The 288,358-nt window shown below is 41.4% G+C and overlaps 2 protein-coding genes, 4 non-coding genes and 1 pseudogene across 19 annotated transcripts; 3 read left to right on the forward strand and 4 right to left on the reverse strand.

Annotated features, from left to right (window-relative positions):
* Positions 1–14,083: 14,083 nt before the first annotated feature.
* On the reverse strand, positions 14,084–159,935 carry ABCG2 (ATP binding cassette subfamily G member 2 (JR blood group)). 12 transcript variants are annotated; one of them, XM_063705419.1, is made up of 19 exons: positions 159,317–159,935; positions 130,417–130,540; positions 128,616–128,739; positions 99,660–99,752; positions 61,424–61,645; positions 54,234–54,293; positions 53,464–53,578; positions 52,727–52,879; positions 43,309–43,466; positions 39,780–39,931; positions 36,937–37,038; positions 35,264–35,514; positions 29,139–29,221; positions 23,193–23,282; positions 21,278–21,402; positions 19,367–19,521; positions 17,431–17,520; positions 16,487–16,569; positions 14,084–14,297 (listed from the first exon to the last, which is right to left on the reverse strand). In XM_063705419.1, the coding sequence occupies exons 5-19, from the start codon at positions 61,624–61,626 to the stop codon at positions 14,150–14,152; spliced, it is 1,968 nt and encodes a 655-aa protein (XP_063561489.1). In that variant the 5' UTR covers positions 61,627–61,645; positions 99,660–99,752; positions 128,616–128,739; positions 130,417–130,540; positions 159,317–159,935; the 3' UTR covers positions 14,084–14,149. The 12 variants fall into 12 exon arrangements, with proteins under 12 accessions (XP_063561489.1, XP_063561488.1, XP_063561490.1 ...); XM_063705418.1 differs by lacking the exon at positions 130,417–130,540 and having other exon boundaries at positions 159,317–159,917; XM_063705420.1 differs by lacking the exon at positions 99,660–99,752 and having other exon boundaries at positions 159,317–159,866.
* On the forward strand, positions 84,140–84,759 carry LOC129533031 (large ribosomal subunit protein eL31-like; annotated as a pseudogene).
* On the forward strand, positions 127,577–127,684 carry LOC115934401 (U6 spliceosomal RNA). The gene has a single exon (XR_004070210.1). It is a non-coding gene; the product is annotated as a U6 spliceosomal RNA (small nuclear RNA).
* On the reverse strand, positions 132,241–132,366 carry LOC115934481 (U6atac minor spliceosomal RNA). The gene has a single exon (XR_004070272.1). It is a non-coding gene; the product is annotated as a U6atac minor spliceosomal RNA (small nuclear RNA).
* Positions 155,086–155,189, forward strand: LOC115934398 (U6 spliceosomal RNA). The gene has a single exon (XR_004070207.2). It is a non-coding gene; the product is annotated as a U6 spliceosomal RNA (small nuclear RNA).
* A 26,047-nt stretch (positions 159,936–185,982) lies between the features above and the next one.
* PPM1K (protein phosphatase, Mg2+/Mn2+ dependent 1K) lies at positions 185,983–213,272 on the reverse strand. 3 transcript variants are annotated; one of them, XM_004039109.5, is made up of 7 exons: positions 212,463–213,272; positions 206,184–206,682; positions 205,183–205,283; positions 196,808–196,973; positions 196,257–196,401; positions 193,355–193,489; positions 185,983–191,078 (listed from the first exon to the last, which is right to left on the reverse strand). In XM_004039109.5, the coding sequence occupies exons 2-7, from the start codon at positions 206,621–206,623 to the stop codon at positions 190,947–190,949; spliced, it is 1,119 nt and encodes a 372-aa protein (XP_004039157.2). In that variant the 5' UTR covers positions 206,624–206,682; positions 212,463–213,272; the 3' UTR covers positions 185,983–190,946. The 3 variants fall into 3 exon arrangements, with proteins under 3 accessions (XP_004039157.2, XP_018881320.2, XP_055240616.2); XM_019025775.4 differs by lacking the exon at positions 212,463–213,272 and adding an exon at positions 212,008–212,277; XM_055384641.2 differs by lacking the exon at positions 212,463–213,272 and adding an exon at positions 211,832–212,277.
* LOC115934405 (U6 spliceosomal RNA) lies at positions 203,247–203,350 on the reverse strand. Its single transcript, XR_004070214.1, has one exon. It is a non-coding gene; the product is annotated as a U6 spliceosomal RNA (small nuclear RNA).
* Positions 213,273–288,358: the final 75,086 nt, after the last annotated feature.

Consider the following 288,358-nt stretch of genomic DNA (forward strand, 5'->3'; position numbering starts at 1 on the left):
GGCTGCCAAAGCCTAATTCCTGTGGTAAAATGCTGAGAAACAGTGTAGGACAAACGAGAACAAACAATTCAGACTTATCCCAGCTGAAGGGCCAGGACTTTGGTTGAAAGACCACTCTGGGAGAATGATAGCAATTCCCTAGCACGTCCAGTAGACAAAGCAGCCTTTGCTGGCTTCTGAGCAAGCCTGCAGGCAAAGAAATGCAGACATTGGTAGATGAAAACCAGCAGGCATACACTGAAGTGCCACATGGTCAAGGTGCCCACGTTATACACTATGTATGATCACGCATTGTTCAATCCTAAGGGATTCCATCCCCTTAGAATACTACAAATGGGGCTCCATGGAGTTGTGCCACATGGTGACTCTCTATGCAGACCACCCATAAAACAGATAAGTTTAAAAGCATAAAGAAACCAGCACTAGGCTAAGACTCTGGTCCCCACTCCATACTTCCTAGTCATGTGATTATGCCAAGACAACTGGTCCAGTTTCTCTGAAGACTTATTTCCTCATTTGTCAAATGGGAAAATCAATATTTGTCTCCCTCATAGGATTTTGCTTGTGCAGTAAGAATATATATGTATGAAAGCACTTTAAAGCTGAAATTTCCATTACAACTGGAAGGAGGTACTACAGTACCTAGCCCAGAGACTTGCTCAGCAAGTTACAATCTGTTGAATCAGCAAAAAGGAAAGCAATTCTTGACAACTGCAAATTTGAAAAGTAAATAAAGGAGAATGATGTTGCCAAATGATAACTCAATACTTACTTAAAAGTCTTCTGTGTTTGTATTTCAAAATTGGGCTATTATTTGTACAGTTTTGTTTACGGCTTTTTCACTTCATATTGTATCATAAACATTCCATGAAACCCTGATTTCTATTAATAACTACAGAGTGAATCAATATAAATTAATATTATTTATGAAGGCCGGACACAGTGGTTCACATCTGTAATCCCAGACCTTTGGGAGACTGAGGCAGGAAAACTGCTTGAGGCCAAGAGTTCAAGACCAGCCTGGGCGACATAGCGAGACCCTGTCTCTATAAAAATAAATTATCTGGGCATAGTGGTACATGCCAGCATTCCCAGCTATGCAGCTGAAGCAGAAGGATTGCTGGAGCCCAGGAAGTTAAGGTTACAGTGAGCTATGATCACACTACCACTGCATTTCAGCCTGAACTGAGTGACACCCTGTCACTAAAATTAAAAAAAATATAGAATATACGAATATGTGATACATGTCAATTAATTCATAAGTTATACATTTTTAATACATATGAATTACCCAAAATACATCTGCCCTGTTGTTGGACATTTAGATTGTTCCCGTTTTTTATTATTACCTCTAATGCCATGACTAACATATGTCGACATAAATTTTTTTTCACATATCTGGTTATTTCTTCATGGAATTCTGTATGGAGAAATATCTGGAAATGTAATAATTAGGTTAATCTATATGAACACATGGTTTTGACACATATTACCAAACAATTTTTCAGAACATTTATACCAAGTCATATTATAACCAAATTTATGAGTACCCATTTGTCCACCTGCAAACACAGAGAACTTTTTTGTAAAAAGTGTTTATTTTTATTTAAATTTAAACAGAAGAAAATTATGCACAAAAATGAAGAAATTGCAGAATCTCAGATACTGCTTCACAAAAAACAAGATTTCTTAAGAGTTTCTTCTAGACTTTAAAAAGCAGTAAACACCAGCCTGGGCAACATGGCAAAAAACCCCATCTCTACAAAAAATAGAAAAATCAGCCGGGCATGGTGGTGCTCGCTACTGCACTCCAGCCTCGGTGACAAAGTGAGACCCTGTCTCAAAACAAAAAACAAAACACACACACACACACACACACACAAACCAATAAACAAAAACTTTAAGAGGTAGAGATGTTTTAGTGGATGTAAATTTAAGTGTCAAGACAGTAGAACATGGCCAACATTTTTAGAAAAATCACAGACCACCACTCATCTCTTAAAGGAAAAAACAACCTTTGATGGAGAAGATTAATATTTGTCAGTAAGTGAAAGTGGCATCAATCTTACAGTTCCGTAAGGGTTTGATTTTTTCATATGGATCATCTGTGTTTTTTCTCTTATGAACTGTGCTGGTTCTTTTACTGATTAAAAGAAATATTTGTCTGGTTCAAGTTGGTGTTTGCATTTTGAAAAGAAAGAAATATCTAATACTATTGGGGAAAGGGTCAACTCAAAGATGTACTTAAAACGACCAGTGGTCCCTTATCACACCGTGTAAATGGTAAGAAGGTAAGGGCATGCCCTTGAAATGGCAGTATTATTATAAGCCACTTGAGCTCTACTGCATCCAGAGGGATGAAAAAATTGAATATGCTGCACCTTTCACTATGACCCTGCCAAATGGAGGAAGCATTGGGAATATTTGCTCACCCAAGAAAATGGAAGGATCATGGTAAGAGCTATCTTGAAAATATAAGCTATTTTCTATTTATAAGTAACAGTTAAAAGACATCAGTAGCTTGGAAAACAAAACGGCTTTGAGAAATGGAATATTCATTAAGCAATGGAGACAGCCAGTGCTCCCAGAAAATCCAAACGCCTATGAACTTCAACTCTAAAGAGATGTATTGAATGGTCATGGAGCTACTGCTGTCAACACAAATTGTTTTATTTATCCTGATCAGTCTGTTAGCTTATCAAACAAATCTCAACATACCATTAAGTTGAATGTGCAGTTGCAGGTTCAGAAGTTGTTCACTGTTGTCTGTTTAATCTGAGTCCAGTCTTTGAACTTAAGAAAAAACAAACTAGAAACACATGATGAAATTTTCTAATGCCTTATTTATTTTATCCTAGTCTGTTCTTTAAATGAAGAATACACACTTTTTTCATTTGATCAAAGTATAAGATTTTAAAGGTTTGAAAAGCAATCCTCCAAGTTTCATGCTGAGTTCAAAATAAAAATGTTTTCATGTTCAGGCCATTATATGTTACCTGATTTATCTTGAAATCCCTTCCTTTGAATAAGACCAAGCAAAATCTGTTCAGTCTTTGTATAAACCAAAGCAGTTTCTTGGTCAATAATTCTTTTTTACCATTAAGATTGCCAATACAATACATTCTGAGTACATGACAATTTATATATCTATATATATTTGTTTGTTTTTTGTCTGTTTGTCTTTTTGAGGCGTTGTCTCGTGCTGTCACCCAGGCTGGAGTGCAGTGGTGCGATCTCCGCTCACTGCAACTCCGCCTCCCAGGTTCATGCCATTCTCCCACCTCAGCCTCCTGAGTAGCTGGGACTACGGACGCCTGACACCACACCCAGCTAATTTTGTTTTTGTATTTTTAGTAGAGACAGGGTTTCACCGTGTTAGCCAGGATGGTCTTGATCTCCTGACCTCGTGATCCGCCCAACTTGGCCTTCCAACACAATTTATATTTTTGAAGGTCCTTTTATGTGTATTGTGCCATATGCTTCTCACATCAGCCCCAATAAATGCTTTAGGCGTTTTATATTATCTACCACTATTACATGCTCTCCATCTCCAGACTACCCATTTCTGCCATTGCCCTCATAGGGGCCCATTCTGATAATTTTGGATATGTAGAAAAATAAATCCTGTTTATGTGTTTAAATAAATAGATTTATACTATAGACCTTTCTTTTTCTTACAATGCTTTTATTAAGGTGTATTTCTTCTGCAGTGTGTAGCTCTAGTAAGTTATCCTGTTGATTGTGTAGTACTTCCTAGCATGCAGCCACATTTTACATAGTATCTATTACTATAGCGAATGGTTGGCCCTAATTCTATTTCAAAATCTTTGGGCTGGTCATGGTGGCTCAAGCCTGTAATCCTAGCACTTTGGGAGGCTGAGGTGGGTGGATCATTTGAGGCCAGGAATTCATGACCAGCCTGGCCAACATGGCAAAAACCCATCTCTACTAAAAATACAAAAAAGTAGCCAGGCGTGGTGGTGCACGCCTGTAGTTCCAGCTGCTCGGGAGGCTGAGGCAGGAGAATTGCTTGAACCCAGGAGGCAGAGGTTGGAGTGAGCCAAGATTGCACCACTGCACTACACTCCAGCCTGGGTGTCAGAGTGAGACTCTGTCTCAAAAAAAAAAAAAAAAAAAAATCTTTGTAAATTCTCTTATTGACTTTTCATAAGTTTCTCAGTGGGTATATAACAGAAGTTGGAGTGCTGAATCCCAGGCATATACTCTACCCAGAACCATCAGGTTGCTCTCCAGAATGACTGCACCAGCCTACAATTCCACTACATACATGAGAAAACTGGATTTAGCCATACTTTCACCAGCACTGGTACCACCTAGCTTCTTCATCTGTGCTAAATGGAATGTTTTAAAAGTGAGACCTCATTTTATTTTGCATATCTTGGATTCCTAATAAAGTTGAATATCCATCCCCTCAACTAGTCATTAGTCATTAGGGTTTCTCTTTGTAAATTACCTATCAAACCTTTAAAATCTTGCAATTTGATCTAATGGGAAACAAGTATGTTTCTGTTTATTGCCTATTTCTCTGCTGGTCAAGGTCTTTTTATTGTTTGTTACAAGTTTCTTGTATTGTTTAAATATTAATCCCTTATCAGTTTGGACCCTGTTAATATCTCTTATCCACCTGATAACTTGCCAATGTTTCCCTCATTTTTACATAGAAAAATTCATCAATGTTTTTGCCTCATTGTTTTGGGGGTCTTCAAGAGACCATGAGGTCACACAATTTTTATTTATTAAACTTATGGTTTTATCTTTCACATTTAATGTTTTAAATTTGTATAAAAGGTCTGTAGGTATTTTTGTCCACATAATGAGCCAGTTTTATCAACACTCTATTAAAAAAGTCGTTTTACCTTAGTAGCTCATGATGTCACTATATTTCAGATTCATGCATATATGTGCCTGTTTTTGAACACTTTATCCCGTTCTGCTGATCTAGGATTGTTCCTGCACAATGACTTCTATGACTATATCTTTGTAGTATGTCTTCAGATGTGGTGAGGTGATGCCTCTCTGGGTTTATTTTTTGTTTTGCAAAATCGGACTAAGCTATTTTTGTGAATCATTTTTTTCCATATAAATGTTAAAATAAGTTTGATGGGTTCCTGAGAGGAAAAAGAGGGAAAAGTCTCATTGAAATTTAATTTGAATTGTGTTGAATATATTGGTTTGAGGAGAATTGACATCTTTACAATATCAGAAACATGATAATGCGCCCTTTATTCAGATCTTCCATCATGTCCTTTAAAAGGTCCGTCAAGACCTTTAAAATTCCTTAAAGATCTTATGCATTGTTTAATATGAATGGTCTTATTGCTACTATAGCTTTACTGTTTTATGGTTTTATTGCTATGATGAACAGAATCTTCTCTTTCATTATCGTTTCTAGTTGGTTATTGCTGTTATAAAGGAAATTAATTTACTAATTTTTAAATAAATTAATCTTATATTCAGCACACTTGTTGAAGTTTTTTACTAGCTCTGGTTCTGTGTTTCTTTAGGTTTTCTTTTCTTTTTCTTTCTTTTTTTGTAGAGACAGGGTCTCACTCTGTTGCCCAGACTGGAGTGCAGTGGTGATCACAGCTCACTGCAGCCTCAAACTCCGGGCCTCATGTGATCCTCCTGCCTCAGCATCTCACAGTGCTGGATTAGCAGGCGTGAGCCACCGCACCTGGCCTTCTTTAGGTTTTCTATGTAGAAGACCATCTCATCTGTAAATAATGACAGTACCATGCTAGAGAGAGGCAGCCAAAGTAGACATGTTTATTTCTCGTCTTAATGAGAATGTGTTTTAGTTTGTGTTTCTCTGAAAGAAGAGATAAGACAAGCACTTTGGGTTCAAGTATTTCATAGTTTATTTGGGAGGTGATATTCAAAAACTGGAGTAGGGAACAAAGTAACACAAAAAAGGAGGAAATGCCAGGATGCCGGTGTGTTTCCTAAGCAGTAGGGCCTCAGCTCCTCCTCTGGGAACATGACAGAATGCCCCCGTCTGAAGAACTAAGGCTGGGGCATTTGCCCACTGGCCCCAATCCCTACTGGTTGAGGGGTGCTCCTGGGATGTTACCAGGCTACACCTGCACACAAGGTGAGCTTCTTTCAGCTTTGGAGAAAGCCCAGGAGCAGAAAGTGAAGAGATGTGTGGTGCAGGGGTGGGATGCTAAGATCTGAGCTCACATGAACTGTCCACCAGAGCTGCAACCAAAATCAGATAGGAGACAGCAATGAAAGTGTCTACTTCAGTCCACCCCTTGCACCATTCAGATCCACTCATGCACACCCTGGACTTTTTGAGGGAGAGGCCAGCTGTAATCAATCTCTAGGTAACACAATACAGGACTGGAACTACCTAGTCCCCATTGTTGCCACTGGTCACACAGCTGTAGTAATAACTTCACCCTCTAATGTCCTTCCGGGAGCTCCCTCGCTCTCGGCTGGTACTTCAACTGTACTAAGCTGCTTGCCTGGTGCGCTGATCTGAACCTTCAATCTCGAGGGCTCAGAGCCCTTGGTTACCTTGCCCTTACAGAGCCGTGGAGCATGGAAACACTGAGTTATCTCTGTGAAATCTCTGCCCAATTATGTAGCAGTAACCCCAGCCTCTCAGGATGACAAACACATCTCCTTTCTCTGCCTGCTCTTCCACAGGTGTGGAAATCCCAGAGACCACGTGGCAGGCAGTATCAGACTCAGTGGAACCCTCACTGTACTTCCAGGTTGGACACGTCCCCCTACTTTTTAAGTCCAGGGCATCTAAATGGGCAGAGTCTAAAGCTGCAGAAACAGGAGTGTAAATTCTAAACAGGGGTTAATGGGAATGATATTGAGAGAAGCGAATATTGCTTGATTGATGGACCTGTGTATTCTAACTGTTGGAAGCAGGCAGGAACTACTCGTTTAATGTAGGGATCTGCAAACTTTACACACAGGACCGATAATAACTATTTTAGGCTTTGTAGGTCACAATGGTCTTTGGTGCAACCACTTTGCCATCATAGGGCAAAAACAGCCACAAACACTATAAAGGTGAATGAGCATGGCTGTGTTCCAATAAAGCTGCATTTTCAAAAGCAGACAGTGGGCTAGATTTGGCTGGCAAGCCAGTTTGTTGAACTCTGGCTCAATCCATACAACACATGCTGGAGGATGGTGCCTCAGTTTCCACTGAGGGCATCACCCATGAACTGCCACTAGCATGATGCTTATGACCAGTCATGTCCTGTGGAATATAACAGTAATAGCTAAAAATGTATTGAGCAGGTCCTATGACCAGGTACTTCTAGGCACTTTACATGTAGCATCTTATGTAATTTCCATACCCCAATCGTGGTAGATACTATTAGAATCCCTATTTTGTGGGTAAGAACATTATAGATTACCCTATGCTAGTCCATCAGGGTTACAGACCTGGTAAATAAAGGATGACAAGACGAGGAGAACTGGGGAATCTTGCCTGGGCTTGACTTAGGACTTTTCAACTTTGCAATGGTATGAAAGCCACACGCATTCAGTAGTACCATACTTTGAGTACCATACCACCATTCTCTTTTTCACATTCAGTATTCAATGAATTCGAGATTAGCTGTAGAGATAAAAAGGCCCCATTTTTGCCTCACAGCTCTTACAACTCCTTAGCTTCCACTGACACCCACTGCACCCATTCTGGCTTATGCACAGGGCATTTTCCAAAGTAACCCACCTCAGGATTGGTCAAGATGCCCCTGATAATACTGCAGTATTTTCCAAATCTTAGCAAGGAAATAATCTGTGTGACCTCTGGCCGGTTGCAGTCTCTGAAACACAGGTTTCCCCATTTGGAAAATGAAAAAGATGAAACAGCTTGAGGTTTTCCAAACAGCACACCACCAAGCCTCTCATCATTGAGCTGATGCTTCAGAATTTGGTGCCTGACAAAGGGAGCCAAGTGAGAGCCCACATCCTCACTTTGATCAAAGCAGCACCGCTTCCAAGTGTCATTTAGCAGAGGCCCGTATACAAATGGTCTCCGAATTGCGAGGGCTTGACTTAGGGCTTTTTAACTTTGCAATGGTACAAAAGCCATGCACATTCAGTAGAACTAGACTTTGAGTATCATACCAACATTCTGTTTTTCACTTTTAGGATTCCATAGATTACAGAGATATTCAACACTTTAATATAAAATCGGCTTTGTGTTAGGGGATTTTGAACTGCAGGGTATGTCAGTGTCCTGAGCGCATTTTTAGGCTAGGCTAAGCTATCATATTCTGTAGGTTTGATGCATTAAGTGTATTTTTGACTTACAATATGGGTTTACCAGAAGGTAACGCCATCGTTAAGTCGAGGACCATCTGTACGCTGGTTCTATGGGGCTCAGGGGTGGAAGGATGACTCTGCAGCTAAAAAATGATCTGAAGATCAGGTGATGTTAATGGGCTCGCTCGCTTAGTTCTACTTGTGCTTCTGATATTTAGGTGGATACAAAATACAATGCATGGCTTTGAACGCAACAGTTACCCAGTGATTGAATGAAGATCAAATTATAACAATGGAAGTTAGTGAGCCTTAACTTCTTATTGCAATCCTAAGTAGGTGCTATATTTCCCAAAGAATTACCTAGAATTTCCAGCTTACCTCTGACACAAGGGAGAAAAAAGGTAATACTTTCCTTCCTATTATAGGCATTCTAGATGACCACTGATTCTTATCAGGCAAGCTCTGGAAATTCCACCCTATGTAATCACAGAGAAATGTGCCAGCCTGGGCAACCAAGTGAGAACTTGTCTCTACAAAAAATTAGCCAGGTGTGGTGGCGTGCACCTATAGTCCCAGCTACTCGGGAGGCTGAGGTGGGAGGATCACTGGAGCCTGGGAGATCAAAGCTGCAGTGAGCTGTGACTGAGCCACTGCACTAAAGAACAGAGTGAGACGCTGAAAAAAAGAAAGGAAGGAAGGAAGGAAGGTAGGGAAAGAAAGAAATTTGAAGGTTTATAGTTTAGAAAACAAGAGTTACTTTGATTTAGAGTATCATTATGTTCATATTGCTAAGTGGAGAGAAAAAAGTAGTCTACAAGTCAACATGCAAGTCAACCATTTATTTAAAGTATGTACACAAACAGGCTGCAAGCCACATGGTAGCTATGTCTGGTGGGGTTCAAGGCCAGGATCTTTAGTCCACAGAAGATAAACACAAGCCCATAAGGGTGGGACACTGCTATCTCCTGCATTGTCTTGGTGAAGGTGAGCTGGAGCAACTATTCAGGTTAGCTTGACACACAAATCCCTATGGATGTCATAGACATTGTTGCGTTGGTCTTAAATCCCAATTCTGTGTTTACCAAGGAACCCTCTGATCTCAGTTTCACACCTGAGACAATAATGTAACAAGATAATGTCCACATTAACACTTTACTATTTAAATGAGCAATTTGGTGCTCTGAGTTACAGATCCTTGGTGGGATCACTGGTGTGAATTGATTACTCAGAGAATAGCCACGCTTTTGGATGCACTAAAAAGAAAAATTCCAGGCCAAGTGTGGTCTTAACACCTGTAATCCCAGCACTTTGGGAGGCTGAGGTGGGTGGATCACCTGAGGCCAGGAGTTTGAGACCAGCCTGGCCAACATGGTGTAACCTCATCTTTACTAAAAATACAAAAATTAGCTAGGCGTGGTGGCACACACCTGTAGTCCCAGCTACTCAGGAGGCTGAGGCAGGGGAATCACCTGAACCTGGGAGGCTGAGGTTGCGGTAAGCCGAGATCGCACCACTGCACTCCAGCCTGAGACAGAGTGAGACTCCGCCTCAAAAACAAACAATTCCTGAACATAAAAAAAAAAAAACAAAAACAGGCTCTCCCACAAGCCCCGAGGCCAGAAGGTTCCATCTCAACTGATATCAGCCTCTCTTACCCCTCTTACCACACTAACTGCCACCACACAGGACTGAGTGTACTCAGGACAACCTTGAAACTAATGCCAGATGCAGAAACCCACTTTTCGCCTTTTGTCAAAGCAGGGCAGAGAGGTAGGGGAGACAATGAAGTATCAGGAAGCACTGTGTTTGTTCTATTAAGAAGAAACAGGATTTCAATATAATATCTTGAAAATTAAAATTACAACAAATTTCTTAGAACTTTGGTTTATCAGCATATTAGCATACTGACACGGTCTCACATGAAGCAGGAACAACTGTCTACAGGAGGTATCTCTGCAAACGATGGCCTCTGGGCCAGATCTGGTGTTCACTGGCTGTGATGTACAGCCCCCCTGCTAAGTAGAGTTTTTACATTGCTGAAAAATGGTTTTTAACTTTTTTTATAAAGTTGTTTTTAAAAAGAGGCAAATAGCAAAAAAAAGACCCTGAGAGAGAAAGTATCAGGCCCTTCTCAGAAAGTTTGTCAACCCCTGGTTTACAGGAATAATGAACTCTCCTCCGTCCTGCCTCCACCAACCAAAACAAAGTCTTAAAAAAAAAAAATACACAAGACCAACCAGAAGCACAGGTGGAAAGATGACTTTTTGAACAAAAGACTACCCTCCCCTCCTTGATCTTAGCAACTTTAGTCTGAATTTGCATGACAGAAGATTCAAATTTTTGTAATAAATCAAAATAAATAAATTATAGGGTTGCACTGAGAAATTTAGTGGACATTGAAAAAGTCAAATTGGCTGGCTGCTCTTCTTGAAGGTAGTTGAAAAAAAAACAATTTAATGTAAATATCCATGCATGCACAGAACTTTAAAGGTAGAAGAAACTCTCATTTTACAGATGCATAAAGGAATTTGGGGAATGTAAGGTTCTATGAAAACAAAGAACATGAAATGAAAAAAAAAATATTAAGAATTAGTTAGTCCTTTTGATATCCATGTGAGGTAGGGAGAGCAATATTCCCAGCATAAGCACAAAAATCATCAAACCAGGACACTAAAAATAATTAAAGAGATGGATATAATTACATAACTTTGAAAACATGTATTTCTTGATTGCATATTTGCTTTATGTCTATATTGATAGACATAGAAGATGTATTTACTCAAACCTTATTTTTAAAATATCTTTCAGAATGCACCATAAGAAACTTGTTTGGATTATATTTTTGTGCATGCACAAAAAAAGGGCTGCAATATGAAGTATTTTTTTTTTACTATGAATACCAGGCAAAAGTTTTTAAAACACTGTAATGACTTGCAGGTGTTGTCAAGCCAATGACCTGTTATAATCCTACTGCTACATCCAAAAGAAAAGTTCTTTAGACACAGTACAGTGAGGTATCATAAAACACTATATATTGCCACTAAAGAATGCAAAGCAATATAGATAGTATACATTTATAGTATAAATAGTATAAATAGCAACTTATATTCATTTAACTGAGATTTCTTTTATGTTGAACCACATTAATTCGTCTCCATTATAGATTAGTTCTAACATCCAGGAAAATAAAATCAAAAGAATATATATATATAAAAAACATAAAATGAGCACATAAAATTTACCATCTTAACCATTTTAAAATTAAGGAACATTTTTAAAAGTGTGGTTTATTTTCTTATAAAGTAGAAATTTACTTAAGGATATAGATACCCATTATAAGATATAAATTATATATAGGATATAATATATAGAGAGGATATAAAAATACAGAGAATATATATAATATATAGGGTACATATAATATATATGGATATCTATATCCTTAAGCACATTTCTACTTTATAAGAAAATAAACCATACTTTAAAAAAAGTTCCTGGCCAGGCGCGCTGGCTCAGGCCTGTAATCCCAGCACTTTGGGAGGCCGAAGCGGGTGGATCACGAGGTCAGGAGATGGAGACCATCCAGACTAACACAGTGAAACCCTGTCTCTACTAAAAATACAAAAAAAAAAAAAAAAAAAAAATTAGCCGGGCGTGGTAGCAGGAGCCTGTAGTCCCAGCTATTACAGGCTGAGGCAGGAGAATGGCATGAACCCGGGAGGCGGAGCTTACAGTGAGCCGAGATCGCGCCACTGCACCACAGCCTGGGCGCCAAAGCGAGACTCTATCTCAAAAAAAAAAAAAAAAAAAAAAAAAAAAGTTCCTTAATTTTAAAATAGTTAAGATGGTAAATTTCATGTTATCTGGTTCCTACCACAACAAAAGCATATAAAGGCAATTGTAATATAAAAAGAGAATACATAAAATAGGATATAATTAAATTCTCATTTATTTAAAAAGTTAATACTTTTTGCTGTTTTGTTTCTTTTGAAGTATATTTTGTGTAAAAAGTATAGATAGATATTTCTCTCTGTGTAATAAGGGAAGGGTATATATAGAGAACTGTAAGGCACAGGTATGTGAAAAGCAGGAATTATACCAAGAACAGGAAAAACTGATTAATCTTCCTGATCACATAACCAAGAAAAAAGATAATGTGTTCCAAGATGACGCATTAATCAAATGTCATCCAAAAAGAAAAAAGTTCAAAGATAAAAATATAATGCCATGTTCCCAAATTGATGTTGTGACAGAATGTCAGGGCACCCACTGACAAACTAAATGAATTCCAAGATGACCAGTGTCAGGGCATCTATACACCATGATGCCCCAGCTCAGTTAACTCCTGTAAGTGTTGAAAAGTATTTACTTTTAAAAAAGAGGGCTAGATGAAATGTGGTCTCCTGAATTGAATCCTAGAACAATGAAAGAATATTAGTGGAAAAGTGGTGAAATCTGAATATTGTGTGCAGTTTAATTAACAGTGATTGTACCAATGTTAACTTCTTAGCTTTGACAAATGCACCTTGCTATATAAAATGTTAACATTAAGGGAAGCTGAGCAAAGAGTAGACAGGAACTTTCCTCACTATCTTTGCAACTTTTCTGTCAATCTAAAATTATTTCCAAATTAAAAGTTTATTAAAAAGTGGGGAGATAATTAAGTATCAACCTATGCACACAGAAACACAACACTTGGCTGTAGCAATGTTCTCATAACAGCAACAGAGGGAAATACATCAAGTGTCATTTCAAAAATAACCCAGGGGTAAGGAAGGAAGTAGTGACTGGGAGAGTGGCTGAGTGGGCTTTTGTGTGATACAGTCTTCTATTTCTTGACCTGAATTGGTGGTTGCACATGTGTGTTCATTTTAATTCACTGAACTATATTTTTTGGTATATTACCCTTCAACTAAAAAAATAAAATTAAAACACTTCCCTATTACTGATGAAGGTTAGAATGAAGAGAACATAAGATATATAAGTAGGAAAGAAAACCTATGTAGGAACAGATGTAATAGTTATTAAATCCTAAGTAAAATTTTCAGAACTTGGAAATTACCAAATCCAGGAGTGGTCAGATTCCTTTATGAAGGTAGATCTGGAGATACTTAGGCCAGATTTTTGTATTTTCGCAAAGTTCCTCAGATGATTCTGATGCACACCTGAATTATAAACCACTGAACTACCCCCAAGAAGGTTACGGGACCTCCCAGAGCTAGAATGTTCCAGAAATGGTGCAAGAATTCTACTACTGGACTCCTGGCCCTCTATTCTACCTACAGTTCCAAACCCTCAGCCAAGATTCCTGAGCTATTATACCACTAGAGAGAAATATCAGTAACTTCTATTAACTTTAATGTGCTTATCAAAAAGATTTTTTTCTATCATGGTGGCTTTTTTTTACCCTATAAGACAGAATCTTTTTTCCAACATATTTTCAATTTTACATTTCCAGTATAGCATTAATACATTTGTCATTTATTAAATAATGGCAAACCATAGCATCATAAAGTATTAAGACTGTGAAGGGCTACTAACCTACCTATTCATTTTAAAGATGAGGAAACAAATGCCAGAGACAGTGATAACTTGTCAGGAGTTTCCAGAATTCAATTCTCCTTTTTTAGATTAATAAGTTAGACCAGATTTCTTCCCCATGGTTACTGTCTGAGGACATTAACTAATATGTGATACGTGATGTCTTGGGTTCTTTCATGTGTAATTCAGTTTGTTGTGATTTCTAAAAATGTATCTCTTTAAAACAATTGCTGCTGTGCAACAGTGTGATGGCAAGGGAACAGAAAAGAACAAAAAAACCTGATTGAATACTTCAATCAAAGTGCTTCTTTTTTATGTGAGGATAAATCATACTGAATTAAGGGGAAATTTAAGAATATTTTTTAAGAAATAACAATTTCAGGTAGGCAATTGTGAGGAAAATAACAATCATACAAGCCAAGGCCACATGATTCTTCCACAAGCCCCAGGGTGAGAGATCGATGCCCTGGTTTACCAAATATTCTTCGCCAGTACATCTGAAATTCAACAGAAAGAGAATATAACTTCATTCCTAGCATCTGTCAAATGTTACTCAGTATATCCACTGTTCCTTAAAGGAGCCTTAAATTTAACCAAGCCTTTAATAATTACCCCTTCAGATGTCATAGCTAACAGTCATTGTGTGCTTACAATTTTGCTAGACACTAACAAGCAACATGAACCTAACTTAGTTAATTCCTAAAACAATCCAATGTGATAGACATTGTACACACTTAAAAGATGAGGGGACTCACGTTTAAGGAACTTGACCAGGTTTACAGAGTCATACTTTGAATCATCAAGTTTTTAGCCTACTCAAATTTATTGGTTTTCAAATCTGTAATGCTGCTCTCTCCAAAGGGCAGAAATATTTATCAAGTAATAGTTCCCTTATCCCTGATAAAGAAAATATCCGCTTAAACAGATGACACCTGTGACCCTTACTAAGATGATCAAAGCTCTTACAGTACTCTTCACTCTTACACATAGCCATAAAAAACAACACAGGTTAAGAATTCCAAAACCAGGAAAAGAGGTGTGCATGGGTTTCCTGCCAAAGTCACGTTCTGTCAGCTCTTACACCAAAACTGTGAGGAGCATCACAGATACTCAGGTACAAGACATTCCCAGCAGACTCAGCTATCAGGTTTAAGCCTTAAGTGGCAGCTAGAGTAGAGTAGGATGAACTCCTTGCCACAGGTTAGGAAATCATCTTGTACTAAAAAGACCTTGGACAGCCACAGTTACTGCCTGATACCATTTTTGTGCAACTCTTGGGAATTCAGCAATTCCAAAAACATACATAGCCTCTCTTTTACTATAAGAATAGCTTCCTCCTGGCCGGGTGCAGTGGCTCACGCCTGTAATCCCAGCACTTTGGGAGGCCGAGGCAGGTGGATCACGAGGTCAGGAGACGAGATCATCCTGGCTAACATGGTGAAACTCCATCTCTACTAAAAATACAAAAAATTAGCCAGGTGTGGTGGTGGGCGCCTGTAATCCCAGCTACTCGGGAGGCTGAGGCAGGAAATGGCGTGAACCCGGGAGGTGGAGCTTGCAGTGAGCGGACATTGTGCCACTGCGCTCCAGCCTCGGCAACAGAGCGAGACTCCGTTTCAAAAAAAAAAAAAAAAAGGAATATCTTCCTCCTTTGTCTACTGAGGATGAAGCCTCATCTTCCATTACCATGAAGCCCATGGTGGTTCCTCCTTTTCTGGTCCCATTTTTCCCATCCACTTCATCCTGACCACCCTGATCAAGCCAAAAGAGAGGGAGAGAATAAAGAAAACCTCTCTGTATAGAGGATTTCCTGTGGACAATTCAAAAGAGTCATTTGTCCTGTTATTCAGAATTATTTATATTCTACTTGAACATTCAGGAGATTGAGGATAATATCAACATTCTCTTTTCTCTCATTAATTTATGTATCAAAATCAAACCATTAGCAATCATAGAAAAGGAACATGTTACTAAATTCTTAAAACAATATTATCTAGTGTTATTAGAATCTGTTTTAACATTATGTGAAAACGGGGTTTTTTCTCAACTTATTCAAGAGTTTCTTGTTTTTTTTACAGGATAAATCGATTGATAGGGAGTATTCCAAGTTAATTTAAAAACAACAACACATGACTATGCGGCCTTTGATTTCATGATGTCTTCCAAATGCATGAGGCAGTGGAAGTGCCAGGATCTTGGCAGGGAAATGTTCACTTTCTTTGTGCTATTGCTGCCTATTTCATTCTTACTACTGTCTGTGGGTTGGGCTCAGAAGTATCCATGAGTTCAGGGACCCATAGATTTCATATAATCCATACAGTTCAGGAACCATAAGCCCTTGATAAAATATCAAAGAACCTCACTTCAATCTCAAATGCTCTGAAAACCAAGAATTCAAACCCACAATCAAAATATCAAAAGGATCTTTTAAAGGGCCCAAAACAATAAGAAACAAACATAAGAAACATTGCTGCATGTTAAAGACAATTTTTACCGCAGCAGAATACTGAGGACTTGTGCCACATGTTCACGTGCATTCGCGCACAACTCACTTTATGGATGAGAAAACGTAGGCTCGGAAAAATTCAGTGCCCCTGGAAGGACTCATACAGATCTAAGCCCAGTAGCCTTTATACATCACACCATGGTAGTAACAAAACCATTTTGACACTGAACAAAAACTTACGTTGCATAGTTACAAGTATTGTTTACTGTTGCATTGAGTCCTGGGCAGAAGTTTTGTCCCAAAAATTCATTATGCTGCAAAGCCTACAACACAAGTGGGAGCAGGGCAAGGTAAACAGTTTTAAATTTCAAGAAGTTTCCAAAGAGTTATCACAATCATGCCCTCTGAGTTTAATCTTTATTGTTATTTCTAAAAACATATTCACAGTCTTTGTCTCACCAAACCAACTAATGTTATTTTCCCTGGCAATCAAGAAGGGTTGGGATTTTGGCTTCCAATACAAAAGAAGTAAAGTATTTTGCCAAAGCGGGAGACCTCTGGCTATACTACACCATAGCTCCTTCCTCCTTCTCTTCCCAATTTTGTAAGCCCATAAACATTCTAATTAAAATGATACAGTGGTGCTCAATGAGTATTGTTAATTTACAGTGACAATCTTTCGTTCTTGTTTGTTTTCATTAGAACCAGTTGTAATTCTTGGACGTTAGAAGCTTGGTTATACTATATTAAGACACGGATAGTTTACTTTGGAGTTAATGAGCTTGCAAAAGCCAATATGACTATGCTTATTATATGGTCTTTGCTCTTCTAATTTTCCTTTCATTATAAACATATGTATTCTAGTCTCCCATACTCTCATTTATTTCCTTATTGAACTGAAATGCAACAATATGTTTTTCATCAATTAGCCAATCTTTCTCCTTTACTAGGAGGTATCTCCCCACTCTTCAGCCCTTTAAAGGATGACTGAGGAAAATAGCAAATGACTCCCCAGCCTTGTGTTAACCAAGGCTAACAGAAAATTCTCATTCCTTGCTCCTAAAAGGGAGTTTCTGGATGGGATACTTTCACAGCTCATGATCAGGGAAATGAGATGAGGACGCTTGATTTCCATTGATCCTAGCTTGGGAATGCAGTCACAGTGACAGACAAGGAAGACATACCGTAAATCCATATCGTGGAATGCTGAAGTACTGAAGCCATGACAGCCAAGATGCAATGGTTGTGAGATTGACCAACAGACCTGAAAAAATCTACAAAAAGCAAATACTAAGAGTCAGGCCTGCTTGAGTAATTTCATGCAGAATTCTAGAGAATACCCTCTTCAAGTCCCTATCACTTTGTAAGTATTTCTTTTAAAACCAACTCTTTCTTGAAGTTCTTTCCACTTACTCTAGACACTCACTAAACTCTTCTCCTCTGCATGTGCACATCTCTATATAGCTGAAGTCATTTACGGTTTTAAAGGAAGAACAAAATATCTAATACATATTAGATATTCCATTTAATCGGAAGATCCTCATTTGTCAAGACTATGTACTCAACTTTATTTGTAACTGCACACAATGGAAGATCAAGAAACACTGACTATTCTAATGACACAACCACTATGTGTGCTCATCAATACACCTGGCATTGGAAGAACCTATACCAGATAAATCCTGAGCATCACACGCCCACTGCACCTCACATGATAAGATCTGTTATTTACAAAGGTTTGCAGTCTATATCCATATGACTTTAGCAAGGATATGAGGTTCTGAATGCAGGCTTAACATAACCCAAAGTCTAGAACTGATACAGAGTATAATGTAGTGAGAGACAGAGTATAAACAGGATCAGTGCTATCATTTAAAGCTGCCAAAAAGCAATAGCGCAATGGAGATGCCAGGAAGACCTGCTGAAGATTGACAAGAGAACTAATTGCCACCACAAGCATACTGGTATATGCATAACAATGATGATGTTGCTGGTATGACAATATATATTCAGACTTGACCTGACCAAGTGCTTAGCATATAACACAGCATCTCTGAGTAAAATACAGTTTTATGACTAGTTTTTAATGTTCTGTGTAGAAATCTTTAAATAACAATAACTCAAACAAAACATTTGTATTTGCTGGATGACAGTATGGGAAATATAAACAAGCCTATCACTTCCTCATTAATGTTTGCATTGGTAGTTTTCAAATCCAGAAATGGAAGAATTAAACTATGGCAAGAGTTTGTGCTAATTATTTTTATTTAAAGGCATCTACTCCTACTGTAGCAGACAGGACATGTTCCTGTCAAGTATGATGTTGAAGGGGAAAAAAATGTAACTGGTTTCGTTCACCTGTTGATTCCTCTATGTGCAAAATTTAGGGGCATGTAAGATTAGGATTAAGTAACCATTAAAAAAAAAAAAGATAAGCAGAAACATATTGAATGTCAGGAACAAAACCCAGAAACGAGGTACTTAGCAGTGTGTGAACTCTGCAATTTTCCAATATTTTTAAAACACTCTTTTTCAAAATACGAGAGGGAGCCAAAATAGGCTGCTCAAACCATACTCTGTTCTGCTTCTTATGAGGCTTAACGTGTGTCTTGGAAAACAGTATTATAAATCCAACCAAACTATCTCTGCTGGTGGGTAAACAAGCTAGCAGTTCAATGCTGTATGTGGGAACTTTAAAACATAAATTAAAAATGTAAAAAAAAAATAAGCTAGCAGTTCCCTAATGCCAGCATGAAAGTCGGGCAAATAATCTGTAATTCTCAAGAGAATCTGCCGATCAAATGTCTTCTGGTTTTTGAAATTCCAATTTATTAAGGTTTCATAATAGGTCACCAAGAAACGCCTTTTAAAAGCTCATTAGTAACAATATTAACTAAAATTATTGGAACTACATTAGAACAGTAGCAAAAAAGGTTGGATAAGGGCAAAGAGGAAAGTTAGTATATTCTCTAACATAATCTATTCCAGTAGATGGCCTTAAGTAAAGCAGAGCCCCATTTACAGAATCCTTAAAACAGGTTTTACATGACAGGTGAATGTGCAGGAAGAAATGAAGGAAAAAAACAATTCCTTATCAGAGCAAACACAGTTCAGACTCACCATCATAAACACAAAACAGATGGTCATGAGAAGTGTTGCTACAGAAACCACACTCTGACCTGCTGCTATGGCCAGTGCCATGGAACTGGCCGAATAGGCCACCATCATAAGGGTAAACATCATAACGAAGAAGGCGTCTGCCTTTGGCTTCAATCCTTAGTCAGAAAGAGAAGAAGTAGTTAACCCAACTGCCTAGGTCACCGTATGTTTGGGATTGCTTATTGTGCAAATTTAACACTAATATTTTGAGAAACTAATATTAGAATGAAAAAAAGTCATCCACTCTCCAACCACCCTGGGTCTCCAATGTTGTGTCTGTCCATGTAACTGCATAAAGTTCTCATATTTTATACCAACTTCATAAGCACTGGTCCTTATAACACTTATGTGCCATTATGTATAATTACGGACAATTTCTGAGTTCCTGAGATGAAGAGCTACAGCCAGTACAACTAACCAAAATTCAACTGCCTTCTCTTTTCACAGGAAACTCATCAATAGCACACTCATTTGCCCATACATCCTCACATTACTCATTGTGTGCTGTAACTTTGTGAGTGAAGGGACTGGGATGATCGGGATGCCATGACCTCACAGTGGTTGTAGTATCTGGGGGAGGGGGAGGGGGCCTCCATAACCCAAGCCTCCCTAGACAGATCACCACATCACTCTGGATTGAAATGGGACTAAATTATGTTTCATAAACGCTTTCTAAACTGTAGTGAGCTAATACTACAGGTAATACAATCTGAAGATTTGAAACAGCCACAAGAACAACAATCAGGAGTCTGGAGATCTAGAGCCTAACCCTGATTGTTTAGGACACACCTATTATTTGTCAAATGGAAGGTTTAAACTCAATCGGTAGTTCTTATCTTGTAGTGTCAAAATAGATATTTCTGGGGGTTTTGTGTGTGTGCATGTGTGTATCAGTGAAATATATGGAAATCAGATGCAAGGAGCCTGGAGTGAAGCCTGAGCATAATGCATAAATGAGTCTCCACATCTACCAAACAAGTATTTTTTTTTAATTAACAAGCCCCAAAAGTCACCATCTTTCTCTCATTAAAGAAGCAGGGATGGGGAATATATATTAAATAAATACATATATATATATATTTAATCATTTTATGTATCTCTAAGAGATTAAATATATTTAATCATTCTATATATCTCTATGTGTGTGTGTGTGTGTATATATACATATATATAGAGAGAGACAGGGAGAGATAGATAGATAGATAGATAGATAGATAGATAGATAGATAGATAGATAGATAGATAGAAAACATAGATAGGCTATAAATATCCCAGCTTCTTCAGCATAGTCTCAAAGTTTTATAAATTCATTCCATGTTTGTGTATAACACAAACATCTCTCAGTAAAGTGTAGTTTTATAAGTGGTTTTAAAAGTTCAGGCTGGGCACATCCACTCATTCCTATAATCCCAGCACTTTGGGAGGCTGAGGTAGGAGGACTACTTGAGGCCAGGAGTATGACCAGCCTGGGCAACACAGTGAGACCCAATCTTTACCAAAAACTCCATCTTTATGTGTGCCGGTAGTCCTAGCTACCCAGAGGCTGAGGTAGGAGGATCACTGGAGCCCAGGAGGTTGAGGCTGCAGTGAGATATGATTACCACTGCACTCCAGCCTGGGTGACAGAGCAAGACCCTGTCTCAAAAAAGCAAAACAAAGCAAACAAACAAAAAAGTTCAGTTGGGAAACAGTCTTGACAAAAATAGCTGACAGTGAACAACTATTTCAGAGAGTGCAAAATGGACAGGTGTTTCCTTATCTCATGGTTTGGTTTATAGTTTTGAGAACCAAAAATATGCTTGCAAGGTGCAACTGACTTCACCCATAGGCAAGACTAAAGACATGTCCTTTTTTGTTTTGTTACATACTTACCTAACATGAAGTACACTATACAGGTAAATATAATACTTGGTAACATCCTCATGGGTAATAAATCAGATAACAGTTTTCCAAGGAAATAAGATGACACTCTGTAGTATCCGCTGATGTATTCATGTCTATAGAACAAAAATACGTATCATACATCCAAGATTAGTTTAAGAAGCCACAGGGCAGGCTAGACTTGTCTGTTAAAGACCTCTGCTGACAGCAGGGGTTGAACAAGCCAGCTTCCCACATCCTCAGGGCTAGACCCACTATGCATGCCCATGAATACCTTGGGTGCCAGCCTCCCTGAGACAGCATCCCATGAAGCTCTGTGCACAGCCCCTCTTCTCATGACACAGTTCCCTCCTATTGCTGCTCTTTCTAGCTCCTGAACACTCAGTCCAGGGAAACAGATTCCACACATCCTCCCTCTCTTCAAAGAATGCTTCTTTTCCTTCTTTGACGGGGGGCTTTCCTTGAAGAACAGCACTTCAGTAGCCGATTTTGGCAGGAATAGAAGCTTTTCTTTTTTCCCTATTTCTGATGAGGAAGGTGGCCTGTTATTCTCCAAGCCCCCCAGTGCAGCTTCAGATGACTAAGCTCTTCTTACTTCTTCTACTCTCAAGTTAAAAAAAGAAAAAGACTTCTTCTTTCAATGATCATGTCTTCCAGCCATACATCCCTGTCAACTACCAAATTGTAATCTTTCCTCTTCCTGACATCTTTCTCCCACAGTTCCAAACTCTTCCACTTCCTTCATTATTTCCCTTTCTAATAATTCCTATATGTGACATGTACATTTGGGCAAATGTGATCCATCCTTGAAAAATACCCAGCCTGGGAAACATAGTGAGACCTTCTCTCTACAAAAAAATTAAAAAAAAAAAAATAACCAGGCGCCCCGGTGCAGTGGCTCACGCCTGTAATCCCAGCGCTTTGGGTGGCCAAAGGGGGTGGATCACCTGAGGTCAGGAGTTTGAGACCAGCCTGGCCAACATGGCGAAACCCCGTCTCTACTAAAAATACCAAAAAAATTAGCTGGGTGTGGTGGCGGGCGCCTGTAATCCCAGCTACTTGGGAGGCTGAGGGAGGAGAATCGCTTGAACCTGGGAGGTGGAGGTTGCAATGAGCCAAGATCGCACCATTGCACTCCAGCCTGGGAGACACAGCGAGCGAGACTCTATGTCAAAAAAAAAAAATAGCTAGGCATGCCAGTTACTCAGGAGGCTGAGGTGGGAGGACTGCATAAGCCCCGCAGGTCAAGGCAGCAATGAGCCATGATCATGTCTCTGGACTCCAGCCTGGGCGACAAAGCAAGACCCTGTCTCCAAAAAAATAAATAAATAAATAAATAAATAAATAAATAGGAAAATACAAGAAATTAAACCAGGCTGCTCTTTACTGTAAGAATGCCTTCCGGCTCGTGCCACTTCCCTGGTCCACTGAGGGCTAAGCATGGTCACATTCTTTGTCGACTTAATCTCCCCACTTCCAAGTTGCTGCTTAATCTCTACCAAGCCCCTCAAACTTTTCTTGTGAAGGTCATCAGTATTTACTAAAAACAAAATATACTTTTCAGTCCCTTTATTGCTTGCTCTCTCCAACATTTGGATTTTCTGACTGTACTCAAATCTAGAAAAACTCTTTTCTCTGGATATCAGGTCCCAAAGGCTCAGGATTTTCTTCCCTACCTCTGGCTGCTTTTTCTCAATGAATATTGGTAACCCCTATACATATTTTCAAAACATCATGTTGTATATGATCAATATATACAATTTTTATTCATCAATTTAAAAATAAATTTTAAAAAGTACTGGTAATCCTCAGGATCCCATCCTTGGCCCCAACCCCAGATGTAATCAGTCTAACTAATAGCCCCTGTTGCTGGACAGCCCTGTTCCCAGAACAAAGACCTACTCACATGAAGAGCTTCTTCTCTACCACAAAGAGTTCCACGGCCGACACGCTGCTGAAACACTGGTTGGTCGTCAGGAAGAAGAGAACCCCAGCTCTGCCATGAAAAGGGGAACCAAATCACCGCAGTCAACTCAGCATTCTTAGATAGATTTTCTACCCACAAAACTCTTTCCACAAATGACAGTGTATAAAGTTAGGCAGGAAAAAAAGGGAAACTGTTCTGGTTGAAACAGGGAAGCGTGAACACCATCAAGCCTCTCCCCATCTCTTATGTCTCCACAGTGGTACTCATTTTGAAACTCACAGTCTTGGATTGTTGTGGAATGAATTGCGTCTCCCCCCACCAAAATTCATATGTTGAAGCCCCAACCCCCAATGTGATGGTATTTGAAGATGGGCCCTTCGGAAGGTAATTAGGTTCAGATAAGGTTACAGGATAGGGAGGTGGGGAGAGTGTAATGGGAAGAGCGTCCTAATAGGAAGAGACACCAGAGCTCTTGCTCTGCCACACAAGGAACAGCAAGGAGGCAAGTCTGCAAGCCAGGTAGAGGGCCCTCACCAGAACCCAGCAATGCTGGCATCCTGATCTCTGACTTTCAGACTAGAACTGAGAGAAAATACATTTCTGTTGTTTAAGCCACTTGCTCTATGGTATTTTGGTATGGCAGCCAGGCCAATACATAATTTTAACTAACAAAAATGCCAAGTACCATTCCTAATGTACGAACAGAAAAGTGGTAAGCTAAATAAAGTCTGTAAAGATTAAGAAATTCAATTAGCCACTTTGATTTTAAAGTTGAACAAAAAATGGAAGTCATGTGGAAGCAAAATGAAAGACAGTGAAGGGAACCTTCAATCAACCCCTTATTATATGCATAATCTACATGCACCACACCACCATTAGCAGGGCCGTGACATTATCCTTGACCATGCTAAGACAGCCAGCCCTCTATGAGGTTTCCAGAGTGCTCAGAGGAAACCAAGTGACACTTACTGATAAAGAAAAATCTAATTTGTGTATCGTAATGAAAAGGAACACTATTAGTGCTTGTTTCTCAGTGAAGTAACTAGATTTAAAAAGGAAAATGTTGGCCGGGTGCAGTGGCTCATGCCTGTAATCTCGGCACTATGGGAGGCCAGATCGGGAGGATCATGAGGTCAGGCCTAACCAACATGGTGAAACCCTGTCTCTACTAAAAATACAAAAACTAGCCGAGCGTGGTGGCAGGTGCCTGTAGTCCCAGCTACTCAGGGGGCTGAGGCAGGAGAATCGCTTGAACCTGGGACGTGGAGGTTGCAGTGAGCTGAGATTGCGCCACTGCACTCCAGCCTGGGTGACAGAGCGAGACACTGTCTCAAAAAAAAAAAAAGTTAAAAAATAAATAAATAAAAAGGAAAATGCTAAGTTAATCTATACTTTGATACAAATATGAATTTTATGAAAGCATGCCAACATCCCTGAAACACCATAACAAAGCAATATAATTGACAGTAAGGGTGTGAGTTGAAACTGAAAAAGAGGTAAGTGACACATCATTTAAATGGCGTAAAAACAAGAGAACATTTTAAAAAATGCAAACCCAAGTGAACAACACAATTACATTAAAAGAAAAAAAAGAGTCCATAGATACCTAAAGAACAAAGATCTAAGGGAACAGGCTAGGGTCTTTTTTGTTTTATTTTATTTTTAGAGACAGAGTTGCCCTCAGTCACCCAGGCTAGAGTATAGTGGCATGATCATAAACTCACTGCAACTGAGTTGAACTCCTGGCCTCAAGCAATCCTCCCAGCTTGGCCTCCCAAAGTGCTGCAGTTACAAGTGTAAGCCATGGTGCCCAGCCAGAACAGTTTTAAAAGTATGTACATATAATTAAAATGAATGAAAAATAGCCAGGCCTGGTAGACATGCAGTTATCTCACTTTCTGTACACAAATAAACCTAATATCAAGTAAAAAGCTAATTTCAGAACATGGAACATAGCAAAGATTCAATTCAATTTGTTCTCTTAAATCTATCAGTACAGTAATGTCCATAATGATTCTGAAAAAGTAGACAATGGAAACGTTCCTTCTAAATACTAAGATGATTTATTTTAAACACAGTTTTTTCTTATTAAGGAAGTTAATTCACTCTAATTCTTTCAAGGTGGTAATCCACATCTGTTATATCTACTTATTGGTCTGAATATTTTTTATTTTGATTTTTTAAATTATAAATTGGCATATTATGGTTGTATATATTTGTGGGGTACCAAGTTATATGATTCATGAATCATAAGTGTGAAATAATTAAATCAAGCTAATTAACACATCCATCGCCTCAAATATTTATTTTTTGTGGTAAAAGTATCTTAAATTTTAGCAATTCTGAAATTTACCTTATTATTTACTGTGTTCACCACATTGTGCAATGTATCTCCAAAGAAAAATCCTTATTCCTCCTGTGTAACTGAGGTTTTGTACCCTTTGACCATCATCTCTCCATTCCCCACACCCCTCTAGCATCTGGTAACCACCATTCTACTGTCTCTTTCAGTTCCATTGTTTCAGATTCCACATTAAGTGAGATTACGTGACATTTCTGTGCTTAGCTTTGTGCGTTTGGCTTATTTCACTTGGCATAATATTCTCCAATTCCATCCATGTTATTGCAAATGATAAAATTTCTTTTGTTTTTCCATTGTGTATATATACCACATTTTCTTTATCAAATGAGACCCTTTGGGTGATTCCGTATCTTGGCTATTGTGAACAATGCTGCAATAAATATGAGGGTGCAGAAATTTCTTCAACAAACTGATTTCACATCTTTGGGGTAAATATTTAGAAGTGAGATGACTGGATCTGAATACTATTTTTAAAGTATACCTTTTCCCTTAATACACACTAATTTGTTTAGCTATCACCACAACTCTGTAAAGCAGTTATTCCAGAGGTAGCTATTAATTCAAAGATGCATATACTCTACATATGATTAAAACCCAGTTTCTCAGTTACACGGGTTAGAGAAAGAGCAGAGAGTGCTTTCCTCTCTCAGAGAATTCATCCCCAAAGAAGAGAACTAAACCACTGGCCTCGAGCAGTTTTAAATTATAAAGTACTAATATTCACCCCTGAACAAAACTTTGAGAACCTGTTTCCAGAGATGATGCTGAAACATTTTTTCCTCATCAATAAATCACTAATCATCCCAGGAGGGATTAAATCATATACACAGGCCACTTTAACATAGTCCAAATGCTTATTTAAAAAATGATACTGGGGTCAATGGGAAGCAGTGGGAGGAAGAACATCAGGAAAAATAGCTAATGCATACTGGGCTTAACACCAAAGTGATGGATTGATAGGTGTAGCAAACCACCATGGCACACGTTTAACTATGTAGCAAACCTGCACATCCTGCACCTGTACCCTAGAGCTTTGGGGGAAAAAAAAAAGATAGCAAGCTTAAGTCAAAAATACAAATTATGAGCCCAGGAGTTCAAAGCTGCAGTGAGCTATGACTGCACCACTGCACACCAGCCTGGGCAATATTGTGAGATTCTGTTTCAAAAACAAACATATTAAAATAAGATTAATGCCCTATTTCTCCAGAAAACATCTGAAGAAACACCTAAAGTTCTTCTTTATTTCTCTGGATTTTTCTACCAAGAGCTTTAATGGCCAGATTTCCAGTCCTCCTCAAAGTTCCAGTTGAGGACCAGGTTACTCCATGTCCTTTCCAAATGCTTCCTGCTGCACAATATAAAAGGCCCACTGCCTTTAGATCCTGTGATATATTCTGTGCTGGGTTAAGACATGGCATCTACACGGCACACAAACCATCAATTACTAGCAAGTCTGGAAATAATCCAGATACCTCAGCCCTCAGGGAAAGTAAAAACATGAACAATGACATCACTCTGGTAAACTGCTGTTTAATAATACTCTCATCGTAGAGTAACACTATCTGATTCCATACAAAAGAATTTATTTTACTTGAGTGAGGAACCAACTTTTATGCTTATTCTTTAAAAACTAATCAGCCTTTTCCAGACATCAAAATAGGCTGAACATAAGCGTCTTCAACTTTCCTCAATAGTGAAATGGGGATACTACCATCTACCCCCTCTAAATCACTGGGTGGTAACCTGAGACTATGGACAGCAAGCACTACGGAGCACAGTATCTGCCACAAGTGTTCTCCATACTTGAAATAACCAGAACTCTGAGGGCTGTGAAATTCCTGAGTGCTTATGTTCAGAACACAATACAGTCGATAAAAAGTCCCCTCATAAAATGAGTTTTTTAAGGGTCCACTGTGACTGAAACTAGGTAAGGATCACAACACTAACCAAAATGCTAACCATGTAACAGGAAAAGCTGAGTCTCACCCCCATCACACCCCTAAGTCAAACATATATATTAAAAAAGTGACAGAAATTAGCTCACAGGCAACAAAAGAAGAAATGGATCGATTGGACTACATCAAAGTTAAAAATGTTTATGCATCAAAGAACACTATCAATACTGAAAAGACAACCCACAGAGTGGGGAAAAATATTTGCAAATCATGTATCTGATAAGGGATTAATATCTCCTCAAAAATATAAAGCACTCCTACAACTCAACAACAAAAAAACAAACAATTCAATTTTAAAATGGGCAAAGGATTTGAATAGACATTTCTCCAAAGATCCAATGGATCTCTACTATTTAAAAGGGAGAAAAAGAAAAGTGTTGGCAAGGATATGGAGAAACTGGAACCCTTGTGCACTGCTGGTAAGAATGTAAAATGGTACGGCCACTGTGGAAGACAGTATAGTAGTTCCTCAAAAAAATTAACAGAATTACTATATGACCCAGAAATTCTGATTCTGGGTATATATCCGAAGAATTGAAAGCAGGAACTAAAATAGGTTTTTTTTTTTTGTTTTTTTAAGAGACAGGGTCGAACTCTGTCACCCAGGCTGGACTGCAGTAGTGCAATCATAGCTCACTGCAACCTAGAACTCCTGGGCTCAAGCAATCCTCCCACCTCAGCCTCCCAAGTAGCTGGGACTACAGACACATGCCACCACACCTGGCGGAAAGAGATATTTGTACACCTAGGGAGCACTGTTTACAACAGCCAAAAGGTGAAAGCAACCCAAGTTTCCATCTATAGATGAAGGGAAAAACAAAATGTGGTATGTACATACAATGGAATATTATTCAATCTTACAAAGGAAAGAAATCTGACACATGCTACATGAATGAGCCATAAAGACAACATGCTAAAGGAAATAAGTCAGTTACCAAAGAATATCTACTGTATGATTCCACTTATATGAGGGTCTTAGAGTAGTCAAGTTCAGAGACAGAAAGTAGAATGATTGCTGCCAGGGGTTAGGAGAGGCAGATATGAGATGGGAAGTTATTGCTTAATGGGTACAGATATTCCACTTGAGAAGACAAAAAGAATTCTAGAGTTGGATGGTGGTGATAGTTGCATAACAACGTAAATGTACTTAATGCCACTGAACTGTACATTTAAAAATAATTGGGCCAGGTGGAGTGGCTCACGCCTGTAATCCCAGCACTTTGGGAGGCCAAGGTGGGTGGACCCACCTGAGGTCAGGAGTTCAAAGCCAGTCTAGCCAACATGGTGCGACCCCGTCTCTACTAAAAATACAAAAATTAGCTGGGCGTGGTGGTGGATGCCTGTAGTCCCAGCTACTTGGGAGGCTGAGGCAGGAGAATTGCTTGAACCTGGGAGGCGGAGATTGCAGTGAGCTGAGATCGCGTCACTGCACTCCAGCCTGGGCAACAGAGCATGACTCTTGTCTCAAAAATAAACTGACTCATCCTACCCTCTATAAAAGAATGACATTTACACTATACTTGTCTTAAATTCAAATTCTTAATGGATTTCAATAAGCTTGAAGAAAGTAACAGCATTTTCTTAAAATCAAGATCCAAATCTACTTACCTGTTCTGGATTCCAGTAGAATCATTTTTTAGCCCAAAGTAAATGGCACCTATAACCAGTCCCAGTATGACTGTGACAATGATCTTTTCAAAAAGAAAAATGCAAAAAAAGGGAAAGAGTTTCAATTAGAGATAAAAACTTATACACACCATTTATTAGTATAATATATATGGTTACATAATCAGATCTCTCCATTAAGATAAACACTCAATGGCTTGGCCAACGTCCCTGGGAGAAAATAAAACAGCATACATTATTTAGACTGCTTCCAAAGTTAAAAATTAAGTTATCTGTGGTTTGGGGAGAGTGGTAGGACACAAAGCACACTGCTGGAAAAGCTGGACTTCCTCCCATTGCACCACCCAGCAGTCAGTTCAGGGTGTGCTTCAGGTTACTGAGCTTGTGAATACCACACAGGATAGCAGAGCAATGCAAGTATGCAGCAAAGCAAAGTCCAAGTGCCTAAGAGTTTTGACCCTGAACTGAACTCTCAACCTTCGTGCCAATGAACATGAGTCATTTTATATTTCAAGAGGTTAAAGTGAAAACAGGATATCTTTATTCTTAACATTAAAAATAAATAAAAATTTTAAAGCACACATTAAAAAAATTCTAACAATGGAATTTTGCACAGTGAGGAAATAGGGGTGAGATGGAGCCTGCCTATCCAACCTCTAGGGAGTCCATGCCTGCACTAGAAAAGTGCATTGTCACTGTCACCAAAGCATTTGGCCGGCTTTCTCTGTGCACACTCTGCGTGCTTCCACTACCCATCTCCTGTCACTGCTTCCTCATCGCTTCAGCCAGTGAGGCCTATAGCCAATGCTGCAGACCTAAGCTGCCAATTCTTTGCCGTTCTCACCTATCTTCACTACTCAATTGCTTTCTCTAGCTCCTAAGGAGATTGGACAAACACCACTCTTGTTTCCAGGATAAAGGGTCTCTTAAGGACACTTCAATAAGCAAAGGGTTAAGGGTTACGTTATGATATAATTTATCTGAGAAAATCCTATTTATATTTACTCGTGAGTTAAATATTAAAAAACAAGAAATGGGCTGGGCGTGGTGGCTCATGCCTGTAATATCAGCAATTTGGGAGGCCGAGGGGGCAGATTGCCTGAACTCAGGAGTTTGAGACCAGCCTGGGCAACATGGTGAGACTCCGTCTCTACTAAAAAAAAACACACACAAAAAAATTAGCCAGGCGTGGTGGTGTATGCCTGTAGTCCCAGCTACTCGGGAGGCTGAGGCACAAGAATCACTTGAACCCTAGAGGTGGAGGTTGCAGCGAGCCAAGATCATACCACTGCACTCCAGCCTGGGCGACAGAGCGATACTGTCTCAAAAAATAAATTGATAAATAAATAAGAATAAAAAAATAAGAAATGGTAATCTAAAGAAGACAAAATATCCTACCATATCTTGGAATCTTCAAAGTTAAAAAAACAAAATCTCAATACTGCAACAGTCTAGTGGTATCAAGATTTAAAGTAACTGATCAAGGACACTTTTGGCATGAAGCAAACCAAACTGCAAAAACAGTACCATGATCTGTGATAACTAGTTTGTGAAGAACCTAGTCTGGAAAGAACATCATTCCAATGTTTCTACTTATGAGCTGTCTTTTAAAATTCACTTAGAAATTTTGGGGGGAAATCCATTATGCTGGCATATTTTCATTACCCTCAGAATATACTTCAACAGACCAAGCTTCCAAAATAAATGCAGATGACTGTATCAACATGCATGCATGCATGTGCATACAAGAGTCTACGTTTTCACACAGTAAAACTTTTAAGAATATTCAATTCAGGATTTTTTTTTTTTTTTTTTTGAGACAGAGTCTCGCACTGTTGCCCTGGCTGGAGTGCAATGGCGTGATCTCGGCTCACTGTAACCTCCAGCTCCCAGGTTCAAGCAACTCTCCTGCCTCAGCCTCCCAAGCAACTGGGATTACATGCGCCCGCCACCAAGCCCAGCTAATTTTTTGTACTTTTAGTAGACACGGGGTTTCACTATGTTGGCCAGGCTGGTCTCGAACTCCTGACCTCGTGATCTGCCTGCCTTGGCCTCCCAAAGCACTGGGATTACATGCATGAGCCACCATGCCCGGCCCAGACTTTTCAAACTAAACATTCCACATGCTTTGTCAAGTTTTCATTCAAACTTGTTATCTTATACTAACACTGAGTATTATGATTAAGATGTTTCCTAAAAGTTTCAAAGTTCGAAAAATGTTTTCAAAGTCAGCTTTCAAACATATTGACAAAATAATCAATCCCGTAACCTTGGCATGCTTTTATAAGGTGTGTCTGTGTTATTCTTTCTGGCATTAAAGAAAGGAAAACAAACAGGCAAACTAAACAATGCACAATGGAGTGCACAGACCCCATCTGCTTCCAATTGAGCTGTTCAGAAAACCCTTGGCACCTTAAATGAACATGCAATCTTCTCATACAGATAATCCATTCATTCTAAGATTTTCCAAATACAATCTTTGGAAGATGCATTATCAGAGGCCAAGTTTGAATCTGTAAAGAAATAACTAGTTCAAGCCAAAGTGCAGCTGTAAAGCAACAGATACAAGATTTATCAGTAGAGAGTCATAAAACATTTTAACAACTCAATTTTCAAGAACTCAGAATTAAAACAACATACAAAATCATAAACCCTGAATCAGGAATCATTAAGCTATAGCTCACAGGTCAAATAGGGCCAGCCACCTATCTTTGTTCATCTATGAGCTAAGAATGGTTTTTTACTTTATTTTTTATTATTTTTTAGAGACAAAGTCTCACTCTTGTCACTCAGGCTGGAGGGCAGTGGTGTAATCATAGTTCACTGCAGCCTCAAACTTCTGGTCTCAAGCAATCCTCCCACCTCAGCCTTTTGAGTAGTTAGGACTACAGACATGCACCACCACACTTAGCTCATTTTATTAATCATTGAATAAAAAGTCAAGAATAATAATATTTCTCACAATATAAAATTTATATAAAATTCAAATTTCAGTGCCCATGTATAATGTTTCATTGGAATAAAATGAAAGTTACCTTTTTTTTTAAGATAGGGTCTTGGCCAGGCACTGTGGCTCACGCCTGTAATCCCAGCACTGTGGGGGACTGAAGCAGGTGGACCCACCTGAGGTCAGGAGTTCGAAGCCAGCCTGGCCAACATGGTGCGACCCTGTCTATACTAAAAATACAAAAATTAGCTGGGCATGGTGGCGGGCACCCGTAGTCCCAGTTACTCGGGAGGCTGAGGCAGGAGAATTGCTTGAACCCGGGAGGCGGAGGTTACAGTGAGCCGACACAGCACCACTGCACTCCAGCCTGGGCGACAGAGCATGACTCTGTCTCAGAAAAAAAAAAGGGGGTCTTGCTTTATTGCCCAAGCTGTTCTCACACTCTCGGCCTCAAGCATCCTTCTGCCTTGGTCTCCCAAAGTGCTGGGATTATAGGCATGAACCACTGCACCTAGCCAGCCTTTCATTTATTATTGGAATACTGCCGTGTTCATTTATTCATGTTATTAGCTTGGCTGCTTTCACACTAAAACGGTAGAGCTGACTACCTGAGACAAACACCACTTGGTCTGCAAAGCCTAAAATATTTACTACCTGATCCTTTACAAAAAAAAATATATATATATATTGCCTACTCCTGCCCTAAGCTAATATTCCAGTTTTTCACAAATCTAAACAAAACTTGTCCTGCTAAGCAGATGCTCAGGGAGATACAAGGTTCTATTCTTAATCTAAGAGACTGCCACTGCTCTGAACATGGCTGGAATTCCTTTTGTGAAAGTGAGTTCACTGATGAGGCAGGGAAGTTAAACCTAGAGGCACTAGGCCAGGTGTTAGCATTGGAAGGAAGCCCAGTATCAAAACATGCAGAATCTCAGTGTGTGAAAAACAGCTCTGTGTTCTAATTATGCCCTCTCCAGTATTGCCACATAGGCGATTTGGACAAGACATTTATAAACCATTTTTTGAAGCAAGATAATTCAAGTTATTTTCCAAGTAAGAAAAATCTAATGCATACATCACACTAAAAAAGCAATTCATTACATTATTTCACTGTTGACAATAAGTAACCCAGGTTGATCCTACCAGACTGATTTCCAAATGATATCAAATCTATGCTCAAAGAATAAAATTTTGCCCTTAATTGATAGTATATAAAAGTGCCAATGTTCTGACAGAAACACCAAATTATAAGTACCAAAAACATTTGGAGAAATTAGCAGTATGGTTCAAATAGGGATACAAGCTCTTGGATAAATTTATATATATACTTAATTAGCAGTATGGCTATACATACATATATGTGGCTATACATATATACATATATATACATAATTAGCAGTATGGCTTAACTAGGGATACAAGCTCTTAGATATATTTTTTTATATATACTTAAGTATAGAAATTATGATGCACAAGTTTAAACGTCAGTAATATTTTACTAGAGCCAACAATGTGCCATCTTTTAGTACTCAACAGAAACTCAATATTGTTAATAAAAATAACAGCCCCAAAATAACCAGCTAAATTGACTTCTTTGAAGAATGGACCAATGAACTGGGAGTACTAATGTTTTGGGTGACAGAGGGGTTAAGAATAACAGAAAAGGCCAGGCGTGGTGGCTCACACCTGTGATCCCAGCACTTTGGGAGGCCAAGGCAGGAGGATTGCTTGAGCCCAGGAGATCCAGACCAGGACAACATAGTGAGACCCTGTTTCTACAAAAAATTAAAAAATCAGCCAGGTGTTGTGGTGCACGCCTATAGTCACAGCTACTCGGGAGGCTGAAGTGTGAGGATCGCTTGAGCCAAGAGTTTGGGGTTGCAGTGAGCTATGATTGCACCACTGCACTCCAGTATGAGTGACAGAGTGAGACCCTGTCTCTAAAAAAAAAAAAAAATGTGTAAAGAAAAGAATAACAAAAACCATAAGGAGAAATAATCACCAACTATCACAGAGCCAACCAAGGAACAAAGAAACATTATCTCACTTTGATTAACAGAAAGTTAATCTAACAATGAATAGCCTTGTTCCGTGAACTCAAATTTGCTTACTACGTTTGTATCACCTGTAAACTGTCTAAGGAAGGTAAATGACAAGGAACAGCACTTTGCACACAGGCTCTTCCCTTGGAGTGGCCAGCACATGCTCCCTTTCAGGTGTATTCAGTGACAGTAGGTGAAGGTTTCCCTGATCACCTGATTCCAACTGCAAATCAACCTTCTTCTCCCTACTTCTCTCTCTTCCTCCCCTTTCTCCACCCCTTCTCTGCTTAAACTTTCCCCATAGTTTCTTCTACCATCTAACATGCTATCTATTTAATTTCTTTATTATTTATCATAACTGTCTTCCTCAGAAAATTAGCTCCATGAGTTTTATTTTTGCCCATTTTGTTCACTACTGAATTCGCATCCCTAAAGCACAGCACAGGCCCTACAAGAACAAATTGAATGAATCAGTGAACAAAAGTGAACAGCTACCAGAAAATCCCAAAATTGGCTGACATTTCTTTCACAATTTCCCAAAAAAAAAAACATTTTTCTACTCAGATTATTCATTACAGCTTGTCTAAATCAACAAAAATTCTGAGTTAGGTAGTCTAAGAAACCACTAAAAAAAAGAAGCTGGCGGATGTGGTGGCTCACACCTGTAATCCTAGCACTCTGGGAGACTGAGACAGGAGAATCGCTTGAACCCACGAGTTCAAGACCAGCCTGGGCAACACAGCGAAACCCCATGTCTACACAAAACACAAAAATTAGCTGGACGTGGTGGGACACGCCTGTAGTCTCAGCTATTCAAGAGGCTGAGGTGTGAGGATCACTTGAGCCCAGGGAGGTCAGGGCTGCAGTGAGCTGAGTTCATGCCACCACACCCCAGCCTGGGCAACAGAGTGAGACTCTGTCTCAAAAAAAGGGAAGCTTTCCAAAAGTAAAACTTAATTGTCCTTTATTTGTTCTGCTGACTGGTTCTATATCCCAGGTGGAGTGAAGATAACAAATAATTGGAAGGGTGGGTAGAAGATAAACATATGCTGAAGCAGATGATAACAGAACCACATTGTTCCCATTTGAGTATTTCAAAAGAATCTGCTGGTTACCTGAGCTATAGAGGCCTGGGGATTACCCAGCAAGTTTTTGAATGAACGCTTGGAAACCCATCTGAGTTGATGACAGAAGGAGGTGGTGTAGCTGATCTCCTTGAAGACTGTGATCTTCTTCTTCTTCTCACCCCCGGAAAGTTGATGTAATTCAGCTTTTGTCTCTTTGTAGAAGGAGGAGTTGACATAAATCTCTGCTAATTTTTCTATGAGTGGCTTATCCTGCTTGGAAGGCTCTATGATCTCTGTGGCTTTGCAATCAGTGGATAAAAAGGAAACACGAACAAGATAACAACAAATTTAGCCCATTTTTTCTGTGACCCCTTTCTTGGATGCTTCCCTAACACCTTCATTCTAAAGCTTTAGAAAGAAAAAATAGGCCGGGCACGGTGGCTCATGCCTGTAATCCCAGCACTTTGGGAGGCTGAGGCGGGTGGATTATGAGGTCAGGAGTTCGAGACCAGCCTGACCAACATGGTAAAACCTCGTCTCTACTAAAAATACAAAAAAAATTAGCCTGGCATGGTGGTGCGTGCCTGTAATCCCAGCCACTCAGGAGGCTGAGGCAAAAGAATCGCTTGAACCAGGGAGGTGGAGGTTGCAGTGAGCTGAGATCACACCACTGTACTCCAGCCTGTGCAAGAGAGCAAGACTCCATCTCAAAAAAGAAAAAATAGAAATAAAAAATTATTAGCTCTGTCATTAGAAAAGTATAACAGGCCAGGCACAGTGGCTCACTCCTGTAATCCCAGTATTTTGCAGGGCAGAGGCAGGAGGATCATGCGAGGCCAGGAATTCAAGACCAGCCCGAGCAACGAAACGAGACCCTGTCTCTATAAAAACAAATAAAGTAAGTAATAAATTAAAATATATATTTAAAAAGAGAAAAAGAAAGAAAAAGAAAACTACAGAGAAATAGCCCGTCTATTGCCATAGTCTTATGAATATAGCAAACAAACTGACGTTTTCCTATTTGACCTTAATTCTTTTAAAATAGACTTCTTACCATATAGTTCTAATTCTTAATATAAAATTCTGGTCATGGCCAGGGGCGGCGGCTCACGCCTGTAATCCCAACACTTTGGGAGGCCAAGGCTGGAGGATCACTTGAGGTCAGGAGTTTGAAACCAGCCTGGCCAACATGGTAAAACTCCGTCTCTACTAAACATACAAAAATTAGCCAGGCCTGGTGGCACAGGCTTGTAATTCTAGTTGCTCAGTAAGCTGAGGCAGGAGAATGGCTTGAACCCAGGAGGCGGAGGGTTCAGTGAGCCAAAATAGCGCCATTGCACTCCAGCCTGGGTGACAAGAGCTAGATTCCTTCTCAAAAAAAAAAAAAAAAAAAAAAAAAAAAAAAAAAATCTGGTTGTTGCTTCCTACTATATGCAAATGCATACATTGCCAAGTTTCTTATTTTAAAAACACTATATAAACAGTGAGCATTTTTTAAAATGTTAACTCCTCTTGGAACTGACAACACCATATAAATTCTCATTTCTAAATTAATCAAAAACACCAACAGCACTCACAGACAACAAAATATTTGTGTTGACTGGTATCAGAAGACTGCATCAACAGAAATTCACAAAGCCACATTTTAATTAGCCACCACATTGCTAAACTTCAGCCAATTCAATTAGGCAAAAATCTGGGACTGTAACAGATTCATATACCTTTAAAGTCTTCTTCTCTGTTTAATGCCACAGCAGTGGAATCTCCGTTAATGATGTCCAAGAAGAAGTCTGCAGGGTTATTATAGGCCTCACAGTGATAACCTATGAAAGAACGCAGCCCAAAAACACAAAGTTGATGGTCTTGGAAAATAAAGAGAACTCACTTTCAGAGGGTGAGGGAGGTAAGGCTAGAGAAGACAGAATCTAATGACTTTTCCTTAACTTTCTTTCTCTCCTTCCCACATAATTTTACCCTTTCTTTTTATATATTCAATCTCTCTCTCTCTCTCTGTGTATATATATATATATATATATATATATATATATATATATATATATATATTATTTATTTATTTATTTATTTTGAGACAGGGTCTCCCTCTGTCACCCAGGCTGGAATGTGGTGGGGCAATCTTGGTTCACTGAAACCTCTGCCTCCCGAGTTCAAGTGATTCTCCTGCCTCAGCCTCCCAAGTAGCTGGGATTAGAAGCGTGCATGACCACGTCCAGCTAATTTTTGTATTTTCAGTAGAGACACAGTTTTGCCATGTCGGCCAGGCTGGTCTCGAACTCCTGGCCTCAAGTGATCCACCCGCCTCGGCCTCCCAAAGTGCTGGGATTACAGGCATGAGCTACTGTGCCCAGCTTATCACACAATATTTCAGCAATTCTTTGTCTCTGGGCCAAAAAAAAAAAAAAAAAGAAAGAAAAGAAAAGAAAACACTCCAAGCCAACCTTGGATTTGCAGGGCATTTTGCATTAGTGCTTGGTCCTTACCTATCATAATTCATGAGACCCGAAATAGCTATCAGTATGCTCTGGTGCTTAACAGTACTTCCTCAAAAATCTAAATATAGACCCAAGAAAAAAATCCAAAAGCCCAGGTGTGTTCTGCTCTCTGAGTTCACCGACAGATTGCCAGAATGATAGAACCCACATTAGCAATGACTACTTCCCCACATACTAAATTCAGAGGTCCAGCACTGGGTACAATGGCTCACATCTGTAATACTAGCATTTCGGGAGGCCGAGACCAGCAAACCACTTGAGCCCAGGACTTCGAGACCAACCTAGCCAACATGGCAAAACCCCATCTCTACTAAAAATACAAAAATTAGCCAGGTGCATTGGCTTATGACTATAATCCCAGCTACTAAGGAGGCTGAGGCACAAGAATCGCTTGAACCTGGGAGGTGGAGGTTGCAGTGGGCTCTGAAAGCACCACTGCACTCTAGCCTGGGCGACAGAGTGAGACTCTGTCTCAAAGGTAAATTAATTAATTAATTAATTCAGAAATCCAAATCAACTGCTGTGCTGCTGTAATTCCAAATAGAGAACAAATCCCCTGAGCAGTATTCTCGATAGAACATGGCCAGCACAGCACACCTGAACCATTCAGCTTCGGATGATGAGATCATCTGAACTCAGCGTGGCCTGAAGTCTGACTCTTAGTTCATTCCCTTTATTAAAACCTAATTAAGAAACATGGCCAATGAATATCTAAAATTATATTTAGGATCATAGGGAATCATTTATAATCATATCCAAATATATCTAAAATGAAGCAGACCGCACAAGCCATTAAAAAAAAATCGCACATTTCCATCTAAAATTTTAAAAATCACACATTTCAATTTGAAATAAAAAGAACCATGCTGTCCAAGATTGTTAGAAATTTTGGCCCATCTAAGTCAGGTTTAGGACTAACCACTCTATTGACCGATACCCACTCAAGGGCTAAAGCTGCAATCTATAGTTACCAGAAAATTAAGTAGTGTCTGCTGGGCGCAGTGGCTCACACCTGTAATCCCAACACTTTGGGAGGCCACAGCAGATTGCTTTAGCTCAGGAGTTTGAGACCACCCTGGGCAACATGGCAAGACCCCAACTCTACAAAAAATACAAAAATTAGCTAGCCATGGTGGCATGTGTCTATAGTCCCAGCTGCTTGGGTGAGGTGGGAGGATGGCTTGAGCTTGGGGGGTTGAGGCTGCAGTGAGTCAAGATTGTGCCACTGCACTCCAGCCTGGGTGACACAGTGAGATCCTATCTCAAAAGAAAAAGAAAAAAACCTTAAATAAAATTTGCTGGGTGCAGTGGCTCACACCTATAATCCCAGCACGTTGGGAGGCCAAGGCGGCAGATCACAAGGTCAGGAGATCAAGACCATCCTCCTGGCTAACACGGTGAAACCCTGTCTCTACTAAAAAAATACAAAAAAATTAGCCAGGCATTGTGGTGGGCACCTGCAGTCCCAGCTACTCAGGAGGCTGAGGCAGGAGAATGGCATGAACCCGAGAGGCAGAGCTTGCAGTGAGCCAAGATCACGTCACTGCATTCCAGCCTGGGCAACAGAGCAAGACTCCATCTCAAAAACAAAAATAAATAAAATTAAGTAGCATTTCCATGAGTGCTCATCAAGGCAGACCAACATGTGCAAGGGGAAAAAATTTTAAGGCCTCATCTGTTATATGGTCAAGAAGACAATCATATTAGGCCTTTCCAAAAATGTTCAAGTGACAGAATAAATGGCTATAAGGCCAACATATTAATTACTGAGCTTTTAAGAAATGGTCACTATAACTAGGAAGCAGAATATAGGCCCAGTAGAAATACACACATGCATGCACATTGAAATAAGACAAGAAAGATACCTAAATAACAAGCTGGTGCTACAAAAATGAAGAAAAATACTAGCACCAAATGGAACAAACACATTTTGAAGTGATAGATTCTCATGGTATGTCTACCCAAAGACCAAACAGCACTCCTGCAGACCCCCTTTGCTCTCCTTCAGGATTCTACTAATGAAGCGTTTTATAGCATAAAAAAGTCAACCATACCAGCTGATTCAAAGTATCCCAAGGCCTCCTGAGCAGGCCCGTGGAACATAAGTCTTCCTGAGGCCAATAAGGTGAGGCTATCAAACAACTTGAAGATGGAATATCGAGGCTGATGAATGGAGAAGATGATTGTTCGTCCCTGCTTAGACATCCTAAGTTAAAAGTGAGACAATACTGAGTCATTAAATATCTGAAACTTGTATTTCTCGTTAAAATACTCTATTCTTGCCTTTAGATTGTTTGCTCTAGTTCAACCTGACTTTGTCTTACTAACTTTTCATCTCATATTATTTAGCTATAGTTAGGAAACCTAAATTCAATGCTTTTATTAAAACAGAATAGGAATTTTCAGTGTGTTGTATTGACAATCTAGAATCAACTAGAACAGTTATTAAAAATGCAGATTCTAGGACAGTCTTCCCAGACATTGAATTAGAATCTCTGGAAGTAGGTCTAGGGAATCCATATTTTAAGAAGCAACCCAGGTAATCTGCAAGTATTTACAAGTTTGAGAACTAACTATGGACTACATATTAAAACAATGGTCATATATCTCATTCTGACTTATCATTTAGGTCTTCTGGCTCTTTAAAAATTGGTTTTCACTCTTCTGCCCTAATAATGCAATTAACATAACTGAGTACTTACTATGTCTTTGCTAAATACTTTAGAGATAACTTCATTTCAATTTTCACAATATTGTTATGAGGCAGTTCCAATATTATTATTATTACCCTCATTTTATAAATATGTCTTAAAGGATCAAGCAACTGGCCAAGGGATCACAGTTAGTAAGAGGCAAGGCTGGGATTTAATCTCTGGTCTAAGTCCATGACCAAAATAGTGCTAATGTACCTTTTCACAGGAGTTATGACTTACAGGTTGATAAGGTTTGGCTGTGTGCCCACCCAAATCTCACCTTCAATTGTAACAATCCCCACATATCAAGGGTGGGGCCAGGTGGAGATAATTGAATCATGGGGGCAGTTCCCCCATACTGTTCTCGTGGTACTGAAAAACTCTCACGAGATCTGATGGTTTTATAAATGGGAGTTCCCCTGCACAAGCTCTCTTGCCTGCTGCCATGTACAACATGCCTTTTCTTCTTCTTTGCCTTCTGTGAAAATTGTGAGATCTCCCCAGCCATGGACAACTGTAAGTCCATGAAACTTCTTTCCCTTATAAATTACCCAGCCTCAGGTATGTCTTTATTAGCAGTGTGAGAACAAACTAATACAGTAAATTGGTACTGGTAGAGCAGGATGCTGCTGTAAGATACCCAAAAATCTGGAAGCCACTTTGGAACTGGGTAACAGGCAGAGGTTGGAACAGTGTGGAGGGCTAAGAAGAAGACAGGAAGATGTGGGAAAGTTTGGAACCTCCTAGAGACTTGTTGAATGGCTTTGGCTGAAATGCTGACAGTGATATGGACAATGAAGTCCAGGTTGAGGTGGTCTCAGATGGAGATGAGGAATTTGTTGGGACCTGGAATAAAAGTGACTCTTGCTATGTTTTAGCAAAGAGACTGGTGGCATTTTGCCCCGGCCCTAGAGATTTGTGGAACTATGAACTTGAGAGAGATGATTTAGAGCATCTGGTGGAAGAAATTTCTAAGCAACAAAGCATTCAAGAGGTGACTCGGGTGCTGTTAAAAGCATTCAGTTTTATTCATTCACAAAGATATGGTTTGAAATTGGAACTTATGTTTAAAAGGGAAGCAGAGCATACAAGCTCAGAAAATTTGCAGCCTGATGATGTGATAAAAAAAGAAAAACCCATTTTCTGAAGAGAAATTCAAGCCTGCTACAGAAATTTGCATAAGTAATAGGGAGCCAAATGTTAATCACCAAGACAATGGGGAAAATGTCTCCAGGGAATGTCAGAGGTCTTTACAGCAGCTCCTCCCATCACAGGCCCAGAGGCCTAGGAGGAAAAAATGGTTTCCTAGGCCAGGCCCAGGGCCTTGCTGCTTTGTGCAGTCTCAAGACTTGGTACCCTATGTTCCAGCCATGGTAAAAGGGGACCAACAGAGAGTTGGCGGCTTCCATGTGGTGTTAGGCCTGCCCTTCACCTAGATTTCAGAGGATGTATGGAAATACCTGGATGTCCAGGCAAAAGTCAACTTCAGGGGTGGAGCCCTCATGGAGAACCTCTGCTAGGGCAGTGCAGATAGGAAATGTGGGGTGGGAGCCCCTACACAGGGCCCCCACTGGGGCACTGCTTAGTGGAGTAGTGAAAAGAAGGCCATCATCCTTAAGACCCCAGAATGGTAGATCCACCAACAGCTTGAACTGTGCATCTGGAAAAGCCACGGACACTCAATACCAGCCTGTGAAAGCAGCCACAAAAGGGGCTGTACCCTGTAAATCCACAAGGCCAGAGCCTCCCAAGGCCCTGGGAGCCCACCTCTTGCATCAGTGTGACTTGGACATGAGATGTGGAATCAAAGAAGATAATTTCAGAGCTTTAAGATTTGACTGCCCCTTTGGATTTCGGACTTGCATGGGACCTGTAACCCCTTCGTTTTGGCCAATTTCTCCCATTTGGAACAGGTGTATTTACCCAATACCTGTACTCCTATTGTATCTAGGAAGTTACTAACTTGCTTTTGATTTTACAGGCTCATAGGTGGATGGAACTTGCCCTGTCTCAGATGAGACTTCAGAATGTGAACTTTTGAGTTAACGATGAAATGAGTTAAGACTTTGGGAGACTGTTGGGAAGGCATGATTGGTTTTAAAATGTGACGACATGAGATTTGGGAGGGAGGGGCCAGGGGCAGAATGATATGTGTCCCCACCCAAATCTCACCTTGAGTTGTAATAATATTTGTAATAATTATAATAACAATACACAGGTGGAAGAAGGGCCAAAATCACTGTTCAAAACTGTTACTATTCAAAATATTTTATGTGAAGAGTCACTTCAATTTTAACATTTTCTAAGAACTACTGTATGCTAGCAGTGTACACAAAGACATTCTGCCTCAAAGAGGATCAGGCCAGTAGGTCAACAATTTCAGTACAATATGAAATAGAAGAAGCTAAGGATTCCTCATAAGCAAAATGGGAGACTCACAACCCAGTCTGAAGATGATATAAGTAGAGTAAAAAAGGCCCAACAGGAGGAAGCTAAGAAGAAAAATAAAAAGTACTGAAGGTGGAAGAATAAGATGAAAAAGATGTGAAATAAAAAGGTCTACTCAGAAAACTACAAAATGTTCAGTGTTATAGAGCAGAGAGAGAGAGAAAAAATGTGTATGTGTGTGCGTGTTGGTGTTGAGTAAAGAAGCTAAAGAGACAGCAGCAAAACAGGCCCAACCCCCCTACACCCTCATCACAGCCATCCTTCCCTACATTCTTACCTGCTTTGTTTTTCTTGATAATGCTTTTCATTTGTTAACTGACTTTCACTCCAACAGAAGAGGAAGAAATTACTTTGATCATTTCTGAACCCCCTGCCCCAAGAATATCTGGGACATAGTAGTGATAAGATATTAACTAAAGAATAATGTTTCCAGAGCATTTACCTTTTCAGGAGCAAAAGGACAGCATTTGCTGTGCTTGAGTCTAAGCCAGTTGTAGGCTCATCCAAGAACAAGATGGAAGGATCAGTGATAAGCTCCATTCCTATACTAGTCCTTTTTCTTTCTCCTCCAGACACACCACGGATAAACTGAGTTCCAACCTAAATCACAAATATTATAATTGTCAATGATAACAACCAGTTATTATCATTTGGTGAGCTCCTAACGTGTGCCAGTCCCGTAAGAAACAGTTTATCTCATTAAGTTCATTTATTCTGAACAGCAAATAAGTGGATGCCTGGTAGAAAAAGTAGGTATCTCTTTTATCAGATGAGTAAACTTAGGTTCAGGTCACAGCTGGTCAGTAACTAAGCCTGATACAAAGCACCTCCTTGGGTGAGCCTCACCCAGGAAGCACAAGGGGTGGGGGAAGTCCCTCCCCTAGCCAAGGGAAGCCGTGAGGGACTGTGCCACGAGGGATGGTGTATTCTGGCCCACATACTGCACTTTTCCCATGGTATTCACAACCCGCAGACCAGGAGATTCCCGCGGGTGCCTACACCACCAGGGCCCTGGGTTTCAAGCACAAAACTGGGTGGCCATTTGGGCAGACACCGAGATAGCTGCAAGAGTTTTTTTTTCATACCCCAGTGGTGCCTGGAACGCCAGCGCAACAAAACTGTTCACTCCCCTGGAAAAGGGGCTGAAGCCAGGGAACCAAGTGGTCTAGCCTAGCTCAGCAGATCCCAGCCCCACAGAGCCCAGCAAGCTAAGATCCACTGGCTTGAAATTCTTACTGCCAGCACAGCAGTCTAAAGTCAACCTGGGAAGCTTGAGCTTGGTGCGGGGAGGGGCGTCCACCATTACTGGGGCTTGAGTAGGCCCTCACAGTGTAAACAAAGCCTCTGGGAAATTCGAACTGGGTGGAGCCGACAACAGCTTGGCAAAGCCACTGTAGCCAGACTGCCTCTCTAGATTCCTCCTCTCTATGCAGGGCATCTCTGAAAGCAAGGTAGCAGCCCCAGTCAGGGGTATACAGATAAAACTCCCACCTCCCTGGGACAGACCAGCTGAGGTAAGGGGAGGCTGTGGGCACAGCTTCAGCAGACTTAAACGTTCCTGCCTGCCGGCTTTGAAGAGAGCAGTGAATCTCCCAGCACAGCGCTAGAGCTCTGCTAAGGGACAGATTGCCTCCTCAAGTGGGTCCTTGACCCCTGTGCCTCCTGATTGGGAGACACCTCCCAGCAGGGGTCGACAGACACTTCATACAGGAGAGCTCCAGCTGGCATCTGGCAGGTGCCCCTCTGGGATCAAAGCTTCCAGAGGAAAAAAACAGGCAGCAATCTTTGGGGTATCTTTGCTGTTCTATAGCCTCTGCTGGTGATACCCAGGCAAACAGGGTCTGGAGTGGACCTGCAGCAAACTCCAGCAGAACTGCAGCAGAGAGGCCTGACTGTTAGAAGGAAAACTAACAAACAGAAAGGAAAAGCATCAACATCAACAAAAAGGACATCCACACCAAAACCCCATCCAAAGGTCACCAGCATCAAAGACCAAAGGTAGATAAATCTATGAAGATGAGGAAAAACCTGTGCAAAAAGGCAGAATGCCTCTTCTCCTCCAAAGGATCACAACTCCTCGCCAGCAAGGGAACAAAACTGGATGGAGAATGAGTTTGACGAATAGACAGAAGTAGGCTTCAGAAAGTGGGTAATAACAAACTCCTCTGAGCTAAAGGTGCATATTCTAACCCAATGCAAGGAAGCTAAGAACACTGAAAAAAGGATAGATGAATTGCTAATTAGAATAACCAGTTTATAGAAGAACATAAATGACCTGATGAAGCTGAAAAACACAGCACAAGAACTTCGTGAAGCAAACACAAGTATCGACAGCTGAATCAATCAAGCGGAAGAAAGGATATAAGAGATTAATGAAATAAACTTAATGAAATAAAGCGTGAAGACAAGATTAGAGAAAAAAGAATGAAAAGGAACAAACAAAGCCTCCAAGAAATACGGGACTATGTGAAAGGACAAAACCTACATTTTATTGGTGTACCTGAAAGTGACAGGGAGAATGGAACCAAGTTGGAAAACACTCTTCAGGATATTATCCAGAAGAACTTCCCCAACCTAGCAAGATGGGCCAACATTCTAATTCAGGAAATACAGAGAACACCACAAAGATACTCCTCAAGAGCAACCCCAAGACACATAATCATCAGATTCATGAAGGTTGAAATGAAGGAAAAAATGTTAAGGGCAGCCAGAGACAAAGGTTGTGTTACCAACAAAGGGAAGCCTATCAGACTAACAGCAGATCTCTCTGCAGAAACCCTATAAGTCAGAAGAGAGTGGGGACCAATATTCAACATTCTTAAAGAAAAGAATTTTTCACCCAGAATTTCATATCCAGCCAAACTAAGCTTCATAAGTGAAGGAGAAATAAATTCCTTTACAGACAAGCAAGTGCTGAGGGATTTTGTCACCACCAGGCCTGACTTTCAAGAGCTCCTCAAGGAAGCACTAAATATAGAAAGGAAAAACTGGTACCAGTGACTGCAAAAACATACCAAATTGTAAAGACCATCAACACTATGAAGAAACTGCATCAATTAATGGGCAAAATAACCAGCTAACATCATAATGACAGGATCAAATTCACACATAACAATATTAACCTGAAATGTAAATGGGCTAAATGCCCCAGTTAGAAGACACAGACTAGCAAATTGGATAAAGAGTCAAGACCCATCGGTGTGCTGTATTCAGGAGACCCATCTCACATGAAAGATACACATAGGCTCAAAATAAAGAGATGGAGGAAGATCTATCAAGCAAATGGAAAGCAAAAAAAGCAGGGGTTGCAATCCCAGTCTCTGATAAAACAGACTTAAAACCAACAAAGATCAAAAAAGAGAAAGAAGAGTATTACATAATGGTAAAGAGATCAATGCAACAAGAAGAGCTAACTATCTAAAATCTATATGCACCCAATACAGGAGCACGCAGATTCATAAAGCAAGTCCTTAGAGACCTACAAGGAGACTTAAGACTCCCACACAATAATAGTGGGAAACTTTAACACCCCACTGTCAGTATTAGACAGATCATCGACATAGAAAATTAACAAGGATATTCAGGACTTGAACTCAGCTCTGGACCAAGTGAACCTAACAGACACCTACAGAACTCTCTACCCCAAAGCAATAGAATATACATTCTTCTCAGCACCACACAGCACTTATTCTAAAATTTATCACATAATTGGAAGTAAAACACTCCTCATCACATGCAAAAGAACAGAAATCATAACCAACAGTCTGTCAGACCACAGTACAATCAAATTAGAACTCAGGATTAAGAAACTCACTCAAGGCCAGGCGCGGTGGCTCATGCCTGTAATCCCAGCACTTCGGAAGGCTGAGGCGGGTGGATCATGAAGTCAGGAGATCAAGACCATCCTGGCTAACACGGTGAAACCCCGTCTCTACTAAAAATACAAAAAATTAGCTGGGCGTGGTGGCGGGCGCCTGTAGTCCCAGCTACTCAGGAGACTGAGGCAGGAGAATGGCATGAACCTGGGAGGCTGAACTTGCAGTGAGCCAAGATCACGCCACTGCATTCAAGCCTGGGCAACAGAGCGAGACTCTGTCTCAAAAAAAAAAAAAAACTCACTCAAAACTGCACAACTATGACCGGGCGTGGTGGCTCACGCCTGTAATCCCAGCACTTTGGGAGGCTGAGGCAGGCGGATCATGAGGTCAGGAGATCAAGACCATCCTGGCTAACATGGTGAAACGCTATCTCTACTAAAAATACAAAAAATTAGCCGAGCGAAGTGGTGGAAGCCTGTAGTCCCAGCTACTCAGGAGGCTGAGGCAGAAGAATGGCATGAACCCAGGAGGCGGAGCTTGCAGTGAGCTGAGATTGCGCCACTGCACTCCAGCCTGGGCAACAGAGCGAGACTCTGTCTCAAAAAAACAAAACAAAACAAAAAAAACTGTAGAACTACATGGAAACTGAACAACCTGCTCCTGAATGACTATTGGATAAATAATGAAATGAAGGCAGAAATAAATAAATTCTTTGAAACCAATGAGAACAAAGACACAATGTACTAGAATCTCTGGGACATAACTAAAGCAGTGTTTAGAGGGAAATTTATAGCACTAAATGCCCACAGGAGAAAGTGGGAAAGATGTAAAATCGACACTCTAACATCACGATTAAAAGAACTAGAGAAGCAATAGCAAACAAGTTCAAAAAGCTAGCAGAAGACAAGAAATAACTAAGATCAGAGCAGAACTGAAGCAGATAGAGACAGGAAAAAACCCTTCAAACAAATCAACGAATCCAGGGCTGGTTTTTTGAAAAGTTTAACAGAATACATAGACCACAAGCTAGACTAATAAAGAAGAGAGAAGAATCAAATAGACACAATAAATAATGATAAAGGGGATATAATCACTGATCCCACAGAAATACAAACTACCATCAGAGAATACTATAAACACCTCTACACAAATAAACTAGAAAATCTAGAAGAAAAGGCTTTTCCTGTACACATACACCCTCCCAAGACTAATCCAGGAAGAAGTCAAATCACTGAGTGGACCAATAGCAAGTTCTGAAATTGAGGCAATAATTAATAGCCTACCAACCAAAAAAGGTCCAGGACCAGACAGATTCACAGCCGAATTCTACCAGAGGTACAAAGAGGAGCTGGTACCATTCCTTCTGAAACTATTCCAAACAACAGAAAAAGAGGAACTTCTCCCTAACTCATTTTATGAAGCCAGCATCATTCTAATACCAAAACCTGGCAGAGACACAACAAAAAAAGAAAATCTCAGGCCAATATCCCTGATCAACATCAATGTGAATATCCTCAATAAACTACTGGCAAACTGAATCCAGCAGCATATCAAAAACCTTATCCACCATGATCAAGTCAGCTTCATCCCTGGGATGCAAGGCTGCTTCAACATATAGAAATCAATAAATGTAATCCATCACATAAATAGAACAAATGATGAAAACCACATGATTATCTCAATAGACGCAGTAAGGCCTTCGATAAAATTCAACATCCCTTCATGCTAAAAACTCTCAATAAACTAGGTATTGATGGAATGTATCTCAAAATAATAAGAGCTATTTATGACAAACCCACAGCCAATATCATACTGAATGGGCAAAAGCTGGAAGCACTGCCTTTGAAAACCGGCACAAGACCAGGACGCCCTCTCTCACCACTCTTATTCAACATAATATTGGAAGTTCTGGCCAGGGCAATCAGGCAAGAGAAAGAAATAAAGCGTATTCAAATAGGAAGAGAGGAAGTCAAATTGTCTCTGTTTGCAGATGACATGATTGTATATTTAGATAAGCCCCTTGTCTCAGCCCAAAATCTCTGAAGGCTGATAAGCAACTTCAGCAAAGTCTCAGGATACAAAATCAATGTGCAAAAATCACAAGCATTCCTATACACCAATAATAGACAAACAGAGAGGCAAATCATGAACTTCCATTCACAATTGGTACAAAGAGAATAAAATACCTAGGAATACAACTTACAAAAGATGTGAAAAACCTCCTCAAGGAGAACTACAAACCACAAAGGAAATAAGAGAGTACACAAACAAATGGAAAAACATTTCATGCTCATGGATAGGAAGAATCCATATCATGAGAATGGCCATACTGCCCAAAGTAATATAGAGATTCAATGCTATCTCCATCAAGCTACCATTGACTTTCTTCACAGAATTAGAAAAAACTACTTTAAATTTCATATGGAACCAAAAAAAAAAGCCTGTATAGCCAAAACAATCCTACGCAAAAAGAACAAAGCTGGAGGCATCACGTGACCTGACTTTAAACTATACTACAAGGCTACAGTAGCCAAAACAGCATGGTACTGGTACCAAAACAGATATATAGACCAATGGAACAGAACAGAGGCCTCAGAAATAATGCCACACATCTACAACCATCTGATCTTTGACATACCTGACAAAAGCAAGCAACGGGGAAAGGATTCCGTATTTAATAAATGGTGCTGGGAAAACTGGATAGCCATATGCAGAAAACTGAAACTGGACCCCTTCCTTACACCTCAACTCAAGATGGATTAAAGACTTAAATGTAAGACCTAAAACTGTAAAAACCCCAGAAGAAAACCTAGGCAATACCCTTCAGGACATAGGCATGGGCAAAGACTTCATGACTAAAACACCGAAGGCAATTGCAACAAAAGCCAAAATTGACAAATGGGATCTAATTACACTAAAGAGCTTCTGCACAGCAAAAAAAAAAAAAAAAAAAAAAAAAACCTATCTTCAGAGTGAACAGGCAACCTACAGAACAGGAGAAAAATTTTGCAATCTATCTGACAAAGGGCTAATATCCAGAAACTACAAAGACCTTAAACAAATTTATGAGAAAAACACAACCCCATCAAAAAGTGGGCAAAGGATATGAACAGACACTTCTCAAAAGAAGACATTTATGTAGCCAGCAAACATATGAAAAATCTTCATCATCACTGGTCATTAGAGAAATGCAAATCAAAACCACAATAAGATACCATCTCACGCCAGTTAGAATAGCAATCATTAAAAAGTCAGGAAACAACAGATGCTGGAGAGGATGTGGAGAAATAAGAATGCTTTTACACTGTTGATGGGAGTGTAAATTAGTTCAACCATTGTGCAAGACAGTGTGGTGATTCCTCTAGGATCTAGAACCAGAAATACCATTTGACCCAGCAATCCCATTACTGGTATATATGCAAAAGATTATAAATCATTCTACTATAAAGACACATGCACACATGTATTTATTGCAGCACTATTCACAATAGCAAAGACTTGGAACCAACCCAAATGCCCACAATGATAGACTGAATAAAGAAAATGTGGCATATATACACCATGGAATACTATGCAGCCATAAAAAAGAATGAGTTCATGTCCTTTGCAGGGACATGGATGAAGCTGGAAACCATCATTCTCAGCAAACTAACACAGGAACAGAAAACGAAACACTGCATGTTTTCACTCATAAGTGGGAGTGGAACAATGAGAACACATGGACACAGGGAGGGGAACATCACACACTGGGGCCTGTCAGGGTGTCGGGGGCTAGGGATGGGATAGCATTAGGAGAAATACCGAATGTAGATGATGGGTTGAAAGGTGCAGCAAACCACCATAGCACATGTATACCTATGTAACAAACCTGCATGTTCTGCACATGTATCCCAGAACTTTAATGAAAGATAAAATTTTTTTAAAAAAGCACCTGCTTTTAACAGTTTGTTCTTCACCCAGTCAAATATTTAGTTTGAAGTTCAGAACACTAAAAGATAGGTGACATGGTGAAATCACAGTCTAAAAAGGGAGATAAAGTCAGGAGAAGAAAATGTGAATGCAACTATAATTATTAGTCTTCTAACACTCTCTCCCCTCCCAGCCTCCAGGTGGACTTACAGTAAGAGCATGGGCTCCGCAGCTAGGAAAGTTCACTTTCTCTCATACGATACTAACACCTTTTCAATTACCATGAGGCTCCCCAAATTGACCCCATATATACCTAAGGTTAATAACTGGGAAATCTATGTAAATAATATTAATTGTCTCATTATTATATTAATTATACTATAGCCATATCATTACTATAGTAATCAGACAATTCACTCTACATTTCTATTATGTTTAAAATTTCACAAAAAGTAAAATATTTTAAATGTATTGCTTCAATCATTTAGATAAATAAACTAGGAAGTCAATAGCTTTGCCTTCACAGTCTATTTTCCCTAGATATCCTAACAAGCAACATAGGGCAATGGCTGCCTGAAGGTAAAGAATAGAGTGGAACAAACCACCCTACTGGAAAGATAAAATCAAACAGAACCAAAGCAAAGAAAACCCAATCACTCATAAAGCGGAAATAAGTAGTGAATGGTGGCATCTCAGAATTACTCTTCCAAACAAAACACCCTGAACAGAAAGGACTGTCAGAAAGCATAATATGAAGTATACACCATTAGAACAACTCATTCTTCATTGCTTCTAAGTACGGGATATCACAGGGGATTACACTATAGCCATTACAATGCAAAAAGCTCATTTTCACCCAAAGCTTCAAATATCTTCTCAGCAAATCTTCCAAACATATTAATCAATTGTAAAGTTCATTCATTCATGTCATTTTTTTCTTCACAATCCTCTCCAACCCACAAGAGGAGGAGTTACTTTGTCTCTCTTGCCCACAATTGTATCTCTAGAACCTAAAAGACAGCTTAGCATACAAAAGTCTGTAAACATTTGGCAGAAGAAAAAGAGGCAGAGAAGGGAGGGAATGAGAGGCAAAACTATTAAAAGAAAGGCTATTAAAAAAAACAGACACTACACAAATGAGAAATAAATCCTAATTTGACCAAATATAATTTTGGAAGCCAAATTATAGGAAACTGAAACATACAGAGCAGGGGTCCCCAACTCCTGGGGAAACAGGATGCACAGCAGGCAAGTGAGCAAAACTTCATCGGTATTTACAGCCGCTCCCCAATGCTTGCATTACCGCCTGAGCTCCACCTGTCAGGTCAGTGGTGGCATTAGATTCTCATAGGAGCATGAACCCTATTGTGAACTGCATGTACGAGGAATCTAAATTGTGTGTTCCTTATGAGAATCTAATGCCTGATGATGTGTCACCGTTTCCCATCACCCCCAAATGGGACCATCTAGTTGCAGGAAAACAAGCTTAGGGCTCCCATTGATTATATATTATGATGAGTTGTAAAATTATTTCATTATATATTACAATGAAATAATAATAGAAATAAAGTGTACAATAAATGTAATGCACTTGAATTATCCCAAAACCATCCCCCCTACCCTGGTCCATAGAAAAACTGTCTTCCACAAAACTGGTCCCTGGTGGCAAAAGCTGGGGACTGCTGATACAGAGCAAGAATCCTTGGACTCTCATCACTTATCAATCCCAGAAATATACCTCAATAGCAATGGAACAAAGTCCCTTGGAGGAAGAGTGACTAAAAGGAGGAAGAGAAAAAGAGGAAGAAGAAAAGTTAGTGCAGACACGGAATGAGACGTGACTTAAACCATGAGGTGGGGGAGGAGCATAAGGAAAGGCCAGGTGATGAACACTTTCACATACAACACCACATTGCCTCACTTCAGGTGCAGAATTCAACCAATGTGAAGATTTTTTTTTCCAGGTTAATTTCCACATTCATATTATGTAACAAGCCACTTTTCTCATTGTTATGGAAAGCAACCATTTTTGACCATACACATTACAGGAAACTTCTGAATCAGAGTCATTTTATCCACACAGGGAAAGTCCTACTTATGCTGATCATGATGCTTTCAGTTTTTCCACATTACCTTGGAGTCTGCCACTTTATCCAGACCTAACTCTTGAATGACCCTGTTAATCCGTTCATTTTTTTCATGATTCGTCATAGTTGTTGGAAGCCGAAGAGCTGCTGAGAACTGTAAGTTTTCTCTCACCGTCAGAGTGCCCATCACAACATCATCCTTAAGGCAAATAGCATTTTAATGAGACATAATGATAATGAGTCTTTTCTAAGACCATGACTGTTTAGTATACATAACATAATCCACAAAGATAACATAACTAAGGTAAAGTTCTAGCTAATGATGAACCTGCAGTTCTGCAAATGACAGTTAACCCCATAGATGTCTGCAAAGCCTGCTATAATCATTTTTCACCCCCTATCTGTACACCCAAATAGAATGCAAGTAATTATGTTAACTACCAGCAGACATTTCCAAACTGCTTCATACAAGGATTTGCCAAAATATCTTTCTAAGCTAGGGGAAAAGAAAGGTGAAGGAAAGGCAAAAAAGGATAACAGTAGTATCTTTTAGAAATGATACAAAAACTAGAATTGGTATCACTGTCCTTACAAGGGCCATATTCCAGATTCTCCCTGCCTTTTCACATAAGTGTCTATGAGAAATTAAGAAAAGCTGCTGTAAAGAACGTCAGTTCTAGGACCATGTCACATAATCAACTGGAAGCACATTGAACTATCAGCCAAAGCACCTACCCATATAGAAACAGAGGAAACAGAAAATGCAAACCCACTAATACTTACTTGTACCACGTAACCTGAATTACATTTGAAATTGGCAGGTCGCGGTGCTCCATTTATCAGAACATCTCCAGATAATCCACTTGGATCTTTCCTTGCCGCTAAGACATCTAATAACCTATAAGAGGACATATATGTTGTGGGTCTAATAACCTGTAAGAGAATATATATGTTGTGGGTTTTTTCCCTCCAACACGTGCTATATATCTCATGGCTACTTTGAATCCAAATTCTACTTTAGTTAGAAAATTAACTGGTCAAGAAATTCTATGGTTTAACTAAAATTATGCTTTTAAAAATTCTCACCTTTCTCTTTTCATTGTACATTACAATAAAGCCCCAAAACATAAAGCAAGACACCATTGGCTGATCGAGTACAGATCTCCCAAATGGCCCTTCCAGCTGTCTGACCTTGGAGGTACTAACACAGGCAATGTGCTCTTTTATCTAAGACTCATGCCTTTACTTACATCTTCTGCTCCCTTTCCCTACTTTTAATATTCTCCCATTCTTTTTCCTCCCTATTAGCTGATAACATGGTCAACTGCTACATGTCAATCACCTTATCAAGTCCTATTAGTAAAGCTAACCTAATAAGACTACCTGGTCTTTGGGAAAAAACCACGCAATTACAGTTATCCACAGCACCTAGAACCAGACCTGACATGCATTGCAAATGCTCAATAAATACCTGCTCGCACACAAAAAAAGTGGATTTTAAAAGCACATTAAAAGTGCACAGAAAACGCTTACTTATACTCTCTTATACTCACGAAGATTTGCCTCCACCTGTGGGTCCCAGGATGGCGTTGAGACCAGGTTTCATGATCCCACTGTAAACACAAAAACAGACTGATTTACTATTCCATTTTAAGTCAGGTTCTATTAATTTAGGGTAGGCACTGAATATACTCAATGAAGGTTGATGAAATTACAAAGAGAACACAAACACAAACCAACTCTTAAAGAAAACAAACAAACAAAACAGGTCATGCATGGTGGCTCAGGCCTGTAATCCCAGCACTCTGGGAGACCAAAGCAGAAGGATTGCCTGAGGCCAGGAGTTTGAGACCAGCCTGGGCAACATAGGGAGACACTGTCTCTACTTAAAGAAAAAAAAAAAAAAGATTGTTGATTTGATGTGTAATATATAATGGATGTTAATCACTGGTCAAGTCCTACAAGAAAAATGGCATAGATTCCTCTAAATTCCTTTCACTTATTCTCTAACCCATTTATATTTTCTGGAAAATGACATTCAACATTTAACGTTCCTTGAAATAACTAACAGATTCTTGTGAAACATCTCTGTTACACTTACTGCTCTTAACACAGTGTGAAACGAAATACATGGCGTGTTCTGAGTACTGTTTGATGATCAGTACTGTATCTTCAAGTGGTCACATTTGCTACCTAGTCAAATTCTACACAATTAATAAGTCGCTAATTTGTGGAATACTGGTAGAAGTATTCTCACTGCTAAAATCTAATCAGCCCAAGAAACATCTAAGTAGAAATTGAGGCTGGGATAAAGTACTTCAGGATAAAAAGAAAACATGACCGAAAGAAAAAAAATGCCTTAATCCATTTAGAAAAGTAAAAGATATATCCTCAAGATATATCATTTTCTTCCTTGTTAAGAGTCAGATAAATACACTGGAAAATTCCAAGTTTAGAAGGAGAAGACATCACTTTGGTAGGGTCATCCTTTAAGAATATGAAGACGTGGTACATACATAAGCACGTTTCAAACAAAGTGGATGTCTGAGGGTAGTGAATATTCAGATAGAGAAGGAAGGTGGAAAAAATTATGGCAGTGTTGACTGTGCTGAGACCCAAGAAGACGGCAAATAGTTTGATTTTATCCTAAAGATAGCAAGTAGAATGATAAGTGAAGGAACTGGAGAAAGGAGAATTTGGCCGGGTGTGGTGGCTCATGCCTGTAATCCCAGCACTTCGGGAAGCTGAGGCAGGTGGATCACTTGAGGTCAGGAGTTCTAGACCAGCCTGGCCAACATGGCAAAACCCCGTCTCTACTAAAAATACAAAAATTAGCCAGACACGGTGGTGGGTGCCTGCAATCCCAGCTACTCGGGAGGCTGAGGCAGGAGAATCACTTGAACCCAGGAGGTGGAGGTTGCAGTGAGCCGAGATCACGTCATTGTACTCCAGCCTGGGCAACAGAGCAAGACTCTGTCTCAAAAAAAAGAAGAAGAAGAAGAAAGGAGAATTCAGGGTGGGGCCTGGCTTGTTCCTTTCAAAACACAGGTGTCTATGCCCATTCTCTCCTTAGAATTGATAAGTAAGTTACAATATATTCCACAGAGAAAGTAATATCTATTCCAAATGGAAGGTCAAAGCCAAAGACTATTTCATTCTCAAATAATGATTAGCACAGAGGCCAGTCCTATGATCCTATACAATTATGAGTGATAAGCAACTGCACCACAGTGCTTAAACCCAAGACTCCCTGAGCATTTACTGCCTGTTGTACTTGAACTGTCACAATTGTACAACGGCTGGTGGGTACAAGGGTGAAATGTAGCTTTCACTTTGCTCATTAACTGGGGTATCTCTCACTGAAACACTGCACAAAGACAATGGGAGTTAGGTAAACCAGGAGCAAGATCTAACAGAAAAATCTCTTACTCTTTCGGTGGACTCTTCCCTCTAAATGTGTAAAACAACATACTAATGATTGGGCAAATTTTCAAGGTGCATTTATCTATAGCTCTTGATGCATCTTCTTTATAAACAGCTCCCTGATAACTGCCTCTAAAATCACCATAAGCTTGTTATTCACTAAGGCTCCACTGTCAGAAAAGCTTTCCAGGTTTCTAAAATACCTACTCAAATAAAGACAAAGCAATCCTAAATGATTAACCCAAACCTCAACATGAATGTTCTAAGACAAAGAGCTTGGCTTACTACTTTGGGATGAAACTCTGGCATTACAGAAAACAACAACAATGTCCAGTCATAAATGCCAAGAGTTTCCATTTGGAGCAGTGGCTATTTCCAACTCCATCCACTCAACACAATGATCAAGTATTTACTGTGTACATACAAGATATTCTTCTAGGGCATGGGAGAGTTGAGAACAAAACAAACAAACAAACGAAAAACAAAGTCTGAGCCCTTGAGGAGTTTACATTCTAGTCCAGGGATCAGCAGTTTTCTTAGACAAAGGGTTGTTGGAACAGGGCCGTGCTCATTCCCTTACGTATTACCTAGGGCTGCTTTCATGCTACACCACAGCTGAGTAGCTGCAACACAGACGCATGGCCCACAAAGCTGAAAATGTTTATTAATACTATCTGCCCTTTATGGAAACAGCCTGCTGACCTCTGTTCTAGTCTATGGTCTACAATTCACTGGCCTGCCCACCCCACCCTCCACCCTTCTATCATCCCTGAAACTGCATTCCCCACCCTTATTTATTGCTTTACAGCATTTGCATGCAGGTCAGTGTCCCTCACTATAAAAGTCTGTCAACAAGAACAGCATGCCACATCGCTACCACCTCTCACACCCTCCTGCCCATGACATACAGCGCAGTTGTTGTAAACCACTGAACATGAACCTGGAACACAGGGAATAAAATTTACCCCAAAATATCCTGTCACCTCTATTACATTTTAGTGGATAATGATTAATCCCTTGGTCTTGTTTTGTTTATGGACAAGAGAGGTCAATGCTCACTTCCCTCCCACCCTCCCATCCCTACACACACAAAATCTTCACTTTCTCAATCACCACGCCCGGGCCCTCCAATTTAGGGTTGGGGCTCCCATTGGGTCTTCTAATCAATCCTTTTATCAGCGTGAAAGTGTGTTCTGAATCCCCCACTAGGCTTTAAGGCTTCCCTGAACTGAGGATTTACCTGTGTCACTAGCATCTTGCACAATGTCCTGCACTAGCAGGCATTCAAAATTTGTTGAATAAATAAATTTCTGCATTTTTATAAATGGGATTACTTCTAAAAAGACAAGGAAAAATGTTTTCACCTTTTAAAAAATGTTGAGAAGAGATAGCTGGAGGGTGGAGAGATTGTTTATATTATGGAATAGGAAAATTAGGAAGTATATCCTTAATGTACATCCTTAATGTACTTGCTGATTTTCTTATTCCATAATATAAACAATCTCCCACCCTCTCTAGCCAATTAGGGCTAGATTTGTCACTTTTTGAAATTTTACTAACATGGAAATATAGACAGAATCTTGAGGGTTCAGATCAGAATTGGAGAAATTAATGAGAAGCCATAGGTTTTAATCCATATACAAAGACAGCTATAGAAAGATAAAGATGGAAACTCCCAGGGTGCTGCGGGAATGGTCACTACTGCTCCCCCAGCTCTTCTCCCACCCGCTTTGGCCAGATCTGTATGCACCTGCACATGGGAGGTAGTTTTTTAAAAAGTTATGCATGTATGTGTATGCGTATGTGTGTAGACGTATACGCATACATATATTCTCTAGGTCTCACTCCACTGAGAAAGCCTAGAAACAATGACATCCCAATAGCAATGAGCATTTTAAACACCCAGATTTTGGTTTTGTAAATATCTCCTCCATAAAAATCAACAGCTGATTCTAGGTCTGAGGCAGGGTAAGTACACAGTGAGTCTGGAACTGCTCGCTGTGCCAAGCAAATATTCAAAGAATGAGGCAAGGTGGGAGGAACACTTGAGCCCAGGAGTTTGAGATGTGCCTGGGAAACATAGTGAAACCCTATCTCTACAAAAAACTTAAAAGTTAGCTGGAAGTGGTGGCATGTGCCGGTGGTCCCAGCTACTCAGGAGGCTGAGGTGATAGGATCACTTGAGCCCAAGAGATTGAGGCTGCAGTGAGCTATGATCATGCCACTGCACTCCAGCCTGGGCAACAACGTAAGACCTTGTCTCTAATAAAATTTGTTTAATTACAAAAAGAGGCTGGGCACGGTGGCTCATGACTGTAATCCCTACATTTTGGGAGGCCAAGGCAGGTGGATCACCTGAGGTCAGGAGTTTGAGACCGGCCTGGCCAATATGATGAAACCCCGTCTTTACTAAGATACAAAAAATTAGCTGGGCATGGTGGTGGGCACCTGTAATCCCAGCTAGGAGGCTGAGGCAGGAGAATCGCTTGAACCCAGGAGCCGGAAGTTGCAGTGAGCCAAGATCATGCCACTGCACTCCAGCCTGGGCAACAAGAGCAAACCTCCGTCTCAAAAAAATAAAATAAAATAAGAATGAGGAGATATATCCAAAGAATGAGAGACGGAGAGAGGGAAGAACCCACCTTGAAAGATCTCCCACCAAATCAGGAACAATAAGAGTATGAAGGTAAAACATAATAATGCATTAATTGAATAAAATATAAATCCCTGACTCTATACTGGTGATAGATGAAGGTTTTTCCTTTTGGTAAAACAAACTAAGAGATAATGATAATAGAAAATCACTGTTTGGCGACTATGATAGCGGTGGCTGACTCAGGCAGGAGTCATCCAGTGGGGACTGAAGTTGGTGAAGTTTAATGTAGAATGGAGTTCTGGAATAATGTCAGTTTATCTCTCCTCATAACACTAATCAATTACCAAGGGGAAAGGGTGACATTATAGCCAAGTTTGGCAGACATCAACATGACCAAGTGATCAATTTTAACATCACCAGGGGTGGGATGAGATAAGAAAATACCACGTTGAATGAGACTGAAGAGACAGGATATGGTGGCAGTCAAATATGTGAGGGGCATGGTTGATCCAAAGCCCTGGGGACCTACCACGACCTTCATTACAAGGCTACATTTCCCCTTGGCTCCTCCTGGACAATGTCTGAGTGGTTATATAGGAGAGGGTTGTTTTTTCAAGAACACACACAAAGGAGTTAAGGAGAAGGAAGCACCATGTGGACAGCCTGCACTCACGCGGTTCAGAAAAAACAGTAATGACCATGGGAACATGAAGAGACAAAGTGATGAGAACAAATGCAGTGAAATGTTGGCTGAGAACCTGAATGAAAAGGGTTATGTTCCTGAAAGGTTTAAATTTAACATCAGGCCAGGTGCAGTGGCTCATGCTTATAACCCCAGTGCTTTGGGAGGCCAAGGTGGGAGGATCACTTAAGCCCAGGAGTTCAAGACCAGCCTGGGCAACGTAGGAAGACCCCATCTCCACACATAAAAAATTTTTAATTAGCCAGGCATTGTGGCATCTAGCTACTCCAGAGGCTGAGGCGGAAGAATCACTTGAGCCTAGGAGTTGGAGCTTATAGTGAGCTACGATTGCAGCACCACACTCCAGCTTAGGTGATGCAGCAAGACTCCATCTCTAAAAAATAAATAAATAAATTTGAAATCATTTCAAAATAAGTTATTAATTAAAAATTTTCCAAGAGTATAATGAATTTCTCTTAAAATAACACGACACCCACATATCTATGGGAATGAATTTATTTTTCCATAAGATCTTCAGCGTTGGTGAGGGAAAGCTCAAATGCTGGGTATGGAGACAAACAAGCATAAGAGAAAGATTTGTCCTAAGTCAGAAGAATCACAACTTTTTAAATTCTCATGGTCAGACTGTTTTTATCTTCTTCCCCCTGCAGAGGAAATCAGGTTACAGTGACTTAGTTCTAGAAGTGAAATTACAAAATGTCCAGAGGAAAAACCAAAATCAAAATTCTCATCAGCTTTTTTGGAATGTAGATGACTATCTGAATGGTGATGCTGCTATCAAACACAAATCAAAAGTAAGATAAATGACAGCAGCCCTTCCTCTACCTCCAGAAACTGTATTTAGAGTTGGAGCCAGCAGATAGGAGAAAGACTGGAAATACTACAGCCAAAGAGGCCTTTCTCATGGATACTTAAACAGGAAATGCCAGCAGCAAAAACACCAACCCTTGATGACTTTTCCGCTAAAATGTGAAAGAACTGCAAGATCTGACTGCATTTTTATGAGCCTAGTAAGGAACACAGTTCTATTCGCGCAGTAAAGATGAACTCATCTATTGCTGAAAGGCATGCCATTTGACCATAAAAAAAAATGCGTGGCCTGGCACAGCGGCTCACACCCCAGTGCTTTGGGAGGCTGAGGCGGGTGGATCATGAGGTCAGGAGTTCAAGACCAGCCTGGCCAACATGGTGAAACCCCATCTTGACTAAAAATACAAAAATTAGCCAGGCATGGTGGCACACACCTGTAATCCCAGCTACTCGGGAGGCTGAGGCAGGAGTATCACTTGAACCCGGGAGGTGGAGGTTGCAGTGAGCCGAGATTGTGCTGCTGCACTCCAGCCTGGGTGATAGAGCGAGACTTCCTCTCAAAAAAAAAAAAAAAGTGTGAAGCCTTGAGCAGACGAGACTTCTAGTGCATCAAGTTACTAATCTACCAGCTTTAAAAGATAAGATAAGCAAAATAAATGTACCCTCACAAAGTATGCTTTTTCTTTTTCTTTTAAGACAGGCTCTCACTTTGCCACCTATTTGTACAGTGGGACAATCATCGCCCACTGCAGACTTGATCTCCCAGATTCAAGCCATACTCCTGCCTCAGCCTCCCAAGTAGCTGGGATCACAGGCACACACCACCACGCCCAGCTAATTTTTTGTATTTGCAGTAGAGACAGGGTTTCACTATGTCGGCCAGGATGTTCTCGATCTCTTGACTTCATGATCCGCCTGCCTCGGCCTCCCAAAGTGCTGGGATTAATGGCATGAGCCACCATACCCAGCCACATGTGGTGCATTTTTTTTAAAAAGTCTGGCAGTTACTTTGAGAGTTAAACATATACCTAAAATGTGGCCCAATTATTTCACTCCTAGTTTAGCTAAAACAAATGAAAGCATGTGTCTGTATATCTGTGCAAAGACTTGTACAAAAATGTTCATAGCCAGTTTCTTGGAAATAGCCAAAACCTGTGAGGTTCACTGTAGGTAAATTAAAAAGCTGTCTTTTTACAAGTTCATGTACATACTTGATATTCGATAATATTTCTTTCTCAACTGGTTTTCGACAAGGTAGAAAGCCACTCTTCAGTTTTACTCGATAGCAGATGTTATGAAAACTTAACACAGCTCCTTCAGTAAATGCCTTCAGGTCATTGGAAGTTGTCGCGGGGAAGCCATTGGTGTTTCCTTGTGACATTGGGATAAAAACTTCGACATTACTGGAAGACATCTGGAGAGTTTTTATCTTTCTGTAGACAGAAAAGCAATAGTAAGTTGATAGTCCAGATAAATGAGATTGCAAACACTAGGTGACAATACATTTAAAACAAGTCCATTTTTAAATGTGCGGCAATGAGTAGCTTCATTTCCAATGAACGGCCCATACCATTGTGATAAGAACATCCTAAAAACCTAAATGGGAAGACAGGCACAACTTGGAATGCATAAACTCCAATTAGATGTCAAATACATCCCTAATAAGTAAATGGGTCCTAATAAGTAAATAGGAAGAGTATGAAAATTACAAAAAACTGATAAAGCAGGAAAAGGATGGATAAGGGTTAGACTTGTCTGGCTTGAAAAGCATATTATGATATAAGTCAAGTGCAGGGACAGACTACATGCTCATCATCAGAATCTCTGTATTTTTTTTCAAGACCAGCCTGGCCAACATGGTGAAACCCTGTCTCTACTAATAATACAAAAGTTAGCCAGGTGTGGTGGCGTGTGCCTGTAATCCCAGCTACTGGGCAGGCTGAGGCAGGAGAATGGCTTGAACCAGGGAGGTAGAGGTTGCGGTGAGCAGAGATCGTGCCACTGTACTCCAGCCTGAGCGATAGAGCGAGACTCCATCTCAAAAACAAAGGGAAAAAAAAGAAACTCTATTTTTTTTTTAATTGCGGAGTTTATAGCATCATTATTATCAAAAGGGGCTTAGCCAAGCAGTCAGGAACAGGAGACATTTCTCTGAATTTATAGCTCCAGACTTTATGTCGGAAGTTGTTATGCACCTTCAATCAGCAAAGAAGGTAAACTCCAAAATTGTTTGCAATTACATATTAATTTCCTTAATTAACAAATATATTTAAATTCTAGGGAGATTTAAAGTTAGGTACGAAAATCATTAAGTAAATCAAACCAAAAGTTGAGCAAAAATTTAAAACAAAAAAGAATATTAAATGTATCAATAAAATGTGAAATATTTCATTAAACAAATTACAAAAGGTCTCAAAAAAGATTTATTTGAGTAAGACCTTAAGATGAGCTTAACAACTTGTGAAACAGGTTTGAAATGTTAACTTCAATAAATGTAGTTTTAATTTTTAAAAGTCAAAGTAATCCATGACGAACTTTCTCTCTGCCTATGATGGAGCTGCTGTTCCCAAACAGTCCTCCTAAGCACAACGACAAAAGTAGACCAAAAACAGTAAGAAGAAACTGTTGAAGAGTCCTGTCTGATAAAAGCAACCAAAGAGGCCAGGACATGAGGAACCAAAATCACGGAATGGAGGGACTGAAGCACTGAAACAAACTCCGCATTCCGCGTGCCCTTTCCTCTTAAGGTGGGTATTTGCACACAAAAATTGTACACACCTGGGGCACAGCTCAGACAAACCAAGCAGGAAGAAGCTGCTAGAAGAAATGAGTCGGCTTACTGAAGCCTCTACTATTTCTGAGCAGATATTTCAGCAGTCTGTCAGCACTAGGGAGACAAAATTTTGTTGGTGTTGAGCGCCTAACAGAGGAGGAGCCCTGGAAAGAGATCCCAAAAGCATTATGCTCTGGGAATGTGGACAAACCAAAAAACCAGTCTACTCAATCATGGCGATCTGCCCAGACTGCTAGAAGAAGGTTAAATCCACTCTCCAAGAAGATATCATCCAAATTTTCAATAAAAAATTGCCAGGCATCGGGAATCTCTCTGAATCTGCTGTGATTCTGAAGGCTGCCTGATTCACGAATCATAAGTTTAAAAATAATGAAAAAATTTTTTAAAATTGCCAGGCATGCCAAAAAACAGAACCTGATGTTCCAGAAATGAGAAAATGGAAACAGACCCACAAGTAATCTAGACTGGAGTTAACAGACATTGACATTAAAACAAAAGATTGATGTGTTTAAGAAAATTAAAAGACAGATTCTCACCAAGGAACAAAGATCTACAAAAACAAACAAAAATTAAGAATTCAATCGATGAGTTTAACAGCAGCTTTCCTAGTTTAGACACAAATTAGGAAAGAGAATTTAGTGAACTGGAAGACTAGTATACAGAAAACATCCAGGATGAAAATTATGAATGATGAAAATTATTACCATGAAAGGGGGAAAAAATCTCCTAATTAAAAAGAATGAGAACTACATAAAAAAGCATAACAAACATATGGGATAAGATGAAAAAGGTCTGTCATACGCATAACAGGCAACCTGAAAGAGAAGGGAAAATGCGGCAAAATGGGTACTTAGACAGAATCAGTATTTGAAGACATACTGGCCAGTATTTTCCAAAACTGACAAAGGTATCAAGCCACAGATTGAAGAAACTCTAGGAACACCAAAGAGGATGAATACAAAAAAAGACAAATCTAGGCATATCATAATAAAACTGCCAAAAACCAAAGTTATCTCCTAATAACTGTTTCTGTAATCCAGAAACATAATCATATTTACAAGTCTATTCATTTGGAGTCTGGAAAAGTAGAAACCATTTAAAGACTGACACCCAGCAAATTCAAGGTACATGGCTGGGTTTTAATCTGTGAACACAATGAATGGTAATAATTAGCCAAAATTCTGTTCTCTTGAAGCAGTGAAAGAGAAGGCACAAGTACAGTCAGCAGCCCTGTCCTTGAGTCCTGCGTCTGAAGATTCAACCAGCTGCAAATCGAAAATATTAAAAAATAGGACAGGCGTGGTGGTTCACACCTGTAGTCCCAGCACTTTGGGAGGTCAAGGCAGGCAGATCACTTGAACGCAGGAGTTCAAGGCCAGCCTGCACAACATGGTGAAACCCCATCTCTATCAAAAATACAAAAAAATAGCCAGGTATGCTGGTGCACACCGATGGTTTCAGCTACTCGGGAGGCTGAGGCAGGAGGATCACTTGAGCCCAGGAGGCAGAGATTGCAGTGAGCCGAGATTGCGCCACTGCACTCTAGCCTGTGTGACAGAGTAATACCCCATCTCAAAAAAATTAATATTTAAAAATAAATATAAATGGATGGCTGTGTCTGTACATAACATATACAGAATTTTTTCATCATTATTTCCTATACAATATAGTATCACAACTATTACCATAACATTTACATTGTATTAGGTATTACAAGTAATCTAGAGATGATTTAAAGTATATGGAACAATGCGTGTACGTTATATGCAAATACTATGCCATGTTATATCAGGAACTTGAGCATATGTGGATTTGGGTGTCCGAGGGGAGTCTTGGAACCAATTCCCCAGGGATCTCTAGAGATAACTGTAATGTATGAACTTCACACCTTTACTTCAAAAAGGTTTTAAACCATCTCCCCACGTATTCAGAAACCAAAATACACCAATTCCAACACTAGCAATCACTTCTCCTACTGCCATCCCCATTTGATGTTCATTCAGCCACTGAGGAAAAGACTTCTTAAGAGTATCAAATAACTTATTGCTTGAATTTAAATAGCTCACTGACTCAAGATGGAAATTTTAAAGACACTTTTGTGAGGTTTCCACAAATAAAAGGCAACAACTAGAGCTAAAGTACCCAAGAAAGAGTGATCACCCATGCCCATACAAGACAGAGGGTAACACTTATAAACACAATCACAATCTTAGAAGTGCCTGCAGAGAAAGAGTTTACCTTTCTTGTGATAGGATTAAATGTGTAATTCACATTACTCAGAAGCTGTTTCATTCCTGGCTAGGATTCTAACAATCTTCCTTGGGAGATACAGGGCCTTAGTCATTCATGAGTCACAAACCAAGTGATTAGTCAGGTATAACCAAGGCACACCATCAAGCTGAAGCACGTTACATCAAAAAGAAAGGAAAAAAAACAAACTTTAATTCTAACACCAATATGGAGCAATACACTTACTCTAAGAAAAAAAATACAGTAAGGATTAAATAAATAAAATATACCAACTCAGCACCAGACTCATCTCAAAGTGCCCGATCTCTAATGAATATAGTATTCTGGGTTTAGGGACTCTCTAAAAGTAACAACTACCTTTAAGCAAACACCAGTCTTTCCCCATGGTCAGAAGCTTTCTGGACATGTGTGCTGATCTCATTGGATTAGCATCATCTTTTTATATCAAGGAAAATACCCATCACACAACGAGATGTCCCTACAACAAAAATCAACCTCCCACCTGTTGCTGTTTCCTTATTTGCAGATTACCTGCTAAGGCTAATCCATTTCTTTTTCTCTTTCTGTGTCCTAGACCCCCTGCAAAGCCTTAAGTGAAAGGAAGCCTTCAAATGGCTTTACACTTTACCTGATCCCAGCCGATTCATGTTATTTGGCCTGATTATGTATCTTAGCCAACTCAAAAAGCCCTTTCAAATAAGACAGAAGGGATTTGCATATGGAGATTCTTTCCCCAGCTCTGCTGTCTCTTTCCTGCTGGTCTACCTATATCATTCATACCTCGCCTTTCTTGTTGCTTCCTAACTAGCAAGGCCACATTTTTACTTTTTTTTTTTTTTTTTTTTTTGAGATGGAGTTTCACTCTTGCTGCCCAGGCTGGAGTGCAATGGCATGATCTCGGCTCACTGCAACCTCCACCTCCCAGGTTCAAGTGATTCTCCTGCCTCAGTCTCCCTAGTAGCTGGGATTACAGGCCGATGCCACAACGCCCAACTAATTTTTGTATTTTTAGTAGAGACGGAGTTTCACCATGGTGGTCAAGGCTGGTTTCAAACTCCTGACCTCAGGTGATCCGCCCACGTCGGCCTCCCAAAGTGCTGGGATTATAGGTGTGAGCCACCGCGCCCAGCACATTTTTACTTTTTTGAGAAGTTTAACCATTTGTCTTCAATATATGCTGGTACTCTATTATAAAAATGATAATCTGCATTACAGATACCATATTTCTCAATTTTTTTACTCTTTATCAAACTCTTAATTGTATAGAACACTCTTTACAATTGGAAAGCTCAAATTGCGCAACTCAAAACAACATTTTCATACAACAAAAACTGAGAATAGGAAAAAAAAAAAAGTGCACAGGTAGAGCCTAAAGTCTTCAGCCTGCCACCTGCCCAGCTGGAACTACTGCATTTGTTGGTAGAAGCCAAGATAGCCTCAAGTTGAGAATTCCAGCCTCTACTCTTCCTTCTTTTTTTCCTAGGATGACGCTAGTATATGGAGTTGCACTCTACCTCATAGCCATAAGGCATGCTGCATAAATTACATACCTCTTTAAAGTGTTTACTGAGGTTAATCTCAAAAGATAACAATCCTGAGCAATCAAATCACTGTCAGGCGATTGCTACAAACTTAGCAGTGGAAAGGAAAAGAAACACAAAATCTGAAGTTTAACTTACATAAATTGTCCCTTGTCTTTAAAAGGTATCATGGTATTTTATTGCCTTTAAAAGATTGATCCATGGGCTTTCATGTTATATCCGATTTGACAGATTCGTCCTGAGAGGTCCAGTGTTGATTATATTCAGGCCCAAAGCCCGCTTGTATGGTGGTTTCAGAGTTAAACTGGCTAGGTGCTCTAGGACCCCACATCATGGCAGCACAGTGATCTGGAGAACGTGGCCTGATTCCCGACAGACAGGAAGAGACCCAATCACAGAAGGGCTGTATGGTCAGTGAGAAGCCACTGAGGCCTTTTAATCAGGAAAGGCTCACAACCCTAATGATGTTTATAAAGGAACACTCTGGGCCAGGCCAGGTGCGGTGGCTCTCGCCTGTAATCTCAGCACTTTGGAAGGCTGAGGTGAGCAGATTACTTGAGGTCAGGAGTTTGAGACCACCCTGGCCAACATGGTGAAACCCCGTCTCTACTAAAAATACAAAAATTAGCTGGGCATGGTGGTGTGCATTTTTGATCCCAGCTACTCGGGAGGCTGAGGCAGGAGAATCGCTTGAATTCAGAAGGCAGAGATTGCAGTGTGCTAAGATCGCGCTGCTGCACTCCAGCTTGGGCAACAGAGCAAGACCCTGTCTCAATAAATAAATAAAGGAACACTCTGCTGTGTGGAGAACAACAGGAGGAAGGAGAGGCAAGTGTGGAAGCAAGGACTAGCAGGGAGGTAACTGCAAAAATCCAGGGGAGCCATGCTTGGATAACAGAGGCAATGACAGTGGGGACATCAAAGGTTAAGGCTTTGAGAGGGATGAACTTTTGTTAAATCAGAACCAACCAAGACTCTCATGGATGACAAACCTGCCCACCCTCCTTGGGTCTTCAGTTTGCAACAATGTATCACTGTTAGGTTTTCTTAAATGTTACTTTAGAGAAGAAAAAATCCTTTTCCATCTCCCCTGTGGGTTCCCTAGCTGGGTTCCTAGAAATTAAACTGGCAATAGACAGGTTAATATGACCAAAAAAAAAAAAAAGTTTCCTTACATAAGTAAGTGTGGGAGTTTCATAAACAAATCAGAGTCTAGGACAAATCCATATGACTGAGGCTTTTTTTTTTTTTCTTTTTTCAAGACAGAGTCTCACTCTGTTGCCGAGGACATAGTGCAGTGGTGCGATCTTGGCTCACTGCAACCTCTGCCTCCCAGGTTCAAGCAATTCTCCTGCCTCAGCCTCCCAAGTAGCTGGGACTACAGGAGCCCACCACCACACTTAGCGATTTTTGTATTTTTAGTAGAGATGGGGTTTCACCATGTTGGCCAGGCTGGTCTTGAACTCCCAACCTCAGATGATCCACCTGCCTCAGCCTCCCAAAGTGCTGGGATTACAGGCATGAGTCACCGTGCTTGGCTAAAACCCATTAATTTTTATAACAAATTTAGCCAGGCGTGGTGGTCCATACCTGTGATTCCACCTACTGGGGAGGCTGAGGTGGGAGGATCCCTTGAGGGTCCATGAGACGGAGGCTGCAGTGAATCATGATTGTGCCACTGGAATCCAGCCTAGGCAACAGAGTAACCCTGTCAAAAAGAAAGAAAAGCAAAGAAAAAGGAGAAAGAAGGAAGGAAGGGAGGAAGAAGGAAGGAAAGGAGGGAGGGAGGAAGGGAGGGAGGGAGGGAGGCAGGGAGGGAACAGGAGAAAGAAAGGAAGGAAAAAGAAATGAAGAAAGAGAAAGAAAAGAAAAGAAAGAAAGAAAGAGGGAAAGGAAAGGAAAAGAAAAGAAAAAAGAAGAGAAGAGAGAAAAGGAAGGAAAGAAAGTAAAAAAGAAAACTAAAAGAATCCATTGAACTCTTCCAGGCACCCTCGCAGGCTTCCCTATGAAAGTCCCAAAGAGCCTGGCACTATTGTGCCTGAAATTCCAGCTGTGAGGCTGAGGCAGGAGGATCTCTTGAGCACAGGAGATCAGCTTGGGCAACATGACAAGATCCTGTCTCAAAAAAACGTACCTAAACTCTCTAGCAATATATACCAGTATTTAGATAACAGCTTTAACAATTCAGCATTAAAATGTTCTGCAAGCTTGGGTCACAGAGCATGAACTTTCTTCTTCTTCATGCTCTTTGCCCTTGTGTCTATCCTACACTAAGTACACAGAAAAATGATATTTATGAAAGTATTTCCTTTAGAATTCCTTGCAAATCTGCAATTTCTAAAAGTCATATTTGGATTTGAAAACTGAATTTCTCTACAGAGGCTGGCTATCATAAAAGCAGGGAACTATTTTCGTTTCCTGCAGAGTTCTTCAGACCCTGTTCTCAATTATTCCTATTAAGTGAAAGATTAAATCAATGTGTCACACTCTGTTGCAAGGTAGCTTAATAAAGATGTAAGCACTAGCAAGATGAAGTCACTAACCATGTTAAGGAGTAGATTTTGACAACTCTTCTACAGAATTTAGATTCTGGTAAGATTACTGAACTGCCTATAAAATTTAGAGAGCAAAAACACACATACAGAATAGACTGAGCATGAAATTCGTGAAAGGTAAGCACAAATCCGAAGCAAACCTACCTAAGAACTCAATATGGTTAACACAGCTGTAGTTCACAAAAACTACAATTATCCTGTTTCAATGCAGGACATACTTCCAGCCAGGAATGTCCTTCCCCACCTGAATTTCTACAACCTCACATTCCTTTGATAACTGAGAGATTAAGACAGTTCCATCCCTGAAGGAGCACAAGACCTGCGAGGTGGGAGGGTCTAGAAGCAAGTTCCTAGAGAAGACAGACCAAGTACAGCTGAATCTTGAACAGCACAGGTTTGAACTACATGGTCCACTTATACGCAGATGGAAGAATGCCAAACCCATGTATACAGAGGGCTGACTCTGCCCATACACTGGTTCCACAGGGCTGCTTGTGGGACTTGAGTATGCAGGGATTTGGGTATATGCACCCAAAGGGACCACTGTACCCCAAGGGACCACTGTAGACGGAAAAGAAGAAAGGAGAAGAGAAAAAGCTGTTCTAGTAAAGGAATGCAACATCCTTAATCGAAAGAGATATGTTGGGGCATGTATACCATTCATGAGGCTGGAGTTTAGTTTTCAGAGGGGGGCAGTAACAAAATGAGGCTAAAAAGGTAAGCAAAGACCATCAAAAGGGTGCAGCGTGCCTGATCAGGAGCTAAGACTTGACCCTGGAATTCTGGAGGGTCCCTGACTGCAAGGTCCCAGCTCTACCCTCTCCTCACTCCTATATATCCTGATCCTACAAGATTTTCAGTAAAGCCAGCAAGGTATCTATAGGAAATTAATAACTTACAGAAATTAATACTTATTACTAAGGAAAAACTGTTTTGGAAGGGATCCTATGCCAACTGTACACACGGTTCTGCCTAATCTTTGGTTTTTTTAATTATGTTTATTGGAAACCCATCAACAGGAAACAGTATTGTAAACAGTAAAATTCATCCTTTTTAAGAGCACAGTTTTCTGACATTGTAAAGTGTACACAGTCCTGTAACCACTACAATCAAGGCAGATCATTCATGTTAACCCAAAGAAATCCCCTCTCCTTACCACAGCCCCTGACAACCACTAATCAGTTTTCTGTCCCCTTAATTTTTCAGCTTAATCTAAATCCTCTCTTTGAATAGAAACAAATGAACATAAGACCCTACAAGGCTACTGTTTTTTCATTTACATTCCCACAAAAATCTGCAGGAATTCTGCTCGTCTGTACAAAAAATAAAATTGAAAAATTAGCCGGGTGTGGTGGCACATGCCTGTAGACCTAGCTACTTGTGAGGCTGAGGCAGGGGGATCCCTTGAGCCCAGGGAGTTCCAGGCTGCAGTGAGTCAAGATCACGCCACTATACTCCTGTCTGGGTGAGAGCAAGATCCTTTCTCTAAAATATAAAAATAAATTAATAAATAAAAGAATTCTGTCCGAATTGGTTTTAATCTGTGATTAGAAAGCCAAAACTTCAGTCTAGAAAATCGTCAAATCATAAATGAAATTAGACCAAGTGCAATTTACATGAGTGTTACATCCCAAATTTTCTTAATCTAATCTGCAATTTGGCCAGCAGTTTCCCAGAGGGAACGGAGATGTTCAAATCCTAAGGCTGCCCATAAAATGCTATCCAATCCATCACAGAATGTGTGTGGTTTCAGCTCCTTCTCCCCTTAAACTTCCTAGCCACATAACCCTGGAGAAACTGCTTAGCCTCTCCAAGCCTGTTTCTCACCTATAAAATTAATTCGGCCGGGCACGGTGGTTCATGCCTGTAATCCCAGCACTTTGGGAGCCGAGGCAGGCGGATCACCTGAGGTCGGGAGTTTGAGACCAGCCTGACCAACATGGAGAAACCCTGTCTCTACTAAAAATACAAAATTAGTTGGGCATGGTAGCGCATGCCTGTAACCCCAGCCACTCGGGAGGCTGAGGCAGGAGAACTGCTTGAACCTGGGAGGCAGAGGTTGCGGTGAGCTGAGCTCGCACCATTGCACTCCATTCTGGGCAACAAGAGTGAAACTCTGTCTCGAAAAATAATAATAATAATAATTCGATATTTACTAGACTTCTATTATCTGGCAGGCACTGGACTTACAGGAGTGGACAAAACAAAACAACAGATAAACATCCCGGCCCTCAGTGAGGTTACATATGAAAAATATCCATCAACAGTGCTATGGAGAAAAAAAATTAAAGCAAAAGAGGAAGGGTGGGCCAGAAATGGTGGCTCACGCCTGTAATCCCAGCACTTCGGGAGGCCGAGGTGGGTGGATTGCTTGAGGCCCGGAATTTGGAGACCAGCCTGGACAATATGGTGAAATCCTTATCTCTATTAAACATACAAAAATTATCCGGGTGTGGTGGCGCATACCTGTAATTCCTGCTACTTGGGAGACTGAGGCACAAGAATTGCTTGAACCTGGGAGGCAGAGATTGCAGTGAGCCAAGGTCACACCAATGCACTCCAACCTAGGCAACAGAGGTGGTCACGGAAGGCCTTTCTAGTGAGGCCCTCAAGCAGAGCTTTGAGGGTGGCCTTCTGGAGGAGCAGTATATGTCCAAGTGCTGGTCGAAGGAACAGCAAAGAGGCCAGTGAGGCTGAAGCAGAGTGAGGGAGGATAAGAGAGCAGGAACTCGGGTTGTATCTACCACTGACCACAGGAAGGACTTTGGCTTTGATCTGAATGACACTGGAAGGCACAGGAAAGTTCTGAGTGAAGAAATGATATCTATATTTAAAGCAGGAGTATCCAATCTTTTGGCTTCCCTGGGCCACACTGGAAGAAGAATTGTCTTGGGCCACATATAAAACACTCTAACATTAACAACAGCTGATGAGCTAAATTAAAAAAAAAAATCACATAATGTTTTAAGAAAGTTTACTAATTTGTGTTGGGCTTCATTCAAAGCCATCCTGGGCCACATGCACGTTGGACAAGCTTGGTTTAAAGGATCACTCTGACTTTGGTCATGGGTAGGGACAATGCAGGGAGACCACATAACAGTCCACCGTAATAATATCAAGAGCCAAGATGAGGACACTGTCCTGCACCCCTCCCTCCATAGCCTATGAGAGCTCCCTGAAACCTATTATCTGTGCATGTTCTGCAAAATCGCCTGCCCCAAACAATTCCATTTCCTGACCTCCTCTTACACTGCCCAAACTGGGAAAACAAGGCCAAAAGTAAATGACAGTGGTTTAGCTTCAGGCCCACAGGAAGTGAATAACTCATTTACATTTAAGAGGGGACTCACTGAGAAGCCCCTATGAATTTAAATAAAAGGAGTAGTGACTGGGGCTAGGAGACATAGGGAGGACAGTGGCAGAAGCTCTGGGAAAGTCATCACCCTTTCTCTTCTCCCTTTGCAAGGTTGACTCCACCAAATTGGCACTGTGGGAAGATTAGCAGCAGTGAGGTGGGTCATTAGAACATTTTGGGATCCTAAGCCCCCAGGGGGAAACAAAATCAAGTTGAGTGTGAGTTAGATTTACCCAAAACCACACAGCATTGTGCCTACAACCCAGTCCTTGTTCTCCGTGAGTCTAGTACATGTCAACTACATGAAGATCAATATCCCTGCTCCCTTCCAGTTTATAATTCAATCATCGGAATTGCAGTAAAAATTATGAACAGAGGCTGGGTGCAGTGGCTCATGCCTGTAATCCCAGCACTTTGGGAGGCCGAGACAGGTGGATCACGAGGTCAGGAGATCAAGACCATCCTGGCTAACACGGTGAAACCCCGTCTCTACTAAAAATACAAAAAAGTAGCCGGGCGTGGTGGCAGGCGCCTGTAGTCCCAGCTGCTGGGGAGGCTGAGGCAGGAGAATGGCGTGAACCCGGGAGGTGGAGCTTGCAGTGAGCCAAGATGGCGCCACTGCACTCCAGCCTGGGCGACAGAATGAGACTCCGTCTCAAAAAAAAAAAAAAAAAAAAGAATTATTAACAGAAAATTAAATGTGAGCAGCGGCATTACTTCTCAAAATTCTGAGACCTACAGTAAAAAACATCATGATCCAGTATACAAAGATATAAAAGAAGGAGCGTGTAATGTGTGTGTACTCCAAAATCATAGAAGGGCTCATTAATTATTGCGAGGGATCCTCTCTCTAATCCACGGGTACAGTTACCATCTCAGACCAAATAATGTCTCATCATAAACACAGTACTTCTTCATTGTTAGTATGACTAACATAAATATGGGTCTCAAATCCTTTTCTCACTGTGAATTCAATCAACAGATACCAAAATTATAATATTAGGATGTAGTTTAAGCTACTCAGCTAATAAAATGATCCTGGTTTCTTACCAGAGCCTAATAGATAGAAGTTCACATATGCATTATTTGTTTTGGAAGCACTGGCAGGGTTTCATCTGAGAAAAAAATGGGAGCTTTAAAAAATTCCTAAATACTACCAATTTTACTTCTTTCCCATAAGAGACTGAATCCAAGTTGGCAAATACAGTCAGGTCCTCTATAATGTTTAAACTTTAAGGCAATATGAATTTTCACTCGCGTCCGTGTGAAGAGACCACCAAACAGGCTTTGTGTGAGCAATAAAGCTTTTTAATCACCTGGGTGCAGGCGGGCTGAGTCCGAAAAGAAAGTCAGCAAAGGGAGATAGGGATGGGGCCGTTTCATAAGATTTGGGTAGGTAAAGGGAAAAGGGGATTTGTTCTCTGGTGGGCAGGGGTGGGGGGGGGTCACAAGGTGCTCAGCGGGGGAGCTTTTGAGTCAGAATGAGCCAGGAGAAGGAATTTCACAAGGTAATGTCATCAGTTAAGGCAGGAACAGGCAATTTTCATTTCTTTTGTGGTGGAATGTCATCAGTTAAGGCAGGAACCAACCATCTGGATGTATATGTGCAGGTCACAGGGGATATGATGGCTTAGCTTGGGCTCAGAGGCCTGACATTCCTGTCTTCTTATATTAATAAGAAAAATAAAACAAAATAGTGGTAAAGTGTTGGGGTGGTGAAAATTTTTGGGGGTGGTATGGAGAGACAATGGGCGATGTTTCTCAGGGCTGCTTCAAGCGGGATTAGGGGCGGCCTGGGAACCTAGAGTGGGAGAGATTAAGCTGAAGGAAGATTTTGTGGTAAGGGGTGATATTGTGGGGTTGTTAGAAGAAACAATTGTCGTATATAATTATTGGTGATGGCCTGGATACAATTTTGTATGAATTGAAAAAAGAATGGAATAAGACAAGGAGAAAAACAGGTATTAAAGGACTAAGAATTGGGAGGACCCAGGACATCCAATTAGAGAGTGCCTAAGGAGGTTCAGCATAGCCCTGCCAGCAAAGATGATTTATTTACTTTAAGAGTTGAGAGTGGCGGTTTGGGGATAGCACCAGGAGATATCGGCTGTGGTGGCTTGGAGAAACAATGTAAACCAGCAGTGTAAACAAGAGCAGGGCATTTACGAGTAGTTGAGAATGGTGAATAGGAGTATGACTAGACAGAAGATAGTAGGGATGACAAGTTTTTGGGGGCGCAGTCCAAGTTGGTCTGGTGTCTGGAATAAGACTGGGGCCTAATAAAAAGGAGCATCTATACAGGAGCTCAAATGGGCTGTATCCTGTAGCATTCCAAGGACAGGCCCGAATTCTCAGAAGGGCAAGTGGTAAAAGTATTATCCAGTCCTTTTTAAGTTGGTGGCTGAGCTTGGTGAGGTGTGTTTTTAAAAGACCATTAGTCCGTTCTACCTTTCCTGAAGATTGAGGATGGTAAGGGATATAAAGGTTTCACTGAATACCAAGAGCCTGAAAAACTGCTTGGGTGATTTGACTAATAAAGGCCGGTCCGCTATCGAACCGTATAGAGGTGGGAAGGCCAAACCGAGGAATTATGTCTGACAGAAGGGAAGATATGACCGTCGTGGCCTTCTCAGACCCTGTGGGAAAGGCCTCTACCTATCCAGTGAAAGTGTCTACCCAGACCAAGAGGTATTTTAGTTTCCTGACTCGGAGCATGTGAGTAAAGCTAATTTGCCAGTCCTGGGCAGGAGCAAAACCCCGAGCTTGATGTGTAGGGAAGGGAGGGGGCCTGAGAAATTCCTGAGGAGTAATAGAATAGCAGATGGAACACTGAGAAGTGATTTCCTTGAGGACAGATTTCCATGATGGAAAGGAAATGAGAGGTTCTAAGAGGCAGGCTAGCGGCTTGTAACCTACATGGAAGAGGTTATGAAATGACGACAGAATAGAATGGGCCTGTGAGGCTGGAAGGAGATATTTTCCTTGGTCTAAGAACCATTTGCCTCGTGTGGGAAGAGATTGATAGGTGGAAGTTTCAGTGGGGGAGTAGGTGGGAGTGACCAATGCGAAGAAGAAAAACTGACCCTGAGGGACAGAAGTTGGAACACTAGTTGCTTTTTTAGCTAACTTATCAGCATACGCATTGTCCTGAGCGATGGGATAGGATACCTTTTTGATGGCCCTTGCAGTGAATGAGTCCAGCTTCCTTTGGAAGTAAAGCGGCTTTGAGAAGCGTTTTTATTAAAGAAGCATTAATGATAGAGGACCCTTGTGTAGTGAGGAAACCAAGAGGTTTCCACTGCATAGTGGTGCAGGATATGGAAGGCATATTTAGAGTCAGTATAAATATTGATGTGTAGTCCCTTTGCAAGAGCGAGGGCTTGACTTCAGGCAATGAGTTCGGCTTGCTGAGCGGTAGTGGAGGGGGGCAGAGTGGTAGCCTCAATGATAGATGTGGAAGATACCATAGCATAGCCTGCCTTTGCTGGTGAGTGGCAATTAGGACTGGTGGAACTGCCATCAGTAAACCAAGTGTGTTCAGGGTGAGGAACAGGAAAGAAGGAAATATGCGGAAATGGGGTGAATGCCCGGTGGATCAGAGAGATACAGTCATGGGGGTCAGGTGTGGTATCAAGAATAATGTGGGAGGCCAGATTGAAGTCTGGGCCAGGAACAATGGCAATTGTGGGAGACGCAACAAAGAGTGAGTATAGCTGGAGGAGCCGGGGAGCAGAAAGTATATGTGTCAGGTGTGAGGAAGAAAATAGATTTTGGAAGTTATGAGAGCTGTAGAGAGTGAGTTGAGCATAGTTTGTGATTTTGAGGGCCTCTAAAAGTATTAGGGCGGCAGCACCCACTGCACGGAGACATGATGGCTAGGCTAAAACAGTAAGGTCAGGTTGTTTGGACAAAAAGGCTATAGGATGCGATCCTGGTCCTTGTGTAAGAATTCTGACTGCACAGCCCTGCACTTTGGCTGTGTGTAATGAAAAGGGTTGGGATGAGTCAGGGAGAGCTAGGGTGGGGGGCAGTCTCTAAAGCTGTCTTCAAGGAATGGAAAGAGGAGTGGGGAAAGGATTTAGGATCTATGGGGTCGGCTAGGTTTCCTTTTGTGAGTTTATATAATGGTTTTGTTAGGATGGCAAAACCAGGTATCCAAAGTCGAAAGTATCCAACCATGCCTAGGAAGGAAAGGAGTTGTTTTGTAGAAGGTGTTGGGGTTTGAGAGATCAGTCAGACATGATTGGCGGGGAGAGCACATGTGTTTTTATGAAGAATTATGCCAAGACAGGTAACAGATGAGGAAGAAATTTGGGTTTGACTGAAGTAATGGGGGCTGTCTGTGAAGCCTTGAGGCAGTACAGAGCCAGGATGAGCCAGAAGGAGGAATTTCACAAGGTAATGTCATCAGTTAAGGCAGGAACTGGCCATCTGGATGTGTAAGTGTAGGTCACAGAGGATATGATGGCTTAGCTTGGGCTCAGAGGCCTGACACCAATCTTTTCAAACTTAGCATTTGCTAAGTCACAAACTTTTTATTATACATAAAAAGTTCAAAAGTAACTCTAGGCCAGGCACGGTGGCTCACACCTGTATTCCCAGCACTTGGGGAGGCCGAGGCGGGTGGATCACCCAAAGTCAGGAGTTCGAGACCAGCCTGGCCAACATGGCAAAACCCCGTCTCTACTAAAAACATTAAAAATTAGCTGGGTGTGGTGGCACATGCCTGTAATCCCTGCTACTCAGGAGGCTGAGGCAGGAGAATTGCTTGAACCCAGGAAGCGGAGGTTGCAGTCAGCCAAGATCCCACCATTGCACTCTGGCCTGGAGCAAGACTCCATCTCAAAAAAAAAAAAAAAAAAAAAAAAAAGTAACTCTAATAGAACATCCAGTGTCCAGATATTAGCTTCTAATACCATTCTAAAGCAAAATAATCACAGTGCCTTGGAGAAATGGATCATTCCAAGGTTGGGACATGGAAAATACAAAATAAGCCTGAGCATTCTCTGATGCCAGAAATCAAGAAATGCATTAAAAAAGAAAAAGAGTCCGGGCATGATGGCTCACACCTGTAATCCCAGCACTTTGGGAGGCCGAGGCGGGCAGATCACTTGAGGCCAGGAGTTTGAGACCAGCCTGGCCAACATGGAAAACCCTGTCTCTACTAAAAAATACAAAAAGTAGCCAAGTGTGGTGCTACATACCTGTAATCCCAGCTACTTGGTAGGCTGAGGCACAAGAATCGCTTGAGCCTGGGAGGCGGAGGGTGCAGTGAGCCAAGATCGTGCCACTGCACTCCAGCCTGGGCGACAAAGACTCCGTCTCAAAAAAAAAAAAAAAAAAAAAAAGAAGGAAAAAGAAAAAGCAAGTGTATGTCAAAGTGGCACAGGCGCCAACCTGAAAAAGGTCCCAGTGGTGAAAGCCAGAACAATTTGAGCAGCAAATTAAATACTGATAATATTGGATTATAACCCATATAACAAAACAAATATCCATGAGCCCATACTGATACAAATAACTGAATCAATGAACCGGAGAGAAGGGTCAACTGTTCCCTACAGAAGGGAATTTTAATTAAAAAATGTAGAAGGAAGAAAATAGGGGTTTTGTTTAACCATTAGAAAAAAAAAACCCACTAAACAACATGTTCCATAAATGGATGCTTAAATTAATGAATAAAAGTTTAAGGAGAAATGGCAGTGCAGGTTTCTCTCCCAAGATCTCAAATACAAAGGGAATCTGGCAAACAGATTAACATCATAGGTAATAAGAAGTATCGGCTAGGGCACAGTGGCTCACGCCTGTAATCCCAGCACTTTGGGAGGCCAAGGCGGGAGGATCACTAGAGGTCAGGAGTTCGAGACCAGCCTGGCCAACATGAAACCTGTCTCTACTAAAAATACAAAAAATTAGCTGGGCGTGGCGGCAGGTGCCTATAATCCCAGCTACTCAGGAGGCTGAGGCAGGAGAATCGCTAGAACCTGGGAGGCAAAGGTTGCAATGAGCTGAGATCGTGCCACTGCACTCCAGTCTGGGCAATAAAGCAAGACTCAGTCTCAAAAAAAAAAAAAAAAAAAGTATTGACATCATGTACCCCATATGACATACTGAGATGGAAACTTTACTTCTATGACATTTTTCCCCAAAATGCAGAACATTCATCTAATCATGACACTAAACATCAAGCAAACACAAATTGAGGGGCATTCTACAAATTAACTGACCGGGTCTTCTTCACTAGTGTCAAAGTCCATGAAAAAACAATGAAATGCTGAGGAACTGTCACAGATCAGAGAAAATTAAGGATATTTAGCAGTTAAATGCAAAGTGAGATCATCGATTGGATCCTGGGCAGAAAAAGGACAGTGGAAAGACAAGTGAAATCCAAATAAAGTCTGTAGTTTAGTTCATTGTATTATAGTAGCATGCCCATGTTATTAGTTTTGGCCCTTGTTATGCATGATATTATGGGAACTCTCTGTACTATTTTTTGCAAATTTTCAGTAACTCTCAAATTATTTCACAATTAAAAGTTATAAAATAAATAATAAAATAACCAACATCTTGCAATGTTTATAATGGAAGGGTAATGTTAGATTTAACATGCCATCTTTGTCGTCGAAACCTTTCTCATCAAGATCTCATCAAGATCTATACAATCCAGTCAAAGCTGTACTCTGAAAGCACTGTTTTGTAAAGAATATCAATAAAAAACATCTCTTCCTTACTACTCTGGCATATTTATTTATGACTAGCTGACATTCAAATGATAAGAGAGCTGTAAGATCCTCCTAAAAACCAAGCTTTAGGGGATATCTCTAGGACTGAGAGGGGAGTAAGAGCACTCAACTATCCACAGAAAATTACAAAAGGGAGTTCAATAATTCTTTAGCAAACCATCCAAAGCTTTAAAGGGATTGACCAATAATTTGTCATTTACCTATTCCCAGAACATAAAGGGGATAGGTAAATGACAATATATTGGTCAACCCCTTTAAAATATTAACATCAACAAATGTTTCCTCCACCTGTAGTAACTTCCGCGCTCAGTGGGTTTTTATCCTTCCAATATCAACTTTAATTTCATACATTTGGAGAAAGGCCAAGAGTTTTTACCAACCCACACTTAACACACTATGGGACCCAGAATCAGTTTGCACCAGGGCATCATTTTCTGAAAAACCACTTTGAACTGTCAGTTTTAAACTGCATACCCACTTTCAAATGAAACTGCGAGAGGCTAAAAAACTCAGTCATCTCGTTTGAACGGTTATCGATTTTCTAACAAATATATACACAACGCCCACCAACCTTTCCAGACACACACTCTCAGCGAAACTGGCTTTTACAATTTACTCACTCAGCTTAATAGAGCTCGGTCTTAACCAAAGGCTCAGGATCTCAGGATGCGTGCGCTCGGAGGCAGCGCTTTAACAATTAAGGATGTAAATGTTGGGATGAGTCACCCGGACCTTCCAAACAAACCCTAAAGCAGCAGTTTCCACTTAACAAGACCACCAAGCATGTGCACGGTGCGTTCCTAAATCCTACCCAGTTCCTCCACAGGCTGCCTCCTTGCCGCGTCTCTCAATCTCAGTGGGAGTGGCGCGCACTGCCTCTTCCCTCCTGCGCGCCCGGAACCTTTTGTGTGGGCACAGCACGCAGCCCGCGCGCGACACAACCCCTTCCCCCAACCACACCCGGCGCGCCCGAGCGCTCCCCTCGCGCGGCGGCCGGCGTGGGAGGCGCTGCGGCTGGAGGTCACGATGGGAGCCAGCGGGTGGCCGCCTGGGGAGACCCGGACATCCAGGGGACGAGCTCAGGCAGCGCTGACACGAACTTCCTAAGCCGCGCTTCGGGCTGTGGACGGCCAGAGCTGAACGCAGTGGCCCCTCCCCAGCGCCCCGGGTTTCCCCAGGTCGGGGTTCGCGGGCGGGGGTGAGGCGTGGCCCCGACTGCCGGGCCGAGATAAGCGCCCTGCGACCCGGCTGAAAGCGCACACGTGTCCTGCCGCGCTGAGCCGCCAGCAGGACTGGTACCACCGCCCTCCCTCGGGGCTAGGGTCACCCTGCCGTGACACGCAGGGACAAGCCAAACACTCCCGCCTCCGGGATCGAACAAAATGAACCGGAGTGATTAACTACGAGAATCACCAGGCGCTCATTGGGCTGATTAATACCTCGTCTGACCTAGCTGGGTTTGGTCGTCGCCACTGGCCGGAGCGCCGAAGAACCGGGGACGCTGACGCACAGGTTGCCCAGTCACAAGCGCTGCTCGCACCCAGAGCAAGTTAAATGGGTGGTTTCTGGTGAATGGGATTCTGAGAAAGTGGATGCTTGCGCCCCAGGGCCTAAAAAAATCAGGCACTGAATCTAACCCAAGGAAGGAAAGGGGAGAAACTTACTGAATGAAAATATTGCCATAGTTTAAATGTTATTCTTTACACTCCTGTGACTGACATACTTCTATGCAATATTCCGATGGTGTGGAAAGGCTAGAAAGTGATTGCGCATGTTCAGGAAACGGGCCATCAGGCTTTGTGAGTGTAGCCATCCCAACATCTACCTGCTGCGTCTACCCTAGGAAATTAGTACCTGCATGCAGATATTTTCTGGTTTGCATTTACAAACAAAAATCATAGTATCATTTAAGTTGTTTAAATCAACACTAGGAATAACTATTAATGGTTCACCCAATGCAGGAAAGTTTTAGCTAGGAAGCCTAGATAAGAAAATTGACTACACGTAATTTTTTTTAAAGAATTTTAAATATACCATACCGCATGCTTTTTAAAAGAATTTTAAGTTATATATTCATGATGCGCCCAAACATTTGGGTAAAATTATTCTTTTGAATTAATTTCTGTCAGTTTCAAGACCCTTAAAGGCCCATATAGAAATACATGTTAGTCATACTTCATTTTAAGACAAAATTAAGGCCAACACGGTGGCTCATGCCTGTAATCCCAGCACTTTGGGAGGCTGACGCAGGCAGATCACTTGAGGCCAGGAGTTTGAGACCAGCCTGGCCAACATGGTGAAACCCTGCCTCTACTAAAAATACAAAAGTTAGCTGGGTGTGGTGGCGAGGCTGTAATCCCAGCTACTCGCGAGGCTAAGGAACGAGAAGCGCTTGAACACAGGAGGCAGAGGTTGCAAATGACCCGAGATCCCACCACTGCACTCCAGCCTGGGCCACAGAGTGAGACTCTGTCTCAAGAAAAAAAAAAAAAATTAAGATAAAGTTTTCAGACCTGGCCGTTAATGACTGTTTGCAAAAACTGAAAGATCTCCGAAAAATAAATTTTATTTTAATTTTCTTTTTAGCTCACCCAGATAAGTGAAAAGAATAAAATTGTATGATACCGGAAAAAATGAAAACATTTCCAGCAAGATCTGAAGGCATTACAGGAGGAGACTGAACAAAAATGGAGAAAACACACACGAAACTGATATGAAGCACATTTTTAAAAATGGATACTTAGTTGAATATAGCATTCTGTAATTATGCAAAGTAAAAACAAATCAAAACCCTATACATAGAGGCCAGGCACGGTGGCTCACGCCTGTAATCCTAGTACTTTGGGAGGCCGAGGCAGGTGGATCACCTGATATCAGGAGTTCAAGAGCAGCCTGGCCAACATGGTGAAACCCTTCTCTACTAAAAATAACAAAAATTAGCCGGGCATGGTGGCTCATGCCTGTAATCCCAGCTACCCAGGAGGCTGAGGCAGGAGAATTGCTGGAGCCAGGGAGGCAGAGGCTGCAGTGAGCCAAGATCATGGCACTGCACTCTAGCCTGGGTGACAACGTGAGACTCTATCTCAAAAAAAAAAAAAAAAAAAAAAAACCCTATACATAGAAAATTGCTGGGCAAGGAGTGACAGCTCACTCCTGTAATCCCAACACTTTGGGAGGCAGAGGCCAAAGAATTGCTTGAGCCCAGGAGTTCAAGACCAGCCTGGGCAACATAGTGAGACCCTATCTCTATAAAAAAAAAATATTTTAAATTACACTGGGTGTGGTGGCTCACACCTGTAATCCCAGCACTTTGGGAGGAGGCCAGAGGATTGCTTGAGCCCAAGAATTCGAGACAAGCCTAGGCAACACAGGGAGCCCCTGTCTCTACAAACAATTTTTAAAAAATTAGCTGGATGTGATGGCACATGCCTGTGGACCTAGCTATTTGGGGGGCTGAGGTGGAAGGATTGCTTGAGCCCCAGGGTTCAAGGCTGCAGCGAGCCATGATCAGAGTGAGACCCCACCCTAAAAAAAAGAGAAAGAAAGAAAATAGCAGGAAAGTGTTCATTTGTTCTGGGTAGTAACATGGAATGTCTTTTATCTTGTATTTTAGTGTAATTTTCTAAATTTTATGTAACAAATTTAGAAAATTATAAATTTTATAATGAAAAATGGATTTTGTTTAAAAGTAAAATAAACTGATAAAATATACATATAAAGACACATGACAATAGAGTCCTCACTTGAAATAGGACTAAAACTAAAAAAAAGTTTCCTTAATTTTAGTCTAATTTTAAAAATATTTTAGATTGTGATGTTTCATATTTATAGGTCGGTTTATTTGCTAACTAAAGTTATATTGGGAGGCAGTGGTAAATCAAATAAAAATTCAAAATAAAGTTTTATTAGTTCCTAACCTCATCCTAATATTTTATCAAATTCTATTTGATAAGTTCAGATTAAAGCCAGCATTTTATAAATGTATTGCATTGTATAGAAATGAGTCATTTTAACTTGTAAGTTAGCATTGTTTTTGGAGCTAGCCATAGAATTTTAGAGAAAAAGGACCTTCCTCATTAGGTCAGATGTTAGATGACTTTCCTCATTTTACAGATAAGTCACCAGTGCAAAGGAGACTGATTTGCACAAGGTTAAAGGTTAAGTGACTCACAGCCTTCCAAGCCATTGCCCTCTGCCCTCCACCACAGGGCCTTTCTTTTATTTTACCAGGCAAGAGTCACTGCCCAGTATTTATAAGGCCCCATATTGAGACTCCTGCTGAATGCCTGTGCACCAGTTGCAAAGAGCTGGTAAGGCCCCAGTATGCTACATTTCTTAGTGCTTACTCCAAAGGTGAACTCCAGAATGTCAATTTTCCCTGGCAAGGTCAGGTTTCAGACAGGATTCACCATGGGCCTGGGGACATTTGGGTTACATATATAACAGATGTATTCAGTCCGAGTATATCTATTTTCATTACCACTCCAAGTTAAGAAAATAACAGTGGAAGAGAGGCTATGTGCACAGTATTCCCCCACAGCCCAGCTCACAGCTATCAGGGCCTTTGACTAATTTGGCAAGAGAAAGTTCAGTCTATAATGGTGCAAACAGTTATTGTAAATAAAATAATGGAAACAGTTTAAAACTCTTCCTAAAGATTTCAGTATAAAAGGAAGGTGAGAGAAAGGAATATAGCTAGAGGCTATCTTAGGGTTCAGAGAAAATATTCATTTGGTTTGAATTAGACAGACTAGAACATGTGTGCATGCCAAGAGGACAAGCCATAAAGAAAGAAAGGGTTATTGGTAGTGTCAGGTCCCTTAGGAAGCATAATGAAATGGGATCCAGAGGAATTAGAATTAGAAAAGAAAAGGAAACTTAAGAATCCCTCACGCTCTTCTTTTCCAAATTGGACCAGGCAGAATGGCTCCTGCAAAGAAAAGTGGCGAGAAGAAGAAGGACTATTCTGCCACAAACGAGGTAGTGACCCAAGAATAAGCCATCGGCATTCACAAGCGCATTCATAGAGTGGGCTTCAAGAAGTGTGTCCCTGGGGCACTCAGAGAGATCCGGAAATTTGCCATGAAGGAGATGGGAACTCCAGATGTGTGTGTTCATACCAGGTTCAACAAAGCTGTCTGGGCCAAAGGAATAAGGAATGTTCCATACCGCATCTGTGTGCAGTTGTTCAGAAAATGTAATGAGGGTAAAGATTCACCAAACAAGCTCTATATTTTGGTACATTCCTGGTTACCTATATACTTGTTACCATTTTCAAAAATCTGCAGATAGTCAATGTGGATGAGAACTAACCACTGAGCATAAAATACATCAAATAAGTTATAAAATTGCCTTTATATATATATATCTTTTTAAAAAGGAAATTGATATGGTTTTGCTGTGTCCCTACCCAAATCTCACCTTTTTTTTTTTTGAGACGGAGTCTTGCTCTGTCACCCAGGCTAGAGTGCAATGGTGTGATCTCAGCTCACTGCAACCTCTGCCTTACGGGTTCAAGCGATTCTACTGCCTCAGCCTCCTGAGTAGCTGGGATTACAAGCACTTGCCACCATGCCTGGTAATTTTTGTATTTTTAATAGAGACAGGGTTTTGCCATGTTGGCCAGGCTGGTCTCGAACTCTTGACCTCAGGTGATCCACCACCTCGGCCTCCCAAAGTACTAGGATTACAGGTGTGAGCTACGGCTCCCAGCCCATCTTGAATTGTACTTCCCATAATCCCCACCTGTTGTGGGAGGGACCTGGTGGGAGGTAATCGAATCACAGGGGTGATTACTCCTATGCTGCTGTTCTGATAGTGAGTTCTCACGCGCTCTGATGGTTTCATAAGGGGCTTTTCCCCTTTTGCTCGGCACTTCTTCTTCCTGCCGCCATGTGAAGAAGGATGTGTTTGCTTCCCCTTCTGCCATGATTGTAAGTTTCCTGAGGCCTCCCTAGCCAGGCTGAACTGTGAGTCAATTAACCTCTTTCCTTTATAAATTACCCAGTCTCAGGTATGTCTTTATTAGCAGCATGAGAACAGACTAATACAGAAACTTTTTAAAAAATTGTAACAAAAGGGAAGGAAGTTGGATGTATCCTCATGGAGGTAAATGGATTTTTTGTTGTTGTTGTTGTTTGTTTTTGAGACAGAGTCTCACTCTGTTGCCCAGGCTGGAGTGCAGTGGCACAATCTCAGCTCGCCACAACCTCCACCTCCTGGATTCAAGCAATTCTCCTGCCTCAGCCTCCCAAGTAGCTGGGATTACAGGCGTGCATCACCATGCCTGGCTAACTTTTGTATTTTTAGTAGAGATGGGGGTCTCACCATGTTGCCTCAGCTGGTCTTGAACTCCTGGCCTCAAAGGGATCTGCCTGCCTTGGACTCCCAAAGTGCTGGGATTATAGGTGTGAGCCACCACACCTGGCCGAGGTAAATGTTTTAATTAGAGAAAATTGAAATAAATATCTGGCCCATAATTATACTTTCTCTCTGAAGTTGATGGATGTGCTGAGGGTATGGGTGTGAATGGCTGATTCAGGATTTGGGAAAATGATGAATATTTGAGTAGACTTCTATTCGTTTTCTATTGCTGCCATAACAAATAGCCACAAACTTAGTGGTTTAAGACAACACAAGTATGTTACATTTCTATGGGTCAGAAGTCTAAAATGGGTCTAGTGGTCTAAAATCAAAATGTCAGCAGGTCTGTGTTCCTTTCTGGAACCTTTTCAATCTTGTAGAGGCCACCTGCATTCCTTGGCTCTTGGCCCCTTTCTCCATCTTCAAAGCCAGCAGCATAGCAGCTCTGTGACCCTGCTTCTGTCATCACATCTTTGATTTTCTTCTGCCTCCCTCTTCCACCTTTAAGTATTGTTATTACAATAGGCCCACTGGGTAAGCCAGGATGATCTCCCTATTTTAAAGTTATTTGGGCCAGGTACATTCATTTGGGCAGGCTCACGCCTATAATCTTAGCACTTTGGGGGGCCGAGGCGGGTGGATTACGAGGTCAGGAGTTCAAGACCAGCCTGGCCAACATAGTGAAACACTGTCTCTACTAAAAATACAAAAATTAAGCGGGCATGGTGGCATGCGCCTGTAGTCCCAGCTACTCGGGAGGCTGAGGCAGGAGAATCGCTTGAACCCGGGAGGCGGAGGTTGTGGTGAGCCAAGATTGTGCCACTGCACTCCAGCCTGGGCAACAGAGCGAGACTCCATCTCAAAAAAAAAAAAAAAGAGAGAGAGAAAATCATTAGATTAACAATCTTCATTTCATCTGGAACCTTAATTCTCCTTTGCTAAAGTAACCTATCATTCACATTCTAGGGAACAAGACATGGACACCTTTGAGAGGCCATTTTTCTGCTCACCACAAGGCCCCAAGGAAATGGAAGAGGGTGCTAATGGAGGGACCCACTGGCACCCACTGAGTTGGTATGAAGAGTATTTTAAACTGAAACATTTAAGACACAGCAGATACAGAAAGAAGTCTTTCTGGAGCTTCCCTTATTTGACTAAAGCCAGAGCTTTCAGAGAGTGAAGCTGCCATAAATTCCCTCTTGGGGAGCTTCACTGCCAGTAAGGAGACTTTACTGCCAGGAAGAAAACTACACTGCCAGGAAGGAGACCACTTGCACCTGAATGACAAATTGCATAACTGAACATAATCACAAATTGTCGTACCATCATTTGTTTCCCTAAAAGCCCATTTGTCTTTCCATAAAAGTATATTTGCTTTCCCATAGATCCCTTTCTCTCCTCCTCCCTTTTCCCATATTATTGGCATATAAATTCTCATCCCTAACTGTACAGAGAGCCTCTTCACCTGAATAAGTGTAAATAAACCTTGTCTATTCTCCTGTTAATCCATCTATTGCCAATTAATTTACAGGCCCCCAAGCACTGGACCTAAGTTGGCAGAGGAAGTTTTTCCTCCCAACACTAATATGAGACATAGAGATCGCACAGCAACACCAAGGCCCCTACTACTTGGGATGGGACTCTGTAAACAGTGGTTTGAAAGCTGCAAATGGGCATGGCTTTCTCATTCACAAAGATGTGAAGGTAAAGGGTTAGATAAATTCTAGGGTACGGTTTTGTTGGGTGGGTAAGGCAATAGAAAGATGAAGCAAAGGAGTCATGTGAGTGAAGTGATTCATCATCATAGGAAAGCGAAGCCAGGAATAGACAGAGAGAAAGAAAGTACATGGAGGGGTCACATGCAGATGGCAAAAGTTGAAACAGGAGGATCAGGTCACTGAGTGGGATACTGGCATTTAATATTCACATTCCAGGTTTTGATAAGGTCCCACGGTTTGAACACGAGAGTGAGGTTATGGAAATGGAAGGGAAGTGTATTTGTTTTCTATTGCTTGAGTAACAAATTACCATCAAGTTAATGTCTTAAAACAATACCCATTTATTATCTCCCAATTGTGGAGGTCAGAAGTCTAGGCTAGGTTAGGCTTTGCTCAGGGTATCAACAGGCCAAGTCAAAGTGTCAGCCAGCTGAACTCTTAGCTGGACACTCTTCTCTAAAGAACCAAGCAGAGTAAGGTTGTTGGCAGAATCCATTTCTTTTTGGTTCCAGGACTGAGTTTCCTCTGTCCTTGCTGAATGTCAACCAGGGGCACCCTCAGCTCCTCTTGGCTGCCTGCATTTCTTCCCATGTGGCCCCTCCACTTTCAAAACAGTTTGAGTCCTTCTCAAACTTCGAACCCAACTGTCCCTTCTGCCTTTTTTTTTTTTTTTTTTGAGATGGAGTCTCGCTCTGTTGCCCAGGCTGGAGTACAGTGGCACAATCTAGGCTCACTGCAACCTTCGCCTCCCAGGCTCAAGCAATTATCCTGCCTCAGCCTCCCGAGTAGCTGGACTACAGGCATGCGTCACCATGCCCAGCTAATTTTTGTTATTTTTAGTAGAGACGGGGGTTTCACCATATTGGCCAGGCTGGTTTCGAACTCCTGACCTCAGGTGATCCACCCACCTTGGCCTCCCAAAAGTGCTGGGATTATAGGCATGAGCCACTGCGCCCAGGCTCTTTCTGCCTTTTAAAGGGCTTATGTGATTAAATCAGGCCCACCTTTACAATCTTGGTATTTTAGAGTCATCTGACTTAGGACTTTAGTTATAACTTCAAAATCCTTCAGATCAGTACCTAGATTAGTGCTTGATGAAATAACCAGGGAATGAACTGGAATTGTAGGGGTTAGGGGAGAGGGAGATCTTTAGAATTCTGCCTATCCTGGAGATGGAGTTGAGATCAGAGAGCACAGAAGCTAGGGTGATGGGATGATCATCAAAATAAACAGAGAAGTTACCAAGATAGCAATAATCTTGGAGAGATGAGAAATGTCAAAAAGCAGGTGTCAAAGTCTTTTAGACATGGAAAGTGAACAGAAGGTGGGTTTTACACAGAGAGAGACAGCATCGGGGAGGGGGCAGGGGATTGTGGGGGTAGTAAGAGCCCAGATGCTGGAGCCAGAACACCTTGGTTCATGTAATTTGCTTTATACAGCAGACAAGAGACCAATTAAGAAGTAATTCATTTGGTTATAAAGTTTATTTAGGGCCAGGTGCAGTGGTTCACACCTGTAATCCCAGCACTTTGGGAGGCTGAAGCGGGCGGATCATGAGGTCAGGAGATTGAGACCATCCTGGCCAACATGGTGAAACCCCATCTGTACTAAAAATACAAAAATTAGCTGAGCATGGTGGCATGCGCCTGTAGTCCCAGCTACTCAGGAGGCTGAGGCAGGAGAATCGCTTGAACCCAGGAGGCAGAGGTTGAAGTGAGCTGGGATCTCGCCACTGCACTCCACCCTGGTGACAGAGCTAGGCTTCCTCTCAAAAAAAAAAAAAAAAAAGTTCATTTGGTTATAAAGTTTATTTGGTTATAAAGTTCACTTCTAAAAATTAGATTGCAGTGAAAAAAAAACTACGTATTGATAATTAACCTGCAGAGTCAGATAGTACAGTAGAGTATATAACATTTGTCTCTGCAGATTAAGCTAAAAGGTTAAATGTTAAGAATTCACCAAATTACATTTCAGTACCTATAAAAGTCTTTTGTTTAACTAAATTTTGTAGGGAAGTATAACATACATAAGTCTTTTGTTTAACTAAATTTTGTAGGGAAGTACAACATACCAAAAAAGTACAGGAAATCTAAGTGGACAGCTTGATATATATTTACGAAGTGAACACACCTGTATACCTGTCACTCAGATTAAAAAAAAAAAAAGTGTATTAGCAATGCCACAGAAGCCTCCCTCAAGCTCCATCCCTTCCAAAGGTAACATCTATTACCATTAAAGGTCATCACTCCCAAAGGTCATCCCATCCATTCTGACTTCTATCATTATATATTAGTTGTGTCTGTTTAAAACTGTATATAAATGAAGTAGTTATCTTTTTTTTTTTTTTTTTTGGAGACAGGGTCTCACTCTGTCACACAGGCTAGAGTGCAGTGGCACAGTCTCAGGTTACTGCAGCCATGGCATCCTGGGTTCAAGCGATTCTCCTGCCTCAGACTCCTGAGTAGCTGGGATTACAGGCATGCACCACCATGCCCGGCTAATTTTTGTATTTTTAGTAGAGATGGGGTTTCACCATGTTGGCCAGTCTGGTCTGGAACTCCTGACCTCGTGATCCACCCGTCTCAGCCTCCCAAAGTGCTGGCATTACAGGCATGAGCCATCATGCCCAACCAAGCAAGTAGTTACCATTTTGAGACTGTCTTCTTTTGTTGAATATTATCTGCATGAAATTCATATATTTTGCAGGTCATAAAGGCTTATTCATTCTTATCTTTATGAGGATTCCACTGTATGAGTACAGTGTAATTTATTTATCTACTCTTGATGGGCCTTTGGGTCCTTTCCAGTTTGGCAATACACCCTAAAGTGTTAGATTAGAAAAGAGTTCTAATGGTCAGTTAAACCCATCATCTACAAGTATGGCTAAATGGAGGCCCAAAATGTGAAACTATTTTCTCCCTTTGATTATGCTCCAAACGGCACAAACAAAACAGAAAAATAGCAAGAAGATCAATATTGTAGAAGAAAGTAAGTAAACGATGATTCCGTTTCTCCCTCAAGCAGATGTCATCTAACCCCTCATTAAGCAATGTTTTTTTGAGGGCTCCCTTACATTAGGTCCCATGTTTGGCACTAAAGAAGAGAAACAAGACACAGGTCCAGGCACAGTGGCTCACACCTGTATTCCCAGCACTTTGAGAGGCCGAGGTGGGTGGATCACCTGAGGTCAGGAGTTCGAGACCAGCCTGGCCAACATGGTGAAACCCCCGTCTCTACTAAAAATACAAAAATTAGCCAGGCATGGTGGCGTGCGCCTGTAGTCCCAGCTACTCGGGAGGCTGAGGCAGGAGAATTGCTTGAACCCGGGAGGCGGAGGTTGCAGTGAGCCGAGATTGTGCCACTGCACTCCAGCCTGAATAGCAGAGTGAGACTCCGTCTCAAAAAAAAAAAAAGCTGCATTTTTAAACCTTTTTTTCTTTCCTCCTTTCTTGCCAGTCTCAAGACACAGCTTTGAGACAAACCACAGATGTGTTTTCTGTTGTCTTGAAATATGCCTTTGAATGTGTTTTAACACTCTGTTCCCTTCCCTTTCCCACCTTATGCTCTCATGCCTTATGCACATTTATTTACCTGGATACTTGTTAAGCTCACATCATACTCACTTATCTGGTCATATGTTTCTTTAGAAGCTTCAGGGGCCTAATCCTGACACAAAAACAGGCACTTCTGGGATTCTCTTCCCAGCCGGAGATGACTTCTAGACCAGGGTTCACTCCCAGATAGATATTGACTGCAAGACTGACTGGGATTGATTTGTAACTTGGATGAGCCCACGAAGGTGCTGGCCCCTTCACCAGATGGAACAATAATTCAAGATAAGCTACTAGGGCAAGCCCACGCCACCTGGCACCTACTAGCCCCCTTGCCTCTCTGGCATTCAAAGCCCCTCTTCTGAAACCCCTGCCCTCTCTCCAGAAATTGGAAAGTGGAAATTTTTGTAAAGCATTCTGACCACTTTCCTCCTTGCTGGCAATGGATAATAAAATTCACTCTTTATCATACCTCACTCTTGTTATTTTGTCTTCATTCCACAGGCAGCGAGCAACTGGCTTCTCTTTAAGTTATAAACCTAATGTTTTAGAAAGGTTAATCTTATCAACCTAAATGCCCATAATTAGCAGATGGGATAAAGAAAATGCACTGGTATATATGTATATACCATGAGGGTGTAAGACATATACACCATGAAGTACTATGCAGCCATAAAAATGAATGAGATATGTCTTACAGGAACATGGATGGAGCCAGAGACTATTATCCTTAGTAAACTAACGCAGGAACAGAAAACCAAATATCACATGTTCTCACTTATAAATGGGAGCTAAAGGATGAGAACTCATGAACACAAAGAAGGAAACAACAGACACTGGAGTCTACTTGAGGGTGGAGGTTGGGAGGAGGGAGAGATGCAGAAAAAATAACTTGGGTACTAGGCTTAATACCTGGTTGATGAAATAACCTGCACAACAAACCCTCATGACACGAGTTTACCTATACAACAAACCTTCACATATACCCCTGAACCTAAAGTAAAAGTTAAAAAAAAAAAAAGAAAGGTTATTCTGTTCATGTATAGAATGGATGGGGGGATGTGGGAAGGCAGAGATCAGTCTGGAAATTTTTAAAAAAATGATTGAACTAAAGAGATGACTTAAACTGAGAAAAGAGGCATCAAATAAACATTGTAAATGAAGAATTTACAGAAGCTGGTGACTGAGAACACTGAAGGTGAGAGACAAAGAAGCTAGAGATGACTTCAAGGTCTGAAAATCTTGGGGTTTCACAAACGGAAATTACGAGGTATAGGAAAGCGTGTCTTACATCTCAGGATATTTCCATATACTGCCTAGTTCAGTGCCTTGAACACAAGGAATACTCAGTAAATATTTGTTGTCTGAATAACAAAAGTGAGCTTATCTTACGTAATTCAGGAACCTATCTACCCTCACCTGAATCTGCCTTGCTGTGAAAATGGAGAAGAGTTTCATGAAAGACTGACCTTTCATATGATCCATTTCTGACTACTACAAACATTTTATTGCCTATAGAGATAAGATTTTATTTATGGGAGCAATTAAAATTAAAGCACAATCAGCATTAAATAAACTTATGATTCATTATACAGTGACTTGGAATTTTTTCACATCTGGTTGGCATACTTAATATATGATGTCAACATCTCACCTAAAACTACATTTTAGTCTTCCCTCTATCATCATAATATTAGACCAAGAAACATTATACTGTGTGTGACAAAGCCATCAGCCAATCTATTTTCTTTAATTCTTAATTTTAATTTTTGTGGGCACATAGTAGGTGCATATATTTATGTATACATGAGATGTTTTGATACAGGCATGCAATGTATAATAATCACATCATGGCAAATGGGGTATCCATCTCCTCAAGATTTTATCCTTTGTGTTACAAACAATCCAGTTATACTCATTTCATTATTATAAAATGTACAATTAAATTATTATTGGCTGGGTGTGGTGGCTCACGCCTGTAATCCCAGCACTTTGGGAGGCCGAGGCTGGTGGATCACCTGAGGTCAGGAGTGCAAGACCAGCCTGGCCAACATGGTGAAACCCTGTCTCTGCTAAAAATACAAACAATTAGCCGGGCTTGGTGGCAGATGCCTGTAATCTCAGCTACTCAGGAAACTGTGGCAAGAGAATTGCTTGAACCTGGAAGGCGGAGGTTGTAGTGAACCAAGATGGTGCCACTGCACTCCAGCCTGGGGGATAGAGGGAGACTCTGTCTCCCAAAAAAAAAATTATTATTATTGACTATGGTAACCCTATTGTGCTATCAAATACTAGGTCTTATTCATTCTATATTTTTGTAGCCGTTAACTATCCCCACCTCCTTCTTACCCCCTAATACCCTTCCCAGTCTCTGATAACCATCCTCCTACTCCCTATCTCCATTTCAATTGTTTTGATTTTTAGATCTCACAAATGACTGAGAATATGCAATGTTTGCCTTTCTGTGCTTGGCTTATTTCACATAGCATCATGACTTCCAGTTCCATCTATGTTGTGGCAAATAACAGGATCTCATTCTTATATATGGCTATATAGTACTCCATTATGTATATGTACCACATTTTATTTATCCCTTCATCTGTTGACAAACACTTAGGTTGCTTCCTAATTTTGGCTATTGTGAACCGTGCTGCAACAAAATGGGAGTGCAGATATCCGTTTGATATAATGATTTCCTTTCTTTGGGGTATATACCAAGCAGTGGGATTGCAGGCTCATATGGTACCTCTATTTTTAGTTTGTTGAGGAGCCTCCAAAATGTTCTCCATAGTGATTGTACTAATTTACATCCTCACCAACAGTGTACAAGGGTTCACTTTTCGCCACATCCTTGCCAGCATTTGTTATTATCTGTCTTTTTTTTTTTTTTTTTTTTTTTTTTGAGACGGAGTCTCGCTCTGTCGCCCAGGCTGGAGTGCAGTGGCGCGATCTCGGCTCACTGCAAGCTCCGCCTCCCGGGTTCACGCCATTCTCCTGCCTCAGCCTCCCGCATAGCTGGGACTACAGGCGCCCGCCACCACGCCCGGCTAATTTTTTGTATTTTTTTAGTAGAGACGGGGTTTCACTGTGTTAGCCAGGATGGTCTCGATCTCCTGACCTCGTGATCTGCCCGCCTCGGCCTCCCAAAGTGCTGGGATTACAGGCGTGAGCCACCGCGCCCGGCCTGTTATTATCTGTCTTTTGGATAAAAGCCATTTTAACTGAGGTGAGAGGATATCTCATTGTAGTTTTGATTTGCACTTCTCCCATAATCAATAATGTTGAGCACCTCTTCATATGCCTGTTTGCCATTTGTGTGTTGTCTTTTGAGAAATGGCTATTCAAATCTTTGGTCCATTTTAAAATCAGATCATCAGATTTTTTTTCCTATAGAGTTGTTTGAGCTCCATATATACTCTGGATATTAATCCCTTGTTAGCTAGGTAGTTTGCAAATATTTTCTCCCTCTCTGTGGGTTGTCTCTTCACACTGTTGTTTCATTTGCTGTGCAGAAGCTTTTTTACTTCATATGATCCTATTTGTCCATTTTTGCTTGGTTGCCAGTGCTCGTGGGGTATCACTCAGGAAATTTTTGCTGAGTCCAATCTCATAGAGAGTTTCCCCAGTGTTTTCTTAGAGTACTTTCATAGTTTGAGGTCTTATATTTAACTCTTTAATCTGTTTTGATTTGAATTTTGTACATGGCAAGAGATAGGGGTCTAGTTTCATTTTTCTGCATATGGATACCCAGTTTTCCCAGCACCATTTTTTGAAGAGGTGGTCTTTTCCCCAGTGTATGTTCTTGGCACCTTTGTCAAAAGTGAGTTCACTGTAGGTGTGTGGATTTGCTTCTGGGTTCTCTATTCTGTTCCATTTGTCTATGTCTATTTGTATGCCAGTATGATTCTATTGGTTACTATATCTCTGTGGTAAAATCAGAAGTCAGGCAATGTTATGTCCTCCAGTTTTGCTCTTTTTGCTGAGGATAGCTTTGGCTATTCTGGGTCTTTTGTGGTTCCATATAAATTTTAGGATTGTTTTTTCTATTCTAATGAAGAATGTCATTGATATTTTGATAGAGATTGAATTGAATATGTAGATTATTTGGGGTACTATGAACACTTTAATAATATTGATTTTTCCAATCTATGAACATGAAATATCTTTCCATTTTTTGGTGTCCTCTTCAATTTCTTTCATCAGGGTTATATAGTTTTCATTGTAGAGATCTTTTACTTCTTTGAGTTAATTCCTGGGTATTTAATTTATTTGTCACTACTGTAAGTGGGATTTCATTTTCAGATTGTTCACTCTTGGTACATAGAAGTACTACTGATTTTTGTATGTTGATTTTGTATCCTGCAACTTTATTGAATTTGTTTATCAGTTCTAATAATTATTTTGTGGAGTCCTTAGGTTTTTCCAAATATAAGATCATCACATCTGCAAACAAGGATAATTTGACTTCTTTCCAATTTGGATGACCTTTATTTCTTGTCTTGACTGATTGTTCTAGCTAGGACTTCCAGTACTATGTTGAATAACAGTGGTGAAAGTGGACATCTTTGTTGTGTTCCAGGTCTTAGAGAAAAGGCTTTCAGTTTCTCCCCATTCAGTAGGTTACTAGCTGCGGGTCTGTCATAAATGACTGTCATTATATTGAGATATGTTCCTTCTATACCCAGTTTTCTAAAAAGGTTTTTGTCATGAAGGGGTGTTGAAAGTGATCAAATGCTTTTCCAGCATCAGTTGAAATAATCATATGGTTTTTGTCCTTCATTCTGTTAACATGATATATCGCAATGATTGATTTGCATATGTTGAACCATCCTTGCATCCCTAGAATAAATTCCACTTGGTGATAATGAATGATCTTTTTTAATGTATTGTGAATTCAGCTTGCTAATATTTTGCTGAGGATTTTGCATCAATATTTATCAGAGATATTTCCCTGTAGTTTCATTTTTTTGACATGTCTTTGATTTTGATATCAGGGTAACACTGGCCTCACAGAATGAGTTTGGAAGTATTCCCTATTTTTTGAAATAATTTGAGTAGGATTGGTATTAGTTCTTCTTTAAATGTTTGATAGAATTCAGCAATGAAGTCATCGGGTCTAGGCTTTTCTTTAGTGGAGTCTAGTGCACCCAGATACATAAAGCAAATATTATTAAAGCTAAAGAGCTAGGCCCCAATACAATAATAGCTGGAGACTGCAATACCCCCAAGATCATTGGGTCTTGCTTTTTTTTTGAGACAGAGTTTCACTCTTGTTGACCAGGCTGGAGTGCAATGGCGCGATCTCAGCTCATTGCAACCTCCACCTCCCAGGTTCAAGCAATTCTCCTGCCTCAGCCTCCCGAGTAGCTAGGATTACAAGTGTGTCTAATTTTTGTATTTTTAGTAGAGATGGGGTTTCGTCAGGTTGGCCAGGGTGGTCCTGAACTCTCGACCTCATGTGATTCATCCACCTCGGCCTCCCAAAGTGCTGGGATTACAGGCATCAGCCACCACACCTGGCCAGGTTTGCTTTTTTTTTTTTAATCCATTCAGCCATTGTACCTCTTTTGATTGGAGAATTTGGTCCATTTACATGCAATGTTATTATTGCTAACTAAGGACTTAGTCCTGCCATTTTATTTATTTTCTTGTTTTGTTTGTTTGTTTGTTTGTTTGTTTGTTTGTTTTGTGGTCTTCTTTCCTTCCTTACTGTCTTCCTTCTAGTGAAGGTGATTTTCTCTGGTGATATGATTTAATTTGTTGCTTTATTTTTCTTGTATTTGTTGTATGTTTTAGGGTTTGGGGTTACTATGAGGCTTGCAAATACTATCTTATAACCCATTATTTTAAGCCGATAAGATTTTTAGATGCCACAAATGAGTGGGATAAACCTTCCAGGTCACTAATTCTTTATACAGTTGTATTAACCTCCTGTTTAATCTTCTATCCATTTGAATTCTTAATTTCAATTATCAGGGTTTTAATTTCTATTATTTTTATTTTTAATTTTAGAGATGGGGTCACTCTCTGTTGCCAGGCTGAAGTGCAGTGGCGCAATTCGTAGCTCACTGCAGCTTCAAACTCCTGGATTCAGGGAAGCCTCCCATCTCAGACTCCAGAGCAGCTGGGACTACAAGCGCGTGCCAACATGCCCTGCTAATTTTTTTTTTTTTACAACTTTTTTGGAGACAAGGTCTCACCACACATTGCCCAGGCTGTTCTCACACTCCTGGCCTCAAGCCATCCTCCTGCCTCAGCCTCCAGAGCAGCTGGGACTACAGGCACACACCACCACACCTGGCTAGGGTTTTTATTCTAAAAGTACTATTTCATTCTTTTTCAAATTGGCTAATTATTTGATTGTCTCCTGTTCTTCCTCATGTTTTCAATGCTGTCTTCACATTTTAAAACATTTCAAGCAGAGTTATTTACTTTAATTCTGATAATTATAATATCCAAAGTCTTTGTGTTTCTGGTTGTATTATCTATGGCTTGCTTGATCTCTTTTTTTATTATTATGAATTTTTTGTTGGCTGCCTCTCTGTAGGAATTATTTGAGGATTGAGGAGGATACATTTATCTGGGAAAGTTTGTGTTTGCTTTAAGACACCTGGGAATATTACCCATCCTGACAGCCTTTGAATTACAGACGTGTGGGGCCCAGTATGATGGCATGTGCCTGTAATCCCAGCTACTCAGAAAGTCGAAGCAGGAGGATCACTTGAGGCCAAAGGAGTTCCAGGCCACAGTGTGCTATGATTATGCCTGCAAGTGGATTCTGCACTCCAGCCTGGGCAACATGGCAAGACCCCATCTCTAAAATAAAATAAATAAGGCTGGGTGTGGTGGCTCATGCCTGTAATCTCAGCACTTGGGAGGCCAAGGCACATGGATCACCTGAGGTCAGGAGTTCGAGACCAGCCTGGCCAACACGGTGAAACTCCATGTCTACTAAAAATACAAAAATGAGCTGGGCATGGTGGCAGGTGCCTGTGATCCCAGCTACTCGGGAGGCTGAGGCAGGAGAATCCTTGAACCTGGGAAGCAGAGGTTGCAGTGAGCCAAGATCACACCACTGCACTCCAGCCTGGGCAACAAGAGCAAAGCTCCGTCACAAAAAAAAAAAAAAAAAATTGCTGGGCGTAGTGGCTCATGCCTATAATCCCAGCACTTTGGGAGGCGGAGCTGGGCGGATCACCTGAGACCAGCCTGGCCAACCTGGTGAAACCCCGTCTCTACTAAAAATACAAAAATGAACCAGGCACAGTGGCACCCGCCTGTAATCCCAGCTTACTCAGGAGGCTGAAGAAGGAGAATCGCTTGAACCGAGGAGGCAGAGGTTGCAGTGAGCCGAGTCACGCCACTGCACTCCAGCCTGGGAGACAGAGCAAGACTCTGTCTCAGGGAAAAATTAATAATAATAATAATAATAATAATTAATTAATTAATTAAATTAATAAGTAAATGAAGTATAGACTTGTGGTTTTTCAATCATACAAAGAATGTAGATTCAGATCCCAAACCACTTAAGATCTGGTCAGTGGCTACAAATTCTTAGAGGAGGCTTTATTTCTTCTTTTTTTAAACTTCCATTCATAGCCCAGCCCAAGATGGAAATGTATTCTCTATTTTGCAGGATGGGTTTTTTTCTGGCTTGCCCATTCTGAGCTCCAGACAGTATGCATGAAGATAAGCTTTCATTCTGTGTGGATTCAGGGCTTTGTTCCCTGTCTTCTCTGCGTAGTGAACTTTTTAGGTCATAAATAGCATTGTAGGGCTCAAGGCACACAGGGACTTTGAAGGGTAGCTTAATTGCCTGGTCTCTGCTCCTGTTTCATTACTGATCTTAGTGGACTCATCTAAACATTGAAAAGCAGTTTTTAACACATTAAGTATTTTTCATTATTATGTAGGTCAAGTGGTTTCAGGATTTCTAACACTGCAATATTGCTAAAAATGGAAGTCCTCAATTGTATTGGTCATCATATTCACTTTTTCTTGTTATTATGGAAATTTTGAAACATCTCCAAAGTAGAAAGTATAGTATGACAAACCCCTATGTATCAATCATCGACCAGTGGCCAATCTTTGTTTCATTGATACCTGCCTTTTTTCCCTCTTTCCCACAGATTATTTTGAAACAAATTTCAGAAAGCAAACTACTACACAATTGATTTACTTAAGAAATGGAATTATGTTCTGTGTGATTGCATCTAAATAGTTTCATTTACCACATCCTTTTGCCTTCCATTGTTTACTGTAAAATTATGAATCTAAAAACTTGAGTAGATTCAGATCCAATCACTTGACAATAATGCATTCTAGGTGTTGTATACTTCCATTAGGAAGCTCCGAATGCCTAATTTTATTCATAACTATTTTCAGATATCTATAAAAGATATGGATTCTATTTTTCAAGCAAACCCCAACACTATTATCACATCTAAACAATGGACAATTTATTTTTACATTTATTTTATTTTGGTGGAAGTGCCAGGGATTGAAATTTTCTCAATAGCATGAAATATCCAGTCATTGTTCAAATATCTCTAATTTTTGGCCAGGCATGGTGGCTCATACCTGTAATCCCAACACTTTGGGAGGCTGAGATGGGAAGATCACTTGAGCCCAGGAGTTTGAGAATAGCCCGGGAAATGTAGCGAGACCCTGTCGCTACAAGAAAAAAGAAAACAAATATCACTGATTGTCTCATAATTTTTAATGTTTAAATTTTCAAATCAAAATCCAAATAATATCCATATTACTTTTGGCCGATGTGTCTCAGACTTGTTTAGTTAAAGGATCCCACTCACACTCTCTTATTTCCCCCTTACAGTTTGTTATGGACAGAAGTGGGTCCTTGAGAAATTCATGTTGAAGTGCTATCTTCAATACCTCAGAATGTGACTGTATTTGTAGACAGGGTTTTTGAAGAAGTGATTAAATTAAATGAGGTCTTTAGGGTGGGCCTTAATCCAACCTGACTGGTGTTTTTTTTTTCTTTTTATTTTACTTTAAGTTCTGGGGTATCTGTGCAGAATGTGCAGGCTTGTTACATAGGTATACACATGCCATGGTGGTTTGCTGCGCCTATCAACCCCCCATCTAGGTTTTAAGCCCCGCATGCATTAGGTATTTGTCCTAATGCTTTCCCTCTCCTTGCTCCCTACCCCCCAACAGGCCCTGGTGTGTGATGTTCCCCTCCCTGTGTCCATGTGTTCTCACTGTTCAACTCTCACCTATGAGTGAAAACATGCAGTGTTTGGTTTTCTGTTCCTGTGTTACTTTGCTGAGAATGACGGCTTCCAGCTTCAACCATGTCCCTCCAAAGGACATGAACTCATTCTTTTTTATGGCCACAAAGTATTACAGACATGCGCCACCACGCCCAGGTAATTTTGTTAATTTTAGTAGAGACAGACCGGGTTTCTCCATGTTGGTCAGGCTGGTCTGGAACTCCTGACCTCAGGTGATCCACCCGCCTCAGCCTCCCAAAGTGCTGGGATTACAGGCGTGAGCCACCATGCCCAGCTGATGATAGTTTCTTTTGCTGTGCAGAAGCTCTTTAGTTTACTTAGATCCCATTTGTCAATTTTGGCTTTTGTTGCAATTGCTTTTTGTGTTTTTGTCATGAAGTCTTTGCCCATGCCTGTGTCCTGAATGGTATTGCTTAGGTTTTCTCCTAGGGTTTTTATGGTTTTGGGTTTTACATTTAAGTCTTTAATCTATCTTGAGTTAATTTTTGTATAAGGTGTAAGGAAGGAGTCCAGTTTCAGTTTTCTGCATATGGCTAGCCAGTTTTCCCAGCACCATTTATTAAATAGGGAATCCCTCCCCATTGCTTGTTTTTGTCAGGTTTGTGGTGTTCTTATATGAAGAGGAAATTCGGAAACACAAAGAGACACAGTGAGAAAATAAATTTCTGTTGTTTAAATCAAGTATTATACTTTATTATGGCAGCCCAGCAAACTACTACACAATTGATTTACTTAAGAAACAGATTGTTATGTTCTACATGATTGCATCTTAATAGTTTCGTTAACCACATCCTTTTGCCTTCCATTGTTTACTGCAAAATTATAAATCTAAAAACTTGAGTAGATTCAAGTCCAATCATTTGACAAGAGTACATCCTAGGTGTTGTATACTTCCATTAGGAAGCTCCAAATGCCTGATTTTCTCTCTTCTTTTGATGATTATTACTAGACCCATTAAGGATTTCATTAGGGGTGACAAATGTGTAGTAGGCTAAATTTATAATTCCTTCTTCATTTATTAGCTGGAAATTTTATTTAAAGAGAACACTTCATTAAGAATTTGTTCACCTCAAGGTCCAGTATGTTCAAAACAGGCAGAGTAACTGCTAGATTCTTTTCCTTTATTTGTTTTCAAAATAACAAGTGTGATTCTATATCACAATCCAAAGGTGACTGGCCAATGAATTGTTTATCTTCATAGACTCATGGATTTAAACACATAATGTATTTACTACATTGCAGTTATTCTTATTGACTCCCAAAATATCTTGGCCAGTGGAAGGCCCTTCAAATTGCCTTCAAGTTAGTAGTCTCCGCGTGCATTCTTGCTTTCTAGCATAACAACATGTTCCAGGCTCATTTTTCATTTCCTGCCTCAGATCTGGAACCAACCATTTATCTAAGAAGCTCTGATGCCTTTGAGTGAGAAATAGCATTTAGGAAGCATAATTTGTATTCTTCTATTTTATTTCTGAAACAAAAATATCTGAAGCAAGCACGGCATTAGGTTATGATTGGATAATGGTTGCAGGGATACCACAGACATTTGCTATGTTATTCATCCTTTGTGTATGTCATGTTTCCAATACTCCATATATAACAACCCTTGTGAAAAATTCCTCACAGAGTTCTCTACAGAAAAATGTTGTTTCTCCTGATGTATTGATAGTAATGATTAGAAAATTAGTCCGTAAATGCTCTGTCTACAGATCTAATTTTTGTGTTTAATTATTATGATTATTCTCGGTTTTTTTTCTTTTTTTGTGGAGACAGGGTCTTGCCATGTTGCCCAGGCTTGTCTTGAACTCCTGGAATCAAGCAATCTACCTGCCTTGGCCTCACAAAATGCTGGGATTACAGGTGTGAGCCACTGTACCCAGCCTGATATGATTATTGATTATTCTTAACCCAGTATTTACTGATATCATTTCCTCCTCCCCTGTTCTCTTTATAATTAATCTTTTTATCTCATGTCATCTTTTATCAACTCCTTTAATGAAAGCTATTAACTTACTTTCAATAGGCAGATAATAAATACAGTAATGAAACCAAAGAGAATGCTTTTTTTGTGTGTGTGTGTGACAGGGTCTCACTCTTTCACTCAGATTGGAGTGTGATGGCCCAGTTACAGCACACTACAGCCCCAACCTCCTGCACTCAGGTGATCCTCTCACCTCACCCTCTCACATAGCTGGGACCATAGGCACATGCCAGCACACCTGGCTAATTTTTTTTTTTTTTTTTTGTAAATACAGGGTCTCAATATGTTCCCCAGACTGGTCTTGAGCTCCTGGACTCAAGCAGTCCTCTCGTCTTGACCTCCTACTTCTGGGATTATAGGTATAAGCCACTGTACCCACCCTCTACAAATTTTAAAGTAAATCTAATTTTAAATGTCACATCTTCCCTAATAATGAAATATGCTTATTCTATACTTAATTTCCTGAAGTGATAGTATTTCTCTATGAGCCATAAATGGTGTCAAGTTATAGCAAGTATTCTCCACCATTAAAGAAGTCAGGTTAGATAATGTCCACGAACATTAGTTGAAAAATACTACTTAACATCAAAACCCAGCTAATCAAAAGAGATAAAAAGAGCCATGGAAAAGAGAAGCAAAAAGACTGGTAACACATTAAATACATTTATATAAAAATGAATGGCCGGGCGCAGTGGCTCACGCCTGTAATCCCAGCACTTTGGGAGGCCGAGGTGGGCGGATCACAAGGTCAGGAGATCGAGACCATTCTGGCTAATATGGTGAAACCCTGTCTTTACTAAAAATACAAAAAAAATTAGCCGGCATGGTGGCAGGCGCCTGTGGTCCCAGCTACTCGGGAGGCTGAGGCAGGAGAATGGTGGGAACCCAGGAGGCGGAGCTTACAGTGAGCCGAGATTGGCCACTGCACTCCAGCCTGGGCGACAGAGCGAGACTCCGTCTCAAAATAAATAAAAAAAAAAAAGAAGAAGAATATTACCCTTGTGGAAATTATGATTATATTGTAGAACATAATTGAAATATTATACATATAAATATTTTTATGTAATAAAAACTAAGCGGGAGAGACAGGAGGTGGAACAAGATCACTGAATTGGAGCCTCCATCAATTGTCCTCCCCACGGGAACACCAAATTGAACCACTATCCACCCCAAAAAGCACCTTCACAAGCACCAAAAATCAGATGAACGATCATAGTATGGGTTTTAACTTCATATCATTGAAAGCAACACTGAAGAGGGTAGGAAAGACAGTCTTGAATTGCGGACACCACCCCTCCCCAATCTCTCTCGGCAGTGGCCGCATACCATGGAGAGAGAATCTGTGTGTTGGGGGAGGGAGAGCACAGTGATTATGGGACTTCGCATTGCAACTCAGTGCTGCCCTGTCTCAGTGGAAAGAACACAGGGCAGAATCAATGCTGATGAAGACAGCATTTAGACCAGAGGTAACCAGAGGGAATTTGCCTATCCCAGTTGTCAGGACCAGAGTTCCAGCAAGCCTTATCACCGTGAACTAAAGTGCTCTGGGGTTCTAAATAAACTGGAAAGGCAGAATAGGCCACGAAAACAGCAATTCCTGGAAAAGTTTTGGTGCTATGCTGGGCTCAAAACCAGTGGACTTGAAGGGCAACATGACCTAGTGAGACACCAGCTGGGGCAGCTAAGGGAGTGCTTGCACCAACCCTTACCCAAGCTCAGGCAGTGCAGCTCACGGCTCTGGGAGAAACTCCTCCCTTCCACTTGAGCAGGGGCAAGGGAAGAGTAAAGATGACTTTGTCTTGCAACTTCAATACCAGCTCAACCACAGTAGAATAGGGAACCAGTCAGAGTTGTGAGGCCCTAGCTCTTGGATAACATTTCTAGAAACACCCTGAGCCAGAAGGGAAATTGCTGCCTTGAAGGGAAAAACACAGTCCTGGCAGGATTTATCACCTGCTGAACAAAGAGCCCTTGGGCCCTCAACAATCAGTAGCGGTACCCAGGCAGTACTTGTTGTGGGCACGGGGTGAGACTCAGAGGCTTGCTGGCTTAAGCTGTGACTCAGCACATTCCTAGCTGTGGTGGCTATGGGGAGGCGCTACTTCTGCTTAAGAAAAGGAGTACTCTCAAGTGTAATGAAGACTTTGTCTTGCAGCGTAGGTACCAGCTCAGCGCAGTGAGGTAGAGCACCAAATGGGCTCTTGGGGTCCCTGATTCCAGGCCTTGGTTCTTAAACAATATTTCGGGACCTGCCCTAAGCCAGAGGGGAGCCCACTGCCTGAAGGGAGAGTCCCAAACCTAGCAGCATTCAATACAAGCTGACTGAAGAACACTGGGGCAGGCAGTACTTGCCACAGGCCTGGGACAGTACTGGGCAGTAGGGAGAGACTCCTCCGCTTGTGGAAATGAGAGGGAAGTGCGAAGGACTTTGTCTTATTGCTTGGGCTCCAGCACAGCCTCAGTGGAATACAGAACCTGGTAGATTCCTGAGTTTTCCAACTGCAGTCCCTGGCTCCCAGACGACATCTATGGACCTGCCCAGGACAGGGAGAACTTGCTGCCCTAAGGGAAGGACACAACCTGGCTGACTTCACCACCTGCTGATTGTCGAACCCTAACACCTTGAGTCAACATAGGTGGTAGACAGGCAGTGGTTACCATGGGCCTTAGGCAACACCCAGTGCTATGCTGGCTTTAGGTCTGACCTAGTGCAGTCCCAGTGGTGGTGGCCACAGGGGTGCTTGTGTTACCCCTCTCCTAGCTCCAGGCGGCTGAGCACAGAGAGAGGGAGAGACTCCATTTGTTTGGGAGAAAGTAAAGGAAGAGAACAAGAGTCTCTGCCTGGTAATTCAGAGAATTCTTCTGCATCTTATCCAAGACCACCAGATTTTATCTCTGTGAGTCTGCAAGAGCCACAGCACGACAGGGCTTGGGGTGCCTCCTAATGAAGATATGACTACAGTGACAAAAAACTTAGATTACAACACCCAACTCCCACTGTACACCTGGAAAGCCTTCCCAAGAAGGATAGGTACAAACAGGCCCAGACTACAATAAATACTTATCTTCAATGCTCAGATGCTGATGAACATCCTCAAGCATCAAAACCATCCAGGAAAACATGACCTCACTAAATGAACTAAATAAGGCACCAAGGACAAATCATGGAGAGACAGAGAGATATGACCTTTCTTTCAAACAGAAAATTCAAAATAGCTGTTTTCAGGAAATTCAATGAAATTCAAGATAACACAAAGAAGGAATTTACAATCCTATTTATGGGAATCAGAGTCCTAAAAATGTAACAAAACAATTGAAATAACTAAAAGGAATCAAACAGAAATTATGGAGTTGAAAAATGCAATTGACATACTGAATAATGCATCAGAGGATTTTAATAGCAGAATTGATCAAGCAGGGAAATAACGAGTGAGCTTGAAGACAGGCTATTTGAAAATACACAGGCAGAGAACACATGCACACATAAAGAATAAAAAAGAATGAAGCATGCCAACAAAATCTAGAACATAGCCTGAAAGGGACAAAGCTAAGAGTTATTGGCCTTAAAAAGGAGGTAGAGAGAGGGGGGTAGAAATTTATTCAAAGGACAATAACAAAGAACTTTCCAAAACTAGAGAAAAATATCAATATTCAAGTAAAAGGAGGTTACAGAACACCAAGCAGATTTAACCCAAATAAGATTACCTCAAGATATTTAATAATCAAACTTCCAAAGATAAAGGATCCTAAAAGCAGCAAGAGAAAGGAAATAAGTAACATATAATGGAGCTCTAATATTCCTGGCAGCAGACTTTTCAGTGGAAATCTACAGACCAGGAGAGAGTGACATGACATATTTAAAGTGCTAAAGGAAAAAAACTTGGATCCTAGGATGGTATGTCTGGAGAAAATACCCTTCAAATATGGAAAAATAAAGACTTCCCCAGATAAACAAAAACTGAGGAATTTTATCAACACCAGGCCTATCTTACAAGAAATGATAAAGGGAGTACTGCAATCTGAAAGAAAAAAACGTTGGCCAGGTACAGTGGCTCATGCCTATAATCCCAGCACATGGGAGGCCAAGGCAGGAGAATTGTGTGAGCCCAGGAGTTCAAGACCAGCCTGGAAAATATAATGAGACCTTGCCTCTACAAAAGAAATTTTTTAACTTTTAAATTTTTTTATGGAAATGGTGGTGTGCACCTGTAGTAGCAGCTAGCTACTCAGGAGGCTGAGGTGGGGGGGCTCACTTTAGCCCAGAAAGTATAGGTTGCAGTGAGCTGAGATCATGCCACTGCACCCTAACCTAGCTAACAGAGTGAGACCCTGTCTCAAAATAAAAGGTAAAATAAATAAGGAAAAAGAAGAAAAGAATGTTAATGAGCAATAAGGAATCACCTGAAGGTACAAAACTTACTGGTAATAATAAGTACACAGAAAACCACAGAATATTATAACACCGTAATTCCAAAGTGTAAACTACTCATATTTTGAGTAGAATGACTAAAAGATAAACCAATGAAAATAACTACAACAACTTTTCAAGACATAAAAAGTGCAATAAGATATAAATAGAAAAAAACAAAAAGCTAAAAAGTGAGGGGATAAAGTTAAGTGTAGCATTTTTATTAGTTTTCTCTTTGCTTGTTAGTTTGTTTATGCAATCAGTGTTAGGTTGTCATCAGTTTAAAAGAATGGGCTAGCCAGTGCGGTGGCTGACGCCTGTAATCCCAGCACTTTGGGAGGCTGAGGTGGGCGGATCATGAAGTCAGGAGTTCAAGACCAGCCTGGCCAACACGGTGAAACCCCATCTCTACTAAAAATACAAAAAACTAGATGAGCATGGTGGTGCGTGCCTGTAATCCTAGCTACTTGGGAGGCTGAGGCAGGAGAATTGCTTGAACCCAGGAGGCAGAGGTTGCAGTGAGCCAAGACCGTGCCACTGCACTCCAGCCTGGTGACAGAGCAAGACTCCATCTCAAAAAAAAAAAAAAAAAAAAAAGAATGGGCTGTAAGATATTATTTGAAGCCAGGCATGGTGACTCATGTATGTAATTCCAGCACTTTGGGAGGCTGAGGCAGAAGGATTGCTTGAGCCCAAGAGTTCAAGATCAGCCTAGGCAACAGAGGGAGACCCCACACCTACAAAAAATAAAAGAAATAGCCTGGTGTGGTGGTGCACATCTGTGCTCCCAGCTAATCAGAAGGCTGAGGTAAGAAGGTCACTTCAGCCCAGGAGGTTGAGGTTGCAGGTAGCTGTGATTACACCACTGCACTACAGCCTGGATGACAGAGTGAGACCCTGTGTCAAAATGTATATATTATTTGCAAGCCTCATAGTAACCTCAGATCAAAAAAGATAAAACAGATACACAAAAACTAAAAAGAAATTAAAACATACTGCCAGAGAAAATCACTTTCACTAAAAGAAAGGAAGGAAGATAAGAAAAAAACAACAACCACCATGAAACAAATAACAAAATGGCAGGACTAAGTCCTTACTTATCAATAATAACATTGAATGTAAATGGACCAAATTCTCCAATAAAAAGATATAGAGTCGTCAAATGGATTAAAAAAACAAAACTCAATGATGTGTTGACTGCAAGAAACACTTCACCTATAAAGACACACATAAACTGAAAATAAAGAAATGGAAAAAGACACTCCATACCAATAGAAACCTAAAAAGAGAAGATGTAGCTATATATATGTAAGACAAAAAATTTGAAAAGACCATTATATAATGATAAAGGGGTCAATTCAGCAAGAAAATATAACAATTGTAAACATGTATGTACCCAACACTGCAGCACCCAAATATATAAAGCAAATATTATTAGAGCTAAAGAGAGAAATACACTCCAGTATGATAACAGCTGGAGACTTCAACACCCCACTCTCAGCATTGGACAGATCTTCCAGACAGAAAATCAACAAAGAAAAATTGAACTTAATCTGCACAATACACCAAATGAAACTAATAGATATTTACAGAACATTTATCCAACAGCTACAGAATACACATTCTTCTCCTCAGCCATGGATCTTTCTAAAGGATAGACCATATGTTAGGCCACAAAGCAAGTCTTTAAAAATTCAAAAAAAAAAAAATCACAATTACCTCAAGTATCTTCTGTGACCACAATGGAATAAAACTAGAAATCAACAACAAGAGGAATTTTGGAAACTATACAAATACATGGAAATTAAACAACATGCTCCTGAATGACTAGTGGGTCAATGAAGAAACTAGTAAGAAAATTAAAAATTTTCTTGAAACAAATGATAATGGAAATACAACATAGCAAAACCTATGGGATACAGCAAAAGCAGTACTAACAGGGAAGTTTATATATGCACCTACACAAAAAGGTAGAAAAACAGCCAGGTGTGGTGGCTCACGCCTGTAATCCTAGCACTTTGGGAGGCCAAAGCAGGCAGATCACGAGGTCAGGAGATTGAGATCATCCTGGCTAACACAGTGAAACCCCGTCTCTACTAAAAATACAAAAAATTAGCTGGGCATGGCGGCGGGCACCTGTAGTCCCAGCTACTCAAGAGGCTGAGGTAGGAGAATCACTTGAACCCAGGAGGCGGAGGTTGCAGTGAGCCGAGATCACACCACTGCACTCCAGCCTGGGCGACAGAGTGAGACTCCGTCTCAAAAAAAAAAAAAAAAAAAAAAAAAAGTGGAAAAACTTCAAATAAACAACCAAACTATGCATCTTAAAGAACTAGGAGAGGAAGGGCAAACCAAACCCAAAACTGGTAGAAGAAGAGAAATTATGAAGATCAGAGCAAAATAAATGAAACTGAAACAAAGAAAACAATAGACAAAATCAATGAAACTGAAAGTTGGTTTTTTGAAAAGTTAAACAAAATTGACAAACCTTTAGCCAGACTAATGAAGAAAAAAAGAGAAAAGAAACAAATAAATAAAATCAGAGATGAGAAAGGAGACACAACAACTGATACTGCAGAAATTCAAAGGATCGTTAGAGTCACTATAAGCAAACATAGGAGAATAAATTGGAAAACCTAGAAGAAATAAATTCCTGAATACACACAACCAACTAAGAATGAACCATAATGAAATCCAAAATGTGAACAGACTAATAACAAGTAACAAGATTGAAGCCATAATAAAAAGTCTCCTAGCAAAGAAAAGCTCAGAACCCAATGACTTCACTGCTGAATTCTAGCAAACATTTAAGGAAAAATGCCAATTCTACCAAAACTATTCCAAAAAATAGAGGAAGAGGGAATAATTCCAAACTCATCCTATGAGGCCAGTGTTACCTTGATGCCAAAACCAGACAAAGACACATCAAAAAAAAAAAAAAAAACTACAGCCAATATCCTTGATGAATATTGATGAAAAAATCCTTAGCAAAATACTAGCAAATCAAATTCAACAATACATTGAAAACATCATTTATCATGACCAAATAGGGTTTATCCCAGTGATGCAAAGATGGTTCAACATATACAAATCCATCAATGTCATACATCATATCAATAGAATGAAGGACAAAGACATGATTATTAAAACAGATGCTGAAAAAGCATTTGCTAACATTCAACATCCCTTCATGATAAAAACCTCCAAAAAACTGGGTATAGAAAGAATATTCCCCAACATAATAAAAGCCATATACAACAGACCCACAGCTAGTATCATACTGAATGGGGAGAAACTGGAAGCCTTTTCTCTAAGATCTGGAACAAAACAAGGATGCCCACTTTCACCACTGTTATTCAACATAGTACTGGAAGTCCTATTTAGAGCAATCAGATAAGAGAAAAAAATAAAGGGCATCCAAACTGAAAAGGAGGAAGTCAAATTATCTTTGTTGGCAGATGATATGATCCCATATTTGGAAAAACTAAAGACTCCAGCAAAAACCTACTAGAACTGACAAATTCAGTAAAGTTGCAGGATACAAAATCAACATACAAAAAATCAGCAGCATTTCTATATGTCAGTAGCAAACAATCTAAAAAATCAAGAAAGTAATTCCATTTACAATAGCTACAAATAAAATAAAATACCTAGGAATTAACTTAATCAAAGGAGTAAAATATCTTTACAATGAAAGTGATAAAATAGCAATGAAAGAAATTGAAGAGGACACCAAAAATGGAAAGATATTCCATGTTCATAGATAGGAAGAATCATTGTTGTTAAAATGTCACATTACCCAAAGAAATCTACAGATTCAATGCAATCCCCATCAAAATACCAATGGCATTCATCATAAGAATAGAAAAACAAATTCTAAACTATATGGAACCTCAAAAGACCCACAATAGGCAAAGCCATCCTGAGCAAAAAGAACAAAACTAGAAAAAACACATTACCTGACATCAAATTATAGTACAGAGCTATAATAACCAAAATGGCAAGGTACTGACATAAAAACACATAGACCAATGGAACAGAATAGAGAAACCAGAAACAATTCCATACATCTACAGTGAATTCATTTTTGACAAAGGTCCCAAGAACATACAGTGGGAAAAGAATATCTCTTCAATAAATGATGCTGGGAAAACTGGGTATCCATATTCAGAAGAACGAATCTAGACCCCTATCTCTTACCATATACAAATATCAAATCAAAATGGATTAAAAACTTAAATATAAGACCTCATGGATGGGCGAGGTGGCTCACACCTGTAATCCCTACACTTTGGGAGGTCAAGGCGGGTGGATCACCTGAGGTCGGGAGTTTGATACCAGCCTGGCCAACATGATGAAACCCTATCTCTGCTAAAAATACAAAACATTAGCTGGGCGTGGTTGTGGGCACCTGTAATCCCAGCTACTCGTGAGGCTGAGGGAGGAGAATTGCTTGAACTCAGGAGGCAGAGGTTGCAGTGAGCTGATATTGTGCCACTGCACTCCAGCCTGGACAACAAGAGTGAAACTCTGTCAAAACAAAACAAAACTCAAACTACGAATCTACTAAAAGAACACATTGAGGAAGATCTCCAGGATATGGAACTGGACAACAGTTTTTTTGAGTAATACCCCATGAGCACAGGCAACTAAAGCAAAAATGGATAAATGGGATCACATCAAGTTAAAAACTTCTGCACAGCTAAGAAAATAATCAACAAAGTGAGGGGACAAACCACAGAACCATATTAATGGGAGAAAATATTTGTAAACTACCCATCTGACAAGGGATTAATAACCAGAATGTATAAGGAACTGAAAAAAACTCTATAAAAAACTAATAATCCAATTTAAAAATGGCCAAAATATCTGAACAGACATTTCTCAAAAGAAGACGCACGAATGGCAAACAAGTAAATGAAAAGGTACTCATTATCATTAATCAGAGAAATGCAAATCAAAACTATCATGAGATATCATCTCATCCCAGTTAAAACAGTTTTTATCCAAAAGACAGGTAATAACAAATCCTGTCAAGAATGTGGAGGGAGAAAAGGGAACCCTTGTGCACTGTTGGCAGGAATACATATTAGTCCAACCACTATGGAGAATAGTTTGGAGGTTTCTCAAAAAACTAAAAATAGAACTTACATATGATCCAGGAATCCCACTGCTTGGTATATACCCCCAAAAAAGGAAATCAGTATGACACAGAGATACTTGCACTCCCATGTTTATATTACAGCACTATTCAGAATAACCAAGATTTAGAAACAGCCTAAGTGTCCATCAGCAGATGAATGGATAAAGAAAATATGCTACTTATACACAACAGAATACTATTCAGCCACAAAAAAATTAGATCCTGGCATCTGCAACAATATAAATGGAATTGAAGGTCATTATGTCAAGTGAAATAAGCCAGGCACAGAAAGACAAACTTCTCATGTTCTCACTTGTTTGCATGAGCTAAAAAATCAAAACAAGTGAACTCATGGAGATAGAGCAGAACGGTGGTTAGGGGCCAGGCACAGTGGCTTATGTCTGTAACTCCCAACACTTTGGGAGGTGGATGTGGGAGAATCTCTTGAGTCTGTCTGAGACCAGCCTGGGCAACATAGTGAGACCCCATCTCTATTACATTTTTTAAAATGGTGGTTATAAGCACGGTCGGTGGCTCATGCCTGTAATGCCAGCAATATGGGAAGCTGAGGCAGGCAGATCACTTGAGATCAGGAGTTTGAGACAAGCCTGGCTAACATGGTGAAATCCTGTCTCTACTAAAAATACAAAAATTTAGCCGGGCATGGTGGCAGGTGCCTGTAATCCCAACTCCTCGGGATCCTGAGGCAGGGAGAATTGCTTGAACCCGAGAGGCAGAGGTTGCAGTGAACTGAGACTGCGCCACTGCACTCCAGCCTGGGAGATAGAGCGAGATTCTGTCTCAAAAAAAAAAAAAAAAAAAAAAAAAAAAGGTGGTTACCAGAGACTGGGAAGGTAGTGTGGCAGGGGAGAAGTGGAGTTGGTTAATGGGTACAAAAATATAGTTAGATGGAATGAATAAGATCTAGTATTTGATAGCACAACTGGGTGATTACAGGCAACAGAAATTTATTGTACATTTTAAAATAACTAAAAAAATATAATTGGGTTGTCTGTGACACAAAGAAAGGATAAATGTTGACCAGGTGCGGTGGCTCATGCCTGTAATCCCAGCACTTTGGGAGGCCGAGGTGGGCGGATCTCTTGAGGTCAGGAGTTCAAGACTAGCCTGGCCAACATGGTGAAACCCCATCTCTACTAAAAATACAAAAATTAGCCAGGCGTGATGGTGGGTGCCTCTAATCCCAGCTACTCGGGAGGCTGAGGCAGGAGAATTGCTTGAACCCAGGAGTCAGAGGTTGCGGCGAGCCAAGATCATGCCATTGCGCTCCAGCCTGGGCAATAGAGCAAGACTCCCTCTCAAAAAATAAATAAATAAATAAAGGATAAATGCTTGAGGTGATGGATATCTCATTTATCCTGATGTGATTATTACACATTGTATGCCTATGTCAAAATATCTCATGTAACCCATAAATATATACACCTACAATGTACCCACAAACATTAAAAATTATATTAAAGGGATGAGCTAATTTAACAATTTGTACTAAGAAGAGTGAATAGAGAAGACACCCTACCAAATGGGGCAGTTTCTTACCAATCTCTGAAAGTATGCTATTAACAACACACGCAAATATCTTTTGTATCTTATAGTGGTTTCAACTACAGGCAGGATGTTTGGAAATGTCCAGTAGCATTTTTAGTCATCATAATGTCTGGGATTGCTATTGGCATGTGTGGTCATGGGTTGGGGAGGGAAAGCATCCTGTAAAATAAGCAACAGTGTCATAGCCTAAAAAGCACTGCTAAATCTAATGTCATAATGATTTTCTCTTATGTTTTCTTGTAAGAGTTTCATAAGTTTAAGTCTTAGATTTAGGTTTTTGATCATTTTTGTATATATTACTATATAAGGTAAGGGTCCAACTTTATTCTTTCATATGCGGCTATCCAGTTTTCCCAGCCTCATATGTTGAAACATCTGTCCTTTCCCGACTGAATTAGTCTTGGCACATTTGTTGAAAATCAATTGCCCACATATGCAAAGGTTTATTTCTGGTCTCTTTATTCTATTGTATTCATCTAAACGTCTGTCTCTATGCCCATACGACACAATTTTAATTACAATTAACTTTGTTTTTTTTTTAATTTAATAGAGATGGGGTCTCACTGTGTTGCCCAGACTGGTTACAAACTCCTGATCCTTCCACTTTGGCCTCCCAAAGAGCTGAGATTAGAAGCATGAGCCACCACACCCAGCCAGAACTTCGTAGTAAGATTTAAAATCAGGAAGTGTGAGACTTCCAACTTTGTTATTCTTTTTCAAGATGATTTTGGCTATTCAGAGTCCCTTACAATTCATTTGAATTTTAGAATGGGTTTTTCTATTTCTACAAAAAATGGCCTTAGGAGCTAGATAGGATTGCGTTGAATCTGTAGACTGTGTTGGGTAGTATTGCCATCCTAACAATTTTAGATCTTCCAGGCTGTGCAGTGGCTCATTCCTGTAATCCCAGCACTTTGGAAGGCCAAGGCAGGCAGATTACTTGAGCTCAGGAGTTCAAGACCAGCCTGGGCAACATGGCAAAACCAGTCTCTACAAAATATACAAAAATTAGCTGGTCTTGGTGGTGCACGCCTGTAATCCCAGCTACTCAGGAGGCTGAGGTAGGAGAATCACCTGAACCTGGGAAGCAGAGACTGCAATGAGCCAAGATTGTGCCACTGGACTCCAGCCTGGGTGACAGAAGCAAGACCATGTCTAAACAACAACAACAAAAACACAATATTAGATCTTCCAGTTCACGAACACAGGATGTCTTCATATTCATTTACATTTTCTTCAATCTCTTTCCGCAATGTTTTGAAGTTTGCAGTACACAAATCTTGCAGCTCCTTGGTTAAATTTATTTATAAGTATTTTACTCTTTTTGATGATATTGTGACTTGAGTTGTTCTCTTAGTTTCCTTTTTGGATTGATTATTCATTGCTAGAGTATAAAATGCAACTAGGCCAGGTGCAATGACTCATGCCCAGGCCAAGAAGGGAGGATCAAGAGCTTGAGACCAGTCTGGGCAAAATAGTAACACACCGTCTCCACAAAAAATTAAAAAATGAGCTGGGCATGGTGGCACATGCTTGTATTCCCAGCCACTCAGGAGGCTGAGGCAGGAGAATCACTTGAGCCAAGGAGTTCAAGGCTGCAGTGAGTTATGATCATGCCACTGGACTCTAGCCTGGGCAACAGAGTGAGACCCTGCATCCAAAAATATACATACATAAATAAATAAATAAGAAATAAAATGCAACTGATTTTTCTGTGTTGATTTTGTATGCGTCTATTTTGCTGAATTTATTTAGTGGCTCTAATTTTCATGTGTGGAATCTTTAAGGTTTTCAACATAGAAGGTTACAACATCAGTGAACAGAGATAATTTTACTTTCTCCTTTCCAATTTAAATGCCTTTCTTTTTGTTGCCTAATTTCTCTGGCTACAATTGCTAATACCATGTTGAATGTAAGTGGCAAAATCAGGCACTTGTTAATAATCTTAAGCGAAAAACTTTCAGTTTGATGGTACCATTGATATGAAGTTAGCTGTGGGTTTTTCATACATGGTCTTTATCATGCTGAAGACGTTTCCTTCTATTCCTATTTAGGGTTTTTATCATTAAAAAGAACAGTACATTGTTAATGAACAAATGAATGAAGTTAGTTTAAAGGGGTATGAATGAATGAGGTTAGTTTAAAGGAATATACAAAAAGAAATGTACATGAGTCATAAATGCAAAGAAGGCATGGGGTGATTTGAGGTAAACATGCAAAGTCACCCCTTATATACTGAACACAATTCCTTTAACTGCAAGAGTTCTTGTTTGTTGGGTTTCTTTTTTCTTTTTAAAACTGTCTTTGAGGTAGATTTCTATTATTAAAGCCTGTTTTTATAGAGTTCAGAGTTCTTCCTTCCTTCTCTTTGATGCCTAATCTCCTTTATCTTCAGCCAGCAAATAAATCTCTAGTGCTATCAGGAAATACTGATTTTCTCACTTTATACCCCTGTTCTATCTGAACTCATCAGTCCCTAATCTCTGTTTGACCTCAAATCCAAGCCGTGGGCCTTCAGAAATGCTCTATAAAACCTGTTGTACAGGAATTGTAATTAAGTCATTCAACTATCCAGGAGTCTATTTACAAAATTAGGAGGGCATCTGGTTAATTGCAAAGTCCCTTCCAATTCCACCAGTGCACGATTCCCTTGAAGATGAGTTACTCAGCTTGCTGAATTTAAAGGTTGCTAAACACTTGCAGTAGATTTCAAACTGTGTTCTGATAAGCCGAGGTTACTAAGTAGAGGATTTAGGGACTCCAAGACTTTTGTGGAAATATTGTTTCTAAAATATATTTTAACCATTAAGAAAATGAAAAGACGAGCCACAGACTGAGAGAAAATATTTACAAATCAAATATCAGATAACTTATATCCATAGTATAGACTTTTTCCCACAAGTAAAAATATATACAACATGTACACATTTTTAGTTCCATCTGTAAACTAAATTTAAAATATAAATATTGCATGTGCCCTTTTCTAAACGTTCAGGATAGAGGACCAGTTTTTATCCAGATTATATAAAGAACCATTACAACTCAATACCAAAACAAATAACTCAGTTTAAAAAAGGGCAAAAATTGGCCAGGCACGGTGGCTCATGCCTGTAATCACAGCACTTTCGGAGGCTGAGGCAGGCGAATCACTAGGTCAGGAGATCGAGACCATCCTGGCTAACACAGTGAAACCCCATCTGTACTAAAAATACACACACACACACAAAAAATTAGCCAGGCATTGTGGAGGGTGCCTGTAGTCCCAGCTATTCAGGAGGCTGAGGCAGAAGCACGGCGTGAACCCAGGAGGCCGGAGTGCACTGGCGCGATCTTGGCTCACTGCTTGGAGTGCTCCAAGATCGTGCCAGTGCACTCCAGCCTGGGCGACAGAGTGAGACTCCATCTCAAAAAAAAAAAAAAAAAAGGGCAAAAATGTACAAAGACATTTCACCTAAGATATATGAATGGCCAACAAGTACATGAAAAGATGCTTGGCATCATTAGCCATTAGGTAAATACAAATTCAAACCATAATGAGATACCACTTCATACCCACTAAAATAGCTATAATCAAAAAGACCTACAATAACAGGTGTTGGCGAGATGATGTGGAGAAATTGGAATCCTCATACATTGCTGGTAGGAATTTAAAAATGATAAAATCACTTTGGAAAACAGTTTGGCAGTTTCTTTAAAAGCTAAATGTATGTTTAACATATGAATCAGCAATTCATTTCTCAGAATCTGTCCAAGAGAAATGACAGCCTATGTTTACACAAAGGGCTGTAAGCAAATGTTTTACAGTAGCATTATCCATAGCAGCTAAAAATTGGAAACCTGAATATACCCATCAACTGATAAGTGAATAAACAAAATGTGGTATACTTATACAATAAAAAATCATTCAGCAATCAAAATTAATGAAGTACTAATTCATGCTACAAGATGGATAAACCTCAAAAACATGCTAAGTATAATAAAAGTACAAAGCAATTATAGGATTCCATTTAATGAAACATGCAGAAAGGCAAATCTTTATAGCTAGAAAGTTGTCTGGGGCTTTGGGAGGCCGAGGTAGGCAGATTACCTGAGCTCAGGCATTCGAGACCAGCCTGGGCAACATGGCAAAATCCCGTCTCCATTAAAAATACAAAAAATTAGCTGGGCATGGTGGCGCATGCCTGTAGTCCCAGCTACCCAGGAAGCCGAGGAGGCTGAGACATGAGAATCACTTGAACTCGGGAGGTGGAGGTTGCGGTGAGCCAAGATCATGTCACTGCACTCCAGCCTGGGTGACAGAGCAAAACTCTGTGTCAAGAAAAAAAAAAAAAGAAAGAAAGTTGTCTGGGGTTTGGATGCGAAAGAAAAATGACTAAATGGGCCTGAGGAATCTTTTGGGGTGATAGAAATGTCCTTAAATTGGGTTCGTAATGACTATGCTCTTCTATATATTTATTTAAATTCACTGGATTGTATACTTACAAGAGGTGAAAATTTTGAGACCTAATTTCAATGAAGCTATTTTCCCTTCCCTTTCCCTTTCCCTTTCTTTTCCTTTTTTTGAGACGGAGTCTCGCTCCATCGCCCAGACCCAGGCCCAGGCTGGAGTGCAGTGGCACAATCTCGGCTCACTACATGCTCCACCTTCCAGGTTCAAGTGATTCTCCTGCCTCAGCCTCCCGAGTAGCTGGGATTACAGGCGCCCACCACCAAGCCCAGCTAATTTTTGTATTTTTAGAAGAGACGGGGTTTACCAGGTTGGCTAGGCTGGTCTCAAACTCCTGACCTCAGGTGATCCACCTGCCTCTGTCTCCCAATGTGCTGGGATTACAGGCGTGAGCCACTATGCCTGGCCTTTTTCTTTTTTTAAACGGAGTCTTGCTCTGTTGCCCAGGTTGGAGTGCAGTGGCACAATCTCGGCTCACTGCAACCTCTGCCTCCTGGGTTCAAGTGATTCTCCTGTCTCAGCCTCCCAAGTAGCTGGGATTACAAGCACCCACCACCTTGCCCAGCTAATTTTTTGTATTTTTAGTAAAGACGGGGTTTTGCCACGTTGGCCAGGCTGGTCTCAAACTCCTGACCTCAGGTGATCCACCCGCCTCAGCCTCCCAAAGTGCTGGGATTACAGGCGTGAGCCACCGTGCCCAGCCAAAGCTATTTTTTTAAAAGCCAATAAGTGACAATGTGCCCTTTCAAAATATATTAAAAATATATAATTATTTATTTAAAACATTTAACAATTTGTATAAAAACATATTTACCATGCCTTCTCACGTACTATATACTGAAGTTTAACATATTGGGAACATATATGTTAACTCATGCTATTTTTATTGGTATCTCAGAGTAAATCTTTCTTTGCCATGTCTGTTTAATCAGAACTGTAAAATTATAAGATGAACAAAACAACACAACACAAAAACCTAAAATCATTTCTAACTGCTAGTCCATGAGTGAGATTTTTTCTCAATATTGTATAATCAAAACAAATACAGAAATAAATTTTAGAGGCTTACTACAGCTGAAATCAGTGAACCTTTCTCACAAGGTTTTTGTGCTAAAAATACTGTTTTCACTGTATAATTTCCTGATAAGCAAATGTTATTATTTTAGCACCTAAAGTACTTGTATCAATAACTATATTATTCTTTTTATATATTATGGTTATGTAATTAATTTTTAAGAGGTTTCTGTTGCTAAAACAAAAAGTATCTGAATTATCCTGGATCATAGGCAATACAATGATATCAAGCTCAACTACATTTTTGTTAGTAGGCTGATTAGAAACAAATTTAGTTGAAAAGAATACCTTCATATCCTGTAAGGCTGCCATGAATGTAGATGGGATTTTACTTCATATAGCAAAGGTTTGAATTTTTTATTTTATTTTATTTTATTTTGAGACAGAGTCTTGCTCTGTTGCCCAGGCTGGAGTGCCATGGCATGATCTTGACTCACTGCAACCTCCACTTCCTGGATTCAAGCAATTCTCATGCCTCAGCCTCCCGAGTAGCTGGGACTACAGGCATCTGCCACCACACCTGGCTAATTTTTATATTTTTAATAGAGATCTGGTTTCACCATGTTGGCCAGACTGGTCTTGAACTCCTGACCTCACATGATCTGCCCACCTCGGCCTCCCAACCTAATGGGGTTACAGGCGTAAGCCACCATGCCCGGCCAAAGTTTTGAATTTTAAAAAAACATTTTCAAGAAATCAGATGTTCCATTTCCTTTTTCACCTGACATTTCATAGAAACAGAGTGCTCTTTGCCTTTTCCTCTTTCCCGTTGGCTGGAATTCAAGCCCAGGGACTGGAGTTCCTGTAGCTACCCTGGACTGTGAAATGACTTTGAGAATGGAAGTCGCATATGGAAAAGCAACAAGACAGAAGGAGTGTGGGTACGGCCGGGCGCTGTGGCTCACGCCTGTAATCCCAGCACTTTGGGAGGCCGAGGCGGGCGGATCACGAGGTCAGGAGATAGAGACCATCCTGGCTAACACGGTGAAACCCCGTCTCTAATAAAAAAACAAAAAATTAGCAGGGCATGGTGGCAGGCGCCTGTAGTCTCAGCTACTCGGGAGGCTGAGGCAGGAGAATGGCGTGAACCTGGGAGGCGGAGCTTGCAGTGAGCCGAGATCTAGCCACTGCACTCCAGCCTGGGCAACAGAGCCAGACTCCGTCTCAAAAAAAAAAAAAAAAAAAAAAAAAGGAGTGTGGGTGCTTGAAACCATGAAATTGCTATACTGTCTTTGGAGTGACTGCTTCTATATTTCTTGAACATGAAATAAATAAATGTCTATTTTTTTCTTCCACTGTCTTACAGCTAAACTTGATCCTGAGATAGGAGTGGTTCAGACAGAAAAAGCTGTAGGCACGAAAGCTGACACAGGAAAGCGCTTGGCATCTTGAAAAGATAGCAAGGTAAATGTAGCTGGAGTACCAGTAATGGGAGGGAAAATGGTAGGAGACAGGGCGGGAGTTAATGGGGAGCCTGATGGTGTAAGGCCTGGTGGCTCACTGGGACTTTGAGCTTTAATTTAGATGTGGGAAGCCATCAGAGAATTTTGAGAAGAAAAATGACCCAACTGGTCTATGTTTTAAAGGAATCTCTTTGTGGAGAATAGACTTATGCCAATGCTTAGAAGTAATCATATGAGTAAAATGAGTATTTATTACAATATTCTCTATATTTCTTTTACACATTTAAAATATTCTACCGCCAGGCCTGGGAGCTCACACCTATAATCCCAGTGCCTTGGGAGGCTAAGGTGGGAGGATCGCTTGAGGCCAGGAGTTCAAGGCTGCAGTGAGCTGTGATGGCACCACTGCACTCCAGCATGGGAAACAGAGTGAGACCCTGTCTCTAAAAATAAAAAATAAAATATTCCAGATTATAAAATTTCATGGAAAACTGATCACAGTCACATTTATTAACTGGCCAAAGCTAAAACTGTATCATTTATAACTAATTTTACTGTAACCTATCAGAATAAAGAATATGTTAACTTAGAAGGGTTTGTTCTGGGCTATCCAGAAAACAGATAGGGTCCATATAATGTGTGGTCAGCTTGTTAGCAGCAGAAGGTATCCTAGTCATGTGGCACCAAAATATGTTAGTAGCGGCCAATCCACACAGGTCTGCAGCAACCTCAGTTCTTGCCTTTTCAGAAGAAAGAATTCGACAGAGGAGCATAAGGCAGAGTGAGAGAGCAAGACAACTTTTAGAGCAGGAGTAAAAGTTTATCAAAAAGCTTTAGGGCAGTAATGAAAGGAAATAAAGTACACTTGGAAGAGGGTCAAGTGGGCAACTTGAGAAATCCCATGCACAGTGTGACCTTTGACTTGTGGTTTTATACACTGGCATACTTCTGGGGCCTTATGTCCCTTCTCCCCTGATTCTTCCCTTGGGGTGGGCTGTCTGCATGCACAGTGGCCTGTCAGCACTTGGGTGGGGCCACATGCACAGTGTGTTTACTGAAGTTGTATGCATGCTCAACTGAGGTGTTTTTCTCTTACTAGTCAGATGTTCTCAGGAGGCCATATACCAGTTAAACTCGGCATTTTGCCTCTTAGTGCATGTGCTTGATTGAGCCCATTCGCCCAGCTCCTGAGATCTTATCAGGAAGTTGCTGATCACTAGTTTCAGGTGTTTCTATCTATTGGGAGACGACCTTTCCCTGGCGCCAGCTGCAACCAATTACTATTTTGCAGAGCCAGTGTAACAACTGCCTGACCATCACCTGATGGTGGCCTGACATTCCTGGGTTGGGGGTCGGGGACGCTCCTGCCCCGCACATGTCTGACTAACTACTGTAACAGACTAGAGAGCTCCGCATTGGAACTTGCCTCTGGGTTTTACTAACTTGGAGGGTGACTTTGACTAAATCAGTCATTTAACCTTCCTAATCTACCAAAATGTAGTCATCTTTACCTGCAAAGATTTTGTGAGGATTAAGTGCTTAACATTGTTCATTGTTCCCAGCACAGAATAATCATCCCATAAGTGGTGTCTTAATTATTTTTAATCACAATTACCAGAATCTGAGAACACTTAACTACACTTTTATCACTGAATCAGGGCAATATAAAATTTTCAGGCATAAGAAAGTTTTTCTGTTATGAGTGGAGACAGCTTCACACAAGGATTTTCCATTATTTGATGCAAAAGCTCTCAAGTGCATCTCCTGTTTTTTTAAAATCTGGTAAGTTTGCTTGTGGAAGAACCTTGAGTATCTCAGTCATAGGAATGCCCATAAGAAAACCAATTAATTACCATTCTGATTCATACTTCAATTTCTTCTGATTAATAAATTATTATGAATCAGCAACTATGAACCTCATCAGCACTAGCATACCGAAAAGATCATTTCTGGGCCCACGTTTTACCTCCTGGAACTTTATGATGCTCTTACACTGAAGAGTACCAAAAAAAAAAAAAAATCCCCTTTAGCATCGGACTGCGCAGGGGAAATTTAACCATTTTTGAATACACCAGAACATTCTGTTCTCCTTAACAAGACCTGCCTTTAAGAGAAACTATCTTATCAGAGGGTAACCTATTGAGGTTTCATGGGCATTTAAATGACCTTGGTGAAGGGAAATACCCAACCCCAAACCCCTCCAGCCATCCTGTCCTATTTAAGGTGAAAGTCTGAGGAGACTGAGAGGCACTGTGAAATTCACAGCCTAGGGGCACAGGCTTACTAAAAAAACCAAGACCTAATCACAGGACTGTAGAATATTACCCCCTACTCACCCCACCTCATCACCACATCAGGAAAGGCCTACCTACTAGAGTTCTTTTTACCCAGTACATCATGTCTGGCTTTCAACAAAAAAAAAAAAATACAAGGCATACTAAAAGGCAAAAAATAGTTTGACCAGAAAAAGCATTAGAACCAGACACAGATATTTTAGGAAGGGTAGAATTATCAGAGTGGGAATTAAAAACAACTATGATTAATATGATAAAAGCTCTAATGGGGCCAGGCATAGTAGCTCCCACCATATTGGGAGAGTGAGGTGGAAGGACTGCTTGAGTGCAGGAGTTCAAGACCAGCCTGGGCAACATGGCAAAACCCTGTCTCTACAAAAAATACATAAATTACCTGGGCATGGTGGCGTATACCTGTAGTGCTAGCTACTCAGGAGGCTGAGGTAGGAGGATCCCCTGAGCCTGGAGAAGTGAAGGCTGCAGTGAGCAGTGATCACGTGACTGCACTCCAGCCTGAGCAACAAAGTAAGACCCTGTCTCAAAATTAAATTAAATTAAAAACTAAAAAAATTTTTTTTTTTTTTTTTTTTTTTGAGACGGAGTCTTGCTTTGTCGCCCAGGCTGGAGTGCAGTGGCGCGATCTCGGCTCACTGCAAGCTCCACCTCCCGGGTTCACGCCATTCTCCTGCCTCAGCCTCCCGAGTAGCTGGGACTACAGGCGCCCACTACCACGCCCGGCTAATTTTTTGTATTTTTAGTAGAGACGGGGTTTCACCGTGTTAGCCAGGATGGTCTCGATCTCCTGACCTCGTGATCCGCCCGCCTCGGCCTCCCAAAGTGCTGGGATTACAGGCGTGAGCCACCGCGCCCGGCCTAAAAAAAATTTTTAAATGAGCTGGGTGGGCTGGCATGTGGCTGTAGTCCTAGCTACTTGGGAGACTGAGGCAGGTGGATCAGTCGGGACCTGGGGTTTGAGGCTAGTGAGCTATAATTACATTACCGCACTCCAGCCTGGGTGATACAGTAAGACCCTGTCTCAAAAAATAAATAAGAGGCCAGGAGTTCAAGACCAGCCTGGCCAACATGGTGAAACTGTCTCTACTAAGAATACAAAAATTAGCCTGGCGTGGTGGCATATGCCTATAATCCCAGCTACCTGGCAGGATGAGGCATGATAATTGCTTGAACATGGGAGGCACAGGTTGCAGTGAGCCAAAATCGCACCACTGCACTCCAGCCTGAGTGACAGAGCAAGACTGTCTTCAAAAAAAAAAAAATCATTTGTTTCCAGCTGGGCATGGTGGCTCATACCTGCACTTTGGGAGGCCGAGGTGGGTGGATAACCTGAGGTTAGGAGTTCAAGACCAACCTGGCCAACATGGTGCAACCCCGTCTCTACTAAAAATACAAAAAACTAGCTGGGCATGGTGGCGCGTGCCTGTAATCCTAGCTACTCGGGAGGCTGAGACAGGAGAATAGCTTGAACCCAGGAGGCAGAGGTTGCAGTGAGTTGAGATTGTGCCACTGCACTTCAGCCTGGGTGACAGAGCAAGACTCCATCTCCAAAAATAAAAATAAATAAGCTGGGCATGATGGCTCACACCTATAATCCCAGCACTTTGGGAGACCCAGGCAGGAAAATCAGTTGAAGCTAGGAGTTCAAGACCACCCTGCAGAACATAGCGAGATCCAATCACTACAAAAACTACAAAAAATACCCAGACACAGTGGTGCATGTCTGTAGTCCCAAGTGCTCAGAATGAGGCAGGAGGATCACTTGAGCCCAGGAGTTTGAGGCTGCAGTGAGCTATGATCATGTCACTGCATTCCAGCCTGGGTGACAAAGGAGACTATGCCTCTAAAAAAGAAAAATAAATAAATGAAAGCTCGGATGGATAAAGTAGATGGCATGTAATAAGACAGATGGAAATTCTGAGAAAGAGTCAAAAAAATGCTAGAGATTAAAAACACTATGAAGATTGCCATTCATGAGCTTACGGGTTGACTAAACACAGCTGAAGAAAGATACTCTGAGCTTGAGGATGTCCAGTAGAAACTGAAAAGCAAAGAGAAAAAGGACCCAAAAAAGGGGGAGCAAAATATTCAAGAACTGCGGGACAATTATAAAAAATACAGAAAGAGAGAAAGGAACAAAAACTATGTATGTATATGTATATATATGTGTGCGTGTGTGTATATATATATATATTTTATTTTTGAGACAGAATCTCGCTCTGTCGCCCAGGCTGGAGTGCAGTGGCGCAATCTCAGCTCACTGCAAGCTCTGCCTCCTGAATTCAAGTGATTCTCCTGCCTCAGCCACCCTAGTAGCTGGGATTACAGGCTCCTGCCACCACACCCAACTAATTTTTGCATTTTTAGTAAAGACGGGGTTTCACCATGTTGGCCAGGCTGGTCTCAAACTCCTGACCTCAGGTGATCCACCCACCTCCGCCTCCCAAAGTGCTGGAATTACAGGCGTGAGCCACTGCGCCTGGCCAAAACCAATATTTGAGGCAATTATGAACTGACAGTTTCTCCCAAAATAATGTTAGATACCAAACGACAGATTCAGGAAACTCAAAGAATACCAGGAAGAATAAATCCTAAGTAAATTACACATAGGTATATCATATTCAAACTACAGAATATCAAAGATAAAGAAAAAATCTTCAATGAAGTCAGAGGGGAAAAATATTCTTAACTATAGAGAAACAAAGATAAGAATTATATCTGACTTATTAGAAACCATGCAAGCAGGAAGAGAATGCAGTATGTTTAACATGTTGCTAGAAAAATACCACCAACTTAGAATTCTGTATACTGTGAAATTTCCCTTCAGATTTAAAGAAGAAATAGACTTTCTCAGACAAATAAACATCAGAAGAATTTGTTGTCAGTACACTTGTCTTGCAGAAATGTTTTTTAAAAGTTATTTTACTTTATTTAGGCCGGGCGCGGTGGCTTACGCCTGTGGTCCCAGCACTTTGGGAGGCTGAGGCGGGCGGATCATAAGGTCAGGAAATCGAGACTATCCTGGCGAACAAGGTGAAACCCCGTCCCTACTAAAAATACAAAAAAGATTAGCTGGGCGTGGTCGTGGGCGCCTGTGGTCCCAACTACTCCGGGAGGCTGAGGCGGGAGAATGGTGTGAACCCGGGAGGCAGAGCTTGCAGTGAGCGAGATCGCGCCACTGCACTCCAGCCTGGGCGACAGAGCGAGACTCCGTCTCAAAAAAAAAAGTTATTTTACTTTATTTTATTTTTTAAATAGAAGGCCCGGCATGGTGGCTCATTCCTGTAATCCCAGCAATTTGGGAGGCTGAAGTGGGCAGATCACTTGAGCTCAGGAATTCAAAACCAGCCTGGGCAACATGGCAAAACCCCATCTCTACTAAAAATACAAAAAATCAGCCAGGTGTGGTGACGCACACACTGGTAGTCCCAGCTACTTGGGGGGCTGAGATGGGAGGATCACTTGAGCCTGGGAGGTCAAGTCTGCAGTGAGCCCTGATCATGCCTGTGCACTCCAGCCTGGGCAACAGACTGAGACCCTGTCTCAAAAAACAAACAAACAAAAATTGGAGACAGGGTCTCACTATGTTGGCCAGCCTGGTTTGGAAATCTTGGCCTCAAGTGATCCTCCCACCTCAGCCTCCCAAAGTGCTGGGATTACAGGCATTGGCCACCATGTGTGGCCAAAAGATGTTCTTCTAAGAGAAGAAAATTGATAAAGATCAGAAAGTCAATAAAGGTCAGAAAATGAAATCTACATAAAGAAAGGAGAACATTAGTGTGCAGTGGTGGGATCTTGGCTCACTGCAAGGTCCACCTTCTGGGTTCATGCCATTCCTATGCCTCAGCCTCCAAAGTAGCTGGGACTACAGGTGCCCACGCCCGGCTAATTTTTTGTGTTTTTAGTAGAGACGGGGTTTCACCATGTTAGCCAGGATGGTCTCAATCTCCTGAGATGGTGATCCACCCACCTCAGCCTCCCAAAGTGCTAGGATTACAGGTGTGAGCCACCACGCCCAGCCTATTTTTCTTATTCTTAATTGATCTAACAGATAACTGGTTAAAATAATAATAGCAACAATATACTTAATTGTATATGTAGAAATTTTGAACTAAATATAAATGAAAATATAATTAACAAAATTTGTGGGATGCAGCAATTGCAATAAAAGGGAAATTTATGTCATTGGAAACATATATTAGAAAAAAAAGACAAATCCAAAATCAATAATGTGTACTACCACCTTGGAAAACTAGAAATAGAAGAGCAAATTAAAGACAAATTAAGCAGAAGAAAAGAAATAATAAAAATCAGAAAAAACATGAAACTGAAAATCAATAGAGAAAATTAACAAAAAAACAAAAGCCGGTTATTTGAAAAGATCAATAAAATTTATAAATCTCCAGTTATACTAACTGCAAAAAAAAAAAAAGAGAGGACATAATTACTAATATCAGAAATAAAAAAAGTAGACATTACCTGGTTGGCCCTGTCAGTAAAAGTTTTATTAAAAAAAGAGTGGACATCACTTAAAGACCCCACAGACATTAAAAGGATAGTAGCAAAACTATTCTCACGAATTTGATAACCTAGATGAAATGGACCAATTCCTTGAAAGATGCAATCTGCCAAAATTCACACACACAAATTAGACAATCTGTAAAGACCCAGGATTATTTTAAAAATTGAATCAATAATTAATAAACTTCCAAAACAGAAAGTCCCTAGCCCCAGATAGATTCACTGGCAAATTATATCAAACATTGAAAGAAGCAGCTGTACAGTTCTTTATAATCTCTTATAGGAGACAGAAATAGAGGGAATACTTCCTAACTCCCTAGCTACTCAAGGACCAGGGAGGACTATTGTGGGCTTCAACTGGGAGCTGGTTAGAAATGCAATATCTGTGCTTGCTTTGAGAGCACATATACTAAAATTGGAACAATTCAGAGAAGATTAGTATGGCCCCCTACACAAAGATAATACACAAATTTGTGAAGTGTTCCATATTTAATAAAAACACATTTTTTAAAAATGCAGAATCTTGTGCCTCAGCATAAGCCTACACTCAAAACCTGCGAGTTCATCAAGATCCACAAGTCATTCATATGTACATTAAGTGTTAAGAAGCACTGGTCCTCAACCTATCTGCATACTGGAGTCTCCTGGAAGAAATTCTGATTTAATTGGTATGAGTGTGGCAGGGCTTTGGGATTTTTAAAAGCTCCCCAAGCAATTTAAAATTCAGCAATATCTAAAGAGAGGTCTTAGAAGCCAAGATCACAAAATGAATATCGGTGAAGTATCATTTTGCTTACCTCAAAGGGCCTTATCAATGGCACTATTCCATGGGCTGCCATCCAACCTGCTACTAATGGATAAAGTCCCACAATGCCCCATGTCAACTTTCGGCCAAGAAATTTGAGAGTCTAGGCGTTATGTGATGACTCACATCTGTAATCCCATCACCTTGGGAGGTCGAGGCAGGGGGACTGCTTGAGGCCAGGAGCTCAAGACCAACCAGTGCAACATAGGAGGATCCCATCTCTACAATTATATATATATATATATATATATATATATATATATGTATATTTTAATTAGCTGGGCATGGTAGTGTTGTAGGACTTTCTCCTTAAGGTCCTTGTCACACAACCAGGAAAGATTAGGCTTGCAGACACTTTGAAGGGTGAGAAAAATGGAATTTATTGCGTGAAAAGGAGAAAGGGGAAACAGGGACTCTAAGCAAAGTGAGAGTTCTGCTAGCTGGTCTCTCACCTCACAGATTGAATCACAGGTTACCACCCTGGAACAGGAGCGTCCAGGCTTCTCCCCACTGCAAAGGGCTCAAACTTCCCATGGCTCCACCCCGTTCTCCCAGTGTACAGGCTGGTCAGAGGTTCTCCGGGGACCCCTTTATACTTGGCTGTCTCAGTAGTACACACCTGTAATCCTAGCTACTCAGGAGGCTAAAGCAGGAGGATCACTGGAGCCCGGGAGTTGGAGGTTACGGTGAGCCTTGATCGCACCACTGCACTCCAGCCAGGTCAACAGAGAGGGACCCTGTCTCTAAAAATAGTAAATAAATAAGAAAATAAATTTGAGAGATTATATTTTTAGAAATATTTGTTTCAATAGTTTAGTAGCACAGAACTTTCTGTACTTTACCTTTTCTCTTTCCCTTCCACCCAAATTCTTTACACTAATAGGGTAGGTTTCCATTTAAATAGATGTAAATTAATTAATTAAATATGTTTTATTAGCCTATTATGCTACAAATTATACTTTAATTTAATGAAACTAGTGTTCAGCACAATGCCAGTTTAATGGGGTTCCAACTTAAAACCAATAAAGCGTTGAGGGTAATTCAAAACATTGTATTGCAAATTACTAAGAACTGGAGAGGTGAGAAGAGAGTGGGGGATGGAATTGAGGATGAGGCGAAAAGATGAAAGAACTGAGGGAAAGACCAGAGAAAGGAATACTCCCCTGTTCTTTTTGGTTTTGTAAACTGTTAATGACAAGTGGATTCTAGTAGCTGAATTCAATGATCCAGGGCCCCAGCAAACTGACAGTCATGGCTGGTTTCCATAGTTAACAACATGTAGAACTATTTCTTCAAAGAGGTTTAATTAGAATGTTCGAATATTGGAGCTTAAATATAACTGGAGAGCTTTGCCTAAGAAACTTAAACTCAGGCCAGGCGCAGTGGCTCATGCCTGTAATCCCCGCACTTTGGGTCACCTGAGGCCACGAGTTCGAGACTAGCATGGCCAACATGGTGAAACCCTGTCCCTACTAAAAATACAAAAATTAGCTGGGCGTGGTGGTGGGTGCCTGTAATCCCAGCTACTTGGGAGGCTGAGGCAGGAGAATCGCTTGAACCCAGGAGGCAGAGGTTGCAGTGAGCTGAGATCGTGCCATTGCACCCCAGCCTGGGTGACAAGAGCGAAACTCAGTTTCAAAAAAAAAAAAGAAAGAAAGAAACTTAAACTCGTGTTTAAGACTTTCCTTAAACATGAGAAGGCAAAAGGGCAACTAAATTTTTCTGATATTATCGGAATAAAATTATTCCAGTGGCACAAGATTTTTTTTTATAGATTACCCTGAAATACTTACTCTCTACTTTTGTACCAGAAAATCTTAAAGCCACAGCTGGACCAAAGGTATGCCAGCTCCAAACTTTAAAAGAAAAGGTAACTCTTTAAATATAATTATTCCTTTTTGATCACTTTGCAAATTTTCTCTTTCCTCTTCCGTTTCTCTAGTTTTCTTTTCTTCAAGTAGGAAACGATTTTGTTTGCTTTGCAAAGACCTAACACGCCTCAGCTGTAATCCCAGCTCTTTGGGAGGCTGAGGCAGGCAGATCACGGGGTCAAGAGATCGAGAATATCCCGGCCAACATGGTGAAACCCCGTCTCTAGTAAAAATACAAAAAATTAGCCGGGCGTGGTGGCAGGCGCCTGTAGTCCCAGCTACTCGGGAGGCTGAGGCAGGAGAGTCGCTTGAACCTGGGAGGTGCAGGTTGCAGTGAGCCGAGATCGTGCCACTGCACTCCAGCCTGGTGACAGAGCAAGACTCCATCTCAAACAAACAAACAAACAAAAGAATTCAAGCCAGGCAGTTGTCTGCTGCAGAACATATAATATTGATGATATATGTTTAGGGTCCCATTTGGACATGGAGAATAACTTTGCTATAGATATTCAATATAACCAAGAGCATAGGCATAAAATACTCACTCACAGTTGCCAATAATTCCAAGTGTATGCACAAGTTTTGCACATCTTCAGTATATTTTAGATCCTAGATCAGTTAGCCTTACTTGGTAATGCAAGAGAGCTTCATTTTATTTTATTTGTTCTTTTGCCTTAAAAGAAAGGGAGATAGTTGACAGTGTTTTAAAGGAATAAGAAGACTGGTTGCTTTTGGCAGAAGGGAATTTGTCATTCTCTCCATCAGAGAAGGATTAATTGTATTGTTTTGGAGGCAGTGGGGATTAGGATGGGAATATTTGAATTTCATTATTAGAGTAGGTGGGTGCTGTATAAAAATATACTTGAAACTAAAGTCCTATGCTGTCAAAAGATTTGCCATTTAAGTGCAAAATATGTTTGCAAATCCCACAAAACAGGAAGACCAGACTGTCTTGAACAACTTGCTCAGTGTCTTGAGAGTACTGCCAATTCTTATTCTTGGCTTTGTTTTCTGAAAGCTGCTTCCTCTTTGGCTAGGAGCTGTTCACCTTTTCCTGAAGCACGTCTACCAACAGGGGCACACTAGGAAATGTCTAATGAATTCCTGTAGTTTTATTTCCTTCAAATTCCACTGGCAGAGAACTTCACAGTGTGGTGAAATCACTAAAGATGTTAGTACTTGGGCTTTTCCCTACAAAATCATTGAAAAGTCTTCCAAACACACCAGCAGATTGCTCTTCCAAGTCTTAGGACAGTCTTAATCTTAATCTTAAAATGCATAGCATTAAACCTCTAAGATATGTGTTCCAATTATGTTTTGAATTATGTTTTGAAAGTTGTTTTCTCTGAAAAAGTAGGGATCTAAACTTTTCTTTTCACACTACCTTTCTATATACACACAGACTCCAACTAACTTGGCATTAAAAATAAAAACTATAATATAAATGACCCATAGATGTACACTTTATTCTGAAAACTTACCATTCTGTTCCACCTTCATAAAGTTACTCTTATCCTTTGCATGTGGTCACCAGTCCCATCAGTTCTTCCTTTACAATGTTTGAGGAATCTGTCTCTCTCCATAACCTCTAACTTTACTTTATCTTAGCCCTTTATCATTTTATCTTTTATTTATTTATTTATTTTTGAGACGGAGTCTTCCTCTGTCGCCCAGGCTGGAGTGCAGTGGCGCGATCTCGGCTCACTGCAACCTCTGCCTCCCGCGCTCAAGCAATTCTCCTGCATCAGCCCCCAGAGTAGCTGGGACTACAGGTGCGCGCCACCACACCCGACTAATTTTTGTATTTTTAATAGAGATGGGGTTTCCCCGTGTTGGCCAGGATGGTCTCGATCTCTTGACCTCATGATCCGTCTGCCTCGGCCTCCCAAAGTGCTGGAATTACAGGCGTGAGCCACCACGCCCAGCCACCATCTATCATTTTCTATCTGGGCTGTCTTCCAAGCTAGTCTCTGCCAACAATACTTCGTTCTCTAATCCAATCTAAACTGTCTTGTACCCTGTCTCCAGTATAATCTTTATTCTAGAACTATCAAACTCTTTCTTCATATTGTTGCCTGTTGAAAATCTGCTAGTTCTTCTCCCAACTGAAAGAATCAAGTCCTGGCCAGGCGCGGCGTCCTGTAATCCCAGCATTTTGGGAGGCCAAGGTGGGAGCTTTGCTTGAAGCCAGGAGTTCAACACCAGCCTGGGCAATACAGAAAGACCCTGTCTTAAAAAAATAAATGAATCAAGTCCAAACTCCTGACCCTTAGAAGCACGGCCACCACATCCTGATACTACACAGCCTTTTCCCACTCTTTTTCTTCTTTTTTAAAAAATTTTTTTGTAGTTGTTTCATTGAAAAAAATAAAATAAAAATGATAGTTGGATGCCATGAAGTAGGTGGCAATGCCTTAACTGTGTGCTTGTTGTCAGGCCCGAGGGCCTCTTCCATCCTTGTCAAGAGAAGTGTTAACATTCTGTCCTTTCATACAACACTCCGACTCTTCTTTTCTAAGACAGCTAGGCATCTCATAATCATGCCTCTTATTTTCTCACTTCCATCCTTCGTTCACACTCTTGCTACTCATGCCATTCCCCGTTGTCATATTTTTAAATCCAATGTATTAATTTTAATACCTAGATCCAGGCCCACCTTCTCCATGAAGTGTTTCTTCACTACCACTCTAGCCCACAGTGGTCTCGTCTTCCTTTGAGCTCTTAACATTTATTCTTGAAACAACAAACCCAATAGTCCCATAGATTAGTGCATTTACAAAACTTTAGCTAGACACAGAGCGCTGATTGGTGCATTTACAATCCTTTAGCTAACAGAAAAGTTCCCCAAGTCCCCACCTGACCCAGAAGCCCAGCCAGCTTCATCTCTCACCACCACAGCCCAGGTAATTTGCGTATTTTCAGTAGAGACGGGGTTTCACCATGTTGGCCAGGCTGCTTTCCAATTCCTGACCTCAGGTGATCCACCCGCCTTGGCCTCCCGAAGTGCTAGGATTACAAGCGTGAACCACTGCGCCCAGTCTCAAAGCAGTGCATTTTTATGCATAACAAGTATTTACTGCTTTACTTGAGACCCCTGCCACACTCTTCATAATCCAATGGAGAAATCCCTAGAACATTAAAGAATATTAAAAGACTAGAAAGACGAGCTTTTATTAACTTTTTCTGAGTTTTTAACACTACAGAGTTACCAGCTATTACATGAGTTCAATTGGACTTCCTACTTACTGATTTTTTAAATAACATTTTAACATTATCATCAGAGGCAGACTCTGTAAAGTGGTATAATATGGTTTCCTGTGACGTGGCATAAACAGGTCTACATCCTAGTCTCCTTTTTAACTGAAATCTTAGTGATATGAAACTGTGGACAACTGGAAAAGAAGTCTTTCTGTTCAAGGACAAGAAATCTGCTATTGGGTGATGAGATATATTAAATTGGAGCTTTTTTTATCTCCTCGAGGGATATTTTTCTTTTTCTTCTCTTGAGACAGAGTCTTGCTGTGTCACCCAGAGCTGGAGTGCAGTGGCATAATCTCAGCTCACTGCAGCCTCGAACTCCTGCATTCAAGCAGTCCTCCTGCCTCAGCCTCTCTAGTAGGTGAGACTATAGGCATGCCCCAGTATACCTGGCTAATTTTTTTATTTTTAGTAGAAACGAGGTCCCACTATGTTATGCAGGCTAGTCTCGAACTCCTGAGCTCAAACAGTCCTCCCACCTGAGCCTCCCAAAGTGCTGGAATTACAGGCATAGCCACCGCACCCAACCTCATTTTGTTTTTTTCAATATCCCTGTCAGGGCACAGTGAAGGATATTTTTGTTGGCTGAAAAGTCTATTCAAATGTTCATGTGAATTTTAGAAATCAATATTCGATAACTAAAGTTGTAAATTTAAGACTCTACTTTTTCTTAGGACTGTAAATTCAGTTTACAAATACTGTTGCTCTATCAGTAGGTGTAGCAAATTTCAGTATTCACTTCCAAGGAATCTCTCAATAATGGTTTGGTCTAATTTATAATCTTAGTTCATTAAACATTTCCAAATACTTTAAACTGTACTTGGAAGTTTAAAACATCCAGTTCTTTAGAGTGTCATTGGGATTGCCCTAGACCACCTCCATGTTCAGAGATTCACTGAAACAATTTACATAATTCAGTATATATAATCATTCTACTCATAGCTAAGATTTATTACTATTACAACAATGTTGCAAGGATACATAGCTGGATGATAAGGGAAAGCTATAGGGAGAGTCGGAGAAATCCATGGGCAAGCTTCCTCAAGCTCTCGCCTTCCCATGAAGGGTCACACAGAGCACACACTTCCCCTAGTAATGAAAATGCAACATTTGTGCAATACTTTGGCCCAGGGAACTCTACTAGAGACTTAGGGCCCAAGGTTTTTAGGACGGCTGGTTGGGTAGATACACTCTGAAACCAAAATTACAGAGTCTCAGAAGGAAAGAAAGCAAGTGTGTGACCCACCCTTATCAGTTAACTGATAACTGGGGACACTGTGAAGCAACTTCCAGATGCTCCGTAAGAATCAAGCTCAAAAGCAGGGCTTTCTAAGGATAGCAGCTTCAAACAGATCTGCTCTGTTAACTTTTTTCTGCATACCAAGGTACTTCCATTTTTTAATTTAAAAAACTGAACTTTCCCAAGTGCTCAAGCAACCCAGACAAAGCAAATAAATTGAAACCATAAATATGGCCAACCTTACTTATTTCAAGTGTCCCACTATTTTCTCCAAACTTGTGGTATTGCAACTTTAAATCAAAAGCCTAAATTACTTATTTAATTATAACATTTGAAATTGGACTGACAAAATTGGTCTTAACCAATTAACCTGGGAGGCGGAGGTTACAGTGAAGCGAGATCACACCACTGCACTCCAGCCTGGGTGACAGAGCGAGACTGTCTCAAAATAAACAAAACAAAACAGTTCATACCTTGGCCAGGTGCAGTGGTTTAAGCCTACAATCTCAGCACTTTGAGAGGCCGAGGCAGTCAGATCACCTGAGGTCAGTTCAATACCAGCCTGGCCAACATGGCGAAACCCTGTCTCTACTAAAAATACAAAAATTAGCTGAGTGTGGTGGCACACACCTACAATTCTAGCTACTCAGGAGACTGAGGCACAAGAATCACTTGAACCAGGGAGGCAGAGCTTGCAGTGAGCAGAGATTGCACCACTGCACTCCAGCCTGGGCGACAGAGCGAGACCCCACTTCAAAAAAAAAAAAAACCCAAAAAAACAAAAAAAAAACCACCAAAAAAACAAAATAAATAAAAACAAAATTCAGGCCGGATGCGGGATGCGGTGGCTCACACTTATAATCCCAGCACTTTCAGAGGCTGAGGCAGATGGATAACCTGAGGTCAGGAGTTTGAGACCAGCCTGGCCAACATGGTGAAATCCCATCTCTACTACAATACAAAAATTATCCAGGCATGGTGGTGAGCACCTGTAATCCCAGCTACTCAGGAGGCAGAAGAATCGCTTGAACCTGGGAGCCGGAGGTTGCAGTGAGCTGATGTCATGCCACTGCACTCCAGCCTGGCTGGGTGAGAGCAAGACTCCGTCTCAAAAAAAACAAAAAACAAAACAAAAACAAAAAACAAAGTTCATACCTCTTTCTGTAAGCAAAAAATAAAAATTTTAAGTGAAAGAAAATTTTCTTTTCAGTTTGATTAGCAGGGGTTGTGTTGGTGTTGGCAATGTTATATAAAATAATAAGTAGTATGTATGTCTCCTCTCCCTCCCCCTCCCCCTCCCCCTTCCCTCCCCCTCCCCCTCCCCCTCTCCCTCTCCCTCTCCCTCTCCCCACGGTCTCCCTCTCCCTCTCTTTCCACGGTCTCCCTCTGATGCCGAGCCGAAGCTGGACGGTGCTGCTGCCGTCTCAGCTCACTGCAACCTCCCTGCCTGATTCTCCTGCCTCAGCCTGCCGAGTGCCTGCGATTGCAGGCGCGCGCCGCCACGCCTGACTGGTTTTCGTATTTTTTTGGTGGAGATGGGGTTTCGCTGTGTCGGCCGGGCTGGTCTCCAGCTCCTAACCGCGAGTGATCTGCCAGCCTCGGCCTCCCGAGGTGCAGGGATTGCAGACGGAGTCTCGTTAACTCGGTGCTCAATGGTGCCCATGCTGGAGTGCAGTGGCGTGATCTCGGCTCGCTACAACCACCTCCCAGCCGCCTGCCTTGGCCCCCCAAAGTGCCGAGATTGCAGCCTCTGCCCGGCCGCCACCCCGTCTGGGAAGTGAGGAGCGTCTCCGCCTGGCCGCCCATCGTCTGGGATGTGAGGAGCCCCTCTGCCTGGCTGCCCAGTCTGGAAAGTGAGGAGCGTCTCTGCCCGGCCACCATCCCATCTAGGAAGTGAGGAGCGCCTCTTCCCGGCCGCCATCACAACTGGGAAGTGAGGAGCGTCTCCGCCCGGCCGCCCATCGTCTGAGATGAGGGGAGCACCTCTGCCCTGCCGCCCCGTCCGGGATGTGAGGAGCGTCTCTGCCCCGCCGCCCCGTCTGAGAAGTGAGGAGACCCTCTGCCTGGCAGCCGCCCCGTCTGAGAAGTGAGGAGCCCCTCCGCCCAGCAGCCACCCCCGTCTGGGAAGTGAGGAGCGTCTCCGCCCAGCAGCCACCTCGTCCGGGAGGGAGGTGGGGGGGTCAGCCCCCCGCCCGGCCAGCTGCCCTGTCCGGGAGGTGAGGGGCGCCTCTGCCCGGCCGCCCCTACTGGGAAGTGAGGAGCCCCTCTGCCCGGCCAGCCGCCCCGTCCGGGAGGGAGGTGGGGGGGTCAGCCCCCCGCCTGGCCAGCCGCCCCGTCTGGGAGGTGAGGGGCGCCTCTGCCCGGCCGCCCCTACTGGGAAGTGAGGAGCCCCTCTGCCCGGCCAGCCGCTCCATCCGGGAGGGAGGTGGGGGGGTCAGCCCCCCGCCTGGCCAGCCGCCCCGTCTGGGAGGGAGGTGGGGGGGTCAGCCCCCCGCCCGGCCAGCCGCCCCGTCCGGGAGGGAGGTGGGGGGGTTAGCCCCCCGCCTGGCCAGCCGCCCTGTCTGGGAGGTGAGGGGCGCCTCTGCCCGGCCGCCCCTACTGGGAAGTGAGGAGCCCCTCTGCCCGGCCAGCCGCTCCGTCCGGGAGGGAGGTGGGGGGGTCAGCCCCCCGCCTGGCCAGCCGCCCCGTCTGGGAGGGAGGTGGGGGGGTCAGCCCCCGCCCGGCCAGCCGCCCCGTCCGGGAGGGAGGTGGGGGGGTCAGCCCCCCGCCCGGCCAGCCGCCCCGTCCGGGAGGGAGGTGGGGGGTCAGCCCCCGCCCGGCCAGCCGCCTCGTCCGGGAGGGAGGTGGGGGAGTCAGCCAGCCGCCCCGTCCGGGAGGGAGGTGGGGGGGTCAGCCCCCCGCCTGGCCAGCCGCCCCATCCGGGAGGTGAGGGGCGCCTCTGCCCGGCCGCCCCTACTGAGAAGTGAGGAGCCCCTCTGCCCGGCCAGCCGCCCCGTCCAGGAGGGAGGTGGGGGGGGTCAGCCCCCCGCCCGGCCAGCCGCCCTGTCCGGGAGGTGAGGGGCGCCTCTGCCCGGCCGCCCCTACTGGGAGGTGAGGAGCCCCTCTGCCCGGCCACCACCCCGTCTGGGAGGTGTACCCAACAGCTCATTGAGAACGGGCCATGATGACAATGGCGGTTTTGTGGAATAGAAAGGGGGGAAAGGTGGGGAAAAGATTGAGAAATCGGATGGTTGCCGTGTCTGTGTAGAAAGAGGTAGACATGGGAGACTTTTCATTTTGTTCTGTACTAAGAAAAATTCTTCTGCCTTGGGATCCTGTTGATCTGTGACCTTACCCCCAACCCTGTGCTCTCTGAAACATGTGCTGTATCCACTCAGGGTTGAATGGATTAAGGGCGGTGCAAGATGTGCTTTGTTAAACAGATGCTTGAAGGCAGCATGCTCGTTAAGAGTCATCACCACTCCCTAATCTCAAGTACCCAGGGACACAAACACTGCGGAAGGCCGCAGGGTCCTCTGCCTAGGAAAACCAGAGAACTTTGTTCACTTGTTTATCTGCTGACCTTCCCTCCACTGTTGTCCTGTGACCCTGCCAAGTCCCCCTCTGCGAGAAACACCCAAGAATGATCAATTAAAAAAAATAATAATAATAAGTAATGATAAGTTTTAGATTCAAGCTACGTGGTAGTAGCAATATACTGTGCTTTTCCTTTGCCAAAGATAACCTAAAGATAAAACTAATAAACAGAATCTTCTCTGCTATTCACCATTTTCCCCAGTTGTCAGTTATTTTTGACTGAATACGTTTTTTGCTTTTGTACCCTAGTGGTAGATCACTCTTTAAATGCATCTTAAAGATGTGTCTTATAAAACAAAACAAAACAAAACACCCTAAGCATCCTGTATAAGACTATTACCTTGTGGGTATTCCTACAGGTGTAGAATGCTCATGCACATATAAGTTGGTAATAAAATATGTTTTGATTGAATTAGATATAATTAGGTTAAAGGTGTCAGTAATGTAAGTAATCCTACATACACACACACACACACACACACACACACACACACACACACATATACATATATACGTTTAAGACAGTGCCTCTCTATGTTGCCTAAGCTGGACTGGAACTCCTGAGCTCAAGCAAACTTCCCGCCTCAGACTCCAGTGGCTGGGACTGCAGGCAGGCACCATTGTGCCTGGCTAGTAATGCAATGTTTTTGTGTTCGTTGAAGGAGAGTAAAATAAATTGTAAAATCTATTTGTAGTTTATTTCGAAATGCTCTCCCCAGCAGCCTTACCTTTGCCTTATTTTCCTGAGGTCCTATTTACATTCATCCCATTCAGTGAGGATGAAGGATGTTGTTGTAAAGCAAAAAGAATGGTAGAAATAAGCCCCATATGGTTAAAAGTGTGCTGGTAGCTATAAATACATACTTTTTCTTTTCTTTTTTTTTTCTCTAAGAGATGGGATCTTGCTCTGTTGCCCAGGCTGGAGTGCAGTGGTACAATCATAGCTCACTGCAGCCTCAAACTCCTAGGTTCAAGCAATTCTCCCACCTCAGCCCCTGAGTACCTGGGAATATAGGCAAGGTACAATCATAGCTCACTGCAGCCTCAAATTCATAGGTTCAAGCAATTCTCCCACCTCAGCCCCTGAGTACCTGGGAATATAGGCACTTGCCACCATTAACTGGCTAATATTTTATAGAGACAGTCTTGTTTGTTGCCCACACTGGTCTCGAACTCCTAGCTTCTTCCCCAAATGCTGGAATGACAGGCATAAGCCACCACACCTGACCCATACATACATTTTTTTCAAGGAATAACAGAAGCCAGAGTTGATTTTATTTGCATTTGTTAAGAAGAGGCGCAGATGCCATGTTCTGCCCCTGTATTCCCAGCTACTCAGGAGAATGAGGTGAGAGGATTTCTTGGGGCCAGGAACTCGAGGCTGTAGTGCCCTGTGACTTCACCAGGGATTAACCACTGCACTCTAGCTTGGGCAACACAGAGAGGCCTGGTCCCTAAAAAAAAAAAAAAAAAAAAAAAAAAAAAAAAAAATATATATATATATATATATATATATATGAAGAAGAGAGAGTAGTTTGGCTAATTAAGGAGAGGATGTGCTAAACAGGCGACTTAACAAAAGCCGCTTTCATTGTGTGTTTTAAAAATTATTTTATTTTAGATTCAGGGTTGCACGTGCTTGTTTGTTACATAAGCAGATTGCATACTGGTGGGGATTGAGCTTCTATTGTACCCAATGTCCAAATAGTGAACATTGTACCTGATAGGTAATTGTTCAACCCCTGCCCCCCACTTTTGGAGACCCCAGTGTCTGTTATTTCCATCATCATGTTTTCGTTTTAATTTTCTTTTTGAGATGGAGTCTCACTCTGTTGTCCAGGCTGGAGTGCAATGGCGCGATCTCCGCTCACTGCAACCTCCGCCTCCCAGGTTCAAGTGATTCTTCTGCCTCAGACACCTGAGTAGCTGGGACTACAGGAGTACACCACCACACCTGGGTAATTTTTTTGTATTTTAAGTAGAGACGGGGTTTCACCGTGTTAGCCAGGATGGGCTCGATCTCCTGACCACGTGATCCGCCCACCTTTGCCTTCTGAAGTGCTGGGATTACAGGCGTGAGCCACTGTGCCTGGCCGAGAACTCTTTACTTTCAAATGACCAAGATATTTTGGGGAATACAGCAATTCTCTTAACTTGAAGATACAGTCAAACTGGTACTGCACTAAAGGGAAAAACGGGATAAGCAATAAATAGAACTAGAGATGTGGGCCAGAGGGGAAAGTCTTTCTCAATTCTCTCTTCCAGATAAAATCAAGTTTGGCCATTTTTGTCTTACCTGATTGCAGTCAAAAGCATTTCGAGTGACTTATGGGAATTAGAGGTTTTGGTGCACAGCTAGTTCATTCTTAAATTGCCCATGCTTACATAGTGTAGGAGAAGGTGTGAGCCTATGTCCCAATTTACACATATCGCCCCCAAATAATTATTAGTAGTGGCCTCTTCCTCTCTCAAAAGTATGATTGCCCTAGCTTTAGGTGAAAACCAAAAGTAATCATTTGCTGGACTCTGGCGCCCTCTTGTGATTAAAATTTCACTTTCTGATATTGCTTATTCTGAGATGAGCGACTACCAAAAAATATGAACATCCCAAAGTGGATCATCTAATAACTTTCCCCAGAAGATCTCAGCTTTGAATTTCATGTCTTTACACTTTAACACTGACTACCTCTGCATGGTTGCTGCCATCTTCAGATTTCAGAAGCATCTCCCGCGTGTATCAGTAATTGTGGCCCCTGGTACTGTCACTCTCTGTGACACTACTTCTGTCTTAATTCTTGGTGAATTCAGTATCTCCGAAAACGATCTCCCCAGCACTCTGGCCTCTGACTACCTTGAACTTCTCTCCTTCAGTGATCTTGTTCTCCACCCTGCGTTAGCTATGTACTTGCAGGTCATGCCATAGAACTTGTAAGCATAGTCTATCTTTCCACCTAAACCCCTCTAGTAACCCAACTCCAGCAAACCTTTGACCTTGCTCCACCAAGGCCTAAAACCCATTAATTACACCAGTATTTCACTGTGCCTCACCCCTCACTGCTTTCTTTAGTCACCATACCTGCCGAAATTCCATGATCATTATAATTACATCCTTGCAAACGCCCTCAGCTCCTCTGCTCCCCTTTTGCTTTGTCACTCGCTTGGCAAAACCACAAACCCTAGTTAAATTCCTGTCTCCCCTGCTCTGTGCCTGTACCCCTGCAGTTGAACGTGGGTGGAGAAAAACACATAAGAATAATAAATTATTTGATTTTGTGTTTGAATTTTTATTTTTTTTGAGACAGGGTTTTGCCCTGTTACCCAGGCTGGAGAGTGCAGTGGCGAGATCTTAGCCCACTTCAGCCTTTGAACTCTGGGGCCCAAATGATCTTCCCACCTCAGCCTCCTGAGTAGCTGGGACTACCAATGAATGCCACCGCATCCAGCTAATTTTTAAAAATTCTTTGTAGGGACGGGGTCTCACTGTATTGCCCAGGCTGGTCTCAAACTCCTGGGCTCAAGCAATCTTCCCACTTTAGCCTTTCAAACTGTTGGGATTACTGGCTTGAGCCACAAACACCTGTAATTACCTGATTTTAAATTCTTGATCAAGAATCTCAATGCCGGGACCCTCAGTAATGCCTGACAACTCATACTGTACTTCCTTAGCCCATTCACTCTTCTGTTTCCTATTCCAACACCGAAACATTTTCATCTTTCCCCTCCCATAGTCATTCTCAGATGATAGCCTTATGTCCTACTTGACTGAGAAAACTGAAGTAAGCAAAAGAGAACTTCAGATTCTGTTCACTGTATCTGCCCACCCACCTGCATCTGCTGCCTTCTCTCCTATTACCCTACCCTAGAGGAACTGCCCATGTTACTAAGGCCTAAGGCAATGTCTCTACTTTGCATGAAGTCTCATCCCCTTTTTCCTAACTCAATAACAGCACTTTTCCCCTTTCTCTTCTATATCATTGTATATATATGTATATATGTGTGTGTGAATATATATATATATATTCCTCTCCACTGATTTGTTTCCCCACAGTATAAACATGCTATATTTCTTTTTGTTTGTTTGTTTTTGAGACAGAGTCTTGCTCTGTCTCCAGGCTAGAGTGCAGTGGTGCGATCTTGGCTCACTGCAACCTCCGCCTCCCGGGTTCAAGCGATTCCCCTGCCTCAGCCTCCGGAGTAGCTGGGACTATAGGCACCTGCCACCGTGCCCAGCTAATTTTTTGTATTTTAGTAGAGATGGGGTTTCACCATGTTGGCAAGGATGGTCTTGATCTCCTGACCTTGTGATCTGTGCCCACTTCAGCCTCCCAAAGTGCTGGGATTACAGCCATGAGCCACCACGCCCGGCCTTTTTTTTTTTTTTTTTTTTTTTTGAGACAGAGTCTCATTCTGTCGCCCAGGTTAGAGTGCAGTGGTGCAATCATAGCTTACTGAAGCCTTGAACTCCTGTGTTCAAGTGGTCCTCCTACCTCAGCCTCCTAAGTAACTGGGACTACAGGCGCACACCATCATGCCTGGCTAATTTCTGTATTTTTTGTAGAGACAAGGTCTTGCTATGTTGCCCAGGCTGGTCTCAAACTCTTGGGCTCCAGCAGTGTACCCACCTCAGCTTCCCAAAGTGCTGGGATTACCACCACTAGCCCACTGTTATCTATTTCCCCCATCCTCAAAAATATTCCTCTTGATTCCACATCTTCCAACTACTGCTCTATCGTTTTGTTCTCTTTTACAACAAAACTCTTCAAAAGATACTCACTTCTCCAATCCCTCCCCCATTCTCTCTCAAATCCACTCCAATCAGAACGATGAGACACATGACAAATTGTTTTAAGCCTTTAAGCTTTAGAGTGGTTTGTTAGGTAGGGATAGATAACTGGAACAATATGCCAGAGAGAGCAGTGCAGGTCTTCTCTAGGAGAAGACAGAATCTATATACTAAGAGAGTTGGGCCAGGTGTGGTGGGTCCTGCCTGTAATCCTGGCACTTCCGTAGGCTGAGGCACGAGGATCACTTGAGCCCAGGAGTTCAAGACCAGCTTGGGCAACAAAGATCCCATCTCTACAAAAAAAAGTTTTTTTGTAATGATTCTCCCATCTAAGCCTCCCAAGTAGCTGGGACCAGAGGTACATGCCACCGCACTCAAATCTGTTTTTGTTTGTTTGTTTGCTTGTTTGTTTTTGTAGAGATTAGGTCTTGCTATGTTGCCTAGGCTGAACTCAACTCCTGGGCTCAAGTGATTCTCCTGCCTTGGCCTCCCAAAGTGTTGGGATTATAGGAGAGAGCCACAATGTCTGGCCTACAAAAATTTAAAAAATTATTAGCCATGCAACATGGTGCACACCTGTAGTCCCAGCTATATGGGAGGCTGAGGCAGAAGGATCACTTGAGCCCAGGACGTTGAGGTTTCAGTGAGCCATAATTATGTCACTGCACTCCAGCCTGGGTGACAGAATGAGACAGTCTTAAAAAAATTTTGGAAAAAAAAAAAAAAAAAGAGAGAGTTGCATGACTTTGCCAGATATCAGAAGAAGACTGGGGAAGAGCTGAGAGTGTAAATTATAAGGGTGTTAGACCAATGGGGATAAAGTATAATATTCAAGCCAAATTAATTGACCTGAGTGTACTCCCCCAGGATTTAGAATATAGCATGTTGGCTGGAGTACTGGGGATGGTCCTAACAGTCTGAAAAGGTTAGCCAATGAAATCCTGGACTCAATGGTAGTTTGGAGTTAATGAGGTTGAAATGCCAGAAATTTCCTAACATATTATAGACAAAGAGTTACAAAATTCAAGGAAATAGGAGTCGGTCCATTATGTTCAATCTTCTCAGCCATTTACTAACTTGACTCTTCTGGGAGGATTCAAAAAACTCTCCTTTCACTAAGACATAAGGAAATGCACTAGTGAGTCAGGGACTAGCATCCTCAAGGAGCACTGTAGGTCACAGCTATTGCTGGACAAGGCTGCAGTGAAAATGTGTGCTTTCATTTCAGTGGGAATAATGGGGTCCTGGCATGTCAAAGGCCAGGTAGTAGCTTCACTATTAGGGACAACATGGTGCAACTACCACAGTAAACCACAGAGATGGAATAGTAATCAAACTGCTTTGATCTGCTGTGCAGGGGGGCAAGGGCTAATGGATGATGGGGTCCTGAAAAATCATTAATTCACTGCTTCCTAAGATGCTGCTTGACATCTAGGCAGAAAAAAATCTAGGTCCATTAGGCAGAAACCTAACTCGAGTTGCCAAATTGTGCGTTGTACCTAATTCCCAGACCTATGTCAGCTGGGAGACTGAAAGCTCTTCCATCCACCAATGAATATCATGAATCTTCCTTCAAACCAGTGTTTCTCTCAACCTTGGCCCCACTGACATTTTGGGCAGGGTATTTCTTTGTTATGGGGGCTAGCTTGCACATTATGGATCTCAAAATGATGCTGACACTGACAAGAAGGGGACGACTACACTTAGGCAAGACTGTTAAACCCACTTAGGTGTGACTGTTAAAGACTGTGCTGAAGGGAAATCCTCCCAGTGGACAGAACCTTGAGTGATATATCTGGCTGTTTACTTCATGGCTTAAGGCACAAAGATCTCTAGTGACTTATGAGCCGTGGCTACTGGATTGGCTAGCTGGATGGAGACTTGAAAAAAACTAATTGAAAAATTGGTGATTAGATGGACTATGCATGGACCTTTTGGAATGGACCCAGAGGGTGGGAATATTTTTGTGCCGCGTGTATATCCAGTAGATTGTATCACGATGGTGGAGGTTCTCAAAAATCAAATGATCAAGAAGATCTATTTTGTGAATGTCAGTAAGCCTCTTTCTCCAGGTATCCCAGTGCTTGTTCAGTGGCTCCGTGTGCAAACTGTGCCAGCATGGAAGGAAGCTACGTGTGAGCTAATAACATGGTTTTCCCTCACCAAGGCTGCTGTAACTATACCTACTGCTGAATGTCCCGTTGACCAACAGCCAAAGTCAACACTAAGCCGCTGATAAGGCACCATTGTCCGGGGTGACCAGATGGCCACCTAGTAGTAGCTGGTTGTGTGAACTTTTCCCAACATAAAAGGAACAGCCTTTTATCTTCTCAGGAATAGCTACATATTCTGGATAAAATTTTGCACTGTGGCCAAGCGCAGTGGTTCACGCCTGTAATTCCAGCACTTTGGGAGGCCGAGGAGGGCAGATCACCTGAGGTGAGGAGTTCAAGACCAGCCTGACCAAAATGGCGAAACCCCCGCTCTCTACTAAAAATACAAAAATTAGCTGGGCGTGGTGGTGGGCACCTGTAATCCCAGCTACTCAGGAGGCTGAGGCAGGAGAATCACTTGAACCCGGGAGGTGGAGGTTGCAGTGAGCCAAATCATGCCACTGCACTCTAGCCTGGGTGACAGAGCAAGACTCCGTCTCAAAAAAAAAAAATTTTTTTTTTTACATTTTATTCCCTGCCTGCAGAGCTTCTACTAATACCACTATTATGAAGTTACAGAATGCCTTATCTGTTGCCTTAGTATTCCATATAATATCGTCTGTGATCATGGGCATATATTATGGTAAAAGAAGTCTCATATTCTCAAAATTCAGTATATACCTAGATCTTACAGAGCAGCTGGCTTGATAGAACAGTGAATTGGCCTGCCTAAGGCTTAATTATAGTGTGAGCAGGGATACCCTGCAAGGTTGGGATGTTGTCCTACAGGAAGGGGAAGATACCTTAAACCAGCAGTCAATATTTGCACATAACAAGAATGCATGGAGGCCAGGCGCGGTGGCTCGTGTCTATAATCTCAGCACTTTGTGAGGCCGAGGTGAGCGGATCACTTGAGGTCAGGTGTTCAAGACCAGCCTGGCCAATATGGCGAAACCCTGTCTCTACTAAAAATTACAAAAATTAGCCAGGTGTGGTGATGCGTGCCTATAGTCCCAGCTACTCAGGAGGCTCAGGAGGGAGAATTGCTTGAACCCAGTAGGTGGAGGTTGCAGTGAGCCAAGATCACGCCACAGCACTCCAGCCTGGGCAACAGAATGAGACCCTGCCTTAAAAAAAAAAAAGAATGCATGGATGCATGGGACTAAGCATGGTCGCTCACGCCTGTAATCCCAGCACTCTGGGAAGGTGAGGCAGCGGGGTCTCTTGAAGCCAGGAGTTCAAGGCTACCCTGGGCAACATAGACCCAGACTCTAAAAATAAAATATTAGCAGTGCACAGTAGCACGTTCCTGTAGTCCCAACTACTTAGGAGACTGAAGCGGAAGGACTGCTTGAGCCCAGGTGTTTGAGGCTGCAGTGAGCTATGATCACGCCACTGCACTCCAGACTGGGTGACAGCGTAAGACTATGTTTCTAAAAATTAAAAAAAAAAAAAAAAGGAACACACGAGTGTGAGAACCTGGGTAAGATGTTTCTGCTATCCTCACTGGTCTCCCAGGTGTTTCTCTAGCATGCTAGACATGTTCCTGCCTCCATTCCCTCTACCTGAAATACTTTCCTCCCAGATGGTCTCTTCATTCCCTCTCAGTCTTTCTTCAAAGATTTGCTCAAATGTCAACCTCTTAACAAGGCCTACCCCAACCACTCTGTTTAAAATTGCAAAACCTTTCTTTGCCTTCCTGATTACTTCTTACTATGCATCTGTCTGTAACCCTTCTCACCATCTAACATACATTATTTATTTGTTTATTTTTTATTATTTGTCCTCCTCCCTCTAGAAAGAGAGCTTTGTAAGAGCAGGGATTTCTATTTCATTCACTGTTCTATCCCCAGTGACTAACGCAGTGCTGGAAACATAGTAGGAACTCAGTAAACATTTCTCTTGTTTTTTAATTAATTTTTTATTTCCCTAAGATTTGGGGAACAGTTGGTATTTGGTTACATGAGTAAGTTCTTTGGTGGTGATTTGTGAAGTTTTGGTGTACCCATCACCGAAGCAGTACACACTGAACCCAATTTGCAATCTTTTATCCCTCACCCCCTTCCCACCCTTTCCCCTGAGTCCCCAAAGTCCACTGTTAAGCCTTTGCATCGTGATAGTTTAGCCCCTACTTATGAGTGAGAACGTACGCACATGCAATGTTCGGTTTTCCATTTCTGAGTTACTTAGAATAATAGTCTCCAATCCCAATAAACATTTCTTGATTGACTTGAATGACTATCACGAAAGTTCTCAGAGAAGAGTAGACAATATCTCTAGTCTATTATCTTTACCTACGTCATTGGTTGGTTGGTAAACTTTTTCTGTAAAAGGCCAGATAGTGAATATTTTAGGCCTGTGGGCCATGCAGTCTTTTTCCAATCACTCTATATTGGCATTGTAGCACCAAAGCAGCCATTGACGGTAGGTAAATGAACAGGCGATACATAGAAAGGAAATACGGCAACTGCTGAGGTCCTGGGAATTGGGAACCTAAGCAGGGAGTTGATGTGAAAAGGGAAATATTTTACACAGAGGTGCTTGTACACTTTTCTTCATGACTTCTCACTCCACTATCACGGCTAATACTGTTTTGAAGTTAAATGTTCAGTTTGATTTTTACTTTTGAGTATTGTACATTTAAAATTCCCACAGAGTACATTTACTAATACAACCTCCAGGTGGAGCCCTTTCTTTTTTCTCAGTACACTATTCCGCAAGTATTCACTGAATAGCTACCATGTGACAAAAACGAAGTGTTAGGATACAGCTTTGAATCAAGCAAAGATCTTATGCTCGAAAAGCTTACATTCCAATGGAGAAGACAGATGATAGCACGTATAAAAAAGGTAATTTCAGATAGTGATATGTTCTACAAGGAAATTACATAGAGCAATAGGAGAGGCTTCCCTGAGGACAGGCTATTTAAGCAGAAAACTGAAGAATAAGTAGGAGGCAGACATGCAAATACCTGAGGGCAGAGTTGTTTTATTTTCCTCTACTGTGGTAAAATATTCATAATATTAAAATGTACCAATTTTTTTTTTTTTTTTTTTTTTTTTTTTGAGACCGAGTCTTGCTCTGTCACCCAGGCTGGAGTGCAATGGCACGATCTCCGCTCACTGCAAGCTCCGCCTCCCAGGTTCACGCCATTCTCCTGTCTCAGCCTCCCCAGCAGCTGGGACTACAGGTGCACACCGCCACGCCTGGCTATTTTTTTTGTATTTTTAGTAGAGATGGGGTTTCACCATGTTAGCCAGGATGGTCTCGATCTCCTGACCTCGTGATCCACCCGCCTCGGCCTCCCAAAGTGCTGGGATTACAGGCTCAAATAGTTTTTAAGTGTACTGTTTTATGGCATTAAGTATATTCATTGCTGTGCAACCATCACTACCATCCATCTCTAGAACTTCTTTCATCTTCCAAACTGAAACTTCTTGCCCATTAAACAACTCTTCACTCCACCCTGTCCTCAGTGGCAACCATTCTACTTTCTGTCTCTATGAATTTGACTACCCTCCGTACCTAATACAAGTGGAATCATGTAGTATTTGTCCTTATTTCTCTTAGCATAATGTCTTCAAGGTTCATTCATGCTGCAGTCAGAATTTTCATCCCTTTTGAGGCTGCATAATCCTCCATTCTCTGTGTATACCACATTTTGTTTGTTCATTCAACAGATGATGAACATTAGGGTTGCTTCCACTTTGGGCTGTTGTAAATAACGCTGTTATGTATATGGATGTATAAACATCTGTCTGAGGCCCTGCTTTCAGTTCTTTTGGGTATATATCTAGAAGTGGAATTGTGGGATTGTATGGTAATTCTATGGTTAGTTTTTTGAGGAAGCACCATACTGTTCTCCACAGTAGCTACACCATTTTACATTCCACCAACAGTGCACAGGAGTTCCAATCTCTCCACATTCTTGCCAACAATTGTTATTTTCAATTCGTGTGTGTATTTCTTTCTTTTTCTAAAATATCTAAAATGTGTTTATTGGGGTGGCTTCCCATTTATCTTGATTCAAAGTGCTTTTACTGCTGCTTCCTCCTGAAGGAGCATCCTTCTGTCAGCCTTGCTTTGCCTCCTGTAGGCTGACAGAGAATGGTAGAGCAGTGATATGATTTGGCTATATCCCTACCCAAATCTCATCTTGAATTGTTGTTTCCATAATCCCCATGTGTCATGGGAAGGACCTGGTGGGAGGTAATTGAATCATGTGGGCGGTTACCCTCATGCTGTTCTTGTGATGGTAAGTTCTCATGAGATCTGATGGTTTTATAAGGCACTTTCCCACCCCTCTTTGCTCAGCACTTCTGCTTCCTGATACCATGTGAAGAAGGACATGTTTGCTTCCCCTTCTGCCATGATTGTAAGCTTCCTGAGGCTTCTCCAGCCCTGTAGAACTGTGAGTCCATTAAACCTCTTCCGTTTATAAATTACCCAGTCTCTGGCTGGGTACAGTGGCCCAAGCCTGTAATCCAAGCACTTTGGGAGGCCAAGGTGGGCGGATCACTTGAGGTCAGGAGTTCAAGATCAGATTGGCCAACATGGTGAAACTCCATCTCTACTAATAATACAAAAATTAGACAGGTGTGTTAGTGTGGACCTGTAATCCCAGCTACTAGGGAGGCTGAGGTACAAGAATCGCTTGAACCTGGGAGGCAGAGGTTGTAGTGAGCTGAGATCATGCCACTGCACTCCAGCCTAGGCAACAGAGTGAAACTGTGTCTCAAAATAAATAAATAAATAAAATAAAAATAAACTACTCAGTCTCAGGTATTTTTTCATAGCAGCATGAGAACGGACTAACACAGTAAATTGGTACCACAGAGAGTGGGTTGCTGCTATAAGGATACCCAAAAATGTAGAAACGACTTTGGAACTGGGTAACAGGCAGAGATTGGAACAGTTTGGAGGGCTCAGAAGAAGACAGGAAAATGTGGGAAAGTTTGGAATTTCCTAGAGACTTGGAGGGCTTAGAAGACAGGAGGATGTGGGAAAGTTTGGAACTTCCTGGAGACTTGTTAAATGGTTTTGACCAAAATGCTGATAGTGATATGGACAATAAAGTCCAGGCTGAGGTGGTCTCAGATGGAGATGAGGAACTTCTTGGGAACTGGAGTAAAGGTCACTCTTGCTGTGCAACAAGACTGGTGGCATTTTGTCCCTGCCCTAGAGATCTGTGGAACTTTGAACTTGAGAGAGATGATTTAGGGTATCTGGTGGAAGAAATTTTTAAGCAGCAAAGCATTCAAGAGGAAGCAGAGCATAAAAGTTTGGAAAATTTGCAGCCTGACGATGCAATAGAAAAGAAAACCCTTATTCTGGGGAGAAATTCAAGCACACTGAAGAAATTTGCATAAGTAACAAGGAGCTGAATGTTAATCACCAAGACAACGGAGAAAATGTCTCTAGGACATGTCGGAGACCTTCACAGCAGCCCAACCCATCACAGTCCCTGAAGACTAGGAGGGAAAAATGGTTTCCTGGGCTAGGTCCAGGGCCCTCTTGCTGTGTGCAACCTTGGGACTTGGTGCCCTGCATCCCAGCCACTCCATCTGTGGCTAAAGGGGCCAATGTATAGCTCAGGCCATTGCCTCAGTGGGTGTAAGCCCCCCAAAGCCTTGGCAGCTTCCATATGGTGTTGGGCCTGCAGGTGTGCAGAAGTCAAGAATTGAGTCTGGGAACCTCCACCTACATTTCAGAGGAAATATATGGAAGTATGGAAATGCCTGGATGTCCAGACAGAAGTCTGCTTCTGGGACAGAGCCTTCATGGAGAACCTCTGCTAGGGCAGTGATATGGTTTGGCTCTGTCCCCACCCAAATCTCATCTTGAATTCCCACATGTTGTGGGAGGGACCTGGTGGGAGGTCATTGAATCGTGGGCCACTGTTCTCATGATAGTGAATGAGTCTCATGAGATTTGAGGGTTTAAAAAAAATAGAAGTTTCCCTGCACAAGCTCTCTCTTTGCCTGCCACCATCCACATAAGATGTGACTTGCTACTCCTGGCCTTCTGCCATGATTGAGGCTCCCCCAGCCACGTGGAACTGTGAGTTTGCCATTGAACCTCTTGCCTTTGTAAATTGCCCAGTTTCGGGTATGTCTTTATCAGCAGTGTGAAAATGGACTAATACAGGCAGCGTGGAAGGGAGATGTGGGGTTGGAGCCCCCACACAGAGTCCCCAATGGGGCACTGCCTAGTGGAGCTATGAGAAGTGGGCCACTATCCTCCAGACCCCAGAATGGTAGATCCACCAACGGCTTGCCCCGTGCACCCGGAAAAGCTGCAGACACTCAACACCAACCACGAAAGCAGCTGGAAGCGGGGGCTATACCTTGAAAGGCCACAGAGGAAGAGCTGCCCAAGGCCATGGGAACCTACCTCTTCCATCAGGGTGACTTGCATATGAGACATGAAATCAAAGGACATCATTTTGGAATGTTAAGGTTTAATGACTGCCCAGTTGGATTTCAGACTTGCATGGGCCTGTAGCCCCTTCATTGTGGCCAATTTGTCCCATTTGGAATGGGTGTATTTGCCCAATGCCATTATCCCCATTGTATATAGGAAGCAGCTAATTTGCTTTTGATTTTACAGGCTCATAGGTGGAAGGGACTTGCCTTTTCTCAGATAAGACTTAGGACTTGGACTTTTGGGTTAATGCTGGAATGAGTTAAGACTTTGGGGGACTGTTGGAAGGGCATGATTGTGTTTTAAAATGTGAGGACATGAGATTTGGGAGGGTCAGGTGAGGAATCATATGGTTTGGCTGTATCCCCACCCAAATCTTATCTTGAATTGTAGTTCCCATAATCCCCACATGTCACAGGAGGGACCCAGTGGGAGGTAATTGAATCATGAGGGCAGTTACCTTCATGCTGTTCTCGTGACAGTGAGTTCTCATGAGATCTGATGGTTTTATAAGGGCCTTTCCACCCCCTCACTCTGCACTTCTTGCTGCTGCCATGTGAAGAAGGATGCGTTTGCTTCCCCTTCTGCCATGATTGTAAGTTTACTGAGACCTCCCCAGCCCTGTGGAACTGTGAGTCAATTAAACCTCTTTCTTTTATAAATTACCCAGTCTCAGGTATTTCTTCATAGCAGTGTGAGAATGGACTAATACAAGCAGCCAACACACACCACTACTGTGTGTGCATGATTAATGATCATGATGATTATAGCATCCTGGGCATTTCACATCCCTGAAGTAGGAACTGGAGCTCTGTACCAGGCACTTCTTGTATTTCCTCTTTTCCTCATCTGGAGAGGGATGAAGGAGATTTTTTGTAAGAGGTATGTTCACATGGGGAGGTCAGAACCACCAGAAAGGCTTTTTTTTTTTTTCAAATAATGGCCATCCTTATTGGGGTAAAGTGGTATCTCATCATGGGTTGACCTGTATTTCCCTAGTGACTAGTGATGGTGAGCATCTTTTCATGTGCTTATCAGCCATTTATATATTTTCTTTGAAGAAATGTCTATTCAAGTTATTTGCCTACTTTTTAATCATTTTTTGTTGTTAAGCTGTAGGAGTTCTTTATATATTCTGGATATGGAGCCATTATCAAATATGTAATTTTCTCCCATTCTGTGGGTTGTCTTTTAACTCTCTTGAAAGTGTCTAGACTGGGCACAGTGGCTCATGCCTGTAATCCTAGCACTTTGGGAAGCCAAGGCAGGTGGATCACTTGAGCCCAGCCTGGGCAACACAGCAAAACCCCTTCTCTACTGAAAAATACAAAATTTTTCTGGGTGTGGTGGTGGGTGCCTGTAGTCCCAGCTCCTAGGGAGGCTAAAGTGGGAGGATCACCTGAGCTGGGGAAGTTGAGGCTGAAATGAGCCGAGATGGTGCCACTGCACCCCAGCCTGGGCAATGGGAGTAAGACCCTGTCTCAAAAACAAAAAACAGAAAACAAAAAGCAGAAGATAAAAGACAAGTAAAAAGTGTCCTCCTTTTTGTTTGTTTTTTTTTGAAACAGGGTCTCTCTCTGTTGCCCGGGCTGGAATGCAGTGGCATGATCATGACTCACTGCAACCTCGACTTCCTGGGCTCAAGCAATCCTCCTGCTTCAGCCTCTAGAATAGCTGGGACTATAGGTGCACACCACCACACTGGACCAAAAGTGTCCTCCTTTGATGCATAAAAGTTTTAAATTTTTGTAAATTTTGATGAAGTCCAATTTATCTAATTTTTATTTTGTTGCCTGTGCTTTTGGTGTCATACTCAAGAAATCACTGCCACAGCCAATGTCATGAAGCGTTTCCCTATGTTATCTTCTAAGAGTTTTGCAGTTTTAGCTCTTTGTGTCTTTGATAATTTTTGTATAAGGTGTAAGGTAAGGGTCCAATGTTATTCTTTTGCATGTGGCTATCCAGTTTCCCCAGCACCATTTATTGAAAAGACTGTCCTTTTCCCATTGAATGGTCTTGGCACCTTTGTCAAAAACCACTTGGCCGTGTGTGAGGGTTTATTTCAGGGCTTTCTATTCTATTCCATTGATCTGGATGTCTGTCTTTATGTTAGGACCACACTGTTTTGATTACTGTAACTTCATTGAGGGTAGAGTTTTAAATCAGAGGTCACAGCAAGTTCAAAGGGTTACAGCAGGGGTTGGTAAACTTTTTTTTGTAAAGGGCCAGATAGTGAATATTTTGGGCTTCACAGGCTGTATTGTATGGGCTGTGTCACGACTCCTCTACTCTGCCGTTATAGCCCTAAAGCAGTTGTCGACAATGCATAAACAAGAGGGTGTGGCTGTGTTCCAATAAAACTTATTTATAAAAATAAGCAGGAAGGATTTGTCACAAAGGCAGTAGTTTGCCAACCCCCACACTAGAAGTCACAGTTTGGCATTTCCAAAGGCTTGGAGGAAGGCAATGTGATAAGAACAATGGGGAGAGTGAAGCATGGTGAGGTTGGAGAAAGGGGCAAGGGCCAGATCACAGAGCCTTGGAGACCACAGCAGGATTTCATCTATTCTTTACCCATTTATTCACCAAATAGCTATCAAGACCCTACTATGAGCTGGGGCTGGGGCTCCATAGGAGGTAGACTGTATCTTAGTTCTCACAGGGCTTTGATGTAGACAGGAAGCATAAGCTGAGCATTTTAATTTTAATATGGTATCATTTGAGTCATGACAGGCTCCTGATGGGATCTCTGCTCAGTGCTTTACCCTACTGCCTTAGTGTATTAGTCCGTTCTCACACTGCTGATAAAGACATACCCAAGACTGGGTAATTTATCAAGAAAAAGAGGTTTAATGGACTCACAGTTCCACATGGCTGGGGAATCCACATGCCTTTCACAATGATGGTGGAGGGCAAAAGGCACATCTTACATGGTGACAGGGAAGACAGAAAATGAGAGCCAAGTGAAAGGGGTTTCCCCTTATAAAACCATCAGATCTTGTGAGACTTATTCACTACCAGGAGAACAGTATGGGGGAAACTGCCCCCATGATTCAATTATCTCCCACCGGGTCCCTCCCACAACACATGGGATTATGGGAGCTACAATTCAAAAAGAGATCTGGGTGGGGACACAGCCAAACCATATCACTTAGTTTAAGTCTTATTATTTCTCTCTGGGACGATTGCAACAGTCTATTCAAACAGGTTTCTGCCTCCAGCCTCACTTTCTTCCTACCTGGCATCTATGCTACAGCAAGAGACATTTCTAAAATGCAATTCTGATTGCACTTCCCAGCTTGAATCTGTGTTGATGGCTTTTCATCACTGTCAGAGTCAAGTCCAATCTTTCATAATGATGTGGAAAGCCCTACATAACCAGGCTAGCTGACAGCCCAGGACAATTAGTCCCTCACATTCACACACATAAGAACATGTTTGACCATGATTAAACCTGGGGCAACACCTACAACCAAAAAGAATATTTGCTATCAGTGTGAATCTTGTTGTTGGTGTTTCTATTGTAACGTATAATTATTGAGCAAGACTTAGTGATAATCGTAGCAAACTCACAGAGATACTCTGTGTCCTGCACTGCTAACTCATTTTATCCTCACAACTACACTATGAGGTAGGTAGTATTATTATTCTCATTTTATAGATTAGGCAACTGAGGCATAAGAAGACTAACTTTCCCAGGATCTCATAGCTTGCACATGTGATAGCATTAATATTCAAACCCAGGAATTCTGGCATGATAATCTATTATTCAGTATCCTAACATGTTCCTTTTAGCAGCAAATATACTAAAATTGGAATGATGCAAAGAAGATTAGCTTGGCCCCTGGGCAAGGATGACACGAAAATTCGTGAAGCATTTTATATTTAAAAAGAAAAGCCATGGCTCAAGCCTGTAATCCCAGCACTCTGGGAGACTGAGGTGAGAGAATCATTTGAGCCCAGGAGTTTGAGACCAGCTTGGGCAACATACCAAGACCCAGCCTCCACAAAAAATTTAAAAATTCGCTGTGTGTGGTGGTGCGTGCCTGTGGTCCCAGCTACTCGGGAGGTTGATATGGAAGCCTTGAGGTAAAGGCTATAGTGAGCCTTGTTCATGCCACTGCACTCCCGCCTGGGGGACACAGCAACACTCTGTCTAAAAAAAATTAAAAAATAAAAATAAATATCACTCCTGTAATCTCAGCACTTTGGGAGGCTGAGGCGGGTGGATCACATGAGGTCAGCAGTTCGAGACCAGCCTGCCTAGCCAACATGGTGAAACCCTGTCTCTACTAAAAATACAAAAATAAGCCAGGCCTGGTGGCAGGCACCTGTAATTCCAGTACTAGGGAGGCTAAGACAGGAGAATTGCTTGAACCCAGGAGATGGAGGCTGCAGTGAGCCGAGATCGCGCCATTGTACTCCAGCTGGCCAACAAGAGCGAAACTCTGTCTCAAAATAAATAAATAAAATAAATAAATAATATACATATACAAAAGTACACTAATACCCCCTCGCTAAACCATAAATGTATTCTTTTAAAATATTGACTGGAGCTGTGACTTTTGTTTGAAGGTGTGATCTCTGAGTGGTGGCACTAAAATCACCTGAGAGCTTATTAGAATGCCAATTCCCACGCCTGGGGCCTGACCTAGGGAAGCAGAATCTCTGGAGTTGGAGCCCAAGGATTTGAGTTTTAGCAAGCTCCAGGTGACATCTAAGCCTGAGAAAGTTTGAGAAGCATTATTATCAAATATTTTTTTCCTGGGGAGTAAAGACCTTAATGGAGACAAAGCTTAAGACAAACACATGAGTAATTTTGACCAAAACAAAGTAGAAATAGGATTATTTTTAATGAAAAGATTGCAAATTATGACATAAAGGTTAACAAACCTTTGTACAGACCAAGAGGTCATCAGAGGTCTTGAGAAGATGCCGAGGCCAGAAAAGCACAGGATGCACCTGAACTCAGAGCAAACCAGCGTTGAGTTTGAATCCCAGCACACCCACAGACCAGCTGTGTGCCTTTGGCAAATTGCTTCACAGGACCTTCGTTTCTCCATTCAGAGGTTGAAATTACAATCTCCTTGACCCATATCCTCCAGGAAGGTTGTGAAAAATCAAGGGGATAATGTATGGGACAGTGCTTTGTACAGTTGGATAATGTGGTAATCAGGTTTCATTTTCTGCTGTAACACTTCACAAAACGATATATGCGCTTTCCCTTCTCCTGTTCAGGAAGCAGATGGGATTTTGAGTCTTGTAGTTCCCTAGGGGAACTCTATTTTCTACAGTATCAGCTGCAGGAGTAGACAGCCGGACTGAGGGATTACTCCAGGCTTGAGAGAGAGGGAAATGGCCTCATCCGAGAAAATGGATCCAGAGAGTTGGCAGATGATGGTAGAAACCAGAATGTATGTCTCTAAAGTCATCTGCAGCCTTACAATCTACCCCCCAAAAGTCTAATTCAGACCCGGGATAGCTTAGGCTGATACTCAGCCCCACACGTGCTTACTGCCTACCTGCCATCCGCTGTTGGGTGGGCTGATTACAACTATCTTGTATTCTGATCAGTCAGTGCTTATGCTACAAGGGTATGGTTTTTCATAACCTCTGATTACAGACCATAGTAGAAGGGAATGTTATTTGAAACTTAGTTCAAACAGAAGCGATTCCTGTCTGTCTGGCAGTGGTTCTGAAAGGTGAAGCCAGCTGGACTTCCTGGGTCAAGTGGGGACTTGGAGAACTTTTCTGTCTAGCTAGAGGATTGTAAACGCACCAATCAGCACTCTGTGTCTAGCTAAAGGATTGTAAATGCACCAATCAGCACTCTGTAAAAACACACCAATCAGCACTCTGTGTCTAGCTAAAGGATTGTAAATGCACCAATCAGCGCTCTGTGTCTAGCTAAAGGATTGTAAATGCACCAATCAGCACTCTGTAAAAATGCACCAATCAGCACTCTGTCTAGCTAAAGGATTGTAAACGCACCAATCAGCAGTCTGTAAAAATGGACCAATAAGCACTCTGTAAAAGGGACCAATCAGCAGGACATGGGCAGGGCCAAATAAGGGAATAAAAGCTGGCCACTCGAGCCAGCAGTGGCAACCACTTGGGTCCCCTTCCACACTGTGAAAGCTTTGTTCTTTCGCCCTTCATAATAAATCTTGCTGCTGCTCACTCTGGGTCCGCACTACCTTTGTAAGCCATAACACTTGCTGCGAAGGTTTGCAGCTTCTTTCTTGAAGTCAGCAAGACCAAGAACCCACCGGAAGGAACCGACTCTGGACACAGTTCCATGTGTTCATACCAGGCCTCACCAGGCCTGCACACTCCTCTGACTATCACTTGTATAGCCCTTCCTTGATTTATGACAAATGGCTTCAGCATCTTCACTAGAACAACAAAATTGGCTGGACACAGTGGCTCACACCTGTAATCCCAGCACTTTAGGAGGCTGAGATGGGAGGATCGCATGAGCCCAGGAATTCGAGACCAGCCTGGGCAACATAATGAGATCCCGTTTCTATAAAAAAATAGAACAACAAAATTTACAACCTACCTACTCTGTCTCTGTCACATTTTTCCAACTAAGAAAGATACAAGCTTCTACTCTAGGAGAACGCCCATGCATGTGTGGGAAAGATTCTATTTCCAGGCTAGGGTTCCTTTTATTCATTTTGTGAAGCTGTGTCTCCTGTCAACTCCTGGCCACCATTCTCCTTTTCTCCCCACTTTTTTCCCATTGCTTTTTTCTCCCCTCAACTGGGGACACAATAGGTATATTTCCTCGCCATTCTCTTTTTTCCTCTTGGCTTGTTTCTTTTGGGTTAAAGGCAACTTTCAGATAACTGTAAATTGTTTGGGACAAGGAACATACTGAATTTAAAGAACACTACCAGGCCTGTTACAGGAGGATAAAATACATTCTATTCCCTACGCAAACTGATTTTCAACAATGTAATAGATTCATATGCCTTATAATCTTCAATTCTGAATGACAGGAGAAAGAAATCAGCTATTTTTTCTAGCATGCATTATTATTATTATTATTATTATTACTATTATTAGAGACAGAGTTTCGCTCTTGTCACCCAGGCTGGAGTACGATGGCGCGGTCTTAGCTCACTGCAAATGATGCCTCCTGGGTTTAAGCGATTCTCCTGCCTCAGCCTTCCACGTAGCTGGGATTACAGGCGTGTGACACCACGCCCAGCTAATTGTTGTATTTTTAGTAAAGACAGGGTTTCACCATGTTGGCCAGGCTTGTCTCGAACTCCTGACCTCAGATGATCCACTCGCCTCGGTCTCCCAAAATGCTGGGATTACAGGCATGATTACACCGCACCTGGCCATATATATATATATTTTTTTGAGACAGAGTCTCGCACTGTCGCCACACCCGGCCATATTTTTAATTTAAGCTGAAATGTTCAAAGTGACCACCAGCCACACCAGATGAGGCATGATATAGGCAGTTAATACAAAAATTACAAAAGGATTTCTGGCTCTGCTCCAAGTGGCCTATATAATCTAAGGAGAAGCCCAACATCCTCTCTCACTTAGGAGTAATCTGGCTTACCACACCTAGGATCTGCTTAACAGAAACTCCAAAGCACAGAGATAGCCATCAAAGTAGGTACAACCAGGAAAAGGATGTTGTCTGATTGTCTTCTCAGGTGCTCAACATAAATCATGTGTTCAGCCAAATACCCTTATCCTGCCTAGAATGCCCAACCCCTTCCAGAAATGCAAAAAACTGACAGAGTTTGAGCCCTTTTTACTCAAAGTGTGGTCCATAGAGGTCAGCTGAGATGTGCAGAATCAGAGGCCCAACCCAGGCACCCTGAGTTCTGCAGAGCCTGCCTTTCAGCAAGATCTCCAGGTGATACATATGCAAGTTAGTGTATGAGAAGTACCAATTTAAGTGACACATTTGTTAAAGCACATATCAAAAAAGAATCAAGATTTTCTACGAAGTATGAAAATTGGAAAAAACAAAAACAAACAACTCACCTCAGTTATGATGTGTGACGCTGGAAGCAAAGCAGCCCAAATCTCAGTGCAGAGACAGTGGTAATACGAAGAAGATTTCTACACTTACGAGTTTTCCTAGAGAGACTTCAACCAGGACCCACGCCTACTAAACAGACGAGTATTAGTCCAGGAACTTTCCTTCCTGCCTGCTCTTGGGGCAGGAGAAAGAATGAGAGAGGAAACTTGGCAGCCCCCAAAGTAGATCCTGCAGCTACCAGGGAACATTGAGGCTTTCCGAGTAAACTAGCCTCGAGGAAATGTCCCGAGTGAAATTAACAGCTCTCCTATCTCCTTGGGTTCCTTTTTTCTCCACTACTAGCTGATTATGAACCACATTTCTTTCTCGATCACTGGGATTCAAACAAAAGACCTAATGGTTCCAGTCAGCGTGGGATCCTCTTCTGGCATTCCTAGCAAGGGGCTAGAAGAAGGGGGAAAGTTACATGTCAGAGAGATATTTTTTTATCTTTCTCTTTGTGCCGCGGAATTCTGATGACAGCATCTCCAACACAAACAGCAACTTTATTTTCGAAACGGAAGGATAAAAACCAATTCTAGCAAATGGCTTTGCTCTGTGCGTAAACTTCCTGTGCTTTTTTAACCCTGATGTAACTGAGGGTCTCCTCTCACAGGCCCTGCCTTCTAGCACACACAAAAAAACAACCAAGCAGGACTATGACATAATTTGAAAAGGAAGCGAATTAAACCAAAACAAAGAGTTAGGTTTCAATGCAAAGGCCCACCAGAGATCTAAAGAGGACCGAGAAGCTGTATATTTGGAGCATGCTATACTTTTCATGTTATTCTTTCCTAAACCAAAAGTGAAATAGGAAGTCAAGACTGTGCTAACTAGGCATTTCTCTCTCTCTCTCTCTCTCTCTCTCTCTCTGTGTGTGTGTGTGTGTGTGTGTGTATTTTAAATAGAGACAGGGTCTTGTTATATTGGCCAGGGTGGTCTCGAACTCCTGGCCTCCAGCAATCCTCCCACCTCAGCCTCCCAAAGTGTTGGGATCACAGGCATGAACCACCAAACCTGGCTTTTTTTTTTTTTTTTTTTTCTTTTTTTTTCTGAGGCAAGATCTCACTTTGTCACCCAGGCTGGAGTTAAATAGGCGTTTCATATTCTGAAAACATGATAGATGTCGAAAGAAAAAATATGACATTTATTAAGTGCTTCTAATTCCACTGTTTACTGGCCTTGAAAAGCTTCTTAATCCAAGCCTTCCCCAACAATAAAATAGTGATAACAATAATACCTTCCTTACAGAGTTGTCATGATAAATTTCATGAGATTCACAAAATACCGATTACTGAATGTCTTGCTGTTAAGTTCTGTTTATATTTAAGTCACTATCCTGATTATTCACTGTGTTGTGCAGTACCTAGGACAAATTAGGCATTTTGTAAATATTTATTGAAATGAAATGAACGTTTAAAAAATCTTGAAGTTGTTAAGAAATTCCATTTATCTATTTTTATAAATTTATTTTAATATGGTAAAATATGTATAACATAAAATTAGCCATTTGAAACATTTTAAGAGTTCAAGTCAGTAGCATTAATTACATTCACAATGTTGTGTCACCGTCACTGTTTCCAAGACTTTTTTGTCACCCCAAACAGATACTCTGTAATCACTAAGCAATAACTCCGTCAGGGGTTTATTTTTCTGTTTAATTTTAAATTTTTAGTTCTTGTAGGTACATAGTAGGTGTATATATTTATGGGGTACATGAGATATTTTCATACAGGCATACAATGTGTAGTAATCTCATCAGGGTAAATGGGGTATCCGCCACCTCAAACATTTATCCTTTGTATTATAAGCAATCCAATTATACTTTTTCCATTTTATTTATTTATTTTTTGAGATGGGGTCTCACTCTAATGCCCAGGCTGGAGTGCAGCAGTATGATCTCAGCTCACTGCAACCTCCGCCTCCAGGGTTCAAGCAATCCTCCTGCCTCAGCCTCCCAAGTAGCTGGGATTACAGGTGTGTGCCACCACATGTGACTAATGTGTTTTTGTTATTTTTAAGTGGACAATTATTTTTGACTATAGTTACATTATCGTGCTAGCAAATACTAGGTCTTAATTATTTTTTCTAATTATTTTTTGTACCCATGAACCATCCCACTTCCCCCCACCTCCCCAATACTTTTCCCAGCCTCTGGTAACCATTCTTCCACTCTCTATCTCTATGAGTTCAATTGTTTTAATTTTTAGCTCCCACAAATAAGTAAGAACATGTTACGTTTGTGTCTCTGTGCTTGGCTTGTTTCACTTAACATAATTACCTTCAGTTCCATCTGTATTGTTGCAAATGATAGGATCTCATTCTTCTTTTTTTTTTTTTTTTTGAGACAGTCTTGCTCTGTCACCCAGGCTGGAGTGCAGTGGTGCAAGCTCAGCTCACTGCAAGCTCCGCCTTCCGAGTTCATGCCATTCTCCTGCCTCAGCCTCCCAAGTAGCTGGGACTACAGGCACCCACCACCATGTGGGTATTTTTAGTAGAGACGGGGTTTCACTGCGTTAGCCAGGATGGTCTCAGTCTCCTGAATTCGTGATCCGCCCACATCGGCCCCCAAAGTGCTGGGATTACAGGCATGAGCCACTGCACCTGGCCAGATCCCATTCTTTTTCATGGCTGAATAGCACTCCACTGTGTATATGTACCACATTTTCTTTATCCATTTGTCTGTTGATGGATACTTGGGTTGCTTCCAAATATTGGCTACTGGGAATACAGCTGCAACAAACATAGCAATGCAGATATCTCTTCAATATACAGATTTCTTTTCTTTTAGATTTATACCTAGGAGTGGGATTGCTGGATCATATAGTATCTCTACTTTTAGTTTTTTGAGAAACCTCCAAACTGTTCTCCATAGTGGATGTACTAATTTATGTTCCCACCAACAGTGTATGAGGGCTTTCTTTTCTCTTTCCTCACCAGCATTTATTATTGACTGTCTTTTAGATAAAAGCCAGTTTAACTGGGGTGAGATGATATCTCATTGTAGTTTTGATTTGCATTTCTCTGATGATCAGTGATATTGAGAGCTTTTTCATATACCTGTTTGCCATTTGTACGTCTTCTTTTGAGAAATGTCTATTCAAATCTTTCACCCATTTTATACTTAGGCTATTAGATATTTTTCCTATAGAGTTGTTTGAGCTCCTTGTATATTCTGGTTATTTATTCCATGTCAAATGGATAGTTTACAGATATTTTCTCCCATTCTGTGGGTCATCTCTTCACTTTGTGGATTGTTTCCTTTGCTGTACAGAAGCTTTTAAATTTGATATGGTCCCATCTGTCCATTTTTGCTTTGGTTGCCTGTGCTTCTGGGGTATTATTCAAGAAATCTTTGCCCAGTCCAATGTCCTGGAGAGTTTCCTCAAAGTTTTCTTTTGATAGATTCATAGTTTGAGGTCTTTAATCCATTTTGATTTGATTTTTGTATATGGTAAGAGATAGGGGTCTAGTTTCATTCTTCTGCATACAGATATCCAGTTTTCCCCACACCATTTATTGAAGAGACTGTCCATTACCCTCTGTATCTTCTTGGCACCTTTATCAAAAATGAGTGCACCATAGGTGTATGGATTTGTTTCTGGGTTCTCTATTCTGTTCCACTGGTCTATGTGTCTGTTTTTCTGTTTTTATGCCAGTATCATGATGTTTTGGTTACTATAGCTCTGTAGTATAATTTGAAGTCAGTGTGATTCCTCCAGTTTTGTTCTTTTTGCTTAGGATAGCTTTGGATATTCTGGGTCTTTTGTGGGTCTATATAAATTTTAGGATTCATTTTTTTTCTATTTCTATGAAGAATGTCTTGGTATTTTGATAGGGATTGCATTGAATCTGTAGATTGCTTTGGGTAGTATGGACATTTTAACCATAATGATTCTTTGAATCCATGAACATGGAATATCTTTCCCTTTTTTGTATCCTTTTCAATTTCTTGCATCAATATTTTATGGTTTTCGTTGTAGAGATCTTTCATTTCTTTGGTTAATTCCTAGGTATTTTATTGTATCTGTAGCTATTGTGAATGGTAATACTTTTTAAATTTCATTTTTAGGTTGTTTGCTGTTGGCATATAGACATGCTAATGATTTTTGTATGTTGATTTTGTATCCTGCAACATTACTGAATTTGTTTATCAGTTCTAACAGGTTTTTGCTGGAGTTTTTAGTTTTTCCAAATGTAAGATCATATCATCTGCAAACAAGGATAATTTAACTCCTTCCTTTCCAATATGGATGCCCTTTCTTTCTTTCTCTCATCTGATTGTTCCAGCTAGGACTTCCAGTACTTCATTGAATAACAGTGGTGAAATTGGACATTCTTGTCGTGTTTCAGATCTTAGAGGAAAAGCTTTCAGTATTTTTCCCATTCAGTGTGATGCTAACTCTGGGTCTGTCATATATGGCTTATATTATGTTGAGATATGTTTCTTCTATACCCATTTTTTTGGGGGAGTTTATCATGAAGGAATGTTAAATTTTATCAAATCCTCTTTCAGCATCAATTGAAATGATCTTATGTTTTTTGCCCTTCATTCTGTTGATATGACTTATCACATTAATTGATTTGCATATGTTGAACCATTCTTGCATCCTTGGGATAAATCTCAATTGGTCATGATGAATGATATTTTAATTTGTTTTTGTATTCAATTTGTTAGTATTTTGATGAGGATTTTTGCATTAATATTCATCACTGATAATAGCCTGTCCCTTTTTAAAAAAATATGTCCTTGTCTTTGTGGGGTTTTTTGGTTTTTGGTGTTGTTTTGTTTTGTTTTGAAACGGGGTCTGACTCTGATGCCCAGGCTGGAGTGTGGTTGCATGATCACAGCTCCTTGCAGCCTTGACTTCCCAGGCTCAAGTGATACTCCCACCTCAGCCTCCTGAGTAGCTGGGACTATAGGCATGAACCATCATGCTTGGCTTATTTTTGTATTTTTTGTAAAGTTGGGGTTTCACCATGTTTCCCAGGCTGGTATCATTGTGTTTTTGATATGTTTTGACATGTTTTGGTATCAAGGTAATGCTGGCCTTGTAGAATGAGTTTGGAAATGTTCCCTTTTCCTTTCCTTTTTGGAATAGTTTGAATAGGATAGTATTTGTTTTTCTAGCAAGTATTTGGTAGAATTTAGCAATATAGCCATTGAATCCCAGGGTTTTTCTTGCTGGGAGATTTTTCATTACAGCTTTAATCTCATTACTTGCTATTGGTCTGTTCAGGTTTTAGATTTCTTCATGGTTCATTCTTGGTAGGTTATATGTGTCTAGGAATTTTTTCATTTCTTCTAGATTTTCCAATTTATTGGCATATAGCTGTTCATAGTAACCTTTAATGATCCTTTGAATTTCTGCAGGATTGGCTGAAATGTCTCTTTTTTCATCTCTGATTTTATTTATTTGGGTCTTCTCTCTTATTTTTTTTTCATTTGTGTGGCTAAAGGTTTGTCAATTTGTTTATATTTTTAAAAAATCGGCATTTTATTTTGATCTTTTGTATTGTTTTCTTCATTTCATTTATTTCTGCTCTGATCTTTATTATTTCTTTTCTTCTACTACTTTTGGGTTTGGCTTGTTCTTGCTTTTCTAGTTCTTTAAGATGAATCCTTAGGTTGTTTATTTGACGTTTTTCTTCTTTTTTGATGTAGGCACTTACAGCTGTAAACCTTCCTTTTAGTACTGCTTTAGCTGTATCCCATAGGTTTTGGTACGTTGTGTTTCCATTATCATTTGTTTCAAGGAAGTTTTAAATTTTCTTTTAATTTCTTCATTGACTCAGGAGCATATTTTTAAATTTTCTTGTGTTTTGTGTAGTTTCTAAACATTCCTCTTGTTATTGATTTCTAGTTTTATTGCATTGTGGTCAGAGAAGATGGTCCATATTATTTCATTTTTTTGAATGTTTTAAGACTTGTTTTGAGGCCTAACATAATCTATCCTTGAGAAAGATCCATGTGGTGAGGAGAAGAATATGTATTCTGCAGCCATTGGATGAAATGTTATGTAAATATCTATTAGGTTCATTTGGTCTATAGTGAAGATTAAGTCTGATCTTTCTTTGTTGATTTTCTGTCTGGAAGATCTGTTCAGTGATGAAAGTGGGGGGTTGAAGTCTCCAGCTCTTATTGTATTGGATTCTATCTCTTTAGTTCTAATAATATTTGCTTTATATATCTGGGTGCTCTAATGTTGGTGCAGATATATTTCAATTGTTATATACTCTTGCTGAATTGACCCCTATATCATTATATAATGACTTCTTTGTCTCTTCTTAGAGTTTTTGTCTTGAAATCTATTTTGTCTACTCTTTTTTGGTTTCCATTGGCATGGAATATCTTTTTCCATTCCTTTCTTTTCATTCTATGTGTGTCTTTTTAAGTGAAGTGTGTTTCTTGTAAAGCAACAGATCATGAGATCTTATGTTTTCATCCATTCTGCCACTCCATGTCTTTTTATTAGAGGGTTTAGTTCATTTATATTCAGTGTTATTATTGATGAGTAAGGACTAACTCCCACCATTTTGTCATTTGTTTTCTGGTTGCTTTTTCCTCCTTTCATTCCTGCCTGTCTTCCTTTCAACCAAGATAATTTTCTCTGGTGGTATGATTTAATTTGTTGCTTTTTATTTTTTATGTATCTGTTGTATGTTTTTTGATTTGAGGTTACTGTGCAGCTTGCAAATACTATCTTATAACCCACGATTTTAAGCGGATAACAACACTGCTTGTTTAAACAAACAAGCAAAGAGAATAATAAAGACCAATAGTCTACTCCTTAATTTCATCTGACAACTTTTAAACTTTTTGTTGTTTCTGTTTATATCTCATTTTACCGTCTATGTCTTGAAAGCTTGTTGTAGTTATGTTTTTATTAGTTCATCTTTTTAGTATTTCTACTTAAGATTGGAGTAGTTAAGTCTACACTTACAGTGTTATAATATTCTGTGTTTTTCTGTGGTGTTACTATAATATTACCAGTAAGTTTTGTACCTTCAGATGATTTCTTCTTGCTCATTACTGTTCTTTTCTTTCTGATTGAAGTACTGTCTTTAGCATTTCTTGTAGTACAGGTCTAATGTTAATGAAATCCCTCAGCTTTTGTTTGTCTGGAAAAGTATTTCTTTTTCATACTTGAAGGACATTTTTGCCAGATATACTATTCTAGTGTAAGAGTTTTTTTACATAAGCACTTCAAATATGTTATGCCACTCTCTCCTGGTCTGTACAGTTTCCACTGAAAAGTCTGCTGCCAGACTTATTGGCACTCCATTGTATGTTACTTGTTTCTTTTCTCTTGCTGCTTTTTGAATCTTTCCTTTATTTTTGATCTTTGGGAGTTTGATTATTAAATGCCTTGAGATGTTCTTCTTTGGGTTAAATCTGATTGGTGTTATATAATCTTATATTTGGTTATCAATAACTTTCTGTGGGTTTTGGAAGTTCTATGTTATTCCTTTGGATAAACTTTCTATCCCTATCTCTTTCTCTAGCTCCTTTTTAAGGCCAATAACTCTTAGGTTTGCCCCTTTAAGGCTAATTTCTAGATCTTCTAGGCATACTTTATATTTTTTTATTCTTTTGTTTCCTCTGACTGTATATTTTCAAGTAGCCTGTCTTCAAGCTCACTAATGCTTTCTTCTGTTTTGATTTATTCTGCTGGTGAAAGACTGATGCATTCTTCACCATGTCAATTCCATTTTTCAACTCCAAAATTTCTGCTAGATTCTTTTTAATTATTTCAATTTCTTTGTTAAACTTATCTGACAGAATTCTAATTTCCTTTTCTGTGTTATCTTGAATTTCTTTGCATTCCCCCAAACAGCTATTTTGAATTATCTGTCTGAAAGGTCATATATCTCTGCTTCTCCAGGATTGTTCCCTGTTCCCTTATTTAGTTCATTAGGTGAGGTCATGTTTTCCTGGAAGGTCTTGATGCTTGTGGATGTTCATTGGCGTTTGGGCATTGAAGAGTCAGATATCTATGGTAGTCTCTGCACTCTTTCCAGGCATTTAAAAAGACTTGGGTGTTGAGATCTAGGACATATCTACATTAGGGGGCTTCTCAAGCCCAGTAACACTATGGTTCTTCCAGACTCATAGAGGTACTGCCTTGATAATCTTGGATAATATTTGGAATAATTCTCTGGATTACCAGGCAGATTCTTGTTTCTTTCCTTACTTTCTTCCAAGCAAATGGAGTCTGTCTCTCTATGATGAGCTGTCTGGAGCTGGGGGTGGGGTGACACAAGCACCCCTGTGGCCACCACCACTGGGACTGAGTTGGGACAGACCTGAAGCTGGCACAGCACTGAGTCTCACCCAAGGCCTGTTGTAACCAGTACCTGGCTACTGCGTATGTTCACTCGAGGCCCTAGGGCTCTGCAATCAGCAGGTGGTAAAGCCAGCGAGATTTGTGTCCTTCTCTTCAGGGCAGCAAGTTCCCCTAGACCCTATTCTTTTCCAGAGATGCCATCCATGAACTAGGGACTAGAGTCAAAAATCTTAGTAATCTACCTGGTGCTCTATTCTACCGCAGCTGAGCTAGCACACAAATTATGTGACACAGTTATTTCTACGCTTTCCTCACCTTTCTACAGGCAGAGGAAACTCACCCATGGCCATCACCTCCACAGGCCCAAGGGGAGTGCTGCCGGGCTACCACAGAGGTTCACTAAGGCCCAAGGGCTCTTCAGTCAGCTTATGCTGAAGGCTGCCAGGTCTGGGACTCACTCTTCGGGGAAATGGTCCACCTTCTGGCCCAGGGAAGGCTCAGAAATTCCATCCAAGAGCCAAGGCCTCTAATTAGGGGCCCCAAGAGCCCACTTGTTACTCTACCCCACTGTTGCTGAGCTGGTACCTAAGGTGCAAGATCAAGTCCTCTTTACTTTTCCCTCAGCTTTTTTCAAGCAAAAGGAGTCTCTCACCATAGCCACCATAGCTGGGACTGTGCTGGTTCACATCTAAAGCCAGCATATCTCTGAGTCTTACCCAAGGCCCATGGCAAGTACTGCCTGGGTGCTGCTGCTGATTATTCAGGGCCCAAGGTCTCTTTAATCAGCAGGTGATGATTCCTCCCAGGATAGGTCCTTCCTTTCAAGGCAGTAGATTCCCCTCTGGCCTAAGGTATGTCTAGAAATACTGTCTGGGAACTAGGGCCTGGAATGGGGGCCTAATGACCCTGACTAGTGCCCTATCCAAGTTGCAAGACAAATTCCTCTTTACTCTTTCCTCTCCTCTCCTCAAGCAGAAGTAAGGCTTCTCCTTTGCAGCTGAGGGCTGTGCTGCCTGGTGTTTTGCGAGGGGTAGTGCAAGCACTCCTGTAGTTGCCCTGGCTGGTGTCTCAGTAGGTCACATGTCCCTCATGTCCACTGGCTACACGCCCAACTCAGCACTAAGACTTGTGTAGGAGTTGCAGTCCTTATTGCCTAAACTGCCTTTCAAGTTTATTTAGGGCCCCAGAGCATTTTAGGTCATAATGATGAGACTTGTTGGAACTCAAGTTCTGACTGTTGGGATGGGCCATTCCCCTCTGGCTAGGGCTAGTCTCAGTGCTCCCTCAATGGGCAGGCATCATTTGAGTTCAGCCCAGTTTTGCTTTCTGTTGTGACAGGGCAGCTTTGAGTTCAATGCCTCTCACAATCACTGCACTGTCCCTCTCCCAAGTGCACAGATTCTCTCTCTGCACCTACGGCCATTGCCAGAGGATAGGGGTGGGGTGCCATCAGCAATTCAAGAGTGTCTTTCTTGCCCTCTTCAGTGCCTCTGTCAGCAATATGAAGTTAAAACCAGGCACTGTGAGTGCTCACCTGATTTTTCATTCTTAGGAAGGTGCTTTATTTTATATTATTTCTTTCATGACTGCCTTGCTTGAAGGAAGATGCTTTTTATGTATAGATAGTTATTAAATTTGGTGTTCCTCTCTGGGGACAATCAGTGGAGCCTTCTATTCACCCATATTGCTCTGCCCTCTCTCTCTGATTTTTTTTTTTTTTTTTTTTTAAAATGGGGTTTCACTCTGTTGTTCATGCTAAAGTGCTGTGGCATTATCACAGCTCACTGCAGCTTCAACCTCCTGAGCTCAAGCACACCTCAGCCTCCCAAGTAGCAGGGACCACAGGCTTGCACCACCATGCCTGGCTAGTTTTTAAAATGTTTGACATTTTTTATACAGATGGGGTCTCACGTTGGCCAGGCTGGTCCCAAACTCCTGGGCTAAAGCAATCTTTCCACCTCAGCTTCCCAAAGTGCTGATATTACAGGCATGAGCCAATGCACCTGGCCAGGGTTTTGTAAATATGAGGATCATTTTTTCATTTGGTAAGACTCCCTCTTTCCTCATGGTAGTATTTGCACTTTAAGTATCCCGGAAGAGAAAGTACAAAATGCCAATAACAACATAGATAACTCTTTAAAATAAACATATTTTAATCACACAACATAAATCTACATACATTTGAAATATGTGTGAGATTATTCTTTTTCCCCCCAGAAATGGGGTTTTGCTATGTTGCTCAGGCTGGTCTCAAACTCCTAGCCTCAAGCAATCCTCCCACCTCAGCTTCCCTAGTAGCTGGGATTACAGGCATGCCCCACTATACCTGGCAGATTATTCTTTATTCCAGGTAGAAACCAAGTTTAGACAAACCTTGGTATGAAATTTCTGCCATTTCTGTGGATATATCTAAACTTCTTTTATTATTTATTTGTTTATTTATTTATTTATTTATTTATTCATTTTTTGAGAGAGAGTCTAGCTCTGTTGCCCAGGCTAGAATGCAGTAGCATGATCTTGGCTCACTGCAACCTCCACTTCCTGGGTTCAAGCGATTCTCCTGCCTTAGCCTCCAAAATAGCTGGGATTACAGGCCTGCACCACCACACCCAGCTAATTTTTATATTTTTAGTCGAGACGGGGTTTCACCATGTTTACCAGGCTAGTCTCGAATTCCTGACCTCAGGTGATCTACCTGCCTTGGTCTCCCAAAGTGCTGGGATTACAGGCGTGAGCCACTGCACCCGGCCTAGTGATACACTTAAAAGAAGTTCTGATACAGCTATAGAGGTGGTAAGGCTTTTATTCTAAGATTTTTTCTAAACAAAATAAAGCTAACCTGCAAATACAGTTTTAAAGATAATTAACACATATTGAAAGTAAATAACTATGTTTCTAACGATCAGCTAGGCACTGTTCAGGAGAAAAAGGGGTGATTTCTGCCCTCCAGGGTTGGTGTCAAGGTTGAGTTGACAAGACTAACACACATGACCTGAAAAGTGTTGGCTGAATGCCATATTCGTTCAGGCTGTAGGTAATTGGAGAAGGGAGTGCAGTGTGGGATGAGGCAAGTTGTGATATTAGATCCTCACTTTCTACTGATGTAGACTTCATGCCAACTTGGCCAAGATGACCAAGTGAACTCAGCAAAGCTGAGAGAAACTGGGCTCCAGCTCTCATGATTTCCATCTATTCCAGAATAATAAATGTTAGATAAATCCTTCGTTAAGAAGTAACCAAAGACTTTTTTTCCTTTGGGGCAAATCTAAATGATTCCAATTTAGAAAACACATACTTTTTTTTCTGACAGAAGATAACACAAGCTTTAATTTTCAAATTTCCTCCCATGTTTCATGTGAAGGAGTTAAGGTCATGCTGCCCCAAAATATGCTGCTTTGGCATGTTAATTATTTTGAGCTGAAGGCACTTGAGAAAGAGCTGACGCAGGAAGGGCTCTCTGACCTCCCCTTTTCTATTTAAGAACAGGCCATAAAACTTCCCATGAGGAAGGTGCCCTCCTTATACCAGAAAGACAAGAAATCCTTATCACCAGAGACTGGGAATCGACATTGAAATGGATCTGCATAAACAAACTTAATAAATAATCCTTATATCTTACTAGTTTTACCCCCATTCATATATCTCCCAGTCATTTCCCCACAATTTATTACCTCCAGTCCAAACCCCTTTATCTTGTTATTTCTTCATAAACGTATAATTTCTTTGTCAAAAATGTTTAGAAAGATTTCTGCTCTGGTCACTTCTTTAGAGCGTCATGTGAAAGCCCGTGTACGTGTAGAAATTTAATAAAACTTGTCTACTTTTCTCCTGTTTATCCATCTTATGTCTGTTTAATTCTTAGTCCCAACCAGAGAACCTGAGAAGGTAGAGGATAATGTGTTTCCTCCTCAACAGATGTAACATGTTATTTTATGTTACTAAATATACTATTAAGACCATTGTAATTCAATATAGAAAGGTAGAAAAGAAAGGAAAGAAGGAAAAACTAGAACCTAAATGCTTATCTCCAAGGGTACGAGTAAATAAAATGCAGCAAATGCATACAATAGAATGTTATGCAACAGTTTGAGATAGAAATACATGTGCTATATTGACAAAGACCTCCAATACATATTAATTGAAAACAGCAAGCTGCTAATTAACACAGGGCATATAAATTCATTGATATTAAAAGACACACACAGATAGACACACATACACACACCTCACAGAACAAAAGTATATATTTCTGTATGTATCTAGTATTCGTTTATTTACAAAATCACCTAGAAGAAACTCTGAAAGACATGCCCCCAGATGGCAACAATCTCTGGGAAGTATGGCATTGGGAGGCAGGATGCAAATATACATCTCTATTATTTAAAGACTTCCCATCCTTTGAGCTGGAGCTGCAAGGTAAAAATAATAACAAATAAATAACAAAAAAGATTTCCCAATAGATATTCATGTATTTCCCTGTCTTTCTTAGGGTCAGAATCAAAGAGGGCTGGGTACAGTGGCTCATGCCACTAATCCCAGCACTTTGGGAGGCCAAGGTGGGCAGATCACTTGAGCTCAGGAGTTCAAGACCAGCCTGGGCAACACTGATGGTGGCGGTGGCCTGCCTGGAGTAGCCACTGTGAGGATACCAGCTGCAGGGAGGGAGGCACAGCCAGGGCTGCATGCACCACGGAACCGGCGGGGCCGGGAACAGCTGATCCCAGCAAAAGCCCCATGCCCTACGGAGTTGGTTGGGCGGGAGCCCATGCTCCCGGGTGCAGCTGCAGGCGCCCAGCCATGGCTCTGGACCCAGGCATGCCTGTACTCTCAGGGCCCTGGGAAGCTCTGCAGGCTCTCACTCCCTGTCCTATTCCCGCTCTCAGCACCCGCCCCCATGGCAGAGCAAAGCTGCGGACGTATCCTGTTAACTGAGCCCAGGTGCTGTTGTGACCCGGCCAGGTGTGCACACACTTGGGGCAGCACTGACACACCACCGCCCTGCCACCGCCACCTCAGCGCCCTCCAGAAACTGGTTCTGAGGCTGAAACTTTGGGTGCCAACGAGTACGGGAGGGAGGCCTGGGGGGCTGAGGGTGGCTTGGGGCGGGCCTGAGGATGCCCCTTGCGCAGACAGCCTGGGTGCCATGGATAGCATGTTGTTGGTGGTGGGCAACAGGCAGGTTCCTCCGTGGGAGGGGGCGGGTCCCCTGAAGCCTGGGGGCTGGGCTACCAGTTCTGGACAAAGTCTCCCACCCACAGTGAGAACTTCCTTGATACCTTTTGGCAAATCAAGTGGTGCTTTTTCCAGGCATGCCCATGGACCAATCAGCACACACTTCCTCCATTTTGAGCATTTCCTCCATTCTGAGCCTGTAAAATCCCCGGAGTCAGCCAGACTCAAGACACTCAGGACGACCTGCCTCTGAATAGGAGCTACCCACTTCTGGTCTCCCCTCTCCTGAGAGCTGTACCGCTGCTCAATAAAGCTCCTCTGCCTTGCTCACCCTCTAGCTGTCTGCATAACTTCATTTTTCCTGGAAGCGGGACAAGAACCCAGGACCCGCTGAATGGCGGGAGCAAAAGGAGCTGTAACACTTTCCTAGCTGGCTCCCGAGCTGTGGCAGGAGCTAAAGGGGCTGTAACACTATAGCCCTTCTGCCCTCCATGGGCACCAGGCAGCTGTCCCAAGTGACAGGAAGCAGTGGTGGGGTGGGGCCAGCCCAGGAGCCCCGAGCTGAAGCAGGACAGTGGGACTGAAAGAGCCGCAACACAAACGGGCTGAAACACGCTCCCCACCTTCCCCCGCCCCCAACCTCCGTCACCCCACCTCACCTTACTGGGACGAGGAGGAGAGAAGAGAGGGCTCTCCTTCTGGGAGCCCAGACCCCTGGGCTCCCTGAGTCAGAGCTCGACATGCTGTAATACTCTTTTTGGGACTCTGCGGTTCCTGGCATCTCTGAGCTTTTGGGCGCCACCTGTTCCCCTCGTCCAGACACTGGTGCCTGCAGTGGAAGCCCATTGCAATACATCTGGTCCAGCCGCATCCTCGCACAGAGCCAGTGCTTGTGTTGATGCCTGGAGCTTCCTGCCCTGCCACAGCAGCCAGCCTGCCTGGCTATGCACAGTGGCCAGACTCCACGCTCGCTCGCTGACACAACCCACACCCCTTGCCACTCCATGCCTGGCTCGCTCTTGGCATGCATGGGATCCAGGCTGGTAGCACCAGCCAAGATCAGCCTGCCAGGCCAAGTGGGCGAGCCCAGTGAGCACAAGCAAAACTCAAGCATAAGTGCCACCAGCCACAGACGCTTCTGGCTGGTGAAGCCACACCCTAAGGATCCTAAGACAAAGTGGCAAAACCCAGTCTCTACCAAAAATACAAAAATTAGCTGGATGTCGCCTGTATTCCCAGCTACTCAGGAGGCTGAGGCAGGAGGATTGCTCGAGCCAGGAGTTGAGGCTGCAGTAAGCCGTGTTCACGCCACCATACTCAAGCCTGACAGACCGTTCTCCAAAAAAAAAAAAAAAAAAAAAAAAGAATCAAAAGATCTTCACAATCTGTATTCTCTACCCCCTACTTCTCTGATCTCATTTTCCCTTTTACTGGTTGATTTTATTTTCCCTTTTACTGATTCCCTACCCATACTTCTCAGATCTCATTTTTCTTTTTACTAATTGTAATCTCCTTGCTAAACCTCAAATATACATGCATTGATGCACCTGAGGGCTTTTGAAAAGGCAGCTCCCTTTGCGAAGAATGCTCTGCCTCTGTTTACCTATGTTGCTCATTAATTCACTTCCTTTAAGTTTTTCAAGTGGTAACTTCTCTGTGAGGCCTACCCTGACTTAATTATAATTCCCCCTACTGGCGTTCCCAGTCTGCCTCATCTTATTCTTGTTTATAGCATTACTCACCTTCTAACATATTATATAATTTGTTACTTACTATGTTTGTTTTTCTCCTTTCACTGGAATGTAAGCTCTATGAGGGCATGGATTTTTACTTCCTTTGTTCATCAGTGTATCCTTAGTTCTTAGAATTGTGCCCAGTATACCAGTCAGTGCTCGATGACATGTGCTAACTTACAAATCTTCACAAGAATATATTCATGTGTTTTGCATGTTTTTAAAAATCAAAGACTATGAATCAAATATAATCACCAATCATACAAACAAAAAGTTAGAATAAAATGTTTGAGAAGCTCCTGGGTTCTGTGGAACAAAGTTTGAAGACCTCTGGCTTAAAGCAAAATCAGACAGAGCTCACATTGATTTAGGCACACGACTTGCAATGCAAACTATTTTACCCTGGAACATCTGTTTTTTCAAAACACTGGGAATAAACCAACCATTCCTAGGAGTCTCTGTGAAATCCCCAGGGATTGCTTTTTGTTTTGTTTTTGTTTGAGACCGGGTCTTGCTCTGTTCACCAGGCTATAGTGTAGTGGTGCAATCATAGTTCACTGCAGCCTTGAACTCCTGAGCTCAAGCAATCCTTCCACCTCAGCCCCCTGGGTAGCTAGGACTATGGGAACATGTCCCCAAAACCAGCTAATTTTTTACAGAAATTTTTGTAGAGATGGAATTTCCCAGGTTGGTCTTGAACACCTGGCCTCAAGCAATCCTCCTGCCTCAGCCTCCCAAAGCACTGGGATTACTGCTGTGAGCCACCACACCCAGCCTCTTCTCTCTCTCTCTCTCTCTCTCTCCCTCCCTCCCTCCCTCTCTCTCTCTCTCTCTCGTAGAGGCAGAGTCTCCCAGTGTTGCTCAGGCTGCTCTCAAACTCCTGGGCTCAAGCGATCCTCCCACCTATCTCTTTATTTATTATCAAGATTCATAATTATTATTTACAAGCTCCTCAGCACTTGTAGTTTTGACTTCTTGTTTTGCCAATTATATTATAAATTTCTCAGAGTTACTGGCCAGATCTTATGCTTCTATACTCCAATAGTGTGATTCTGTCCACATAGTAACTATTTAATCAAGGCTTTGTAATCAGCATTGTAAACCAAGTGAGAATATAAATGAGCCTATAAACATTACCCCAAATCACACAGAACTTTGAACTTTGAAATACTAAATCTATTTCAGTGATTTTTTTCTGAATTTTAAAAGCGAAGCACCAGAACAGAACATTGGCAACTGACAAGTTTTCCTTGTTAACTCCAGATTTGTGTACTGAAAGGTGGTACAAACATCTAGGGAAGCTCGAATCAAAGCTAATATTTTTACTAGACAGACCAACCCCACCTCTGTTATTACCTGGCATATGCGTGTGGCTGTTCATAAATGTTTGGGGTCTGAGAATCTAGGTATAAGAAAGTTAATGATTGGTACCTAGATCAGCTTGACAGAGAATAAAGACTTCCAAGAGCACAGCGCTGCCTGGTTGATTGGTTCTGAAGATCTACACAACAAATACAGCAAACTTTATGTATTTACATAATGAAGCACTTGTATGTTTGTATATACCTTTTGTGGCAGAGGAGACCAAAGAAAATGGCATAAAGTAAGGAGAGGTTTTTTGTTTTTTTTTTTTTGAGACGAAGTCTTGCTCTGTCACCAGGCTGGAGTGCAGTGAGGCGATCTTGGCTCACTGCAACCTCCGCCTCCTGGGTTCAAATGATTCTCCTGCATCAGCCTCCCAAGTAGCTGGGACTACAGGCACGTGCCACCATGCCCAGCTAATTTTTGTATTTTTAGTAAAGACGGAGTTTCACCATTTTGGCTGGGATGCTCTCGATCTCTTGACCTCGTGATCTGCCCGTCTCGGCCTCCCAAAGTGCTGGGATTACAGGCTTGAGCCACCGAGCCTGGCCCAGGAGAGATTTTTAAATAGTAAAAATTATGAACAATCATTGTGCCCCACTATTAGACAATATGACATAAACTGGCATACAATATCATAATCATAAATATTAACAAGTATTTGACACATAGCATACATATAAGGTTATCTTAGGTGAAGAAAATCAGAACTTAGGCTGGGCGCGGTGGCTCACGCCTGTAATCCCAGCACTTTGGGAGGCCGAGGTGGGCGGATCACAAGGTCAGGAGATCGAGACCATCATGGCTAACACGGTGAAACCCCGTCTCTACTAAAAATATAAAAAATTAGCCGGGCGTGGTGGCGGGTGCCTGTAGTCCCAGCTACTTGGGAGGCTGAGGCAGGAGAATGGCGTGAACCCGGGAGGCGGAGCTTGCAGTGAGCTGAGACATCGCGCCACTGCACTCCAGCCCGGGAGACAGAGCAAGACTCCGTCTCAAAAAAAAAAAAAAAAAAAAAGAAAATCATAACTTAATATGAACACATTCACTGATTTTGAAATGTAAGAAAAAATATGCATGAACTGGCAGCTATCAGAAATTAACCTGAGAGAAAGAAAATAGGGTGCTTTTTTTTTTTTTTTTTTTTTTGAGACGGAGTTTCGCTGTTGTTGCCCAGGCTGTAGTGCAATGGTACAATCTCAGCTCACTGCAACCTCTGCCCCCGAGTTCAAGCGATTCTCCTGCCTCAGCCTCCCAAGTAGCTGGGATTACAGGTATGTGCCACCACACCCTGTTAATTTTGTATTTTTAGTAGAGACAGGGTTTCTCCATGTTGGTCAGGCTGGTCTCAAACTCCTGAACTCAGGTGATGCACCTGCCTCGGCCTCCCAAAGCGTTGGGATTACAGACATGTGCCACTGTGCCTGGCCAGGGTGTTTTTTTTTTGTTTTTTTTTTTTAAGACAGGGTCTTACAGTGTTGCCCAGGTTGGCCTCCAACTCCTGGACTCAAGGGATCCTCCTGCAAAAGCCTCTGAGTGGCTGGGACAGCAGGCACATGCCAGCACACCTGGCTCAGAAATAGTGTTTTCTTTTGTTGTTTTTTTGTTTTCAAGATGGGGTCTTATTCTGTGCCCCAGGCCGTAATGCAGTGGCGTGATCTATGCTCACTGCAAACTCTGCCTCCTGGTTCAAGCGATTCTCCTGCCTCAGCCACCTGAGTAGCTGAGTAGCTGAGCAAGCATGCACCACCATGCTCAGCTAATTTTTGTATTTTTAGGAGAGACAGGTTTCACAGTTTTGGCCAGGCTGGTCTCCAACTCCTGACCTCAAGTGATCGGCCCACCTCGGCCTCCCAAAGTGCTGGGATTACAGGTGTTAGCCACCTCACCTGGCCAGAAATATGGTTTTGATAGTTATTACTGTTTCTTCCTCTATCAGTTTACTAAATTTCATCACTGTCAGTATTTTTGAGTGAGAAAGAGGCAAAAGAATATTAGAAGAAATTCAATCAGTCAGGGAAAGAGACAGTTTAAAAAAGGAAAGCAGTAGAAAGATACTAAGAGGAAAAAAGCATATAAGAGAAGAGGGAAAAGCATAGAAACATTTGCTAAAGAAGCAAAACCTAGAGAGACAGGAACCAATGACAGAAAGAGGGATATGTTATTGTGTGGGTTGTTTATTAACTTGAATGAATCTCAAATGTCTCACAACAACCCTACATGGTATTATAATCATCCTCATTTTAAAATGACAAAAACAAGTGACAGCATGGATTAAATAAATTGCTCAGTTATTCTAGGGGGCAGTGGAGGGAGATGAGATTGAGGCAACATCACTCTTTGTTGTTGTTGTTGTTGTTGTTGTTGTTGGGTTCTTAGAGACAGGGTCTTGCTTTGTTGCCCAGGCTGGAATCAGTGGCTCCATCATAGCTCACTGCACCCCCAATCTAGTGGGCTCAAATGATCCTCCCACCTTGGCCTCCCAAAGCACTGGGATTACAGGTATAAGCCACTGTGCCTGGCCTGATTTCATGCTCTAAAGCATTTTTTTCACCACCTCTTATGCAAACATGTAAACATTCCAAAAGATAAGTTTCCATCATCCTTTCAAATAGTGACAACTGATTCAGCAATTTAACATAAATCTATTTGCCTTTGTTCTAATATACTTTAATTTTTTAAAAATAATCATTTATTTGTTTGTTTGTTTATTTTTGAGACAGAGTCCTGCTGTGTCATCGCCCAGGCTGAAGTGCAGTGGCATAGTCTCGGCTCACGGCAACCTCCACTCTCAGGTTCAAGTGATTCTTATGCCTCAGCCTCCCAAGTAACTAAGATTATAGGCATGTGCCACCACGCCCAGCTATTTTTTTTGAGATGGAGTCTCGCTCTGTCGCCCAGGCTGGAGTGTAGTGGAGCAATCTCGGCTCACTGCAACCTCTGCCTCCCAGGTTCAAGTGATTCTCCTGCCTCAGCCTCCCAAGTAGCTGGGACTACAGGTGCATGCCACCATGCCTGGCTAATTTTTGTATTTTTAGTAGAGACGGGGTTTCACCGTGTTAGCCAGGATTGTCTCAATCTGTTGACCTCATGATCCACCCACCTCAGCCTCCCAAAGTGCTGGGATTACAGGTGTGAGCCGCCGTGCCCAGCCTTGTATTTTTAGTAAAGACGGGGTTTCACTATGTTGGCCAAACTAGTCTCGAACTCCTGGCCTCAAATGATCCACCTGCCTCAGCCTCCCGGAGTGCTGGGATTATAGGCATGAGCCACCACACCCAGGCTAGACTTTAATTTTTAAGTAATTTTTTTTTTCCCCAAAGAAATTCTAAAGGTTTTCATCTTTGGAAAAATGGCAGTGTGCTCTTTCACCTGCACCAAAGAGAATGGTAGAGCGTATTCGTTCACTTCTTCATTCATAAATTGCGTGGCTATGTGCAGAACTGTGATCGGTACCCTGTGTATAGGACAGAATAAAACACACCTGGACACCTGGCCCCCATTCTCCAAGAACTTACACAGTGACTTTTAGGGGTTAATTTGGAAGATGTTCACTGGTTTAGCATCTAATAAACTGTGTAATTTTGAAAACAAGGGGCTAGATTAGAAAACCCAACATTAATATTATCTGCCTTTTAAAATGTGGATGTTGGGACAGGGATTCTCTCTAATGAGCTTGGCTTTGGGCTTTGGGTTAGACAGGCTGCTCACATTTCTTTGATCCTTAAGAGCAGGCATGGTGTCAGGGAAATATCACAGTGTGAAGATCTTCTTGGCAGGACCTAAGAAGACTCTTAGATTTGTATCTTCTTACGTTATCATCATTTCTTACTTCAAGCATCAATGTCGTATTTTGTCAGCTGTGCTGCAAAACTTTCTCGAACTGATTGAACAAGAGCTTCAAACAATGCTGGGCCCACCTACTCCATTTAGTTCTAATTGGAGAAATCTGAGGACCTCATTCTTCTTAGCAACACAGTGATTTTAACTTTTTCCATGATTCATTTTTTTGGAAGGCTGCCTTCTCAAGTTTCAAAAAAGGCTCAGGAATTACATAACTCTTCTCTATTCTAAGTTTATCACTCAGATCCATTGAATGCCTAATTACCAATTACCACTTACCAATTACCAATTACCACTATGTGTCAGACCCTGTGGTAATTGTTAGGATTATATAGAAAGAAGACCTAGGCTGGGCGCAGTGGATCATGCCTGTAATCCCAGCACTTTGGGAGGCTGAGGCAGGCAGATCACAAGGTCAGGAGTTTGAGACCAGCCCGGCTGACATGGTGAAGCCCCGTCTCTACCAAAAATACAAAAATTAGCTGGGCGTGGTGGTGTGCACCTGTAATCCCAGCTACTCGGGAGGCTGAGGCTGGAGAATTGCTTGAACCCGGGAAGCAGAGGTTGCAGTGAGCTGAGATTGGACCACTGTACTCCAGCTCTGGGTGACAGAGCAAGACTCCATCTCAGAAAAAAAAAAAAGAAAGAAAGAAGACCTAGTCCCTGCCCTTAAGGAATTCACAGTCTAAAGGAGAAGCAAGGGAAGGAAACAAAGCATCATAATTCAGGGTAGTGAGTGTTCGAACAGAAGTAAGCATTGGATGTAGGCATACATAAAAGGGGAACTTAGACAGGGAGTCTTAGAACAAACATCTTGGAGGAAATGACGTCTGAATTTTGAAGTTTGCCAAGGAAAGAAGCAGGGAGATGAGTTAAAGGGAGAGAGAAACAAGTGCACTGAATGGGATCAAGCTTAAGAAGTGTATTTGTCCATTCTCATGCTGTTGATAAAGACATACCTGAGGCCAGGCGTGGTGTCTCATGCCTGTAATCCCAGCACTCCAGGAGGCCGAGGTGGGCAGATCATGAGGTCAAGAGATCGAGACCATCCTGGCCAACATGGTGAAACCCCGTCTCTACTAAAAATGCAAAAATTAGCCAGGAATGCCCTGTGCCTGTAATCCCAGCGACTCGGGAGGCTGAGGCAGGAGAATTGCTTGAGCCAGGGAGGCAGAGGTTGCAGTGAGCTGAGATCGTGCCACTGCACTCCAGCCTGGCGACAGAATGAGACTCCGTCTCAAAAAAAAAAAAAAAAAAAAAAAAGACATACCTGAGAGCGGGTAATTTATAAAGAAAAAGAGGTTGAATGAGCTCACAGTTCCAAGTTGCTGAGGAGGCCTCACAATCATCGCAGACGGCGAAAGGCATGTCTTTACATGGCAGCAGGCAAGAGAGAATGAGAGCCAAGAGAAAAGGGTTTCCCCTTATAAAACTATCAGATCTCATGAGACTTATTCACTACCATGAGAACAGTATGGGGGAAACTGCCCCCCATGATTCAATTATCTCCCAACGGGTCCCTACCACAACACGTGGGAATTATGGGAGCTACAATTCAAGATGAGATTTGGGTGGGGATACAGCCAAACCATATCAAGAAGGAAACTTGTAAGTGGAAGAAATGACGCTGGAGCAGTGGCAGGGAATAGATTACGAAGAAAGTGTCTTTCATGCAATGCTAAAGAGCTTTAATTTTACCTAGAAGTTGCAATTGGAAGAATGTAAACATAAGCATGCTTTGATTAGTGTGTGAAGAATGGACAAAGGGTGACCCCAAAGGCAAGGGAAACCAGTTGGAAAACTCCCGTGTTGTAGTGAGGATGGAGCAGAGGAGACAAATTATAGACATGAAGCAGCAAAGGCTGGTTCCTGGGTTTTGCTTTGGGAGTCTGAGTGGGAGGCATTGTCATTCACCACGAGAGGCAAATTAGAAGGAATAGGCTTGGGTGGGAATTCCATTTTAGATATGTTGAGGTGTCTAGAGGCCCTCAATGGCCATTTTCAGTCCATGTCTGGATATTTTAGTTGGGAGCTTAGGAGAGAAATCTTGGCTGGAAATAAAGTGGCAAGTCACCAGCATACACGTGACAGGTGCAGTCATAACGCTGTATTGCCTTTCACAAGGACAGTACACACCATGAGAAGATGGTTGATGGTAGACAATGAGAGGGCAGGGGACTGAGAAGCCACTGCTGGATATTTAGAAGGAAAACCAGAAAAGTAGGGATGGGAAAGATAAGACTGCTTAATGAGAAGGGAGTGGCCAAGAGGGTAAAATGCTAAAGAGCTCAAGTAAGTTAAAACTAAAAAGAACCACTGTATCTAGCCAATAAGAGGTCAGTGTGGACTTTGAGACCAATGTTTCACTGGTGTGGTGGAGTCAGAGGGTAGAATGCAGGGAATTGAGAAGTGAATGAGAAATGGGAAAGTGAAGCCATAATTGTGGTCAGGGAAGTCTAAAATCTAAGAGTTTGGTTAACTTTAGTCTTGGTCTTGTTTACTTTTACTGTGTTTTCTCCTTCTTGCCCTGACACATTTTCCACTTACTCTCTTCCTCCTGGTTTCCAATGAATGGCTGCAGCGTTCTCATGTTCCTTCTGGTATTTTTTTCATTTACTTATTAATGTATAAGTACTTATTAACCTTATCTGACTTTTGCAGTGGAAAATAACTGACTTTGGGATGAAATAGGGCTGGGTTTGAATCCCTTGCTAGAGTCCTCAGGGGCTGCTTTTTTTGTTATCTACAGGAGTTTCAATCTATACAGAAATCTTCTCAAACCAGCCAGGGGCTGGGAGCTGAGACTGCTGGGCCTGAGGCAGCTCTTTCCTCCACTTCTGTCTCTCTCTGGGAAGTGTCTGCTCTCATCTCTGCTTTTCTCTGCACTTAACAGTGTGCACGTTTTCTAGAAACCAGTAGGCCAGTTTGACAAATCTTTCAATCTTAGCTCCTTTCATTACACAGCTCAGGAGCCCAACCTTCTCTCAGCATAAATTTTTAAGAGAATATGGTTGTTGACTAGCCAAGGATTGACTTTAGGATCATGTAGTCCAAATAGCAAGAAGTGGCCAGGCGCAGTGGCTCACGTCTGTAATCCCAGCACTTTGGGAGGTGGAGGCGGGATGATAACTTGAGGTCAGGAGTTTGAGATCAGCCTGGCCAACATGGGGAAACCCTATCGCTACCAAAAATACAAAAATTAGCCAGGCGTAGTGGCGCACACCAGTAATCCCAGCTACTCGGCAGGCTGAGGCAGGAGAATCGCTTGAGCCTAGGAAGCGGAGGTTACAGTGGGCCGAGATTGTGCCACTATACTTTAGCCTGGGCGACAGAGCAAGACTCTGTCTCAAAAAAAAAAAAAAAAATTAGCAATAAGTGTCACTTGGTACAAACAAGGCCCCCAGACCAAACATTTAAGTAAGAGCTATGAGTAAGGGGCAGTTCCCAGAAATGAAGGTTTGAACTGCACAGAAACTGGTGTGGGATTTTGGACAAATCCCTCAATCTTTTCAGTCTTAAACGCAGAGTAAGTTAAAACTTAGTGGATGCAGGCCAGGGCACGGTAGCCCACACCTGTAATCCCAGCACTTTGGGAGACTCAAGCAGGGGGATCACTTGAGGTCAGGCATTTGAGACCAGCCTGGGCAACATAACAAGACCCCACCTCTACAAAAAAATTACACCTATAATATAGTTTTAGCTACTCAGGAGGCTGATGTGGGAAGATTCCTTGAGCCCAGGAGTTCAAGACTGCAGTGAGCTGTGACAGTGCCACTGCACTCCAGCCTGGGTGACAGAGCAAGACTGTATCTCTAAAAAAACAAAAAAATAAAAATTTTAGTGGATGCTGTGTTGTGCGAGAACTCTTTCTCTAGCTGCTAGGAGCACTGCCAGGGGACAGCTGTCATCTGTCATCCTCTCCAGGTATTTCCTGATGGCAGATGGCAGAAGACAGTCTCCTTGTTCAGTCACGTCCTCTTTCCAAGGACTGTCTGCATCCAATTAATGCTCAATGTCAGGGTAATAAAAATCTGTTGCTCAGACCACCATCAAGTGGGCACAACTCTAGGGGACATTGCAATTCCAGAGCTCCCTGCAGAGGACAGTGGGCCTCTGTCATGACATGACAGACCAAAGTCTCCCTCTGCCCATTCCTGCTTCTGTCCTTTCCCTGTCATATGTGTTGTTTCCAAGAGCATTACCTAATAAACTTCCTGCACACTAATCTCAGTCTGAGTCTGCTTCTTAGGGAACCCAACCTGTGACAACACCGTACCTCCATCTTACAATATTTTGGGAAGAAATAAATGAAATACGACAACCCCTGGGACACCTTAATTGAAAGCTCTTTCTCTGAGCTCTTACCATGAAGTTTTCTGCTACTAAACTTTTTCTTTTCCTTTTTTGTTTTGAGAAAGAGTCTCACTCTGTTGGTGCGATCTTGGCTGACTGCAACCTCCACCACCCAGGCTCAAGCGATTCTCGTGCCTCAGCCTGCAGAGTAGCTGGGACTACAGGCCTGCACCACCAAACCTGGCTAATTTTTTTATTTTTAATAGAGATGGGGTTTCACCATGTTAGCCAGGCTGGTCTCGAACTCCTGGCCTCAAAAGATCTGCCCCCCTCAGCCTCCCAAAGTGCTGGGATTACAGGAATGAGCCACGGCACCTGGCCTTCTACTACTACTTTTATTGACGCCTTCTGTTCTCCTAGCCTCTACGTATGTGTGTTGTAGAGCACTATTGGCTTCTTTACATTATGCTCCCTTCTTTTTTGTGTGCTCTGCAGTAACTTAAGATTTGCTCCCACATAGTATTTCCCTTTGGCTAGGGTCAACTTCATGAGCGTCAATCCTGTGTAGCTACACAGGGCCCAGCACTTGGAAGGGTCCCACGCTTGATTTAATGCTCTATTCTTGCAATCTTGAAATTCCTTTTCCCTTTTTTTGAGATGGAGTCTGAAGTCTTGCTCCCTGTTGCCCAGGCTGGAGTGCAGTGTCAGGATCACAGCTCACTGCAGCCTCAACTTTCTGGGCTCCAGCAATCCTCCCATCTCAGCCTCCTTAATAGCTGGGACTACAGGCGTGCACCGCATCTGGCTAATTTTTCTATTTTTTATAGACACAGGGTTTCACTACATTGTCCAGGCTGGTCTCAAACTCCTGGGCTCAAACAATCCACCCATCTCGGCCTACCAAAGTGCTGGGATTACAGGCATAAGCCACCACACTGGACTCTTTATTAAATTCTTAATAATTTTTAAATAATGGCTCTGCATTTTTATTTTGCACTGGGCTCAGCAAAAAAAAAAAAAAAAAAAAAAAAAAAGCCATGTTACTAGTCTTGCTTTTGGCTCCCTGCCTCCTAAGATGTGAGATAGATCTCCTAATCCGGGCTAGAACCTACCCTTGGTGTGTTACCAAAGGCTCAGTGACTTCACTGGTTAGATCTCTGTTGCCTCCACATTCGCTTCACTTGTTCAGATACACACTGCTATCTTTCTGGTATAATTCACTTTCCTCACTTTTCCATCTCCTGACAAAATCTCTCTGGGAAGATAATCAACCACCATTGTCCCCAAGCCCTGCTACATCCACCCTGGTGTCTTTTACAGAAATGTACATAGGTCATAGGTTCTCAATACTTACCACAGGTAGACTGACTTATTAGGCTTCCCTACATGGTCATTTCTAAATCCTGTACTGTTTAGTCATTCTATCCACTCCTTCATACTTGCTCCCCAGTTATATTCATTTGGCTTGTACATTTATGTGACATATTCTCAATTACCATCTCTAATGTTCATTCATCTATTAGGTTAGAGTTTCTGGACTATGTCTTTTTTTTTTTTTTTTTTTTTTTTGAGAGACAGTCTCACTCTGTCACCCAGGTTGAAGTGCAGTGGCATGATCTTGGCTCACTGCAACCTCTGCCTCCCAGGTTCAAGTGATTCTTAGGCCTCAGCCTCCCAAGTAACTGGGATAACAGGTGCGCACCACCACACCCGGCTAATTTTTGTATTTTTAGTAGAGACGGGTTTTTGCCATGTTGGCCAGGCTGGTCTCAAACTCCTGGCCTCAAGTGATCCACCTGCCTTGGCCTCCAAAAGTGCTGAGATTACAGGCATGAGCCACTGCCCCCGGCCCATTAGCTCCTTTATATCATCTTTTATGGAGTCCACAGGATCACATATACAATGTTGCAGTCTGGATGCCAAATAAACACAGTTGGATTTTTAAAATTGTTTAATGCATGTACTTTATTAGAATGATATTTTGAACATTGAGATAATGTGATTTTATTCTGCTCACAGTTACTCTAGTACACAGATTTAAAACAATGGTCAAAGCAGCAATTACATTAACTCACTGCAGGAGTCATTATACACTCAGGTAGTACTTTGGTAAATTACAAAACAAATGTACACAAGGGCACTTCAGTAGAAATTAAATCAGTTTGGGGACACATCAGGCTGCTAAATTCTGTACTAGAATCCAACAGCAAATGAGTCATTCTTGGAAGTGGAAGAACTCCATGATTTCACAGCCTAGAACACTAAGTATGACCACCAACGCACCATTTCAACTATCTAACAACCAATGGGAGAGTCAGTTGTTCTCATCCCAAATGCCAAAAGCAAAAGGCAGGCCATCACAAGTTGGCTTGTTCACCTTGTAAAGACATGACTTTATTTCTGCCTAAGTCATCTATATAAGCGAATCTAATAAATACAATAAAATGTAACCCAACAAAATTCTCATGTCACTTTTTACAGACATGGGTATATGAGAACCATGGAGGTGCTAAAGAAAAATAGAAGCATTTTCTTATTATCATATTACCATGAAATTAAATTTATGTCTGTTCTAAGGAAAGAAACTAAATGTCCTGTTTGATATTGATGAGTAGGCCTACTCATTCTCTACCAAAATCCTAAAAAAAAATAAAATAAAATTTCACTTAAAAAATAATTTCCTAGCTGGGCACAGTGCTGTAATCCCAGCAATTTGGGAGGCCGAGGCAGGCGGATCACGAGGTCAAGAGATCGAGACCATCCTGGCCAATATGGTGAAACCCTGTCTCTACTAAAAATACAAAAATTAGCCGGGTGTGGTGGCATGCACCAGTAGTCCCAGCTACTCCAGAGGCTGAGGCAGGAGAATCGCTTAAACCCAGGAGGCAGAGGTTGCAGTGAGCCGAGATCGCGCCACTGCACTCCAGCCTGGCGACAGAGCGAGACTCTGTCTCAAGAAAAAAAAAATTCCATCTTTTAGATTATGTGCTAATAATTCTCTTTTAAGTGTTGGAACAGGGGAAAGTTCACATTATAGAGTACAAAGGATCAAAATGGATCCCTCCAAAATGGACATCCCCCCAGAAAAATGCTTAAAACTTTGAAACACTTAAGACATACAAAGATCTGGCCAGGTGCGGTGGCTCATGCCTGTAATCGCAGCACTTTGGGAGGCCGAGGTGGGTGGATCACTTGAGGTCAGGAGTTCGAGACCAGCCTGGCCAATATGGCAAAACCCCATCTCTACTAAAAATACAAAAAAATTAGCCGGGCACGGTGGCGGACGCCTGTAATTCCAGCTACTCGGGAGGCTGAGGCAGGAGAATGGCGTGAACCCAGGAGGCGGAGCTTGCAGTGAGCCAAAATCGTGCCACTGCACTCCAGCCTGGGTGACAGAGAGAGACTCCTTCTCAAAAAAAAAAAAAGAAAAAAAATACAAAAATTAGCCAGGGGTGGTGGCAGGCACCTGTAGTCCCAGCTACTCAGGAGGCTGTGGCAGAAGAATCGTTTGAACCCGGGAGACAGAGGTTGCAGGGAGCCGAGACCGCACCACTGTACTCCAGCCTGTGTGGCAGAGTGAGACTCCATCTCAAAAAAAAAAAAAAAAAAAAGAAATACAAAATCTGTAACAAATGAACAGCTGATGGAGAACAGGACAGCATTTACTTCTGAATCTATAAAGTACTTAAGAACTTATACTTGTGGAAAATCACAATGACAATGAATATTTCACCAAATAGATGGTGGCAAATAGTTTGGCAACACATATTAGAAAGGTGATTTCTATACTACACATAAATGAAAGACAAACCCAACCACAATTGATGTTTTACTACATTAATGTAATTTACACTATACCTATACCCACATGGCAAATTCAGTTATAACTGAAAACCTAGAGCAGTCCCTTTTTTTTACTACGATTTGCATATTTTCCAGTATCCTAATACATGCATACTTATCTTTTATAGATTATAATAATCTACATTTAAAATTCCATTTTAATATTGTGGCATGAAAAATACAAACACCAGTACAGTATGTTTTATGCTTACTCAAAGTTAACTGGCTCAGAGTTTTAAAAGCTTTCCCGGATAAAGCAGAGTCAAGTCTACCCTATATCCCCATCCTATAAATTCCTCTTTGTTGAACCTGGCAATCTCAGTGAGCTATGATTGCACCACTGCACTTCAGCCTGGACAACAAAGTGAGACTCTGTAACTATAAAAAACAAAAACAGACAAACTTGGCTATTTACCTCAATCCATCAATCACCCTCATGCCTTTGAACTTGACAACATCACTCCTAGTTTTTAAAGTAAAAGATAGGAATAGTAATGTAAAGCATTCAAAACAAAAATGAAACCTGCATATTTGTTTATTTATTTATCTGAGATGGAGTTTTTGCTCTGCTGTCCAGGCTGGAGTGCAATGGCGCGATCTTGACTTACTGCAACCTCCGCCTCCCAGGTTCAGGCAATTCTCCTTCCTCAGCCTCCCCAGTAGCTGGGATTACAGGCACCCACCACCACGCCTGGCTAATTTTTGCATTTTTTGGTCGAGATGAGGTTTCACCATGTTGGCCAGGCTGGTCTCTAACTCTTGACCTCAGGTGATCCACCTGCCTTGGCCTCCCAAAGTGCTAGGATTACAGGCTTGAGCCACCGCGCCTGGCTGAAACCTGCATCTTCAGAATGTCATTTTTGTGCGCTAGCTTTCCTTTGCCTGTTGGTTTGGAAATTCTCCATGTTCCTAAAGGTAGCTTCCACATTTCTGTTCCAAGAACTGATTAGAAAAAGCAAGACGGTTTCCCGCTTTAGTTGCCTCCCTTTGGTTCCTCACCTCTCAGACAACAAACAGAATGTTAACAGTCTTTCCTGTGATGTTTTTCCTTCTTTCACCTAACTTCCCTTGAAAAAAAAAATCAAAACATTTATTTAGCACTTTTTTCAAAGGGCAATTCCTGATTAATATAGGTAGAAAAACTCAAGATTTATCTTCTTCCATTTCCAAAAAGGTAAGAAGATGTAAATATTTATATTGGGCCCTCTCCCTCCTCATACATTTTTACCCAAAGCTTAAAGAAAAAAAAAAAAGTCAACTCAAAACACAGTTGAAGGTATATACTACATCAACTTTTTCTTTTGTTTCTGCCACAGAATTCCATGTCATTCTTAAGATTCAGTATTTTTCTCACATCCTATTACTTTATATACAAATTGCCACATAGCAATTTTTAACCTATTTCCTCATCTGCTGATAATCACTGGGTCTCCACTATAAGGAAATTGCCCCTAGTTTGTCAAGAGTCCTTAAAAATAACATATCAATAATTTAAAACTGGTGAAAGAGCTATGCAAGATTGTTCCCTTTAATTTTATATTACTCCAAAATATACATATGTACACATACTCACACATATAACAAATTTACATAGTTTGCAGAAATAAACTACGGAAATAATTCCAAATACACATTTAGAAATTCACACTTTAACAGCAAACTTACATGCAGATAAAGAGAAGTATAGTTTTATACTTCCTAAGTTACACAGCAAGCTGGAATGGAGAATGTTTTAATGGTCATTTTAGATTTATTCTTTCTCCTAAGTCTTAGAAAATGAGCAAAAAGGAGACATAAAACTCAAGCTATGTCTATAGCAGTATCAGTCAATGTGGTATTATTTTTACTAACAAATTATTCAATTGCTTACTCTATACAAAAAGTGATATACACATACTATAATACTATATGCAAAACACAAAATAGCGTTAGAGATAACAAATGAGAACTTCATACAAAATACTTGATTCCATCAGTATTTAACTTTTGACCGGAAGACTCAGCCTGTGCATTCTTTTCTGATATTAAGGAATAGTCACATTTTTACAGTATTCTTAACTACAGAAAAATAGGAATGAATGGAGGGGAGGGCTGATGAGACAGCTGAAATACACATTTATAAATATGTATACAATTTAGTAATGTCACATCATCTGAATTAATTTCTTTTCTTTCTTTTTTTTTGAGATAGACTTTTTCGCTCTTGCTGCCCAGGCTGGAGTGCAATGGCATGATTTCAGCTCACTGCAACCCCCGTCTCCTGGGTTCAAGTGATTCCTCTTTCCTCAGCCTCCCGAGTAGCTGGGATTACAGGTGTCTGCCACCACGCCCAGCTAAATTTTTTTTTTTTTTTTTTGGATTTTTACTAGAGACGGGGTTTCACCATGTTGGCCAGGCTGGTCTTGAATTCCTGACCTCAGATGATCTACCCACCTTGGCCTCCCAAAGTGCTGGGATTACAGGCATGAGCCACTGTGCCTGGCCAAATTAATTTCTTTTGCATGGTTGCTTTCACCAGTAAGTAGTCCAGAATACAAAATATGGTAACAGAGAACTGTTTTCATACTTATTCCTTGGTACAGTTATTAAAAATAAAAACTCGCATTTTAGGATTAGGGAAGTCTGGGAAAAAATTTTTTTAAACTTGGAGATCACATATTGAATAGCTGTCAAAATTCAAACTGACTAGTTTTGAAGAACTTCAAAAACGTGTTCAAATGAATAAAGAACAAAAATGATCAAAAGAAACCCATTAGCTGCCTAAGAGTCTTAAAAATTATTAATGTGACACTCTCATCTCTCATCAAGTATATCCAAACCACTTCTCATTTGCTCTTTCCATTTAAAGACTCACAGTAGCTTCACTACACATATATTTATACTGAACATGCACAGCTGAACATAAATATGATGAGCATTTATGAAAAAACTACTACGTAAGTGGTTTACACTGACTTGTGCGCTGATCTAGTGAGTTAGGAGACCTTTTTGATCTTATCAGTTTCTTGACATGCTCAGTGAAAAACTGTTGCACAGAAACTCTAAGTCCCAGCTGGTAATCAGGCCCATCGTCCACTGGAGGCAAAGCTTCTGCTGAATGAGAAGTTGATTTCAGAGTTCTTATATTTTCCCCAGGCACCAAAAGGCACTACTACTGCAGTACTGTTATCCTCAGTACCATACTGTATTGCCTGTAAGGTTTGGCAGGAAGAAAGAGAAAAACATTGGAAATCACAGTCTATACAAAGAGAAATCAGCCTTTCCTTCCCTTGGAAATACCCTTCCCCTAGAAAGCCAAACTGGTCTTGTGTGCAGTTACTAACCTACTTATTTCACAATGGTTTGTGATTTTCACCCTGTATTAATGCCCACAAGGATTATTAAATTGCACATGGAATAACAGATGACCCAAAACAACCATATTAACTATATTCTGCTGTAGCAATTTTGGCAACAGAAACACTGGTGGACTAAGGGGCATTGGTATGCAGCTCCTGAAAATGAAGATACCTGTAAAGCATTCAGCGTAGGGAGTAACACACGGTGAGGACTTGATAATTGTTAGCTCTTACCAGGAATTCAATTCCCTTTGGGGAAATTTACCCTAACGGAATAAAAACCTTGGAAATTGAAAGACAAAAAAACTAGCCATCATCGTAAGAGAAATACAAATGGCTAATAAGCCTATGCAAACAGCTAACTCCACCAACAAAGAAAAAAGATAAAAATTTCTACACTAAAATTTGATTTTTCCATCTATTGAATTGGTAAGAAAAAAAAATATGGTAAGAATTTGGAAAAACAAACTGTAGAACATGCTAGTGTAAACTGGTATAGTATTTCTGGAGGATAATTTGGCAAACTTATTAAAAGCTCTAGAACATTGTGTATTCTTTCATCTAGAAATTTTATTTATTTATTGAGACAGGGTCTTATTCTGTCACCCAGGCTGGAGTGCAGTGGCACGATCTCGGCTCACTGCAGCCTTGACCTCCCAGACTCAGGTGATCTTCCTACCTTAGCCTTCCAAGTAGCTGACACCACAGGCATGTACCACCATGCCCAGCTAAGTAAAAAAAATATTTTTTTTGTACAGACTGGGTCTCGCCATGTTGCCCAAGCTGGTCTTGAACTCCTGGGCTCAGGCAATCTTCCCATCTCAGCCTCCCAAAGTGCTGGGATTACAGGTCTAAGCCACCATACCTGGCCTAAAGATTTTATTTCTAAGGGCTCAAGCAATCCTCCCACCTCATCCTCCCTCATAGCTGGGACTATACATGCATGCCACCACACCTGGATACTATTCCTAAGAATGAAACCTATTTCCTGAAGGAAACAGATATGCACAAATAGACATCAGAATGTTTATTACAGGGCTTCCTCTATAGTATGGAAAAAATAAACATAAACTAAATTTCTTGACCAGAGGAACTGTTAAATGAATTATGTATAAGAATAAAATGGAACACTATGCATTCATTACAAATTTCATTACCTTTGTGAATTAGAATGCAAATATCTGCAAGACAGGCAGTTGAAATTAGGAAAGAAGTGTTCATCCATGAAATTGGGCCTGTTTCCTCGATTTCATGAATACCCTGTTTAGCACGGGTGAAGGCAGTAACCAAATGAATAATTCATATATTATAATCATGTTTGCCCATCTAAGCAAATAATACTTTTAAAGTAAGGTCTATTATCTTAATTTGGGAAATGCAAAAATAGCTGTTGAATTAAAACATGACTCTAATATTTTAAATAATACGAAGCATAGTTTATGTTTTCTTTACTGGATATTACCCAGCTTTCTTTTAATTTTAGTCCTGACTGACACACAACCTCATCCCTATGCCTTTTGGTATTTTGGTTTATCTTCTCCACACACCCATTCTGAATAACGAGAAGGTGACTATGCTATATCCTCAAATTGGATATTTGCTTGGAGCACTCTAGTTTAACGGTCAAGTGGTTGGACTTGGGAGCCTAGTTGTCTGGGTCTGAAGTCCAGTTCTGCAATTTAATAGTTTTATGACCTTCAGTGATTAACTCTGTAGCCTCTGTACCTGTTTTCCTCATCTGTGAAAAAGGACAATAATAGCTCCAACCTAATAGGGTTATTGTGATGATTACAATATATGTAATTGTACATACTGTACAATACATACAGTAATGAGCTAATACATATGAATATTGTCTGACACATAGCAAGTGAATATTAGTTTACTATTATTATAATTTACTATTGCTGTTACTATCATTTCAAGGTATATACAAAGCCAAAGAATAAACAAAGCACATTTCCTTGGCATATTAAAATTTTAACTTGGGGAAATAAAAATTTTATAATTGGAAATATTATGGAATCAAGCGTAAAATTCACTGCAACACTCAAAAGCTAAAACACAAGGCCTGGACTGTCCTTTCCTTCCTTCTCCTTGGGACTTTTCAGGCAGAAGCTCTGGGTCACCTGTTCAGTCACCGCATGGGCTGCTTCGTTGGGATCATGGCACTGATTGACAAAGTCACAAATCTCTTGACTATTCACCATGAAGTTAATTCCATCTGTGGTGAGGACCAGGAAGCTGTCATCAGCATGATGTAACTGCAATCAGAACCAAATGCCTATGATTATAAGCTAGACTCTGCCTTAGCACAATCTCGCTAATTCAAAGATTTTATCTGTTTTGCTAAGCGGTCATCTGTGTAACAGCTTGTAAGCTGATATGGTTTGGCTGTGTCCCCACCCAAATCTCATATTGAATTATAGCTACCATAATTCCCATGTGTTGTGGGAGGGACCTGGTAGGAGGTAACTGAATCATGGCGGTGGGTCTTTCCCATGCCGTTTTCATAATAGTGAAGTCTCACAAGATCTGATGGTTTTATAAAGGGTAGTTCCCCTGCACATGCTCTCTTGCCTGCCACCATATAAGACATGACTTTGCTCCTCTTTCACCTTCCACGATTGTGTGGCCTCTCCAGCCATGTGGAACTGTGAGCCCATTAAACTTCTTTCCTTTATAAATTACCCAGTCTCAAGTATATCTTTATTAGCAGTGTGAGAACAGACCAATACATAGGCAAACAGTGAAAATGTAAAGCCTACCTGTTGGGCAAAAGTAGTAACATTTAGAATTAACCCAACAAGGATAAAGCTAATATTTAGTTAGTAAAATATAAATAGTAGTTAAAAGTAAAGAGTAAAGAAGTTGCAATCCTCTGAAATCCCATCACCAGAGGTAATTACGCCTAACAATTTAGCAAACACCCTTCAAGATATCTTGATTTAATTCCATAATTTAACATCACAAAGGGAGAATCCAGATAGCCCAATGGTGAGAGGTAGCTCAATGTAACGGTTATGAGTGCTGTCTCTAAGGCCAGGCTTCTAGGATTTGAATCCTGCCTCTATTATCTGGCTGGGTGAGCAGAGGTGCATTGACCTCTGTATGCTTTAGATTTTCCTTGAAAAATGGGGATAGTAGTACTTATTTTGAACAGAGCCCAGCACATAGTAAACTCTGCCTAAGTATCTGTTAGACAAAATGAAGTGGGATATCTATAACACACGATGTGGGATATCTATAGACTTGAAACCCTTCATGCAATTAATTAACAAGTGTTTGCTGCCAGTTTTGGAAGCCTACACTATACTGTGCTAGGGTCTATAGTGGCTCAGGAGTTTTAGAGAACTGTCAGCTCATGGACTGGGTGTGTGTTGGGGGGCAGTTCAGGACAATGAGGACACTGATTAGTAGCATGCAAAGGATGCCACAGAAGTAGAGGTGGGCGATTATTTGGCTTGGTGGAAAAGGGAAGTTGGGGCAGCTTCCAAGTGGAGGTGATGCTGGCTGATTGGGTGCAGGTGATGCTGATTGATTGGGTGCAGGTGTTGCTGGCTGACTGGATGCAGGTGATGCTGGCTGATTAGGTGCAGGTGATGCTGGATGACTGGGTGCAGGTGATGCTAGATGACTGGGTGCAGGCAATGTTGGCTGATTGGGTGCAGGTGATGCTGGATGACTGGGTGCAGGTGATGCTAGATGACTGGGTGCAGGCAATGTTGGCTGATTGGGTGCAGGTGATGCTGGCTGATTGGGTGCAGGTGATGCTGGCTGACTGGGTGCAGGTGATGCTGATTGGGTGCAGGTGATGCTGGCTGACTGGGTGCAGGTGATGCTGATTGGGTGCAGGTGATGCTGACTGGGTGCAGGTGATGCTGGCTGATTGGGTGCAGGTGATGCTGGCTGACAGGATGCAGGTGATGCTGATTGGGTGCAGGTGATGCTGATTGGATGCAGGTGATGCTGATTGGGTGCAGGTGATGCTGATTGGGTGCAGGTGATGCTGGCTGATTGGGTGCGGGTGATGCTGGCTGATTGGGTGCAGATGATGCTGGCTGATTGGGTGCAAGTGATGCTGATTGATTGGGTGTAGGTGATGCTGGCTGATTGGGTGCAGGCGATGCTGGCTGATTGGGTGCGGGTGATGCTGGCTGATTGGGTGCAGGTGATGCTGGCTGACTGGGTGCAGGTGATGCTGATTGTGTGCAGGTGATGCTGGATGACTGGGTGCAGGTGATGCTGCATGATTGAGTGCAGGTGATGTTGGCTGATTGGGTGCAGGTGAGGAAGAACAGCAGGACCATTTCTCCAGGAGAATTCCATAGCTGGGGTGAAACGAAAACCTAACACTTCAAACTAAGGGAAGCCAAAATATTTCTCCCCGAAATATTGAGGATTGCTAAAGTCAAGTCACTGAAAAGGCAGGGGTACACTTCCTCAGCCTCTACTTGCCTGGTGGCAGGACATCAATCCTTCTTTACTGGAGACAGCACTTGTTTATCGGCCCAGAGAAGGAACCAGCAGGCACCAGAGAAATCTGGGAACAGGTTTTACTATCTCTCCACATTTTCCTGACTTTTAAAAGACTGAAACTGTTCTCTTCTTCATCTTGTCACTATGCAGGATCTATGGCTATTTAAATACAATTTAAGCAAAGCCCCTAAGCCACTGCCTTGAAAGAGAAATACTTTTAACTGAGGCCTTTCCCGTACAATGGGTTCAGCACGTGCAAATGTCTGCTTGTTTGTTTGTTGTTGTTGTAGTTAATCTGACTTTTATTTTCAAGAAAGTGTCTCAACTAAGAACCTAAAAAGGGGGAAAAAGAGAATTGTTTTGTCCTCTACAATAAATTAGGCCAGAATAGTAGCATCTTATTTTACCTGAAAAGTTTTTTTATCCTTCCATAAATTACTCCCTTTTAAAAATCATTTTGGCTTCAGTTAAGGCTTCCAAGAAAGGTGCAGCAGAGACAATCCTACATTCACTCTCTGCAGGTTTATCAAGTGTTTGCAGGTCCTTTCTTACCTTAATCCTCTTAGTTTCAGGTTCTGCTATGACACCACTGGTCTTAAGGTCCAAATCTCCAATACTTCTTGTCATTGCAAGCCTGCCATTTACGTGAGGCTGCCCCAAACTATTCCAAGCTACAAAACCACCACATTTCTTGATCCTGTTAAAAGTTAAATGACAATGGTGTGATATGTAGAAAACTCTTTGGGAGGCCAAGGAGGGCAGATCACGAGGTCAGGAGATCGAGACCATCCTGGCTAACATGGTGAAACCCCGTCTCTACTAAAAAACAAAAAATTAGCCGAGCGTGTTGGCGGGCGCCTGTAGTCCCAGCTACTCAGGAGGCTGAGGCAGGAGAATGGCGTGAACCCGGGAGTTGGAGCTTGCAGTGAGCCAAGATTGCGCCACTGCACTCCAGCCTGGGCGACAGAGTGAGACTCTGTCTCAAAAAAACAAAAAGAAAACCAAGTCACTGTTAAACTTAACCATGACATCAGTTTAAAAACTATTATGAACTAAAAACATCATCCACATAGAATGATATGATGGATCAGTGGTGGTAGTACCTTTCTTTTTCATCTTTTCTTTCTGGAGTATGGTCAATGGTCAGCTTCATGGGTTTTCCTTTTCTACACAAAATAGCCCGGCTGTCCCCAACACTGGCTACAACCAGTTCAATACCATCTCGCAATAGGGCTACTGTTGCAGTAGTCCCAGAGGTCAGAAGAGTTGCTACAAGTATTATGAAAAAAAGAGTACAAGTTAGTGACAGTCAAATGATTGGATATGGAATTTTTATTACAAAATAAAACACAAGCATGATAAACTAATGCTGGAATATATCATTCTAATTTAACTAGAGCTAAGCAAATAAAATGCAAATGAACTATGTAAGTAACAGCATGCAGAGAAACAAGTATTTAATTCAGTAACAAGTCTCCATGCAAACGGAAAGGTTGCTAACCTTATTTGGCAAACACTGCATCACTATCTACAAATGGCCTCTATTCATATCAAGTAGAGCTGACTTGAACTTATAACAACACCTTCATGGATATCTGGTGTCCAGACTGAAAGTATTAAAATTTAATTAGGTTGGCTATGATGGTGGGATGACTTAGGTCTACTTGAGCCCATGGAGGCAAGCTGACTTTTCTATAGTCTATGGATTTAGAAGGTTTTCTCTTCCATTTTTCACTCCTATCCTGTGAACATATTATCAGTTAGTAGGCTAAGTGAGACATGCCAAGGGTATACCATTTGCATATTCTACCCCTGTATGCTTCTAAAACTGTTTTAATTTTATAAATGTTCATCAAAAAAATCCTAAAATGGTTACAGGCTCACATTCTTTTCTGTTTATCTTTGTCCTCCCTAGACGTGAAACAAAGTTACAACCATCATTACAGGAGCAGAAAATCTGGCGGAGGGGAGGTGGAGAATGAAGTTCATTCTAGCTTCTCATAAACTTGGTGTAGTTAATACTCCTAACTCCAGAAGGTTGTAATACAAAGAGGTAGTCTCCAAACGTAGGGAAGTACTGCCAGCTGCAACTCCTGGGGTCCTGCTTAGGCCCAGAGCATCCCACAAATATGAATTTTCTCTAATAACAAATAACATTCATTGTTACTGGGCTTGAGGTCACCGTTTCCTCCATCCAACTCAGACTGCATTTCTGCATCTTCCTTTGATTTCTTCTAACAATGTCTGCCCTAAGTTCTTTACCACTTGTTAAAAATTGTTAATTTGCATTGAGCCTTGTCAAAAGTGAGAATATTGTGAAATTATGGGCTAAAAAATAAAACAAAGTGGAAGAAATCGGAAAAGATAACTTATTTAAAGCAGGTATTGTCTTTAGTAACACTGTTAACTCTTTAAAACATTCCAAAGATGACTTTGATTTTAAAGGTAGATTTAGGAAAAACGAAGTGCTACTAATTTGACTGATTAAGACTCAATCTTTCCAAGTTTTTTTTTCCCCAAAAAGATAATTTTGAAAACTTCATCAGTAATGCATTGGAAGGAGATATATACATAAATAGATTTTTCCAATCAGTATATTAAAATGCCTGCTTTAATCAGAAAAGTAAGATGGAAAAGCATGAATAAACTCTACTTAATCTTTTATAGTCATGCTGAATTTTCTTGAGAAATAACATTTATAGTTGCACTATCTTTCCATTTTTCTCTTGATTTTGGAACTGTCGTGCCAATGTAATATTTCTGCAATGTTGAAAGATATATTTGTCCACCATATAACATAAATGTTTTAGCATAAGTATCAGTGATATTTATATTACAAATGTTAACTCGTAACTTTAAATTACCCAAACGACTATGAAACAGTGGAATCTTTACAGTTTGACTAACTATGATATTTCAAACGATTTAAAGAGCCAGATAAGGGAACACGGCATTTATTCAGATGCTACCTGTCCCAGGAATTTAACATTCCTTCCGTTTGTTTAAACCATCTACAATAGTTTTCTTAAAAATGGTTTATTATTGGCCACAGTAAAAGAGTTAAAATTTCATAAGTAGAAGTTTAGTTATTTAGGCTTGTAATTTACAGTGCATTTTTACAGTCACCTAGGAATTTTAAGACTTTGAGTTTTTACCAACCCAACTTCACAGTTCCAAAATCCCAGGATTTATAGGAAAGGCTTCAAAACTAACTGTCAGTTCTGATTTGCTAAGCATTTAAGAATGTAAATATTAAATCAGCATTCATTTTCATTTAACATTTAACATGGAAGTAAAAATTCTCACTTTTTGCCTAACGACAAAACTAGAAAACTAAGACATCTTTCAATAAGTTCTTAACACTCACTGGACAATTTCTACTGCAAGTCATCTCAACTAATGGGACAAAGAGATGTGGGAACCTTCCCGTAGTCCAGGATAGGAACCGCTGGACTCCTTCACCTGGGACAAAATTAAGCAGATCTCTCTTTCCACTGAAGCCCCGCATATAGTGTCCACGGGCTCCAGGTCTAGAGCTGCTGACCAGGCACAGTTCTCTGCCACAAATAACACGCACAGAGGCAAATAGGAATTTCACCCAGGAATTGTGCTCAAACATTACAAACCTGCAACACAGGGGAGAGCAGAGAAAGAGCTGCAAAATAAGGGAAGGGTTTTTTATTTTGGTGAAAATTTAACTAGCAAATTATATAACATTCCAGGAGATGCCAAATCAATTATTCCACAACTCAGTTTGTACCAGTTGATGGTATTTTGTAGTTGAGTCTATTTTTTCATCACAGGGTAACACTTCTTTCTTAATTTTGTGGTTTCTAAGGTTGAAAAAACTATATAAAAAAGTATCTGTACCAAGACACATAAATGGTGACACAGACCTACATTTAACACACTCACAAAAACACTCACGCATATACACATTCACTGAAATAATTGGTCTTAAACACAGTAAATCACTACCTTTACTGAGTTAGAAAAAATGCACTGTAAATTTGTTTGGTAGCAATATCAGAATTGTCTCAAGAGTAGAAAGGTAAATCTACAGTTACAGCATGGAAGAATTTGTATCTGACAAGCAGGATGTAAACTACAGTATACCACCAAATTACTGGGACTTAAATATATATCAAGAAGGAATCAAAGCACCTGCTATACAAGATACGTGGAGTAATGCATTTGTTAATGGTGCTTAATGCAGAGACTTAGTACCTATAAGGCATTTTTGAGTAGAATGATTAATTTAAATTCATTGTTTAAATAAAGGCTAGCGAGACACATGTTTATAATTTTATATAATTCACAAAATGGGTATTTCTGCAGCTCTCTCTTTCCCCCAGTGTTGCAGGTGGACACATCAAAAGAAAAATGATCAAGATTGTGAATGCCAACATAAAGAGCAAAAGCTATACTTTTCAAAGTATAATGACCCCTAGTAATTACTCAATTGTGTAAATAATACTATGTATAAACCAATACAGTTTCAATATTTATTAAAAATGAGTGTTCTAGACTCATGACTCATGAACACCAAAATCAAAGTAATGAGCTGAAGCAGTAGCAGCACAGTAAGAACATCTCATCAATGCTCTTTTTTTTTTCCTTTTGGCTGTCCCGGCATAGGGGATTCAAAAATGCTGTGTTTACAGCCCTGGTTCTTTTGTAGTTTAATTCTTCCATAAAGAGGTCACAGGATATGAAGAACATAAAAGTTTCTGGTGAGACTCATAATGCCATCAATGTCCCCCACTCTGAATGTCTGAGCAAGGCTTCTCTTTTTGTTCCATTTGTCCCTTTCGGAGCTTTGTTGCTTTCAAAGTTTAAGCAATCTGGAAACACTCTGAAGAGCTTATAGGAAATATAGAATTATAACCTAATTTTCTACCATCTAGTTTGTTCTAAGTGGCTATCTCTTTATAAACAACGGACTGGTGGGATATCATCCGGATTTACCAGCTGCTTTTATTAACTGTAAAAGTAGACATTACTGGTATAAATTGAATAAAAAAATTAAAAGATGGTGACGAAATTTGCTACTGATAACTAAGGACAGGTTGAAAATGCATTAACAAAAAAGCAATAAAAATAGCTGACAATTTCTTAAGGGCAAGGGAATCTTGTTCTTGCCATTTCTTGATAAGTGGCATTTTGATTTTATTCTTTTCAAAATATCCCCAGCTACAACAGTAAATTATTTTATTTTATTCTACTCAAACAATAAGCTTTTATTATGTTTTACAGATCAGTCATCCAGGACATGCTGCGTCTGTGGTTGGCATCATCTCATTTCTGAAAGGACTGAATGCACATAAAAGTCTCTTGCCCATGCTGAACTCGCACATGCCTGGCAGAGAAGAGCTCTCACTAAGTGTAACTTGAGTGTGAACTTGCTCGGGCAACAGCAGTGCCATTCAACAGTAAATATTTTAAATGTTAGTAAGATAATTTGAAGTTCTTTATGTAGCTGTAATAACAGCTTTGGAACTGAAGTTGAGAGGAGATAAGAATGTTTTAATTTCACTTAAGAAAGTTAATATGGTATTGATACAGGAGCTAGAAATAAATTATGTAGGCAGATAGTGAGGGTAAAGGAGTCCGTGGCAAGGCTTCCCTTTTAACAAAAAGCAGCCTCCAAACCATTTCTTTTCTAACAAAGAGCAGCCTGAAAAATTGAGCTGCAAACATAAATAAGCAAGCTGGAAGCTTGCACAGGTGAATGCCAGCAGCTGTGCCAATAGAAAAGTACTACCTGGGCTGGGCACAATGGCTCACGCCTGTAATCCCAGCACTTTGGGAGGCCAAGGTGGACAGATCACCCAAGGTCGGGAGTTAGAGACCAGCCTGACCAACATGGCGAAACCCCGCCTCTACTAAAAATACAAAAATTAGGTAGGCATGGTGGCAGGCACCTGTAATCCCAGGTACTCAGGAGGCTGAGGCAGGGGAATCACTTGAACCTGGGAGGTGGAGGTTGCAGTGAGCTGAAATTGCACCATTGCACTCTAGCCTGGGAGACTAGAGCAAAACTGTCTCAAAAAAAAAAAAAGAAAAGAAAAGAAAAGGGCTACCTGGGGCCAAGCACGTTCAATATGTTCCATCTTCCCTTTTCTTTGTCACCATGTGTAAAGAAATGGGCAACATGGCGCTGGCCAGGTAGAGAACCCATCTACATAATAAAAGATTAGGGTGGGGGTGGCCAGATTCTTGAATGCTCTGCAAATTGCACACCTAGGCCTAATCAGTTTTTCGTGTGCTATGCAAATGGCACATCTGGTCCAACCAATCTTTCATGCCCTATGTAAATCAGACACTGCCTCCTCAAGCTCATCCATAAAGCCTCCTGCACTTCACCATGGACTAGAAAGCTGTTTGGGACCCCTCCTTTTGCAGGAGAGAGCTTTTCTCTTTCTTTCACCTATTAAGTCTCCACTCTTAACCTCACTCCTTGTGTGTCCTCGTCCTTGATTTCCTTGGCATGAGACAATGAAACTCAAGTATTACGCCAGATGAGCAATGCTGCTTCAGTAGTAATGCTGCACCATTAGTAATTCACTTCTATGGTTTAAGCCTTTTTCAGGTGTCTGCTAACTAAAATTCAAATCCACCCAGGAGTGACAGCTCATTAAAATGCAAATATTTTATTAATAATTTGATTAAATCAGCTATATGATAATCAAAGAAAAAATTACAGTAACTTCAGTGAGAAAGAGTCAGTGTGGAGATCTCAGTTCAATCCAAATAATTATTGAGTACCTGCCAGGTTCTATGCAGGGTGCTGCACACTGGAGATTCAAAAATGAATAAGCCACAGTCCTTCACCTCACAGGAAGGGTTCAAGAAGAGGGGAAAGGGGTTAATACTAAAAGAGAAAAGATGAAAGAAACTGGAGAGGGTAAACTGCACTTACTACAAAATTTTGTTTCACTGGCACTGGTCCTATCTATATACATAGGCCGAAAAGAATATTATCCACTCTTATAATACTGATACTGCTTCAGTTCTTGCTAAAAACTAAAGTTTTAAACTTAAATAATAACTTTGAAATTTAAAATGACATTTTTAAAAATCCATAAATTGAACAGTTACACAACATATGGCATTCTATCTTTAGTGGCTTTAATGTATTTGATAAAATAGGCCCTAAATATCAAAAGACAATTTTTGCCATCTTTGAAGGCTCTGGCAACTTATTAAGAATAAAATTTTTAAATGTTCTCAAAACACTAATTTTTAAAAAACACAGACTGATAAGAATATATACAAAATAAGATTTTAATAGCAAATAACAAATTTAATAACAAAATAAGATTTAATAACAATATTATAATAGACCTTTTCTTTTAGTACACACTAAGAGCATCATCTTGTCTTGCTCCATTATACTTTCAAACAAATTACCATTATATGAAAAATACATTTTAAAATATCTTAAGAATGTTCTGGGATCATTACCTCAAAGCATTATGATAGAGGAATTAAATTAATTTTAATTTCTTCATTACAAATGAATTAATTTTATTAAGAATAAAAAATATGGAACACTTCATGCATTTGTGTGCCATCCTTGCACAAGGACCATGCTGATCTCTGTATCATTCCAATTTTAGTGTATGTGCTGCTGAAGTAAGCATATGAATTACATTTTTATGATTAATTTCTTTATACAACTGTTTAATGTTTTTGTGACAAAGGTATCTTTAGAAAGTTTCTTTTAAGATAGGCAAGTTAATTAAATTCTTTAAGTTCAAAATTCTGTTGAGTTATACTTTATTCAATAATAAAAGGAGTCCTGTCATATTTTACATCAAGTCAATCACCGATTGGTTTAAGCAGCTACATTGACTAGATACTTTTAAAAGAGGCTGATGGCATTGAGAAGGTCAATGTTTTTGATTGGTGGTCACATGCCTGGGATAAATTTGGACATTCTCATCCAAAAACCTTGCCCAGTAAGCTGCAGCTATTTACAGAACAGCTGGGGCACACCACCGGCACTACAGTCAACAAACACTGTGGTGTGAGACATAGCCAGATGCACAGCCAACTCAGTTATTATGAAATAAGAGCATACCAAAATTCAGGAAGTAATAAAAATAAAACCATAAGAAAATATTTCATTTCCTCTTTTCCTTCATGTGTTTTAACTATTTGGAACAAGAGCTAAGTCTTATGCATAAAGTTTACCTCTTTCAACTTCTGTCTTCTTAAAGGTAAGGGTCCAGTTGAAAGGAAAAAGAAAAATTCCAAAGGAATGAAAGAAAAGAAAATGGGCCTAAATAATCTACAAACTGGAAAACATATCCCTGAACAGAGTGGACTGTAATGCTTTCCTGAGGAGTGTGATAGTAAGGTTCTCAAAAAAAGCTCAGGAAAAAATCTCAAGATGGTAAATAGAGCCATCCCAGAGTTACCTTCTCCTCTCCTCATGAGAGAAGAGAGAGAATGCTGGTGGTCAGGAAAATCCCAGCCCTAACTCTGAACTGACCTTTACCACTCTAATCTTCAGTTCCTTCGCTGTGAAATGCAAACAATCTCTATCCTTATGTATTCCAACTGAAGACTGTGCAAATGACATTTCTGTGGTGCACTTGGTTTCTTTCTTTTTTTTAAGAAAAGGATGAACCAAATACAGATCAAGATTATTGCATGATTCATTTTCAAATCATTTACAAGGTTACATGCACACATTCATTTGGCTGGTACAGAAATTTTCAGGGTTAACTTTAACAGCAAAAGATTTGGGACTAGCTAACTAGAAAACGTTTGCTGAATTTTCGTGAAATGGTTTTGATAAATTTAGTCAAAACCAGAAACATTTCACTTTCAAAATTTAAGGACATACAGTACACAAAATTTTAAATTCAGCTAGCATGCCCTTATGCTGAAAATATCACTAGCTACCACAGAAAAGCTGCAAGATTGAGCTTTTTAAGAAGTGACAGAAAAATATTTTCCTTCTAGTTATACAAATTAGTGCATATTAACCATCGTCTTTTTCTATTTAGGACCTATTTGCAATTTTTTCTTGTTGGACAATGACTGTCCTTGCTAGATGTGATTACCCTGTAGTGTATTTCAGCACTTGGTCACCAGATCCATCTAAAAAAAAACCAAAAACCCAAAACAAAACTCATAGTATGGACATTTTGTCCATAAAATGAGCAAACAGATTAAACATTTTTAAAATCTTTTAAAAACTAAAGTACAACATCAGAACTGTTTCGGGGCTTCTCTTTCTGAAAAATTCTCCAATATATTTCATTTAAAAGTGAGGTATTAACATTAATTGGAGTTCCCAACAGCATTTAATGTGATTCTTCATATAAACTCATTTCTATATAAATCCTTACAAACAATTGTCCATTAAAATCCCCTCCCCCAAAGGACTTAAATTGTTTCCTTTTTACTCCTCCCCCACCCCATGTACTCCCTAGGACCCAAGGAATGTGATAGTTTTACATACCATCAGCAGACAGGCGGGCATGACTCGAAAAGGCTTTATCTATTTCTAGAAAAGTCAAGGTCAACAGAGTTTCCAAGTTCTTCTCCTTAGGAAGCAAATCCCTTTGTGGGGAGGAAAAAAAGAGCCTTAAACAATCATTTTACAATAGGTTTTTCTCCTCACTGTTACTCTAGCTAGCAGTCATTCCACACAATGGGCCTCAGGATTTTCCTGTCAAATGCTGAAGACTTACTGGCTAAGGAATACCTATTGAGAATCCACTAAGTATCAGGCACTGTGATAAGCTTTTAAGGGCACAACAATGAAAGTCCAAGTCCTTGTCCTTGAAGAATTGATCCTCACTACCACAACCCTGAGAGGTCAAGAGTTCCTTCCTATTGTGAGTTCTTTTGTGGAATGAGGTATACACAGGAAGTCAAGAAATGGTCACTGGGAAGTCAAAAATAGTCACATGGTCATAACTCCATCACATGTTCTCCCTCTTTCAATTTTAGCAGTAATGTGATCCTCAAAAATGCATTAATACTAGTTGAAGTAAATAAACGGAAGAGCTCCAAAACGCCCGCATTAAATGCATTTTTCCACACTAATGCCAATCATCCAAAGCTATTTTCAACAAGTCAGGTATTCAAAGCTATTCACACCACTTGAAAGAGTAATTACCATTTACTGAAGCACTTATCTGTCCTACACTGATGGGAGTAAATGCTTCTCATAGGTTATCTCATGTACATTATGCCACTTCACTTAAAATGATCACAAATTAAGTGCTATAGATTTTGGTTAATGCTTTCCCCAGGGGAGTTGTTAAAACATGCATTTCTGAAATTGTGATAACCATAAGTAATAAATGGCACACTTAAACTACTGCTCATTCGTGAAGCAGCAGCATGCAACCACTCAAGTAACTATGTTTACCCTGGAAGCCTCAGCCAAAGGGTGAAAGTTTAAGTAGGAAGTATAGGAACTGCAAAGTCAGGAGTGAAAGTCATTGTACATACATAATACATTTCTCCATGTGGGTATGACAGAAATCAGCTGCTGCAGGTCCACCATGTCCATCATACACTGCAAAGTACAGGACCTCATCTGTCAGCTGAGCGAAGTCAAACCGATCTTCATTCTCTTTCCGTTTGCCAATCTGTGAGGCGCACCCCACATTTTCCAAGCTGATTTTGGGAATTGGCTTGCCATACTTAATGCTGGGTGGCAGCAGAATTGGCTCATCAATGCGGTTATCCCAGATCCCAAAATTGTCCCAGGTAGCTGGACTCCCACTACCGTCTGGGTCAAACCGAGAACACCTAGGCTCTGAAGTGGAGCTGTGGCACGTGGGTGTCACCCGCCTGTCGTCCTGCAGCAGGCGGGAGCTTAGCAGCACTCTCCTTCTCACCTGGTTCCCACCACTTCTGACCAAAGTAATTAAGGCAGCTGTTGACATAACTCAGCTCCAAAGGACTCAGTGATGAGGGAAAGGTCAATGGAACAATAATGGAATGTCTTCAAGAAAAATGATGCAAGTCACAGGGGACAGAGGGAGAGAGGGGCAGAGGAGGAGAGGGAGAGAGACAGAGAGAGAGAGAGAGAGACCATCAGAAATTTTGAATATAACTGATATGTCATCAAATATTACCAAAAATGAAGCTCATAAAGGATTTGACAGAAAATACATATATTTATGTTATATATTGGGTAGGCATCCAATAGCCTACTTCTAAGAACAGTGGATCAAAAATGAATCGATTTTCCTACTGCATTCACAGCATTTAAATTCTATAAAAATTTAACAGTGTGCACATACACAGAACATGTATCTCTTAAACTTGAACCTGCAATCACTTGTTAAAATGCACGTTCTGACCCAGTGGCTATGGCGTGGAGTCATTCTGCATTTCTAACCAATACCCTGGTGATACAGAAGCTGCTGGTCCACAAGTTACACTTCTAGTAGCAAGAACACAGAATACAGGTATAAATAAATATACTTCCCTTCATTAACTCTATTGCTTTAAAGAAAAGGTAGGGATAAAATTAACAGTAGCAACAAAGTCTCTTCAGGAAAAAATAACAGGCTAATAGAATACTTAAAATAGTTCTGTTTCCAAAGAATGGCCAAGTTTTAGCAAAAACATAATCTAGGATAAATCTAAGTTTTATTTTAACATTTCTTAACCTACTAAACTTTACATACTATATTACTATGGTAAATATAAATTGGTGTGCAAACACCCCAGAGGCACAAAGATAAGCCAGTTTTGATGCTCCCCATCCTAGTAGACTCTCTCACTAGGAGGGTGTGTGGGTATGATCTCAGGAACCTGGCAGCACTGCATTTGTGACAAGCAGCCCTGATTTCTGAACGAGTGATCTATGTATTTACATTCACAGCTGCAGCTCTCCTTTCCCCAATCCTAACAACCCAACGACACTTGAGACTACACTTCTTTGAAACGATTACTTTACACCCCCATTTCTGGACTCCACCCTGAAACTCAATCCTAAAAGCTCTCTTGGCATTACAGGGTGTTACCCGGGGGAACTCCTACCCCACTGCAGGTAGAGCTGTTTCTGGGTATTTTCCACACAAATAAAAAATTTGTCTCCATAGGATTTTGTTCTATTACTTTATTCTTTTAAAATCAACTTGAAAAGATGGCAGAATACTAAGGTTTGATGATGTTGGTGGATGGTCTACAGATAGCATATTATTCTCAATCGTATGTTTAAATTATTTCACGATAAAAAATGAACTTGAAAAAATGTATCTTTCCAAAAGGCATAAACATACACGAATGAAACCCAGCTTGAGTGCAGTTATGAGAAAATGCACTACAGATTTCAAACAATTACTTTCAAGTGAATTTTTGGAAATCAGTCTAGCTATGTATAGGAAAGGCCATTACTTCTTTCGGTGGGTAAAACAGTCAAAAGAAAGAATGAGGTTCCAAAGAACATCCTTAGATGTTTATTTGTTTTAATTTCTTGTAGAGATGGGTTCTCACTTTGTTGCCCAGTCTGCTCTTGAACTCCTGGCTTCAAGTGATCCTCCCACCTCAGCCTCCCAAAGTATTGGAATTACAGGCATGCGCCACAGAGACTGGCCTCAATCTTTAGATATTTAAGCAATTTAAAAAAATATGAGCTCTGCCATCACAGAATTTAGAATAAAGATGGCCACGAAAAAAAGTAATGTATCATCAAAGACTTAGGAAGTCATCCCTTCTTGGCCTTTTGGCCAAGATCCTGCATAGAAGGCTGAAATCCATTTCTTTGTAAGACAACATTGTTGGGGGGTTGGAGAGTGGCAGAGACACAGCATCTCTGGTTATCAAAGAGAATTAACATGGCCGGACCAGGTGGCTCACACCTGTAATCCCAGCACTTTGAGAGGCCGAGGCGGGCAAATCACTTGAGGCCAAGAGTTGGAGACCAGTGGGCAACTTTGCAAAACCCCGTCTCCACTAAAAATACAAAAATTAGTCAGGCGTGGTTCCGCATGCCTGTAGTTCCAGCTACTAAGGGGGCTGAGGTGGGAGGACTGTTTGAGCCCAGGAGTTTGAGACTACCCTGGGCAACATGGTGAAACCCTGTCTCTACAAAAAGTACAAAAATGAGGTGGATGGATTGCTTGAGCCTGGGAGGCAGAGGCTGCAGTGAGCTAAGATCACACCACTGCACTCCAGCCTGAGCAATGGAGCAAGACACTGTCTATTTAAAAAAAAAGAGAGAGAGCGAGAGAGAGAAGTAACACATTCCATTGCAAGAAATGTTTGTTCTTTTGCTTCTAATTGAGAGTTAGATTTTATTCAGCAACAATTATGGATTCAAGCCAGCAATGGTGTGTTAAAAAAAATTAAAAAAACCAATTATGTTAATTATAGGTGATGAATTGAGACTTCAAACTATAATACAATCTACCAGGTAATGGAAGTACCAATTATTTGGAGATAATTCCCAAAGCAGCTTTATATCATATAGAAAAAAAAAGAACTTTAAAGAAATACAATTATTAGAAAATATTTGTATTTGAAAAGAGTTAACTTGAGATTAGCAAAATACTATTCTTTTGGCTTCGGTCTGAAAGTATCTATGCCATATTCAGCCTTGAGCTACTTTGCAGTCATGCACCTACTTTAAACCAGAGTTCTGGAATTACAAATAAATATTAAAGTTTTTCTGCAGCTCTTCTAGTATATTCTTGCTGTTTTATCTCCTCTTTATCCTCCCCCCATTTTTTTTTTAAATAATAAAATAGAACTGCATTCTCACAGAGAACAAATATCCACTGGAAACATTTTTAAGAAATGAGATAAAATGCAAATTGAGCAGTTTCTGTAACGCTAAAAACCTGCGTATTTTAAAATCAATCATCAACCTGGCATCCTTCCTCGTGTATTGTTTCCATAATCATCTCAGAAAGCAGGCAGTCATAGGAAAACACCTACTTTAAGGCATGTTATTGGCAGAGATGAAATGTGACCCAGATATATAGCTAGTTTATAAAAAACAAACAAACAAAAAAACAGGTCGGCATCACTTAGGTAGAGATGTTACCAACGGGCTCCATGTCCTTTTCCATCTGCAATGTAACTAAATCATATCAATCCCCTCCATATTCCCTAAGAAACAATTCAAAGGCTGCTGGAGTTCCCAAAGTAAATAACAACTTTGAATTAAACCTGCACATTAAGAAAAGTTTCCTCCTCCAGAGCTCCACAATCGGGATCTGCCATCATAGACCCCACAGCTCTGCCGATGCCCATAGGAATGACTATGCTTTGACCAGCAAGGCAAGGGGAGTAGAACTTGTGATGTGAAAAACAAAAACCTTAAGGAAAAAAAAAAGCAATCAGTGTTCTCTACAACCAAAAGAGTGGAGAACAAATTAGCAAACACCTAAGGATTGTCTTTTGTCAGTTCAGCAATTAAAAATTGGGATGAGTTCATTATTCCACAAACTAAGAGAGAGAAGGAATCTTTTTAAGTAAGCAGGGGAGATTTAGGTCAATCTTTTGATCGGAAAACATGGCTAGTTTATTTTTATAAACCATTTTACCATTATATTCAATCTTTGGAAGTCAAGTCATCCAAAAGGAAAGCACTTTCTCTGGCAGGAAGGTGCACTGGATTTGAGTTAAACTGTTCTTGTATGTCAAAAGCAAGTCAAAAGGGCAGTTTAAGCACATGCCAAAATTATTCAGGAGTTCTAAAGTTCTGAAACCTGCTTAGATTTTATCCCTCTAGAAAAAATATTTTAAGAAAGCATTCCTATCTGCCCATTATGAAGTGGCATTTAGGTATCTACAACTTCCACAATGAGAACACAGCCCTTTTAAATATTCTTAAACCAAATATTTACCTATCGACCTTTTTAGAAAATCAATTAAGGCATCCCAGTAAGTTCAAATAGTATGGAAATTTCCAGAATGTATTTCAGCTAATTTGGACCCCGATACCTTCTTTATCAATATCCTGCTAGGAGGAAGGGAAAGAAAATTTACTGCTTTACCTGAGGGGAAAAAAGAAAACAACAATAAAAACTCCAAAGGACTCCCCTTAGGTTTAATGTGAATATGTCTATGTTCAGATGTGTGACTGGAGAAAAGTGTGAAATGTGAGCAGTTAAAAGTACTCAGTATTCTATTCCCATAGATATCTTTTAAGACACGTTAGTAAATATGCATACAAGCCACAGACTACATCCCAAATCTGTAACTTTATAATGCCTTTAAGAACTTTCCTTCACAGTCTATTATGTCACCAGCCACTCTCCTCTCTTCTCTCTCTCTCTTTCCTCGTCTCTAAGGATTGCAGTCAAGGAAGTTGCCTGGGTGATCAGTAGTAATGACTAAGGTTGCAAGAAAAAATCATTAGCGAGAACTCACTACTCAAATATTGTAACTAAGGTATTTTATCAGACACACACACACGCACGTGCTGCTCTTCTTCCTGCCACAGCTGCCTAACCAGAACACCACGAACCATGGCTGTTTTTCTTTTTCTTTCTGAGACGGGCTCTTGCTCTGTCGCCCAGGCTGGAGTGCAGTGGTGCGATCTCGGCTCACTGCAGCCTCGACCACCCAAGCTCAAGAGATCCTCCCACCTCAGCCTCCGGGGTTGGGACCACAAGCACATGCCACCACGCCCGGGTAATTTTTGTATGTTTTGTAGAGCCGAGGTTTCGCTACGTTGCCCAGGCTGGTCTCGAACTCCTGGGCTCAAGCCCGCTTTGGCCTTCCAAAGTGCTGTGATCACAGGCGTGAGCCATTGCTACCGGTCTCATTGCTCTTTTTCATCGTCATTGTAATCTGTCACTTTAGTCGCTCATTCTGAAACCGAAGGACAGCCTCATTCCTCCGCCCTGACGGAAAGAACCGATGAGGCCTTGCTGCACGTTAACAGTGGGAGGCTCAGAAAAGCCCGTGGAGCTTTAGAGACTGCAAATTCCCTGGCTATTTCCACCTGGAGCCTCTTTGTCACATCCGGTGAATTCTCTCATCTACAGAAAGCGGCTGCTGAAAAAGACATCACCAGCTACAACGCCTTGAGTACTACAGCGCTCCCTGCGCAAAGTAAAACCCAAGTCTTCGGATCAAAACCAGCCGGGGCTGTGCATCCTTCCCGATGCCGGACCTCCTGAAAAGCTCACCCGGGTACAGCTCAGGATCCTGGCCTCGGCTCGCTGGCCCTGACAGGCGGGTGGCCAGGGTGACACACGGTGGGAAGAACACACGCCCGCCTGCCTGCGAAGCCTCGCAAATAGCTGGGCTCCCTCGGCACCTTCTGCCGCCAGGTCTCCGCCTCCCAACCTCCCTCTGGGCGTACCGAGCCCGTTGTCGCCACGTTTCCCTCGCCCGGGCGGCAACGCGGCACCCACTCCGCAGCATCCTCGCTTCCGGGGCCTCGGGCAAGGGTCTCCAGTCCCAGCCCACCCACCCTGCCCCCCTCGCGCCGCGCTGGCCCTCCAGCCTGCGGCCACATTCAAGGCCGAGCGCAGTCTGGGCTGGAAACCCGCCGCCCGGGGCGCAGGCAGCCCAGCTGGGCCCCGCCCCACCACGACGAGCTGCTCACGACCTCCAAAGGGAAGAACGCGGCGCTCTGAGAACTCCGAGAGGCCGCCGGCCAAGCGCCGACTCGGGGGGCGGGGGAACGGAAACCGACGTCTCCCCTTCGCCCTCCCTGGAAACCCTTCTCCGTTTACTCTCCATTCCGTGACCGCCAATAAAGAACAGCATACATGGTTAGCAGAAATAAATGAATTGCACTCTCTAGGCTCTTACCTCTGGATGGCTACGTCCCTGAAAAATGTTTTAATTAGCTAACGGAGGACGGGGGAGGAGCTTTCTTGGTCGGTAAATAAGAGTGCCTTCTCCGTCGTCTCGGATCTCCGAAGCAAGCAGTCAAAGCGGCCACTGCCTTGCCTGCTGGAAATTCTCGAAAATTTTTCTCCCGCAGTTGACCAGATGGAGAGGGAGAAGTCTGTTCCCGCTGACTGACAGCAGATCCGGCCAGTCGGCACTCGGCGAGACGGCTGGCCGGCCGCCCGGGCCCTCGATCGCAGCCAATCACAGATGCCGATGGGAACGAGCCTCCCCGCGGCTGCTATTTGACTTCGCAGGCTTCCAGCTGCGCGGCGGAGCGACGTCACCCTGTGCCAGTGGTGGCTCGCGGCGGCGCCCCGCCCTCCCGAGGTTAGCGCCCCAGCCAAAGAGGGGGCGCGCTTGCGCGGTGGGTGGGGCCGCGAGACTTGGTACCTAGCCAGCGGGCGGAGCGCGGAGGGGGTTTCGCTTCGGGCTAAGGGACTGTGGTTGTGACAGCCAGGAAACCGAGAACGGAATGCCAATACTGCTTAGGCTTAGAGTTTGAAAGGCATCTGATTTCACTGCCATGTCTTTGAAAAGCAGTGCACAGTGCAGTCTTCTTCGTGGCTGAACAGGTATCTTGTGATCTTTCGAGAATGTCTATTCATTCATTAAACAAGTATTTCTGTGTTTATTGAAGGACGTCTTGTATGCTAGACATTTGCTAGGCACTGGGGATACGCCCCTAACACAGCTAGACACGATAGCTGCCCTCATAAAATTTTCAGTCTAACAAAGAAGAGGGAGAAAACCAACAAGTAAACAAGCACATAGAATAGTAATTAATCATGTCAAGGAAAGAAATAGACATGGTGTGGACACTGGAGGATAACTTCAAATACGATTGTTATATGAGAACCTTATAAGATGGCATTTAAACCATCAGTCATTCAGCCATGGAACCAATAAAATGATGAATTGTTTTGGGCAGAGGGGACAACAGACAAAGGTCTCTCGGTGGGACAGCCCGGCGTTTTGGAAGAACAGAAAGAAAGCCAAAGTGTCTCCAGCATATTGAGGGAGGGAAAGAACAGCATGATGTGAGAGAGATGAGGCAGACAGGGGCTTGGAGTTGGCATTACATTTTAAATTTAATGGGCTTCTATTGAGGCATTCGAAAAAAAGAAGTGAAAGGGTCTGGGTTTAGACTTTACATCACTTTGGTTAGTGTGCAAAGAACAGTTAAAATAAGCTATTGGGAAACTGATTAGGAGATGATGACAGATGAAATTTAAGGTGGAAGATGACTTTGATTAAACTATGACAATATCACTGAAGGGAGAGAAAAGCAGAGAGATTAGAGATTTTAAAGATAAATAATTAACTTGATTTGGCATTTTAGTTATTCTAGGCCAGGGACAACTGTTTTGAATCCAGCGCATTTAATAACCAGGTTAGAGAGTGACTCTCACATTGACGGCTCACAAATTATAGTAATAACCTTGAGTAATGTTATGTTGAGTTGATGTCTTTTCATAGACTTCCTGGATTTTTTTTTTCTTTTTTCTTTCTTTCTTTGTTTTTTTTTTTTTTTTGAGACAGGGTTTTACTCCTGCCCAGGCTGGAGTGCAGTGGCGCTATCTCAGCTCACTGAAACCTCTGCTTCCCAGGCTCAAGTGATCCTCCCACTTCAGCCTCCCAAGTAGCTGGGACTACAGGCACGCTCAATCATACACAGCTAATGTTTATATTTTTTGTAGAGATGGGGCTTCCCCATGTTGCCCAGGCTGGTCTTGAACTCCTGAACTGAAGCAATCCACCCACCTCAGCCTCCCAAAGTGCTGGGATTACAGGCATGAGCCACTGTACCTGGCGTGGAATTTAAAAAAATAATAATTTTATTGAAATATGTGTCTTAAAAAGTGCACATATCCTAAGTGTAGATAGCTCAATGAATTTTCACAGTCTGCAGACACCTTTGTATCCAGCACCCAGATCAAGGAACAAAACATTATTAATACCTGGGAACCCCATCAACCTGCCTTCCAGGCACTGCCTTCTTCCAAGGGGAGTTTCTATGCTGACTTTCAACAGCATAGGTAGTTTTGCCTATCTTTATACTTGTTATATATAAAGCCATAAAGTATGTGGTCTTTTGTTTCTGGCTATTTGGACTCAACATTACACTTGTGAGATTCTTCCATATTGTTGTATGCAGTTGTAGATCATTCATTTTGTTTTCCATTCTGTGGATATACTGTAATTTATGAGTTCATTCTTCTGATGGACATTAGGGCAGTTTGCCATTTAGAGCCATTATAGATAGTGCTACTATGAGTATTCTACTACATATCTCTTGGTGATGGCCTTTTCATTTGATGGAGTATTTTGGTAGCTAAGTTACTATTAAGTTTTTAAAAATCTGCTCATCAATAATGTAGTATCATGTGTTGCAATATCTCAATCATTTGGATCAAAATTTGGTGCAGATAATGAGGACTTTGCTTTCACAAATGTGAAAAATTTTGGTAACAAGAAAGATGTGGGAAATTTTAAGCTTGGAAGTGTAAAATATTTTGAATTGTCCTGGAGTTTTGACCTTTTTTATAATCACTTGCATGCCCAGCATCTGAGAACATCATGACTTTGCTAAATCCTTGTACCAAAACAGACTGGAATCCAGAGTCACATGATAAGCAAAGCCACTTAGGCTGTTCTGAAGAATATCTTTGATACTAAAACAGTCCTTGAAATTGCCTTTAAAAATCACACCATTTCACACTCTACCACAGCTCATTAAAATTAAAGCCAGCAGTTTACTTTTGAATTATATGCTTCTGGGTTTTGAATCTCTGAAGCATAGCTAAATACACCACAAAAAGAATTCATGGCCAGCACAGTGGTTCATGCCTGTAATCCCAGCACTTTGAGAGGCCAAGGCTGCCAATCACTTGAGCTGGGAGTTCAAGACTAGCCTGGGCAACATGTCAAAACCTTGGTCTCTACAAAAAAATACAAAAATGAGCCAGGCATGGTGGCGCATACCTGTGATCCCAGCTACTCGGGAGGCTGAGGTGGGAGGATCACCTGAGCCCAGGAGGTCCAGGCTGCAGTGAACCATGATTTCACCACTGTACTCTAGCCTAGGTGACAGAGTGAGACCCTGTCTCAAAAAAAAAAAAAAAAAAAAAAAAAAAGCCTGGGCACAGTGGCTGACGCCTGTAATCCCAGCACTTTGGGAGGCCGAGGCGGGTGGATCACAAGGTTAGGAGATCGAGACCATCCTGGCTAACACGGTGAAACCCCGTCTCCACTAAAAATACAAAAAATTAGCCGGGCGAGGTGGCAGGCGCCTGTAGTCCCAGCTACTTGGGAGGCTGAGGCAGGAGAATGGCGTGAACCCGGGAGGCGGAGCTTGCAGTGTGCCGAGATCGCGCCACTGCATTCCAGCCTGGGCGACAGAGCAAGACTCCGTCTCAAAAAAATAAAATAAAATGCACAATTATTGGTACACCAAACCCCCATGAAATGCAGTTTATCTGTATAAGAAACCTGTTCATGTACCCCAGAACCTAAAATAAAAGCTTTTAAAAATGTGAATAATGTGTAAAGGAAATCATTATTTGGTATTTGACAAAAAATTTAAAAATGGAAAAGAATTCACCACAGAGGCTGACTTGGCATGACAGATCACTGCACAATGTACAAAATAATCAAGGGGATATGGCACTCCATACATTCATTAAGTTGAGCTACTTCTTTATTCAGTTTATATTTTATTTTATTTACTTATTTTTTTTTTAGAGACAGGGTCTCCCTGTGTTTCCCAGGCTGGATTGCAGGGACTATTCACAAATGTGATAATAGTGCACTATAGCCTTGAACTCCTGGGCTCAAATGATTCTCCCGCCTCACTGGAGTAGCTAGGACTACAGGCATGCACCATTGTGCCCTGCTCAGTTTATATTTTAAAGAATTGGACCATCTGCTGAAAACCACTGGCTATCAGAAAATTACACCCAAAACAATTCACAGGGCTTTGGGTGGGTGGGTGGTATGTATAATTGCAGAATTATTAATATTCACTAATGAATCATTTGTTGTTAAAATTAGATATGGACATTTTTGTGTACTCAGTATCAGCAGTTTTCTAGAAAAGTATCTGTAGGCTGCTTTTGGCCTCATGCCTAAAACATGGGCCTGGGATACTAGGATGTATTTTTTCCACAGTTCAGGCTGCTCTGTCCTGAATTGCTAGCCCAGATGTCCCTTCTCTGTGTTACCAAGATAATTGCCAAAACACTGACATAAAGAATTTTTAGGTCTGTTGCAGTGGCTCATCCCTGTAATCCCACCACTTTTGGAGGCCAAGGCAGGAAGATAGCTTGAGGCCAGGAATTCGAGACCAGCCTGGGCAAGATAGTGAGACCCCTGTTCTACCAAAAAAAAAGATTAGCCAGACATGGTGGTGTATGCCTGTAGTCCCAACTACTTGAGAGGCTGAGGTGGAAGGATTACTTGATCCCAGGAGTTTGGGGTTGCAGTGAGCTATGACCATGCCACTACACTCCAGCCTGGGCAACAAAGCAAGACCTTGTCTCTTTAAAAAAAAAAAAAAGAAAGAAAAGAGAGAGAGAGAATTTGAAATCTTGTCCTTGGATGCAATTAAACTTGCAGCAATGATTTTATTTTAAAATATGATTGTTGCTTCCCCCACCCTGTATAATTTACCTCTAAAAATTTGGAATAAATAAGCTTCAGGCCGGGCGCAGTGGCTCATGTCTGTAATCCCAGCACTCTGGGAGGCCGAGAAGGGTGGATCATTTGAGGTCAGGAGTTCGAGACCAGCCTGACCAACATGGCAAAATGCCGTCTCTACTAAAAATACAAAAATTAGCTGGGTGTAGTGGCGTGCACCTGTAATCCCGCTACTCGGGAGGATGAGGCAGGAGAACCGCTTGAACCTGGGAGGCAGAGGTTGCAGCGAGCCAAGATCATGCCACTGCGCTCCAGCCTGAGCAGAAGAGCAAGATTCTGTCTCAAAAAAAAAAAAAAAACTTCGACCAGTACTAATGCTACAGAGATTTGAAATGTCTTTCCATTTCCACCTCCGATTATTTGACTATTATTCATTCTATTTGACCTTATTCAAGCCTTTAATTGCATGTTTCCCATCAGAGCTATTGCAAGAACAATCATATTTTGTAAATGTATTTTGTAAGAAAGGTTATACAAAATTGTGTTTTATTTAAATCACAAAATGCTCAAAATCAAGGAAGCGAAATATGATAGTCATTATTAGCATTGTTTGCTAAATGTTTACTGTTCTTCATCACCCAAGCCAGTAGTGCCAGGCGAAGGCAGGCACCTGTGACTTGTCCTGGTCAATGAATTGTGAGTGGAGGTGATGGGGTAATTTCTGAGTGTGAGCATTTCATGTCCCTGTGCAAGACCCTCCAAGGTTCACTCACCTCTGCCATTGCAACCAGCAATGTTCCAGAGAATGGCTGCTCCCTGAATGACTCCAAGGAAGAGAATTCCACTGCCAGCCTATGATAGCCATGGAACATGAACAAGAAACAAACCTTTGATGTAGTTTGTTACTGAATCTTAACCTAACTTCATGTATCCTATCTCAACTGATACAAATATTAACCCTAACTTAAAATTAACTTAAAATTGTTTACTTGAATTGTTCTTGGGGTAATTTTAGCCTAAGGGAAATTTTCATACAACTATGTTAGGCTGTGGACTCATGGCAATAAATGAACAATATAAACATGGTCTCTGCTTTCATGAAAATTGGAAGGAAAATTTGAAGGTAGGCAACTATGTATGATGAATGCTACAAGTGAAAAAGTATAGTGTTATTCAGTGTGGTTGAATATTATACAAAGCTACCAAGAAACAATGGAGAAAGAGAAAACAAGTTTCTAATTCAAGAAGTATCTTGAAAACAGAAAACATTCCTTGTATTTGAATCTGAAGCCCTTCAGGGCTAACATTGCTTTTGACCCATGTGGGTCCTCAGGCAAATACCCAGTTTCCTGTGCCTCTGTTTCATTATCTGTAAAACAGCACTAAATATAACCTGCCCTGGCTGACCTATATAATCACTGCCAGAAATCAATTAGGTAGAGAACATAAGTGTCCCATACAAATAAGCAGTGTTATTATTCTTTGAAGCTTTTACGGTGCATTGAAGAAGCCTATAAATATGTAGTTTAAAAAATGGAAAACCCTATAAAGCAACATACAAACACATTTAAATTAATGTATCTTTCTAGCTGTGGGAAATGGTGCACAATAACACAGTGAAAATTATACCCTGGATAATCTAAAAGTCAATGTTTATTGCCAAGTAATATCTGCTAATGCGCTGCTATTACGATATGGCTGAAACAGGCCAAAAATTCCCTTGTAATCCCTATAAAGAATATTCAATAAATGTTTTTCTTGTCAGTGGAATGAAGTGAATGTATAAATAATTAGTTTTATCCAAGCTGAACAACAGAAAAATGCACGCAGTATTAAGAGAAACTGCCTTTGTCTTTGAAATCTGTAACACTGGAAGTGTGTATGCTTATATCCTATTGGAAATGATGTCCAGTTTTCTAAACTCATTGCTCTCTTTTGAGTCTCCTTTATATTAGAGTTTGGAATATCAAGGTAACATTGTAAGAGATGATGAAAAGCCTGTTTGTCACTGGTTGTCAAGCAACCAAATGCACGTACAAACACACCGCCTTATTTTGTACAGAGTGGGTGTAGGTGCTGAACTGCTTTTCTATTGGTCAGTTTCTCTTCCAATGGCAGAAAAGAAAGTATTATTTTTCCAGCTAATTGACATACTCTGGGAAAGGAACCAGCTATGTTTCTTTCCCTAGCAGTGTTAGATATAGACTTTAAACCAGGGCCAGTTTTATAAGTTATTGTGGCTTTGGGCAATCTAGATTTTATATGCAAAAATACTCCAGAAAAAGTTTAAAAATTCAAATTTCGTGCTATGAGAAATGTGCAAGAGAGATCTGTTTTCTTGAATATACTTTAATATAAGGAAATAAGAATCCACAGTCATTCTGCCACAGTGAAACCAGGAAAGACCTTACCCAGGTTGCAAATGACAGCAAAAATGATGTTTCCTAACCCCACCCTGTCTTCTCATAGACCATACGAAGTGATAGGAAGCTGGAATCTGGGAGGAAGGAGAATTACGGCAAAGGAAAAACGGGAAGGGGACCAAGAGAGGGACAGCAGGCTGCCCACATGAGGGACCTCTGTATGGCCTGAAATGTATTTCAATGTAAAGAGTAAAGGAAAAGATGCTCATTGCTCTTCCAGTAACAAACTGGATACCCCTGTATAATGCAACGCTGTACTATTTTCTACCTGTTCTCTCTTTCCCTAGTTTCTCCCTCCTCCTAACGAATCCAACACCTTTTGATACTCTTTTCATCTTATGACATTATTTCACAAAGTTTCACTAGCTCCCCATTTCCGGTAAGGGAAAAAAAATTCCTAAACTTCTAAGGCTGGTATTCAAACTCTTCCACGGGCTGTTCCTGCCATGGAGCAGGTAGAATTCCTGCTTCTTTGGGTGACTTAAGTCTTTTTCTCTTAAGGACTTCAACTGATTGGTTGAGGGCTACCCCCATATGGAGGATAATCTTCCAGATGAGGTCTACTGATTTAAATATTAGTCCCATCTAAAAATACCTTCACAGCTAGACTGGCGTTGGACAAAATATTAGAGAACCTCGGCCTAGCCAAATTGGCAAATAAAATTAACCATGACACTAACCCTTACAAATGCTTCCTCTGTCTAGGCACTGTTCTAAATGTTCTACATGTATCAACTCACTTAATCCTTACATTAGCCCTAAGAGAAGGGCCAGTGTTATTATTGTCATCCCCATTTTACAGATGAGGCACAGAGAGAGAGGTTAAATAACTTGCCTGAGGTCACACAGCTTGTAAATGATGGAGCCGGGATATGAATCCTTGCAGTTTGGCTCCACAGTTTATATTCCTAACTACTGTGCTATTTACCTCTCAAAAATAGAAAATGAAAGCTGAACTGATTGATAGTTTATATGTTCTTCCTATAAATGTCTTTGTTTGCCCACCATTAACCACTATTCAATGTCAGTTTTTACAGAAACCTTACATATATCCACGCAATAGCCCTTTGATATAGATAGTACTATCCCAATGTTACAGATGAGGAAATTTTGAGGCACAAAGTTAATGACTTGCCTTAGGCCATACAGTGGAACAGCAGGGATTTTAACCTAGGCCCCTTAGTCTCCAAGGTATATCGTCTTACTACATTTCCTCTCTGTACATAGTTCAGCGAGGTTAAACATTTTAAGGATGTTCTGGGCCAGGCGTGGTGGCTCAGGTCTGCAATCCAAGTGCTTTGGGAGGCGGCTGAGGCAGTAGGATCACTTGAGCCCAGAACTTAGAGTGTAGGGAGCTATGGTCGCACCACTGCACTCCAACCTGAGTGGCAGAGTGAGACCCCCATCTCTTAAAAAAACAAACAAAAAAAGATGTTCTGAATAATCTCTGTTTAAAAGACATTAATTACTTTAACAAAAGTCAGATTTCTGTTTTGATACATTCCACAAATGAAATACACTGTACATAAAGGATAAGTTTCTGACCATTTCATGTACCAGGAAAGAATCAAGTAATGACATGTTATTCAATAAGACTAGAACTTATATTAAGATTTTCTTTATTAATCTATTTTCTTTTTTTTTTTTTTTTTTTTTTTTTTTGAGACTGAGTCTCGCTCTATTCCCCAGGCTGGAGTGCGGTGGCATGATCTTGGCTCACTGCAACCTCTGCCTCCCGGGTTCAAGCGATTCTTATGCCTCAGCCTCCTGAGTAGCTGAGATTATAAGCATGCACCACCACGCCTGGCTAATTTTTGTATTTTTAGTAGAGACGGGGTTTCACCATTTTGGACAGGCTGGTCTCAAACTCCCGACCTCAAGTGATCCGACTGCCTCAGCCTCCCCAAGTGCTGGGATTACAGGCATAAGCCACGACGCCTGGCCTATTTTCTAAAAGAAAGAGAATGAGGAAAGATGAACTGTGTTAATAATTGACTCAGTCATCATTTAGCAGCCACAGTGGGTCTTGTGCAATTTTATATATATATATATATATATATATATATATATTTGCCATCTTAAAGGAATTTACAAATGTTAGTTGTACAGGTACTGAACATGAAAAATTATGAGATTTATATGAGAAAATTTGAAAATATAACAAAACTGCTGAAAATAGGAATGGATAGATCAGAGCTGAAAGAGATCAATAGACATACTAGTGTAGTCATTATTGAGAAACTAACATAGTTGCTCCCAGGAGGTGAGATCCATTACATATTGTGGCATGGACAGCTAAATGTCTAATCTGATTTCCATTTTATGCTTCTTCCTTAGTAACAGAACCCTGATTCTTATGTAGGCACATTGCTGACCAAAATATAAGGTTGTTTTATAACCTTTCCTATAATTAGTCTGGCTGTACTGCTAACTTCAATGCTGATAAGATGTAAGTAGATATATGTGAACTTCCAGAAAGCCGCAACACAAGGATGCAGGCATACCTTTCTGTCACTGCTGTCCTGGAACTTAAGAATCATCTTGGATCATGAAGTGACATAGTCGAGATGGCAAAGCAGTGCCATCTTCCTTCCAGGGAGGAAGCTGGGTCTCTGGTAAACATGGGGAACCATAATAGCCCTGCACAGGGGTGAAAATATGTGATACCTTTTCTCATTCATCAGAAGGTTTGTGGCTGACACTCCTATAACAAAAGACAAACAAGAGAAAGGTGCAAAAAATTTATTTAATCAAAGTTTTTTGTGACATGGAAGGCTTCAGAAATGAAAGCCAAAGACCCAGAGAAAACTGTCTATTTGTATGTTTAGGTTTGATGAAAAATGGACTGCCATGTAGAAATGCGATTGGACAAAAAGAGAATGATCTAATGGTGATAGATTGAGTAGGGAAACCCAGCAAGGCCTATTTGTTCATTCTTCTGGGTCTCTGCATGGCATTCCTTCCTCTTGGGTATAGGACAACACCCTTCTGGAATGAGGGTTGTATGACCTACTATCAGACAAGGTAGGTCAGAGAATATTTTTATGGCCAGCTCCTACACGGAAAGGCAAGGGAAAGTTAGAATAGTGTTTCTACATTTTATGGCTGGCTTTGGAGGAGAGGGATTCTTAGAAAAAAAATTCTGGGCTAGGCGCAGTGGCTCACGCCTGTAATCCCAGCACTTTGGGAGGCCGAGGTGGGCAGATCACGAGGTCAGGAGATCAAGACCACCCTGGCTAACAGGGTGAAACCCCATCTCTACTAAAAAATACAAAAAATTAGCCAGGCATGATGGCGGGCCTCTGTAGTCCCAGCTACTCGGCACGCTGAGGCAGGAGAATGGTGTGAACCTGGGAGGCGGAGATCGTGCACGGCACTCCAGCCTGGGCGACAGAGTGAGACTCTGTCTCAAAAAAAAAAAAAAAAGAAAGAAAAAAAAAAAGAAAAAAAATTCTGATGGGGCTGATTTGGGTTTTATGCCCAATCTCTGAGCCATTTGAGGGTTAGCATTATAATTTGTCCAGTTGCAGGCCGGGTGTGGTGGCTCATGCTGATAATCCTAGCACTTGATGAGGGCCAAGGTACCGGGAGAATCACTTGAGGTCAGGAGTTCGAGACCAACCTGGGCAACATAGTAAGACCCTGTCTTTACCAAAAAAAATCGAGGTGGCCACTACAAGTGGCACATACCTGTAGTCCGGGGTAAGGAGGGGACATTGTTTGAGCCAGGAGTTCAAGGCTGCAGTAAGCCGTAATCATGACACTGTACTCCAGCCAGGGTGACAGAGCAAGACCTTGTCTCAGGAAAAAAGAAAAAAAAAAAAAACAGGATTTTTTTTTCTTCCTTTAGTTTAAAACAATACCAATTTATTATGTTCTTCTACAGCTGAGCTGGGGTTTAGCTGATCTGGGTTTAACTTAGCTGGGCAGCTCTGCATCTCACTGCAGGGCTGCAGGTTGGCCGAATCAACTTTGCCCTCCATGTCTCATTCTTCTTGAACAAGTACGATACCCGAGGCCTGTTCTTGTGATGATGGCAGAAGCATAAGAGACTGAGAGGAAGCACTCAAGGGTTTTTAACACCTAGACCTGGAACTGGGCACATTGTCATGATGTCTGCATGCCATTGGCCAAAAGGAGTCACATATCGTTATGGGATCTTTGGGGTGTCACTTTTTTCAGCAGAAACCCATCTGGCCAGTTGTGCCTTTGCCTGAGTTTGCTCAGGCCTGCTAGGTTCATTCCACTCACTTGGCCTGGTAGGCCGCTCTTGGCTCATGCTACTGGCCTGAATCCCATGCCTGCCAAGGGATACTGCATGGAGCAGTGAAGGGTGTGTGGGCAAGCATGGTGTCCGACCACTGCACAGTCAGACATGCCCCTGCTGCAGCTGGCAGGGGCAGCACAGGTGCTGGCACCCTGCAAGTCTGTGGCTGGACCAGGTACACCACAAGCAGCTTCCACAGCTGGCACTGGGATCATGGTGGCACTCAGAAGCTTGAAGATGCCAGGAATTTCAGGGCCCCAAAGAGGGAATCACAGCCCTGGATTGGGGGGCTGCCAAGTCTGGGCTCCCCAAAGGGCTGCACCTCTTCTTTCCTTCTCTTTGCCCACAACGTTGTGAGCAAGGGGCATGTCTCAGTCCTGTTTGCATTACAACTCTTAGCCTCATTTGGTGGGTCCCAAGTTCTTGTCCTGCACCCAGGAAAAATGAAGTATGCAGACAAGTAGAGGGTGAGCAAGACAAAGAGGAGCTCTATTGACTGACGATAGCTCAGAGGAGACCGTGGTGTGGGTAGCTCCTGTCTGCAGCTGGTTGTCCTAATGTCTGCTGCTCTCAGCAGAGAGGAAGCCCTGGAGTGGGTAGCTCCTCTCTGCAGCTGGTTGTCCTGATGTTTGCATCCTGCTGCTGTTCATGGCACCCAGGCTGTAGGTGCCAAGGGGTGCATTCAGACCAGTGCCAACCTGCTTTCAGCATCCCCCCACTTCAGCTTCCCTCCTATGCTTGTCAGCACCCAAAATCTGGAGGGGGCCAAGGCAGCAGGGGGCTGGTGTGTCACCATTGCCCCGAGCGTGTGGACACCCAGCCTGGCTGTGACAGAACCCAGGTTTGGCCCTGACTTTGTTCTGAGATCAGAGCAGGCACCGACAGCAGAGAGAAGCCAGGCAGTGGGAGCAGGCATTTCCGAGCCTGTGAGGGCAAGGGTGGCCTTCCAGGGCCCCCAAGAGTGCAGGGATGCCTGGGTCCACAGCCCGTTTGGGTGGCTGCAGCTGCACTGGGGAGAGTGGGGCTCCTTCCTGCTCCTTGGAACAGGAGGCCTGGATCTGCAGCCATGGTTTGGAGAGATGCAGCTGTGCCCAGGAGGGTGGGGCTCCTGCCTAGTCCCCAGGCCCTAAGAGCACAGGGATGCCCAGATCCATAGCTGTGGCTTGGGTGGTGACAGTCACACACAGGAAGCTCCTGCCCCAACTTGGAAGGATTGGGTCTCCCATTTGTCCTCAGCTCCCGCCAGGTTTATGGAGCATGCAGCCCCAGCTGTGCCTCCTTGCTGCAGCCGCTGCTGCAGATGGCACACTGCTGCCATCAGTATGCAGTAGATTCAACATGACCATAAATCAGTTTCAGTTCCTCCCATCAAGAGGTAGAGTTTTCTCCCCCTGCATGTATTCCTTGCCCCTTGAATATGAGCTTGTGACTTGCTTTGACCAATAGAATGTAGTAGAAGTGAAATTTATGGCTTGTAAGCCATAGTCTAATAAGACCCTTACAGTCCCATTCACACCCTCTTGGAATGCTACAGCCAAGACAGGAGGATGAGGAAGCCCAGCTCAGATTAACCTCTGTGTGAATGAAAGCCCACATGGACAGAGGCCCAAGCATCCCAATTTCCTAGCTCAGCTCTCAGCTGACCCAACAGCTGGATGTAACTTCACGAGTGAGCCCAGGTAACAGCAGCAAAAGAACCCCTATCCAACCTGCAGAATTGTTGCATAGTTGTTTTAAGCCACTAAATTTGGGGATGGTTTGGGATGCAGCAATAGATAAAGAATACAATATGGCTAAGCCCAAAATCAAGAGGCAGGGAAGTATACTCTCCATATGACAAGTGTGTGGATGCATGGAGGGTGAAGGCTTGAGACCAACAATTCAATCCACTATCATGTATATCTGAATTTTAATTACTTTAATTCTAGATTGATCTTCAGTTGTTAGTGGCCCCTGACATATTAAATCTGTTTTCTAGCTCCCCAACCCATTCTATCTTTGTGATAGCTTATCTCCAGTTCTTTCCTTCCTGTGCTCACATACTATTCCTCCATCAAGAGGTGAATTCTATTTTTGTACTCTTGAATCTGAGCTGACTGTGACTGCTCTGACAAATAAAATACAGTGAAGTAATCCCTAACCTTTTAGAGGACTAGCAACTTCCACTCCCTGCCTCTTGGAAGTCTGGCACCATGTAAGAAGAACAACTATCCTGACTACTCTGCTATGAGAAAGCAAGTTTTTGGTACCTTATTAAAGACAAATGATCGCTTACATATATGTGTGGAGCCCTCATTAGAGAAAAGGAGTTAGGTTGGTGGGACCGAGGGAAAGCAAAAAGAGAAAGCCAATAAGCTGTAAGTCTGCCTTTCTTCATGGTCCGGGACACATAGCCCTTCTACACAAATAACTCACAATCATCCCGCACCCAGCTATCAGCAGACACCTGCAAGTTAGCTCACCATAACCTTGGCATTATCAGTACTGCACAAAGCCCTCTTGAGCATACAGCATAAACACTAAGTCTATAAAATCTCCAGCAAGCCTTTGTTTCCTGACAGCCAGCTCTTCTTCTGCTGATTCTACCAGTTGCTCCCTGGCAACATATTTTTATACTTTCTCTAATAAATCTGCCTTTCTTTATCTACAACTGCCTTGGTAAATTATTTTACACACATGCCACTGGTCCAGATAGCTGTTGCTAACCCACAACATTATGTTTAGTGAGGTTCTATTCTGCATTTTCATTTTTTTAAATGGTAGATATTACATTTTGTTTATCTGTTCATCAGTTGATGGACATTTGGGTTGTTTCCACTTCTTAGCTATTACAAATAATGCTGCTATAAACATTCTTATATAGGTGTTGGTGTGGCCACACGATTTCATGATTTTGGATATTTATCTACAAGTGGAATTGCTAGGCCAGATGGTAGCTACTACACATCTTTGCATCCCCTTTCCTAAAAGGATAAACTGGGTTTTTTTTGTTTTTTTATTTTTTGTAGAAAAGGGGTCTTGCCGTTTTGCCCAGGCTGGTCTTGAACTCCTGAGCTCAAGCGATCCTCTCACCTTGGCCTCCCAAAGTGCTGAAATTACAGGCATGAGCTACCACACTCGGCCAAGGATATAAACAGAAACTGTTCAGTGTTAATGCAAACAATGTTGTATATTTATTCCTGGCTCCTATTCTGACTTTGTCTTCTACTCTCCCCAGGGTGGTTCTGCTCTGAGTCCCTTGGCCTCTACAAGAGACAGCTACAGGCCAGGCGCAGCGGCTCACGCCTGTAATCCCAGCACTTTGGGAGGCCGAGGAGGGTGGATCACGAGGTCAGGAGTTCAAGACCGGCCTGGCCAACACGGTGAAACCCCGTCTCTACTAAAACTACAAAAATTACCTGGGCGTGGTGGCGTGCACCTGTAATCCCAACTACTTTGGAGGCTGAGGCAGGAGAATCGCTTGAACCAGGGAGTCAGAGGTTGTAGTGAGACGAGATCATCCCATTGCACTCCAGCCTGGTGACAGAGCAAGACTCCGTCTCAAAAAAAAAAAAAAAAAAAAAAAAAAAGAGACAGCTACAGGGACCATTCTCTTGCTTCATTCAGATCTCTGGTCACTGATAATTGTATTAGAGGGATCTTCCCTGATCGTTGCCTAAAACAGCTCCCCTTACCATCTATTCCCTTGCCAATCCCCATCTTCAGAGCACTTAGCACCTCAGATATTTACTCATTTATTTATTTATTTATTTATGTCTGCCTTTCCTCAGACTAGCGGGAGGGGTGGATCTTCATTTTATAAATTATTGCATCCATAGCACCTACAGCAGAGCCCAAGTACTGAATACATATTGGTTAGATAAATTAGTGAGTGAATGAATGAATGAATTAAGAATCTTCGGTTTCCTTGAGTCCTCTACTGCATTGAGGACTGTCCAGTGGGAAATTATATCAAGCAAACATCATGCAAAGTTGGCCACTATCAGAAAATTCCAAGGGTCATTTGTGGGCCTAGCTGAGTCATGAAAGCAGAAAAGAAAATAGAATTTAAAATTAATCTCACTACTTCTGTTCTCACTTCATGTCATGGTTTCTGTTGCTTTCCTCTTTAGCTACTTAGGGAAAAATTAGGCCTTTTATATCCTTCAATGTTTTCTGTTGTCTACATTAAACATTGTGTGGCAGAGAACAGTGGGGCAAGTAAGAAACCTCAGATCTACTGAAGCCTTAATTGTTGGTCCAAAAAGAGCTCACCTGATTTTACCTATGTGAGTCTTTTTAAAAATATATACATTTTTTGAGACAGGGTCTCACTCTGGCTGGAGTGCAGTGGTGTGATCTCGGCTCACTGCAGCCTCAACTTCTCAAGGTCAAGTAATCCTCCCACCTCAGCTTCCCAAGTATCTGGGACCGTGGGTATGCACCACCATGCCTAGCAAAATTTCATATTTTATGGAGATGTGTTTCGCCATCTTGCCCAGGCTGGTCTCCTAGGCTCAAGCAATCCGCCTGCTTGGGCCTCCCAAAGTGCTGGGATTACAAGTGTGAGCTATGGCACCTGCCCTTTAAAAATTCTTAATCCCTGGAAGCACATGTCAACCTGGCTTTGCCCACCAGGTTTTCTTCATCTTACCGCAGGTCTCCTTGATATGTTCTTAAAGTCCTTCCTTTCATCTCTCTTCCTTTCTTTGTCATTTGCCCCCACTTTTCTCATCTTCTGCCCCTATTCCATTTCAAGGGTTGATTTAGACAGCTACAATACTAGCAGATATCTATATTTCTGTGTTACTTTCAATTTTCTGCCATGTAGTTTTTTGTTTGTTTGTTTTTTGAGATGGAGTCTCATTCTTGTTGCCCGGGCTGGAGTGCAATGGTGCGATCTTGGCTCACTGCAACCTCCGCCTCCTGGGTTCAAGTGATTGTCCTGCCTCAGCCTCCCGAGTAGCTGGGGTTACAGGCATGTGCCACCACGCCCAGCTACTTTTGTATTTTTAGTAGAGATGGAGTTTCACCATGTTGGTCAGGCTGGTCTTAAACTCCTGACCTCAAGAGATCTGCCCACCTCAGCCTCCCAAAGTGCTGGGATTACAGGCATTATCCATCACGCCTGGCCCATATAGTTATTTCTTATCTCAGCTTAGTTATATTGAGCAAATGTTTGTGGACTAGGTGTTGTGCCGAACATTTGCTAGGCCTTAGAGATACTGACATTTTAAAACAATTTCTACTTACAGTATTTTGCAATGTTAGCAGTCTCCACTTTACTCCTTTATGTTGTGATTGTAAACTTCTTGCAACTTCTCTATGGGCTTAAAATAGCTTGTACATAGGTAGTGTTCATTAGTGTGGGAAATTAGTTGAACTGAATTCATAACCAATCTAGAATCTGCTTTCGAAATTTCTCCCACTCCTTGTCAATCCAATCTACATCTACCCAGGAGTATCCTGTAAGTAGTGGTGGCAGGTTTTTCTGTGGTGGGCAGTCTATCCAAATCTACCACAAAATCCGAGGAAGCTGAGAAGTCAAAGAAAGAGGTTGACAAATCCAATTTCTTAGAAGGAAACATTTAATAGAGACTTATGAACAGAAGCCTTGTCTATGTCATCAGAGGCAGTGAAAAAAGATGGCAGATCCCCACACCTCCCAGACCCAGGGTTTATATACCAGAGGTGAGGGGCACGCTGGCTTCGGAGGGAATGGGTAGGAATTTTCCCCGAGGGCAGGATTGATGGTAAGTACATGCTCTCACACAAGGGACAATAGATGAACTGGACATCTCAGAGGCATTCCCAGAACTGAGGTTAATCTGAAGTCAACATGGAGGATTACCGTCCAAGATGGAGTTACTCTGACCTCCCATCTAAGATGAAGTTGTTTTGGCCTTAACATACTATTCCATTTTTGACATTGAAGCTAAGAGGCAATTAGCCCAAGAAAATATCTGTAAATCATATATCTAATAAGGGGCTTGTATTCAGAACATATAAATAACTTTTGCAACTCAGTAATGAAAAGACAAATAGCTCAATGAAAAAATGGCTGTACTGGTGACTGGACTCTGTGGCTCATGCCTGTAATCTCAACACTTTGGGAGGCCGAGTCATCAAGATCACTTGAGCCCGGGAGTTCGAGACCAGCCTGGGCAACACAGTGAGACTCCCTATCCCCCGAACCCAATCTCTACCAGAAAAAAAAAAAAAAATAGTCGGGTGTAGTGGCACATGCCTGTTGTCCTAGCTACTTGGAAGGCTGAAGTCGGAGGACTGCTTGAGCCTGGGAGGTTGAGGCTGCAGTGAGCTGTGATAATGCCATTGCACTCCAGCCTGGGTGACAGTGAGACCCTGTTTCTAAAAAAAAATTTTTTTTTTTTTTTTGAGAAGGAGTCTTGCTCTGTTGCCCAGGCTGGAGTGCAGTGGTGCCATCTCGGCTCACTGCAAGCTCCGCCTCCCAGGTTCATGCCATTCTCCTGCCTCAGCCTCCTGAGTAGCTGGGACTACAGGCGCCTGCCACTACGCCCAGCTAATTTTTTTGTATTTTTAGTAGAGACGGGGTTTCACCGTGTTAGCTGGGATGGTCTCAATCTCCTGACCTTGTGATCCACCTGCCTCGGCCTCCCAAAGTGCTGGGATTACAGGCGTGAGCCACTGCGCCCAGCCAAAAAAATTTTTTTAATGGGGAAGAATCTGAATAGATAGTTCTCCAAAGAAGATATACAAATTGCCAATAACCTAACAAAAAGATGCAACATCAATAGTCATTAGGGAAATGCAAATAAAAATTACAATGAGATACCACTTCACACCTAAAAGGATGGCTGTAATTTTTAAAAATGGACATTAACAAATTGTAGTATAATATGAGATACTTTTGGTCTTTGTCCCCAGTTCCTGTCACAGAGTACTTAACACCTCTGGTATTTTTTATCTAGGGTGGGGCTCCGAGATAGCCTCAGGATGGGACTGGTCACTAGAAAGATCAAGTGATTAGAGGGTTGAAACTTTCAGCTCTACCCACCAAACTCTGGAAAAGGTGTCGGGGGATTTTATAGCCCATTGGTCAGAAGTATAGGTGACAACCCACTTGGATTGGTGTCGGAAGTCGGGGGCAGTCTTGTGGGAAACAGCCTGTGGGATCTGATACTATCTAAAGATAGATAGTGTCAGAATTGAAATGAATTGAATTGAATTGAATTCTCTAGTGGGCACCCAGTTGGTGTCCACTAGAGAAGTTGGTGTGTCAGGAAATACCTTTATATATCTGGTCACAGAAGTGTTCTACGTTGAGTGTGTGAGTAGAGAGAAAAAACTGTTTGCTTTTCCTCTTCACATGAGTGTAGGCAAGGATGTGGAGAAATTCTCATATATTGCTGATGAGAATACAAAATGGTACAGCCACTGTGGAAAACAGTTTGGCAATATACAAAACATTAAACATAGAGTTACTATTTGACCCATCTGTTCCTAGGTATATACCCAAGTGAAATTAAAACAAATACACATCTCTGTAAAACCATGTACACTTGGCCCTCTACGTCCATGAAGTCCACATCCTTGCATTCAACCATGGATCAAAAATATTTAGGGGAAAAAGATAAAAAATAATAATATCCTGAAAGCTGATGGGGCATTAAAAAAGATACAATAAACAGTAATAAAAATTAAAAATACAATATACAACTATTTACATAGCATTTACATTGTATGAGGTATTATAAGTAATCTAGAGATGATTTACAGTGGACCAAAGGATATGTGTAGTTTATATGCAAATACTAAGGGACTTGAGTATCCTTGGATTTTAGTATCCATGGTGGTCCTAGAACCAGTTCCCCACAGATACCAAGAGACAACTGGACATGAATGTACATAGCAGATTATCCATAATAGCCAGAAACTGCAAACAACCCAAATGTCTGTCAACCAATGAATGGATAAAGAAAATGTGATACAGTCGTAGGATGGAACATTATTCAGCAATAAAAAGGAATAAAAGGCCGGGTACAGTGGCCCACGCCTGTAATCCCAGCACTTTGGGAGGCTTACGCAGGCGGATCACTTGAGGTCAGGAGTTCGAGACCAGCCTGGCCAACATGGTGAAACCCTATCTCTACTAAAAATAGAAAAATTAGCTGGGCGTGGTGGCACGTGCCTACTTGGGAGGCTGAGGCAGGAGAATGGCTTGAACCCAGGAGGTGGAGGTTGCAGTGAGCCAAGATTGCAACATTGCACTTCAGCCTGGGTGACAGAGTGAAACTCCATCTCAACAAAAAAAAAAAGAAAAAAAAAAAAAAGAAAAAAGGAATAAGGTACTGATGCATGCTATGACATGGAAGAACCTTGTAACATTATGCTAAGTAAAAGAAACCAGTTTCAAAAGGCCACATACTGTGACCTTCCATTTATATGAAATGCTCAGAATAGGAAAATCTGTAGACACAGGAAGTAGATTCATGGTTGTCTAGGCCGAGGAGTCTGGGAGTTTGGGGAGAAATAGGGAGTAAATATTCATGGATACTGGATTTGGGGGGAGTGATGAAAATGTTCTAAAATTGATTGTGGTGACAGTTGCACAACCCTGTGAATGTATTTTAAACTATTGAATTATCCACTTCAAATGAGTGAATTATATGGAAGATGAATTATACTTCATAAAAGCTATTAAAAAGTGAGATAGGAGGCTGAGCATCACTCCTATAATCATAGCACTTTGGGAGGCCAAAGCGAGAGGATCACTTGAGCCCAGGAGTTTGAGACCAGCCTGGACAACACAGTGAGACCTTGTCTGTATTAGTTCATTCTCACACTGCTATGAAGAAATACCCGAGACTGGGTAATTTGTGAAGGAAAGACGTTTAATTGACTCACAGTTTCCCATGGCTGGGGAGGCCTCAGGAAACTTACAATCATGGCAGAAGGCAAAGGAGAAGCAGGCACCTTCTTCACATGGCAGCAGGACAGAGTGAATGCAAGCAGGGGAAATTCCAGACACTTATAAAACCATCAGCTCTCATGAGACTCACTCACTATCAGGAGAACAGCACGGAAGAAACCACCCCCATAATCTAATTATCTCCATACTTGGTCCCGCCCTTGACACATGGGGATTATGAGGATTACAATTCAAGATGTGATTTTTGGTGGGGATACAGCCAAACCATATCACTGTCTCTACAACAAGTTTTTTAAAAAATTAACCAGCTATGGTTGCACGTGCCTGCGGTCCCAGCTCCTTTGGAGGCTGAGGTAGGAGGATCACTTGATCATGATTGCACTACTGCATTCCAGCTTGGGTGACACAGAGAGACCCTCTCTCAAAAAAAGAGGAAAAGAAAATATATATTCTATGATCCAACAATTCTGCTCCAGGTATATAGCCCAAAGAAATTTTCACACAGGGCTATATGGGAACATGTGTGTAGATGCTTGCCGTATCACAGCTCTGTACAGCTCTGGGTGACAAGGAGCTGGAGGCTATCTGGGTGCTCATCCTTGGGAGAGTGGACAGGTAAAATGTGGTGGGTGTCTGTGTTGGAGTCTAATACCACGGTGAGCAGCATCAGCTTAAATGTAGGCTAAGTGGCATAGATGAGTTTTAAACACATAAGCATTGAGTGGAAAAATGTAAAACCCAGGAGGAGATATATAATACAATACCATTTCCATAAGTTAAAAATGCATGTAGGCTGAGCACAGTGGCTCATGCCTATAATTCCAGCACTTTGAGAGGCTGAGGTAGGAGGACTGCTTGAGCTCAGGAGTGCAAGGCTAGTCTGGGCAAACAAAGTGAGACCCCATCTTTACAAAAAAAAATTTTTTTTTAACTTAGCCACGTGCAGTGGCACACGCCTGTGGTCCCAGCTAAATGGGAGGCTGAGGCAGGAGGATCGTGTCAGCCCAGCAGATCAAGGCTGCAGTGAGCTGTGTTGCCATGTTCATACCACTGCACTCCAGCCTGAGTAGCAGAGTGAGACCCTATCTCCAAAAAAAAAAAAAAAGAAAAAGAAAATGCATACATGTAAATCAATATATTTTGTAATAAAACATTGAAATAAAAAGATAGCTCACTCAAATAGAAGTGGCAATTAGTCCTGTGCTTGGATCTCTTTTCCTATGCGTCATAAAAGGTCAGGATATATGGAGCTAGAAAACATCAAAAAGCATCCATCAGTAAGACTACAACAGAGATCGGTGCCTTGGATAAGAGGGTGTATAACTTCATCTACAGTTACATAAGCTGAAACAATCAATAAGAATAGATGTTGCAAGATTTTGGCAACATTTTGAGATGGCCTAATGTTTCTTAACTCTTTTAAGGGTCAATAGTGAGGGTTTGTTTCTCCAAAACAACATTTGAACCTTGGTTTCGTGAAATTGAAAATGGTTGGTTTTGTGCTGATCTAAGGAGCTGAACCATTGACTCTACAATGGCCCTTCATGTGCCCCTTCAGTTTTTTTATCAGCCCAGCTATATACCATAGGCTGGTTTCCTTAAAACAAATGTACCCCTTGTTCACTCCACAACTACACTTTTTGCATCATTCTGCTCCTAGCATTTTTTCACAGACCTTCCTGCCTAATGTTAAAATGGACTAAGCTGGGTTCCATGGCAGATGGACTTGGTTTCATCTCTTGGTGTCACCATTTATAGCTGAGCGTTGTCAACTTACATAATAAACGGAGAGAAGATCTCTAAAGGAAAATATTTACTCAGATATAGAGCATTGCAGTGGGAATATATGTGACATAGTAAACTAACATGCATATTCAGGGAGGTAACGGAAGACAAAAGTTTTTTTTTTTTTAAAAAAGACATCGTTGTTTTAAGATAATGATCTTTGGCTACCAGCATCAATAACAAGAGTGACTCCAGTCTGACATTGGTCAAGCAGTTGCTGGACAGATGTCCTCACAGAAGTATTTTTTTTTTGTAAGGTTGCAGTGGCCTTTGTGCAAGGTTACAGTTTTTGCAGTCTTTTGTGATAGTTTTTGTTATCAAATATTTATGCGCAAGAACCCTGTCTTCATAGCCTTCTGCAGATCTATTTGTCATTTTTGTTAGCGCCAGTTACTCCATTTTGATTCTGACAACTTTCACATTTCCCCTTTTTGATTAAGATCTTTCTCTGAAAACATCATTGATCAATCATCCTGTAGTTAGATGTTTTTTTCCCTTACCCACTCTGAGTATGTCCTTACCATGCTAAGGATTTGATTGTTCCTCGGTGCCAGGATGGACCCATTCTGGTTTGGTGGTCTGATTCCACATTGGAGAGAGTAAATGGCAGCTAGAGTGAGTGTCAAAACCCTTTAAGCCACATTTGAGCAATAAGGGAGGTTTAAAAGGAGTGGCTCTCAGGCTAAGTATACATGGAGTATACATAATTATACATAATTAAGTTTCATTTTGTCTGTTATATATTCTTTCGCTATGAACTCAAAGTGCTAGGCTGGCGTTATTCTGTTAGAAGTTGTACTTCTTGCCGGGTGTGGGGCGCAGTGACTCACGCCTATAATCCCAGCACATTGAGAGGCCAAGGTAGGCGGATCACAAGGTCAGGAGATTGAGACCATCCTGGCGAACATGGTGAAACCCCATCTCTACTAAAATACAAAAAATTAGCCAGGTATGGTGGTGCACACCTGTAGTCCCAGCTACTCGGGAGGCTGAGGCAGGGGAATCGTTTGAACCCAGGAGGCAGAGGTTGCAGTGAGCCAAGATCGTGCCACTGCACTCCAACTGGTGACAGAGTGAGACTCTGTCTCAAAAAAAAAAAAAAAAAAGAAATCGTACTTCTGCAAAAGTTTAACAAGTAACAAATACAAAGTTTAAAAAGGGAACATATGAGGTAAAATTAATAGTAATATGACAATCCCAGTTTGCATAATGGTTTTGAGCCATAAACCTAGGCTTAAAGGCACCCAATTAAATAAATCAAATGACCATTATCCTGTCAAGTGAAAGCAAAAACTGCAACCTTGCACAAAGGCCAACTCAGGAGACTGAGGTGGGAGGATCTCTTGAGCCCACGAGGCAGAGCGTGCAGTGAGCCCAAGATTGTGCCAGCCACTTCACTCCAGCCTGGACGAGACAGTGACACCCTCTCTCAAAATAAAGACATACATACATACATAAATACATAAACTTTAGAATTGTTATTCATAAAAATAGAAAAAACAATTCACTGTTTAGGTATAGAAATGCTACTGAATTTTGTATGTTGGTTTTGTATCCTGCAACATTACTGAATTTGTTAATTCTAACAGTTTTTTGGTGGAGTTTTTAGGTTTTTCTAAATATAAGAGTGTATGATCTGCAAACAAGGATAATTTGACTTCTTCCTTTCCAATTTGGATCTCCTTCATTTCTTTGTCTGGTCTAATTGCTCTAACTAGAACTTCCAGTACTATGTTGAATGACAGCGGTGAAAGTGGGCATCCTTGTCATATTCCAGATTTTACAGGAAAGGCTTTCAGTGTTTCTCCATTCAGTATGATGCTAACCGTGAGTCTGTCATATATGGCTTTTATTGTGTTGAGGTATGTTCCTTCTATACCCAGTTTTTTGATGGTTTTTATCATGAAGAGATGCTGAATTTTTTCGAATTCTTTTTCAATATCAATTGAAATGATCAGATCGTTTTTGTCCTTCATTCTCATTGTTGTTATTGTTGTTGTTGTTGTTGTTTTGGGGACAGGGTCTCACTCTGTTGCCCAGGCTTAAGTGCAGTGGTGCGATCTTGGCTCATAGCAATCTCTGCCTCCTGGGCTGAAGCAATCCTCCCACCTCAGCCTCCTGAGTAGCTGAGACTACTGGCATGTGCCACCACACTTGGCTAATTTTTTAATTTTTTGTAGAGACAAGATCTCCCTATATTTCCAAGGCTGGTCTCAAACTCAAAGAGATCCTCCTGCCTCAGCCTCCCCAAGTGTGTGCTTGGATTAGAGACATGAGCCACCACACCAGGCATTTTCCTTCATTCTCTTGATATGATGTATCACATTGATTGAGCAGCATATGTTGAACCATTCTTGCATCACTGGGATAAATCCCACTTGGTCATGATGAATAACCTTTTTAATGTGTTGTTGAATTTGGTTTGCTATAATAGTATTTTGTTGAGGATTTTTGCACCTACATTCATCAGAGATATTAACCTGTTGTTTTCTTTATGTGTTTTTGTCTGGTTTTGGTATCGGGGTAACACCAACCTTGTAGGATAAGTTTGGAAGCATTCTTTCCTCCTCTATTTTTTAGAATAATTTGAGTAGGATTAGGTATTTGTTTTTTAAACATTTGGTAAAATTCAACAGTGAAGCCATCTGGTCCTGGGCTTTTCTTTGCTGTGGGGCTTTTCATTACAATTTAGATCTTATTACTTGTTATTTGTGTGTCTGGGTTTTGGATTTCTTCACAGTTCAATCTTAGTAGGTTGTATGTGCCTGGGAATTCATCCATTTCTTTTGGGTTTTCCAATTTATTGGCATATAGTTACCCACAATAGCCTCCAATGATCCTTTGAATTTCTGTGGTGTCGATTGTAATGTCCTCTTTTTCATCTCTGATTTTATTTATATGGGTTTTCTCTCTTCTTAGTGTAGCTAAATATTTGCAATTATGTTTATCTTTTGAAAAAAAACCCAACATTTTGTTTCATTGATCTTTTCTATTGTTTTCTTGATTTCAATTTTATTTATTTCTGACCTAGTCTTTATTATTTCTTTTCTTCATTAGTCTGGCTAAAGGTTTGTCAATTTTGTTTATCTTTTCAAAAAAACAACTTTTTGTTTCATTGATTTTTTGTGTATTGTTTTTCATTTCAAATTCATTGATTGCTGCTCTGGTCTTTATTATTGCTTTTATTCTACTAAGTTTGATCCTGTCTCAAACTTAGTAGAAGAATACATACATATTTGAGACAGGATCTTGTTTTGTTGCCCAGACTGGAGTTCAATGGGATGATCACAGCTCACTGCAGTCTCGACCTCTTGGGCTCAAGTGATCCTCCAATCTCAAACTCCTGAGTAGCTGGGACTAAAGTCATGCACCACCACACTTGGCTAATTTGTTATTTCATTTGTTCCAATAAATTTTTAACTTTTTTCCTTAGTTTCTTCATTGACCCACTGGTCATTCAGGAACATATTCTTTAATTTCCAAGTATTTGTATAGTTTCTAAAATTCCTCTTGTGATTGATTTCTAGTTTTATTACACCGTGCTTAGAGAAAACACTTAATATAATTTTGATTTTTTTGAATTTTTAAAGGCTGTTTTGTAGTCTAATATATGGCTTATCCTTGCAAATGATCCACGTGCTGAGCAGAAGAATGTGTATTCTGCAGCCATTGGATGAAATGTTCTGTAAATATCTATTGGGCTCATTTGGTTTATAGTGCAGATTAAGTTCAACATTTCTTTGTTGATTTTCTGTCTGGAAGATCTGTCCAATGCTGAGAGTGGGATATTGAAGGCTCCAGCTATTAATGCACTGGGGTCTATCTCTCTCTTTAGCTTTAATATTTGCTTTCTATATCTGGGTGTGCCAGTGTTAGGTGCACATAAATTTACAATTGTTACATGCTCTTACTGAAATGATCCCATTAGCATTATATAATGGTCTTCTTTGTCTCCTTTTATGATTTTTATGTTGAAACCTGGGTCCTGGGCTTTTCTTTACAGGGAGGCTTTTTATTATGGCTTTAATCTCATTACTTGTTATTGGTCTATTCAGGTTTTGGATTCCTTCATGGTTCAATCTTGGTAGGTTGTATATATCTAGGAATTTATCCATTTCTTCTAGATTTTCCAATTTATTGGTATACACTTGCTCAGGGTAGTCACTAATTATTCTTTGAATTTCTGTGATAGTAGTTGTAATATCTCCTTTGTCATCCCTGATTTTAATTATTTAGGGTTTCTCTTTTTCTTTTTTCTTCATTAGTCTGGCTAAAAGTTTGTCAACTTGGTTTATCTTTTCAAAAAATCAACTTTTTGTTGCATTGATTTTTGTGTGTATCTTCTTCATTTCAAATTCATTGATTGCTGCTCTGATCTTTATTATTACCTTTCTTTTACTAAGTTTGAGGTTGTTTTGCTCTTGCTTCTGTAGTTCTTTAAGATGTGTTGTTAGGTTATTTATTTGAAGTTTTTCTTCTTTTTTGATGTAGGCACTTATAGCTACAAATTTCTCTTTTAGTACTGCTTTTGCTGTATTCCATAGGTTTTGCTATGCTATGTTTCCATTATCATTTGTTTTAAGAAATTTTTCAATTTTCTTCTTAATTTCTTCATTGATTCACTAGTCATCCAGGAGCATATTGTTTAATTTCCATGTATCTGTATGATTTCCAAAATTCCTCTTGTTGTTGATTTCTAATTGTATTTCTTTGTGGTCAGAGAAGATGCTTGATATGATTTCAGTTTTTTGAGTGCTTTAAGACTTGTTTTGTGACCTAACACATGGTCTATCCTTGAGAATGATCAATGTGCTGAGGAAAAGAATGTATATTCTACAGACATTGAATGAAATGTTCTGTAACTATCTATTAGGTTCATTTGATCTATAGTGCAGATTAAGTTCAATATTTCCTTATTGAGTTTCTGTCTAGGAGATCTGTCCAATGCTGAAAGGGGAGTGTTGAAGACTCCAGATATTATTGTATTGAGGTCTATCTCTCTCTTTAGCTCCAATAATATTTGCTTTATATATCTGGGTGCTCTAGTGTTAGGTGCATATATATTTATAATCATTATATCTTGTTGCTGTATTGACCCCTTTATCACTATATAATGACATTCTTTGTCTCTTTTTAGAGTTTTTGTCTTGAAATCTATTTTGTCTGATATAAGTATAGCTACTCCTGCTCTTTTTGGTTTACATCGGCATGGATATCTTTTTTCATCTCTTTTTTTAAATCTATATGTATCTTTATAGGTGAAATGTGTTTCTTGTAGGCAACAGATCATGGGGTCTTGTTTTTTCTTCCATTCAGCCACTCTATGTCTTTTGATTGGAGAGTTTAATCAAACAGAAGGAGTCTTCCATTGCAGCCACCACAGCTGGGAATGGTGAGTTGTTATATTTGCTACAATCAATGAGTCTACATTGACACATCATCATCACCCAGAGTTCATAGTTTACATTGAGGTTCATTCTTGGTGTTGTATATTCCATGGGTTTTTATAAACATATACTTATTAAGGACTGCATAGTGCACCATGGTGCTATTGTGTCTGGAATTGTTGGGTTCTTGGTCTCACTGACTTCAAGAATGAAGCCACGGACCCTCACGGTGAATGTTACAGTTCTTAAAGGCAGCATGTCCAGAGTTTGTTCCTTCTGATGTTCAGATGTGTTCAGAGTTTCTTCCTTCTGGTGGGTTCGTGGTCTCGCTGGCTCAGGAGCGAAGCTGCAGACCTTTGCAGTGAGTGTTACAGCTCTTAAGGTGGCGCGTGTGGAGTTGTTCATTCCTCCCGGTGGGTTCATGGTCTCGCTGGCTTCAGGAGTGAAGCTGCAGACCTTCGCGGTGAATATTACAGCTCATAAAGGCAGTGTGGACCCAAAGAGTGAGCAGCAGCAAGATTTATTGCAAAGAGCGAAAGAACAAAACTTCCACAGTGTGGAAGGGGACGCAAGCGCGTAGCCACTGCTGGCTCAGGCAGCCTGCTTTTATTCTCTTGTCTGGCCCCACCCATATCCTGCTGATTAGTCCATTTTACAGAGAGCTGATTGGTCTGTTTTACAGAGAGCTGATAGGTCCATTTTGACAGGGTGCTGATTGGTGCATTTACAATCCCTGAGCTAGACACAAAATTTCTCTACCTCCCCACTAGATTAGCTAGATACAGAGTGTCAATTGGTGTATTTACAAACCCTGAGCTAGACACAGAGTGCTGACTGGTGCATTTACAAACCTTGAGCTAGATACAGAGTGCCAATTGGTGTATTTACAATCCCTTAGCTAGACATAAAGGTTCTCCAAGTCCCCACCAGAGTAACTAGATACAGAGTGCCGATTGGTGCATTCACAAACCCTGAGCTAGACACAGAGGGCTGATTGGTGCATTTACAAACCTTGAGCTAGATACGGAGTGCCAATTGGTGTATTTACAATCCCTCAGCTAGACATAAAGGTTCTCCAAGTCCCCACCAGAGTAACTAGATACAGAGGGCCGATTGGTGCATTCACAAACCCTGAACTAGACATGGTGCTGATTGGTGTGTTTACAAACCTTGAGCTAGATGCAGAGTGCTGATTGGTGAATTTACAATCCCTTAGCTAGACATAAAAGTTCTCCAAGTCCCCACCAGAGTAACTAGATAAAGAGTGCCGATTGGTGCATTCACAAACCCTGAGCTAGACACAGGGTGCTGATTGGCGTGTTTACAAACCTTGAGCTAGATACAGAGTGCTGATTGGTGTATTTACAATCCCTTAGCTAGACATAAAGATTCTCCAAGTCCCCAACAGACTCAGGAGCCCAGCTGGCTTCACACAGTGGATCCCGCACTGGGGCCGCAGGTGGAGCTGCCTGCCAGTCCCGCGCCATGCACCCGCACTCCTCAGCTCTTGGGTGGTTGATGGGACTGGGCACCCTGGAGCAGGGGGTGGTGCTGTGCAGGAGCCCACAGCGAGCGGGGCGGGGCAGGGCGCGGCATAGCGCGGCAGCTCAGGCATGGTGGGCTGGAGCCCTGCCCCGCGTGGAGGCAGCTAAGGCCCAGCGAGAAGTTGAGCACAGCAGCTGCCAGCCCAGGTGCTAAGCCCCTCACTGCCCAGGGCCAGTGGGGCTGGCCGGCCGCTTGGAGTGTGGGGCCGCCAAGCCCACTCCCACCAGGAACTCACACTGGCCCACAAGCACTGCGCGCAGCCCCAGTTCCTGCCTGTGCCTCTCCCTCCACACCTCCCGGCAAGCTGAGGGAGCCGGCTCCAGCCTTGGCCAGCCCAGGAAGGGGCTCCCACAGTGCAGTGGTGGGCTGAAGGGCTCCTCAAGCGCAGCCAAAGTGGGCGCCAAGGCCGAGGAGGTGTGGAGAGTGAGCAAGGGCTGTGAGGGCTGCCAGCACACTGCCACCTCTCACTATGGTCTCAATATCATTTGTCCCCACCAAAACTCATGTTGTGGACTGGTCTCCAATGTGGCAATATTGGCAGGGCAGATGGTGTCTCTAAATGATTAGGTCATTAAGATAAATTAATGTCCTTTTCATGAGACAGGGTTAGTTCTCATGGGAATGGATTAGTTTCTGAGAGAGCCGGTTGTTATAAAGTGAGGGTGCCTTTGTAGCCATTGAAATACAAAAAAAATAAAATGAAGTTGCCTCTAGTGTTTTGCCCTTTTTCACACAAACCTGGTTTGCCTTCCATTTCTCCATGCTTTGGCCAAGCATGAGGTCCTTGTTGGAAGCTGCCAGATGTTGCTGCCAAATCTTGAACTTCCCAGCTTGCAGAACCATGAGCTAAATATATCTCTTGTCTTTACAAACTTCTCAGGCTCAGAGATTCTGTTATAGCAATACAAAATAGACTAATACACATGGTATGTATTTATCATGAGAACTTTATACTTTTATTTGAAAATCCATCTTCAGACTTTTTCTATTATATACAATATAGATAATGCAATGTGTGTTAAAATTCTTGCTTTTTAAACTTATAAATCAATATGAAAATAAGATTGATGCATAGAACAATAGAAGAGAATGTGAATAAGTAATTGTAGAAGAAGAAATATAAATGGTCAATATAAAGTGAGAAGTTGCTCAACCTCATTAACAATCAATGAAGTGAGAGTTGGAACAAGACATCATTTTTGAGAACTATAGATTGATGGATATGAAAAAGATTGATAATATCAGGGATGGCACTGCTATAAACTAGGGCTGTACGGGCAAATTGCTGTACCCTTTTAAGGGGACAGTAGCAATATGTAACAACCATTAAAATGCACAGACGTTTTGCATTATGTTTAACTTTGTATACCTGCAGTGATAGCATTGTTATGTTAAATAGTTCTTTTCTTTTAGAGATAGATATTGAAATACTATGAATGAAATTTTATAATAACTTGGATTGCTTCAACATAGGCTGGTGAGGGTCAGGCGCAGTGACTCACACCTGTAATCTTAGCACTTTGGGAGGCTGAGGCAGGCAGATCACTTGAGGTCAGGAGTTCAAGACCAGCCTGGCCCACATGGTAAAACCCGATCTCTACTAAAAACACAAAAATCATCTGGGCTTGGTGGTGCACACCTGTAATCCCAGCTACTCAGGAGGCAGAGGCACAAGAATTACTGGAACCTGGGAGGCGGAGGTTGCAGTGAGCCGAGATCATGCCCCTGGCACTCCAGCCTGGATGACAGAGTGAGATTCTGTCTCAGAAAACAAAAAACAAAAAACGCTGGTGAGTAGGTGAGGGGAAAGTAGGTAAGAGTATAGATGAAAGAAGTGTGGCCATGAGTTAGTTCATGTTTGTTGCATCTGGGTGATGGATGAGTACATTGGAATTATTATACTGTTCTCTTTACTTCTGTGTTTTAAAAAAACTTTTACAGAATAAAATGTTGAGGAAGAAAAATAAAAACTTGCAATTAAATTTTAACACAGCATTTATTTTTGAGAAAATTTATCCTAAGGAGAGGATCAACTAAGTGGGCAAAGATATAGCTACAAAAAGATTCAACATAACTTTCTAATTAAAGCTTCAATCTGGGCATTGAGCTCTTTTTTATATGAGCAAAGAACTAGTTTGACGAGATCCTGAACAGTCAACAAACTGGTGACTCTGGCTCAGGAGAAGACATGCATTTCATATTAAAGGTCAAACACCCACAGCCCAATCACTTTTTGATAAGTAATATCCAGCAAATGACACCAATTTTAGCTACCTAATAAGATGAATCTTAAGTGAACTCTAAAGAAAGATATGGTGTTCAGAGTTACATACAGTGAAATTATGAAACTAAGTATAGCAGGTCCTTGAATAACATTTTTTTCAATGTCATTGTGTTATGACATTGATAAGGAAAAAAAAATCAATTCCCAGCTGGGCCACTGTTTGTGTGGAGTTTACACATTCTCCCCATGTCTGTGTGGGTTTTCTCTGGCTACTCAGTTTCTTTCCACACCCCAAAGATGTGCACATTAGGTGAGTGGATGTGTCTAAATGTCCTAATCTGAGTGTGGGTGTGTGTGTGTGAGTGTGCCCTGTGATGGAATGGTGTCCTGCCTGTCCAGCGTTGATTTCCACTTCTCGCCCTGAGCTGCTGAGATAGGTTCCAGCTACCCAAGACCCTGAACTGGAATAAGCGGGTTGGAAAATAAGTGAATACAAGTTATTATAAAATAAATATTCATAAAGTATATGGTAATCATACAAACACACAACAATAAATGACATGGTATGAAAGTGCTCAGTGAGCCTGCTATATTCATTATTGTTTGTTTTTTAACTGTGTAGTGGTAGGAGGGACCTCTTACTAATTTTGCTTTGCAAATACTTTTGATTTAACCACCACCACTACTACTGCTGTCACTCACTGACTGACCAAAAATCAGGTAAATAAATAAGTATCTTACTTGTTTTTATTTACCTGTCTTATCTTTAAACATTTATTTATTTTAATGTTTAATATTAGAAGTGTTTTAGGTCTTTATTTAGAAGTTTGGTAATGTTTCTATGACCAGAAATATGCCATAGAAACATAACTCTTATTTATATCAATTAGCCTATGGTAAAATTGGTTTCATTATACATTATTTTGCTTAAAGTTGAAGTTCCCAATAACATATTGGTGACATTAAGTGAGGACTTACTGTACAGAAAATTTGTTCAGTTTAACGTGGGAGTATTCTTTTTTTTTTTCTTTTTTTTTTTGAGACAGGATCTCACTGTATCACCTGGGCTGGAGTGCAGGGGTGAGATCATAGCTCACTTCAGTCTTGAACTTCTGGGTTCAAGCAATCCTCCTGCATTGGCTATCCAAGTAGCTAGAACTATAGGTGTACACCACCACATTTGGCTGATTTTTCTTATTTATTTATTTATTTATTTATTTTTTAGAGCTAAGGTCTTGCTATGTTGCCTAGACTGGTTTTGAACTCCTGGGCTGAAGCAATCCTCCCACTTCGGCCTCTCAAAGTGCTGGGATATCAGACATGAGCCACCTGCCATGCTTGGCCTATGTGAGTATTCTTAGTTGTCATTATTTACATTGTACTATAGACTAAATGTTTATGTCCTCTCTAAATTCGTATGTTGAAATCCTAACCCCCAATGTGATGGTATTAGCAGGTGGGGGCCTTTTGTAGCTGATTAGTTCATGAGGGTGGAGCTCCCATGAATAGGATTAGTGCCCTGATGAAAGAGACCCCAAGGAGCTTTCTCATCAACTTTCTGCCATGAGAGAAAACTGGGAACTAGGAAGCAGGTTCTCACTAGACATCAAATCTGCCAGTACCTTGATCTTGGACTTCCCAGCCTCCAGAACTGTCCCCCTTATTCATCCCACAGTGGTGAGCACCTAAGGTGACTTAGCAACAGTTTTGTACTTTGTATCAGATGCACAAATGCATTCTCACTTGCCCTTTGTGTGTGTGAGTGCATTTCTAACTATCTTCTTTTATGATCTCTTTTTATTATACTTATGTTCATTTCACAATTCTTTTTTTGTTTTTAAGAGAGTTGGGGGCCAGGCACGGTGGCTCACACCTGTAATCCCAGCACTTTGGGAGGCCAAGGCAGGTGGATTACCTGAGGTCAGGAGTTCAAGACCAGCCTGGCCAACATGGCAAAACCCCATGTCTCTACTAAAAAAAAAAATACAAAAATTAGCTGGGCCTGGTGGCAGTTGCCTGTAATCCCAGCTACTCCAGATAAGTCAACAAACTCTGAAAAGTCAACAAACTGGTAACTCTGGCTCAGAAGAAGGCATGCATTTCATACTTAAAGGTCAAATACCCACAGCCCAATCACTTTTTGATAAATGATATATCCAGCAAATGATACCAATTTTAGCTACCTAATAAGATGAATCCTCAAGAGGCGGAGGCAGTAGAATCACTTGAACCTGGGAGGCAGAGCTTGCAGTGAGCCAAGACTATGCCACTGCACTCCAGCCTGGGCAACAGAGTGAGACTCTGTCTCCAAAAAAAAAAAAAAAAAAAAAGCGAGAGATGGGGGTCTCACTCACTCTGTCACTCAGGCTGGAGTGCTGTGATGCAATCATAGCTCACTGCAACTTCAAACTCCTAAACTCAAGCAATCCTCCCAATTCAGCCTACTGAGTACCTGGAACACAAGGCACACACTACCACCTCTGGCCAATTTTTGAATTTTTTGTAGAGACACCGTCTAGCTGTGATTCCCAGTCTGGTCTCAAACTCCTGTTCTCAAGCAATCCTCCTGCCTCAGCCTCTTGAGTAGCTGGGATTACAGTCATGAGCCACTGTGCCCACTTGAATCTTTATTGAGTGCTTATTCCTCAAGAAATGCTGTAACAAATGTTAGAAATTAAATGGTGAGTCAAAACAAAGTCTCTGTCTTTTCTGGGGTTTACAGTAATACTCTCCCCATGAACATCAACAACAACAGTAACTAATACATATAATTACATTTATTGATTAATTGAATGCTCACATACACATAAAGATATCGTTGTCATTATTTTGTCAAGGGGGAAAGGGAGGCACAGAGAGCAAGAGGAATTTGCCCAGAGTCATATGCTCTAGTGGTGGAGCCTGTATACTGTTTGTCTCTCCTTTACTATATTTACTCTCCCATGAATTGTAAACCAAAAATAAAATTCTAAGGCACCACAACCATCTGAATGGGCCCCTCCTCTCAGCCAGGGGCATTCCAAAGCTAACCTGAAAAATGAGTTCAGGCCATGATGAGAAAAGGGAGCCAAAATGCCTCATTATACCCTCCTTCCTTTTGGAATTACTGATACAAAAGGCTCTTTAAGTCTGATAAGAAATATTTACAATCTATTCTCTCTGAAATCTGCTACCTGGAGGCTTTATCTGCATGATAAAACCTTGGTCTCCACAACCCTTATCATAATCCAGACATTCCTTTCTATTGATAATAACACTTTCAACCAATTGCCAATCAGAAAATCTTTGAACCTGCCTGTGACGTGGAAGCCCCCAATTCCAGTTGTTCCACCTTTCTGAACTGAACCAATGTACATCTTACATGTATTAATTGATGTCTCATGTCTCCCTAAAATGTATAAAACAAAGCTGTGGCCCAACCACCTTCAGCTTATGTTTTCAGGATCTTTTGAGGCTGTGTCATGGGCCATTAGTCACTCATAACTGGCTCAGAATAAATCTCTTCAAATATTTTACAGAGTTTGACTGTTTTCATTGACACAATGTAGATATCATCTGAGATGTTATACTAACCCATTTATTTATTATTCACTCACTACATCGTTATTAAACATCTTTGATGTGCCAGGCATGTGGGGGTGGCTCTGGGCAAACAAAGAAATATGCTCAGTCCCTGTCATTGAGTGAGGCCCATAAACACATAATTCCAGCACAACCTGTTATGTGAAAAGACAAGGTATATATCAAGTGAAATGTAAACAAAGGAGGAAATGACTAACTTTGCTTGGGATTGCTGAGAAAGACTTTGTAGAAGAGAAGATTTTTTATCAGTGTCATGAAGGCTTAATAGCAACTGATTTGTTAAAGAATCATGAAAAGATCAACCCCAAGAAAGAAAAGGAAACATGGAAGGACCTGGACTGGAGTCATGCCAGTACAAGGAGGGTACTGGCAAAGATGAGGTAGGTGGATGGGAAATAGCAGGACTTGAGGGTAAGACATTGAGTTGAAAACAAAATAATGGTTATTGATCAAACTCAGTGGGGCTTAGGCTGGGGAGTAATGCATATGGATCTGGTGCCATTTTGAAGGACATTGTTGAAGGCAAGGGAAAGCGTCCCCTTCACCCTCTGAAGGTTTGCTGAAAATATTTAACAAGAGGACGATTAATAGGAGAAAAGGCATACAAATTTATTTGATCATAGTTTTTCATGACACAGGGGCCTTCAAAATGAAAGCCCTCCACCTCGAGGTTACAGAAAGAATATGGATTCAGAGCACAGCCAAAAACAGGCTATGGTGGTAAACTAGGCTTTAGTGGCAAAACAGGTTATGAGAGAGACAGAACAGGAGGCCTGCCTAGCAAAGTTGGCCTTATTATATAGATGAAACCTCATGGGTAGCAGACAGAATAGATGACAAATTCTTCTTACCTTTAACAAATTCTCTCACCTATAAAGGTGTCAGACTCTTAATCTTTCCTAGATCTGACAAGGGAATCCTGGCTGCATGAATATAGATTCTCTACAGATGTAAATTTCCCCCAGGAAAGACAGCTTTGTAGGGCCAATTCCGTTTGCTGGCCCTCTGGCAGTCATCTCAAAGTATATCAAAGAAATATATTTTGGGGTAAAATATCTTGATTTCCTTCCACATCAAGGATGAAAGTTGCTGAAGAAAGGAAAAAAATGTTGGTAGCTCTTGCAGTGATCTAAGCAAAAATTGAGGCACTAGAGAGGAGAATTATTTAGGGGTATGAATCAACAGAGCTTGATTAAGTTTAGGGGGTAAAGGAGTGATTGGGTGACTGAGTGGATAATGGTTACAATCAAAATAGTATCTCAAATTCTACAAATTCCTTTTGAGCTAGAGTTTGCTCAAAGTACATTCAAAGCAGCATCTGTTGAACTCTGACAGCCCAGAAAAACAATAGCTAACTCATGCATGGCTAAATAGCTCTTAGAATCATAGTGAGTCATTGTTTTGGTTATGTTAATGGATTAATTCAGTTAATCCTCACAAAAACCTCATAAAGTAGGTGGGACCATATTCCATTTTACAAATGAGGAGATCAGTTCAGGAAATTAGAACAGAGAGGTGAACTAACTTAACCAAGGTGATATAGCCACTAAGTGGTGGAGTCTGACTTCAAACACAGTCAGTTTTTATACTGCCTTGTTGGAAGCCTGGGGATAAAGATGGAGGTGGAGTGCTGTCCTGGGAGTGGGGCTGAGGGATGCAGCACTTTACAAGGGCGAACTTTCCTACAAATCACCTTTAAACATCTTTCTTCCTTCTCAAAGTTCACACTCACCCTGGCTGCCAAGTGCTTCCTGCTCCTCGGGGCTATTGCTGTGCTGTTCTTGAGAGCTTCCTCCTTCCACCTGACAGTTTCTGTTCCCCTTAGTTCTGAGAAATGTGGCCGTCCTGGCCTAGCACCCTCCTAGGAGAAGTGAAGTCCCCTGCAGATCTTTCTGATTGTTTGTTTTTCTGGAGCAAACAAGCCCTGCTTTCAATTCAGGGAAAGGTGGAAGGAGAACAGAGGTCTGGGAATGTGAAGAAGCTAAGACAGTGGATTTGATTGGGCACTTGTTTTGTTTGTGGTGTCTCAGGGATATTCAACTGAAAAGAGAAACCACAGAGATAGGAAGCCAGAAGAGGTTTGAAATTCTTTTGAATTACTTACCAAATATTTGCTTTCAGACACTTTGCAGGAGTATTCAAACAGCATCTCCCTGTATGTTGGAAAGCAGCCCCTGTATACAGCTAAATATTTTTTCTAAATAATCTTGAAAAAGAAACTAAACCAATCATGCATCACTGACCAAGATTTTGTCTTTTTTTTTTTTTGAGACGGAGTCTCGCTGTGTCACCCAGGCTGGAGTGCGGTGGCATGACTTCAGCTCACTGCAACCTCCGCCTCCCGGGTTCAGGTGATTCTCCTGCCTCAGCCTCCTGAGTAGCTGAGATTACAGGTGCGTGCCACCACGCCCATCTAATTTTTGTATTTTTAGTAAAGATGGGGTTTTACCATGTTGGTCAGGCTGGTCTTGAACTACTGACCTCGTGATCTGCCTGCCTCGGCTTCCCAAAGTACTGGGATTACAGGCGTGAGCCACTGCGCTTGGCCTGTCTTTTTTTTTTTTTTTAATAGGATCTGTTCTAAAAGTAATTTATGATTTGCATTCTGAAACTTGCCATCTAGTCAAGTTTAAAGACCCATGTAGGAACAAATATCATAAAAGTACAAAAAAATTGATCATCATATGTATGTAAATGTTGTAATTTTTAAAGTCTTCATGATAATGAAAAGAATCCATGTTGACTGTAGCAAACATAAAATACAGAATTTTAAAAAATTCCTCTTACTGTCACATATAAGCACCATTAACATTTTGGATGTATTCTCTTCCAGACTTCCTGCAATCTCTTTCTTTCTTTTTGATTACTATATTTCTTTATATTTTATTACTACGGTTGTTGCTAGTTTTCCATTTCAAACATAGCTATTTCCTCTACATAATGCATAACCTGCTATTTAAAAAAAACAAACTTTGTTTAAAAATGTATAAAATTAACACATTCTCGTCCAAAAAAGAGGTCTTGCAGTGAAAAAGCATATAGGGTCAAAATGATATGTTTCCCTGGTCCCATTCCCCAGGGTAGCCTCAAGCAACAGTTTGATGAAGTTCACAAGTTTTTCCAAAAGCAAAGCCATTCTTGAGGTAAATTTTTCCTCCTCATGTCTATAATCTACATTAATATAAACATATTTTCTCTAGTGTTGTAATCTAGTGTTTTTTTTCCTAACGGTGTTTCAGACAGCTTTTTCACGTCGACCTAAAAGGAAGAGGCCTAAGCACCAAATACGATTTTAAAAGTTTACTTGAGACAAAGTGGGAAGAGCTGCCTGGAAGACTCAGACCCAGGTAGCCTTGGTTATGAGCATCATTTGGCCTGTATTATAAGCAGATTTTTTAAAAGCAAAAAAAGGAGAATAGGGATTGCTAATACAAAGTTGTTTGTCAAGAATTATTATTGGTTTATAGATATAACATTGATCAGTGATTGGCTATACATTGTTAAGCCATAGGGTGTGGATATAGTGTCAGGTTAAGCATTATTAGGTTAAGTTATAGCTATTTGTGGCAATAGCAAGCAGTTTCAAGGGATGAATCCATAGCTCAAAGCGGGGAATAGGACGTATAGCTGTCTCATTTTAATATCTCTCTCGGCCTGATGATTTAAAAGACTCACACTCCTAAGATGAAAGTTATTTTCTCATCTATGTAATGTGTTAATAATTATGTCTGGTGAAATGTTGCTAAAACACTGCAACGTGCTTGGGCTTGCTTTGAATGAGCTGGAAGAAGATTTCATATCAGTGTTATTGGAATGCACTGATTCCTTGAATAGTCAGAGACTAATTTTGGTCTAAATTATGTTCTTTCTTTACCTTTTTAAAAAATCAATACGCTTTTCATTTTGAAAATTTTTTTTTTTTTTTGAGACAGAGTCTCGCTTTGACGCCAGGCTGGAGTGCAATGGCATGATCTCAGCTCACTGCAACCTCCACTTCCCAGGTTCAAGCAATTCTCCTGCCTCAGCCTCCCAAGTAGCTGGGATTACAGGGGTGCGCCACCATGCCCAGCTAATTTTTGTATTTTTAGTAGAGACGAGGTTTCACCATGTTGGCCAGGATGGTCTCAATCTTGACCTTGTGATCTGCCCACCTCGCCTCCCAAAGTGCCGGGATTACAGGCATGAGCCACTGTGCTCAGCCTGAAATAATTTTTAAAAGTTGCAAAGATAGTACATAGAGTTCCTATATACACTTCACCCAGCTCCCTCTAATGTTAATCTCTTATGTCATCACGGTACATTTGTCAAAGCTAAGAAATTGACATTGGCACAATACAGTTAACTGTAGACTTTATTTGGATTTCACTAGTTTTTCCACTAATATTCTTCTATTCCAGGATCCATTCAGGATACCTATTATTTTAGTTACTTTAAGTTACATTGTTTCATTGCCTCTCTATGAAGGATTGTGGGAAGGGGAAGGGGTTAGAGAGAAAATACATACTGATGCATTTGAGATTAAAGGAAATCAAAATACTTTATCCCAAAATATATATTTCCTGGACATAGTTCACGATGGCTATTTAGAAGGGCTGGATGGCTGGGTGTGGTGGCTCATGCCTACAACCCCAGCACTTTGGGAGGCCAAAGTGGGTGGATCGCTTGATTCCAGGAGTTCGAGACCAGCCTGGGCAACATGGCGAAATCCTACAAAAAATAGAAAAATTAGCCAGGCATGGTGGCGCGCACCTGTAGTTCTCGGTACTCAAAGGGCTGAGGCAGGAGGATCACTTGAGCCTTGTGGGATTGTGTGTGTGGAAGTTGCACTGAGCCAAGATTGGGCCACTGCACTCCAGCCTGGGTGACAAAGGAAGACCCTGTCTCAAAAATAAAATAAAATAGAAGGGCTGGAAATGGAAGAATAGCTGAAAAGCTGTCTTTTGTAGGAGGAAATTTGCATCTGCAGAGAAACAGCTGCATTGGTGCAGCCAAGCTTTCTCTGAAGCCATCTCGCATCTGATCTAGGAAGGATTAACTGAGAATCTGATATTTTAAAGGTCTGAAAGAAATGTTACCATCTATTTTCTCTGATGGCTACTATCTGTGAAGTTTCATCTAGAAGGCCACTTTTGCTAGCCACCCATAACCTGTCTTGCCACTATGACCTGATTTAACTACCACCTTAACGTGTTTTTGGTTGTGCTCTGAGCTCTCAGGCTTCGTGTAACTTCAAGATAGTATATAAGCTTCTGCATCCCCATTGTAGTGTTGGAGTAATCAATCTGTGATTTTTTTCCCCCATGCATGCCAATACATTTGTATATACCTTTTCTCTTACTAATCTTCCTTTCATCAGTTGATTTTTCAGCGAAACTTCAGAGGGTAAAGGGGAAGTTTTCCCTTGGTCTCTACAAGATCATGTTAGCAACATGAGGTTGCAATCATTAGAGTCCTGGGATTCCTGCTAAATGTTATTTTACTTAGTCATCCTGCCTCCTTCAGGCAAAGGTATTTGAGGGGTGGCTATACCAAATGTTAGGCAGGCGGAACCTCTGAGGTCAGGAGTTTGAAACCAGCCTGGCCAACATGATGAAACCCCGTCTCTACTGAAAGAATACAAAAATTAGCCAGGTGTGGTGGCACGTGCCTGTAGTCCCAGCTACTTGGGAGGCTGAGGCAGGAGAATCGCTCGAACCTGGGAGGCGGAGATTGCAGTGAGCCGAGATCTCGCCACTGCATTCCAGCCTGGGTAACAAGAGTGAAACTCTGTCTCAAAAAAAAAAAAAAAGAAAGAAAAGAAAAAGAAATTCTCATGGTATGATTCAAGAGATGAGTGATGTCAGACCTGAGGGCCAAATCGTAGACAACTGCTCCTTAAGAGTAAGGACTGTCTCTTGCTTATCTTTGCATCTTCTGTAGCACCTAGTGTTTAGGACTCTATAAAATTGAGCCACCCAGATGACTGTATTCCAAAAACATGCATATGTTTTCTCTCAATCTCTGTGTATTGGATAACTGTTTTGTTTTGTTTTATTTGTTTGTTTCAGGCCCAGTGTTTATTCCTACTTCTACTAAAAGTACTTTATTTTTCTTATTTTCCTGGGGGAACTATTCCCTCCCAGTATTCTACTATGTAGTTCAGATGGAGTTAAATCTACTCACTGGCTCCATAAGTAAGAGTGTTATCTAGGCCAGCCTTAGAGGAGTAACAAATTCTCCTGGCCACAATAATTGGTTCAGAGGTGTTTCCACAAACCAAGCTAAGACAGAGTGGTCAATCCTGGCACTAGGATAAACTTCTGTTGGTAAGGTATGGTAGCACATGCCTGCAATCCCAGTGCTTTGGGAGGCTGAGGCAGGAGGGTTGCTTGAAGCCAGGAGTTCAAAAACAGCCTGGACCATACAGCAAGACACTGTCTTTACACACACACACACACACACACACACACCCTCCTTCTGTTGGGCTTGCTGCACTAGAATCATAAGCTTGAAGTCACCACGTAGCTGCCTGGGACTGGAACTGCCACAGAAGAAAGAGAGCCTAGGAATGGGTGAGAAAGACAACGTCTTGTTAACATCATTTGAGTGCCTGAATCAAACCTTTCCTGAAGCTCACTCCTTGAACTTTCAGGTATTGAGCCAATCAATCTTTTTCTAAATTTAAACTAATTTGAGTTGGCTTTCTCTCACTCACAACAGGAGTCCTGACATATATCTTTAATGTCACCCTCTACCACTTGATATTGTGAGTGAACAACTTTGAATCTTGGGCTTTCCTTAGCTCTCTATGCCCAATGCTAAATGTGATTTCACAATTATGGTTCAGGCCTGTTCAGACTTCTCTATGTCAGAGAGCTTGTGCATGGGTATGATTTAAATCTCTCTGTGTCAGAATAGCTTTGTACAGTTGTGTGTGTGAAGTGTTTGCTCAGCTAGTCTAGATGAGGATATTCAGGATGTCATCCTTCCAAGGAGACTTCCCTGACTCCCACACTTTCATATATGTCAGATGAAAAGGATCTCTTATAGTTTCCTATGCTTACCCTTATTCTAACCGTCTATACTCTATATTATACAGTTGGCTCTTGAACAATATGGGTTTGAACTGCATGGGTCCAATTATACATGGATTTTCTTCTCCTTCTGCCACCCTAGAGACAACAAGACCAACTGCTCTTTCTCTTCCTCCTTAGCCTACTCAATGTGAAGACGTTGAGTATAAAGACTTTATGGTGATCCATTTCCAGTTAATGAATAGTAAATATATTTTTTCTTCCTTATGATTTTCATAAGAACATTTTGTTTTCTCTGGCTTATTTTATATTGTGAAAATATACTATATAATACATATAATATAAAAAATTCATGTTAATGAACTTATGTTATCAGTAAGGTTTCTAGTCAATAGTAGGCTATTAGTTAAGTTTTGGGTAAATAAAAGTTATATTCAGATTTTTTAGTCTGTGGGGTCAGCATCCCTAGCCCCCACATTATTCAGGGGTCAACTGTAATTGTTTCTTACCTGCTGTGCCAAGTGAAGCTCCTCTTGTCTTTTCCTAAAAATAATCTCTGACACCCAGCCTAGTGATTTACAGAATGGATACATGACATACAACTATCAAATAAATGAATGGATGAATAATAAATGATAATAATAATTACACAAATTAGGGAAAACTCTTCTCTTTTTCCATACCTTCTCTGTAAAGGCTACAGAAAATCAGTAACTGCATTCAAGAATTCTACTCATTGATCTTTTTTCTTTTCTTCTTTTTCTCTTATCCCAAGCCCTAATCTTGCAAAATAATTAAACTGCAATGCAGTCTTCACATATCTACTCACTGATCTTGAAGCCTTATCTTCCATTCTGTGAGCCACACTTAGAGATAGATATTGATAACTAAAGTATTCAAAAGCTGGCAACCAGGTGTGAAGTGTTGAAAACATGATAAATGAAGAATAATTGAAGGAGCTAGAAAGTTGAGCTTGGCAAAGGAAGATCCAGGGTAGAGAATATCATTGTTTTCAAAATTTGAAGTGGATAGGAACCAGGGCAAAAACCAAGCCAATAATTTCAGACTGGAGTTCTGTCAGTAGAGAACTCTTAACAGTTAAGATCATCAAAGGTAAAATGAGCTGCTGCAGAACTCCCTGAGCTTCCCACTCTCAGAGGTGCTCCCGGAGGGGGCTTCCCACTCTCAGAGGTGCTCCCGGGGGGGTAGAACCCATAGACCATTTGATGGAAAATCTGTAAAACAGATTTTTAGATGGTGAGAGTCAGGAATTCAAATTTCTGGCTCTTACAAAGATATTCTTCTACTTTAAGAACATTAGGCATTTAGGATCTTTTCAAGCACTGGAAGAATCATAGAATCTTTTAATTTTTTAAAAATTTATCTGAACCTCTGATCCTTGTTTAATGAGGCGGTTGGCAGATGCAGAGTTCCACCCTTGCTCCAGTGCTATGCTGATGAACAAGGCCACTGTGTAGCCAAAAGGTGTGGCTCTGCATTTGGTTAACAGGGCTCAGAAGTATGGGATTGCCCAACGTATGTCCTGCATTCTGCTTAAATTAGCCTTAGGGCTTTATCAGTGTAACCTTTCCTTAATTATGTGTGTATGTTTGTGTGTGTATGCGAGTTTGTGTAATTTTTGCTTATTGTCCTTGGGTGGAAACTGATTAATTAATCATGTAGGCCTTTAGATGAGAACCAAAGACTGTGTTTGGAAAAAAATGGTCTAAGGACTACCTGCATCAACATTTCTTAGAAGCTTCTAATAATGCATATTCCTGGGTCTCACCCAGACTTACTAAATCAGATTCCCTGGGGGTTGGGCCCATATATCTACTTCTTAACAAGAAACCCAGGTACTAATCACGAGCTTCAACATTGGAGGGTCCTAACTGTAGAAGGTAGTAGGATGGCAATGAGAGGAACTCCCCTCCCCTGAACACAAACATATTTTTGGGCAGAGCTGCAGACTGTTCTCAGATGTAAAAAGGCGGACTGATCCATTAGGAATTGGTTCCGCTGGATTTTTTTTCACAGTGTTTTTTCTGGGCTCTCACTGTGTTAACAACAATCCACACAGAAGACTTCTGTGACCAAATGAGTGTGAGTTTTTTCCCACACACCAAGCAAGCAAGCAAGCAATTCTGCCGGGGACAGCGGCTGAGTGTCCTCCAATCCAATTCTGACACTATCTACCTGAAGATGCCATCAGACCCCACAGGTTGAGGGCTCGGTCCCACAAGACCCACCCCCCACCCCCATACACACACCAGTTGCAAGTTCAGGCCTCGGGAACTTCTGACTAACTGGCTTCCAGTTGCCATTCCCATGACCCCCTCTTCGGGCTCAATTAATTTGCCAGAGCTGCTCACAGAACTCCGAGAAACACGTTTCCCAGTTTATTATGAAGGATATAGATGAAGAGAAGAGATGCATAGGGTACAGGATGCAGAAAGGAGTGCAAAGTTTCCATGCCTTCTCTGAGAGCAACATCCTCCAGGAATCTCCATGTGTCCAGCTATCTGGAAGCTCTCTGAATCCTGTGCTCTTGGGCCTTTGATGGAGATTTCATTAGATAGGCATGATTGACAACCATGTAGAAATGTGATTAGACAAAAAAAAGTATGATCTAATACCAACAGACTGAACGGGGGAACCCAGCAAGGCCTGTCTGCTCACATTTCTCTTGGCCTCTCTGTGCAACATTCCTTCCTCCAGGGTAGGGGGCAGAGCCCCTTCTGAAATAAGTTATGACCTATAATCAGACAAGGTGGGTCAGAAAATTTCTTTATGGCCAGCTCCAAGACAAAAAAAGAGAAGCTTCCTGCCTTGGAGAGAAAAAGGAGCAGGTGAAAGGAGGGCAGGAAAATGTCAGAGAGATTCTGTTTTCTGAGGCCTGATTCTGAGATTTAAAGTGCCCCAACATTATAACAAGAGCCATAGAAGTTATGAGCCAGGAACCATGAACAAAAACCTATGTATGTGTGTGTGTGTATATATATGTGTGTGTGTGTGTGTGTGTGTGTGTATTTTACTATGTATATAACCAGGCAACCTTCATCCACATAAAGGTATGAAAAATTATCAGTCCTCCATAAGGTACAATCTTTATCGCATTTAAAAATAATATATTTAGGCTGAGTGCAGTGGCTCACGCCTATAGTCCCAGCACTTTGGGAGGCCAAGGTGGGAAGATCACTTGAGCCCAGGAGTTCGAAAGCAGCCTGGGAAACATGGTGAGACTCCATCTCTACAAAAAAAAAAAAAAAAAAAAAAAAAATTAGGCAAGCATGGTGGCATATGCCTGTGGTCCCAGCTACTTGGGAGCCTGAGGCAGGAGGATCAGTTGAGCCCAGGAGGTCAAGGCTACAGTAAGCCACTATAGAGTTCATGCCACTGCATGCTAGCCTGGGTGACAGAGCAAGACCCTATCTCAAAATAATAACAATAATATGTTTAGGCTGGGTTCAGTGGCTTATGCTTGTAATACCAGCATTTTGGGAGGCCAAGGTGGGAGGATCTCTTGAATCCAGGAGTTCAAAACCAGCCTGGGTAACATACTGAGACCCTGTCTCTATGTGTAAATAAATAAATAAATAAATAGATAAATAAATAAATAAAATAAAAATAGTATATTTAAATAATGAAAATAAATAAAACATATTTAAGTATCTAACATGGTAAAATATTTAAATAAAATGTGATCTTACATTATTAAAAATTTGAAAAATTAAGAGAGGAAATAATCTTCTGTTTTTTTCACCACCTTAATAAACTATTTTAATTTCTAGTAACTTCATTCTTTTCTTCATTTTTTTTAAGACTAGTCAAGTGGAGCAGTGGGAGTGAAGATGGAGTAAAGAAATCCATAACTGGTTGTGATTAAGTAGTTGTAAACACCAACTGCACTCAGACCAACCCATATATATATTTTTAATTGTAGGCATAGTATATACAAAACTTCAATTCCTGCTTTTTTTTACCTAACATTATATCATATGCATTTTCCATACTGTTTCACAATTCCTTGTATTTGTAATTGTTTAATCCTGCAAAATAATGCTTCGAATGAACATATGATCATTTCCTTAAGTATTCCCCTACTATTAGAAGTGAAATTTCTTCCAGCATTTTTCTCTTTGCTGTGATGAATATTTTTAGGTATAGAGATTTTTCAGTTTGGTAATGAGTTTTTGAAAATCTACTTTACCAAAAACAAAGAAAACCCATGTCTTTCTTTAGTACCTTTGCCAAGATATTACTTTTACTTGACGTTCAACAAGTATAGGATGAAAGTACACAAGTCTGCAAGGGACCTTGGAAGTAACTTGTTTCTGTCTAATTTCTATAAAATTTCCAGGAGATAGTCATACAGCTTTAATTTGATCACATCCACTAGCTTTGGCATTGGTATTGCCATATTGATTATGGACACATAAAACTGTAACTCCTGGAGCCAACCTCTCAGGCTTTCCTACATGAAACCAATGCCACCATCCCACCGGCACTCTAGCACCTTCTATCCACTGATTTTAGTCATTGACTTGCTCTCTTCCTCTTTCTGTTTGTCGTCTTCCAGTTTGTCTCTTTCATTCCTCCCCTCCCTTCTCTATCCTGCTGTCTGACCCAAGAGGCTGACCTGTATGAACCACATCAGTGATTGGCTGGTGGGGCCCCCCAGCAAAGAGGATGGAGTGAAGTGAGGGTATTTACTTGCTTAATTGCCTCCAGGCTGGGTCACTCACAGCTGGCCATGTCCTTCCATCCAAGATCAGAGCTCTCCTCAAGGTAGCCCTCTCCACAAACTTTCTTGAGTTTCTCTTTCTGGGTTTTGTTAACCATTTTCTCAACTTGTCCCTTCATGCCTAGAGGTAATAGCAGGCGGGGAATGCTGTGCTATTCCATTTGGTTTTCGGGCACCCTTCCCATGTTTGTATGTAGTCCCTTTCATCAAAGTACTGGGACTGTCCTAATTCGAATGTGCCATCTTTTTTGTTTCCTGCTAAGAACTGTTCAACTCACTCTGGATACACTCAATAAATATAACTCAGACTGTCACAATATTGAAGTTGTCACTATGTGCTTTGTTGATATCACTGGTCCAGAAAATAATGACATGGCTCACTCTGCTCACCTCTTTAGTTTCCATTTCAGCATTGCTCACTCCCTTCACAATTCCCCGTCAGAATGGGAAAAAACTTCACAATAAACTGAGAGAGTAGAGTTCATCCTCAATGGCTTATGGACCAAAAGAGGTTTTTTGTGTGTTCGTTTTTATTTTTCTTTTTTTCTTTAAAGTTCAGATTTTTCTTTGTAAAAACTCTCGTGTTAGATAAGTGCCCATGCCAGAGCTATTTAAGTAATAGCATGAAAAGATGTTATAAAAACTAGATGTATATTTGTCCTTGGTAGTTGTCTCTCCTTGTTTAATGCCTAGCAGGCTATGATGAAATAACTCGGGTAATCATGACTTTAAAAACAATAAGGAGTCAACCTCTCTGAGTGCTCAAGTTATTCCGTGTCTATAAGACGACCTCCTTTAGAAACGGAAGTGTTTCTTCCAAGCGTTTGGGAGCTCTGTCTGGAAGGTTATTTTCTGAGTGTGCTTAATCTAAGTTGTGTCGATGAAAAGAGTCAAAGTCTGTAAAATATTTGAAGAGATGAATTCTGAGCCAAATATGAGTGACCATGACCTGTGACACAGCCCTCAGGAGGTCCTGAGAACACGTGCCCAAGGTGTCAGGGTGCAGCTTGGTTTTATACATTTTAGGGAGACATGAGACTTCAAATACATTTAGGATATACATTGGTCCAATCCAGAAAGGCAAGACAACTAGAAGGGGGGTGGGGGGCTTCCAGGTTATAGGTAGATTTAAAGTTTTTCTAATTGGCAATTGGGTGGAAGAGTTATCAATGGATAGAAATGTCTGCCTTGCGATAAGAAGTTATGAAGACCAAAGTTTTATCATGCAGATGAAGCTTCCAGGTAGAGAATAAATAGTCAATGTTTCTCTTCTTTCTTGTTCCCTTGATTCTACCCCCTCCCTCCAAATGTTTCTTTTCAGACTTAAGGTCTGTATTGATGTTAATACTGGAGAGGTGTAATGAGGCGTGTCTGATCCCACTTCGCGTCATGGCCTGAACCAGTCTTTCAGGTTAAATTTTAAAGTGCCCTGGCTAAGGAGGAAGTCATACAGATGGTTGCGGGGGTTGGAGGGGGTGGCTCAGAATTTTATTTTTGGTTTACAATTGTCACTTTATAGGAAGAATGTTTTTTGAGTAGAATTAAGAAGATGCTCACAAGATTAAGGCATAATAGAATTTCCCTCCTTCTTTCCTTCCCTCCCTCCCTCCTTTCTTTCTTTCTTTCTTTCTTTTTCTTTCCTTCCTTCCTTCCCTCCTTCCTTCCTTTCTTCCTTCCTTCCCTCCCTCCCTCCCTCCTTCCTTTTCTTTCTTTCTTTCATTTCTTTCTTTCTTTCTTTCTTTCTTTCTTTCCTTCCTTCCTTCCTTCCTTCCTTCTCTCTTTCTTTCTTTCTCTCTATCTTTCTCAAGACAGGAGTGTGCCCTGTTGCCAAGGCTGGCCTGTGCTCAAGTGATCCACCTGCCTTGGCCTCCCAAACTGCTGGGATCACAGGTGTGAGCCACCATGCCCAGCCAGCATAATAGTACTTCGAAGATAACGATTTCCTTTTACAAGGAATGCTTCAAACTTGATGAAAAGAAAAAGATGGAGAGCTAAGCTATGAGGATGCAAAGGCATGAGAATAATGCAGTGGACTTTGGGGACTCGGAGGGAAAGGGTGGGAGGCGGGTGAGGGATAAAAGACTACACACTGGGTACAGTGTACACTGCTCAGGTGATGGGTGCACCAAAATCTCAGAAACCACCACTGAAGAACTTATCCATGTAATCAAACACAACCTGTTCCCCAAAAACCTATAGAAAAAAAATTGTATACCATAAATATGTATAATTTTTGTCAATAAAAATTTTTTTAAAGTGAAAAAAAAGAAAAGAAAGAAGTGAAGGTGTCCCAAGGGTTAACTCAATCCATTATATTATTTTTATATTTATTTATTTATTTATTGAGACATAGTTTCACTCTTGTCACCCAGGCTGGAGTGCAATGGCATGATCTCAGCTCACTGCAACCCCACCTCCCAGGTTCAAGCCATTCTCCTTCCTCAGCCTTCTGAGTAGCTGGGATTATAGGCGTGTGCCACCATACCTGGCTAATTTTTGTATTTTTAGTAGAGATGGGATTTCACCATGTTGGCCAGGCTGGTCTTGAACTCCTGACCTCAGGCGATCTGCCCACTTTGGCCTCCCAAAGTGCTGGGATTACAAGCATGAGCCACCATGCCCAGTCTCAATCCATTATATTATTTTCTTCATGTTTCTGCTTGTGACTTCCACTTGGATCTTACAGAAGAGGGGGTGTGGATCAGTAAGACAGAAAAAAGAGGTGAAAGACTGAATCAAGGCCAAGGAAAGCTTGGGCTTCCTCCCAGATACTGGGCAATCTTCTCCTCACTCCTCACTCTCCTTAAGCAATCTCATCAGCTCCCTGTCTCTAATTACTGCACTACTCATCATAGATGACTCTCCAGTTTAAATCTCTGGTACAGACCTATCTGAGCCCCAGCCCCACAAAGGCAATTGGTTTCTGACATCTCCAGTGGAGATGTCTCAAAATATCTCCAATTCATGATGTACCTCCTTACACCTAGGTGTGCTCCTCTTCCTTCCTGTGTTCTCTGAATGAGGAAGTGACACCACTTCACCACTGTTCACACAGTGACACCAGCAAGAAGCCCAGTGATCATCCTCAGGACCTCCTCCCTATCATGCCCTCATCCTCTCCCTCATGCCCTCATCCCTCCTCATCCACTTTATCTCAGACACAACCACTCTGCCCTTCTCCAAGGCCAACTCTTTTTTTTTTTTTTTTTTTTTTTGGAGACAGAGTCTCTCTCACTCAGGCTGGAGTGTGCAGTGGCGTGATCTCAGCTCACTTCAACCTCCACTTTCCAGGTTCAAGTGATTCTCATGCCTCAGCCTCCCAAGTAGCTGGGACTACAGGTGTGTGCCACCATGCCCAGGTAATTTTTGTATTTTTAGTAGAGATGGGGTTTTACTATGTTGACCAGGCTGGTCTTGAACTCCTGACCTCACGTGATCCGCCAGCCTAGGCCTCCCAAAGTGTTGGGATTACAGGTGTGAGCCACCATGTCCAGCCCAGGGGCAACTCTCTAGCCCTGCTTCTGTCAGCTCTTGCCCAGACAACAGCAGTCACCTGCATCCACTCTTCCCAACCTTTCAACTAGTTCTCCATGCTACAGCTGGAGTGACCTTTTTGAAATGTAAATGGAGTAACCGTTTTGAAATAAAATGCACACTTCAGTGACTTCTTATTTCTTTTATCATAAAAATCTTTTAACCTGGTCTGTGAACCACTGCACGTTTTGGTCCTTTCCTACTTCTTCCAACTAATCCTAATTTCAGTTCTACCTCTTACTAACTGGATAACCTTGCATAAGTTACTTAACTCCTCTATGCCTCAGTTTCTTCATCTGTAAAACAGGGGTAACAATAGTATTTCCCAATTAGAATTGTCATGAGGATCAACGTAAAGTGCTTAGAATTAACTTAGTAGGTACAATAAATATTAGCTCAATAAATGTTTGCTCAATAAATATTAGCACTTATTAGGACATCTTAGCTGTCTTCGGTCACTGTGACATTTTCTCTTAAAAGTGTTGTCTTACTCTGTTTACATTGCTATAAATAAATGCCTGGGACTGGGTAATTTACAAGGCAAAGACGTTTATTTGGCTCACAGTTCTGCAGGCTGTGCAAGAAGCGTGGTGCCAGCATCTGCTTCTGGTGAGGGCCGCAGCCTCCTTCCACTCATGGCGCAGGAGAAGGGGAGCCAGTGTAGAGATCACATGGGGAGAGAGAGTAGGGGAGGTGCCTGGCTCTTTTTAACAACCAGCTCTCTCAGGAACTCATAAAGTAAGAACTCACTCATTACTGTGAGGACAGCACTAAGCTATTCGTGAGGGATCCGCCCCCATGACCCAAACACTTCTCACTCTGTCCACCTCCAACATTGGGGATCAAATTTCAACATGAGATTCAGAGGGGTCAAACGTCCAAACTAGGCAAGACACGGTGGCTCATGCCTGTAATCCCTACACTTTGGGAGGCCGAGGTGGGCGGATCATTTGAGATCAGGAGTTCGAAACCAGCCTAGCCAGCATGGAGAAACCCCGTCTCTACTAAAAATACAAAAATTAGCTGGGCATGGTGGCACACACCTGTAATCCCAGCTACTCAGGAGGCTGAGGCATGAGAATTGCTTGAACCCGGGAGGCGGAGATTGCAGTGAACTGAGATTGAGCCACTGCACTCCAGCCTGGGGAGACAGAGCGAGACTCTTTCAAAAAAAAAGAAAATTACAAACTCTAGCAGGTGTCATACTTCCTTCCACTGTAGGACCTTTGCACATCATGCTGTTCACTCTGAGCACTGCTTCCTTTCATCATTTCCTAGCATTTCTTCCTCCAGGAAGTCTTCTATAATCTCTTTGACTAAAGTTTCTCTATTACACTATTTCATAACATCACATACTTTTCCTTAATAGCACTTATCACAATTATATTTTTACATTTATTTAGGTGATCATGTGATTGATGTCTTTCTCTCCACTGGAACTGAAGTCCACGAGGGCAGGGCAGGAAGGGTAGAATAATTTTTTCCACTTTAATAGCATATTCTCAGTTCATAGCATCTTGCCTGACACAGAGTAAAATAAGTACTCAATAAACATTAGTTGAATGAATGAAATTAATCTCATTGTACATGAGAAATGTACAATGGGGCTCTCTAGCACATGGTTTGCAGCTGCCTCTTCCCTCTGCCAGACGGCAATACTTGTGTGACTAAGAAAGAAAGGGTTGTGCATGGTGGCTCATACCTGTAATCCCTGCACTTTGGGAGGCTGAGGTGGGACAATCACTTGAGCCCGGGGGTTCAAGATCAACCTGGACAACATGGCAAGACCCTGTCTCTACAAAAAATAAAACAAACAAAAAAATTAGCCAGGTGTGGCACTGCACATCTGTGGTCCTAGGTCTATGGGAGGTTGAGATGGGAGGATTGTTTGAGCCTGGGAGGCAGAGGTTGCAGTGAGCTGTGATTGCACCACTGTACTCAAACCTGAGTGACAGAGTGAGACTGTGTCTCAAAAAAAAAAAAAAGGAGAAAGAAAGAAAGAGAGAGAAAAAGAAGGAAGGAAGGAAGAAAGGAAGGAAGGAAGGTAGGAAGGAAGGGAGTTTCTCAAAGAAGCCCTGCCTCACAATGACCCCCCCTATTAAGTTCTCCTGATGTTGATGGTTATCCCCTTTTCTAAGTGTGAGTCATCCCTAAGAAGACCACTTGCTAGTAGTCATGTGGTTCCAAAATCATGCCCCTTGATAAGGCCAAATCTATGCATACAAAACTGTAATACCCTCTTTGAAGAATCTTCTGTGAAAGTTTAGTCATTGAAGTTCTGTCTTGAGCAGGAGATGTCAACAAGCTGTAATCTTGGTACTTTGATTGTCTTCTCAGGCCCAGTTCCAGTTTGCTCCTTTCTTTCTTTCTTTCCTTCTTTTTTTTTTGAGATGGGTTCTTGCTCTACCACCCAAGCTGGAGTGTGGTAGCACAATCATAGTTCATTGCAACCTTGAACTCCTGGGCTCAAAGGATCCTCCTGCCTCAGCCTCCCAAGTAGTTGGGCCCACAGCTGTTCACCATCATGTCCTAGTTTGCTCCATTTCAATTGTCTCCTTCTTTATGGTGCTACACAAGGGTAAAATAATAAAAATAGCTGACATTTATTAGTCATTGGTGCTTGCTATTGTTAGGCACCATGCAAGGCATTCTTTGTATAATATTCTTACTTAGAAAAAAGAACCCTCTTAAGTCAATGCTACTATTATCCCTGTTTTACAGTTAAAACATGGACATTTAAAGAGATGAAGAAACTGCTTAATATTACATGGCCAGTGAGTGGTAGAAACAGATTTTGATACTCAGGTAGTCTGATGCCACAGCTCACACTTGGGTATATACTACATCACACTGCCTAGGTACAGTTAGTGATATTTTACTGATCCTAACTCAACCTCTCATCCAGTGAGATAAGTTCCAAAGACCATTTAAATTGTCTTCTTAAACTGCTAACCACATAGTGAACACAAATATCATACAACTGGGATTAGAGGGCAAAGTTATCCAAATTAAAAACAAGACTTATCTTGATTTGTGATTAGGCATATCATGAGTGCTGGCACAATGTAGATGCTCAATAAAACTTATTTATTGAATGAATAAATGGATCACACCAGTCACATCCTTATAAACCCTTTAATCAGATTATGAATATTTTTCCATACAATTTCTCCACAATTCAAGTTCCTCTTCAAAAATATAGAATAAGGAATTTTCTTCTTAATTCACACTCTGTGGTCCAAACAATCAGATTATAAATGAACAATCTTGATATTCATTCATTCATTCCATAACTATTTCTTGACCAAGCTACAGTGTGTCTTGCTTTTTCCCTACTAGAGAATAGAACTCATTTTTTTCTTTAGTGACTATTCCATCTGGCCTCTCTTCTGTCTTTTCTCATACAGAAGGCCTGTCATAGGTAGGCCTGTCCAGTACTTCTCCCTGGGATGCACCAGAGAGACATATGGACTTCACCTGTCATTGGTATCCGCAGCAAGCCTTTCTCTCCCAAGCCTAACCTACATTGTACTGCTACAGGTACTTTGCTGTAGATGCCATAGTGACTGTAGTTTTTAGAAATGATTTCTCTCTACAGAGGGAAATTCTTTCATTATAATAAAAAAGTCATTTTCTATTATTATGAAAAAATACATATTCATTGCATAAAAAATTTTAAATCCCATATAATCCCCCCAAATAACAACTGCGATAGATAATATTAAAAGAGTCTTACTGTATGTTAAGGATGATGATAACAAAGTTACATTACCTTTTCAATTTTACTTATGAGAAAAGTCCAGGAAATTGAAGGGGGCTGCTTTAGATCCTCAGCTGGTAAATGAGAGTCTGAATGTATACTCAGGTCTATCCACTTCAAAAACCAGCATTCTCTACCACTGATGACATCATCTTAAAAGCCAATTAGTATTCTGATGTACAGAGGCACTTAGTGCCTTCTCTGTTATTGGATATTTAGGTTGTTTTTAATTTTTTAATATTAGAATTAGGACTTCAATGAACATTAAAGTTAAACATTTTCTTTGAAGGAAAAATAGTGTTATTGTTCCTTTCGGAATGCATAAATAATATATGCTTACTCTCTTAGTCCATTCAGGCTGCTAAAACAAAATACCTTACACTGGGCAATTTACAAATGACAGAAATGTATTGCTCACAATTCTGGAGGCTGGGAAGTCCAAGATCAAGGCACCAGCAGATTTGGTGTCCGGTGAGGGCCCATTCTTCATAGATGGTGCCTTCTGTGTGTCCCCACATGGCAGCAGGGGCAAACAAACTCTCCTTGGTCTCTTTTATAAGAGCACTAATTCCCTTCATGAGGGTGAACGCCTCATGATTTAATCATAATCACTTCCCAAAGGCCCCACCTCTTAATACCATCACATTGGATATTAGGTTCTAATAACTGTAACCTCAAGTTTACAGTTTGCCAACCTAGGCCAAAGGTAGGGAAAGTATGGCCCATGAGCCAGATCAGGCCTGCTTTCCTCCCCTCTTATTTTTGTATAGCCTCTGAGCTAAGAATAGATTTTTATATTTTTCACTGATTATAAACAGTCAATGAAAAAAATACTTTGTAACACATGAAAATTATATGAAATTAAAATTTGAAAGCACAAACTGTTTTTCACCGTTGCACACTTCTGTGACCAGATGTGTAAAGGTTTTTCCCCACATACTAAGCAAATCTCCAGTGGATGCCAACTGAGTGTCCTATAATTCAATTTAATTCTGATACTACCCACCTGAAGATAGCATCAGACCCTACAGGTTAAGGGCCCAGTCCCACAAGACTGCCCGCACTCCAGATACCAATTAAAAGCCCCCAGTTGTAGGGCCAGGTGTGATGACTTATGCCTGTAATCCCAGCACTTTGGGAGGCCAAGGCAGGTGGATCACTTGATGTCAGGAATTCGAGACCAGCCTGGCTAACATGGTGAAATCCCATCTCTACTAAAAATACAAAAAATTAGCTGGGCGTGGTGGCAAGCACCTGTCATCCCAGCTACTCAGGAGGCTGAGGCAGGAGAACTGCTTGAACCCGGGAGGTGGAGGTTGCGGTGAGCCAACATCATGCCATTGCACTCCAGCCTGGGGGACAAGAGTGAAACGCTGTCTCAAAACAAACAAACAAACAAAAAAAACAAAGAAAGCCCCAGGTTGTTATTTGTGCTTCTGACTGGCTATAAATCAAGGTTCCCTCAACCGCCTCTTCAGGTTTGATTAATTTGCTAGTGGCTCGCAGAATTCAGGGAAACACTTTAGTTACATTTAATGGTTTATTATAAAGAATAGTATAGGCCAGGCATGGTGGCTCTTGCCTGTAATCCCAGTACTTTTGAGGTTGAGGTGGGCAGATCACTTGAGGTCAGGAGTTCAAGACCAGCCTGGACAACATAGTGAAAGCCTGTCTCTACAAAAAATACAAAAACTAGCTGGGTGTGGTGGTGCGTGCCTGTAATCCCAGCTACTCTGGAGGCTGAGGCAGAAGAATCGCTTGAACCTGGGAGGCAGAGGTTGCAGTGAGCCGAGATTGCACCACTGCACTCCAGCCTGGGTGACAAAGTGAGAATCCATCTCAAAAATAAATAAATAAATAAACAGTATAAAGGATGCAGATGAATAGCCAGATGGAAATGATGAATAGGGCAAGGTATGTGAAAAAGGGCACAGAGCTTCTATGCCCTCTTTGGATATACCACCTCCAGGCACCTCCATGAGTTCAGCTATCTAGAAGCTCTTCCAACTCAGTCCTTTTGGGTTTTTATGGACTAATTATGGTCATTATGTAGACATGACTGATTATGGTTATAGTAATCGAAGGGGATTATTTCCAAGACTCCCACAGATACTAAAATCTAGGTCCTACAGTTGACCATTGGTGATCAGCTCAACCTTCAGCTTGTCTCCCCTCCCTAGAGATTAAGAGATGTGGCTAAAAGTTCCAACTCTCTAATCATGCCCTAGTTTTTCTGACCAATCCCCATCCTGAAGCTATTTAGGGGCCACCAGTCATCTCATTAGTATACAAAAGATACTCTTACCACTCTAGAAGTGCCTCATATTTTAGGAGCTGCGTGCTGGGAACCAGGGCAGAAACTAAATATAGATTTTTAAAAATTATACCACAGTATAAATAGTTTTATTGGAACACAGCTATGCTCATTCATTTACGTATTATGTGGATATTTTCATGCTACCATAGCAGAGCTGAATAATTGTATTGGGGAATGTGTGGCCCACAAAGCTTGACTATCTGGCCCTATACAGAAGAAGTTTGCTGATTTCTGACTTAGATAACTGATGTACTTCTCTTATTGCTATTAAATGGGCAGGGTAAATATTAAAAATATCTATATTTTAGGGTGGGAGAAAAAAATTAACAGCTAAGGAATTTGGGGGAGTATTTAAGGCCATATTGGAAAGGTACATATGTTAATTATTCCCTCCGTACAAAAATGACTTTGATATTCAGATTTTAATAATTATCAGATAGCTATAATATGTGGAGTGATGGGAAGTAACATTTTGGACAGATTGCAGTTAGGAAACAGACCCTGGTCAGAAGGTCTTAGACAAAAATCTTAGCATCAAGCTCAGATTATTACTTCCTGCTTCATTTGTGTTCTACTCACGATGCTTTCAGCTGCCTAGGAATAGCCAGGCAACCAGCTGCTACTTTGAGCACCCGGCTAAAATAAGCAGAGACAACTGGAAGGCTTGATATGAAAAAGAGCTGTTAAAGTGTACACAAGCAAGCTGACTGCCTTATGACTAATACTTGACAGAACCCAGCAAGAGGATATGAGATTGCAGATGGATGACCTCAATCCTGAACAGAAAGGCGTGCATGATAATGGAGAGAAAAAAGCCAACGGGGAAAAAAAACCCACCACTATTTTTTTTTTAATAGCCTAACACACACACAAAAAACTGGTTTTCCTTTTTCTGTCATGTGTCTGTAGAGCTGGCTATTCTGATTAAAGTTGCCCTTGAAAAAGCAATTAACTTAGAGTCTTACTGGAAGTTAAAAATTCCAAGGGGCAGGGAAAATGAGTGTATGGGAAGCCCAGTCAACAGGTCAGAAGGTACAGCTGGGAGGTTTTAGCATTACGTACCGTGTGTTTTTTGTTTAAGGGAGAAGCTTATTTGCTCACTGCTATAGTTTGGATGTTTGTCCCCTTCAAATCTTGTGATGGAATCTGATCCCCAGTGTTGGAAGTGGGGCCTAAGGGGAGGTGTTTGGGTCATGGGAGCAGATCCCTCATAAATAGATTAACACTCTCTCTGGGAGGGTGGGTGCAGGGTATGAGTTCTCACTTTATTAGTTCCTGTGAAAGCTGGTTGTTAAAAAGAACCTAGCATCTCCCCTCTCGCTTCAGTGGCAAAGTACACTCCAATACTTTCACCCTGATGAAGTCCTATTCTTTAGTTTTATACTTACTCTTATTCTTGTTCCCGTTCTTATGCCACCCTCTACCTCTCCCCAGCTATCTCCACCACACTATCAATTTCACTCTCTCCTAGCCATTTCTAATCCTTCTTTAACAAACAATTGCTGGCTTTGCATTTCTCTTTCCTCCAAAACTGCCAAGGCCTTGACTTACTGCTGAAAAAGGAGGACTCTGTATATTTTTAAATGAGCAGTGTTGTTTTTACCTAAATAAATCTGGCCTGGTGTATGACAACATAAAAAAACTCAAGGATAGAGCCCAAAAACTCGCCAACCAAGCAAGTAATTACTTGCTTGGGCACTCTCTAATTTGATGTCCTGAGTCCTACCAATTCTTAGTCCTTTAATACCTATTTTTCTCCTTCTCTTATTCAGACCTTGTGTCTTCCGTTTAGTTTCTCAATTCATACAAAACCATATCCAGGCCATCACCAATCATTCTATATGACAAATGCTCCTCCTAACAACCCCACAATATCACCCCTTACCATAAAATCTTCCTTCAGCTTAATCTCTCCCACTCTAGGTTCCCACGCCGACCCTAATCCCGCTGGAAGCAGCCCTGAGAGACATCGCCCATTATTTCTCCATACCACCCCCAAAAATTTTCGTTGTCCCAACACTTCAGCACTATTTTATGTTATTTTTCTTATTAATATAAGAAGACAGGAATGTCAGGCCTCTGAGTCCAAGCTAAGCCATCATATCCCCTGTGACCTGCACATATACATCCAGATGGCCTGAAGCAAGTGAAACATCACAAAAGAAGTGAAAATGGCTGGTTGCTGCCTTAACTGATGACATTGCACCATTGTGACTTGATCGTGCCCCACCTTAACTGAGCAATTAACCTTGTGAAATTCCTTCTCCTGGCTCAGAAGCTCCCTCACTGAGCACCTTGTGACCCCCGCCCCTGCCCACAAGAGAACAACCCCCTTTGACTGTAATTTTCCACTAACCACCCAAATCCTATAAAACTGCCCCACCCCTATCTTCCTTGCTGACTCTCTTTTCGGAGTCAGCCCGCCTGCACCCAGGTGAATAAAAAGCTTTATTGCTCAAACAAAGCCTGTTCGGTGGTCTCTTCACACAGATGCGCATGACACTATGGTTTTGCTTTCTGAGGTTTCAGTTACTTGCAGTTGACCATGTTCCAAAAAAAATTAAGTAAATTACCCAGAAATAACAATTCATAAGTTTTAAATTGTACTCCATTCTGAGTAGCATGGTGAAATCTTATGCTGTCTGGCTCTGTCCCGTTGGGTACATGAATGATTTCTTTGTCCCGTGTATCCACGCTGTTTAAGGTGGTGGTACCTGCCTGTGAGTCACTTGGCAGCCCTCTTATTTAACAGTTGGACAGTCACAGTATCTCAGTGTTTGTGTTAAGGGGACCCTTCTTGTACTTAAGAATGGCCCCAAAGTGCAAGAGTAGTGATGCTTGCAATTCAGAGTTGCCAAAGAGCAGCTGTAAAGTGTTCCCTTTAATTGAAAAGGTAAGTTTTTTACTTAATAAGAAAAAAAATAATGTGCTGATGTTACTATGATCTATAGTAAAAATGAATCTTGTAGCTGTGAAATTGTGAAAAAGGAAGAAGAAATTTATGCCAGTTTTGCTGTCACACCTCATCCCGCAATGGGTGCAATGCATTATGGCTGCCATATGTGATATTATGAGATAAAAAATAGTTCATGGGTGTCAACCTTCCACCTTGCGCTCAGCTCTGCTAGGTATTCTAAGTATTTACAGAGGCTAAGAAATCTCATACAGAACATAATATGTACACATAGAAAACACAGAGAAACAATGACACACTAGCATTGAGAACTCAGTGGAATGTTACTGACAAGTGCAGTAGGAGTTCAGCAAAGAAGAAGAGGCCACTATAGGCAGGTGGAGTCAGAAAAGGGGAATGACCTTGTGGGGTCACTGGAATTTGGATCTGTGGAGAGAAGGGGAGGAGAGTTTCTAAAGAGAAGAGTGACAAGATCAGAAGCAGGTACCAAACCATGAACCTGGTTTGTTTAGAGGACAGTGAGGAGATCTTTCTGGTTGACTGTTTAGAGGTGGGAAGGCCAAACCAAGGAATTATGTCTGACAGAAGGGAAGAAATGACCATGGTGGCCTTCTCAGACCCTGTGGGAAAGGCCTCTACCTATCCAGTGAAAGTGTCTACCCAGACCAAGAGGTATTTTAGTTTCCTGACTCGGGGCATGTGAGTAAAGTCAATTTGCCAGTCCTGGGCAGGGGCAAATTCTTGAGCTTGATGTGTAGGGAAGAGAGGGGGCCTGAGAAATTCCTGAGGAGTAGTAGAATAGCAGATGGAACATTGAGAAGTGATTTTTTGAGGATGGATTTTTACAATGGAAAGGAAATGAGAGGTTTTAAGAGGCAGGCTAGTGGCTTGTAACTTACATGGAAGAGGTTATGAAATGACGACAGAATAAAACAGGAAGGAGATATTTTCCTTGGTCCAAGAACCATTTGCTTTGTGTGGGAAGAGATTGATAGGTGGAAGTTTCAGTAGGAGAGTAGGTGGGACTGACTGATGAGAAGGAGAAAAACTGGCCATGAGGGACAGAAGTTGGGACACTAGCTGATTCTTTAGCTACCTTATCAGCATAAGCATTGCCCTGAGTGATGGGATCTGACACCTTTTGATGGCCCTTGCAGTGAATGACTCCAGCTTCTTTTGGAAGTAAAGCGGCCTTGAGAAGAGTCTTTATTAAAGAGGCATTAATGATAGAGGACCCTCACATAGCAAGAAAACCTCTTTCAGCCCATATAACAGCATGGTGGTGCAGGATATGGAAGCCATATTTAGAGTCAATATAAATATTGACACGTAGTCCCTTTGCAAGAGTGAGGGCCCAAATTAAGGCAATGAGTTCGGCTTGCTGAGAGGTAGTGGAGGGGGGCAGAGTGGTAGCCTCAATGATAGATGTGGAAGATACTATAGCATAGCCTTCCTTTGCTGGTGAGTGGTGATTTGGCCTGGTGGAACTGCCGTCAATAAACCAAGTGTGATCAGGGTTAGGAACAGGAAAGAAGGAAATATGGGGAAATGGAGTGAATGTCAGGTGGATCAGAGAGATACAGTCATGGGGGTCAGGTGTGGTATCAGGAATAATGTGGGAGGCCGGATTGAAGTCCGAGCCAGGAACAATGGTAATTGTGGGAGACTCAACAAAGAGTGAGTACAGCTGAAGAAGCCGGGGTGGGGGGGTGGGGGTGGGGGGGCTGCAGAAAGTACATGCGTCAGGTGTAAGGAAGAAAATAGATTTTGGAAGTTATGAGAGCTGTAGAGAGTGAGTTGAGCACAGTTTGTGATTTTGAGGGCCTCTGAAAGTATTAAAGTAGCGGCAGCTGCTGCATGCAGGCATGAGGGCTAGGCTAAAACAGTAAGGTTAAGTTGTTTGGACAGAAAGGCTACAGGGTGCAGTCCAGGCTCTTGTGTAAGAATTCTGACCACACAGCCCTGTACTTCAGCTGTGTGTAATGAAAAATTTTGGGATATGTCAGGGACAGCTAGTGTGGGAGCAGATTTTAGGGCTGTTTTTAAGGAAAGGAAAGAGGAATGGGGAAAGGATTTAGGATCTATGGGGTCAGCTAGATTTCCTTTTGTGAGTTTATATAATGGTTTAGTCAGGATGTTAAAACTAGGTATCCAAAGGTGAAAGTATCTAACCATCCCCAAGAAGGAAAGGAGTTGTTGCTTTGTAGAAGGGGTTGGGGTTTGGGAGATTAGCCAGAGAAGATCAGCAGAGAGAGTATGTGTGTTTTTATGAAGAATTATGCCGAGATAGGTAATGGATGAGGAAGAAATTTGGGCTTTGGAGGGGGATACATGATATCCTTTTGAGAATAGACGTTGGAGGAGCAGGAGGGTGTTCTGTTGGGAAGATTTGTAGGAGGGGCTATAAAGTAGAAGGTTATCAAAATATTTAATAAGGTGAGAAGCAGATGGATGGAAAGAAAGTAAATCATGAGAAAGGGCTTTACTGAAGTAATGGGGGCTGTCCATGAAGATTTGCGGCAGTACAACCCAGGTAAGTTGCTGAGACTGATGGGTGTCAGGGTTAGTCTAAGTGAAAACAAAGAGAGGCTGGGCTGAAAGGTGCAAAGGAATAGTAAAGAAAGCATGTTTGAGATCCAGAACACAATAATGGGTTGTGGAGGGGTTGTGGAGGGAGGTATTGAGGATAGGAGAGTATATGGGTTTTGCACCATGCGGTGGATAGGCAAGACAATTTGGTCGATAAGGTGCAGATCCTGAACTAACCTGTAAGGCTTGTCTGGTTTTTGGACAGGTAAAATGGGGGAATTGTAAGGAGAGTTTATAGGCTTTAAAAGGCCATGCTGTAACAGGCAAGTGATAACAGGCTTTAATCCTTTTAAAACATGCTGTGGGATGGGGTATTGGCATTGAGCTGGGTAAGGGTGATTAGGTTTTAATGGGATGGAAAGGGGTGTGTGATTGATCACAAAGGAGGGAGTAGAGGTGTCCTATACTTGTGGATTAAGGTGGGGAGATATAAGGGGAGGATGTGAAGGAGGCTTTGAACTGGGGAAAAGGGCAGCAATGAGGTGTGGCTGTAGCCTAGGAATAGTCAGGGAAGCAGACAATTTAGTTAAAATGCCTAGACCTAATAAGGGAACTGCGCAGGTGGGAATAACTAAAAAAGAGTGCATAAAAGAATGTTGTCTGAGTTGGCACCAGAGTTGGGGAGTTTTAAGAGGTTTAGAAGCCTGGCTGTCAATACTCACAACAGTTATGGAGGCAAGGGAAACAGGCCCTTGAAAAGAAGGTGATGTGGAGTGGGTAGCCTCCATATCAATTAAGAAGGGGAGTTACCCTCCATTGTAAGAGTTACCCAAAGCATCTGTGATGGTCCAGGAGGTTTCCGAGGCAATCGGGCAGCATCAGTCTTCAGCCACTAAGCTGAGAAGATCTGGGAAGGAGTCACCCAGAGAGGCTTGGGCCAGAGTTCCAGGGGCAGTGGCTGCTGGGCAAGTTGGACAGTCTGATTTCCAGTGGGGTCCCACACAGATGGGACATGGCTTAGCAGGAATCCTGGGCTGTGGGCATTCCTGGGCCCAGTGGCCAGATTTCCGGCTCTTGAAGCAAGATCCTGGGGGAGGAGGTCCTGAAGGAATGCCTGGCCACTGTGGCTTAGGTGTTTTGAAGTTCTTGTGTGCTGGAGATGTAGCTGGGGTTTCTCTCACAGTGGAGGCAAGTAATTGCAACTCTTCTCTACTATTGTACACCTTGAAGGCAAGGTGAATTAAGTCCTGTTGTGGGGTTTGAGGGCCGGAATCTAATTTTTGGAGCTTTATTTAATCTCAGGAGCAGATTGGGTAATAAAATGCATATTGAGAATAAGATGGCCTTCTGGCCTTTCTGGGTCTAGGGCAGTAAAACATCTAAGGATTGTTGCCAAACAAGCCATGGACTGGGCTGGGTTTTTATATTTGATGAAAAAGAGCCTAAAAGCTAACTGATTTGGGAAATGTCTGATAGAGAAAAAGGAGCATTAACCTTGACTATGCCTTTAGCTCCAGCCATCTCTTTAAGAGGAAATTTTTGGGCAGGTAGGGGAGGGCTAGTCGTGGAACAAAACTGTAAGCTGGACTGGGTGTGAGGAGGGGAGGTGATAGAAGTATTATAGGATGGGGGAGCGAAGGCTGAGGAAGAATTGATACCTGGCTCAGCCTGGCAAGGAGCAGCCTGGGGAGGAGGGGAGAGGTCAGATGGGTCCGTAGAAAAGGAGGATCCAAAGGACTCAAAACCTGGGGTGGAGACTGAAAGAACAGACTGGAGAGAAAGAAGAAAGATTTGGGATGAGTGGCATTGGGAGCAGAGATTAGGAAGGGACTGATGTGTAAAAGAATGCCTGGATGTCAGGCACCTCAGACCATTTGCCAATTTTATGCCAAGAATTATCTAGATCTTGTAGGATGGAGAAATCAAAAGTGCTGTTTTCTGGCTATTTGGAACCATTGTCGAGTTTGTATTGGGGTCAAGAGGTACTGCAGAAGAAAATAAGGCATTTAGGTTTTAGGCCAGGTGTGAGTTGAAGAGGTTTTAAGTTCTTGAGAACACAGGCTAAGGGAGAAGAAGGAGGAATGGAGGGTGGAAAGTTGCCCATAGTGAAGGAGGCAAGCCCAGAGAAAAGAGAGGGTAGAGACATGGAGAGAAGGGGTGGGGGGGATACTTTTGCTCCCAGGGAGGTTGCCTGCCACAAAGGTGAAGGATCAAGGCAGGTGTCCCCACGGTGATCAGACACCTCTGAAATGTGGGTGAATAATCAGGCAGGCATCCCGGCAGTGATTAAACACCAAGTGAAGACTGTCTTCCCAAGTCCGTGACTGGTGCCGGAGTTTTGGGTTCACAGATAAAACATGTCTCTTCTGTCTCTACCAGAAAAGGAAAGGAACTGAAATTAAGAGAAGGGAGAGATTGAAGGGTGGCACCAAAATTGAAAGGAGAAAGAAGTTGAGGGATAGCGAGAGAGGTTGGAGAAGAGAGTAAAAAGAGGCCACTTACCTAATTTAAAATTGGTGAGATGTTCCTTGGGCTGGTTGGTCTGAGGACCCGAGGTCATAGGTAGATCTTTGTCACTGAGTAAAGAGCAGGAGGACAGAGGATTGATCTCCCAAGGGAGGTCCCCAATCCGAGTCACGGCACCAAATGTCACACGCGTCCATGTGAAGAGACCACCAAACAGGCTTTGTGTGAGCAGTAAAGCTTTTTAATCACCTGGGTGCAGGCGGGCTGAGTCTGAAAAGAGAATCAGCAAGGAAGATAGGGGTGGGGCAGTTTTATAAGATTTGGGTAGGTAACGGAAAATTACAGTCAAAGGGGGTTGTTCTCTTGAGGGCAGGCGTGAGGCTCACAAGGTGCTCAGTGGGGGAGCTTCTGAGCCAGGAGAAGGAATTTCACAAGGTTAATTGATCAGTTAAGGTGGGGCAGGAACAAATCACAATGGTGGAATGTCATCATTTAAGGCAGGAACCAGCCATTTTCACTTCTTTTGTGATTCTTCACTTGCTTCAGGCCATCTGGATGTATACATGGAGGTCACAGGGGATATGATGGCTTAACTTGGGCTCAGAGGCCTGACACACAGATAAGGGAGGACTACTGTAAAATACAGTTAAATATATAGAATGTCCTCATTATTTGTGTTAGTTATGGTCTATAAAGTTATGAACCCCAAAAATTGGAGACAGGTCTCAGTTAATTTAGAAAATTTGTTTTGCCACGGTGGAGAATGCACACCCATGACACAACCTCAGGAAGTCCTGACAACACGTGCCCAAAGTGGTTGGGGCACAGCTTAGTTTTATATATTTTAGGAAGACATGAGGCATGAATCAATATATGTAAGAAGTACATTGGTTCCATACAGAAAGGCAGGGACTACTCAAGGCAAGCCCCCCCCCACCCCTGCCACCTTGCCCTCCCATCCCCACCCCAGGGGGCTCCCATGTCACAGATAGGTGAGAGATAAATGGTTACATTTTTTGAGTTTCTGATAAGCCTTTCCAAAAAGGCAATCAGAACATGCATCTATCTCTGTGAACAGAGGGATGACTTTGAATAGAATGGGAGGCAGGTGCGCCCTGAGCATTTCCAGCTTGAATTTTCCTTTTAGCTTAGTGATTTTGGGGGCCCAAGATATTTTCCTTTCACAAACTTGTTGTGAATACTGAATTAGTGAATGGTGAATCATTGTTCTTAAAGGAAATATAGGGGAAAGATCATGTGAGTTCTTTTTGTCAATTGATCAATTGTCACCTTTTTGTCAATTGATCAATATATAACCTGGTTTTATGTGTGTTTCTGTTAAGATACCTTAATATATTTGTTAATTTATTTACATTCAACTCACAACCAACAGCACTGTAATTCATGCCTGAACAAAGCTTATCAACTGCATGTATGCTCCACCTATCCTCTGGAAACTGCCTTTCCAAAAATTATATGAGAAAATTATGGCAGTAAAAGAGATCCGACTGAACATCTTGCCTTTAGCTGCCATTGATTATTCCTGGGCTTGGACCAAGCTAACTCTGGGAGACATTTAGTTTATAGTTTAAATGATAATAACCCTCTGGCCTGGCCACATGACCCTTGAGCAGTAAGGAATTATAGAAACTATACCTACATTTTAGCAGAGTTCAAGCCCCTCCCATAATCCTATTCTTGCAGCCTTTCATTAGACTTACAAAGGTGATTTTGAGTCCGTGTGTAAGGAGGGAATTAGTTTTAGGGAGGGACTGTAATGAGTTGGCTCTGTGTCCCCACCCAAATCTCATGTCAAATTATAATTCCCAACATTGCAGAAGGGACCTGTTGGGAGGTGATTGGATCATGGGGTCGAATTTCCCCTTTGCTTTTCTTGTGATAGTGAGTTCTCATAAGATCTGCTTGTTTAAAAGCGTGTGGCACTTCTGCCGCCATGTGAAGATGTGCTTGCTTCTCCTTTGCCTTCTGCCATGTAAGTTTCTTGAGGCCTCCTCAGCCATGCCTCCTGTACAATCTGTGAAATTGTGAGTCAATTAAAAACTATTTTCTTTATAAACTACACAGTCTCTGGTAGTTCTTTATAGCAATGTGAGAATGGACTAATACAGAGGCTATTATCATCCTTGCTTTCAAGTGAAACTATAAACTAAGTTCCTCCCAATGTTAGCTTGGCTTATTCCAAGGAATGACAAGGACAGCTTGGAGGTCAGCAGCAAGATGGAGTCAACTACATCAGATTTCGCTTACTGTCATAATTTTGCAAAGGCAGTTTCAGTGGGATTTAGGAAAGTAGATAAAGTTTGTGCCATTGTTTGTTTATACTGCTATGCATGGTCTTAGTCCTTTTCACAGTCATAAAACTTCCCCACAACCCCAGAGAGGAATTATGGTAGGTACACTCTTGGTCTCTCTCCTGGGAGTAGAAGCTTCCCTCAAAAGAGAATTTACGGCAGTCTTCATGTCTCAGAAGTTTCTGCGATAGTCAGATAAGGGAAGCTCCAAGAAGACTTCTTTCTGCATCTGTTGTATCATAAAAGTCTTCAGCTTAAGATAATTTTATACCAACCTGGTGACCCAGGAGGTCCTCACAAAGTCAGTACAGCTAATAGTATTTGAAGGATTGATTTATTCCTGAGCCACAGGGATACATTTTTATTCTGACTCTAGGTTTATCTCATGGGTGTTGGTTCTTAGAGTTTTGTTTTGTTTTCTAAGAAAATTTCAAAAAAATTGTAATTTTTATAAAACTAGAGGCACTAGGGTTTCTAGGCAGATCCAACACTTGTCCCTTATCATTTCAGCGTTACTACAGCTCCTTACCATCCCTAGTCCCTTTCAGATTTTCCTGAAACTTAGAGCTCCCCAGATGTTTGATGATTTAAGTGTATCCTGAGGTTTGCCCTCTCATGGAAGTCCCCATAAACACAAATGGTGACACATTTATCCAAGTTTATGACTCTCTTCTGATGACATGATTTTACATCCATCAGATGCCTCTGCAAGTCTGCCAAATATCACAAGGCAATTCACTAGTGAGAATAAATTCCATAACTTTAATTCAATTATAAATAAGTTCCTGTGCTTTCTTGAGAAAATTAATATGTTTTATGTGTACCAAGAGTGAAGGCTCTGGAGTCAGACTGTCTGGTATCATATACCAGCTACAACACTTCTTGGGTGTGTGAGTTACTTTATTCCTTAACGCCTCAGTTCCATCTTACTTGAAATAAGGATAATAACTGTACCTTCTTGATAGTGTTGCTGTGATGATTCAACAGAATAATTCCTGTGAACCTCCAAGGACAGGGCCTGCAACTTAGAAAGCATTTAATGAGTATTAACTAGGGGGAATTAGAAGCAATCATGGTTTGCATTTTTTTAGAATTCAACAAGTCAAATCTCTACTGATATGAACAGGCTGTTTACTATAGTCCTTCAAAAGTTTTCTGTAACTCAGCCATTTGAATTGCTACACTCCGATTCAAGTTTTCCTAGATATCATTGTAGGGGCCAAAGGGACAACTTCCCATTTGCTTTCTGAACGTTTGATGAGAAATCAGCTCACAAAAGGCAGATTAATTGGAGAAAAAGCATACACATTTTATTAGCATACACATGGGGAACATTACTGAGTGATTACCCAACCCCGCAATGGAATGCAGAAGCTTAAATGCCATCTTGAGGTTACAAAAAGAATGAGGGCTTGGGCTGTGGCAAAACAGATTACCGAAGGGAGAAAAGAGGAGGCTTGGCTAGCAAAGGTGTTCTCATTACGTAGTTGAAACTTCACAGGTAGCAGTCCTGTTAGAGAATAGATGGCAAATGTTTCTTTCAGACCTTTAAAGGTGTTTCAGACTCTCAGTTAATCTTTCCCAGATCTAGACAAGGGAAGGCCTGGCTTCATCAATGCAGATTTTCTACAGATGCAAATTTCCCCCACAAGATATAACTTTGCAGGGCTACTTCTGTATGCTAGCTCTCTGACAGCCATCTCAAAATATGTCAAAGAAATATATTTTTGGGGATACAATATTTTGATATCCTTTAGTCCCCACTTTGAAACTTTAAAAGTTTCACATTTTAAAAGCCAAGCTGATTGCTTTGGAGAGACTTTGGTTAGAGGTTGTTAGATATAGAAGAAAAGTGGACAAAACAATTGGGATAAGCAGAAAAGAGCAAAGTTAAATATAGAATTCCATATCTTCTTTAGTCAGTCTCTTAGTTCTGAGGATAGATCAGCTCAATTAAACAGCTGTGTCCCATTCCAGGAGGTGGCATAACGGATGGGCTAGGCCTCTATGTATGATGCAGGAAAACAGATCTTTAATAAGAGGCATTTCTATGGATACAGAAGAAAAATTAAGGTTAATGACTGGAGTAGTCTATAGAATAGTCTTTCTGGAGTCTCTGGAGCTCTTTGGACTGCAGTGGCAATCTGACAGATTACATTTTTAAAAGCCTTGAGGGTGGAAAGCCAAGCCAAGGATTTGCCACCATACTGTCTTCAATACCTGTACAAATTGGATGAATTTCTCTCTTCTTGAGGTCTCAAAATAACTTGAGGTGCATGGGCCTGTCAGAATGTTGCATTCTCACCACAGCTCAGGAACCTTGTAAAGGAACTGCATAGAAAAATTACCAGGCCAGTCTGTCCAAGGGATGTCTTAGCAGCTCAATAAAGTCAATGTGAATTCCTTAAAGCAGTCTGTTCATGTCTGAAAATATGCCATTCCAGTCAAAGCCTTGGTAAAATAACCAGTGCCTCTAACTGTGTCCTTTTATTAAAAAGAAAAAAAAGATTCTTATTGAACTTATGTAAATAATTATATTGCCATAAATTAAGAATACTCACAAATAGTTTCCAAATTCTGGAGAAATTAGGTTTAGAGAAAGCTAAATGATTCACATGTGATCACAAAAGTATATTTAACCCAATTGTTGTAAGTTATAAATAGCTCAAGGGAGAAAAAAAAAGTTTTTTTGACCATGGAAAACAAAACAAAAAGAATCAGCCATGTTTCAAACCAAAAAAAGTCACAAAACTTATTTCAGTCCTCTATTAATTTAGTCTGATGTAATTAATTCTTGTTCCATTTGATGTTGGGTTAGCAATCTTCATGAATGTATCATCTTTTTAGAGTCCTAGATGTTTTCTACCTAGACCAATAGTATGACCTCCAAAGTTATGAGAAATCTGTATTCAATAATATGTGTTCGGTTCCTTTCCATAAATTTCCTTGAAGAAGAAAATTTTGGACTACAACCAATTATAAATTGCTTTTTGAGAAGAAACAAAGTAAAACAATAATTTAACATAATAATTATAATTATTACCAATAACATATACTAACACATATCAGAATTTTAGTAATTAAATTTAGTAATTTAATTATCCAAAATTACAATTTTCGAATATATATCAATAACACATTTATATAAATATAACTCAAAGAAAGTTAACCACCATTTCTTATTTGACGATGCTTCCCATTTGATCTTAACATATCAAATAAGCCTAATGTGTCTCTCTTGTATTTCTAGGGACCCTAATATCCAAAATGTTAGTTTGAGATAAAAATGACTGAATTTAGAATTAGAAATTTTGTTTTTGGGAAGAATATCAAATATTAAAGTTTTAAAACACTTGGTCAAAATAGGATTGCAGGTCACTACGATTATCACGTTGGATAAATTACCATTTTGGATAAATTATCATTTAATTATCTTTTAATTATCCAAAATTAAAAGATTTCAAAAAGTGGACCAGGCATGGTGGCTCACACCATAATCCCAGCACTTTGAGAGGCCAAAGTGGGCAGATAATTTGAGATCAGGAGTTTAAGACCAGCCTGACCAACATGGTGAAACCCCATCTCTACTAAAAATACAAAAATTAGCCAGCTGTGGTGTCAGGCACCTGTAATCCCAGCTAGTCAGGAGGGTGAGACAGGAGAATCACTTGAACCCTGGAGGGAGAGGTTGCAGTGAGCCGAGATCAAGCCACTGCACTCCAGCCTGGGGGACAAAGCAAGACTCCATCTCAAAAAAAAAATTTCAAGAGCAAAAATCTTTACTCTTTGATAGTGAAGAGACTCTGTTTCCCCAACAATCATAAGACCTAATAAAGACACCACAAGGCAAACTTAACCTATTTTTTCTCTCTCTTTATTTTGCAGTTTACTTAAGAGGTAAACAAACCTTTCTACTATCTCTTATTATTTACAAAAATCTTGTTTTCTAGAAAACCAAAGTCTACTTTACATCAGTATATTATTATGCTAAAGTTAATTTTAATAAAACTGTATGAACAAATTCAGCCATCTCAGTTTTGACCACAAATTATGATTTCCATAAACCTTTTATAAATCATTCCAAATTTTCCCATTCTCTCATTTCCTCAACTTTCTCTGTTCATTCAGTGTTACCAATTTTCTTATTCTTAAAATTTAAAACAGCTTTTAAAAACCTCTAAACTATGCAAAATTACTTTTCCTTTAACAAAAACCATATTCTCATGCCTTTTTATAAGCTTTTTTTAACCAAAAATGCATTTTACTTTTCTTATATACTTCAGCATACAGAATTGCTCTTCTTATATCTAGTAGTTTTAATTACATATGTTAAGTATAATGTTAACTCTTAGTAACCCTAATTTTCAATGAAAAACCTAGGAAAAAAGCAATTTTAATTGTGTACCAGATGCAGAGCCATGAAGACAATGCCTGGAGGATCTAACTCCTCTCAGCATGGCCAAGAGGCATAGCTAGGCCAGGGGGACACGGCCCAGGTATTGTCCCAGGTTTCACCATGGTCATTTGCCTAGACTTCAGAATCTAAAGGCTGAACTCCAAAGGCATAAGCTTACAAACTATCAAAAAAAGCAAGTATCAAAAATATCACAGAAGTAAAAGTTTATTTTGTTTTTTGTTTTGTTATGTTTTGTTTTGTTTTGTTTTTTTGAGTCTCACACTGTCACCCAGACTGGAGTGCAGTGGCACAATCTCAGCTCACTACAACCTCTGCCTCCTGGGTTCAAGCGATTCTCCTGCCTCAGCCTCCCGAGTAGCTGGGATTACAGGTGCGTGCCAACATTCTCAGCTAATTTTTGTATTTTCAGTAGAGGTGGGGTTTTACCATGTTGGTCAGGCTGGTCTTGAACTCCTAACCTCATGATCTGCCCACCTCGGCCTCCCAAAGAAGTAACAGTTTTATGACCTTAAAACATACAGTAGAGACAGTATAAATCTGTCTGACCAATAGATCCAGCAAAAAACTCTAGGTTAAATTATGAAGACATTTCTATTTTATTTTATCAAAATTGTATAACTCCCTTTACCAAAGATTAACAAAATCACATGAACTTGTAAAGCATTAGGGCTTATTTACTTAATTCATGAGTACTCATTTACTTAAAGTCATACAGACAATATATAAACATAGACACGTAGGCATAAAAATAAAGACAGACACAAAGACTTTATATCTTTGACTTAAAATTTTTAGACATAGATTTCTAAAACTACCTAGTTTTAAAGGACAGTTGGATTAAAACTGCACCTTTGTACATGAAAAAGTTAATCTCACACGGTCTTAGCCCCTACTGGGTTTTAGAGAAAACAGAGTAACAAATTTACATCTCAAAGCACATAGAGAGAGAATTCAATCTTTTTAAGAAGGAATTTGAGAGTGTTATAGGAATATTAGAAATGGATGCCAAGGCTACACAGAAGCATGGGAACTTACCATAGGATTTTATAAGGAGGCCAATTTCATTGATTTTCACTCAATTTAGTTCTCTGATTGGGAATCAAACCCAGACTGCAGTTGTAAATCACAGGACTACAAAGTGAAACCACCTTTATTGTGAACCCTACAGGGGATCACAGCAGGAAGTTTGAGCTTACAAAGGATTTTAACTTTGTTATAGGCCAGATTTTTGCTCTTTAATTTTGTCAAGAGAATTTCTAAGGCTAGTCATGACACTATTATGTCTCTTTCTTTTAATTTGAGCTTCCATTAACTTTTTAAAATAAAATATCTCTAAATTTTTTTTTAATTTAGGAGTTGGCTGGTGTGATGACTCTTGCCTGTAATCGCAGCACTTTGGGAGGCTGAGATGGGAGGATCACTTGAAGCCAGGAGTTTGAGACTAGCCTGGGCAGCATAGTGAGACACTGTCTCTACAAAATAATAATAATAAAAAAATTAGCCATCATGGTGGCATGCACCTATAGTCCGAGCTATTTGGAAGGCTGAGGCAGGGGATCACTTAGGTGATGAGGAGTTTGAGGCTTTCTTGAGTCATGATTGCACCACTGCACTCCAGAGCCTGGGTGACACAGCAAGACTCTGTTTCTAACAACAACACAAAAATGTAGGAATCTAGTTTAAAGGATACATCTTCACATCTTCTGGCCATTGAATTTCCAATGGTGCATTTATTCCAATAGTGACTCATTCCAATAGCCTCCTTATGGAAAGCCCAGGGTCTAATTATCCAGGTTCAGAAGGTATTTTCTCAGAGAGGGCACAGAAGAGGCTGTCCCAAAGATCCTCCCTGAAAAATTAACTTCAAGAATAGGCCAAGACAGCAGAAGACTCTTGTTGCCCATAGACAGTAACTCACAAATTTGTGGGGGACTGTCAATCACAGACCAGTTAATATGCGACGTCGGGCAGGCCCTTCTGGAATTGGACTTTCCCAGCACTAACCAGTCAAGAAGGGTAGAGGTGACAAAAGCCCTTTATGGATAGACTTCTTATGACAGACTCTCTCAAGAGCTTGACACATTCAGAACAAAGTCTCAGGTTCCCAGCTACTTTCAGACTGACCAGTTGACATGACCTAGAAATCAAGCACCCCAGATGGTAGAGACCCAGAGAGATTGCTTCCACTTAGTCACAGGTCAAGCTCTTGAGGACATAGAACAAGATGAGTGGGAACCTTATCTGATACCCCTCTTTATGACAGAACAACATAGAAAGACAAAGACCAAGGAAAATACTATTTCTGGGAAGAAAGGGATCAAACAATAGGAACCTCCATACCACGAATGACTGAAAAGCACGCCAGAGTCTCTATGCCTACAAATACTCACACAAATCCTTCTCTCCCATTAATCAAGATTTCAGAGGGGAAAAAGAAACAGTGACCTTTACCATCTGCTTGACAGGATTCCACAGAGAGAGAGAGAGAGAGAGAGTGGGTCCAGAGGCATGGCTGATAAGAAATTCTTACCCGATAGCAAAAATTAGCCAGGCATAGTAGCAGGCATCTGTAATCCCAGCTACTCAGGAGGCTGAGACAGAAGAATCGCTTGAACCTGGGAGGCGGATGTTGCAGTAAGCCAAGATCGCACCATTGCACTCCAGCCTAGGCAACAAGAGTGAAAACTCCATCTCAAAAAATAAAATAAAATAAAATAAAATAATAAATTCTTACCCTTATGCTGGCCAATCAGGGCTTAGATTCCCCTCACTGCTGCTTCCAAAAAAACAGAGCGGCTTTGGTGATCCTGCTCACAGTGCCAAAACTGTAGGGCAAAGGGAGAGAACACTTCCCCTTTACCCTCAGACAGTTTACAAAAAAGTCAACTCACAAAAGGCAAATTAATGGGAGAAAAGGCATACACATTTTATGAACGTGTACATGGGGAGCATCACAGAGTGATCACCCACCCCTGCCCCAGTGGGGTGCAAAAGCTTATATACCATCTTGTTACAGAAAGAACGGGGGCTTGGATCACAGCAAAACAGGTTATGAGAAGGAGAGAAGAGGAGGCCTGGCTAGCAAAGATGGTCTTGTGATGTAGAGGAAACCTCACAGGTAGCAGCTCTCAGAGAGAATAGGTGGTATATGTTTCTTTCAGACATGTACAGGTGTCAGATCACGGTGGTGGACCCTTCCTGTATGGTTTCACACCATTCCCCTGGTGCTGTTGTGATAGTGAGTTCTTAGGAGAGCTGGTTGTTTAAAAGTCTGTAGCACCTCCCCTCTCTCTCTCTCGCTCCTGCTCCCGCCATATAAGATGCCTGCTCCCCCTTTACCTTCTGCCACAATTTTAAGCTTCCTGAGGCCTCCCCAGAAGGAGAGCAGATGCCAGCATCATGCTTCCTGCACAGCCTGTGGAGCTGAGAGCCGATTAAACCTCTTTTCTTTATAAATTATCCAGTCTCAGGTATTTCTTTATAGCAATCCAAGAATGGACTAATGCAAGCTCTATGGTTAAAATAAGCTCAATTAAAAGCTGATTTATATATATATATATATATACACACACACACACACAAATATATACATATATGTGTGTACATATATGTGTGTATATATATATACATATATGTGTATCTTTTCTGCTTTTTCTCTTTGGATCCCATTATGAACATTTTTTTCAGTTGACTGAAACCCTTTTTAAAATTATGTGCCCAATCCCTCTGTTCACGTCCTTTCTTAAGTATTTTTCTCTCATTTACTTTTACTCCTCCCTACTCTGCAAATTCCCCCCACAAAAGCTTAAATACCAACTAAGCTTTGCAAGGCTACTTCTGTTTGCTGTCTCTCTGACAGCTATCCCAAAATATATTTTGAGGTTCAATATTTTTATTTCCCTCAGTATAAACTGGTGATGATTAAGGTCGAAAGGGCGAAGAAATTTCTATAAAAGTTCGTGATACAATGATGAACTCTATTGATAAACACTGTCAAGGAAATAGCCTTCTCGCCTGACTTGAATAAACCACTTTATCCTTCCCCTCCAATCTTTCATTGTAGTTCCCATATTGGCACTGCACTCGGGTGGTACAGGAAGGAAGAATGTCTGGAAAGTGGAGTATTTACCTGAAAAACAGATTAAACAGGATATGGAGATAGTTAAAATGATGAGTTTAAGATCCTTCCCCACCCACTAGCATAGAGGCTTGATAATTAGTTTCAGGTAACTTGTAGATGTAAGATTCTCCCCAGGGCCTGAAAGCCTAAGGGGATGAGTAACTCCTCCCTGCTCAGGCCCAGTCCCAAGGTGCAAGGCCACTTGCATCAGCAGCGTGTGTCAGCAAGACAGCAGAAGCAGGAAGAGAGCCAACCAGAAGACACCTACCCTGGCCGTAAGACATGTACCACAGAAGATCCGAGAAAGAGGCCATCTGGGTACAATGTAGCAGTTACATCAGACTAGGACACTTCCTGTTTACAGGAGGCTATAAAACTTTTGCGCTGTCCTCACCTGGGGCTGACACCATTTTAGGCCTCAGCCGGCCAGCACCCAGGCGCTCATTAAAACAGCATGTTGCTCCACACCACCTCATGTTGTCTGTTGGCATGCTCTCAGGGTTCGAACCGATACAAGAACCTTACAGTGGAAAATAAATGTTTTTGCATAATCTGAGTGAATTATTAGACTCTGCCATCAGCACCATCTTTATAATTGGTAGAGCCCAATGCAAAGTGAAGATGCAAAGCCTCTTGTTCAAAAAGTAAGCAAAAAATGCAATTCAAGGCACTAAAATATAAAGCTTTTTCTTTTCTTCCACAATGTCTTACTTTGTCATGGTATTTTTTTATTTGCTCCTTAATGTTGTTCTAAGTAAAGTATCACTTTAAACCACCAGCATCAATTCTACCCTCATCTTTATATTGTGCAATGCCAGTGATGGGGCTCAGGACACAGTACCCCAAAATATGACTCCAGGGAACCAGAATATGCCATGCCAAATATGGCTCTCTGGCATAATAATTATATTGAGCTTGAGAAGTGGCAACATGGAAGCAGCCCTTGCT

The sequence above is a fragment of the Gorilla gorilla genome, chromosome 3 (genome assembly GCF_029281585.2).
Source record: "Gorilla gorilla gorilla isolate KB3781 chromosome 3, NHGRI_mGorGor1-v2.1_pri, whole genome shotgun sequence".
Classification (NCBI taxonomy): Eukaryota; Metazoa; Chordata; class Mammalia; order Primates; family Hominidae; genus Gorilla; species Gorilla gorilla.

Bases quoted from the DNA above. Each gene is read 5' to 3' on its own strand.
- ABCG2 (XM_055384629.2), bottom strand. From the start codon at position 66,967: ATGATACCTTTTAAAGACAAGGGACAATTTAT. The intron at 21,403-23,192 runs GTGAGTAGGTCT...TTTGTTCTATAG, and splicing joins GTAGAGAAGAAGCTCTTCAT to ACATGAATACATCAGCGGAT. The intron at 14,298-16,486 runs GTAAGTTTTTGT...GTTGAATTTCAG, and splicing joins AATACTTGTAACTATGCAAC to ATGTACTGGCGAAGAATATT.
- PPM1K (XM_004039109.5), bottom strand. From the start codon at position 206,623: ATGTCAACAGCTGCCTTAATTACTTTGGTCAGAAGTGGTGGGAACCAG. The intron at 196,974-205,182 runs GTATGTAAAACT...TAATACTTGTAG, and splicing joins TGCCCGCCTGTCTGCTGATG to CAACTCTTCTGACCTCTGGG. The intron at 191,079-193,354 runs GTGACCCAGAGC...CAAACCTTACAG, and splicing joins CCCATGCGGTGACTGAACAG to GCAATACAGTATGGTACTGA.